At 39.9% G+C, this 288,358-nt stretch overlaps 2 protein-coding genes across 4 annotated transcripts; both read left to right on the forward strand.

The window, feature by feature from the left end:
• The first annotated feature begins 248 nt into the window (after positions 1-248).
• USP27X (ubiquitin specific peptidase 27 X-linked) lies at positions 249-37,548 on the forward strand. Its single transcript, XM_074391555.1, has 7 exons — positions 249-377; positions 24,796-24,908; positions 27,460-27,629; positions 29,469-29,648; positions 29,814-29,874; positions 30,179-30,338; positions 31,789-37,548. Exons 1-7 carry the CDS (start codon positions 249-251, stop codon positions 34,105-34,107), a joined length of 3,132 nt encoding a protein of 1,043 aa, XP_074247656.1. The 3' UTR covers positions 34,108-37,548.
• Positions 37,549-73,190: 35,642 nt separating this feature from the next.
• Positions 73,191-231,436, forward strand: CLCN5 (chloride voltage-gated channel 5). Of its 3 annotated transcripts, none has more exons than XM_003939583.4 (15): positions 73,191-73,400; positions 74,020-74,347; positions 75,765-75,908; positions 181,113-181,259; positions 202,253-202,404; positions 204,791-204,890; positions 208,022-208,209; positions 212,464-212,586; positions 213,525-213,731; positions 217,832-217,912; positions 218,179-218,721; positions 220,549-220,735; positions 222,056-222,454; positions 222,610-222,826; positions 224,347-231,436. In XM_003939583.4, exons 3-15 carry the CDS (start codon positions 75,893-75,895, stop codon positions 224,435-224,437), a joined length of 2,451 nt encoding a protein of 816 aa, XP_003939632.1. In that variant the 5' UTR covers positions 73,191-73,400; positions 74,020-74,347; positions 75,765-75,892; the 3' UTR covers positions 224,438-231,436. The 3 variants fall into 3 exon arrangements, with proteins under 3 accessions (XP_003939632.1, XP_074248014.1, XP_074248015.1); XM_074391913.1 differs by having other exon boundaries at positions 74,020-74,098; XM_074391914.1 differs by lacking the exons at positions 73,191-73,400; positions 74,020-74,347; positions 75,765-75,908; positions 181,113-181,259 and adding an exon at positions 181,274-200,132.
• The last annotated feature ends 56,922 nt before the right edge of the window (positions 231,437-288,358 follow it).

Consider the following 288,358-nt stretch of genomic DNA (forward strand, 5'->3'; position numbering starts at 1 on the left):
CTGTCCTCAGCCTCCTCCCCCTCCACTCTTGACTTTTTCTGATTATACATATTAAGCAGTACCTTTTGTTGCCTATTTTTCTCCTAAACATGCCATGTTCTATTAATCATCTCCACAATTCCTTACACAGCAAACTCCCTTGGTCCTTCTCCTGACCTTGCCAGTTATTATGACGATTGCAGCCTCCTGGCTTCTGGCACTTAACTCCTGCCACCTGGCCTCTATTACTTCAAAGTCCCATGATCCCCATGGACATTAATGAGCCCAGCTCCGTGACCACGGCTCCTATCCTCAGCCCTAGCTTGCAGGTGAGAGCCGCCACTGAACTTCTAAGTGATGCTGGTACCCTTATCACCCATACATTCCTTACGGCTTTGGTGAGTAGTATTTCCTGGGCCCCTATGGAACATAAGCCTCTGGCAGGATTTCTGACCTCACCTATATCCATTTCAACATGTCCAATTCCTTCAGCCTCTTTATTCCTTCCTCTGCTATCCTCTGGGCAACCCAAGCATTTCTACTTTACTCGGCATGAACCTTTGCCTACTGCAGGCTTCTAAGAGTCACCCTAGCCATGAGTCTGCTCCATTCTGATGTACTTGCTTAAGTGTTAATTTCACCTCACAAGAAGGTACCCTCAAACTGATGAATTCTCGGTTATTCAATCTTATATTTGAGCTACCTTGATCAAACACCTCAAAATCAAATCCCAGGCTCATGCTAATATATGCTAGCTAATTTTTCCAGCCCTGTCAGCACATAATCTCTTTCCTTCCCCATCATGCACCCCACATCTCCAGGTGAATTATGCTGGAGCTTAATCCAGGTCATTACCCTGGCAGCTAGGAGATGAGATTGGGGCAGATCCTGAAAGGGGAACCATTTGCTTCATGGAGAAGAGGCCTCACTAGTATGTTTCAGCACAAGGGGCATTCTAGCTCTTACTGGGATGTCTCCGTCCTGTTTTTTCAGGTCTCAGGTTTTTCAAACCAAGGCTCTGACTTTTCCCTGACAGACTTGTCTGGGATGAGTATTAATTAATCATCTTGAGAACTCTGATCGCTAACTATCAAGTCCTGAGTCTGCCTCTCTGATATGTCTGCTCTTCTACTGAAAGAGAGAAGGGCATCTTTATAAGCTACAAATGAGATCCTGTGGCTCTTACATTTAGCCATTAATTGCTTATTAACAGCCCTCAATTTCATTATCCTTTTGTAGGGCATCGATACAAATTTGTACTAACCAGCCAACTTTGCTGACTTGTTTTTCAAATACCAGAATCATTGTACCTACAAGGTGCTCCCTTCCACCAGACATTTTCCTAGGGCACTACTGGTGAAATCTTTAGCATTTAGATCATCATCTTATAGAAAAGACTATGTGTTCCCATCTGCAACTTAGGTGACTATTCGTTCCCATCATCAATTTGCCCACCAGGTGATGAGTGATCCAGTCCCCAAACCCCATCTGACCATCTGTTTTCTTGGACTTCATCAACAGTACAATTCATATCTGTCCAAAACCTTCAAGAAACAGATGCCAAGATGAGATTAGATGTACAAGAAATGTATTGGGGGAAATGCCTATGGGTAATAAAGAGGAAGAAGCAGAAGTAGGCAGGGAGGGCCTACATAATGCAATCCAGATCTGACATCTATGAAATGAGAGAAGGAAGGAAGTAGGAAGGAATTGGATAGGAAGAGTTCCAGACTGCTACACAGTTCAAAGAAAGTTTGAGCCAGGCAGATGAATTACAGGAAGCTTGTGTCTTGCAAGAATGAGCCAGCAGTAGTACTTGTACCATGCTCAGTCAGTGACCATTGGTGGCCTTGGGGAAGCATGGCCTCAGTGCAAACATGCTGGTGGACCAAGTCAGGTGGCAGCTGGGGCTATCAGTTAACTATGCTTCCTACAGCAGGAGATCTCAGTGGTACATTTTTATGGCCATTACATGTGGCATTCTAGGAGAAAGCCTCACTTCTATCTGTGGTTTTGATCCCTGGGGAAAGGATTGAAGGCTCTGCCTCTCTCTCTCTGCCTCTCTCTTTTATTTGAGACATGGTCTTACTCTGTAATCAGACTGGAATGCAGTGGCTCAGTTGTGGCTTATTGCAACCTCGACATTCCAGGCTCAAGTGATCCTTCGGCTTCAGCCTCTGAAGTACCTGGGACTACAGGTCTAAGGCACCATACCCAGCTAAATTTTGAATTTTTTGTAGAGATGGAGTTTCTCCATGTTTCCCAGTCTGGTCTCAAACTCCTGGGCTCAAGCAATCCTCCCGTCTCGACCCCCTAAAGTGCTGGGATTGCAGGTTTGAGCTACCCCATTTCACTTTAACAGCAATGCATGTACAAAGTAGGGCTGATTGATTCCCAGTCCCACCTGTATACTGCCAGAACCAGTTTCCACATTACCAAGAAGAGATTCCATCATCTCCCACTTCCCACTCAAGACTGGGAACAGAAATGGCATCTAGCAATGTGCCATGACCAATTCTCAATCATTTTGGACCCTCTCTTCAGCCTCAGTAGAGTCCTGGCCTGGACTTTGGACTGTATCATATAGCTAATTGATTTAAAATGTAAAACCCTAGACTAATTGTTATACTCTTTGCAAAACTGTGTTTTACCCCTGACTCCCACCCTTAGAGCCCATATGTATTAAGACCTCCAAACACAGTTGTCATTCAGGCCCTAATATGTACGAGTTTTGCTTTCTCAGGCTCATCAACCTGAAAGGAAGAGCTTTTAGCTCAATTGCACCTTAAGACCTCACAACCTTAGGCAGTCCAACCTTTAGGCCTGATTCATTTTTCGATAAGATTGGAGATATGAGATATCTGTGAAGTCTGCTATTCACCAGGTGTTTCTGAGTTGAAAGTGCCTCCACCTTTCCCTAGCAGCAAAATATCTTAATTGCGTGGTTTTTAGTTGTGGGGACATTCTCCTTCATAGTTGGAATGGCCTCGACTTAGCAAGAGTAACTTGGAATTACCTCCAAGAAGAGCCAGTTCTGAGAAGTATTTGACAAAGTTTACCTAAAGTTATGCCCCAGCTAGGGGTAACCTGAAAGCAATTCTTAGGGAGGCTGGTTTGGGACCATCACGGGAATCATTCTACACAAGTAGAAAACCAGACTTCTTTCAATGTTTACTTCTCTCCACCATCTAATGTATGACAGCATTATGATTTCACATACATTACAATGTCTATAGCCTCAGATTCTGTTGTGGATTGAATTGTGTCCCCAGAAAGATATGTTGAACTCCTAATCTCCAGTACCTGTGAATGTGACTTTATTTGGAATAGGGTCTTTACAGTTAAGGTAAGATGAGGTCATGAGGTTGGGCCCTTATTCCAATATGACTGGTCTCCTTATAAGAAGAGACATGGTGACAGACACATAGGGAGAATGCCATGTTACAACAGAAGCGGACTGAAGTGGTGTGTCTACAAGCCCAGGAATGCAAAGGACTGCCAGCAACACCAGAAGCTAAGAGAAAGGCATGGAACACATTCTCCTCTAGAGCCTTCAGAGACAGCATGGTCCTGCCAACACCGACTTTGGACTTCTAACCTTCAGAAGTGAGAGAGAATAAATTTCTGCTGTTTAAGCCACCCAGTTTGTGGTAATTTGTTACAACAGCTCTAGAAGACTAACAGATTCTGTACTGACTGGTTAGTTATGACTAGGGTTTCCAGAACTGTAAAGGGAAAAATCGGGACATACTCATCAGAGAGCAGTGTGTGTGTGATACTTTGGTGTTCCTGGGGCTTCTCCAAGTTCTAACAACCAGGAACAAAAATGCAGAGAAGAGGATTCAGCTTAGGTCTCTGGCTGTGAGATCTTTATAGTTAAGAATCTTGGGACTGCTGGGAAGATGGCTGACTAAGAACAGCTCAGGACTTCAGCTCCCAGTGAAAGTGCAGAGGGTGAGTGGACGCGGCATTTCCAGACGAATTTTTATTGCCCACAGACCAGGAGATACCCAGGCAGAGGGGTCGCCAGCGCCGCTGGCTGGTGCACTGTTTTGGCCCCCGCAGGGCTGATTTGGCCCACACGGCTGCTTTGACCACACCCTGTTGTGGCAGTTCTCTGTACAAAAGCCACTGGTCTGGGAGCCCTCTTAGCTGGCAATCGGAGCCCTGACACGGCAGAGTTGCCCATTCATCTGAAATAGTGAGCCAGGCCAGGAGATTCCTAGGCAAAAAACCCGCCAGGAGCCTCAGTGCCACTGTTTGAGCTGACTTAGTGAGTCGCGGCATGGGAGATCCCGGTGCCTTTTCAACAGGCGACTGGAACGCTGGATCATTCAACTTAAAAAATAAAAAAAAAAGACTCTGAGTCAGGGAGCCAGGTGATCAGGCTCAGCTGGTCCCACCCCACCCCCCCCAACGACAACAACGACAACAAAAACAGTAATTGAAAATGCTCTGGGTTGAGCTTTTCACAGCAAGCACAGCTGAACCCAGGATGGTCCGGCTCTGTTGGGGAGGGGCATCCGCCATTACTGAGACTCTTCACCACTACAGAGGCAGACCTCCCTTGCTGAGGCAATGCACCATTGCCGAGCCAACCTGCCACAACAGAGAGAGTCCGCCATAACAGAGGCAGGGCCACCGTTGCTGAGGCAGTTCTAACCATGCCCATATAAACAGGACTGCAGGGAAGATCACATGGCAGCTGGGTGGAGCCCACAGCAGCTCAGCAAAGCCTCTGCAGGCAGACAGTGACTAGGTGGGCTGTTAGCTGGGTGGGGCAGCCCTGAAAGAAAAAACAAAAAGGGCAGCAGCACAATGGAAACTCATAAAGCCCTAACTCCCCGGGACACAGCACCTGGGAACAAAAAGCAGTTTATGACTTCAGCTGCAGCAGACCTAAATGTACCTGCCCAGCACCTCTGAATGAACAACAGAGCTCACAGCTCAGGACTTGAGCCCTGATAAAAGACAGACAGTCTCCTCAAGTAGCTCCCTGACCCCCATAGATACAAAGAGTCACCTCATAAAGGAGAGAACGGACTGACATTTGGTGAGCATCCTTCTGGGACAAAGATAGCAGAAGATGAAACTGGTAGCAACCCTTACTGTTCTGCAGCTACTGCAGGTGATCCCCAGGCAAGCAGGGCCTGGAGAGGACCTCAGCAGTCCTGCAGCAGAGGGGCCAGACTGTTAGAAGGAAAGCTTAAAAAAAAAAAAAAAAAGAAGTAACCTCAGCACCCACAAACTGGAAGCTCACTCAGAGACCCAATCTGAAAGACAGTAACTACAAAGACAACAGGTGGATAAACCCACAAAAGTGGGAAGAAACCAGCACAAAAAGGATGAAAACTCCCGAAACCAGAACACCTCTCCTCCTAAAAGGGATCACAACTCCTCACCAGCAAGAGAACAAGACCAGATGGAGAAGGAGTGTGATGAAATGACAGAATCAGACTTCAGAAGGTGGGTAGTAAGAAACTACAGTGAGCTAAAAGAACATGTTCTAACCCAATGTAAAGAAACTAGGAACCTTGAAAAAAGATTGGACAAAATGCTAACGAGAATGGACAACATAGAGAGGAATATAAGTGAATTGATGGAGCTGAAAAACACAACACGAGAACTTCGCGAAGCATGCACAAGTTTCAACAGCCAAACTGACCAAGCAGAAGAAAGGATATCAGAGGTCGAAGATCAACTCAATGAAATAAAAAGAGAAGGCAAGAACAGAGAAAAAAGTGCAAAAAGGAATGAACAAAATCTTCAAGAAATGTGGGACTATGTGAAAAGACCTAATCTACGTTTGATAGGTGTACCTGAATGTGATGAAGAGAATGAATCCAAGCTGGAAAATGCTCTTCAGGATATTATCCAGGAAAACTTCCCCAACCTAGCAAGGCAGGCCGATATTCAAATCCAGGAAATACAGAGAACACCACAAAGATATTCCTCAAGAAGAGCAACCCCAAGGCACATAATCATCAGATTCACCAGGGTTGAAATGAAAGAGAAAATGCTAAGGGCAGCCAGAGAGAAAGGTCGGCTTACCCACAAAGGGAAGCCCATTAGACTCACAGCAGATCTCTCAGCAGAAAACCTATGAGCCAGAAAAGATTGGGGGCCAATATTCAACATCCTTAAAGAAAAGAACTTTCAACCCAGAATCTCCTATCCAGCCAAACTAAGCTTCATAAGTGAAGGAAAAATAAAATCCTTTGCAAACAAGCAAGTACTCAGAGATTTCATCACCACCAAACCTGCTCTACAAGAACTCCTGAAAGAGACTTTACACATATAAAGGAACAACCAGTACCAGCCACTCCAAAAACATACCAAATGGTAAAAGAGCATCAACACAATCAGGAATCTGAATCAACTAACCAACAAAACAGCCAGGTAGCATCAAAATGACAGTATCAAATTCACACATAATGATACTATCCCTAAATGTAAATGGACTAAATGCCCCAATCAAAAGACTGGCAAATTGGATAAAAAGCCAAAATCCATCAGTGTGCTGTATCCAGGAAACCCATCTTACATGCAAAGATACACAAAAGCTCAAAATAAAGGGATGGAGGAAGATCTACCAAGCAAATGGAGAGCAAAAAAAAAAAAAAAAAAAAAAAAAAAAAAAAAAAAAGCAGAAGTTGCAATTCTCATCTCTGATAAAATAGACTTTAAAGCAACAAAGATCAAAAGAGACAAAGAAGGACATTACATAATGGTAAAAGGATCACCGCAAGAAGAAGAGCTAATAATCCTAAATATATATGCACCCAATACAGGAGCACCCAGATACATAAGGCAAGTTCTTAATGACTTACAAAGAGACTTAGACTCCCACACAATAATAGTGGGAGACTTTAACACCCCATTGTCAATATTAGACAGATCAACCAGACAGAAAATCAACAAGGATATCCAGGACCTGAACTCAGACCTGGAACAAGCAAACCTAATAGACATTTACAGAACTCTCCACCCCAAATCCACAGAATATACATTCTTCTCAGCACCACATCACACCTACTCTAAAATTGACCACATAATTGGCAATAAATCACTCCTCAGCAAATGCAAAAGAACGGAAATCATAACAGTCTCTCAGACCACAGTGCAATCCAGTTAGAACTCAGAATGCAGAAACTAACTCAGAACCGCACAGCTTTATGAAAACTGAACAACTTGCTCTTGAATGTTGACTGGATAAACAATGTAATGAAGGCAGAAATAAAGATGTTCTTCGAAACCAATGAGAACGAAGACACAACATACCAGAATCTCTGGGACACATTTAAAGCAGTCTCTAGAGGAAAATATATAGCAATGAGTGCCCACATGAGAAGAAAGGAGAGATCTAAAATTGACACCCTATCATCAAAATTGAAAGAATGAGAGGAGCAAGATAAAAAAAACTCAAAACCTAGCAGAAGACAGGAAATAACTAAGATCAGAGCAGAACTGAAGGAAATAGAGACACGACAAACTCTTCAAAAAATCAATAAATCCAGGAGCTGGTTTTTCAAAAAGATCAACAAAAGAGACAGACAACTAGCCAGATTAATAAAAAAGAAGAGAGAGAATAACCAAATTGATGCAATAAAAAACGATAAAGGGGATATCACCACAGATTCCACAGAAATCCAAGCCATCATCACAGATTATTACAAACAACTCTATGCACATAAACTAGTAAACCTGGAAGAAATGGATAAATTCCTGGACACCTGCATCCTCCCAAGCCTAAACCAGGAAGAAGTTGAAATCCTGAATAGACCAATAACAAGGTCTGAAGTTGAGGCAGCAATTAAGAGCCTACGACCCCCAAAAAAGCCCAGGTCCAGATAGGTTCACAGACGAATTCTACCAGACATACAAAGAGGAGCTGACACCATTCCTTCTGAAACTATTCCAGACAATCCAAAAAGAGGGAATCCTTCCCAAATCATTTTATGAGACAAACATCATCCTCATACCAAAACCCAGCAGAGACTCAACAAGAAAAGAAAACTTCAGGCCAATATCCATGATGAACATAGATGCAAAAATCTTCGATAAAATACTGGCAAGCCGATTGCAACAGCATATCAAAAAGCTTATCCACCATGATCAAGTAGGATTCATCCCAGGGATGCAACGCTGGCTCAACATATGCAAGTCCATAAACGTAATTCACCACATAAACAGAACCAAAGACAAAAACCACATGATTATCTCAATTGATGCAGAGAAGGCCTTTGACAAAATTCAACAGCCCTTTGTGCTAAAAACCCTCAATAAACTAGGTATTGACAAAACGTATCTCAAAATAATAAAAGCTATTTACAACAAACCAACAGCCAATATCATACTGAATGGGCAAAAACAGGAAGCATTCCCTTTGAAATCTGGCACTAGACAAGGGTGCCCTCTCTCACCACTCCTATTCAATATAGTACTGGAAGTTCTAGCCAGAGCAATCAGGCAAGAAAAAGAAATAAAGGATATTTGAATAGGAAAGGAGGAAATCAAATTGTCTCTATTTGCAGATGACATGATTGTATATCTAGAAGACCCCATTGTCTCAGCCCAAAATCTCCTGATCTCCTGAAACTGATAAACAACTTCAGCAAAGTCTCAGGATACAAAATCAATGTGCAAAAATCACAAGCATTCCTATACACCAGTAACAGACTTAAAGAGAGCCAAATCAAGAACGAACTGCCATTCACAATTGCTACAAAGAGAATAAAATACCTAGGAATACAACTAACAAGGAATGTAAAGGACCTCTTCAAGGAGAACTACAAGCCACTGCACAATGAAATAAGAGAGGACACAAACAGATGGAGAAACATCCCATGTTCATGGTTAGGAAGAATCAACATTGTGAAAATGGCCATACTGCCCAAAGTAATTTACAAATTCAATGCTATTCCCATCAAGCTACCAATGACCTTCTTCACAGAACTGGAAAAAAACACCTTAAACTTCATATAGAACCAAAAGAGAGCCCGCATAGCCAAGTCAATTCTAAGCAAAAAGAACAAAGCAGGCGGCATCACACTACTGGACTTCAAACTATACTACAAGCCTACAGTAATCAAAACAGCATAGTACTGGTACCAAAACAGAGCTATGGACCAATGGAACAGAACAGAGGCCTCAGAGGAAATACAACATATCTACAACCATCCGATCTTTGACAAACCTGACAAAAACAAGCAATGGGAAAAGGATTCCCTGTTTAATAAATGGTGTTGGGAAAACTGGCTAGCCATGTGCAGAAAGCAGAAACAGGACCCCTTCCTGACACCTTACACCAAAATTAACTCCAGATGGATTAAAGACTTAAACATCAGACCTAACACCTTAAAAACCCTAGAAGAAAATCTAGGCAAAACCATTCAGGACATAGGCGTAGGCAAGGACTTCATGACCAAAACGCCAAAAACATTGGCAACAAAAGCCAAAATAGACAAATAGGACCTAATCAAACTCCACAGCTTCTGCACGGCAAAAGAAACAGTCAATAGAGTGAATTGGCAACCAACAGAATGGGAAAAAATTTTTGCAGTCTACCCATCTGACAAGGGGCTGATGTCCAGAATTTACAAAGAACTAAAACAGGTCTACAAGAAAAAAACAAACAAGCCCATTCAAAAGTGGGCAAAGGATATGAACAGACATTTTTTAAAAGAAGACATACAGGAGGCCAACAAACATATGAAAAAATGCTCATCATCCCTGGTCATTAGAGAAATGCAAATCAAAACCACATTGAGATACCATCTCACACCAGTTAGAATGGTGATCATTAAAAAATCTGGAGACAACAGATGCTGGTGAGGATGTGGAGAAATAGGAAGACTTTTACACTATTGGTGGGAGTGTAAATTAGTTCAACCATTGTGGAAGACAGTGTGGCAATTCCTCAAGGATCTAGAACTAGAAATACCATTTGACCCAGCAGTCCCATTACTTGTATATACCCAAAGGATTAAAAATCACTCTACTATAAAGACACATGCACACATATGTTTGTTGCAACACTGTTCATAACAGCAAAGACTTGGAACCAACCCAAATGCCCATCAAAGATAGACTGAATAAAGAAAATGCAGCACATCTGCACCATAGAGTACTGTGCAGCCATAAAGAAGGAAGAGTTCATGTCCTTTGCAGGACAGAGATGAAGCTGGAAACCATCATTCTCAGCAAACTAACACAAGAACAAAACCAAACACCGTATGTTCTCACTCATAAGTGGGAGCTGAACAATGAGAACACATGGACATAGGGAGGGGAGCACAACACACTGGGGTCCGTTGGGGAGAAATAGGGGAGGGATGAGGGGTGGGGAGGTGGGGATAGCATGGGGAGAAATGACAGATACACGTGAGGGGAAGGAAGGCAGCAAACCACACTGCCATGTGTGTACCTATGCAACAATCTTGCATGTTCTTCACATGTACCCCAAAACCTAAAATGAAATTAGAAAAAAAAAAGAATCTTACTGCACACTTTGACCAAGGCATCCAATGTTCTCAATTCTTATTTCTCCATTCACAATTATGCTTTGGGCCCCTGGAAATGAAAATAGTAATATTAATAGAAAGAGCTCTTGCTTGTTCTAGGTGATTTTACCTTAAGTCACCACTCACAACAATGCTAAAATGAGATCGTTATTATTACTGTGTTTATCTTTACAGATGAAGGAGCTGAAGCAAAGAGGTATTACATAATCAGAGGTCCTCTAGGAAATGACAGAAGTAGATTTGAATGCTGGCAACAATGGTTCCAGAGTCTGTGCACTTGTTAGGTCAGACTGATCTTCCAACAGGAAACGTTGAAGAGATCATGCCAAATAGAGTTCACCAAGTACTGAATGCCCCATTAGTCCTACAATCTACTGACTGTCAGAAATAAACAGGCAGGCATTGTTACCATGGTGTCTGGACATCCTCGAAGTTAGATTGTTGTTCTGGAAGCCCAAAGGCCACAATTTCAACCTCCTAGATCCAATTCCATTTTGCATAGGAGCTTATTTAGATTCTAGTCCCTGAAACCCCAGTCCAGCTTTTCCTGTGCAAAGGAGTCATCTTCAAAGTAAAATTTGTTTTCTTGTGCAGTTAGTAGTTCTCTCTCAAGATCACTTAGATGATAGAATAAATAAGTTAGCCATAGACATCAATAGATATTGATATCGCTATTGCCCATGGAGAAGTTGGAGGCTTCCCCAATAATCTATCCAATCAATTGTCATAGGGTACTACTAGTGCCAAGGGTTTATAGACAAATTGAAACTTCAAATTGATACTGAAATAATAGAGCATATTCCTTCACCAGTTTCCATTTGATTTTCTAATCAATCAGACAGGAATGTTTCTGGATGAGCCTTGGCAATAGCTCTACTTCCAAGCCAACAATTTTTGGACTGCTGTCCTCATTTCTTCTCTGTCATCAACAGCAATGGGGTTTGTTTCTGTTAGAGTTTGAGGTAGTCATAATCCTCATACCAATTTGAGCTCAGGTTGTATGAATACATGACCCCTTTGATGGATTTTATTATCTAGCTGACTCTTCCATCAAAATTAATTATGTTGTGGCAGTTTTTTCTTTCTCCACACCCTATTATGAAGATTGATAACTCTGTTAAGTTAGAAAAAGAAAAGAAGAAACACTTGAGGTTCCTAAGATATATACACTTTAAGCCCACTTCAATCTTGGGTGCTGCTTGTGGAATTTTGGGTACTGTTGCCAATTTTCCTATCTCATAAACAATGCCTACAGGTGAAGAAATGTTAGTAAATTAAATCTATACCCAGAATTCAATGGGAAAGTCCAGGTATTGTTTCCTTCTGTATTCTTCCCATCAACACTGTGTGGCCTTGGGAAACAGTTATGTGCTGGGGACTCTGTAATTCTGCTTTTTTTGAAAATCGTGAGGGTGAAATGGTCAGAAATCTCTGGGTATTCTTGGCTCAGAACCAAAACAACTTCTTGCATGTCCCCTGGTTGCAGAGACCTATATGTAAGATGCAATAACAGGTAAGCAAACTTTATTGCTCATCATGGGGCCTCAGGACATACTCACTCTCCCTGAAAGGTAGGGTCATTGTCTCTTTCTAGAAATGATAGGTCAGTTCACGTGGGAGTTTTGGTTTGGGCCCTGCCCTTGATCTGAAACTAGGTCCACACCTGAACCCACCAGATTGGTGTCCTTTTTCTAATGTATCCCTCTTTAGATAATCACATAAAAATTGTTTTAACTCAACATTTTAAAAAGTCAGGTTTATTAAGACATAATTTACATGCAGTAAACTTCACCCTTTTTAGAAATATGGTTCTATGAGTTTTTACAAACATGTATAGTTGTGTACAACTGATTGTGCCACCACCACAATCAAAATATATATTTCCATACCTCTAAAAGTTCCCTTGCTGGGCGCGGTGGCTCACGCCTGTAATCCCAGCACTTTGGGAGGCTGAGGCGGGTGGATCACAAGGTCGAGAGATCGAGACCATCCTGGTAAACATGGTGAAACCCCGTCTCTACTAAAAATACAAAAAAATTAGCTGGGCATGGTGACACGTGCCTCTAATCCCAGCTACTCAGGAGGCTGAGGCAGGAGAATTGCCTGAACCCAGGAGGCGGAGGTTGCGGTGAGCCGAGATTGCGCCATTGCACTCCAGCCTGGGTAACAAGAGCGAAACTCCGTCTCAAAAAAAAAAAAAAAAAAAAAAAAAAAAAAAAAAAGTTCCCTTGTGCCTGTTTGTAGTTAATTCTTCCCTGCTCCCACCAGCTGCTGGTAAGCACTAATGTTTAGCACATAGTTTTGCCTTCTCCGGGATATAAATGGAATCATACAGTATGTAGCCACCTGATTCTGGCTTCTTTTACTCATCATAATGCATTTGACATTCATCCATATTATAGTGTGTATTAATATCTCATTCCCTTTTATTGCTAAGTAGCATTTCATTGTGTGAAGGTAGTTTATCCTTTCACCTGTGAAGAGTGTTTGGGTTGTTTTTGAGCTTATATAAACATTCATATTCAAGTTTTTGGATGAATGTACATTTCCATTTCTCTTGGGTAAATTTGTAGGACTGGGATCACTGGGTCATATGATAAGCATAAGTTTGATTTTATAAGAAACGTATCCTCTTATTCTTCCCCAGTCTCTGCCATTCCTCTCTGAAAAGGTAACTACTATTGAGGTAACTACCTGGGGTTCATAATCCCCAAGCCTTTAGTTCACCATCAAAATTTGTTTTCTAGACAGTTTTAAAGAAAGTAGTTGCCATTGATCATTTGGTTTAACTTTCTAGTTTTTTGGGTTGTAATAATCAGAAAGTTATATAGTGTTGCCATATTTAACATAATGGGCTAAGTGCCAAATTTTCAAGTGGGTTTTTTTTTGAGTGGCTATTGCCATTCCTGGGATTGGGAAGCCTAGGGATTCCATCCCAATTGGAGGACCCTTGTGAAGACTAGCAAAATTCTTCCCAGCAATTCTCATGGAGATCTCTCTTAGAATTCACCATTGCCTTCTGATTGATCCCATCTTCAGATGCTCCCTACATGTTCTCTGACCTGCTTCTACATATCCCCATATCAACTCTCTGAGCAAAGGCCACTACAATTTCCTCTTATCTCTAGTGGTATGTTGTCCCATATCTTATCTTACTTCCATCAGCCACTTGGAAGACTTTTCAGTTCTTAGGACATGTTCCCTTGCCTGAAAACTTTCTTGGACTCAACTGGACTTCAAAGTTTTCTATGACAAATGTCCATCCCACTTCAGTGTGGGTGGAAGGGTGAGCAGAGCAGCTTTTTGGGGCTGTCTCCAGGCTACTCTGTTCCCCCTCCCTCTTGCATGTTGTTTGCCTTGAAAACAGTCTTCCTCGTTTGATTTGTCTTAACATTTTCATGTGCAGACATACCTTCTTAGTGGAGCTCAGCTGTGGGTGGGTGCACCACAATAACAAAAGTTTGTCCCTTGCCTTGGCACTCCCTAAATACCTCATCACTTTCAGATACATTCTCTCCATTTAATTCTTAGAGTAAGATACTCTGCCCTGCATCTTAGGGAAGATTCCCTAGTGAATCATCAAGACTATCTTTCTAGCTCCCCACAATGTTCCCTCCGTATATTAGAACTGTTGTCCTTTGACCTCTAGAATGGAAACTGACTGGCCTGCCACTTTCATGTGTTCACAAAAAATAGGTCAGTATTGTCCCACACTTTATTCAGTTTGTTCATGCTCCCTCTGTACACCTCAACAAGAGGGAAAGCTTTGTCATGAATTCTGATAATGTGATCCCTTTCTCTGTTTTTAATCTTCCTGTTTTCCTGCCTCTCCACTAGGAATAACTGGGTCCAAACCAAAACCCAAAGAATCTTCTGCTTCAAATTCCTGCAGGATGGTGAATTCCCCTCTATGTCACATTTCTTGGCAGTAGTTTCTCTGACACATTTAGGGCTCCCCAAACTGGTACCCACAGTGTGAAGATGTTGGAGGTCTTTCCAATTCTGGTAGAAGGGGGAGGGAGGTTTACCTGATCTATTTGTGAACTCAGAGCTTGGCTAATTCTAATCTGTGCTGCAGTTGCTCAATATATATATATATATATATATATATATATATATATATATATATAAAATATTATATTATGTGTTAATTATACATATCAATAATAATAGTTATACTTGGAATAATATTAATAAGCAGCAGCCAGGGTGAATTTTTAACTGGGTAAATGCTTCTTGGCCTGAGATACAGTGGTGATATTCTTGAACAGGTTGGGGCTGCTCTTGATTTGAGAGGCAGAGATGAAATTTGGCCAGAAGCTGTCTTAGGCTGTGAGGGGCCCAGGTAAGTGCACTGGTCTAATTGTACTGAGAGAATCTTTGTTTGGTTAGCGCTGCCTCTTCTGAGAATAGTAGATAAGCAGATCCCTGTGCAATGTCAACAAATACTGACCTGAGAACACAACTTTCTCCAGCCCTATAACCTGTTTCTCTGCCTGTATTGCCTATCTCAGCAAATGTCACCATCATGCACTGTTGCCCATGAAATCTTGGATTCAATCTGTAGTGGCAGGGGGAGGGAGGTCTCTCTGATCTAATCCTATTTTCCTGCCTATCCACTAGGAACAACCGGGTCTAAACCAGAACCCAAAGAATCTTTTGCCCCAAATTCCCTCAGGATGGTGAATTCCCCTCTACGTCATAATTCTTGGCAGTCTCCTCTCCCAGTCTCTACACTGCATCAGTCTTAGTTCTAACTAAACATCACTTCTTCCCATAAATGACCACAACCACTGCTTGGGGTCTTGCCATCACTGGCCCTCATCAGGATGAACTGGAAAGCCTCCACCTCTTCCATGCCTGCAAGCAAAATGATCTACCTCCAGGGCACAGTACTTCTAGTTTTCCTATTATCACCCAATGCCTGCTAACTCCTTGTCACGGTATGCAAGACCCTTTATGATCTGGATCCAGTTTATGGCTTTAGATTCCTAGTCTGTTATTTCCTTCCCTTGGCAATATTGACCTACCTGCAATTTCTTAAAATATACCCAAGAAGATCTCTTATGACCAGGGATTTTCACTTACTTTTCCCTCTCCCAAAATCCTTACTTGTCTGCTTCACAAACTCTTATATTTTCTTCTCATTCCATGTCAAATGCTACTTCATCTATGGAGCTTCTGATAACCCAGGCTGACCTATGCCATCTTTCTTCACCTGTTTTGCCATATGTTGTATATGTGACCTCTTATATAAAAATTGTGTTCAGTATTACTGCCTGTTTATTTTTCCCTGGACCACCATTACAGTGAACAAGTAGGTCTTTAAACTGGGCACTTGAAAAATAAAGGAAGCTCAAGTGTATTGTGTATGGAAAATATAAATGATAGAAATTGTCCCAATCCCTCTCTCAAGCATATCTCCTCATTGCTGGCTACTGGTAAGAAATTTTCCCTCCATTTTGGTCATCCACATGAGTGTAAAGTCACCAGGATTGATGACAAAAATACAAGAGAACTGGAAGACAGTGAGCCAGGTGTCAAAGTCTTCAATAATGAGGAAGTCTGTTGTTGCCTGCAATAAGGGGAGCCAGTGAACATTATATCAGTGTGTGTGAGCCTCAAGTAAGCTAAGTCTTTTCACCTCTTGGCAGAATCCAGAAATGAGGACAGAGTTAGTGAGGGCCAGCTGGGCTTGGTAGGGCATGCTTGTAGTCCTAGCTACTTGGGAGGCTGAGGTGAGAGAATCGTTTGAGTGCAAGACCGTAGCTGCAGTAAGCTGTGATCATGCCACTGCACTGCAGACAAGAGCAAGCTACTATTTCTAAAAAAATTTTTTAAAGTTAGTGAGGCCTAGGTCCCATCCCCTGCTTTTGTATTTTAGTATAATTGGCTCAGAAGTACTCTTTTAGTCATATTTATTGTTCACATAGACATTATTGCAATGGGTATATTATTTAATAAGAGTCTCTAATCACTTATAATCCACGTTTTCAATTAATCTAAGTCACTTTAAGTGTGAGACAATTCCTAAAACTACTACTTCTAGTACTAGTACTACCACTACTACTATCAGTAGGACTTTATAAATATCAGTTTTTGTGTTATCAGAGAAATATGAGGGTGTTGCTAAATTCAAATGGGATGAACCACCTTTTGGTGTAATTGATTCTAATATTAGTGATGCATATTTTCAAGAATTCAAGTAACATTAAACACTCAGTGAAATCACTTAGATTTTTACATTGTATTGATATATAGTTTATATTTATTCCAAATAAATATTTGATCATGTCCATTTCAATGAATTCTTGGATGAAATGCCTATGAGCACATCTCCCTTATAAGCAAAGGGGAAAATTATGCTCACTTTTATTTTACATAAGTAGTAGAAGCAGGAAGTTGTGACTTACAGTTCTTTATTGCCCTCTAAAAAGAATAAATCCTGATGCTGGAGGACCTTTTCTTCTGAGTGCAAATAAAATAAAAGCCTCAGAATGGTGGCCTTTCCCACATAATACTTGAAATAGTATTAAGTATGGGGTAAGTGTCCAATCTGAAGATAGAAGATAAAACAGAGCTCAATTTATCTGCATCAAAAAATCGGGAGACATTGAAAGCCCTGCTAGTATTTTGTGTGTGTGTGTGTGTGTGTGTGTGTGTGTGTGTGTGTGCGTGTGTGTGTGTGGTTGTTGTTGTTTTACATAGAATGTAAGAAATTCCCAAATCTAGTTTCAACTTTAGGGTCAGGAAATGGCGGAGGGCTGACCAGGATAGGAAACATGGTGGTTATATTTAATTTATACAAATCACTCTTGTGTGAATAAAGGTGTGTGTTCACATCAAAAGATCGTATTCACCAGTTAGGCTGGGGTGGAGGGGATTTCACTATGACCCAGCTGGAGACCTGTAGTCTGAAGGAGAACAGAAGAGATCCTGTGTCTCCTTAGTTTGGAGATCCATCTAGTGAGAGCCCATAGGGTACTTGGGCCTACTTCCTGCCATGTTTTGAATGTATCCCCTCAAAAATTCATATTGAAACTTAGCCCCCACTGTGGTGGTATTAAGAGATGGGGTCTTTGGGGAAGTGACGAAGGCAGAGAGAGCCCTCATGAATGGATTAATGCTTTATAGAAGGGCTGGAGAGAACTAGCCTAGGTCCTATTTGCCATTCTGCCTTCCACCATGTCAAGATGCAGCAAGAAGACCCTCACCATATATCAAACCTATTGGCACCTTGACCTTGGACTTCCCAGCCTTCAGAACTTCAAGAAATAAGTTTATATTACTTATGAATCACCCAATCTCAGGTATTTTGGCAGCACAAATGAACGAAGACACTCCAACAGCTGTGGTCCTGGATGAAGACTTGGGCTTCCTATAGTCTATTGATATTGCCTAGGGGAACAGCAAAGGACATGGTGTCACATAGACCTGAGGGCTGGGATCAGTCATATTGGAACCTCTGGAGATAGTTGGTAACCTCTGCATTCAGGAGGAGAAAAACACCCTTGACATTCCAGTCGCAAATGATGTGGTAGACAACTACTGCTGAGAATTCAATTCCCTCCTATTTTAATTTGGCATCTTTTTCAAGTGATTATAGTTGTTTTGTTTTGTGTAATCTTCACTCAGTTTCCCCCAATGGTCACATCTCATATAACAGAAAATGGGCATTGGAGCAATGTTGTGTGTATAGCTCTACATCATCTTATCACATGTAGATCCTCATAAGCATCACCACAAGCAAGATACAGAACTGTTCTATCACTGCAAAGGCCTTCTTCCTGTTGCCCCTTTGTAGTCATACTCACTTCCGTCCCACCCACCATCCCTATCCCCTGGTGACCACTAATCTGTTTCCCATCTCTGTAATTTTGTCACTTCAGGAATGTCATGTAAATTGAATTACACAGTTTGTGATCTTTTGCAAATAGCTTTTGTCTCACTCAACATAATGCCCTTCAGATCTATCCAAATGATTCTGTGTATAGTTTGTCCTTCTATTGGTGAATAGTATTCCATAGTATGGATGTATCACATTATGTTTAACCATTCATCTATTAAAGAACATTTTGGTTGTTTCCAGGTGTTTTTTTTTTTTTTTTTTTTTTTTTTTTTTGAGACAGGTTTTGTCACCCAGCCTGGAGTGTAGGTGCAGTGATGTGATCATAGCTTACTGCAGCCTTGAACTCTTGGGCCCAAGCAGTCCTCCCAATTCAGCCACCCTTGTAGCTGTGACTACAGGCCCATGCCACCACACCTGGCTAATTTTGTTTCCAGTTTTTGATATTAATATGTTAGGGTTGAAGTCTGACATTGTATTTATTTATTTGTGTTTGATGTATTCGTTCTTTGTTTCTCTATTCTTTTTCCTCCCTTCATGTGAATTACTCGAACTTTTCTTTTTTAGAATTGAATTTCTATTTATCTATAATGTTTTTAAAGTGTATCTCTTTGTATCACTTTTCTTACTGGTTGCTCTAGGTATTACATTATATGTATAGACCTTATCACATTCTACTGGTGTTCACAATTTACCACTTTGGGTGAAGTGTAGAACCTTACCTCTCTTTACTCTACTTCCTTTATAATTGAATTGTCTTAAATTGTTCCTCTGCATACACTGAGAACCACATCAGATAGTGTTCTAATTTTTGTTTTAAGTATCAAATGTAATTTAGAAGACTCAACAGGAAAAAGACAAATCTATTTACCCATATTTTTTGTTTTTTGGTTTTGTTTTGTTTTGTTTTGAGACAGGGTATTGCTCTGTTGCCCAGACTGGAGTGCAGTGGTGTGATCTCAGCTCACTGTAACGTTTGCTACCCAGGCTCAAGTGGTTCTCCTGCCTCAGCCTCCTATGTAGCTGGGGGTATAGGTGCGCGCCACCACACAGGGCTAATTTTTGTATGTTTAGTAGAGATGGGATTTTACCATGTTGGCCAGGCTGGTCTTGAACTCCTGACCTCAGGTGATCTGCCCTCCTTGGCCTCCCAAAGTAATGGGATAACAGGCATGAGCCATCGTGCCCGGCTCAGCCATTGTTTTAGGGCAGATTTGCTGGTGCCAAATTCTCTCCGTTTTCTACATCTGAGAATGTCTTGATTTCCCCTTCATTCCTGAGGGTATTTTTGCTAGATATGGAATTCTGGATTGACAGTTCTTTACTTCAGCACTTGAAAAATGTTGTGCCGCTTACTTCTTGCCTCCATGGTTTTTGGTGAAAAATTCTCTGTGGTCAAAATTGTTTTTCCCCTATAGACAAAGTGGTGTTTCTCTCTTACTGCCTTCAAGATTTAGGTTTCAGAAGGTTGACTATGATGTGTCCGGGCATGGATTTCTTTGTGTTTATCCTATTTGAGGCTTATTTAACATCCTCAATCTGTAGGTTTATGTCTTGAGAAATTTTCAGCCATTATTTCTTTGAATACTTTTTCAGTCTCATCTTTTTTCTCCTCTCTTTTTTTTTTAACTTCGATGACACAAATGTTTGATCTTTTATTATAGTCTCAAATGTTCTTGAGGTCTGTTTATTATTTTTTTTCTTGACTGTTTTCTCTCTGTAATTCACACTGGGTAATTTCTATTTTTCTATCTTCAAGTTCACAGATTCTTTCCTCTGTCCCTTTTATTCTGCTATTGAATCCATCTATTATGTTTTAAAATTTGTCATCATGTTTTTCAGTTTTAAAAAAAATCCAGCCGGGGGCAGTGGCTCACTCCTATAATCCCAGCACTTTGGGAGGCCAATGTGGTCAGATCACTTGAGGTCAGGAGTTCGAGACCAGCCTGGCCATCTCTACTAAAAATATAAAATAAAATAAAATAGCTGGGCATGGTGGCAGGTGCCTGTAATCCGAGCTACTTGGGAGGCTGAGGCAGGAGAATCACTTGGACTTGGGAGGCAAAGGTTGCAATGAGCTGAGATTGCACCACTGCACTTCAGCCTGGGAGAGAGAGTCAGGTCCCATCTCAAACAAACAAATGAACACCGCCCCCAAAACAATCCATTTAATTCTTTTTATATCTTCTATTTATTTGCTGAGACTTTATACTTTTTCATTTGTCTTGATTATGGTTGTAATTTATTGTTGAAGGATCTTTATGAACATGTGTGTCATTTTGTTGCTGGTGTCTCTTGATTGTCTTTTCTCATTTGAGATTTTCCTGGCTCTTGATATGAATGATTTTCAACTGAAACCTGGGTATTTGTAGTGTTATGCTATGAGACTCTGGATCTTCTGTTTTATCAGGCTCCTTCTGACACTGGTCTGACAGGGAAAGGGGAGTGCCACTTCATTACTGCCAGGTGGAGTGGAAGTCCAGGTTCCCCATTCAGCCTCCTTTGATACTGGGAGGAGGGTCTCCTCATTACTCGTTGGCAAGGTGGGAGTTCATGTTCCCCATCATGCGTCTGCTGATAGCACCCAGGTTGAGAGGAACGGGGACCTGGTCTGCCTTGTTTTGGTTCCTTATGTCCTTGACTGACACCAAGGTGGTAATGGTGGAGGGTGTGCTTGTAACTGCTGGCTGGTGGTGAAAGTGCTGATTTTCCACTAGACCTCCTCTGATACCACCCCAGTGGGTAAAAAAGGAGGGATGCCCTCCTTATTTCCAGGTGGCCATGGAAGTCCAGGCTTTCCATGTAGTCTCCACTGATACTGTGTCAGAGGGGGCTTGTTAACACCCAGAGCAAATTAGTTTTGTGATGGGGGGTTTGAGCACTTTGTTACAGCCTGGCAAGGGTGGAAGTCCAAGTTTCCCATTTGGCCTCTGTTGGCATGAGTGGTACTGCAATTTTTTTCTGTGGTGTTTGGTTGGAGAAGAGTGGTGATTATTACCTAAAACTCTTCTGTCATGAAAAGTTGCCCCTTTACTGTTCCTTTGCTTAGAGAGAGCAGGAGTTTTTTTTAAGACTTAAAGATTTTGTTGTTGTTGTTGGTGGTGGTGGTGGTGGTCTATGCTCATTGATGTTTCCAGGTTATCAGCTTCTCCAGCATCCAGTCCAGGATACATGAAGGAAAAACACCTTCAGGGAACTCACTGCTGTGTCATTCCTGTGTCATTCTGAGGTCTATAGCTCTCTGCCTTATACTATCTACTTTTCAGAGTCTTCTTATATTTGTGTTCTATACAATATCCAGGGTCTATAATTGTACTTAGCATGTAGAATAGGGAAAATACACCTACTATATCTTTCTGGAAACAGAAATTCCATTGCTCTGTTTTGAAAAGTCATTTTATTATAGAAAGATTTAAATATACATTAAAAGTAGAGAGATAAGTAAAATGAACCCTGTTTACTCAGCTTCGACAGTTTTCAACATTTTGCAAATCTTCTTTCATTTATCCTCCCCACCCCAAGATTTGTTGGAGTCTTTTAAGTGTAAATCCTAGATATTATATAATTTCACTCAATGTGAATATGCATCACTAACAGAAAAATATTTTTACATAACTACAATGCCATTATCACAATTTTCTATTTAATAGTATTTCCTAAAGATAGTTAAAAACCAATTCATATTCAAATCTCCCTGATTATGTTAAGAAGTATTTTTAAAGTTGATTTAAAAAATAGGATCTAAACCAAATGTAGCATTGTATTTGGTTGTTAATCAAGTCATTTTTTTGTATAAAATATCCCACATTCTGGATTTGGCTGATTATTTCCCAGTGTTAACATCAAACTTGTTCTATCTCCTATATTCACCATAAACTGGGAATTAGAGAGCTAGATATTTGATTAGATTTAGGTTCAATTTATATTTTTGGCATTATCAACACTTCACAGGTGATGCTGCATGCTTCCTATTATATCATATCAGGAAGCACATAATATGTAGCTCTTCCACTCAGTGATGCTAAAATTGATTGATAGGTTCAGGTGGTAGCAACCTGATCCCTCCATTGTAAAGTTCCCAACAATTATTTTACCTAATCTTTTTTATCCATTCATGATCATTGCCCTAGATTAGTGGTTCTCAAATTTTGTCCCCCAGGGGATATTTGACAATGTCTGGAGACATATTTGATTGTCATGACTGGTTGGCGGGGGTGCAGAGGGGGAGTGCTATTAGAATTTACTGGATAGGTGCCAGAGATGCTGCTAAAAATCCTTAAGTGCATAGGACATCCCCCAGATAATTATCTAGTTGCTAATGTCAATAGTGCCAGGGTTAAGCAAACTTGGCCTGGATCTATTATTTCATTAGGGATTGCAAAGAGGGATATACTAATTCCAGAATTTCTCCTGCATTTGCTATTTGGAATTGTTGCATACAGAAGAATGTCTTTATCTATTTGGTTACCCTGAAATACAGTTCATACTGGAAAGGCGACATAAATTCTTGATTTTTCTCTTTATTAAATTTTTGCAATATTGATTTGTTGCCCTAGTATCACTCAGGGGTAACCACTGTTTTTTAATGTCATTATGAACTCATGTATTTTATACATTTGATGCTTCATGAACTGCAGGTACTTCTAAATGATTTAATTGTCCCAATATAGGCAAGTGAGAACCCCTTCATCATGGTTCCTGTGTTCTTTTGACATAACTCCATTAGTCTTTGATATCTCATTTTCTTTCTAGCAAACCAAGATATTCCAGATTCATTTTGTATTTTTCCTGTTACAGACCTGAAAACAATAATTTCTCTAAGGAGGATTGGCTCCTTTTGACAGGAAATAATATTTAGAGACCATTCTGCTATGTCTTTTCAGTGGACAGAACTAGGAAATTTGTACTTTTTAGAAGAGAAAAATAAATTATAAGTTCATGTGTATATTTGTATTCTAAAAGATTACAGATTTTTAAAAATTTTATAACTGTATGCTTTTACTTACTTTATGTTAAAAAACTTGATTCCTGACATTATTATACTACTTATTTGTTTTATCCTACAACATACATTTAACAGTTTCAAAATAACAATGCCAGTAATACTACTAGCCAAAGACTACTGAACATGGTTCCTTTTTTCTTTAGGGTATATCACATGGGAAACGTATAGTCAAAACATTGTTTCTAGGGTTACTTGAAATAATCATTTTCTCTGTGTGGTTATACTACCAATTTGCTACACAGTTGGGGTCATTCGCTTTTAGGGATTTTTTTTTTTTCTTTTTAATTGACGGGATTCTAAAGTCAGAGCTGTGAAACAAAGGACTTTAGAAACATCTCATTTTCTTGCCTGTTTCCTCCACCCTATTTCCTCCCTCCCCCATAAGTAACAATTTAAATTACTTTACATTCTATTGTACCATTTAAGATGTGAGTAAATGTTTCTGTAAATATTTGTATTTCCCTAACTTTCTTACACTAGGGTAGCATACTATATACAGTGATCTGTACTTGGTTTGTCCACTTAGCAATATATTTCAGTGGTTAATACTAATTTCACTATATAGAAATCTATCTCATTCCATAGTACTTCATTTCATGGCTCCACTACAATTTATTCAACTACTCCCTTAGTGGTGGACGTCTTTTTTCCTCCAGTCTTTTATTATTATACATAGTAATAACAATGTGTGACCTCGTGCAATGAATGACCTTGTGCATATGCCATTTTGTATCTTTGGGTTAGATTCCTAGAAATGGGATTACTGAGTCAAATAGTGAATACACATGTAATTGTGCTAGACATTGCTGAAATTCCTTCTATTGAGGTTATATAATTTTATTTATATTGCTTTTTGTGGTTTGAAAAGGATTAATATTTGGAAAAAGAATTAAAAGTGTGAATGAGATTTTTATCTGCCAATTTGGGTGCAATATACATTTCTCCACTCTTCAAACTTGAAAGAGGTGTTTAGGACAAGCACAAGAAGTCAGATTCCACACTTTGTTGAGTAAAATTGCAAAATGTGCTCTTCATTGTGCTTCTGTCTGAGCTCAGGCTCAGGGCCATGCTATATCCCACAGGGCTAACCTCCAGTACTGGACACAGATTTGGGGATTCCAGGGTTTTCCTAAAAGGCAGGGGCAAGATAGATAGGCAGTTTGTCAGGTGTTGTGCCAGCATGCCGGAGGCTGATACAGAGCCCATGTAAAGCAGATAGGTAGAGAATCAACAGTATAAGTCAAATGGGGCATCATTCTGAAAGGGTACAGTCAGAGGTACTGAAGACTGAGGGATGCTAAGAAACAGACCAGCTGCGGGCACTATGTGGTGAAAACTGGGGAAATAGCTGGTCAGGGTATGATGCAGTATAATCTACATCATTGCTGTAATCCCTTACGACCATGACTTTGCTCTCTCTTTAAGCCTTTTCTTTCTTTCAGCCAGAGAAGGGCCTGGGCCATTGGAATCACATGGGTGCAGGCTACCTAGGGCTCGACATGCGCTTAAAAGAAGCCTTTGGCTCCTCCATTCCCTGCCCCTTCCATACCACTTGGTTTTCTTCTTCCTTCTGTAGGGCTGGAATCTCCTGGAAGCCTGTGGTTGATCCTGATGACCCCATTCCTCAGTTCTCTGATTGCTGATACGGCTATGGGAGTACAGGATGCAAGGCATTTCCTGCTGCAACGGTAGCAGGGGTTGCTGAGCTGATTCCCTTAGTCATCATGAATGGGCCAGCAGCATGGCTATGCCTGAGCAGATAGGCATGGTCCAAATGGATGAGTGGAGCCTACCTGTTTAGCTCTTAGACCTCGGGGCCCTGGTGCTAAGTGGCTTTGCTCTTTCCCTTTTCTTTACCCACGTGAAGACTTACAGGCCACTAGTGAGACATCAGGGGCCTGGAAAAAGCAGGCATCGGACATCTCATTGTTGAAATTAGGTATATTCTGAATGGGAAGAGGCATAGAAGCCAAAAGTAAGTGTAAGCAAATTGAATGTGATTAATGTTTTTGTGCCTCAGTTTCCTCATCTGTATAGTGAGAATAATATTAGTACCTACCCCATCAGGGTGTTATAAAACACTTATAAAACACTGCCTGGCATATGATAAGCAATTAATAAATGTTAATTACTATTATTACTTGATTATAATTATTGTATGTAAACCATAAATCCCATGTCATTTCCTTGCTTAAAACCTCTCAAATGATTCTCATTGCAATTAAGACAATATTCAAATTCTATATAATTGTCTACAAGGCTCCAGGTAATCTGGTCCCTACCTGCACCTCTATCCTCATCCTTGACTTATTCCACTCTCCTCACTCTTGGTCACTAAGCTCAAGTCCTTCTGGCCTTATTTTCATTTCTTGAAATCATCAAGCCCCCCCACCTTTTTTTTTGGTCTCAGGCCCTTTTCCCTTTCTGTATACTTTTATAATCAGAAAAAAAACTTTTACAAAAATAAGACACTAAAATTCGGGGTCCATAAATAAAAGTCTCAGAAACGTGTTTACATATCAATCTTAAACATCATATGGTAAAAATAAAGTAAAATACAACAGCCAGGGACAAATGAGGAAAAACATGTATGTACACTAGACTCTGACACACAATGGGCTAGTAGGCAAGAGCCCAAACTCTTGGGTGTCTCTCAATCTCTCTGTGCCTCAGTTTCTTTACATGTAAAATGGGGCTGATAACAGCACCTACTTCTTAAATTGGGGTGAGGGTTAAGTAATTTAATAGAACAGTTCTTGGCATAATTCAAGTACCATACAAGTGTTACCTATGATGATGATTAAGAAGAAGCCACAAGAAAAATGGGCAAAGGATGTCACTAGGCAGCTTGCAAAAAAGATAATACGAAATGATCAATAAACATGAAAATATGGTTGATTTCATGCATGATGGAAAACATTCATTTGTTCATTTCACAAATATTTAACAATGCATTAATTGACAGTGAGGCATTGGGAATAGAAAACATTTTACTCTCGTGGAGTTTATGTTAATTATGTGTGTGTATAATATTTAATACATCATGTGGTGATGATTTAACATATCATGTGGTGATGTGTCTAAGAAAAGAGCTTTCCAAGAAAAAGAAAGAAAGAAAGAAAGACAAGCAAAAAACAATAAGGGCATAGGCCTGGAAGCAGAAGGCAGCTTAGCTTATTCAAGGAACATCAATAAATTGAGTTTGTTTGAGGCAATGCTAAGTTGTTAAAAAGTGAGGTCTAAGAGTCTAAGTCCAGATTTAGTAGGGTCTTAAAGGCCTGGAAAAGAACTTGAAACTCCACCAGGAGTGAAATAGGAAGCCTGCTATCACCTAGGAATATTGTATTCAGCTACATACAACCAGAATCCAAATAACAAAGACTTAAAAGGGATGACGTTTTGAGCATTACACTGATCTTAAGACACCATTGCCTGTGAGACACTCCAGTATATATGTGCCACCAAGAAAGAAAAAAAAAATGTTGTCAAATATAATCATAAATTGCCATTTAAAGATTTCAGGGATGTTGAAACATGCAGAGATGTACCTTCGAGTTGACAAAATATGATATATATTTTTCTCATGTAAAAATAGGTCCAGAGGTGATCAGCTTTTTGGTCTTTCCATCATGATTGGTTGCAAAATGGCTATCAGCGATAGCCTTTAAGTCCTCATTTCCAGAAAGAAGAAAGAGAAACCAGGAAGGGGGAAAATCCCTTTTAGCCTTCTATGGTAATTTAAGGATCACTTTTTAAAGTCTACCACAAAAAAACTCATTGGAAATTTTTACTGGCATTGCACTGGGTGTGTAGATCAATTAGGAGAGAACTTCTATATATTACAGTATAATTATTTCATAAAAAAGAAATACATTTGGCCCTCCCTATCCACGGCTTCCATGGGAAGGGGATTCAATCAACCACAGATCAAAAATATTCAGGAAGAAAATGGATGGTTGCATCTGTACAAACAGGGACAGATGTTTTTTCTTGACATTATTCCCTAAACCAGGGGTCTCCAACCCTGGGGCCGCCTGTTAGGAACGAGGCTGCACAGCAGGAGGCAAGACTTATGGCCTGAGCTCCGCCTCTTGTCAGATTAACAGCCCAGTAGATTTTCACAGGAATGCGAATCCTACTGTGAACTGCGCATTAGAGGGATCTAAGTTGCGCCTGCCTTATGAGAAGCTAATGCCTGGTGATCTGAGAAGGAACCGTTGCATCCGGAAACCATCACCCCCGTCCCCGGAGCCCCTCTCTCCCCTCCCCATCCCCCGTAAAAATATTGTCTTCCCACAAAGCCGGTCCCTGGTGATGCCAAAAATGTTGGGGATTGCTGCCCTAAACAATAGAGTATGACAACTATTTATATAACATCTACAGTTTATCAGGTATTATACAAAAAGTTACCTAGAGATGATTCATAGTACCCTAGAGATGATTCAGAGTATATGAGGGGCTGTATTTGGTTATACACAAATACTACTCAACATTTTACATCAGGGACCTGAAAATCTATGGATTTTGGTATCCACGGGGGGTCCTGGAACCAATCTCCCAGGGATACTGAGGGACAACTGCATGTATAAAACTTGCTTGCATTTGCATAGACAATTTCTTAAAGGATAAATGTGAAACTGCTAACAAGTAGTTATCTCAGGGGAATAAAAATGGGTGTGATTGGTGGGGAAGAGGAAAGAGCTTTAACTTTATATGTTATGCCTTCTGTACCTTTTTATTAAAAAACACAAATATTGTATATATTACTTTTATAATAATAAATATGAACCAGCAACTTTTAGAGTGGAATGTGCATCACCCTGGAGTATAGGAATTTTAAGGGGATCAATTTCTACATCCTCAAATTTTCTGTGCTGTCTTTTAAAATCGATCTGCCAGAGAAAACACTTGCAGTGTAGGAATCAAGGTGGTACTTTTTTTCTAAATCCCCTTTCACAATGGTCCCTTTTGCACGTTGCAAAAGAAAACGCGTATCTTTTACCTATCCTGAATCTTACCTGGGAGCACTGCCCTGCCATGTAAAATCCTCGGGGCACTGGAGAGGCAATTCCAAACATTGCTGATGATAGTAAACAGCTTGCTCTAACAAATGAATAGGAATCAAATCCTTTTGCAACTCAGTCTCCAATTGCTTGTTTGCTTCCAATAGAATTGAAGAAAAACCCAATGAAGTTATCAGCTGATAAATAATGAGAAATAATTTTGAAGATAAATCACTGTGTAATTTCCCCCATATATATTTCCAAAGGGATTCAAAGACTTGCATGCATTACTAAAACAAAATGTCCATTCCTAGTCACTTATTCATATAAATGAGGTTTCTGTGTGCTAACATTTAACCAAACAAAAAATAGCAAGAGTGTTGATGCTGAAGCCTATCTCATTCTAGCAAAAAGCAACGTTTATCCATGGATACACCCATTAATTTTTTTTTAAAAAAGCCCTATCTATGTCCGATGAACTTTTGTTTTATGTTTAATAATTGCCTATCAAAATTGGTAATATATTCACAATGTTTTGATCCATTTTATTCGAATACCAATTTGTCATGATAACTCAAACAAGAGCAAAATTTTAAACAACACTTAGAGCCTTATAATCAGAGGAACATTTAAAGAGCATTTAAATATAAAAATATATACACATTTTTGCTGCAGAGAAATAGGATATATCAAAAACATTTCAAGCGCAAAAACAGACAATTATTGAGACAAAATTCTGTTGGAAAAATAGAATTAACTGAGAAAAGGAAAAATGTACAACTTCCAACTATCAAAAGAGAGCTCAGTTATAAATATTTAAAATACATGATGGCGGCTCTCAAATCACTAAGGTATTTAGGTTTCACCAGATTCATGTGAACATAGTGACATAACAGTTTTATTTTTGAATATTAACATTTGTCACAAATTACATTATTTATAGCCAATTGACATTTATGATGCAAAATGTCAGATAACCCAAAAATGTGTGAAGCAGCACATGTTTTTCTAAATATTTTTAGCGAGTATTTTATATAAACCAATAGTTTTATATAAACATACAAAAAATATATGAGGAATTGTCATTTACTGTTTTGCCACCTTGTGGTCAGAGTTGGATTTATCACCTAGGCGTACCTACTGCGAAGAGGAGCTGTCTCTCCTAAGGATAGCCTCCAAGGTCTGCATTCTGTCAGATCTTTGTGAGGCAGAAATGGTAACATTTGCCGGGGGTTGGGTCCAGATCCACATAAGCACAAAGCATCTAAAGATTTTGGTGACACCCTCCACACGTAATTCAAAACAAAAGCATCATGTAATCAGGAAATGAATGTAAGGAAGTACAACAACGTTCTGATTTTTCCCATGAGGACTACTTTAAAAAAAATCAAATGTCAAACTGTTTCTGGTATTTCTTTGTTTTTGATTTTTTGTTTCTGGTGCCTCTTCTCTGCTAGTGACATGGACTTTCCTTAGAGTGTCTTCTGCAGAAGCCATCCCTGATTTCAGTAGCCTGGGGTAAGTTGGAGTGCTGTGTCCACAGCTCTTAGTACATCTGGCCCTTGGTCAGTGCAGAATAAACATTTGTTGAGTGAATGGTGACATAGCCCTCCATTTTCAGAACACGCTGGCCTGGGCAGAGTCCAGGTGGACCTATGGGCTTCTGCAGGAAGTTCATCACTAAGTCAACAAGTTACCATGGCTAATCTTCAATGGTAGGCAGTCCCAGGTACATAGAGGTTTTTAGATCTTTTTGTTGTCAATCTGGAGGTGAGATGAGAGTATCCTCCAACCCCTCTTCCATGACCTTGGTTGTTTTTAGCAGCAGCAGCAGCAGGATTTCTTCAGTGAGTGTGCTAGTTGCAGTTCCTCTGGTTGCAGGCCACAAAGGGAAGGCATTTATTGAAAGAATGCTAGAGTGCTTCAAAGAATTGAAACAAGAGCTGACTCAGGAAGGGCAGGGCCCAGGGCGACCCTCAGCTGTATGGGAACCAGGCATGGTCCTTTCAAGGGCTCCTAATTCCTGAGGACCAACTCGCTGCTAATCCTAGGAGGCCTCCCTGTCCCCTTCCTGGAAGAAGGGGCTAGGTGGAGGTTTGCTGTCCAGTGTCGAGCAAGGAGAATATTGCTATAGGGTGTAGGCAGGCAGCACAGCTGCACAAGCCAGACAGCGTGCACTAGGCCATGGCCAGCCACCACCAGGACTCGGGGACTGGGCTCTTCCTAGAATACTCTCTCTCTTCCTATCTATGTCCTGATGCCTGCCATGGGCTGCATTTTCTGGGACCAGCAGCTACAGCCTGACGCTCCCGAGCCATGCCCAAGATCTGAGCCACTTGCTCTGGGCACACTACTCATGGGCTTTGGGGTGCTGCTGCCCAGTGCCAGCAGCCCCGTGGCACAGGGGTTCCCAGAGTCCCCTCAGCCCCATGCCCAACTCCCTCTCCCTGCTGGCAGCTCCACAGGCTTCTTTCCACTTCCACCCGCTGCCCACCCAGTGATGCTGCCAGGGCCTAAGGGTCTTGGGATTGTGTCCTGTAGTTTAGGCCCCCTCTCAGCTGTAGGGGAGGCGTCAGCTGTAGGGATGGCCTTGTCGTGTGTCGTCCCTCCAGCTGGCCTTGGAGAGAAAAGCTGGATTGTGCCACTGGGCTGCTTAGCATCCGCTGGACCAGGAGGCCGGCTGTCAAGCCATCAACCCACCAGTGGCCTTGGGAGCCCAGGAGGAAGCAAGGATCAGGCCTAGACTCTGCATAGCGCTGATAAGATGGGCCAGGGATGTGCCTCTCCGCTCCCAGCGGCCTTGGGAGCCCGGACCCTCCGGAGCTGGGGTCCAGGCCTCCCCAGAACTGCAGCTGGAGCTTCATCCTTTTCGGGAAGGGCAACACCTAGGGTGGGAGAGGAGACTGGGACGGGGCTGGAGGCAGGCTCCGCTGCCGAAATGATGGCCTGTCACGGCTTCTGTCTGCGCTCCTCAGGACCCTCCTCAGAGGGGACATTTCACGGCCTCAGAAACATTTCTGGACTTGGCACTCACTCGGCGCCTGGCCCCGCAGTGGCTGGGGAAGCCTGCATAGACTCGGGAAAGACAAGGAGAGGGGAGGAGACGATGAAGGGGGTCAGAGCAGCGATTGGAGCCGAGAGCTGGAAGCTCCTTAAAGAGACTGCGCGGTCCCCGCCCCCCTTCCCGCCAGTCTCAATGAATTAGAGCTGTGTTTCCCAAACTTGCCTGATCATAAGCAGCCTCTGGGGCCCTAGTTAGAGATGCAGGTTCCGGAGTACCTCCCTTCGAGATTCTGATTCAGTAGGCCTGCGGGTGGAGCCGAGGAATCTGTAATTTTAACACGCTCCCCACGTGATTCTCGTGAACAAGCAAGTTTGGGAAATATTGAATTAAAGGAAACGGGGCCTGGCTGCAGAAGCGGCCTCCACTAGGGGGCTTCGGCGGGAGGATTCCCGGGGGCGTCGCCTGCTTCCGCCGCCGCCTCCTTCAGTGAAAGTCCCTTTTGGGTCCAGCTGCCACAGCCACCGCGCTCCCTCAGGCCGGGCGGGGGACACCCCAGGTCTGCGTGGCCCCCGCGCCGCCACGCCCAGTGGCCGCCCGAGCCCTGCGAGCAGGGGGAGGAGCCGCCGCCAGAGGAGGCGGAGGAGGTAGAGGAGGCGGAGACGGCGGAGACGGCGGAGAAGGCGGAGAGGAAGGTGGAGGCGGAGGCGAAGGTGGAGGGGAAGGCGGAGGCGGCGGGGAAGGTGGAGGCAGCGGGGAAGGTGGACGCCACCGAGAAGGTGGAGACGGCGGGGAAGGTGGAGACGGCGGAGGGTCCGGGCCGCCGGGCTGAGCTCAAGCTGGAGCCCGAACCCGAGCCGATCCGGGAGGCGGAGCAGGAGCCGAAGCAGGAGCTGGAGGATGAGAACCCAGCGCGGAGCGGCGGTGGCGGCAGCAGCGACGAGGTTCCTCCCCCCACCCTTCCCTCCGACCCACCGCGGCCCCCCGATCCCTCTCCGCGTCGCAGTCGTGCCCCGCGCCGCCGACCCCGGCCCCGGCCCCAGACCCGGCTCCGTACCCCGCCGCAGCCTAGGCCCCGGCCCCCGCCCCGGCCCCGGCCCCGGCGCGGCCCTGGGGGCGGATGCCTGGATGTGGATTTTGCCGTGGGACCACCAGGCTGTTCCCACGTGAACAGCTTTAAGGTGGGAGAGAACTGGAGGCAGGAACTGCGGGTTATCTACCAGTGCTTCGTGTGGTGTGGAACCCCAGAGACCAGGAAAAGCAAGGCAAAGTCGTGTATCTGCCATGTGTGTGGCACCCATTTGAACAGACTCCACTCTTGCCTTTCCTGTGTCTTCTTTGGCTGCTTCACGGAGAAACACATTCACGAGCACGCTGAGACAAAACAACACAACTTAGCCGTAGACCTGTATTACGGAGGTATATACTGCTTTATGTGTAAGGACTATGTATATGACAAAGACATTGAGCAAATTGCCAAAGAAGAGCAAGGAGAAGCTTTGAAATTACAAGCCTCCACCTCAAAAGAGGTTTCTCACCAGCAATGTTCAGTGCCGGGCCTCGGTGAGAAATTCCCAACCTGGGAAACAACCAAACCAGAATTAGAACTGCTAGGGCACAACCCGAGGAGAAGAAGAATCACCTCCAGCTTTACGATCGGTTTAAGAGGACTCATCAATCTTGGCAACACGTGCTTTATGAACTGCATTGTCCAGGCCCTTACCCACACACCGATACTGAGAGATTTCTTCCTCTCTGACAGGCACCGATGTGAGATGCCGAGTCCCGAGTTGTGTCTGGTCTGTGAGATGTCGTCGCTGTTTCGCGAGTTGTATTCTGGAAACCCGTCTCCTCATGTGCCCTATAAGTTACTGCACCTGGTATGGATACATGCCCGCCATTTAGCAGGGTACAGGCAGCAGGATGCCCATGAGTTCCTCATTGCGGCGTTAGATGTCCTGCACAGGCACTGCAAAGGCGATGATGTCGGCAAGGCGGCCAACAATCCCAATCACTGTAACTGCATCATAGACCAAATCTTCACAGGTGGCCTGCAGTCTGATGTCACCTGTCAAGCCTGCCATGGCGTCTCCACCACGATAGACCCATGCTGGGACATTAGTTTGGACTTGCCTGGCTCTTGCACCTCCTTCTGGCCCATGAGCCCGGGGAGGGAGAGCAGTGTGAACGGGGAAAGCCACATACCAGGAATCACCACCCTCACGGACTGCTTGCGGAGGTTTACGAGGCCAGAGCACTTAGGAAGCAGTGCCAAAATCAAATGTGGTAGTTGCCAAAGCTACCAGGAATCTACCAAACAGCTCACGATGAATAAATTACCTGTCGTTGCCTGTTTTCATTTCAAACGGTTTGAACATTCAGCCAAACAGAGGCGCAAAATCACTACATACATTTCCTTTCCTCTGGAGCTGGATATGACACCGTTTATGGCCTCAAGTAAAGAAAGCAGAATGAATGGACAATTGCAGCTGCCAACCAATAGTGGAAACAACGAAAATAAGTATTCCTTGTTTGCTGTGGTTAATCACCAAGGAACCTTGGAGAGTGGCCACTATACCAGCTTCATCCGGCACCACAAGGACCAGTGGTTCAAGTGTGATGATGCCGTCATCACTAAGGCCAGTATTAAGGATGTACTGGACAGTGAAGGGTATTTACTGTTCTATCACAAACAGGTGCTGGAACATGAGTCAGAAAAAGTGAAAGAAATGAACACGCAAGCCTACTGAAGTGACACACAGAACTACCTGCAATGAAAGATGACGACACCAACACTACGACTGGCATCGAGATCTAAAGGACCTACTTGACCATGGCCCATGGGCCTGACAGAGTAAGAATTGAACAGTACCCAGTGTCCAAAAGGTCCTGATTTGAAGAGAAATAGAAGGGGAGGGAGAAGAGGCTCTAGTCTAAGCAGTTAATGAAAGGGAAATTAAATGGTAGAAATGCTCTGGGTGAGGAAGGCAGGAGCAGGAAAATGCTGACACTGGTACATATCCTATATTCCTCCAAAAGGTTGTGTGGGAAAGTGTGGGGGGAGGGGGGTGGCGTGGGGGGGTGTGCCCTTGTAACTGTAAAACATCTTTCTCCATGGGTGTTTCAGCTTCAATTGACCAATCACATAACAGTTATATGTTTGGGGAGGGAAAGAAAAGTTTCTAAAAAATGTAGCCCATTACATATATGGGTATGAAAGCAGAAAAGTGGAGGAGGCAGGGATATCATTGACAAACACCTTTGCCAGTTTCTTTGTATTCGTGATTTTTTGTGCTATTAAATGCAGTATTAAAACAAGAAGAGCCCACCTGGGCTAGTGAAAAGGAGAGGAAATAAGGGGGCTTGTATAAGGGGAGCAGTTGCTCCAAAAGTAGAGAAGACAAGAAATGCTGTAAGATAAGCAACCAACGCAGACAGGCCTCAGCTAAGAGTATAGTGTGTGTGTTAAAAAAAAAAAAAAAAAAAAAAAAAAAAAAAAAAAGCTGTATGATATACTTGAGCAAATCAATGAACCTCTTTGCGATTGTTTTATCATCTGTAAAATGCAGATAATTCCTACCTTAAAGAGTTATTGTTAAAGATTAAATGATATAAAAATGTGTCAGAGTATAAAGTAAAAGGCTTGGAACTTTGTAGGGATTCAGTAAACATTTGTTGGATCCAAACCTGAAACTTTTTTGGACCAGGCCCAGAATGCATCAGAGGTGGGGGTCAGTCCCACCTGAGACCCCTGGACAGAAGGGACACACATCATGTCACATGCAGTCACACACTCTTCACAACTCCCTCCCCAATGCTGTCTATTTAGAGCACCAAGCCAATGAACTCCACTTTTGTCCCTTGAGTACAGGGCATCACAGTGGGTGCCACCTGGAATTTGGGGTGGGAAGACACACGACTGTCCCATAAGGTCATTATTCTGTCCTTTTGGAGGACAGTCATATTGCTTTCACGATTCAGATCCCAGTGATGGGACTCTCATGGCCAGTAGGCTGCCAGGCTTGTACACGAGGGAATTTGGTGGTCTTCGTCTTCTAAAAACATTATGGGTTCAGTTGCTGTGTTTACTCACAGGCACAGATCAGTAGAAAGACTGTTTTCCAAAGTTCACTGGCCCATCAGCCCAGGGATATTGATAGAGTGGGTTGTTGGCCCCTTCCCTGATCCTGACAGGGCAGAGCAGCCGGCAGAGAGCTAAGCCGAAACAGATAGGATGAACCTAGGATGGGGTAAGCACTATGAGTCCTTCTCTCATCAGCATCAGGTACAAAAGCAATTATTACATAGAAAATCCTGGTGTGGGGGGGAATTAAATGTGTATCAGATCCATAGGGCTTGGATCCACTGGCTCTGGTAAAAGTCTAGGCTCCCCATGGCTTCCCAAGTCTACTTCATGGTCAACTCATTTGGAAATACATGTTTATGTGGCTATGGGTGCATCACAACTATCTCATAGGCTGTTTTAGGACAGGAGTTGTGTCTCCTCTTGTACCTTGGCTGCATTCTCAGTCCCTTAGCTCCCATCACATGGTAAGTAGGTATTCAAAACATTTACTGAATGAATGAATGAATGGATGGATGGATGGATGGATGGATGGATGAGTTAATGAACCAATACACCTTCCTTTCATAACCAAGATTTCATTAACACCCAGGGCTCATAATTTTCAGGAGAAAATGTAAACAGTTATTATTTTTGGTGTCTTATAGGATGGGGGAGATCAAGAGATGGGTGGCTTTAAACGGCACTTGGCAACTTCATACAGAGTATCTGACTACCTTTTGGGATGGGTCTGGTAACCCTACCTGGTAGGACACAGCCATGTCCTCATTCTTCATCTCTGCCAGGGGAAGAGTTCAGGCAGGCCTGTGCCACCAGATCCTGACTGCTTGCACAGAAACTGACCTTTAACATTTTAAACATTTTTATTTGGAAATCATTTCAAACTTATAGAAAAGTTATAAAAAAAATAGTATAAAGAGCATCTGTATGGTCTTTACCAGATTTACCTGTTGAGAACTTTACATTATTTTTATTATCATTTATGCATGTGCAATCTTTTATGAATGGGGGTGTGTATATTTTTGAACCATATGAAGATAAATTAATGACATATATTATGGCCTTTCATGCCTAAATATGTCAGTGTGCATTTCCTAAGAATAGGCATATCCCCACGTCACTACAGTAGAGCTTTAGAAAATTTAAGATTGATGATACAATACTTTAATCTACCATTTGTATTCCAATTTTGTCTGTTGACCCGGTAATGTCCTTTATAGCATTTTCCCACTCTATTGCAGGTTCTGGTCTAGGGTGAAATACTGCATTTATTTGTTATCTCTCTTTAGCCTCCTTTAATCTGGAACATTTCCACAACCTTTCTTCATCTTGTATGACATTCACATTTTTAACAGCGCATTCCTCATTTTGGGTTTGTCCGATACAGAAAATGCTTTTAAATACCCTGCACTCAATAGTAGTTCTAAGAGGAACTCACTGAGAGCTATGAACGACGCGAGATTGCTGAAGCTGACCTCCCGGTCTCTGCTGATGGAAGACACAGACCGCCAGAGGGAGCAGCTGTGCCCGGCACTTCCTAATTGAACCTCACACCTCCTCTATCTGGAAAACAGCATTGTCCCTTAGCAACAGGGCAGCCATTCAAAGCCAGCCCTATGCCTCTACCAGTCACTAATCCCCAAATTGAGCCATAGGATGTAACAGTAGCCAGGGCCTGCCTTCAGATCATACCACCGTGGGACCCAAGGCATCAGGTATTTAGCAGGTATGTGTTAACCTTGAGCTGAAACTGAGATCCACGGATGTTTGAGAATGTCTGGCACATGGTCAGGCACCTCCACGATTAGGGCCTTTAGGGATATCAGGATGTAGCACCCTTGGCACTTTCACCAACATTTCCACAGTGGGCACAAATACAGCAGTGGCTGAAGTGGGGAGGGAAGGGGTAACTAGTTCTTAAACAGCTTCATGGTCAATGTACACAAAGATAGGGGCCCAGAATAAGTAGATGGTGAAAACAGATTGGTTTGTGACCTACTGGGGACTTGCAAACACAAATGTGTTATTTTTCATATGGGCTGGAGTTCCTAGAGGAGCAGATGGGCAAGAACTGATGAAATTTTTTTTTTTTTTTTTTTTTTTCTGGAGACAGACTCTTGCTCTGTCACCCAGGCGGGAGTGCAGTGCAATGATGTGATCTCGGCTCACTGCAACCTCCGCCTCCTGGGTTCAAGCAATTCTCCTGCCTCAGCCTCCAGAGTAGCTGGGATTACAGGCACCTGCCACCGCGCCCAACTAATTTTTTGTATTTTTAGTAGAGATGGGGTTTCACCATGTTGGCCAGGCTGGTCTCGAACTCCTGACTTCAGGTGATCCTCCTGCCTTGCCCTTCCAAAGCACTGGGATTACAGTGACTTTAGCAGAGACTTCATTTACATCCACAAACTGGTAGGACTGGGAAACTTGGCTTGTATGTAGATTTGTGATCTGGACTCAGAAGGGCACAGGTGAAATATGGGTACTCACAACTAGGAGCTTTAACCACCCATACAGTTCAGAACCATGTACCAAACAATGTGTTACTGCCCTGTTACCCATTACACATTGCTTCCCACAATTTATTGGCATAATTTAATTAGAAATCCAGAACCCTGCCATTTACCATTTCCTGTAGTAACCAGATGCTGAAACTGACTCTGGCCTACAGGTCACATTGGTAACTGTCTCACTTTTTCACTATCCACAGGGAATTCTGATCAGGGACGCCATCAACCAAAAGGCCTTTTTCCAGTTAAGAAACAGAATGGTCCCCATGCAACTCTTATTTTCAAAATTCAGTAGACCTGGTACCAGAAACCTGTGTTTCCTCCAAATGTATGTTTCACACCCAGAAATGAAGGCCCAGATCCTCTGAAAGTATGTAGCCTAGAACTCACCAGAGTGTCATTACCCACTTGCTCTGCAGGTGACCCAGTGCCATTTTCTTTCTTTCTTTCTTTCTTTTTGTCTTAAGTCCATTTTCTGTTGCTGTAACGGATCCAGTGCCATTTTTAAACTGTTGTATTGAAGTAAATCAAATATACAGGAAAAGTGCCCATGTCATATGTAACTTGATTAATTTCTACAAAGTAAACATATCCCTGTAAACAGTATCCAAATCAAGAAACAAAACATTCCTCAGAACTCAATGACACCTATCCTAACTTCTTTCACTGGAGATTAGTGTTTTCTGTCTTTAGACATTCTCTAAATGCAATTGTTCAGCATGTACTTTTATGTCTGGCTTCATTTGCTCGATAATCATTTAATGAGCTTCAGACCTCAAGTCTTTTAAAAATTTATTTATTTATTTATTTTTAAAATGATACCCTCTCAGGAGAGAGGGGGCTGACCTCTGTGAAATGAGATCGGCCTGAAGTCTTTTTGTCAAGAAAAAATAGGAGGAACTTCATTATTTCTGTCTAATGAACTAAGGGTAGGAATCCCTACTTGTCTCCGTGATTTGTTTATTTATTTATTTTATTTCGAGATGGGGTCTCACTCTGTCACCCAGGCTGGAGTGCAATGGTGCAATCCTGGCTCACTGCAGCCCCGACCTCCTGGGCTCAAGCGATCCTCCCACCTCAGCCTCCTGATATTGAATCAATTCAGAGGGACTCAGCCTATTACAAAGTTGTGTCTTTGCCTTGAGGATGTCTATAATCTCACTCAGGTACAAGAAAGTGTCTCAAAAGTGTCTGTAACTCACGTAAAAGAAAATGGTGGATGGAAAATAACCTTACAGAGAAGTGTGGGTTAATTTAAGTACCCAAGAAATGTTAATCTTGGGCAATACTTCAGCCTTGTTCCAGTAGCTCCTGAATACAATATTCTGGTAAATTCTCAAACTTTAATATGCATCAGATGTCCTCATGTACCAGGAGGGCTCATAAACACACAGATTGCTGGGTCCCACACCTAAAGTTTCTCGTTCGGTAGATCTGGGATGAGGGCTTGAGAATTTACATTTCTAACACATCCCCAGTTGATGCCCATACTCCTGGTTCTCGGACCACCCTTGGAGAACCACTGGTCTATTTGTTTTCACACTTTCCTGAAATCCAAGAAGTCTATGAAGATAGCCCAGGGAGCACCTTGGAGAGCACTTCATGGAGCAAGGAGTAGAGTTAAGTTGGTGAGATCAGAACTCTAACCTCACTTCAACCAGAGAAGCTCTCCACTTATTTGTTTGATATTTGAGGGTTCCAGATAATTCTTATAGAAAAGGTTCTGCTACTAAAATATTTTAAAGTTGAAACTCACTGTGGTAAAAAATTTTAGACCCCAGGGGAATGATACACTTAAATGACATGGTGTTGTGTCTAGAAAGTAATCCAGCCAGCTACAGAGGCCTGGCCTCATGAGCACTCACAATCTAGATAGTCCTGAGGGGGCACTTAATTTCTTTGAAACTTAAAAGAAGTGGATATTTATGAGGATGTAAATGATAAGGAAGAATGCTTAATTATAAAAAGGTGCCAAATCAGCCGGGTGCGGTGGCTCAAGCCTGTAATCCTAGCACTTTGGGAGGCTGAGGTGGGTGGATCACGAGGTCAAGAGATCGAGACCATCCTGGTCAATATGGTGAAACCCCGTCTCTACTAAAAAATACAAAAATTTAGCTGGGCATGGTGGCACGTGCCTGTAATCCCAGCTACTCAGGAGGCTGAGGCAGGAGAATTGCCTGAACCCAGGAGGCGGAGGATGCGGTGAGCCGAGATCGTGCCATTGCACTCCAGCCTGGGTAACAAGAGCGAAACTCTGTCTCACAAAAAAAAAAAAAGGTGCCAAATTGTGTTATAAAACATGGTTTCTTCTGGCAACACAGCACACTAAGATGATATGACTAGTGCCTCATTCCCACTACAAACACAGATTAACACTAGTTCAACTAGAACAAAAATGTACATCTCTAGCTGAACTTTAAAAAACAAAAAGCAAAATCTCTAGGGAAACAAAAGGAAAAATAAGAGGCAGTGTAGTAATTGTAAACGGATACTGCAGTGTCCTGTGTGGTATTGGTTCCATGTATCAGGCCTTAAGGACTCGGGACTTGGAGCTGGGGGTTCAATACCCATGCAGATGCTGACAACACAGCTTCAGGTCCACCAGAGGCAGAGGAGCTGCAGCTGAAACCTCTAGGTAAAGCCTTTAGTCGTTTCTCTTGTCCATTAAAAAGGAGTCAGAGAATAAACAATGAAAGAGCTTATGTTGTCTCTGGAACCACAAGGAGAAATAAAAATCCCAGGCCTATGTTTTTCACATGCCGAAAAGTTAAAATAAAAGTTGAGACAAAACCATTGAAACCTATAGAGTCTCAGCAAAAGCAAATGCAATACATTTTTATGATCCAGGGCAATGGAACCCCACAGAAAAAGAAAGGATCTGCTGAAGATGGGACTCAGAAGTAAGCAACAATAAAAATCAAGTCCTTGCATAGAAATGCTACACCATGAAGGAGAGTCACCAGTTCCCATAAGGAGAATTAGTACCCCCAAGGAATACTGTTGAGAAGAGGAAATTTTCAGGAAAAACCAAAAACAAAACAAAACTAAGAAAATTCAGCAATAATAACCTCTCACGAGAATAAAGAACTGCCACAAGATATACTTCAGGAAGGAGGAGCTTGAAAGTAGAGAGAAAGGGTGACTAGGAGGCAAGGAACAGTAAACAAAAATTGTAAATGTGGGGAAATTAAATAAACATCAATTATATAAGGCAATAATAATTCTAAGTAATATGGCAGTATTAAAACAAGCTGGCACTAAAAACATTGGAACACAAAAACATGAAGGACATACCCCATAAATATGTGCAACTATTATGTATTCATAAAAAGAAAAATAAGCAAACATGTAAGAAAGCAGGGCACTATTCATATTTAAAGCATTCTAAGGTTGTTGTATTGTGTGGAAAGACAGTAGAGATATTGCCTGAATTTAGACCTTGATAAGTCAAGATGAAAGTTTAAACATTTAAGAGTATGGACTTCTAGGTTCTGGCAATGGCAGACTTAGTTGTTTGACTTGGCTTTATTATTGAAGTAATGAAAAAGATGTTGACTTAAAACATTTCAAAACTACTTTAAAAGCACTGAAGAGCTGAGAGGACAGAGGAAAACTTCCATGCCAACTTCTGGATGAAAGCTTGTAACCAAACAGGTAAACAGAATATAGAGGCATCAAAGCCAATTTGCTTTGAGGGCATTTGCCTTCACTGCCCACCTGAGCTTTGATGCAATGGCCACACAGGGGTGAGGGAAAGAAGGCAAGGCTCAGAACCAACACAGGGTAGGGGTTTAATAGGAGACCATCTCCACATTAAGCTGAGACCCCAACGGACTATCTTTGCAGCCTGAGGGCCATCCAGAACTAACTAAGCCTATTACAGATTTAGTTATAATAGCAGCCTTTGTTCCCCCAAATCCCAGAGAACTATACAGAAGCCTGCCTTGGTGCCAAGTAGAGATATCTTGCTAAAAAAGAAAGGGTTAAAAAGAAGGCTAAACAAATCTATTCCTGAGAAGATGAGGCCATACTCCAGCCCTGAGACAGATTGACTCCCCTATTATCCATGGCCTGGGTCAGCTACAGAACTTCAAACCATGAACTTAGTTGTGGGTGGGATGCATTGCATAACGGTGAGGTTTGGGCTTCTAGTGTATCCATCACCCAAATAGCGAACATTGTACCCAACAGGTAATTTTTCAGTCCTCACCCCCATTTCACCCTCTCCCCACTTGGAGTCCCCAGTGTTTGCATAGTCTTCAGTGTTTGTTAATTATTTCCATCTTTATGTATCATTGATATTATTTAGAATTGCTGGTGCTTGCTGAAAATAAAAAGCAGACCACATTTTAGTTGTTTTTATTATTTGTTAAAAGTATTTAAGAACAATACATTCCTTTATAGCCTTGCCACCCAGCACAGAAGGCTGTTCCTACCACCCTTGCTCTTGGTAAGGAATGACAAAAATAAAGGAAAGATGTTCTCTCAGAAAAAATAAATTAATATAAATTAGAGACAGAGTATTTGGTACAAGAAACTTTTTTTTTTTTTTTTAAAGACAGGGTCTCATTTTGTTACCCAGGCTGGAGTGCAGTGGCACCATCATGGCTCACTGCAGCTTCGAAAGCCCGGGCTTAAGCAATCCTCCTGCCTCAACCTCCCAAGTAGCTAGGGCTACAGGTGTGCACCACTATACCCAGCTGATTTTTGTGCTTTTTGTAGAGATGGGGTTTAGCCATCTTGTTCAGGCTGGTCTCAAACTCCTGGGCCCAAGTGATCTGCCCACCTCAGCCTCCCAAAATGCTGGCATTATTGGCACGAGCCACAGTGCCTAGCTTTGATATAAGAAACACGTTGAGGATGTGGACTGCTTTACAATATTTTTCAACAGGTAGCCAGCCCATGAGTGGTAATTGGAAAGGAACCAGTTCAGGACCTGTGCATAGAAAGTGGGAGAAAATGAGGAAAAGGAAAAGGAACATAAGCAAAGAGCAAATGAGAAAGTTTACCCAAGGAAACACTGGAAGTATTACAGATAGCATGAAGTTATATAGACATCATAGTATCATAATGGCTCAGATGGCATAATGAAGAAATATAAGAGCTCAAAAAAGGTCATTAAGATAATGTTTTAACCAAGTTTGTAAATCTCAGAACAAAATAGAAAAGAAAAATAAATTCCAAAACCACATGAGAAGCAAACAAGCAAACAAACCTCACAGCTAAAAAAATGGGAACACTGTAAAAAAGCTCAAGGAAATCACACCAAACAAAATAGAAGAGAGCAAATAGCACTATAATTATATAAAGAACTATAGCAATAAGGTAGATAAAGCTGGTGTGAGAAATCCTTCATCTCACCCCAAATAAAGAAATAGTTCATCTCAGCCCAAGTAAATAAATGCTGTATAAAATGTAATGGAAATAAGATAGGTATAGCCACATACAGTCAAAAAAGGAGATCATGACTACCAGGGACAAAGAGGGAAGGCAAATTTAGATCAATGACCCTGAGCTGAAGCTGAACTGCCTAAGGAGGGTATGGTACTTTGGCATATACTAGCATTGATAATGATAAGGGGGTCTGGGGACCCTTGGAGACCCCAAGATCCTTTTGAGGATTCTCAAAGTCAAAACTATTTTCACAATAATACTGAGATTTTTTTTTGAATTTATCTCTTTCTTTATCAAGTACATAGTGCAGTTTTCCTGGGGCTATATTACAATAGATTGAATATAGAAGGAGATATGAGAATCCAGCCAGATTTGTGAAAATGTAAAACCATTGAATTAAATGTTTTGTATATTTGAATATAAACTTATTTTTCGTAAAAGTATGTTATTTATGTAACATGTAATGTGTTTTCAGTATTATTTTAAATGAATTAACAAATTAATATTTAAAAATTTTATCACTTTTAAGTTATATTATGGCAAATATTGATAGATACAACCCACATAAACAAAAGCTCTTTAGGATGTTCAAAATAATTTATTTGTATGTTAAAATTAACATATAGTAATATTGAGTTATTTGGCATGCAGTTTAATGAATATTAGCACTTGCATAGGTTCGTGTAACCCTCACTATAAACAGAATAAAGAACAGTTCTATTACCCTCAAAATCCTTTGTGCTGTTTCTTTGTCACAACTTACCTCCACCCAATCCCTGGCAACCACTGATTTGCTCTCCATCACTATAATTACAACTTTTTGAGAATGTCATATGAATGGAATTTTATAATACGTAACCTTTTGAGACTTGCTTCTTTCCCTTAACATAATGCCTTTGAGATCCAATAAAGTCGTAGGTGAATCAGTAGTTCTTTTTCATTGCCAAGTGTTACTACAGTTTATTTATTCATTCACCCACTAAAGAATATTTAGGTTATCTCCACTTTGGAGTTATTATAAATAAAGCTACTGTGAACACTCATGTACAGGTTTCATTTGAACATTTTCCCAAGGTGAATACACAGGAGTGGGATTGCCAGATCACATAGTTAAGTGTATGTTTAATTTCATAAGAAACTCCACATTTCTTTCCAAAGTGGCTGTGCCATTTTGCATTCTGAAGGGCAAATGTAAGAGTTCAGCTGCTCTGCATCCTTGCTAACAATGGTTTTGTATGTATTTCTTTTTTCTTTTTTTAAAGACAGAGTCTCACTCTGTCACCCAGGCTGGAGTGTAGTGGCACGATCTTGGCTCACTGCAACACTCGCCTCCCAGGTTCAAGTGATCCTCCTGCCTCAGCCTCCAGAATAGCTAGCTAGGACTACAGGCATCTGCCACTACTACCGGCTAATTTTTTTTTTTTTTTTTGCCATGTTTCACCATGTTGGCCAGGCTAGTCTCAAATTCCTCAAACTCCTGGCTTCAAGTGATTCACCCACCTCAGCCTCCCAAAGTGCTGGGATTACAGGCATTAGCCACGATGCCCAGCCTGGTTTTGTCAATATTTCTAATTCAGGCATTAGACACATAGGTGTGCAGTAGTATCTCATCATGGTTTTAAGATGTGTTTTCTTAACGGCTATTGATATTGATAGTCATTTTGTGTGTCTTTCTTTTTTTGTTTTTTTCGAGACAGGGACTTCAGTTTGTCATCCAGGCTGGAGTGCAGTGTTGCCATCTTGGCTCACTGAAATCTCTGCTTCCTGGGCTTAAGTGATTCTCCTGCCTCAGCCTCCGGAGTAACTGGGACTACAGGTGTGCACCACTACGTCCAGCTAATTTTTGTCTATTTTTATTGTAGGGACGGGTTTTCTCCATGTCACCCAGGCTGGTCTTGAACTCCTAAGCTCAGCCCCAAAAAGCTGGAGTTACAGACGTGAGCCATTGTGTGCAGCCTCATGTGCTTATTTTATACACTCTTTGTTGATGCAATTGTTGAAGTCTTTTGGCCATTTTAAAATTGAGCTTAAATTTTCTTACTGCTGAGTTGTGAGAGTTCTTTATACATGCTGGATACAAGTCCTCTGTCAGATACGTAATTTGAAAATATTTTCTCCTGATCTGTAACTTATATAATTCTCTGAACAGTGTCTTTCACGTAACAAAAGGTTTTGGTTTTGATGAAGTCTAACTTACAATCTTTTTTCTTTTATGGATCATGCTTTTGGTGTCATGCCAAAAAGTTTTACTTGATCCCAGATTATAGAGATATTTCTCCTATTTTTTTGGCTAAAAGTTTCGCACTTTTATATTTTACATTTAGATATGTTGTTGATTTTGGATTACTGTTTGCATAAGGTGTGAAGTTAAGGTTGAGGTTCTTTTTTGTATATGAGAGTGCAGTTGTTCCAATACCATTTGTTCATTTGTTGAAAATATAATCCTCTCTTCATTGAATTGCCTTTGCACCTTTATCAAAAATCAAATGGCCATATTGGTGTGGGCCTATTTCTGAACACTTTGTTCTGCATTGATCTACATGTGTGTCCCTTCACTAACACCACTCTGTCTGGATTCTATAACTGCATAGTAAGTCTTATAGTCAGGTAGTATGATTACTTCAGCTTTATTCTTTTAAAAATTATTTTAGTTATTCTCATTGTTTTGTCTTTCCATATAAATTTTGGTATCACCTTGTGATATGGTTTGGCTCTGTGTCCCCACCCAAATCTCATCTCAAATTATAATCCCCACATGTCGAGAGAAGGACCTGTAATACTCATGTGTCGAGGGAGGGAGCTGATTGGAACATTAAGGCAGTTACCCCCATGCTGTTCTCATGATAGTGAGTTCTCACAAGATCCCTGATGGTTTTATGTGTTTAACAGCTCCTCCTTCACACGCTCACACTCTCTCCTACTGCCTTGTGAAGAAGGTGACTGCTTCCCCTTCTGCCATGATTGTAAGCTTCCTGAGGCTTCCCTAGTTATGTGGAACTGTGAGCCCATTACACCTCTTTTTTTTTTTTCCCACCTGCAACTGTCTTTTGGTATTACTGCACCTCATTACTTTATAAATTGCCCAGTCTAAGGGAAGATCTTTATAACAGTGTGAAAACAGATTAATACAGTAAATTGGTACCACAGAGAGTGGGGTACTGCTATAAAGATACTTGAAAATGTGGAAGCAACTTTGAAACTGGGTAATGGGCAGAGATTCTTTGGAGGGCTCAGAAGAGGACAGGAAGATGTAGGAAGATTTGGAGCTTCCTAGAGACTTGTTGAATTGTTTTGACCAACATAGTGATAGTGATGGAGACAATGAGGTCCAGGCTGGGGTTGTCTCAGATGGAAATGTGGAACTTATTGGAATTGGAGTAAAGGTCACTCATGCTGTTTTAGCAGAGAGACTGGTGGCATTTTGCCCCTGCCCTAGAGATCTGTGGAACTTTGAATTTAAGAGAGATGATTTAGGGTATCTGGCAGAATAATTTCTAAGCAGCAGAGCATGTGACCTGGACTATTCTGAAAGCATTCGGTCTTATGTGTTTACAAAGAGATAGTTTGAAATTGGAACTTAACGTTTAAGAGGGAAGCAGAGTATAAAAGTTTGGAAAATTTGCAACCTGATGATGCAGTAGAAAAGTAAAACCCATTTTCTGGGGAGAAATTCAAGCCAGCTGCAGAAATTCGCATAAGTAATGAGGAGCTAAACGTTAATCACCAAGACAATAACAAAAATATTTCCAGTGCATGTCAGAGACCTTTGTGGCAGCTCCTCTCATTATAGACCCAGAGGCTTAGGAGGGAAAAATGGTTTCCTGGGCCAGGCCTGGGACTCCTGCTGCTCTGTGCAGCCTTGGGACCTGGTGCCCTGTGTCCCAGCTGCTCCAGCTCCAGCTATGGCTAAAAGGGGCCAAGGTGCAGCTTGAGCCATTGCTTCAGAGGGTGCAAGACCCAAGACTTGGCAGCTTCTTTGTGGTGTTGGGCCTGTGGGTGCACAGAAGTCAAGAATTGAGGTTTGGGAACCTCTGCCTACATTACAGAGGATGTATGGAAATGCCTGGATGTCCAGGCAGAAGTCTGCTGCAAGGGTGGAGCACTCATAAAGAACCTCTACTAGGGCAGTGTGGAAGGGAAATATGGGGTTCAACCCACACACAGAGTCCCCATTGGGGGACTGCCTAGTGGAGCTGTGAGAAGAGGGCCACCATCCTCCTCACCCTAGAATGGTAGCTCCATCAACAGCTTGCAATGTGTGCCTGGAAAAGCCACAAGCACTCAACACCAGCTGGTGAAGCTGCTGCCCAAGGCCATGGGAGCCCACTCCTTGCATCAGCATGCCCTGGATATGAGACATGGAGTCAAAGGAGATGATTCTGGAGGTTTAATATTTAATGACTGCCCAGCTGGATTTCAGACTTGCATGGGACCCCTTTGTTTTGGCCAATTTCTTCTTTTTAGAATGGAAGCATTTATCCAATGCTTGAAACCCCACTGTATCCTGGAAGTAACTATTTTGCTTTTGATTTTACAGGATCCTATGTGGAAGAGACTTGTCTCAGACAAGACTTTGAACTTGGACTTTCGGGTAAGTGCTGGAATGAGTTAAGACTTTGGGGGACTGTTGGGAGGGCATGATTGGTTTTGAAATGTGAGGACATGAGATGAGGGGGGCAAGGCTGAAATTATATGATTTGGCTCTGTGTTCTTACCAAAATCTCATCTCAAATTGTAACCCCCATGTATGAAGGGAGGGACCTGTAATTCCCATGTATTGAGGAAAGGAAGCAATTGGATCATGAGGGTGGTTTCCACCTGTTGTTCTCGTGATAGTGAGTGAATTCTCACAAGATCTGATGGTTTTATAAGTGTTCGACAGTTACTCCTTCACATGTTCACACTTTCTCCTGCTGCCTTTTAAGAAGGTGCCTACTTCCCCTTCTGCCATGATTGTAAGTTTCCTGAGGCCTCCCCTGCCATGAGGACCTGTATGTCATTTAAATCTCTTTCTTTTATAAATTACCCAGTCTCAGAGAAGTTCTTTATAGCAATGTAAAAACGGACTAATACACCTTGTAAATATTGACAAAAATATTGCTTGGATTTTGACAGGAATTGCATTAAATATATCGATTAACCTGGGGAGAACTGACACGTTTACTATGTTGAATTTTTCAATCCACAAACCTGATATGTCCCTCCAATTATTTAGGCATTCACTGATTTCTTCCATCAGCATTTTACAGTTTTTGTTATACACTTTTGGATTTTGGACTGCCATGAGTTCAAAAGAACTCATGAAAAAATAAAGTGGTAAACTCACTGATAATTTAGAGTATTATGAAATCTACTCTTCTCCAATGCACTACTATTTACTTTAAAAGTACTCAAATAGCTGCTCTATGTGTTCTGTCCATGTTTTATAACTGTATTTAGTGAAAGAGACACTGTGCAGTTTTCTCACTTCATTTTACCCAGAACAAAAGTCAATAATTTTTTTTTTCTTTTTTTTATTGCATTTTAGGTTTTGGGGTACATGTGAAGAACACACAAGATTGTTGCATAGGTACACATGTGGCAGTGTAATTTGCTGCCTTCCTCCTCATCACCTATATCTGGCATTTCTCCCCATGCCATACCCCCCCAAATCCCTACCCCCTGCTGTCCCTCCCCTATTTCCCTCCAACAGACCCCAGTGTGTAGTGCTCCCCTCCCTGTGTCCATGTGTTCTCATTGTTCAACACCCGCCTATGAGTGAGAACATGCAGTGTTTGATTTTCTGCTCTTGTGCCAGTTTGCTGAGAATGATGGCTCCCAGGTTCATCCATGTCCCTACAAAGGACACAAACTCATCGTTTTTGATGGCTGCGTAATATTCCATGGTGTATATGTGTCACATTTTCCCTGTCCAGTCTATCATTATTGGGCATTTGGGTTGGTTCCAGGTCTTTGCTATTGTAAACTGTGCTGCAATGAACATTCATGTGCACGTGTCCTTACAGTAGAATGATTTATAATCCTTTGGATATATACCCAGTAATGGGATTGTTGGGTCAAATGGAATTTCTATTTGTAGGTCCTTGAGGAATCGCCACACTGTCTTCCACAATGGTTGAACTAATTTACACTCCCACCAACAGTGTAAAAGTGTTCCTATTTCTCCACATCCTCTCCAGCATCTGTGGTCTCCAGATTTTTTAATGATCGCCATTCTCACTGGTGTGAGATGGTATCTCAATCTGGGAGCTGCAATCCTGAGCTGTTCCTAAACGGCCATCTTGGATTGATTGGAAAAGTCAATAATTTTTAAGGCTAAGAATCATTACATTTTAGGGGACCAAGTTTTAATATGCTCACAGAGACAAATGATGAGGCCATAAAGCAGGAACTGAGTTCCATCCATTAAGCCATGAGTCACCCTTTTATACAAAGAAAACTGGTAACGTTTCACCTCCAGGGCCAGAAATATCGCAAGAAAGCTCACCATTTGTTTAGGATGATGAATGGAAAAATTGTCATGTCTAAAAGAAAGGGCATATAATTAATACTTTCAAAATTATTAGGGAAATAGGCAGGGATTTTTCTAAATGTGATTAAACTAAGTCAAGAAAGGGTGGTGGGAGAATAAAATATGGTTAAAATAAAACACAAGAACATTCTCTTCTGCTCATGATGAAGCAAAAGTAACTGAGTTTATCTTCTTGTCTTAAACAACTAAAAATGGATGAATTACATAAAACAATGGTTATCAGGCATTGGACATCAGGCAGCAAAGGACGTTGATCCTTTAAAGGATGGAAACAAAGTGAGCCCTATGATCATCTCAGCTCACTTTCAGGTCACAGCACAGGCAGGGGGAATCTAACTAGAATCCGGCAGACTCCCTAAGTCAAGGAGACAAAGATGGCCAAGTTCTGGAGACCTCACGAACAGCATAGTGACAATAGTTAATAGTGTATACTTGAAATTTACTAAAAGAGTAGATCTCAAAAGTTCTAAACACACACACACACACACACACACACACACACACACACACACACGGTAAGGTGATGAGTGTTAACTAGCTTTTATGGTAGTCATTTTATAATGTACACATATATCAAAACATCATGTTGTCCCCGTGGTGTGACCGTTCTCCCACTCCCTCCCTGCTGGCAATAAAGAGATGCATGGGAGCGGGTGGGGAAAAGGAAAAAACAAATTACAAAAAAAGAAGAAGAAGAAGAACCAAAACCAAAACATCATGTTGTATATGCTAAATATATACAATTTTTATTTGTCAGTCATATTTCAGTAAAGCTGGGGGAAAAGCAAGAAAAAAAGCAAATTCAAGAAGGAGGACAAAGTGAGGAGATTCACAGGATAGGGTGTGGGTGGTGAAGAGAAAGAAAGGGGGTAAAGGAGAGCAGTCTGGAAATATAGGGTCCCTTTGAGTCTTTATCTGAATACCAGTTGGCATGTGCATGTGGGAAAATTACCCAAGGCCAGAGAATGAATCACAAAAAATGAGCATGGAGAATATGTTTTGGAGCTCAAATAGGGCCTGGGCTTTGGGTTGAGTACTCAGAAAAGTACTGCTTCGGTGGAGGGCAATATTAGCCTTAAACTGCTGCTCCAATCTGTTAGGGAACAATTAAAAGTAAAACTTGCTGGCAACCCATGAAATACTCTGTATGAACGGTAGAAAAGAAAGAAAACAGTTTTTTTTTCATTGAATAAGCATTAAACCAGATTCTTTTGCATCACAGGCAATCTGCTAAAGAGACTGCAAAAACAGAAATAACCCCATTCTTATGTATGTAATGTATCCATTATAAACATGTTCTTAAGGTAAATGATAAAATGTCCTTATATAAGAGGACTTGACAGCACTGTGGGCTATACATTCTTTTATAGTTCATCCTAAGTTCACCTGGTAATTGGAGTAGTCATCTGTGCTGGTTAATTGCCTTTATCTGAAGGAAATATGAAACTTCTCATATCTCTATGACAAGCAGGTGCTTACAGTTCAGAGCAAAGTACCTAGGCTAAACTCCCAGGATGACAGGGAGATATAGGGCTGCTATCTTCCTTGATGTTTACATTTCAAAGAGATGGCTTCCAGTCCCTTAAGAAAAACATTCCTGAGTTATAAGGCTGGCAAGAGGCTTATTTAGTCTTTAAAGAGATTTACATACATATCAAAGGGACAGAGGAAGGATTCACAAATGTGAAGTTTCTCAAGGAAACATTACCAAAAGCGGAGAGAAAAAAGGTCCTCTCCCTTTTGGCAACAAGAAAAGTTCAATTTTATTTTTATTTACTCTTCCAGATTTCATCTTACAAAGATCAAAAGCAAGCTTCAAAAGGATCAAATTCTTTCCAAGTAGCTTAACTGCTTCTCAGAAAAAGCTAATAATTATTAAAAGAAAAAAAAATTTAGTACCAAACAACATAAAATTCACAATGTCTCCCATCTAACAAAAAATGATCAGGTATACAAAGACACAGGAAAATGAGCCATAATAAGGAAAAAGAAATCAATAACAACAGACCCCAAATTTGCACAGATGATATAATTCATAGACAAGGACATTAAAACAACTTATAAATATATTCCAGATATGTAGAGGAAAGCATAAGCATGTTAAGAAGAAAAATGGAAGACATAAAAAAGATCCACATTGAACTTGTAAAGATGAAAATATAATGTCTATGATATAAAATAAACTGGAAGGGATTAACAGCAGATTAGACATTGTAATAAAAAAAGATTAATGAGCTTGAGGACATGGTAATAAAAATAATCCAAAAAGGAGCATTAACAGGGAAAAGTCTGAAAATAAATGAACAGGACATTAGTGAGTTGTAAGATGACTGCAAGCAGCCTTATATGTGTGTAATTTCCAGGAGAGGAGGAAGAGGAGGGCAAAGAAAAATTACTAGGATAAATAATGGCCCAAATTTTTGATTAATATACATACCCACAAATCTAAGAAACTCAACAGACTCCAAGCAGAATAAATATAAAGATGTCAATATCAAGTTGCTCAAAAAATAGTAATAATGAAAATCCTAAAAGGCACCACAAAAAAATATGCATTATGTACAGAGGAACAAAGACAAAAATGATAGTATGTTTTTCATCAGAAACCATGTAAGCCAGAAAACAACGAAGTGGCATATTTAAAAGAATGAAAGGAAGTATTGTCAGCCTAGAATTCTCTACCTAGCCAAAATACTTTCAAAAAGAAGGAAAAATGGAGACCTTTGCAGACACACAGAGGCTGAAACAGTCATCACTAGTGGACCGGCACAAGAAATGTTAAAGGAAGTCCTTCAAGTAGAAAGAAAATATTAGGTCTACACAAAATATAGATAAATATCTACTTAAAGAAAGAAATGAATCTACATAAAGAAATAAAGGGACTGAAAAAGGTAACTATTCAGATAAATATATGTTTTTTCTTTTTAAAAAAATAGCTTGATCTTTTGGAACTCAAACTACATTATTTAGCATATTTTTTGATAATAAAAATGAGGGAGAAAGTTGTTAGTTGTTTAAACTCATGCAAAATTTGTCAGTAGAGTTGAATATGTAAAGCATAAACTCATTTCTATCCTAAAGCTTTAATTCATTAAACATAAATATTTGCCACATGCCATAATCTATGCTAGATACTGAGAATACAAATATGAAAATACATGAATCCTGATATCTGTGAGCTTATATTAGAGATACTATTTATCTTCAGTGAAAATAAAATTATTTCATATTTTTTCTTTATATTTTCTGTTGTATCTTAATTTTTTAAAAATCCTCTTGATTTTAAAATGAAGTCATAAAGGAGATTAGAAAGCATTTTGAGCTGAATGAAAATGAAGCTATGACATATCAAAATTTGAGGGTGACAACTAAGGCAGTGTTTAGAGGAAACCTTATAGCTTTAAATACTTACATCAGAAAAGAAGAAAGTTCTCAAATAAATGACCTACGCTTCCATCTTGGGAAACCAGAAAAAAAAGAAGCAAGTCAAACATACATTAAACAAAAGGATGGAAATAAACAGTGGGGCAGAAATCACTATAATATGAAATAGAAAACAGAACAAAAAAATCAATGAAACCAAAAGTAGATTCTTCAAAAAATTCAATACAATTCCTAAATATCTATTCAGACTAATTGGAAAAAAAGAGTAAAATGCAATTTACTGGTATTCAGTAATGAAAGGGGAATATCACTATGTATCCTAGAGATACTAAAAGGATAATGAGGGCATATTATGAACAATGTTGTGATGTTAATAAATCCAGCAACATGAATAAAATGGACAAATAATCTGAAAGACCTAAACTACCAAAGCTCACTCTGAGGAAACAGATAATCTGAACAATCCCATTACTAAAAAAGAAATTAAGCTTTTATTTACAAACCTTCTCAAACTCATGGCACAGATGGCTTCACTGATAAATTCTACCAAAAAATTTATGAAAGAACCCAAATTCTACATAAATGCTTCCAGAATATAAAAGAGGATGGAATGAAGTGAACACTTCCAAACTAATGATATGTGGCCAGTATTACTCTAATACCTAAATGAGACAAAAAATTTAAAAACAAAAAACTATGGATCACTATGTTTCATGAACATAGATGCAAAAATTCTTAACAAAACTTGAACAAATCATCAAATACATTATGAAGAAGAGATTTGATCCAAGAATACTAGGAAGGGTTAACATTTAAAAAACCAATCAATATAATTCGCCATATTAAAAGACATTTAAAAAGCCATATGGTCATTTCAGTACATTCAGGAAAAGCATTTCACAATATCCAACATCCTTCATGATAAAAAAAATCTCAGCAAACTAGGAAACAAAAATGGAAACTTATAGAACAGCCACAAAAAATCTACATGTAGTATCATATTTGTAGTGAAAGCATATTTGTGCTTTGCCCCCAAGATCAGGAACAAAAGAATATCTGCTCTCCACTTATATTCATTATTCTACTAGAGGCTCTAGCCAGGGCAATAAAGCAAGTCCAAGGAATAAAAGGTATACAGAGTGGAAAGGAAGAAGTAAAACTCACATGACATGACAGTCATTAGAGAATCCTAAGGAATTCACAAAAGAAGCTGCTAGGTCTGATAAAGGAGTTTAGCAATGTTGCAGTATACAAAATCAATACACAAAGATCAATTGCATTTCTATATATACTAGTTGTGAATTTTCAGATCCCATTAATAAAGTCTATGCTATTTACTATAGCTTAAAACATAGGCTGGGCACGGTGGCTCGCACCTGTAATCCCAGCACTTCGGGATGCCGAGGTGGGCGGATCACGAGGTCAGGAGATCGAGACCCTCCTGGCTAACACGGTGAAACCCTGTGTCTACTAAAAATACAAAAAAAAAAAAAAAAATTAGCTGGGAGTGGTAGCACATGCCTGTAGTCCCAGCTACTCAGGAGGCTGAGGCAGGAGAACTGCTTGAACCCAGGAAGCAGAGATTGCAGGGAGCTGAGAACAGGTGCCACTGCACTACAGCCTGGATGACATATGAGACTCTGTCTTGGGAAAAAAAAATAACTATATATATATATATATATATATATATATATATATATCACTTAGAGATAAAAATCTACAAAATGTGTGTAAGTTCTATACACTGAAAACTACAAAACATTGCTGAAAGAAATTACAGAAGACCTAAATAAATTGAGAGGTGTATCATGATCATGGAGCTGAAGGCTCAATATTATTAGCTTGTCAATTGTCCCCAGATTAATCTACAGATTCAATGAAGTTCTAACCAAAATCCCATCAGATTTGTTTGTAGAAATTGGTAAACTGATTTTAGAATCCATATACCAATTCCAGGAACCTAGAGTAGTCAAATATAATTTTGAAAAAGGAGAATAATATTGGAATACTTACAACTGACTTCAAGACTTATTATAAGGCTACAGTGATCAAGACAGTGTAGTGCTGGCATTAATATAGGTAAATAGATCAATGGACTAGAATAGAGAGTCCAAATAGAGGCCCACAGAATTGATTTTTTACAAGGATGCAGAGGCAATTTATTAGATAAATGATAGTGTTTTCAACAAATGGTGCTCAAATGATTAAATATCCATATGGAAAAAATAAACTTTGAGGCATGTCTTATTCCATACTAAAAAATTAACTCAACTTTGGGAGGCCGAGGCGGGTGGATCACGAGGTCAAGAGATCGAGACCATCCTGGTCAATATGGTGAAACCCCGTCTCTACTAAAAATACAAAAAATTAGCTGGGCATGGTAGCACGTGCCTGTAATCCCAGCTACTCAGGAGGCTGAGGCAGGAGAATTGCCTGCACCCAGGAGGGTGAGGTTTCGGTGAGCCGAGATTGCGCCATTGCACTCCAGCCTGGGTAACAAGAGCGAAACTCCATCTCAAAAAAAAAAAAAAAAAAAAAAAAAAAAAAAAAAAAAAAAAAAAAAATTAACTCAAAATGGTCATATGTCTAAATAAATAAAATAAAAGCCATAAAACTGCTGGAAGAGAACAGTAGAATTTTTTTTCCACTTTGGTTTAGGCACATATTTCTTATATAACACCAAAAGCAGAGTCCATAAAAGAATAAACTAGTTGGTTGGTGCAGTGGCACACGTCTGTAATCCCAGTACTTTGGGAAGCCAAGGTGGGCAGATCACCTGAGATCGGGAGTTCAAGACCAGCCTGACTAACATGGAGAAACCCCATCTCTACTAAAAAAAAAACAAAATTAGCTAGGTGTGGTGGTGCATGCCTGTAATCCCAGCTACTCGGGAGGCTGAGGCAGGAGAATCACTTGAACCCAGGAGGCAGAGGTTGTGGTAGGCTGAGATCCTGCCATTGCTCCAGCCTGGACAAGAGCGAAATTCCATCTCAAAAATAAAATAAAATAAAATAGTAAATTGGATTAAATCTTCTGTTTTTAGAAAGACATAGTTAAGAGAATGAAAATACAAGCTGCTGGCTAGTATAAAATATTTAAAAATCTATACTCAATACAAAGAATTTGTATCCAAAATATATAAAGAATTTTCAAAAGCTGAATAGACTAGTAACCATTCAATAAGTCAGATTTTTAGAAAAGAAATCCACCCAAAGAAGGCCAAAACGACTTCACCATAGCCTTTTTTTTTTTTTCAGTGAATCTTCAATAAACATCTAACCTCAACTTTCTTGGCGAATAGGAAAATGTTACATATTTTTGAAGCTAGAATAATCTTGATGCCCCAACCTGACTGAGACAGTACATGAAAAATTTATGGCCAATGTTGATTGTAAGCATAAGTGAAAAATCCTAGCTAAAATACAAGCAGATTTATTCCCTAATGAATGTTTTTTTAAAACATATAAACAAGTAGGGTTTTTTTTTCAAGAGTGGCTTAATTACAGAATCTGCTAATGTAATTCACTACATTAATAGATAAAAAGGAGAGAAACCATATGATTATGTTAGTAGAAAAGCAACTAAAATTCAACATTCATTCATAATTTAAAAACAAACAACAAAACATAACAGACACAGAAGTGAAAAAGGATAGCTACTCCAAACTCACAGCAAACATAGTGCCATTCTTTTCCAACATGATACTGAAAGTTCTAATGAATGCACTAAATGACAAAAAGGAAAAAAAAAGAAAAAGTAAAAATATAATTCACAGATGATATGGTTATATATAAAATCTATGAGAATCTATAAACAAACTTAGAATGAAAGAATTCAACAAGGTTGCTTGATACAGAATGTCATATAGTATCATTAGAATTCCTATATAGTAGCAATTAGCAGTTAAAATGTAATTGTTAAAGAAGGATCTCATTTGCAGGAGAATAAAACTCTATAAGGTATCTGGGAACAAGTCTAAAACTAATATTTTACTTAATATATTAAAATGATCTCATTTAAAATTTATTTGATCTATTTCATTATTTATACTTTAATCTCCATTCAATCAAAATTTTGAGTACCCACCCATGTGCCAGATACTGTTAGGAGATGCAGTGATGAATGAGACAAAGTTCCTGCCCTCGTGAAACTTACATTCTAGTGAGAGAAGGGAATAAGAAACAAAATGAGTGAAATATACAGCATTGTAGAAAAATAAAGTTAAAAGAATAGAGGACAAAAGGGCTAGTATTTTAGAATAAGTGGTAGAAGGAAAAGGAAAAGACATATAACAGAGACCCAAGTGCAGTGAGGGAGCTTGCAAAGGTGGGGATGAGGGGGAGGGATAGCTTTTTAGGCAGAGAAAGCAGCAAGGGCAAAGGCCCTGAGATGGAGAGAGCATGGCAGGTCTAAAAACAGCAACACGAGGTCACTGTGGCTAGAGGAGGGGTGGAGAATGATGGAAGATGAAGTTACAGAGTTATGCATGGAACAGATTGTAGGGCCTTCTTTGTAAACTATCATAAGAACATAAGGAGTATAGATTTTCATTTGAGTAAGATGGTAATGCCACTGGAGGGTTTTGAATGGAGGAGTAACATAATTTGATTTGTGTTATAAAAGGATCATTTTGACTTTTGTTTTGTGAATAGAATATAGGGTGGTAAGGCTACATAGACTCAGGGAGGCTAGTTAGAACAATATTGCAGTAACCAAGTGAGAGATCATGGTGTCTGGGAACAGTATGGCAGTGGTAGAGAAGGTGAGAAATGGTTCAGTCCTGAATGTGTTCTGAAGAGAAAGCACAGGGATTTGCTATACAGTCATCCCTCCATATCTGCCATGGTGGATTGGTTCCAGCTCTCCCCCTACCAAAATCCGTGGATGCTGCAGTCTTTCTCTAAAATGATGTAGCACTTGTATGTAACCTACACACATCCTCCCGTGTACTTTAAATCATCTCTAGACTATTTATAATATCCAATACTATGTAAATACCATGTAATATTTGTTGTACTGTATTTTTAATTTTATTTTATTCCCACTTTAATTGTTCTTTCCCCTGAAAAATTTCAATCTGAGGTTGGTTATTTCACGGATAAGGGTCGACTGTAGTTTCAAGGTTTTTGGCTTGAGTGATTGCAAGGTTAGTTTTCCATACACTGAAATGAAGCATGCTGGGGAGGGAACAAGTTTTTAAGGAAAACTTAGGGGTTCAGTGTTCAATGTGTTAAGTTTGAGATATCTGTTAGACATCCAAGTTGAGATGTCAAGAAAGCAGTTAGATATATGATCTAGAATTTAGGAGAGAAATTAGGTCTACAGAGGTAAGTTTGGAAGTCATCAGCTTCTTGGTGATAATTAAAATCAGGAGACTGGATAAAGTCATCTGAGGAATGAACATAAACAGAAAAGAAAAGACAAAGACAAATAAGGACTGAGCACCCTGAGTATTTAAACAACATGTCAACCATTTTGTCCTTAATCTGTTAGGTTTTTGTATCTAACTAATGGACCCTGTTCTTTCTACTCTTTAGCTTGATATTTTCTGCATTTGTCAATGTCAGCGTGTTTTCCTATAGTTTCTGTGAAAAGCATCAGTAAGTCTCTTGTTTCTGCCATCCTTGGCTTTTCATTAGGTCAGTTAATTTCCTCATCTGTAGTCAGTCCAGTCCCAGTTTTTAAAACAATTCATACTGGAAGCATAAAGGATTTCAGAAATATCTAGATCTTCTTCAGTGGGCTTAGGATCGAATTGCTGTCCTTATTGGCTAGGAATAGAGCTCTGCTCTCCAGGACTCTGCATTTCCATGAACAGAATTGAAGAGCAAGCCCTAATCACCCACCCACTTCTTCCCCATCAACAATCACAGGCATGCCATGACTATCTGCCTTAAGATCACTCAACTTAGCCCTTTATACCTTTCAACTTCTTTTATGTCAGTCATGACAAGAACCCTGGAACTCCTTGGCTACTACCTGTGTGTCTCATTTTCTAATCCTCATACAACTTTGTATATTTCCCTATTCTAACCTCTTAGCCCTCTCCGGATTCTGAAATCGTTCTATCATGTCCCCTAAAAACCTTCATCCTGTTTTGCCCAGGATAATTTCAGTGTATGGTGTGCCACTCTCCGGCATCTGTTATTCTCTAAATTGTCCCAGATTGTATGATTAATTATACAGTTACCTCATCTAGAACTCAAAGTCATCAGCAAAGTCCCCTATAACCATTCCCTGTTTGCTGAATGCTCCCCTCACCTTCTTGAGTTAACTGAAATCTGGATCCATCCAAGGACTTTACAACCCTTTTAAGCAGTGTTTTTTTTTTTTCCTCCCATATGCTGAGGTCCCTTGTTGCCACTTCCAGATCATTCTCCCTTTCTCCTCCCTAAAAATCCCCAATCTTTGAATTCCTTGTCACAGAATATATTACCTACCATCCTACCTTGCTGTTATTTATAGACCATCAGTGTCCCTCCAGTTTCTCAAACATTTTGGCTCCTGTCTCACTGTTACTCTCTCTAGTCAATCTTGTGTTAATTCTTTATGATCCCCAATATCTCAATACCTGATCCTTCCAACATTCCAACCTCTCAATTCCTTGAAACTCCCCCCTTCCAGTTTTGTCCTCCACCTAATTGCAGCTTTTTGCCTCTCTCTTGTCCTTATCAGTAACTCCTTTTCCTCTCCTCCATCCCCAGAGCTGAATGTGGCTGGGGAAAAACACAAAATGACACTGTCACTTTAAATTCAAGCCCACAAACATCAAGTGGGCACTTAATGTTGCCAGGAAATCACATATTATTATCCTAGTCCATTTACTCTGCTGGTTTCCTAGACAACTATTTTATACCTTCTCCTCTCCCTTCAAACCTCTAATACCTCAGCACACATCCTCATTCTCAGCTCATGACCTTGCTTCCGGTTTCACTGAGAAAACAGAGCAATTAGAAAACAAAGCCTACAGATTTCTACCACCACATCTTTTTACCTACATAAATCTGTGCATATACTCTACCCTTTCTCCTGCTATGATGGATGAACCGTCTCCGCTCCTAGCTAGGTCAACACCACTACTTGTTCACTAGATCCTACCCGCTTCTGGCAGTCCTCTCCTCTCTTGCCTTTGTAGCATAAATCCCACCCGCACCCCCACCCCCGCCACCAACAGGTTATTTCTCATCAACTTTAACCATGCTATTATTGCTCTCATTCAAAAACTTAAAAAATCTTTTTAGCTTATCCCTTGCTCATTATTTACCCCATATCTCCACTCCCCTTTATAGCAAAATTACTTGCTAGAATTTTCTGTATTCAATCTCTGCCATTTCTCTTTGCTCATTTTTTGAACGTTTTATTTTGAAGTAGTTATAGATCCACAAGAAGTCACAAAAACAATACAGAGAGGCCGTTTGTAAACTTTACCCAGATTTCCCCAATAGTCACATCCTACAAACTACAGTATATCAAATCCAGGAAATTGGCATTGGTAAAATGCGTGTGAATAATTCTATGCCATTTTATCACATACGTACATTTGTGTAACCATCATAGCAATTAAGATACAGAACTGTTCCATTACCACAAAGAACTCCTTCTTGCTACCCCTTTATAGCCACACCTACTCCCCTCCCACCCACCATCCCCATTCCCTGGCAACCACTAATCTGTTCTCCATCTCTGTAATTTTCTCAAATAGAAAACATGACATAAATGGAACCATACAATATGTGACCTTTCGAGATTACCTTTTTGCACTCACTGTAATGTTCTTGAGATCCATTTGTTAATGTATGTGTCTATCATGTTTCCTTTCTCCCGCTTTTTGTACAAAAAGGGGTTTGTTTTATACAAAAAGGGGTTGGGAAGCAGTATACAGGGGCAGCAGCGGCATCCATGGGCTAGAAGTGGCTGTGACACTGTATGCCTCCTACAAGTCATTCAGGACAATGTCAGGCGTGGCGTGGATTTTTTTGGTCAGCTCATCACACACAACCCATGGGGCTGAGGCAAAGGTAGAGGTTGAGCAGACCTTGGTTGAGAACACTCTAATTGGTGTTCTCTAGGATGCAGTGGTCCATATGCAGCACCTGGAAGGCATAGGAGGTTGAGGCCGGCGAGGTGGGGCAGTATAGTGGTCAGAGCATTCTGTAGTATCAGCAGCCTCTGGGAGGTTTTCTTTACCAGCAGCAGACTCCCAATACCACGTGGCGTCCAGTGTGTTCTCCCCACCCCTGCACTGACTGTTTGATGGGCCCTGGCGGACTACCTGGCACAGGGTCCTCCAGAATGTATACATGTGGGTGGCTACATGGAAGTCTGCCCAGCTTAGCAGTTTTGATATCCCCAAAACTCTCCTTGGCTTCTGATGGGTACATGTACACCATAAGGTTGCGGTCTTGGCCAGACACCAGGACACCGGCTGCCATGAAGTCCATGCTGTACACCTTGAGGAACTTGGTGTACTGGGACAGGTAGCTCAGTGTCTTGCTCTTCTCCTGGTAGTGATATCTGCAGCCAGATGAAGTTCTTTACACCACTCATCTGGTGGATGTATAGCTGGTGTCCACCGAGGCCATGCCTGTCAGCTCACTGGCCCTCAGGATCCACAGGAAACTCTTCTGGCTGATGACTGACACCAGGTGGCCATTGTGGGACCCACATGGTCCCCTTCCATTTCTTTCCATACAGGATGTGGAACTTGTTCCTGATCATATAGTAAGTGTATGTTTATTAAGAAACTGCCAAACTACTTTCCAGAATAGTTATATCATTTTACGATTCTCACCAGAAACGTATGAAAAAATCCAGTTTCTCTGCATTCTTGTCAGCACTTAATATTATCATCGTGTTTTAGTTTTGCTGTTTTAGCAGGTGTGTAGTGATATTTCCTCATAGTTTTCACTGGCATTTCTCTAATAGCTAGTGATGTTAAACATCTTTTTATGTGTTTATCTGTCAACCATATATCCTCTTCAACGGAGTGCCTCTGTGTCTTTTGCTTACATTCCAATTTGATTTTTGTTTTCTTTTACTGTTCAATTTTGAGTATTCTTCATACATTCTATTCTTTGAGCACCTGAAAAACATTGTGCCTTTTCCTTCTGGCCTCCATGATTTCCACCGAGAAAGACACCTTCATTCAAAGAGCTTTTACCCTCTAGGTAAGGTGTAATTTCTCATTGCTGCTTTCGAGATTTTTTTCCTTTATCTTTCGTTTACAAAAGTTTGCTGTATCTTGGCCTGGGTTTCTTGGGGTTTATTCTGCTTGGGGGTTTGCTCAGCTATTGGATCTGGAAGTTGTCTTTTCTCAAATTTTGCAAAATTTCTGTCATTATTTATTCAAACACAGTTTCAGCACCACATTTTTTTTCTTCTCTCCTTCTGGATCTTCCGTAATATGAATGTTATATCTGTTGTTATAGTTCCGCAGGCTCTGCTCATGTTTTTTTTTTTTCCCAGTGTACTTCTGTCTGCTGCTCAAACTACGTTATTTCTACAGTCTTGTCATCTAGTTCTACCATTGTTTCCTCTATATTCTCCATTCTGCTGTTGAGTCTATCCAATGAGTTTTCAAATTTTAGTTATTGTATTTTTTTGGTTATAAATTTTTCATTTGGTTCTCCTTTATATCATTTTTTGTTGAAATTTTCTAATTTTTAATTTATTTCAAGTCTGGTCATAATTGCTCTTTGAAGTGTTTTTATGTTAGATGCTTTAAAATCCTTGTAACTCAATCTCAACATCTGTGTCACATAGGTTTTTTGTTTGTTTGTTTGTTTGTTTGTTTTAATTTGAGATTCCTCTGATTCTTGTTATGACAAGTGATTTTTGTTTGCATCCTGGACATATTAGATGTTAAGCAATGAGACTCTGGATCTTATTCAAATCTTCGGTTTTAACTGGATTTCTCAGACACCCTGCCACGAAGGGGACCACCATGTTATTTCCAGTCGGAGATGGAAGACCATGTATTCACCATGGGACAGGAGAGGCACCTCGTTTCTATTGGGAAAGGGTGAAAATCCAAACTCTCCATTAGGCCTCCACTGATAGCACTCAAGCAATGTGTCATTCCTCAGGTTCCAAAGGTCCCTGGTCGGTTTGCCTTCTCTTCATCATTCAGAATCTTCTTGTTTTACATATAACGTCCAGCGTTTTTCTTAGCAGGAGGAATAGGGATGAGTGCATTCCTTCCATCTTGTATCCAATCAGAAGTTCCCTCTTCTCCATTTTCTCTTAAACACACTCATATCACGCTTTCATCTTCCGTGACTCTGCCAAAATGGATCTTGTCAAAGTAACCAGTGACTTCCACATTGCCAAATGGAATATTGTTCTCATTTTGCTTAACCCATCAGTAGAATTTAACTCAGCCGATCTCTCTCTTCTTCTTGAAACATTTTTCTTCACTTGTTTTCAGGACACTGTTCTGGATTTTCTCCTATCTCATGGCAACTTTCTTAGTTTTCTTTTCAGTTCCTCCTTGGATTTCTGATCAGGAATAAGTCTTGTCTTCATCATTCCTCTCTCCCTTGGTCATTTCATGTGATCTCATGGCTTTAAACACCATCTGCTGTCAACTCTCAAATTTATAACTATGGCCAAACCTATCCTCTAAATTACAACTTGTACATCTAGTTTCCTATTTAATATCTCTACACTTGTACTCTTAGTATATATATATTTCAGATTTTAATACGTTAAAAATGAAGTTTCTGACCTCTACCCTCCCCAAACTCACTTGTCCTTCATTACTTCCAGTTCCTAAGGCCACAGGAGAGGTCATGCCTGACTTTTCTAACACCTTTTTGCAATCTAACAGCAAATCCTGATGTGCTACTTTGAAAATAAATGCACAGTCTGACTGCTTCTGATCGCCTTTATTGTTATCACCTTGGCCCAAGCTACCATGCTCTCATCTGCCTGCATTGCTGAAATCACCTCCTCACTGCTGCTTCTCTTTCCATCTTTGCCTTCCTACTAAACATAGTAAGCTGGGCAATCCTTTTACAAGAGAAGTCAGATCCTACCACCATTTTTATAAAACCCTCCTATAGCTCCCAAGCCATGGCTCAAGCAGGAGCAAAAGTCAAAGTCCTTACACTGGCCTACACAGCTGTACATAATTGGACCCCTGTTAGTTCTCTGACCTCATCATCAACTGTTCTCTTCCTTGCTCATGCTGTTTCTACCACACCAGCTGTTTCCAGTCACGCCAGCATGCTTCCATCCAAGAGCCCTCCCACTTGCTTTCACTTAACCTGGAATCCTCTTCCTCCAGGTGCCTCCAGGAACTTTCACCTCCTGCAAGTGCTTTCTCAGGGGTCACCTTTTCAAGTGTCACCTTCCCTCAAGGCCTTCTCTGATTACGCTATTTTAATTTGTAACTCTTCAGATCTCTTTATATACCTCCTCACAGATTATTTTTTCATAGCACATACCTCCTACGCATACCATATAATATTCCATTTATCTTATTTCTCATCTGTCTGTACTTCCACCCTTCCCCAGTATAAGCTCAGCGAAGGCCTGAACTTTTGTCTTTTTGTTTACGGACTTTTTTTTTTTTTTTTTTTTTTTTAGATGAAGTCTCACTCTGTTGCCCAGGCTGCAGTGGCGTGATCTCGGCTCACTGCAACCTCTGCCTCCCAGGTTCAGGCGATTCTCCTGCCTCAGCCTCCCAAGCAGCTGAGATTACAAACATGTACCATGCCTAACTAATTTTTGTGTTTTTCTTAGAGACGGGGTTTCCCCATTTGGCCAGGTTGGTACTGATAAATTTCCTGTACCTGGAACAGTGAATGGCACATAGTAAGTGTTCAGCATATAAATAAATGAATATATCACTTAATTCAGGTTGTGGTGAATTTGATAGTGGCCACTTAAATCTACATATGCTTGGAGTCATAAAGATTTACTTTAAATTGTAATTATTTTACCTGCATTATATTTTAGAGTTAACTTATCTACTCTTGTATCTATTGTTAGATTACAGAGGTGGCCAGGATAACAGACTAACAATAACAAAAACTAGAATATACGCTTGTCAAATTTTATCTAGTTTAGTAAATCGCTATTCTACATATTCTAAAAGGTATTCAAAGTGACTACAAAAATTGATTACAAAATGAGATAATCCAGCCAAGAAAAAAATAAAATGAAACAGTATGATTAAGGAAGAGAGTATTTGGTGATGAGGTCAGAAGACTAACAGGGGGCCCGATCATGCACAGCTGTGTACATGTAAGTCCTGTGTAAGGACTTTAACTTTTGCTCCTGCTTGAGCCATGGTTTGGGAGCCATGGGAGGGTTTCAGATAGGTAAAATAAAATGGAACTAGAAGTAAAGTTAACATAAAATGCAATCTGTAAAATCCTGTTCAATTGCCGGGGGTGGGGGCTACCAAATATTTGGCTCCAAACTTTCTAGCAGTCAATGCAGAAAGAGAAATAAAGGTCATGATTCACATCCATTCCTACGGAGAGCAAAGCCTCTTCCTAGAGATATGTTCCCTGCTCTACCAGTAGATGGCGCGCATTCCATGTGATGAGGATTAAAGGAGCAAACTCTTCAAAGCAGGCCTTCTAAACTGAGCCTAATATTAATAACAACCATTCTTTCTGAACTAAGAGCCTGGCTGTTCAATTCACCATATGGTTCTCTTTTTTTTTTTGAGACGGAGTCTCGCTCTGTCGCCCAGGCTGGAGTGCAGTGGCGTGATCTCGGCTCACTGAAACCTCCATCTCCCAGGTTTAGGCAATTCTCCGTCTCAGCCTCCCGAGTAGCTGGGATTACAGGCAGGTGCCACCACGCCCGCTGTTTTTAGTAGAGACAGAGTTTCACCACCTTGGGTAGGCTGGTCTTGAACTCCTGACCTCGTTATAACCTACCTCGGTCTCCCAAAATGCTGGGATTACAAGGGTGCGCTACCGCGCCTGGCCACCATATAGTTCTTAGTGCAGCTTTGGGAGAAGTTGCTATTATCCCCTTTAGAGATAAGGAGACAGAATCACAGGTAAAACTGGCTCAAGCCCGGATTTGAGTCTCTGCTTTTTATATTGTACCAGGCAGGCAACTTGCTATTATTTGGAAAACCTAAGGCAGGTTTTACTCTTATTGGTGGAAATCTGACTGGAAGGCTTTCTTAATGCCACTGCCACAAGATGCAGTAGGAGTCAGAGACGAATTTGGGGTTCTGACACAAAATAGCTATTTCAGATAAGGGAAATCGCTTAACCTGCATGCCTCAACTTCCTCTTCTGTCAAATGGGAATGACATAATCTGCTCCACTTAACTCAGAAACTGGTGTGAGGATAGCAGAGGGAAATATATTTGAAAACACAAAGTAGAAAACATTCTATAGAAATGCAGAATTAAGGCCGGGCGCGGTGGCTCACGCCTGTAATCCCAGCACTTTGGGAGGCCGAGGCGGGTGGATCACGAGGTCAAGAGATTGAGACCATCCTGGTCAACATGGTGAAACCCCGTCTCTACTAAAAATACAAAAAATTAGCTGGGCATGGTGGCGCATGCCTGTAATCCTAGCTACTCAGGAGGCTGAGGCAGGAGAACTGCCTGAACCCAGGAGGGTGAGGTTTCGGTGAGCTGAGATTGCGCCATTGCACTCCAGCCTGGGTAACAAGAGTGAAACTCTGTCTCAAAAAAAAGAAGAAAAAAAAAAAAAAAAGAAATGCAGAATTAAACCCAAGATTTATTGAATTCCTACAATGAGCTGGGCGCTGCAGTAGTCCTGTCAGGTAATAGTATTCAAAGTGTGGTCCTCGGCCCACTGCTGGTCCACAAACTGCTTATTGTTGGGTTGAATCGAATAGGATAAAATTGAGAGTAAATGTTTCAAAACCCTAAGAATTTGACAGAGTAATTTTATGTCTGTTGAATATAATCATGAAAGGGTTGCACTTGTATTTTGAGTTTTTGTTTTTATTTCATTTTTCTAGTAATTTATTAGAATTATATTTTATAAAAGTATTGATACACAATGGATTTTGGGGAAAATGAGTTTTTCCTACAAATAGTTTGAAAAGCATTGCTGTAAGGAATGCCAAAGGAAAATATAGGACATGGGCCTGCCCTCAAGGAGCTTGCAGGCTAGTTGGCGAACAGGTAGCAGAGTGGTTCACAGAAACCACTACCACTATTCCACTGCACTTTAACTCCTCTATGGAACGGAAGTCTATGCAGAGCTGATGAACTTACAAGTGAGAGATCTTCAAATCCTCAAAAACATTCCATAAACAAACCCTCATATCTGCTGCCTTAGAATAGTAGGAACTCTAGCTAGACTTGGACTTCTCTCACATAGAGGGCAGCAGGCTGACATGGGATTTTTTTTTTTTTTTTTTTTTTTTTTTTTTTTCAGATGGAGTCTTGCTTTATCATGGAGACTGGAGTGCAGGGGTGTGATCTCGGCTCACTGCCCTCTCTACCTCCTGGATTCAGCAATTCTTCTGCCTCATCCTCCCGAGTAGCTCGGACTGCAGGTGTACACCACCATGCCTGGCTATTTTTTTGTATTTTTGGTAGAGATGGGGGTTTCACCAGGTGGGCCTGGCTGGTCTCAAACTCCTGACTTCAAATGATCTGCCTGCCTTGGCCATTCAAAATCTGAGATGATAGGCATGAGCTGTCGTACCCAGCCTGACATGGAATTTTTAAAAATTAAAACTTCTCATGAAAGCCAGTTGTCAAAAATTATCCTTCAATCAAACACTATTCTTGTTTTCCTATATTACTTTTAAAGATATATAATTGAACGAGTAATACATATCCATGGCACAAAATTGAGAAGGTACATAGCTCTACAGCCACATACTGTATTGTAGAGAATTTTGAGTAAAATACATAAAAACCTTTCTCATTCTTTTTTTTTTTTTTTTTTTTTTTTTTTTTTTTTTTTTTTTTTTTTGAGATGTGGTCTCATTTTGTTGTCTAGGCCAGAGTGCAGTGGTGCAATCAAGGCTTACTGTAGCTTTGAACTCCCAGACTCAAGTGATCCTCCCATCTCAACCTTCTGAGGAACTAGGATCACAGGTACACTACCACACCTGGCTAATTTTTGTATTATTTCTAGCAACAGGTTCTCATATTGCCCAGGCTGGTCTTGAATCCCTGGGCTCAAACGATCCTTCCACTTTGGCCTCCCAAAGTGCTGTGACTATTGGTGTGAGCCACTGCACTTGGCCTCTCATTCTTTTTTTTCCCCATCAGAGAGATGCACCATTATTTATTTGATCAGTCCCCTATTAAGGGACATCTGGTTGCTTCCCAGTTTTTGTTATTACAAACAATGCTACAATGAATAATCTTGTTCATATAACATTTTATACCCATGCAAACATAACTGAAGGAGAAATTTCTGGAAATGGAATTTGGGGATCCAAGTCTCATATATTTATAATTTTCATAGCTATTGCAAAATTGCCTTCAATGGACTAATTGCACTCCCACCAATTTATGAAAGGACTTATCCTCCCACCCCTGCTTTGTCAATACAGTGTATTATGATGATGATTATTTTTCAGGCAGTCTTACTCTGTTGCCCAGGCTGGAGTGTAGCGGTGTGGTGTCAGCTCACTGCAACCTCCACCTCCCAGGTTCAGACAATTCTCCTGCCTCAGCCTCCCGAGTAGCTGGGATTACAGGTGTGCACCACCACACCTGCCTAATTTTTGTATCATCAGTAGAGATGGGATTTTGTCACACTGGCCAGGCTGGTCTGAAACTCCTGGGCTCAAGGGATCTGCCCATCTTGGCCTCCCAAAGTGCTGGAATTACAGGTGTGAGCCACTGTGCCCGGCCAACACAATGTATTATAAATATTTAAAACTTTGTCAATGGTATCTCATGGTAGCTTTTATTAGTACTTCTCAGATTATGAGATTAGCTATCGGTTTTTGGTATAGAGGCCATTTGTTAATTTTGATACTCTGCTCTCTAAGCACAGGGAAATTACAAATGACTTCAAATCATTTTATTATCAGGATTTCCTAACCTACTGTTTTGATAGATCCCCTGAGCTAGAGAACTTTGTTCATTTTCTTTTATTGTGCCCCATTTTTTCCCCATGCATTTCTTAGGCACTCGGGAAATTTTACTTTAAAATCAGTATCTCTAGGGCTAGCACAATGGCTAGCATAATAGTAAGGGCTCAAAAAATGTGAAACAAATACATTAGAACAATACCAGAAAGATTCACTTACTACTCTACCTGGCTAGGTACTCATCTAACTATTTGTCTCTATTTGCAATGCCAATTTTGAAATGAAAGTTAAAGCCGCATTTGGACATGATACTTTAGGTGTCACTGTGGTCTGTTGTTCTAAAGGCTTTTCTTTTGCAATGTTAAGTCTAAAATGCTATCTTTTATTATACAGAGAAATTCCCTGCTTTTTAAAAAATAAGTTTTAAGATCACAATTTACTCTTTGCTTTATAAGAACTGAAATGGTTCTTGACATGTTAACAGTTTGTTGACCATCATGGGAGGTGGGGTGGTAACATCTTTTCAATTTTTTCAAGGCTAGGAGGAGGACAGCAGAGGACTCATTATGTTGATCTATCTTCACTTTCTTGGCCAAACCCACTCATGACCATGGGCACAGACACATGAGACACCTGGCTGAATTTCTCTAGAGAGTGGTCTGAGCCATGGAAAAGAAAACAAGTTAACAGAATCTGTACCTCTTGATTGAACTGTAAAGTCTGCCTCATTAGCACCACACTCTTACCACTTTGCTTGGGAAGGTACTGTTGTATAGGCATTTATAGTCACCACACAAGTAGCTTCTGAAAAACTTGGGGATCCAAAGGCTAAAGGAGCCTTGTTCATTATCATCATCATCATCATCATCATCATCATCAATAGTAATACAAGCTAACATTTATTAAGTGCTTAATCTGTTCTAACTGTTCTGCATCTATTAATGCATTTAACCCTATCATCCCATTTTATAGATAAGAAACCAAAAATAGTAAAGTTAGATGAGTTGAGCAAGGTGACACAGCTAGTAATTATGGTTTGCCAGCCTAGGCAGCCTGGCTCCGGTGCTCAGTCCCTGTTGTATTTTGCAGTTCGAAAAAAAAAAAAATGTTCTTTTTTTGAAATGCACATTTTTGGGGGGGAAGGGGAAATTTGGTCCCCAACTGGAGCCCTCCAGGCTGTCATCGGTCAGTGGCGACACCAAGTGGTAATCTGGGTGTACTGCAGCCATCTCGTAACTTCCAATCCCCTCCAACTCCTTGCTCCCTCCCACCCGCTCCCACTCCCTCCTCAGCTCTCCTGTGTACTCCAAGCCAATATGTTTGCTCTGCAGGGGCAGCTTCGTGACATGTCTCCTTCGAACCAGACTGCCATCCTTCAACCCGTTTTTTCTTCTATCAGAGGAAGAGGTGTCCGAGGTTAGCTTGTGTTTTGAATCTCATTTCTCTTGCCTCAATTCTTTTACTCCATTAGTTACCCCTCCTTTTCTTGCCTCTTTTTTGTGTGTATGTGAGACAGAGTCTCGCTCTGTTGCCCAGGCTGGAGTGCAATGGCGTGGCCTCCGCTCACTGCAACCTCCGCTTCCTGGGTTCAAGCAATTCTCCTGCCTCAGCCTTCTGAGTAGCTGGGATTAAAGGTGCCTGCCACCATGCCTGGCTAATTTTTGTATTTTTAGTAGAGATGGGGTTTATCATGTTGCCGAGGCTGGTGTCGAACTCCTGACCTCAGAATATCCACCCTCCTTGGCCTCTCAAAGTGCTGGGATTACAGGTGTGGGCCATGGTGCCCGGCCTCTTGCCTCTTTATTGTTGATTTCACCAGTAGTTTTTCTGCTTGACCTACATATAAGCTCCAGTTTCTTCTACTTCAATGACAGAAAAAAAAAAAAAAAACAAGCAAACAAAGCTCGCTTTGAACAATTACTCTAGATTCACTTTTTAAAAGATGAATTCCAAAAAGGGGATTGCCTTGCTCAGAAACCTCAATTCTTCCTCAGTCACTTTCTGAATTAAGTACAAGTCTTAGTCCAATATTCAGCATCCTCCAAAATTGGGGCCCAATTTACCTTCTGGGTATTATCTTTCACAATTCCCCTGCACTTCCCTACCCTAAATTTCAACCACTTAGGGCTGTTCACGGGTCCTCGAATAAAACTTCATGTCTGCCCACCTTTGCCAACCGTGTTACCTCCACTTGGATTTACTTTTATTAAAGCCCTGTACTGATTCTTTCTAGTCATTTGTGGCTATCCCACACACTATGAGCGCCCGAAGGAAGAGATTGTTACCAGCTCAGAAAGCAAAAATTATTTTGGACTGAGAAAACAAAAATCCGGCCATTCATCAGGCTGGAATAACACACAGATAAAGCCAGACGCAAATTTAACAGAGAACAATATTTCTCTGGAAGACATATTGCAGCTGTGAAGTACTAACGATGTTTTTATTTCAGTGACCACCACTTTTTTATTCACTGAGAGACTTTGTTCTCCAAAATCATGGATTATCAGAAACTTTTCTGCTTGAAATCGTATCAGTAAGAACAAAACATCCCACATGCATCTGGAGGACATAAGTTTCTTTGACACAGAGAAGCAGCCTCAATTTCCAACCCAGGTGCGGAGCTTCAGATAAGGGGTATCTGGACACAACATTCCATATCTATCTTTATTTTGTGGTTCCCAAGGAAACAGAACTCTGGGTTCACTTTGCAGTCGAGACCTGATGGTGACCCCAAACGACAGTACTGCTTTGCTTTGAGCTTACCAAAACACTGCTATGTTTAAAATTCTAAAATTCACCTAAGCTCCACTCTTCTCCCCAATACTATAATGACTCTATGTTTTTCTGTTTGATGAGATGCCTACGGTTTTTCTGTTGTACAGTGTCTCATATTGCAACGGGTCAAAGCCTGACTATGCTGGATTACAGATTTTTTTACCTGGTAGCCTCATACTGATTGGGCTAGGATAGGAGTTTTTAAATTCCTGACCACTTAGCTTGTCCAAAGTAGCCATTCCAAATTGTTCACTGCAGTAGAGTATCCGGGTGTTAGATTGCTTGAATTAATCATATGGATTACAGTCTCAAGTCTGCCAAAAACTAATTAGCTGGATCATCTTAAGTGAGTCAATGCACCGCATTTGGCCTAAGTTTTCTCTTCTGCAAAACAGGGGGCTATTTCTTCCAAACCTAGGGTAAGGGCTTTGGAGTCAGACCTAGGTTGGATTCCCAGTTCTACCACTTACTAGTTCTGATATTTGCTTTTCTGAGCGTCTGTTTTGTAATGATTAACATGGAGATAATACAGTGCGGATAAATGCAGTATAGTTTTTGCAGCGTTGTTGGAAGCATCAAGTTGGCTGTTAAAAGCATCACTACGTTTGATCACTATTCCTGTTGCTACTATTATAGGAGCTTGGACAAGTTACTTAAGCTTTCTGTGCCTGTGTATTCTTATGAGTAAAAATGGAGAAATACCCTTGCAGTTATTGTGAACACCAAATGAGATGAAAAAAGTAAAGGGCTTAGAAGAGTGCCTGCGTATTAAGAAGCAGCTCAAATTTTGTGATCTAATGTTATTAGTATTAGATTTCTACTACTAATTACTCTGTGGGTCGCAAGCTCAGGATAGACAGTTTTATTCTAAGGACAACCCATGTCCCTCCGCAAAAAGGCACTGCAGGCTGGAAATAGTGAAACACAATGGGCATTGCGTTTTCAAAGGCAACTGACACGCCCGGCACTGGATTAGATGGGACCAGCCCGCCCAGTCCTCATTAAATATGGCAGCGAGCGGGGCTCACTTACTGCGGCTGCGCAAATTGAAACTCCTCCCGGCAGCTCCTCCCCGGCGGGCGTCCCCTCACCTTCGCTGGGCGGAGGTGCCGGGTCTGAGCCCGCCGTGGCGCGCACGCGCAGACGCCGGTTGGGCTGAGACGATACTTACGAGGCGCCCTGTCACATGAGCCGCGCGCCCGCTTCGCTCCCCCTCCTCCCAGGCTGGGCTGTGTGAATGAAGCTCTGCCGGCTACGTGGGGCGCTCGCTCAACTTGGTGTCCTGGACGCCAGAGCCGACCGAGCGCGCTGCCCACCGGCGGCGGACACGGGCTCCGTCGCTCCGGACCTCGGCGACAGGTAAAGGCAAACGGGCTGTCCCTTCCCCAGTAGGTCCTTGGCGGGCCGCTGGCCCCCGGCCCACCCCCGGAGCACCCACTAAGCTCAGCGACACAGGGGAAGCGCAACCCTGCTGGCTTGGCACCCAGGAGATGGGGCTTCCCCGCTCCCGGCGGCGGCAGCCCTGCACTCGGAGGTGGTAGACAGGCTAGTTCCAGCCAGTGCGGAGCGGCGTCTTCCCGGGAGCCCAACCCTGTTCTCGGAGAAGGGTCCCTGGGCTGCCCGAGCGAAGTTTCCTTGCGGAGAAGCGCCAAGCCCGCCCCGCTTTTGAATCGGAGTGCTTAACAGCCTGCGTTCCCTTTCCCGGACTGGGGTAGATGACTTAGGCTGGCAAAACTCAACCGAGGCCCGGCTCTTCTCCCTCCGGCTCTGGACTTGCCGCTGGTTTTGTGTGGGTCTTAGCGAAGTGGAGAAACTTAGCGAGGTGGAGAAAAGTAGTTGCTGCGCTGTTTTCCTTTTGCCACCTAACGCGCGTAGCTGGTTCTCTCCAGAATTTCGAGCCTTGCTCTTGAGCTCCTTGACCCACACGGGAAAACTTTACCTTTGCATTGACGCACGTTTCCTTTGATTAACATTTCAGAGCAAATCAGTTGCCGGGAGTTCCAAGCGAAGTTGTACCTGTGCCCGTGCGATAATAACGTCAGTGGAAGCTGCCCCGGGTAAGTGAGGGAAATCTAGAAGTTTGGAACATAAAAAACCAGTACGAAGCCGCTTTACATAAACTTCGTAGCAACTGCTCGGATTTAACTTAAGAGCTGTTAAATTTCGCCTAGTTTTACGGAGCGCCGATCATTACTTCTTAACTGCATGCGAAATAGGAAGAAAAAAAGGCAAACCAAAACAGACTGTCCCAGGTCCCATATAAGTCATCGGAGCACTTTTTCCTGGTGAATTCACCCTGGGAGCTTGTGAGTTCCTACTTTTCTTGGACTTCACCAACTTTTCCTTGTCCAAAGCATTGTCTTTTCTCTGTTGATGTTTTGGGACTTGTGTACACGTTAACCCTTTTGTCATTAAAGAACGCCAAAGTGATTCTCACGTTGGCATTAGCCTTCAGTGTTTGTGCTTTAGCGCACTTAGTGGGTTGAGCTGTTGGTTGTATAAAAGATACGGAAATAGCAATCTACTTTGATGTTCGCCAGGTCAAAAAGGTGAAGACTTTTATTAAAAAAAAAAAAAAAAGATTGGCTTGTATGCTAAATAGGGAAGACCTGAGATCTTGTTTAAATGGACGAGCAGAGTGTTAAACCTCTAAAGCAAACTAAGTCGTCAGACTCCTCATTTTGTCTCATTCCTAGCTCTTTTATTTTTATTTTTTCTAGAGACGGATCTTGTTCTGTAGCCCAGGCTGGGCACAGTCTCGGCTCACTGCAACCTCCACCTCCCAGGTTCAAGCGATTCTCCTGCCTTGACCTCCCGAGTAGCTGGGATTATAGGCATCACCTGTAATTATAGTGTGCCATCATGCTCGACTAATTTTTGTATTTTTAGTAGAGATGGGGTTTCACCACATTGGCCAGGCTGGTCTCGAACTCCTGACCTCAAGTGATGCACCCTTTTTAGCCTCTCAAAGTGTTGGGATTACAGACGTGAGTCACCGAGCCTGGTCGCTAACTCCTTTAATGTCTTTGCAAATAGTATTGTCCTAAGACTGGATTTGAAGTTTTAACAGTAGGAATTAGCTGAATTAATTTGATTTTCTTTGAATTGGTATTCCATTTTTACATTTTTCTTCTTTGGTTCATTTACCCCCGTTTATAAAAGCAATATATGCTCACTAAATGAAATTTGCAAACGGTAGGAAAGTATAGACACAAGGAGAAAGAACTACCACTCAAAGGGTATCACTCTTCACTTTTTATTCTGCTTCCTTTTTTTCCCCTATACAAGATCTGTTTCCAAACTTTATTCATAAACTTTCTCTCCTTCTACTTATTTTTAAATGTGAAGCTGGGTATTTGGGGTTTGGTTAGGGCACTGGCTGTTAATGTTGCTCTTCAGTCTCCAAAGCATGAAACTTCAAGATAGGAAAGGTGCTTAACGGTGATTTCATCCAGCAACTCATCAGCTGAGACTCAGAACTCATTTACTGAAGCTCCGGTGATTCATGCAGAATTGTACAGCACTGAGTGGCAACATTAACTCACTCCAGATCTCTCGATTTTCTCCCTCTTCAGAGATACATGGCTGCTTAGAGGGAAACTTGACACTACCCTTGCCTGCATATCTTTGAAAGAGAAGTTCAGAGAGGGGCAGGAGATACTTTTCAATCATTTGAAATGTGTAGTTTCTTTTAGCTATTTATTTTTTTGTTTACATTTTCAGGTTTGGGGCTTTAGCACCTTGCAGAAAACAGAGCCACATAGCTCCCTTTCCATCAAATCTCCCTACAAAACTGAGAGGCTCTGGGAAACTCAGCCTGTGACCCCAGCGTGGGTGAAGATAGGATCAAGATGGCCATGTGGCAGGGTAAGAAATTAGTACTTATTCTTCTGACTGGTTTTTCCTCCTACTCTGTTCTCTACCCTCACCCAATCGTTTCCCACCCAGCCAATGGCAGGCAGCCAGCTGTTCTTTAATTTAACCCTTTGTCTTTGCAAGGACAAAACACATTAGTTTAAAAGAAGCTGCTGCTAGCTATAAGTTCAAATTATTTAAAAGTGGGGTTGGAGGAGAAGTGGGAAAATGGCATGCCAGCAGCATTGAAAAGAACTCCCTGCATTTAAACGAGTGCTCGTCGGGTGTTATAAGCCAGGGGATAGGATTTTTTTTTTTTCTCATTTGTGTTTTTCATTTGTTTCTGGCACATTTCTATCATAAGATTCCCCACCATAAGGTGGGGGAGACAGATGTCAGTTCCTCTCCATCTTCATTTTCCCAACAAAAACTTTCTTGTGACTTACGTAGAGTGTATTTAATGTTACAGTGTTTATATTTGATAGAATGTAAACATTGAGAAGGAAAATGCCTATTTTAATATATGAACCACCTGAGAGCAAAGCTCAGGAGTATCTTAGCTGATGGATTACATCTCTCATGAACTTGTGAATTCCTACCACATACAAATTTGTTTTATTTTTACTGGGGTTGAGGCTTGTGCCCTTTGGAGGGTTTCAGAATCTCTAGGGGTATGTGGGATTTTTATGGTTATGAAAAGTGAGCATGGGTTTAAGAAATGGTAGACAAACATTGCCTGAATTGGCCTGTGACCCACAAAAAGTTAAAGACCACTTAAATGGAGTAGAATGAAATAGCTTGAATATCTAGAAATATTCAGCAGGTTGGTTAGCTGGTTGTCTAATGTATCTTTTAAAAATGTTTCATTGTGTTGGTTATGACTTGACTTAGGCACACAAATGTAACAAGTAGTTTCCATGTATAAAGATTATCAAATTGAAGACATTTATGGAAATGAGATTTGTCCTGTATGCTTGCTTTGACTCACACAATGGGCATTTATCAAAAGCAGTTTGGATATTCTTGCTTAAATCCTGAGACATTCATTCAACAAACAAAATACAGAGATCAGTAAGTTGCAGGATGCTGGAAGATTCCTTGTCATCTAAAGAGACATATAAACAAATAATTTTGCCATGTTGAATAAGTGTTAGAATAGAGAGGTACAAAAAGCAAGGGAAGCCCAGCGAAAAGCTTGATAAAGTCTGAGTTTTGAGCTGGTCTAAAAAAATGAGTAGGAGTTTGCCAGATGGGCAAATGAGAGAATTGCATTCTGGGCAGACAGAGCAGCACTGTTTGGGAAGTTCCAAGTTGCTCTGTTTGCCTCATGTGAGATGTGTAGGGGCATGACCTCAGACGAAGCAGGGAAGGTAGTTGGAGGCCAGATAATAAAGAGCCTTGTATGTTCTAGGAAGGATTTTACACTTTATCCTGAAGACAAAGATTCTAAACAGGGAAGTAACATAATCAGATTTTGTTTTAGAAAGATTACTTTGGCAGCAGTGCTGAGCTGGAGACGATGAAAACTGGGAGTCAGTCAGGAGGTTTCTGGAATACTTGAGGGGAGAGATGGTAAGGGTCTGAGCAGAGAGAAGCAAGGGCAGAAGGGTTAGAGAGAATGAGATTCTAGAATGTTCTGTGATTGGACGTGGCAAGAAGTGGGCCTGGATTAACTACCAGCTTGGGTGCCTGAGGGCCAGTGGTGCCATTCTCTGGGATGGGGAGCATGAGATGTAGCCGAAGGGGATGGTGCACTGGATTTGGATGACCTGTTGGGGTTGAGACAACTGTGGTCTGTCAGGTCAATGTTTCAAAGACAGTTTTGAAACGACATAACTGAGGGTGGCACAGATGGGGGTCTAAAGTTTTGTTCCTAATGGTGCATAAAGAGCTTGTATTTTTTTCTCTGTAGTTAATGGAAATGTCATTACCAGTTAATGATTTATTTTCTAATAAAAACATCTTAATGTTTAACAATTCTTAATCAAAATGTCATATTTTCTTAGTAAATACTGTATTTTGCAAGCTCAGGTCCTGAAATCTGATGTACTTAAAATTATATTGAAGTGAAACTTCATTTTTCTAGCGTTAGTAAAGAGGGGTGTGTTCTGTATAAGTAAGCTCTTTGGATAACTGTAGCTTATCTCTTGTTTTGGGCAACCTCTGAAGTAACAAGCAAAGTACAACGATAGTTTGGAAGCAGTGTGGTATGAGAGTTAAATGTGTGGATTTGAGTTTCATTCCGTTGGTTCTGTCACTTGGTAGATACGAGGCCTTGGGCAAGTCACTTAATCCCTCTGTGTGCAAGTTTTCTCCTGTAAATGGAGATAGTAATATAACTCATCCCACTGCTAGGTATATAGCCGAAAGAAAGGAAATCAGTATTGAAAAGAGAGCTGCACTCCCATGTTTATTGCAGCACTATTCACAATAGCCAAGATAGGAAGTCAACCTAAGTGTCCATCACTGGATGAATGGATAAAGAACATGTATTACAAATACTCAATGAAATATTAGCCACAAAAAGTATGAAATCCTGTCATTTGCAGCAACATGGATGGAACTGGAAGTCATTATGTAAGTGAAATCAACCAGGCACAGAAAGATAAATACCGCATATTCTCACTCATATGGGAACTAAAAAAATGTGGATCTCATGAGGGTAGAAAGTCAAATGGTGGTTTCCAGAGTCTGGGAAGGGTAGGAGGTTGGGGAATGAAGAGAAGTGGGTTAATGGGTATAAGCATACAATTAGAGAAAAGGAAAAGGTTCTAGTATTCAATAGTACAGCAGGGAGACTACAGCTAACAATAATTTATTGTATATTTCAAAATGGCTTGGAAAAAAATTAGAATGTTTTTCACACAAAGATAAATGTTAGAGGTGATGACATCCCAATTACCCTGATTTGATCATTACACATTGTATACATGTATCAACATATCACATATGGCCCCAAAATACGTACAGCTATTATATATCAATTTTTGAAAAGGGGGAGAAGTAGAACACCTGCCAAACCTGCTGTAAAGACAAGTTAAACTAATATATGCAGAGCACTTGGAACATAGTAAATGCCATATAAGTATGTGCCTTTATTATAATAATAAGACATTTAGAATATTGTTTAGCATATGATAAGTGCTCAGTAAAATGTAGCAATAGCTGTTATTACTACTACTGTCACTATTATTTTCCTATAACCTGGGGTGGGACTGGGACCTTGTGCTGTGGAGGTAATTTCAGGTTGTCCTTGGAAGCCCTGCCCTGTGGTTGTCCATTTGGGTCTTTAAGTAGTTGTTTACACTTGAAAAGATCCGTAGAAAACATCTAGCTCAATCTCTAGAGGTTAAGTGATAAGCCCAATGTTCAATAGGTAGCAGTTGATCCTAGAGCTAGTATTAAGATCCAGGTCACCTAATTCCCTATTCCAGTATTCTTTCCATGGGCTCATGGAAGAGGGAATACATGAGTCTGTCCTCAGCTCAAGGAAGCTTCTGAGTCAGTCTCTAGAGCTTGTGGAGGAACCCTAAGAACTAGAGGAACCCAAATCTCCTTAGTTTCTTGGGTCATTGCTCTCTGGTTCCTCCACGGGGAATTTGATCTGAATTCCCATACCTCTTAAATGGGGCTGGTTTTACTGTTTTGACTTCACTTAATGGAGTCCTCTAATTTATTTTCTGGCCACTTTAAACACAGTGTACTGAGCATAATTTAATATTTTTGATAACTCAGGGTTATCATTAATAACCTCCAGCCAGTTTGAGGTTGGAAACTTGTGTTGTCAGGTGTTATTTATTTATTCCATTAACATTTATTGAACTCTAGTTGTGCAGCAGGCACTTTGCTTGGCCCTGGAGACGCAATGGTCAGTGGAAACAAGTATGGTCTCTGCTATCATGGAGCTTATCAACCAGGATAAAAGTAGCACTTCAAATTAATGAACTGATGTATTTAACAAATGTGCCGAAGTAATTTGGAAAAAATGACAAGCATAAATTTAGAAGGATTAATATGTTTCTTATTAAAGGAGAAGGCATCAGAATTACCTGTGGTGCTTTAAAAAAATATTCCTTCTCAGGTCCCCATTCCCTTAGATTGTGATTTAGTCATAAGACCTGAGCATTTAAAGAAGCTCTATGAGCAATTCTCTTGTGCAATCCTGTTTTAGAGCTGCTGCAATAAATAAAGGTAGTTGTCTTTTTTTTTTTAAGAGAGGGCAATGATAAAGGAACTCAAAAAATATGGAAGACTATATATAGGGAAGATATTTGTATGCATATTATCAAAGGTAGAATAATAAGGAAAAAGATTAATGTAATCAATTATATGAAAATTTAAAATTTCTGCACAAACCATAAATAAAGTTAATGAGAAAACTAGAAACAATTGCAGCAAGATTCATTATCTGAGACACAAAGACTTAACAGGTCGATAAGAGGAAAAACAATGATTTTACTAGAAAAATGTACAAAGGACAAGGGAAAATGTGCAAAGGAAAGTACATCAAAGAAGAAATACAAATGACCAGTAAACATGTATCTCAGTAGTAGTCAAATAAAGGGGAATTAGAATGGCATACCATTTTCTCCAGTATAATTTGCAAAGACTAAAAAGGAATGACAGAACTCACTGTTGACAAAGACACAAGGAAGCAGATGTTCTCATACACTTCTGGTGGGAATGTCAATTTGGCAATATTTATTAAAAGCTTTAAAAAATGTGTTTACCTTTTGACCCAGCATTTTATTTTCTTGGAATTTATTCTAAGGAAGTAATTAAGAATGTGCACAAAGATGTATCAATAAGGATATTAATTGCAGCATTTTCTATAATAGGAAAAATTGAAAACACTTGCATTTTGATGCATCTATACAATGGAATACAGTAATTACCGAAAATAATAATGTAGAGGTCTATTTATTAACATAGAAATAGGTTCATGACATAATGTTAAATCCAGGGGTCAGGGAGTGGGGGAGCAGGGGAAAGCAGATTCCAAGCTGTCGATACAGTCATCTCTCCATGTACTCGGGGGATTTGAAGATCCCAAATATACAAAAATCCTAGCATACTCAAGTCCTGCAGTCAGCCCTGCAGAACCTGCGTATAGGAAAACTTGGCCTTCCATATTCATGGGTTTCATATTCTGGGATTACTGTATTTTCCATCTGGGCATTTGGTTGAAAAACATCTGCATGGAAGTGAACCTGTGCAGTTCAAACTCGTATTGTTTAAGGGTCAACTGTTGCTGGAATTATGGACTCTGGGCTTTCACCTGAATTCAAATCCCAGCTACACCTTTATCAGCTGTATGCTGTTGGGTATGTTACTTGTCTTAGTGTTCCTTGATTTCCACATCTGTAAAATAGGGATAAAATAGTAGTTAACCTAATAGTTCCTATCTAGTGTGCCCAAAGATCATCTAGGGATCTTTTCAAACTTCCCAAGCCCAGGCCTCACTGAGCTTAGTTAAATCTGAATCTCTGGGGCTGAGACAGAGAACACGATTGTTGAAGTTCCCCAGGTGATTCCAATGTGCAATCAAGTTTGGGAAAGCTGAGCAGTTGTTGAGGGGATTGTTGAAGGGATTAAATGAGAATATCACAGTGCCTGTTACGTGGTAAGTACTCAATACATGATAACTATTATTATTTTTGTTGCCATTTAAAAATTATTAATAGTATGATCCCATTATAATATATGTGTTTGTGTCCATGTATGGATAGTATGAAGCAAAGTCTGAGAGGATATATACAAAAGTATTTTAAAAAGGAGATTATAGTTGACTTTACTTACTTGTATCTTTCCATTTTTCTGTGAATAACAGAAAAACTGTTAATTTTAAAAAGTATCATTTCTGAAGGAAACATCAAATGCATGTACCCAGCTTTATATACTAAGATATTTATAGTGAAAAACTGAAAACATAGTTTTCATAACTAGGGGAATGTAAGTAAATTATAGTAGTTCCGAACAGTGTATCTGGCTATTAAAAGTCAAGACTACCTGGGTGTGGTGGCTTACACGTGTAATCCCAGGACTTTCGGAGGCCAGGGCAGGAGGATTGCTTGAGTTCAGGAGTTCAAGAGCAGCTTTGGCAACATAGACTCCATCTCTACTAAAAATAAAGAAAATTAGCCAGGCATGGTGGTGCATGCCTGTAGTCCCAGATATAATGGGAAAGTATGGGATTATCCCCCACCCTCTTTTTCTCTCTTTCTGCCTTTGTTTTTGTTTTTGTTTTTTTGAGACAGGGATTCCCTCTGTCACCCAGCCTGGAGTGCAGTAGTGGGATCTTGGCTCACTGCAACCTCAAACTCCCTGACTCAAGCGATCCTCCCACCTCAGCCTCCTAAGTAGCAGGAACTACAGGCATGTACCATTACACTTGGCTAATTTTCATAGTGCTTGTAGAGACAGGATTTTGCCTTGTTGCCCAGGCTGGTCTCAAACTCCTGAGCTCAAGCAATCCACTTGCCTTGGCCTCCCAAAGTGCAGGAATTACAGTTGTGAGCCATCATCCCTGGACCCATCTCTCTCTTTTTAACTCAAGTGTGGGTTCATGTATCTGTATTTACATGTTACCTATACACTTAGGAAATGAAGATAGATACAGAAATAAAGGAAGTGGTCCAAAGTTGTTACACTGGCTGTCTCTAGGAGATAGGATACAGTTACTCTTACCCTCTTTTTTAAAAAATATACTTTTATTTATTTTCAGTTTTATACAATGAATATATATAACTTTTATAACCAGAAAACAAATTATTTGAAAATGAGATATAAGAGTGAATCCAGTTTTGAAAGAAGTTCTGTGGGTAAAATGCTGTCAAGTAGCATCATGTACTGCAGACAAAGCTTTGGTGAAAGGAAGGGTCAATCGATGTGGTAAGCTTTCTTATTAGTTTGTTTAATAAATTGCCACAGTCATCTCATCTTTCAGCAACTACCACCCTTGTTAGTCCCCAGCCATCAACACTGAGGCAAGGCTTTCCACCAGCAAAAAGATTATGAATTGCTAAAGGCTCAGATGATTGTTAACATTTTTTAGCAATAAAGTATTTGAAAGTTAAGGTATGGGCCAGGCGCAGTGTCTCACGCCTGTAATCCCAGCACTTTAGGAGGCCACAGCAGGTGGATCACCTGAGGTCAGAAGTTTGAGACCAGCCTAACAAACATGGTGAAACCCCATCTCTACTAAAAATACAAAAGTAGCCAGGTGTGGTGGTACGCGCCTGTAATCTCAGCTACTCAGGAGGCTGAGGCAGGAGAATTGCTTGAACCCGGGAGGTGGAGGTTGCAGTGAGCTGAGATCATGCCACTGTACTTCAGCCTGGGCAACAAGAGCAAAACTCTGTCTCAAAAAGTTAAGGGGACGTACATTGCTCTTTTAAACATAATGCTTTTGTACACTTAATAGACTACAGTAAAGGGTAAACATAACTTTTATGTGCACTCAGAAACCAAAATATTTGTTTGATTCACTTTATTGTAATATTCGCTTTATTGTGGTGGTCTGGAACAAAGCCTGCAATATTTCCAAGATATGCCTGTAATTTAAAGTGTGAAAAAAACTAGATAAATTTAGAATTTTGTTATCGCCAAAAGAAGAAAAAAAGTCAGTAGACTCTCAAGTACCTGGCAGCAAGGAGCACAGCATGTATGGTCCCCTAGACAACTGCTTCGGCTGCTCTGTGTCCCCACTCTACCTTCCAACAAAAGTGCGAAAGAGAAGAAACCAGGCCCCTGAGGATTTGGTGAGAGCAGGTTTTTTTGCTATTAATACTTGCTCAAGTACCTCAAGTACTCTTGTACTTTTTGGCTGTCTCTCCCATTGACTACAAAAAACTCTTTTGGAAGATTGTGCAAAAGATGAGAAATGGCACTGCATCTAATGTACAGGTTGCAGAATAAGGTGAGGTGGCAAAATATACATCAGGCTAAGTGCGAAAATAAGGCAGAGGAAAATCATAATAAAATAGTTGCAATGAGAAACAGTTCTGCTTCAAATTGGAAGGAAGTGTATGTTTTGACTGTGCAGATTTTTCTTGGCACATCGCAGTGTATTTGTAAACACTCTGCTGATTTAGCCAACACATGGGGGGGCGGGGAGCAAGAGGGAGCCTCACAAAGCAGTCAGTGAGTTGACGAGAAAGCTTCAGTGTGAAATCTGGGTAGCTGTGTGGCTTGCTAATTGGACCACTATCACCTAAGAGAAGCCATCTGGTCCTGCCTGTTGACTGAGACAAAAGTAGGTAACTCTTGAAAGGAAGTTAGGTTGTTAAAGCAGGAATAAAGAAGCAGGCAGCCCCTCCCACCCCACCCCTTTTCCTCTATCTGTCACAGTGCCTTACCTACAGCAGATACTCAAGAAATGAGTTATTTGTCAATTGAAAAAATAAAGAAAGAAATAAATTTTTTTTTTAAAAAAAGAAATGAGTTCTTTGTCTCTGTTTGCCTTTCCGTAACTCTTCTTGGGGGAGAATTGGTGGGGGATGGATTCTGATGGAAGGCATTGCATAGAGTGTAAACGAAAATCTTAAAAAAAAAAATGTTCTCTAAGAGTCAGTTATTCTTTCCCAAGCACACAGTTATGGAGGGAGCACAGGTCTTGGAGTGTGATACACCTGCATCTGAACCCAGGTCTGCCATTTGGTAGCCAAAGTTATCTAAACTCCAAAAGCCTCAATTATCATATCCGGGTCAAGTGTCATGTCTGGAGACAAACTCCCTGGATTTATACCCTGACTTTGTCATTGCTAGCCATGTGACTTTGGGCAGGTTATTTAATCTCTTTGTGCCTTACCTTCTTCATCTGTAGAATGGGGTTAATACTAATACCTACTCAGGATTATTGGGAGGATGTAGCAAGTGAATACAAATGCGGTAAAGCACCTGCAGATGCTGGCCTTTACTATTATAATATGTGAACGGTTATGATAATATTTACTGCACATGCTTCTAGATGAGAGTTAGTCAGTCATCCAAATGCCTGGCTCATTATAGCTGTTCTGATGGAATTATAAATTCTGGCATGAAAAATAAAATTAGGGATATTATTAAAGAGACGTTTTTAAACTGGAAGGGGTCTTTAGAGGTGATCTGTTTCAGATGTATAATCTTGCAAAGGATGAAACTGAGGCCCAATGAGACTTATTTTAGGCTATATAGCTGTCACATGGTACCCACACCCAGGACTAGACCCTGGAGCTCCTGATAATCAGTGCTGCCCAGCTCACTCTTTCTGTCAGTCTGTCTACCTATTTAGTCCTATTGCATTGCACTGCCTTCCCCAGGCTTGGATATCTTACAGTTTTCCGTTGAATCTTAGTGTTTTCCTACTATGCTTTACTGCTACCATGAAAAGTTTAGCTTCTTTTCCCTCCTCTCAAAAATAGTTTATTCATTGAGGCTTCCAGGATGGTTTTTTTCCCCCCTTCTCACTATGTTAGCTTAATGAAATGAACTATATGTTCTTATTATTTAACCAGAATTATGATTCATAGCTTCCTGTTTCATGTAATGCTGTTCTGTGTGTCAAGGGTTGGGGGAGGTGGGACTACAAAGTTTCACTATTGGTGGCAATGAATGCCAGATTCTTCTTCTTCTCTTTCCTGCCTTCTGTTAACTACCCAGTATTTATAGACCTCTGGTCAGGCCAAAGAAGCTGTTGAGGAGTTAACAGTATGAAGCATCTCTCTTAGTAATGTCATACTTTGATGATTTTCAACCCAATACCATTTTGGCATTAGGTAGTATTTTAATGTATTTATTTAGGATTTCTGCCCTGACTGCATCCAGAAGGAATATAGAACAGCACAGAGATTAAAACATAGAGCAGTTACTCCTATTGAGGTTAATAGGCAAAAACGAAAGGAAAAAAGAAAAAACATAGAGCGATGAGAAATAAATTCAGGACAGGGACCACCCAGTGGAAATGAAATAGATATTGCTAGACATGTGAGATACTAGACACGGAAGTTTTCTCTTTCTTTTCTTCTGCGTCCTCCCCTCCCAAAGATAAGCACACTAAGTTACGTCATTGACATCTTTTCAGATGTCAGAAAAAAAACCCTGTGCTAAAGCATCTGGTCCTACCACTGCCCTCCCTTTGGTCTGGCCTTACCTGTGGCCACCTGTGACTCAGCACTGAATATTCCCAGGTTGAAATCATGATCTTTCCTATTTAGCTTTGAGAATGGTGAGAGACCGGTAGGCAAGGGAGTTCCTGCCAGCCAAATTCTCAACACTGTCAAGCTGTTCTTTTCCTTGGGTCTTGCACCCCAGTAATGCATCATAATAACAGACTTGACTTACCTTACATTTCTCCATATACAATACATTTCTCTGTATTGAATAATTGTACCACCATGGACCCAGATGTCAAAGCCCATATTCCAAGAGGCACCATCCATTCCTTCCTCACCTTTACCTGCAGTCCACCCCTGGTGGCTTAGATCATTTTAGTAGGTAGCATTCCTAGCAAGCACCTGCTTACCTTTCAGTCATGAGCTTTTCCTGAAGCCTCCCCCATCCTCTGGTAAAACTAGCCTCTGGATCTGTTGTATGGACCTTGAGGGCATTGACTGCACTTGTTCAATATTTTTGTTCTCACGTCTGCCGTGTGCCAGGCAGGCACTGCGTTGAGTGGATGCTGGGGTTCTAGCAGTGAACACAAAAGTCATGACCCCTGCCCTTTGAAGCCTTGCAGTCTCATGGGGGAGTTGGAGTGCAAACAAATACACAGATATTTCCTTATAAAGTGTTGTGAGTGCTAGGAAAGTCAAGTCCTATGGAAAAGAATAGTAAAGACTGAATTTATAGAGAGAAGAAAGACATGGGAGGAAGTGACAAGTTCATCTGAGACTTGAAAGATGAGGAGGAGTTATCCAGGCAAAGAGTTGGGGGAACAGCATCCCAGGCAGAGGAGACAAACTGGAAATCTCTGAGGTGGGAAGAATCCCTGGGTCCTTTCCCAGCATGGTCCACTGCAGCTGGACCATAGTGAATGAGGCATAAGGAAGAGGCACATGATAAAATTGGAAAGATGGGAAGGGGACAGATCACACAGGTTTTGTAGGCCATGTTACCAAGTAACCTAACTTGGTAACATGAAGGCCTTGGAGATAGATTGGATGTGGCAGAGCAGAGTGACCAGTGAATGAGTGGGGAGTGTGTCATTCATCTTCTCATACCAAATACCTGGCAGAGAGTACCCAGCACATAGTATGTGCTCATTGAATCTTTGTTTAATGAGTAGTAACTGTCCTGCCTTCCTACCAGGATTGCCATGGAGATGAAATTTGAGATAAGGTATGCTAAGGTGCTTTGCAGAATAATTCACTAGATTATATGCAGTGATGCTTACAGGTCATCACTGTCACTAGGAACCACATCCTCCCTACCCCATTCTCTGTTAGACTAGCAAAATCTTTCAATTAGGTCATTCCATGCCATGAATATGCTGATGTACTATGTTCTTACGTATTCAGTGTGTCTCTTTTATCAATGCCTTTAGCTAATTATGGATGAGCAGAAACTACCGTATATCACACCATTATGTGGCACTCCTGGTGTCAGAAATAATTATGGGTAGTGGTGACAGGAGCAGTATAGCTTTCTCTCCTATGGTAAATTCGCTTCTAAATCTCTCAACCTTGTAGTATAGTTTGAAGTCAGGTAGCGTGATGCCTCCAGCTTTGTTCTTTTTGCTTACGATTGTCTTGGTTATACCGGCTCTTTTTTGGTTCCATATGAAATTTAAAGTAGTTTTTTTTTTTTTTTTTTTCCCCTAATTCTGAGAAGAAAGTCAATGGGTAGCTTGAGGGAGATAGCATTGAATCTATAAATTACTTTGGGAAGTATGGCCATTTTCATGATATTGATTCTTCCCCATGAGCATGGAATGTTTTTCCATTTATTTGTGTCCTCTCTTATTTCCTTGAGCAGTGGTTTGTTGTTCTCCTTGAAGAGGTCCTTCACATCCCTTGTGAGTTATATTCCTAGGTGTTTTATTCTCTTTGCAGCAATTGTGAATGGGAGTTCCCTCATGATTTGTTTATTATTGGTGTTAGGAATGCTTGTGATTTTTGCACATTGATTTTGTATCCTGAGACTTTGCCGAAGTTGTTTATTAGCTTAAGAAGATTTTGGGCTGAGACGATGGGGTTTTCTAAATAGACAGTCATGCCATCAGCAAATAGAGACAATTTGACTTCCTCTCTTCCTATTTGAATACCCTTTATTTCTTTCTCTTGCCTGATTGTCCTGGCCAGAACTTCCAATACTATGTTGAATAGGAGTGGTGAGAGAGGGTATCCTTGTCTTGTGCTGGTTTTCAAAGGAAATGCTTCCAGCATTTGCCCTTTCAGTGCTGTGGGTTTGTCATAAATAGCTCTTATTATTTTGAGATACATTCCATCAGTACCTAGTTTATTAAGAGTTTTTAGCATGCAGGGGTGTTGAATTTTATTGAAGGCCTTTCTGTATCTATTGAGATAATCATGTGGTTTTTGTCATTGGTTCTATTTATATGATTGGATTACATTTATTGATTTGTGTATATTGAACCAACCTTGTATCCCAGGGATGAAGCTGACTTGATCATGGTGGATAAGCTTTTTGATATGCGCTGCTGGATGGTGTGCCAATATTTTTATTGAGGATTTTCGCATCGATGTTCATCAGGGATATTGGCCTGAAATTTTCTTTTTTTGTTGTTTCTCTGCCAGGTTTTGGTATCAGGATGATGCTGTCCTCATTAAATGAGTTAGGGAGGAGTCCCATTTTTTTTTCTTCTGTTTGGAATAGTTTCAGAAGGAATGGTAGCAGCTCTTCTTCTACCTCTGTTAGAATTCAGCTTTGAATCCATCTGGTCCTGGGCTTTTTTTTTGCTTGGTAGGTTGTTAATTATTGCCTCAATTTCAGAATTTGTTATTAATCTATTAAGGATTTGACTTCTTCCTGGTTTAGTCTTGGGAGGGTGTATGTGCCATGAATTTGTCCATTTTTCCTAGATTTTTTAGTTTATTTGCATTGAGGTGTTTATAGTATTCTCTGATGGTAGTTTGTATGTCTGTGGGATCAGTAGTGATATCCCCTTTACCATTTTTTATTGTGTCTGTTTGATTCTTCCCTCTTTTCTTCTTTATTAGTCTGGCTAGTGGTTTATCTATTTTGTTAATCTTTTCAAAAAAAGCCAGCTCCTGGATTCACTGATTTTTTTCAAAAGGATTTTTCGTGTCTCTATCTCCTTCAGTTTTACTCTGATGTTAATTATTTATTGTCTTCTGATAGCTTTTGAATTTTTTTGCTCTTGCTCCATTAGTTCTTTTAATTATGATGTTAGGGTCTTGATTTTAGATCCTTATTGCTTTCTCTTGTGGGCATTTAGTGCTATAAATTTTCCTCTAAACTATACCACAAGGCTACAATAACCAAAACAGCATGATACTATTACCAAAACAGATATATAGACCAATGGAACAGAACAGAGGCCTCAGAAATAATGCTACACATCTACAACCATCTGATCTTTGACAAACCTGACAAAAGCAAGCAATGGGGAAAGGATTCCCTATTTAATAAATGATGTTGGGAAAACTGGCTAGCCATATGCAAAAAACTGAAACTGAACCCCTTCTTTACACCTTATACAAAAATTAACCTAAGATGGAGTCAGGACTTAAATGTAAGACCTAAAACCATAAAAACCCTAGAAGGCAACCTAGGCAATACCATTCAGGACATAGGCATGGGCAAAGACTTCATGGCTAAAACACCAACAGCAATGACAACAAAAGCTAAAATAGACAAATGGGATCTAATTAAACTAAAGAGCTTCTGCATAGCAAAGTAAACTATCATCAGAGTGAAGGGGCAACCTACAGAATGGGAGAAAATGTTTATAATCTGTCTATCTGACAGAGGGCTAATATCCAGAATCTACAATGAACTTAAACAAATTTATGAGGGAAAAAAACCCATCAAAAAGTGGGCTAAGGATATGAACAGACACTTCTCGAAAGAAGACATTTATGTGGCCAGTAAACATGAAAAAAGCTCATTGTCACTGGTTAGTAGAGAAATGCAAATCAGGCCAGGCATGGTGGCTCACACCTGTAATACCAGCACTCTGGGAGGCCGAGGCAGGTGGATCACCTGAGGTTGAGAGTTCAAGACCAGCCTGACCAACATTGTGAAACCCTGTCTTTAAAAAAAAAAAAAAAAGAGAGAGAAATGCAAATCAAAACCACTATGAGATACCATTTTATACCAGTTAGAATGGTGATCATTAAAAAGTCAGGAAACAACAGATGCTAGAGAGGATGTGGAGAAATAGGAATGCTTTTACACTGTTGGTGGGAGTGTAAATTAGTTCAATCATTGTGGAAGACAGTGTGGCGATTCCTCAAGGATCTAGAACCAGAAATACCATATATCCCAACAATCCCATTTTTGGGTATATAGCCAAGGGATTATAAATCATTCTACTATAAAGACACATGTTTATTGCAGTACTATTCACAACAGCAAAGACTTGGAACCAACCCAAATGCCCATCAATGATAGACTGGATAAAGAAAATGTGGCACGTATATGCCATGGAATTCTATGCAGCCATGAAAAAGGATGAGTTCATGTCCTTTGCAGGTACATGAATGAAGCTGGAAGCCATCATTCTCAGCAGAGTAATACAGGAACAGAAAACCAAATACTGCATGTTCTCACTCATAAGTGGGTGTTGAACAATAAGAACACATGGACACAGGAAGGGGAACATCACACACGGGGGCCTGTCAGTGGGTTGGGGGAGTAGGAGAGGGATTGCATTAGGAGAAATACTTAATGTAGATGATGGGTTGATGTGTGCAGCAAACTACCATGGCACGTGTATACCTATGTAACAAACCTGCACGTTCTGCACATGTATCCCAGAACTTAAAGTGTAATAATTAAAAAAAAAAAAATCTCTCAACCTATATAATTCATTATTTAGGAGCTGGATTAATACTGAGGAATAGCAAGCACCCTCTGAATTTGCATTTGGATGGTGGCAAGGCTAATCATATCAGGATGTGGTTGCTACCAATTATGGCACTTGGTTTTCCAGACTGTTAAATAAAAGACGTAACAAAATGACCAGTGTCTTGCTGTTTTTATGCTAAATATTTTTTCCCTATTTAAGCTGCAGGAACTTCAGATGATTGACTTAAAAGCCCAGCTCTGTGTACTGTTGGTAGGTTGGTAGAATCCATTAGAGGGCAGTTTGAAAGACCTTTTCAAAATGTTACATTTGTACACCTTTTGTCCCAATGAATCTGTTCTCAGAAGGAACTGCACAAAGGTCACTTGTTGCGAGGATGTTTGTTGCCTTCTTGTTGCCATCTTTTTACTATCAACAGTCTTATTAAAGTCCATCATGAGAGAGCAGTCATGTTAATTATGGTATTTACATACTGTGGAATGCTCTTCATTTCATTGACAAGAGTAAAGTAGCCTGGATGTGGTGGTTCACGCCTGTAATCCTAGCACTTTAGGAGGCTGAGGTGGGAAGATAGCTTGAGGTCAGGAGTTTGAGGTTGTAGTGAGTTATGGTTGTGCCACTGCACTCCAGCCTGGGTGATAGAGTGAGACCCTGTCTCAAATAAGAAAATAAAACAGTAAAGTAGATCCACATATAGTGACAGGGAATGGTGTTCAAGATTAATTTTTAAGTGAAAAAAGGGGTGCAAAATGGTATATATTGTAGGATCCCACTTGTACAACACAAAGAAGAGGAGAGGTATTATAGAATAGATGTAGAGTTCATATATGTGTTCTTGCTTATGCTTAGAAAATTTCTAGGATGACGCACGCACAAGAAATAGTTGTCAGTTACCTTGGAGATTAGATGTGGCAGGGCTAAAGATTTTAGTTTTCACTGGACACCTTTCTGTACAGCTTGACTTGTTTACAATAGCTTGTAAAACCTTCAAATACTAAAATTTAAATAAAAACTGTACCTCACTAGATTCTTTCCTTGACAATTTATACTAAGAAATAAAAGGAACATTCGTGGTTGAGGTGAGAGATCAGGTCTGAAGCACAGGAGGCTGAGTCTGATAAAACAAAGGGTCTTTAAAAGCTACCAAGGAATCATTGTGGCCAGAGGACTTAGGAGAGATGTTGCTTTGTTAAAGCATAATGCTAAGAAAATAAGTAAGATTAAATTGGGTGAAAATTAGTTTCTTTGATGAAACAGTTATAATCATGTCATTAGTTTTGCTCTTTGGGTATTTTAATACCTAAATAGCATAATAATTGTATTCCAGACTACAATTTAAAAGTTAAATGGTTCAATGTCTAGAATAATAGCTGTTATTCTTGTTCAATTTGTTTAAATGTTGTAAGTGAATGCTAAGCTACAATTTCTTGAGCTTTTTACTTAAGGACCTGAGGAAAAATACAAGTATAATCTTATGCCTGAAGTAGAGAAGATATAAATTGCCTAACATTTACATTATAAAGTTTGGATTAAGTTAAATCTTCAAATTCTTCAGGCTCCTTTTAGCTTACTCTCCCCCTAAAAAGAGGGCTTTTATCTGAGATACAAGAAGTCATATGGTTCTCTGTCAGAATGTCCTCTTGGTTTGGCATAATGAAGAGTTCCTTCACCCATCTGTGGATGTTCAGAGACAAGAGGCACTATCCTGCCTTAAGTGACCTTGGTTCTCTAACATTTGGGGTTTTAGCCAGGAGATAGGTGGTAGAACACAAGACAGGTTTTACTCTAGGATATTGATTGAGAAAGGGTGGTAGAGACTGGAGTAATGGGAACGATTTTGAGAAAGGAGAAAGCTATGTAATTTCAGGTTGTCGATAGGGGTAGAAAGACTGGAATCATAAAGAATGCAAATTTTAAGATATTTTTCTGGTTGTGGGAACCAGAATATGAGGAGCTACCTGGAGTTTGGTTTGTAATTGAACCTGGACCTGGAGGTTATGCCTAGAGAATGAGGCAGAAAGGGCTGGGCACGGTGGCTCACATCTGTAATCCCAGCACTTTGGGAGGCCTACGCCGGTGGATCACTTGAGGTCAGGAGTTTGAGACCAGCCTGAACAACATGGTGAAATGTCTCTACTAAAAATACAAAAATTTGCTGAGTGTGGTGGTAGGCACCTGTAATCCCAGCTACTTGGGAGTGTGAGGCAGGAGAAACACTTGCACTTGGGAGGCGGAGGTTGCAGTGAGCCGAGATCATGCCATTGCACTCTAGCCTGGGCAACAGAGCGAGACTCCATCTCAAAAAAAAAAAAAAAAAAAAAAAAAAGGGGAGAGAGAATGAGGCAGAAAGATTCTTATCTTTGCTGGTGATCACAGAAGCGGTTAGAACTGGGCCCAGCTTGGACCAGGCATAAAGGAGGGAGGAACTGGAAGAAGAAACCAGACATCCTAGAAAGACAGAGACAATGCTGAGCTCTGAGTGGGCTGGACTTTGTATGTGTTCAAAGCCTGTACTTAACTGCCCTGCATGGAGGATGTTGCTTACATTTCTCACTCCGCAATAAAGTATTCTGAGTTTACTGAGGTCAAGAAAGAGAAAAGAACCAATGATAATAGCTATCATTTATAAGTACTTACCGTGTGCTCTTTTTTTGAGACAGTCTTACTCTGTCACCTAGGCTGGAGTGCAGTAGCATGATCTGGACTCACTGTAACCTCTGCCTCCTGGGTTCAAGCAATTCTTGTGCCTCAACTTCCTGAGTAGCTGGGACTACAGGCATGCATCACCATGCCTGGCTGATTTTTGTATTTTTAGTAGAGACGAGGTTTCACCATGTTGGCCAGGCTGGTCTCAAACTGGCCTCAAGTAATCGCCTGCCTTGTCCTCCCAAATTGCTGGGATTATAGGCGTGAGCCACCACGCCAACCATACCATGCGCTTTTAAAAGTGACTTACATGGATTATCTCATTTAATCTTTCCAGTAACCGTATAGGAGGCAGGAGGTAGGAACTGAGGTGTAGAGTGGTTTGGTAGTATTCTGAAATTGTAACTGGTAGAGCCTGAGTCTGAGGCAGTCTGGCTCTGGAACCTGTGCTTTTTGTTATTCTCTATTTCTAGGACCATAGCGCTCAGAATCCCTTCTTCACTGCCACCCCCAATCAATCAAGGTGGTGGCCAGTTGTGAAAGAAGGAAATTTCCTATTAGAGTACTCTTGCTGTGGCCCTAATGAGCAAGTGAGATGTTTTCAAGGGAGTAAGAAAGTAGAGGCTTGAATAAAGCCTGTGGGTAAGTGAAATACAATTCTGTAGCCAAAATTCTGTAGTCTTTCTAAATTTAAATAAGCGATTTTGTGTTTTCTATGTGGAAGACACTGTTAGGTATTATGTGTGGGACTGAGAAGATTCAGAAGAAGATACTGTCCTTCCAAAAGCTAGTCTCTGAGGAAATTAAAACATGTGCACTAATAACCATAACCCAAGCTCATGTTAGAGGCCTGGTTAGAGAGTTGTGGACTGCCACAGAAGTTCGACAAAGGTGGGAGGTGGCATCTGAGGAAGACCATGCAGTATGGGTAGGTTCTTCTGTAGTTGGAGTTGTCAGAGATATGATTTTAGCCAGCGAAGTACCAGGTACATTTGAGGGAACTTGAAAGTGTCCTGCCAGGCCTGTTACATTTATATGCGTTGTCTCATTAACTCTTCGTAACAACCCTTTATTGACCAAATGATTTAATTGTCAAAACCAGGACACTTTTGAGAGTGGAGTACTAGTCAGACGGAATAGGAATAAATGGGCCTAGGACAACCAGGACCTATGAGGCAGTTATTATTATTCCCATTTAACACGTTAGAAAATCAGGCCACACATCACACAGCTAGGAATTAGTGGAGCGAGGATTTGAATCCAATTCTGGCTTCAAAACTAAAAGATTCATACTTCATTCCATATACAGTGGGGTGCAATTGAAGGGCTTTGGACAGAGAACTATTATGGTCAGAACTATTCAGGACAGATGGAAAGGAGAGACTGGAATTAGGGCGATGAGTTAAAAGATTGCTGAATAAGATTCATGTAGAAATTCTAAGGACCTGTATATAAGTTAGTGACTTTTGTAATTTAAAGGAAGTGGTAAATGTAAGAGATATCACAAAGTACAAAGGAAGAAGTGACAAAGTTAAATATTAATGTAATTAAATTTTTTATTTATTGTTCCTTTTGTTAGTTTTAGCTTTATTATCACATATATTTCATAAATATCTTTATCCAAGTAATTAATAAAATATTGTTTGCTATGTTCATTTTCCATTGCTGCATAATGAGTTACCACAAACTTAGTTGGTCAGAACAACAAACATTTATTATCTTGTAGTTTCCATGGATCAGGAGTCTGTCATGGCTCAACTTGATCCTCTGCTCAGGGTCTCACAGGCTGCAATCAAGGTATTGGCAGGGCCTGTGGTCTCATCTTAGCTCAGGGTTCTCTTCCAAGCTCATGTGATTGTTGGCAGAATTTAGTTTTTTGTGGTTGTGGGATTGAGGCCCTCAGATAGTAGGGGCTGCCTGCAGTTCCCTGCCACGTTGTCTTTCCATAGGCAGTTCATATAACAGCACCTTGTTTTTTCAAGGCCAGTGAGGGATAAAGTCTCAGTTTGTCTCTCACGATGCCAAGAAGGAATCAGTAATATACACATACATACCTAGTCATGGGAGTGGCTTCCCATTACCCTTACCATATTCTGTTGGTTAGAATCTAGTCACAGGTCCCAACTGTACTCAAGGAAAGGGGATTAAACAAGGACATGAACACCAGGAGGTGGGCATCATTGAGGGTCAGCTTATGGTCTGTCTGCTGTTTTTGGCTTAGCTCTGAATCAGGCTGATTGAAGACTTTCTAACTTACTGTTATCCATCAATGAACACTCACTGGGTAAGGCTGCTCTAACAGCTGTGACTCTAACTTTGCTGTCATCCAGCAAATGTTTTTTCTTTTTCATCTGCTTACAAAGATATAATGAGAGATGATGTTCAGTAATTTGCCTGAAGTCATTCATTGTGTGGGATCTTCCACTGAGACAGAGTGCTGGAGTGGGAGCAAAGTTGAGATGATTTGAATTTGGGTGCCTATCAGATATCTACATAGAGATGTTCACTTCCCCTGGGTCTGGGGTATAGAGAGGGTCTGGGCTTGAGTAGAGATTTGGGGTCCTTCATGTATAGATGGTATATGAAGCCTAGGATATGAGTATACTTTGAGAGGGGAAAGTTGCCAAGGGTAGAGGGAAATCCAGGTACTCTGAGGGATTTCCCTTACCTTCTTATATAACAACCCAAACCTAAAGGAAACAAGTTATCCAGCCTCAGAGGAAAAGTTGTATTATTTTGCCTACTTCTGCTTCAGTTCCATCTCTGTCTGTTTATTGTAGATACTAATTATTCAATTATACATCCTTTCTTCTGGTTTCTTCTCTTCCTTTCCACTGGACCCATTGGCTGTCATCCATAAACATGTTCTGGTCTTTCTTTTCTGTGTCTTCTAGCTACCAATACCTATCTAGTTAGCCACTTAATCTTTCTGGGCCTCAATTTCCTCAAAGATCAGAGGACATGATGTAGGGAGGAGGTTATGATTTTTAAGAAGGCTCTTTTAGATCTAAATTCTTTTCTGCCATCATTTCTCTACCTTTTCCCATTTTGGTTTGTGTTGACTGTTCAGTTCCTTTTTGAAACTTCCCTCTCTTGGCCAGAGTTATGCTCCTCTAGTTCCTTTTCTGCCAGCCTCTGCCACTGCTTCTCCATTGCTTTTGTTTCTTTCTGCCTCCTAATTATGTCCATATTCAGGGGTGTTAAGTTTTTTGCCTGTTCTCTCTTTATATTCACTGCCTCAGATATTTCATCTACACTCCTAACTTTACCTTTTTTTAATCATAGAAGTAACACACAATTACATGTTCCTATTAAATAATATAGAAGCATCTAGAGTAAAAAGTGAAAATGCCCCTTCAACCTCCTCCTCAGAGGTAACCACCATTATCGGGTTGGTGTTCTTTCTTTAGGTATTGAGTCTCAAGTCTATAAAGGTAGCTATAAACTCTACTTTTCATCTATAGCTGCAATCAGGATACCCTTACTTGGATGTTCCACTGTCAGCATATAAAATCAGCTAGCTGAATGACTTTGGGCACGTGGTTGATGTGGTTCTTTTTTTGTTTTTTATTTTGTGGTTCTTTCATGTCTTACATTTATTTATTTTTGTGTCTCCATAACATTAAACAGTAGACATTCCTTACATGTTTGGTTGATTCTGTTATTTTGTGGCTAATAAGCTCTCATTAGTACTCCTTCCTAATTTGCTTATATGCATAGACCCAAGGAAATAGAATAACCCCCTGTCAGTACTTTAGATGAAAAAGTGGGTGGCTGAGTATAGGGACTAATCATTGGGAACCAGAACACATGAGCAGTTCAGTGGGTAACAGGAAGTATGGGGACTTGATAGAGGAAAATGGGGTGGTAGATGGATAGTATATTGAAAACTTTGGTAAGTAAATTAAAGCCAGGGTACTAACATTAAATAAATATTAATGGGTTCTAAAATATGAATATCTTAATCTAAAATTAGCTACTAAAATCACCATTATGTAAAAACATTGTTTTGGCTCTGAAAAAGATACATGGATAATCTCTGTAGTGTAATGGGTCATTTTGCAAAAGTATATTCTACTATATGTGTATTAAATGCAAATTAATCGGAAAGATTGCCAATGAGAGTATATATCATTGCATGTTACATTAATGAGGCTGTGTCACATAAGCAGTTACACACTGAAAAAAGCTTAATTCCAAAGAAATTTAGGGTAATCATGGAGAGGATCCATAGTAGTGGTTCTCAACTGTGGGCAATTTTACTCCCTAGGGACATTTAGCAACTTCTGGAGATATTTTTGTTTGGCACAATTGTGGGGAGGCGTTACTGGCTTCTAGTGGTAACAGGACAGGGAAACTGATAAACGTCCTGCAATGCACAGGCCGATCCCCTACCACAAAGAATTATCTGACCCAAGATGTCAGTAATGCTGAAGTTGAGAAATCTTGATGCAGGGAATTTGGGGTAGGGCAGGGGATCCATGGAGGTGACCATTGATGCCTCTTTGTATTAATGCTGATGTCTTATGATTCTTAACCTTGTTACCTAGTTGAAAGCTAGGGGATATGGCAATTGTTTGGCTTTTAGTAACAGCATACATATTAGATAGATGAACCATTTATTTGCTTTTCTAGGTATTCTAGTTATTTGAATATTAAAGTAAATCATCCCCAGACTTTGTTAATGCTGATTTTTTTCAAGGGAAACTTACTGACAGAACATTTAAAGAGCGACAAACAAGGATGCTGAGACTTGTAAGATTTTATGTTGAGTTAATGCATGTTAATACTTAGTTCTAAATACTGTATGTGAATGTATCTTAAACTGAGATATAGCTCAGAAGTGTAAATGGGCTGCCTAAGGTGATGTAGTGATTTATTCATAGACCCAAGGCCAGAAATCAGATTCCTTGATTCCCAGGCCATTATTCCTTCTATCTGGCTATTGTATCTGTATAACATCTTTTCTGCTTTGAATCTCCTGATTATCATAATCAAGTATGTCAAAGATTGGATGATCTTAGGTGCTGGACATTTTGCACATTTATGCAAGAATATTCAATATTACCGGTTATCTTAAAAAAGCAACAAAATAACCCAAAATAATGCTGAGTAAAACACAAGAAGTTTTGTTATGTTTTCACTTAGTAACATGGATTAAATATTACAGCAAATGGGGACAGAGCTTAAAGGAAGTGGTAGGGTGAAAAGGCCATTAGTATAACACAGCTGGATGGCTTTCTACCATTTTGAAGAATGTTACTGTTTGGACTGACTCCCAAACTCCATCTGGCTAGCACTTGGGAATTTTAAATGAGTAAAAAATATGATTTTCCATTGCTCCCAGCTGCCCTGCATGGTTTAATAGACAACTATGTAAAAGACAGGGAATAGAACCAGCATTTGATTTGCTTTATAAAATTGGGAAATACACTTGGTTTTTTAGCTCAAGGTTTTTCATAAGTGGATGTTATGGTAGAGGATTATGGTAGTTAATATTTATTGAATCCTTACAATTTACCAGGTGCTAAGCCCTTTCCACATATTATATTATTAAACCTCAATATAGTTCTATAAGGTAAATACTATTATTACCACCCTTTCAAAGTTGAGGAACTGAGGCAAAGAGAAATTAAGTAACTAGCTTTCACAGCTAATAAGTAGTTCCTGGTATGAATTGAGATACACTGTAAGTGTAAAATACACACCAGATTTCAAAAACAGTGTGATAAAAAATGTAAAATATCTCCACAGTGTTCTGTATCGATTACATGTTATAATGATAATACTTTGCTTTTGTTTTTTTAATTTATTTTTAATTTTTGTGGGTACAAAGTAGGTGTATATATTTATAGGGTACATGAAATGTTTTGATACAGGCATGTAATGCATAATAATCACATCATGGAGAATGGGGTATCTATCCCTTCAAGCATTTATCCTTTGTGTTACAAACAATCCAAGTATCCTTTTAGTTATTTTAAAATGTACAGTTAAATTATTATTGTTACCGTATTGTGCTATCAAATAGTAGGTCTTATTCATTCTATTTTTGGTACCCATACCCATTAACCAACCCTACCTCCCCCATAGTCCTCAACTATCCTTCCCAGCCTCTGGTAACCATCCTTCTACTCTCCATGTTCATTGAAATAATATTTTGGATATATTCCATCAAATAAAATAGAGTATTAAAGTTAATTTTACCCATTTCTTTGTGCTTTTCTTAAGGTGGCATCCAGAAAATTTTAAATTACATACGTGGCTCACATTTTTATATTTCTGTTAGACAGCACTGTTCTGGAGAGTTTCATCTAGCTCCTGGAGGAGGGTGATATCTCATCCTTTTATCATGCACATGAGATTAAAAGCTGAAGAAGCCAAAAAATTAAATACATTGGACTAAAGTTTGCTGCTGTAGCCGTTAAGTTGCTGAGGTGACATTAGGCCTGTTCTCTAATGTTTGCATTATTGAGGGATAAGGAACAAGGAAGCTTTTAAACTTAGGTACGTTACGTTTTAGAGTTTTGGTCCATACACACCTATTGAATAACTGTGTAAGGTACTGTGTCGATACTGAGGCTCATATAAAAATCAGTGACTTAGAGCTTGCCATCAAGGAGCTTTTAATCTAGTAAAAGAACATTTACACACACAGCTATACATAGTATCATATATAGTGGAGTGGAAGAAACAAAGGGCTTAGAATCTTAAGAGAGCAAGAGGTTATTTGCAGCTAGGATGAGGAGGGAAGGTTTAGGAAGGAGATGACATTTGAGCTCGTTGGAGAAAGATGGGTAGGATTTTAGTAGAGGTCCCCTCTATACTCAGAGGAACATGCAGAACTAGGTGACAGGTCACTGAGCTGACATGCTTTTCTCTTCACCACATGGAAACTCTGTGCAGTACAAAATGGAGAGAGGTCAGATACCTTGACATGTGGGCTTTCTAAGGGCCAGTTTGTGTTTGATATGCCTTCCTCATCAGACCCCTGTCTTGCATATACATAGAAACTTCCAATCATAGAATACACTGCTTATCTAAGTTTTGGTTTCTGACATCCTGGATCAGCCAGGCAGCAAGTGATGAAACATATAGCTCATGCCTGTGCATATGTTTCTAGTTATGCATAGATTAATGGGCAGGCAGATAAATCGTTTTTAAGCTATAGTTAAAATGGCCCCACCTTGAAATTTAGATTAAACTTGAATTTCTCTTGTCAAATCTCTCGGGCAAATAATTGTAGCTTTTACCATGGGGAATAATAAAGAAAGGGACAGAAAGAGTCTGGGAATATTGCTCTAACAGAAGTTTCTCTACCTTGAAGTGGGAAAAGGGGAAAAAAATGCTACTCTCTTCACTCCACCAATACCACTATGTCCAAATCGGCCTTTCCTTCCAGCTACCAATTGTATATCAAATGGATTCGTTTGGTTGTGTATGGAGGTCAATTGGCATTACCACAAAAATTGGGAAATAAAAGAATATCATTTTCAAGATAAAACCTGGAAAGAAAAGAACCTATGCCCTTAAGTAGGAGGGACTCTTCAGTCTATATTTGCTGACTTTGTCTTCCAGGTGGGGTTTTCTTTTTTCTTTTTTCTTTTTTTTTTTTCCAGTTGTTTGTTTCATGCTAATAGAGTTTTGTCCCGTTAACATAGAATATGCTTTAATGACTCCTTCTTGTTCTCCAGAGGACACTTGTATAGTTAATTGGCTTTTCCTTTTATAGAATTCTAAAATGTTAAAGCTACAAATGAATACTCTTGTAGAATGTTACAGTAGCTGAGTCCCTTAGTCAAAAATGGTAATGTATCTCTTCTCTTTAAAAAATTAAAAATAAGTGTAGTATGTTATTGTTATAACCAGTTTTAAAAATTAGAAAATATAAATAAGAAACAAAAAATTTCAACATCCCAGATTTAAAAAGAGAAAGAACCATTAACACCTATGCATATAGACTTCTATATCGTGTATGTGTAACTGTATATATATATATTTTTTTTGACATGGAGTCTCGCTCTGTTACTCAGGCTGGAGTGCAATGGTGTAATCTCGGCTCACCACAACCTCCACCTCCCAGGTTCAAGCAATTCTCCTGCCTCAGCCTCCCGAGTAGCTGGGATTACAGGCATGTGCTACCATGCCCGGCTAATTTTGTATTTTTAGTAGTGATGGGGTTTCTCCATGTACCAACAGGCTGGTCCCAAACTTCTGACCTCAGGTGATCTGCCTGCCTCAGCCCCACAAAGTGTTGGGATTACAGGTGTGAACCACTGTGCCCGACCATGTGTGTGTGTAACTTTAATAAAAGATGGATTACAACATTTTGTAAAGTATCTTTTTCATCTTTACATTGTAGATACGTTTCTATATTGTCACCTCTTTGTCTACAGTAACATGTTTGTGATTTTGTTTTGTTTTGTTTTGTTTGAGACAAGGTCTCACTCTTTCGTCCAGGCTAGAGTGTAGTGGTGTGATCATAGCTCATTGCAGCCTTGACCACCTGGGCTCAGGCCATCCTCCTACCTCAGACTCCCAAGTAGCTGGGACCATAGGTGCAGGCCACCATGGCCAGCTAATGTTTTAATTATTTGTAGATATGATTTATCAGTGTGTTGCCCAGGCTGGTCTCAAACTCCTGAACTTAAGCCACCTTCCCGCCTTGGCCTCCCAAAGCATTGGGGTTATAGGTGTGAGCCACTGTGCCCAGCCTACAATAACACTTGACTACTCCATTTTATTGATGTACCACAAGTTATTTAATTAATCCACTGTTATTGGATATTTAAGTTGTTTACAGTGTTCCCTATCATTACCTGTGCTACAGTGAACGTCCTCATACTTAAATCTTTCTGTATATAGTTAATGCTTCTTTAGTATAAATTCTAAAAAGAAGAATTGAATAGATAGGAAGGTAAAGATTGATCAATGTATAGCAGTCGTTAACTGAACTCTTGCCAATTCTGTGTATTCTCATTTGGAAAATGCTTGTCAATTTGTTAAGTCAAAAAGGGCTTTTTGTTGTAGTGTATTCCTTTAAGTATGACAATGTTGGACTTTCTTCATATGCTTATATTATTGACAGTTCTTTATTGGGTAGTCACTTTTTAATTTATAAGTTATTTTTAAGGATCATAATTCTCATAATTTGCACAGATTTCCTCTCGGTTTTGATATTTGCTTTGTAATTGACTTATTTTTAATGTCTATGAGTTTTCCACTTTTACATAGTCAAATGTATCAGCCTTTTCCTCTATGGTTTGTACTTTACATATATCACACCACAGAGCAAGGAATTCTAAGGGCCAAGGAGATGTGCTCACCCATAACTCATGCTTGTTTCTTCTAGACCAAGCTTGTGCAACCCGTGGGCCTAGGGCCACATGCAGCCCAGTACAGCTTTGAATGTGGCCCAACACAAATTCATAAACTTTCTTAAAACATTATGAGATTTTAAGTTTTGTGTTTTTTTTGCTCATCAGCTATGGCTAGTGTATTTTATGTCTGGCCCAAGACAATTCTTCTTCCAATGTGGCCCAGGGAAGCAAAAGATTGGACACTTCTGTTCTAGACCAAACTAGGTACTTGGAAGCTGAGGAATCTCTATTCAATCTGCTTCCAGGGCTTGTGAGGGCCTCTTCCCTGGGTCTGTCCTCTCAAGAAGAGATTGTGCCACACATGTGAGTTATTCTAGGTCCAAGGGGTGCTTGTTTGGTGCTAGAAATGTATGGATGGAGCTTGGCTATGTGGACTGAGTGGTCTACTGTGGCCAAGGCTCCTAGCTGTTTAAAAAGGAGTGGGGTAGAAGGAAGGAGAATTAAGAGGCTATATTTATATTCTTGCCCCTGACCTTGTAAATATTAGGGATGGACCTATTTCTCATAGTTATAATTTTAGTTACAGTTAAAGATTGAATCTTTGTGGCATTTCCTTTGGGATAAGATGAAATAAAAAAATGAACTTTCCCTCCTAATGCCACCCTTCTTTCGTAGATAGGGAAACTGAGCCTTAGGCTATAATTGATCCTGAGCCACTGGACTGGTTAGTGGCAGAGCTGTTTCTTATGACTGATAGACTAGTGCTCTTTTTTTTTTTTTTTTTTTTTGAGGAAGCTGGGTGAGTTTAACTCTGGGATCTGTTACTAACTCGCCTTTCATGTGTTATACAGGACAGGTCACCTAACCTCTCAGAGTATCTAAATAAATAAGATAATCCTACGCACCACCCATCCCTGTGCCACCACCATTCCACCCAACTAGCTGCATTTTCCAGGTTACACTCATCGTAGGCAGTGTCAACCTCAGCCTCCTGCCTCGTCTTGTGGACTGACTGTTGCTTCTGTTTCTAAAACAGTCAAAATTCTATGGCCGTTAGTTGTAACCTGTACCCCTTAAGCTCCAACTAGAACCCTGAGTATGGGAATATACGTATCTGTAGACACCCAACAAAGTATTTGTATTTTACAGAGTTGGCATATATATCTATATCTATATAGATATAGATATAGATATAGATATAGATACTTTTTTGCAGCTTCTGGTTAGCTGTTTAGTTACCCCCGAGCCCATGACTCCCCCATGAGGTACCATAAGCATGGTACTGTTAAAAGTCTGAGTTAATTTGACTGCTTTTGAATACTCGTTGTTTATTACAGTGACCTTAGTGTGTTTTCCACTGTTCAATTTACTTTTCTGACATTCATATAGATTTGACTCAGTATTTTATATTCTGTCTTTACTTTTAATGATGTGCATACTGTGTACTCCAAAGACAGTTTAACCTAGCAAATATTAAATTGACTTTCAACATGGCAGTTTTCTTTCTTTTTTTAATCTTTAATGAAGGAAAACCCTACTGCTCTATTTCCCCAGAGGTAGAAAGCTCAATTTATGTTGTTTGAGCTGGAAGAACTTGTTAATTAAAACTGTCAAACTGTTGTGAATTTTGCTATTTTAATATATGTTGCATCAGTTGATGGGGGCAGGGGTTGGAATAGTAAATAGTATACAAATATTTTTGTGATTTGGTTATGATGAGACTGATCTTCTAATGGATCTTCAAACTGGCAATTCTGGGAAAGTCAAAAATCAATCCCAATGTGTATAGAACTGTACGAGTGTTCCAAAGGCCTGTCTTAATTCTTTGAGCGTGATGCTCTTGCCTTCACTCTAAACAATCTACTTTGACCTTAGAGCTAATATTAGCCTTAGATTGGAGCCATGCCACTTCCAGAAGGGTTCCACACTGGGTTTTGAATCCAAACAGACCCAATCTTCCAAGATTCCTAAAATCCTATTGTCTTATCTTTGATCTAGTGCAGCCTCTGACTAAGGCTGGCATGCCCCTCACCCTGCAGTGGCCTTAGCGGGTAATTGTTCCAGCTACCCCACAGGCTGGAGTAGATCTGCTTGAATTTGAATTCTAGCTCTGACACTTGACTAGCTGTGGTTATAGCCACATTTTATCCCTCTGTGCTTTAGTTTTCTCATCTGTAAAATGGGGATAATAGTATCGGCCTCACATGGCTGTTGGGATGATTAAATCAGCTAATCAATGAATAATACTGATGTCTACTAGACTATCGTTGTTGCTTTTGCAGTTGTGATCTTGTTGTCATGGAGATTGGAATGCTTGAAAATCCTTCCTTATATTGAGCTGAAACCTGTCTCTGTTATCTCTAATCACTGTGGCTGCACAGAAAAAGTATAATCCTTTCCCCACTTGCTAGCCTTTCAGATATGGGACAGTTTAGGACACAAGTATGGAAGCACATTGTAAGCTGTAAAGTGATATGTTGTCTGCAACAAGGTATTTAATATTATCATTAGATTATAGCCTACATTATAATTATTATCTAACTTGTCCATTCTATCTGCCACATCTTATCTTTTTCAGATTACATACCTTGCATTCCTTCTAGTGTTCTTTGTATAACACTATTTCCAGATATTTAACCATCTTAGTTGCCTTATTTGGGATACACTCAAGTTCATTCATGTCTCCATTAAAATGTGGCACAGGAATTGACTTGGTCCTTTATAGGAAATTGAACTAGTGCAGAGTACAACAATAATATAATGTTTACTTCTTCCCTCTCTTAAAAAATACATACCTTATGGCTGGACGTGGTGGCTTATGCCAGTAATCCAGCACTTTGGGAGGCCAAGGCAGGTGGATCACTTGAGGTAAGGAGTTTGAGACTAGCCTGGATAACATGGTCTCTACTAAAAATGCAAAAAATTAGCTGGGCGTAGTGGTGCACACCTGTAATCTCATGAGAATTGCTTCAACCTGGGAGGTGGAGGCTGCAGTGAGCCAAGATCGTGCCACTGCACTCCAGCCTGGGCAACAGGGTGAGACCCTGTCTGTATAAAAGAAAAAAATTAAAAAAAAAATACATACCTTGTTAATGAAGTGGAATGTTCTGTCGGTTTGAGGGAATATTATCATTCTGTTGACTGAAAAGTTTTTCTAGATGAAGTCCCACCTTTTTAACCATTTTAAAATTTGCATCCACTTATTTTTTCACTGGATAGTTTTTGAGTCTTCTTTGTGCTAGGCACTGTGTTGCATGCTGAGGATACAATGGTGAGTTCTACCTTTATCTCCACTACCTTTCAGTTCCTAGCCTCGCCTGTTGATATTTTTGGATTTTAGTTCTGTTTGAAACAGATTAGCTGTGTCTCCATGTTTTATATCATTCATGAGTTTTATGATTATGCTTCCACTGTCTTTTCTAACCTTGGGTTAAAAGTGGTATTTCAGTATTGCCAGGTACAGAGCCCTGAAGCATGCAACTTGATCTCCTTTTGTGAAGTTGACATTGATCCATTAATTGGTATTCTTTAAAAACTCTTTTTACTTAAAAACAATTATTGATTCAGATAACTATGGTTACTGTAAACAAATGTAAATGGAAGTCCCATATACCCTTCCTCCAGATTCCTCCAGTGATAGCATGCTATATATGACTATAGTACAATATTGAAACTAAGAAATTGACATTGATAAAATCCACAGGGCTTATTGATATAGAGGTGGAGAGGGAGAGAGAAAGGGAATGGAGGGAGGGAGGGAAGGAGAGAGAGAAACAAGAGAGACTCCATGCAGTTTTATCACATGTACCTTTGTGTAATCATCCCCACTATGATCAAGAGACTTAACTTTACTATCACTACAAGACTTCCTTGTGCTATCCCTTTATATAGCCACATCCGTTTTTCTTCCTCATCCCTAATCCCTGGCAACCACTAATCTGTTCTCTATTTCTATAATTATATTATTTCACAAATGTCACATAAATGGAATTGTGCAGTATATATCCTTTTGAGATTAGTTTTTTTTTCACTCAGCATAATTTATTTGAGATTCATCCCAGTTGTTGCATTTAGCAATAGTTTGTTCCAGTAGCATTCTGGTTGAGTAAGGTTATTTGGTTAATAATAAATCAATCTACTTGTTCAAGGCAAACCTGTCTCATATGAACATATTCTATAGGGAAAAAAATGTCTTCAGTGACTTACTGAAGCTCAAAAACACTTCATACCATTACCTCAATCTATGATTCTCATCACCTGATCATTATTCATAGCCATCTGTTTACTACTTCATTATAAACTGATTTTTTCCACATTAAGATTAGTAGTCTTTGTTTTCTGAGCTGTTTCAGATATGTCCTAGCTTTTTAGTTTTACAAGTAACAGCCCAATTTTTCTAGTCTGCTATGATTTTTTTTCAGAGATTACCAGCAGTGGCCTCTCAATCAGGAATGTAGGTTATCTCAATACTGCAGGATATACTTTATCTGGGCCCACAGGTCCAGGTTCATTTGAAACTGCTTACTACTCTCACTATCTCTGCATCAGTTGGACTGTGATGAACTCTTATTCATATTTGTGTTACTGTTTCCAGTTTGAAAAATTTTTCTTATCATTTAAGATGAAATAGAAATAGGAACTGAGTCATTCTACTTGCTTGCTCACTTGCTATGTCACCTGTTCACATATATCTTCTACTTATGGTACATGATCTTACTTTTAAAAATCTGCACCTGCTATAGCTACATTAGTTCCTGTAGCCTAAAAACATGTTTTCTGTGTAGCTTATCTTATGTTCTTTAGTCACTTCTCCTTTTTTTTTTTCCTTCTTCAAGATCATGGAAGATTGATAATATTATGAGACCTATATTTTCCCAAATATTTTATTCCTCTTACACATTAGTCCACTTAATGGTCACTGTGGTCTCTTGTAGAAATTCTTGTTCTCAGTATCTGGGGAATACCTTGATTCCCTGTTGTTTTTATTTGTTTGTTTGTTTGTGGTCATTAGCCAACAATACTTAAAATGACACGGCTATATTTCCTAAAGTTTCTTTCACTTCTACTTTTACCAATCAGTTCTTCTTTCTTGGTCAAGCTTAGTTACAAAGTTTGTAGTTCCTCTCATTGCTTCTTCAGGATCCTAAAGGATGGAATTTTCCTTTTATAAATTTAATACAGACCTTCCCCTTTCATGAGCATGTTATTTCCTGGCTGACATTCCCTTCTCAGATCTCCTGTGCCCCACAGAACTCTTGTTCCTTGGTCAAGCATGTCTGTATATTCACAGCCATTTTTTTTTCCCGGAACTCTTTCCCTTAATGACACTTTTCTCCACAACCATCTTAAATAGAGCCTGCTCATTTGCTGATCGTTCCTCAATGTCAAGCTAGCTTCTGGTGCCAGAATGTTGCTCAACAACTTTCCTTTTCCCTTATTCTTTGAGGTGCATGCTGTCAGTTATTATGCCTATTCTTTTCATTGGCACAGACCAATCTCTAAATTACTTGCTCTCATTCTATGAGGCCTCTGGAACCTAGCTTAGTCTTCTATGCTCCTCTGACTCCTTCCACCATCTCAGACCATGCCAGTGGCCTCCCTGATGCATCATCAGATGTTCCAGCATGATACTTCCTTTTTATCTTCATTCTTTTAATATCATCTATGATAATATGACCTCCATTTCACTCTGCTTCAGCAACCTCTTTATATGGGGATATTTATTAATCATGTCACCATCTGGAACTGTTCTGCTTCTGATACTTCAAACTCTGAAATTGTTTTTTGACTAAAACCTCCAGCTTTTCACATCTCCTATTCCCTGACTCTCAGAACGTCTTTGATGTCATCAGTGCATCTAGTTCCTTCCCCTTTCTCCCAGGAAGACTTTCAGCCTTCTCCTGCTTCTGTGTTATTTCCCATCCAGCAACCATTTCCCACCCCCACTTGACCCTGCCAACCATTTGATATTAATTCCCACAGTATCCTCAATTCCGTCATGTCCCTCTTGTTCCACTGCACCTGCCCTGCCAATCTCCAAACCTAGATGGACTTCAGCATCTGTTTTTTTCTGACCTGTTCCCAGGCTGCTGAGTAAGTAGTAGGGAAAATTGCCTCACCATGCTGATTATATCCATGGCCAAACTGTGATTTCTAACCACAGCTGGATCCTCAACGGCTGTTCACTAATCCTTTTTTACACATTCCTAGTTGGTTTCTTTTCCAATTTCCCACAGCAATGGTTCCATTTTCTTACAACATCCCTCAGGCCTCCTAACTTAGACCTCTCTATCCCCAGCTTCCCCTCAGCAGGTGATCTAGTTATACAGATTACCTGCTGAGGGGAGCGGGAGAAAAGAGAGAGTCCATTAGTCACAAACTGTCTCTTTCCCCCAAACATTTATTTCCATGGCTACTTTTATCTTCATTCTTTTAATATCATCTTTTTCAAAGCTAACCTCATTTTCCTTTTTACCTATCCCTGATGCATCCTTTAAGGTATTCTGTTCCATTAATCATGTATCTTCTCCACCCGCCCCCTCCCCCACATCTCTGTCTCTGTCTCTGTCTCTGTCTCTGTCTCTGTCTCTGTCTCTCGTATCTTCAGGGTTTTTCTCAAAGAGCTTTTTCTTCTGCCTGCAGACATATCCAAGATTCCCCCTTTCATTTCCTCCCCCTAAATCTTCTTTTTAATCCTACAACGCCCACAGGCTAATGGGATATCTTTTTCTTTCCCTTTATTTCAAAGTATGTTAAGAGAGCCATCTATACTTCCTTATCTTTCAGTCTTCAGCTCATGAAATCTGGCTTCTGTACCCTTTCCTCTACTAAAAACTGACCTCTCACAGGTCAGCATGACTTCCAAATTCAGATTAGGTGGATTATGTGTCCCAAGACACAAAAAACAGAGGAGGGAAGATGTGTGTGTGCACGCACACCAGGTTGCCCAGGCCTGTTTAGATGAGAAAAGAAGTATGAAGCAGGAGGAACAGAATTCGATACTACATCTTTTTTCTATTCCAGAGTAGTTCATAGTGTGATCCAGTAACACATTACTTCTTTCCCTTTGCTTTTGTTATTGACAAATGTTTTTACCTTCTGGTTTGCTAAATTCTGCAAGGAAGTGCTACCTTTTCACTACAGATGATGATTATAGCGGTCACCTACTGTGTGACATACACTGTGATAGATATTTTAATACATTCTAAACTTTAATCTTCGTTAACAGCTCAGTGAAGTAAGTATTCCAATACCCAATTGACCTATGGGCCACTTAAGGTTCAGAATGGGCAAATGTCTTGACCAAGATCACATGACAAGTAAGAGGCAACAAAGAGAGTTGAACCTTGGTCAGCCTGGCTTGAAAACACCTTCCTTAACCATTACACGATTGCCTTCTATGATGGAGTGCCAGATGCCATCTCACCAGCTCTTGATGATCATAACTGTGAGATTAGTTTTGCTTTTCGCTGCTTCTAGCACCCTAATAACTTTGTTACCAGTACTCCTAAATCAGTATATAGACTCCTGTAGTCCTAGGTATGATTTCCAGCTTTTTTGTCCTGTTTTCTCTTGAGGAGCAGTGAATATCCGTTCCACTATGGTTTTTCTTTGTCACAGTTGGTGGTATTTTTTCCTTCTCTTAACGTTTCCCTTTCAGTCCATATTTATCACGTTAGTGAATCTACAGCAAAATCATTTCTTCCTGCTCTTTGTGAAATTTCCTCCATCCCTGACCAGAAGTCCATCATTCTGAGATCTTAAGTGGTTCTCCAGAAAACTATATCATATTCTTTGACATCATCTAAGTACCAAGATACTCATTTCCCATATCTTCTCTCCTAGTGAAAAGTCATGACCTTCAACAGGAAGAAGCAGTGAAAAGCTTGCCTGTGCCCTTTAAGTCTTCAGTTTTCTAAGCTTTCAAAGTCAGTAGAGATACAGTACAGGTCCTTCTTGGTTATGTGATTTGTTCCCAGATCTAAACATTTGCAGGAATAAAAATAAACTGGAAGATGTATAGCATCCATGTCTATTTTATTGAAAGAGTCAAAAAGATCCGTGACATAAGGATCCAACTGGGACTGAAAAATAAAAAGGCATCTCCTGATATTAATGGGGCTGAAAAAATTGCAAGGTTAACAGAAAACACTGTTTCTCCCAACATCATGCAGCAACTGGAAAATGCCATGAAGACACCCTCTTTCAGTGACTACTGCTTGCTTATTAGTGATGCCTCCAAACCCACTTGGCTCTTCCCATGCATTACTGGGGATTCCGATTTGCTGAGCTGCCCTTGCCCATAACAGCAGGGAATCCCTAGTTTATTCCTGCTTCTACTGTTCCTGCCTCAGAAATCATAACCAATCTAGAACTAATCCCTGCTTTTCTTAGGCCTTCCTCAGAATCCTTCACCAGGAACCCACAAGAAACTTTTTCCTCCCTCTTGCTGAACATATTCCATGATTCCTCTGGAGTATTATCCTTATGTAAGAGTGAACAGATCGGACTCTGTCAGACTACAGGCTTGTCCTTGGTGGTCTTTAGTTGATTAGGCTTTACATGTCATTCTCACCTTGAGCTTCCCCCAAATGAAAATTTGACCTATTTAATTACAAGCCTGGCCCAGTCCCATATTTTCTGTCATGAAAATGAAAGCCCCCACCCTCTTCTTGGCTCAGTCCAGATATGGTACTAATAAGAGACTAATCCGGTGCCATCTTAGCCTAGGGGCTGTAACATGAGCTAACAATCCAGTATTAGAATGATAATAGGGAATTGACATACCTGGGTCAGTCCTATACATGGTGGTAAACGGGATACAGACTTAATGAGCAGCCAGTGACTCTAGAAGGAGCTGAGAGGTGAAGGAAGTGAGAGACATAAATTGGCTTGAAACATTTTGAAGGAAGTGTTTGAGTTGAAGTAGGGTAGAGAGGTAAGAACAAGTGACTGGGCAGATTATGATGACTTGTGTAAAAGGATGGGTGTGAGAATGAACAAGTCATGTTGGAACAATAGCCCTTCTTCCTTTGAGACTGGAGAGGCGAAGAGCAAGAAATTTTACATTTGTTCATCTCTCTTTTCTGGGAAGTATATGGTTTGAGGGCCAGGAAGAAGCTGATTAGGATTTCAGGAGAGACTATTAAAACAGGTGGGCATCATAGTCATAGAAAACTAGTCTAGAAAAGAAGAGGAACAGACATATCTAGCAGCATCTGGGACAGGGTGGTAACTAACCATTTATAACTTATAGCATGCTCTGTGCTGAAAAGCCCTAATCCATGTATAAGTACATATGTATATATAAACCAGGCAGCTTCTTTTGAAGGTAATTTACTTGTTATCTGGAGAGAAGATGTCTTTAACCTCTGCTCATCTTGACTACACAGAGCGAGAAGATATTTTCTCCTTCTTAATTCTGGCTTTACATTTGGAAAAAGGGAATTTAATTTTCCTCCTTAGAAGGCCATCTCAGGATAAATATTACAAATCAGTATTCCCTGCTAAAGAAGGACGACCAGTGAATTCCATGTCAGAATTATTCTGAAGACCTGTGCTGTTTTCTACTGAGGCCATTTAGGATATAGTAAGTATATGTTCTTCCTGTTTGTGGACCAGGTTTAAGTCTGTCTTTTTTTCTTGTTATCACCAAGGAGTGCTAAGGAATGCCTGCATTGCATCATCATTTTGACGGAAACTAAAACTTTAATTCTGCTGCTTTTGAAGTACATTAGCACCTTTCTTATCTTGGGAAAATTCATTGAAGGTGGTTAACCAGTTAGGTGGTAACTCTGCGTCTTTATTTCCGATTTGGATGTAATGCATGTTGCATTTTTAAACTCGGACTATATAAATAACAATATTAAGTATGGTACATTTGCTTTGGCCTGGAAGGATGTTTGTCCAGCAACCATTTATTGAGCACCAACCATGTGCCAGAAAATATCAAACGATGTTGAGAAAAATTGAACTTTTGTTCAAATAGGAGCAGTAAACTACTTCTAAGATATGTTCTTCAGAAATAGTTGTCACAGGAGGTATAGTAAGAGATTACTTTCGGTAAAAAAAACTTCATTAACTCTATCCAGTTGTAAGTAAAGTCACTGCATGTTAGTGAAAAGTGTAGCTTGACATAGATTTTTGTCAGTTACAGCTGTAATGAACAAGTAGCAATTTAATTATTTATATTTTACTTAAATACGATGAACTGTGTACCAGGCTTTATTCTAAGCACTTTACAAATGTTAACTCATGTAGCTCATGCCTATAGTCCCAGCACTGTGGGAGGCTGAGGTGGGTGGCTTTCTTGAGGTCAGGAGTTCAAGACCAGTCAGACTAACATGGTGAAACCGCATCTCTACTAAAAATACAGAAAAATTAGCCAGGCGTGGTAGCATGCACCTGTAATCGCAGCTACTCAGGAGGCTGAGGCAGGGGAATTGATTGAATCAGGGTGGTGGAGGTTGCAGTGAGCCTAGATCACACCACTGCACTCCAGCCTGGGTGACAGAGCAAGACTCTATCTCAAAAACAAAAACAAAACAAACAAATATTAACTCATAAACCCTCATAACCACCTTATGAGGCAGATACCATTTTCACCCCCATTGTATAGATGAAGAAACTGAGTCGCACAGAGATTTAATATGTTGCCCAGGGTTATATGGCTATTAAGTTGTCATGTTAGGATTTGAATGCAGACAGTCTGTTTCCACGGTCTGTGCAACCTATACTGAGCTGCAAATAGGTTCTTTCCAAGTGGCCCATAAGGTTAATTAAGTGGATTTATCATGCCCCCTGAAGTCTTATTTATACTATTAATGTGTTTATCAAACTCCTTTATCCCTGTATAAAGATCTTTTTCTACCTAGTTCTAATCAAGATTATGGCAAATTCTGAATTGTATTTGTTTTTAATTTATCTCTATTTTTAAATATTATTCAAGCTAATTTTTCAGAGCACTTACTATGTACCAGGTACTTCTCTCTGAAGCTCATTCTTTTCTGCCATCACACTTTTCAGTTCCCCAAGTCCTCCCTTTTCCATTGTTCCTTCAACAGCAGACTCCTACAGACCGCACGTGGGACACCTTGATTCCGCCTCAATCTGTTAGTGAGCAAGTCTCCAAAGTTCAGGGGAAAACCTTTCTTGAACTATATCAATATGTACAATGACCGAAAACTGTGTCATGTACAACAAAATACATGTGCTCCTAGGGCACCCAGCAGGATTAAAATAGGTCAGTCAACAGTTTTGTATAGCTCATTCCATTTGGAAGGTGAACACATGGGGTCACTTCAACTTACTCCTTCTCACCTTAAAATCAGGAGCATCAAAGAAACAAAGGGGCTGAAGGTGAGTCTGATGATTTGTGAGATTCTGTTCCACCTTGAGAATATGTGATTTTTATCAGCTTTATTGAGCTATAATGATATACAGTATACCCAGATATCTTTATGTAGGTTGTATTTCATTTATCTCAGTGGTGTTTTGTAGTTTCCAGTGTACGTACAGGTCTTGAGTGTCTTCTGTGAGACTTATCCCTAAGTATTTCATGGTTTTGATGCTATTTAAAATGATATTTTTTATTTCAATTTTTGATTGCTGCTAGTATACAGAAATAGAATTTATTTTTTACATTATAACCTTATATTTTGCAACATGCTAAGCTCACTTATCAATTTTAGTAACTATGGTTTTTGTAGGTTCAATACATAGATGATTATGTCTCCTGTTAATAGGAGTTTTAGGTGCTCCTTTCCAATCTGGATGCTTTTATTTTTTTTTTTGTCTTGCCTAATTGCACTGGCTAGAATCTCCGATACAATGTTGAAAAGAAGTGATGAGAACCTTGCCTTGTTCCTGATCTTAGAGGGAGAGAATCCAGTCATTTTCAAGAATGATATTTGCTGAAGGTTTTTTTTTTTTTTTTGGAGTTGCCCTTTATCCACTGGAGGAAGTTCCCTTCAATTCCTAGTATACTCAGAGGGTTTTTTTTTTTTTTTTAGAAACAAATGTAAGATTTTCTCAAATGGTTTTTCTGTATCTATTGCGGTGATCATATGGTTTGTTAGTAGTCTTCTAATATGATGAATTACATTGGTTTTCAAATGTTAACCTTACCTTCCTGAGATGAACCCCATTGGGTCTTGATTATAAACTTTATATATTGTTGGATTTGCTAAAATTCTGTTAAGGATGTTTACATTTATGTTTATTAGTGATACTGGTCTTCAGTTTTCTTTTCTCAAGGCATCTTTGCCTGCTTTCGGTATCAGAGTAATATTGGTCTCATAGAACGGATAGAGAACAACTCTCTCACTAGAACTAGTATCATCTCTTCCTTCAGTGTTTGGTAGAATTCCCTAGTGAAGCCATCTGGACTTGGAGTTTTATTTAGGGGAATGTTTTTTTGACTACAGATTCAATTTTTTAATAGATGTAGTATATTCAAGATACCTACTTCTTTACTTCAGTCTACTTTGGTAGTTTGTGTGTTTCACAGAATTTGTCTATTTCATCTATGTTTTAAAATTTGTGATAAAATTCTTCACAGTATTTTCTTACATGTTTAAAATTTGTAGAGTCTGTAGAGATGTCCCCTCTCATTCCTGATAGTGATAACTTGTGTAGTCTCTGTTTTTAGTCGGTTCTGTCTTGTTAGGGGATGATACATTTTACGGATCTTCTCAAAGGACTAGCTAAGCATTTCCTTAATTTTTTTTTTCTTATTTTTATGTTTTCTTTTTAAATGTTTTCTATCATTGATTTTTATATGTTTGATCTTTAATATTTTCTTATTTTTTCTTACTTTGGGTTTCCTTTGCTTTCCATCTCTAAGTTTCTTCAGGTGCAAACTGAGGCATTGATTTGAGACCTAACATCCCTCCCTCCCTCCCTCCCTCCCTTCCTGCTTTCCTTCCTTCCTTCCTCTCTCTCTTTCCCTTCTTTTTTTTCTTTTCTTTCTTTTTTCTTTTCTTACTTTCGACGGAGTCTTGCTGTTGCCAAGGCTTCACTGGCATGATCTTAGCTTACTGCAACTTCCACCTCCCAGGTTCAAGCAATTCTCGTCCTTCAGTCTCCCAAATACCTAGGATTACAGGTGCACACCACCTCGCCCAGCTAATTTTTGTACTTTCAGTAGAGACAGCATTTTGCCATGTTGGCCAGGCTGGTCTTGAACTCTTGAACTCAGGTGATCTGCCTGCCTCAGCCTCCCAAAGTGCTGGGATTACAGGCATGAGCCCTTGCATCTAGCCTCAAACCCTACTTCTTTTCAATAATGGTGTAAATTTCCCCTCAAGTACTGCTTAGGCAGCATCCCTATTTTTGATATGGTATGTTTTCATTTTCTTGCAGTGCAAAATAGTTTCTAATTTTCCTTTTGCTTACTTCTTTGATTCATGGGTCATTAAGAAGCCTGCTAATGTTTTCCAAACATTAGTGGCTTTTGCAGCTATCTTTCTGTTACTGGTTTATTTAATTTCATTGCCACCTGAGGACAGACTATGTATCTTTTGGGTTCTTTTAAATTTGTTCAGACTTGTTTTATGGCCCAGAATATGGTCTATATTAGTAAATTGTTTTGTGTGCACTTGAAAATAATGTGGCTTGTCCAGTTGTTGGGTAGTATGTTCTAGAAATGTCAGTAGGGTCAAATTGTTAGTATTTTTAAAAGTCTTCTATATCCTGATTTTCTATTTGTTCGTTCTATCAGTTATTGAGAGAGTGGTGTTGAAATCTGTCTGTGATTATGGACTTACCTATTTCTGCTTGTTATTCTGTTTTTGCTTCATATATTTGAAGCTTGGTTGTTAGGTGCATGCATGTATAGGATCACTATGTACTTTTATGAATTGCTCCTTCTAATATCATGAAATGACCTTTTTTATTCATGGTAATAATCTTTGGTCTAAAATCTTCTTTCTCCGGTATTATAAAGACATTTCACCTTTCTTTTGATTAGTGTTATTGTGAAATATCCTTTCCTAGATTTTTACTTTTGACCTATTTGTGTCATTATATTTAAATTAGGTGTTTTGTAGGCAACATGTAGTTAGTATGTTCTTGCTTTCTAAATCTACTCTGTAGATTTCTTCCATTAATTGTATAAACGTTTTACCATTTATACTTCAAAATAGCTTTATTTAGATATAATTTGCATACCATACAATTCACCCATTTAAAGTGTACAATTTAATGGTTTTTATCATAAAGTTGTGCAGCCATCACCACAATCTAATTTTAAAACATTTCCATCATCTTGAAACGCTATACCCATTAGGAGTCAATCCCTACTCCCCATACTCACACATGAGCACTCTACCACCAGTAATCTACTTCTTATCTCTGTGGATTTGCCTGTTCTGCAAATTTCTTAAAAATGAAATCATACAGTATGTGGTCTCCACATAATTTTTTCAGAGCTTCATCTGTGTTGTAGCATGTAGCTCTGTTAGAACTGAGTAATATTCCATTGTGTGGATATATGCTACATTTTAAAAATCCATTCATCAGTTGATGGATATCTGGGTTTGTTTCCACTTTTTGGCTATTATGAATAATGCTACTATGAACATTCACACATATGTTTTTGGGTGGACATACATTTTCATTTCTTTTGGCTGTATACCTAAGACTGGAATTTCTGAGTCATATGATAACTCTGTGTTTAATGTTTTGAGGAACTGCCAAACTGCTTTCTAAAGCAGCTGCGGTATTTTACATTTCCACCAGCAATGCATGAGGGTTCCAATTTCTCCGCATCCTTGCCAACACTTGTTATTGTCTGTCATGAGATATCTTTCCATTTATTTAGGTCTTTAATTTCTTTTAACAGTGTTCTGGAGTTTTTAGAGTATAAATTTTGTACTTCTGCTAAGTTTATTCTGAAATATTATATCATTTTGCTGGTATTATAAATGCAGTTGTTTTCTTAATATCATTTTAGATTATTCATTGCTAGTATATAAAAATGCATGGATTTTTGGGGATACTGACCTTGTATCCTCCAGCCTTGCTGAATTCATTTATTAATTCTAGTAGTTTTTTAGTGAATTATTTTGTATTATATATATAGAGAGAGAATCATGTTGTGTGTATTTAGAAATAGTTTTACTTACTTTCCCATCTGGATGCCTTTTCTTTCTTTTTCCTGACTAATTGCCCTGGCTAGAACAATATTGCATAGAAGGTGTGAGATTGCATACTTTGTCTTGTTCCTGATTTTAGGTGGAAAGCATTCAGTTTTTCATCATTAATTGTTACACTAGATCTGGGTTTTCCAGAGATGGTCTTTAATCAGTTTGAAGAAGTTCTCTTCTATTCCTACTTCATTTAATGATTTTATCACGAAAGGATATTGCACCCTCTGCCCTGGGAGTGAACTGGGACCTAGTGTCCTTGGCCTGCTGTGCCTGCAGTGGAGATTGGGGGGAGGAACTTTCATTTTCTTGGCTACCCATGGAGGAGCCTCTGTAACCAAGAGCTGGGGGAAGTGGTAAGGAAGTAGGTAGATGCTCAGATACCACCTGCTCTATGGTTCGTGCTAAGATTTAGTAGATTTTCTTGAATGTATGTTTGCTGTATGCCCTTAGGATAACTTCCAGAAACTTTAAATGATTGCTTTAAAAAATATTTTTTGACAGTTAAATTGTTGCTTTACCAGGGAGAGAATCTGCCAAGTTCCTTACTCTTCCATTCTGCAACTCTCAGTCAACTATTAGGATTAATTTTTTAAAATGTATTTTGAAATAATTTCAAAATTACAAAAATATTTGCTTAAAAAAGTAAAAAGAACACCATTACACCCTGTACTCAGATTTCAGATTCACCCATTGTTACCATTTCACCCTATTTGCTTTATCATATGCATTCTCTGGGGGGGGGGTGTGTGTGTGTGTGTGTGTGTGTGTACATATTTCTGAGACACTTGGGGATAAAGGTACATACCTCATGGCCCTTTCACCCCAAATAGTTGAGTTTGTATTTATTAGGAACAGAGACATTCTCCTATACAACCAATAGTACAGTTATCAGTTTCAGTAAATTTAACATTGATTATTTATCTCCTCTACCATAGAAATTCTAATCTTCAAATTATTTTAACATCCTTCCTCCCTCTGTTTTTGTATAAGTTTTATATTGTGTATAATATTAGTGCAATGGTGCATACATGGGAGTAAATGCTGAAATGTTTTTCTACTGACAGACATGTGCAATAAAATAATTATGAAGCAACCAATCCAGAAGTTGACAAAATGCTTTCATTGTATCAGCTCAGCTGATTCTGCCACCACCTTGTGACACAGGCAAGATTTATTTTCCCTACTCATATCACATATGAAGAAACACTAAGGAATTTACTAAAGATATAAACTTTTATTAGCAAGTGTTAGATCTGGGCCTCAGCCCCAGGATTTTTGACCCCAGAGTCTGTACACTTTCCATACTAAATTACCTTGGTGAGTAAGCTCTCAGCTGTCTACATGTGACTTTTCTACTTTATGAGTTTTAAGGCAACTTAAGATCATATAATAAAAACTGTGCTGGATGCTTCCAACATACAGCACTGAAGACATCTTGGTTCAGTGAGGTTAAGTGGTCATCATTCTTAAACCCTCCCTTAAACACAGTAGGAAAAAGGACACTTTACTGTTCTCTTCCTTCTCTCAAAATTATACCCCCCATTTATCCTCAGAAATGTTTGACTTCTCTGCTTAACAACCTTTATATGGCACTTTACTGATTAGAGTGCATTGTAATTCATTCTTTCATTTTAGAGTCACAATAACCTGATGAAAACAAGACCCCAAGGTAATGCATATGCACTAAAGTTGGAGAAGCACTTCTCTAGAACACCTACTCTTCACTTCTACAAAAATCTGGCTCACTTTGTCCCCTCACCCATCTCTCTGGCAATGCTCATGAATTCTTGTCATGGCTAGTATCAGAGAGACTTTATCTACAGCCAGATGATTTCTCGGTGGTTAAAATCAGCAGTCTTCGGAGTGGAATATACAAGGTAGTAGAATATAGGAAGAAAATAATTAGAATTTTTTTTGGCCATTTCTCTGTTTTTTATTCTCTATCTTTCTTAAGCACTTTATTGAGATATAATTCGCATGTTATATAACTCAGCCATTTAAAGTGTATAATTCAATGATCATAAGTATACAGATGGTCCCTGACCTATGATGGCTCAACTTACTGTTTTTTGACTTTATGATGGTGTGAAAGCAATAGCAATCAGTAGAAACAGTACTCTTCTTGCAGTGCTGGCCGGTGGCAGCCAGCCGCAGCTCCTAGTTAGCCATGCATTTTCGACTTACAATACTGTCAGCTTACTATGGGTTTATTGGGACGTAACCCCATCATAAATTGAGGAGCATCTGATTCACACTAATTTCCTAACATTTGTGTCTTACCAAAAATAAACTCCCTTCCCATCAGTAGTCACCACCTCCCCCAACCACACACAGCTCTGCCAACCATCAGTTTACTTTCTGTTTCTATAGATTTGACTATTTTAGATATTTCATATAAATGCAGTCATACACCATGTGTTCTTCCGTGTCTCACTTCTTTCACTGAGTGCAGTATCTTCAAGGTTCATCTATGTCATAGCATGTATCAGTATTTCATTCTTTTTTATTGCCTAATAATATCCGATTGTATGGATAGACTGCATTTTGTTTATCCATTCATCAGTTGATGGGCATTTGTGTTGTTTCTACTCTTTTGCTATTATTTTGTATGAACATTTGTGTATGAGTCTTTTGGTGTACATATGCTTTCATTTATCTTGGGTAGAACTATGTTCCTAGATTAGCATAAATGCCATGTGTTAAATTTTGAGAGAAAAACAATAGAAAAGTAAGCGTGGCTCTTGGAGGGGATGGAGTTAGCCACCTTCCATGTTATTCCTCTCACTCTGTTCCATTTTATTGACTTTCCTATTTAACTCTTTACTGGTCTTTTTGCCTTTTTTCCTGCCCACTTCTTTCTCCTACCAGGGATGCTCTGGAGAAAGGAAACATTTATTGAGTAATATCGAAGTGCATATTTAACTCTGTAACAACCTTATGAGGTTGGTGTTATTAAACCCATTTAAAGATGAGGAAAATAAGGCTCTGAGAGTGTAACTGACTTATTCAAAGTCACCCAGCAATTAAGAGGCAGAAGTGAGAGAAGCCCATCTCTACCTGATTCCAAAGCTCTTTCCATAGGCTGTCTCATAGATGAAGTGCTTATTGAAGTTCAGAGGACATATCTTGCTTCTCATTTGAGACATCAAAGATGGATGTGTGAAGTAAGAAAACCAAGTGAAAAATAATGCCAAGATTTTGATGACCCTATGGGAATGGGTTATTCAAGAGGTGGAAGGATGGTAGATTACCATAACCGAGATATTGAATACAAAGGTAGAACCTGGTTTGGGGAAGAACAGGGTTGGTGAGTGTTCAGTTTTGGACAAATGGAATTTGAGGACATAATTAATTCAGCTTGGCTTCTCTATGTGAGGCACAGTAGAGGATGTTGGAGATACACTGAAGAACTAGATAGCCATGGTCACCACCCTAATGGAACTTGTGGTCTTAGTAGGGCAGAGAGACAAAAACAATGATAATTAAGCATGATGGGTGCTATGATAGGAGAGGAGGAGGGTTTAACCCATTGTGCCAGTTTGCAATTTTTTGAATTTTTTGCATGAGTGAAAAATCAGATCTTGGCAATGACCTTGAGCAGTAGGATATAAATAACTCTCACATGCTTAGTGTTCCAATAATGGAACACTAGGCATAAGTGGGTTAATTCAAGCATCTGGTGAAAGTGTTTCTTCAAGGCTCTGAGGCTAGTAGAAAGAATTCAAAGTAGCCATAGCTTACCGTACAAATGAGGGCATAGAATTACCAGAGATGGATATAGGAGATAAAAAGATTTAAAAGTGATTCATAGAGAAGTAAAGAGTTGATAATATTTTCCTCCACTTACCCTCTTCCCACAAGGGAAGAAAATAGGATTGCCTGCAGCCATATGGAACAGCTGGCAGTTTTCTGACTCTCAGTTTCTGCTCATCATCTTTGCATACGCCCTGCCCTCTTCCTGGAGTTCTCATCTCCCATTCCTTTTGTCTAGCCAACTCTTTCCTATCTTTATTATCATTTTTCAGAAAACTTACCATGACCCTCTGTTCCATGTCCCCATAGTCTCTTGGGCCTACTTGATCACACTGTCTCATCTATTAATTGTGAATACGCTAAGAGTTGGGACATGTTCATCAATCCAAGTATCCCCACAGTGACTGACACATAGTAAGATGGATGCATGAATGATTAAACAAAAAGGACCAAATCATGAGAAAGATCTACATCCTTTGAACAAGCAGAAGAGGCTTCATCACTTCGTGGAAAGAGAGCTTGGTTGTTAGTCTAACTTGGTGGTTCTTAACCAGGAGTGATTTTGCTTTTCCAGAGAACATTTGGATAATGTCTGGAGATGTTTTTCATTGTCAAAATTGGCTGGGGATATTTACTGGCATCTGGTGGGTGCAGCCCAAGGATGACACTAATCATCCTACAGTGCACAGGACAGCCCCCGACAACAAAGTTAGCAGTATTGAGGTGGAGAAATCCTGGTCTAATCTTGTTCAGCTCTCTCTTACCTAAAGCAGTTATTCTCAAAGTGTGGCCCACAGCTGTGGCAGCCTTACCTGGGAATTGTTAGGAAAATTCTAGGGTCCTGCCCCAAAATCCCTGAAGGGGAAACTCGGGGAATGGGCCCAATACTTTATTTTAACAAACCCTCCAGGGGATTATGACCCAGGCTGAGGTTTGAGAACCACTCCTAAAGTGAAAAATCTGGTTGGTAACAAGGCCAGCATCAGAAAGAATCCTGAGAGAAGCCAGCATAGAAATGGTTGAGGGATAATGTCAGAAAAATCCACAGGGGGTGATGATTTCCAGGGTGAAGTGATCATTGGTATCAGATATTGCTAGATATGCAAACAGGCAAGGGGAGAAGAGACGGCCACTAATAGTTAAGACTTCTGAAGTGGAAGGAGGTAAGGGTGATGTTACAAAGTTAGGCGTCCCCAAACTACAGCCGGCGGGCCGCATACGGCCCCAAGGCCATTTATCCGCCCCCCCCCCCCGCCCCCGCCCCGCCACACTTCAGGAAGGGACACCTCTTTCATTGGTGGTCAGTGAGAGGAGCACAGTATGTGGCGGCCCTCCAATGGTCTGAGGGACAGTGAACTGGCCCCCTGTGTAAAAAGTTTGGGGACGCCTGTACAAAGTGATGGGTTTGTGCAAGGAGAGGGTGCTGAAAACTTTTAATTTGTAGTCGTCTATGCAAAAGAACTATCTTTAAAATTTCTATTTAATGTCAGGCATGTGGGAATAGCATGCCAGGACTAACATCCTTCTAAAACAGCAGCTCTCATTATTTTTGTGTTTTCTTTCAGGCTTTGTCTGTGTACATAACTATTTTTACAGTGGAGTGTTCTGCTGTCACAGTAAATACCAAGGCGTTTTCAAAGGTTACGACAGCAGGAGACAGCATTTTGATATGGCAGCAAAGATAAACTTGAGCTCATTGTCAGTTTGTTCTGTTTCAGGGAGGCTTGTTTGGTGGAATTTGAGGTTCTAGGAAAAGCAAGGCAGATGCCCGTAGGCTAATTTTGCTTACTTGAGAAGAAAACAATAAAAATCCCTCCAGGAAAGAAATGTTTCTTAAGCCTCATTAAGGAAGCCAGGACACAGATAAGACATTGTGGAAGGAAAGGTCTCTTATCAGAATAAGCTTGCATTACAAATAGTAGATATCCAAAGTGGTATCTCAGAACCCTGTGGTTCCCTGGATTTTATTTGGATTGTTCCTTTGGATTAGATTATTTCCTAAAGAAGCTGTTTGTTGAGTGGAGTTGAAGAGCAGGGAGGGATTTTAGAGTATATCTATTTTGAGGGAGGGGGAATTGAAACAGGCACTGAGGTTAGGTGTGTTTCCCTTATAAAATGAATATATTAGGGCAGTGCTCCCTAACATTGAATATACCCTTGAAAAAAGTTACTGTGCATACAGGACTTTTTCACAGTCTTTTAAATATTGCATGAATATATATGTGTCAAGCAGAGTGCAGTGAATTTAGTGCACACTTCACAAGCCAGGGAAATAGATGTTGTAAATGCAATTTATAAATGAGGAAATTGAGGCTCAAAGAAGTGAAACAATGTGGCCAAAGTCTGACATCAAGTAAGTGTCAGGGTGGGAATTCTAAACCCTGGTATGTTTCCCTCCAAATCTAGTGTAACTTCTACAGTGACACAGTTGCCATATGCTGTCATATTTTTAGAGGTATCTGAGACTCCTTAATTTCTCCTCTTATTAGACTAAATCAGTAGTCATTACCCAAGGTTGTATATGAGGACCATAAGGGGACTTTCAAAGTATCTGTGTCCAGATTCCCCCAATAGAGGACCTCTGGAGGGAGAAAAAAATAATAAAAGAACACTCGGCCGGGCGCGGTGGCTCAAGCCTGTAATCCCAGCACTTTGGGAGGCCGAGGCGGGCGGATCACGAGGTCGAGAGATCGAGACCATCCTGGTCAACATGGTGAAACCCCGTCTCTACTAAAAATACAAAAAATTAGCTGGGCATGGTGGCGCGTGCCTGTAATCCCAGCTACTCAGGAGGCTGAGGCAGGAGAATTGCCTGAGCCCAGGAGGCGGAGGTTGCGGTGAGCCGAGATCGCGCCATTGCACTCCAGCCTGGGTAACAAGAGCGAAACTCCGTCTCAAAAAAAAAAAAAAAAAAAAAAAAAGAACACTCCCCCTCTCATCTCCTAGTGTCTTTTCTTTTTCCCTCTAGAAGCCCAGGCTGTACACAGGCTGATTTTAGAGTTGTAGAGCAGGTGGCGGGCAGGGCTGGGCCGGGCCAGCCAGCAGCAGCAAGCCGATTCAGCTGTGATGGTGACAGCTGCTCCTCCCCAGTTGCCCATAACTAGCTGATCTCAATCACCTGGGAGAAGGAGAGGGCGCAAAAGGTCTTTTGTGGCCACAGGCAAACTGGAGTCTAGCTGCCTGCGTTCAGATTTTCTCTCTGTTGGTATGACCTTGGGTAAGCCGATCCCTTAAATTCCCCAGGAGGCAGAATAAAGTAGTGAGTACAGGTAAGGACTCTGAGATCTGAGGGAAATAGGTTTAAGCTCCAGCTCTACCACATTTACTAATGGTATACCCAGGGTGGACTTCATGGGCATGCAATGTGTGCAGTCTCACAGGGCCAGGCACTTGGAAGGGCCTGCATGTGCAGGGTTTAATCCTCTGCTATCACCATCTTGAAATTCTTAATAGTTTTTGAGTAAGGGACCTTCCAGTTTCATTTTGCACTGGGCCCCGCAGATTATATAGCTTGTCCCATACTGCTTTTGGGAAATAAGTGCTCTGAGTCAGTTTCCTGAACTATTGAATGGGGATTGTCCTGAGACTTACACGAGAGGATGCATGTAAAGCACTGGCTTGGCATAGGCATGGGCTCAGCTGAAGGTAGCCAGCATTAACACAGCCCTCGGCATCAGTGTCTTCATCTGTAAAATGAAAGTGTTATATTAGAGCATGTCTAAGATTCCTTCTACAAATACAATGTACCTAAAAGGTTTCCTTGACCCTAACCAATAGGAAAACACTTTGGATATAAACATAATGTAAGGCTTCATTTCCTTTCTTTATAGTCTTGATTTAAAAAAAAAAGTCCACATTAATTGTCTCTGCTTGTAGCTGCTGCCTGCTAATCTTAAAATCTCTTTTTGAAAATCCTTACAGAATGATTTTAACCTCTATTTAACCTGTTTTAAGTGTGCCTTTTATTTAATGAGTGTAATGTTGAGAGAGGGTAGGTAGACTCTCCCAAGAGGGTGGACTTTTTAAAAACCAATGTGGAAGACAAAGGTAGGAGCAAAGTATGTGTGGAAGGGTGGGGGATTGCTGGAGGGAAAAGCATGATTAAAGGGGTATTGTCTTATTTTAAATTCATCACTGGAGGTGTAGAGGTCTGGTGGGGACAGTTGAAGCACAACCTCCTCAAAGGTGAGGAGGAAGATAATCAAAACACAGGACAGGGGGCCAGCTTTAGAGAGGATAAGGGGAATTTCCTCTTCTGAAACAAGCAAAAATAGTTTGAAGATACCTTTCAAGGTATGCTGAAATACCTTGAAAGAAAGAAGGCAGTATCTTCCCTACAAAGAACCTACTATTTATACAACTCTGTAATCTCTTTGTATCCTTGTCATCTTTACTGAAAAATATGTTTCTTTTCTCCCTTTGTTTTAGTAAAGTCTTGCATACAGCCCACTTCTCCCACACTCCCCACGATATGCCACACATTGGTCATTTTTCACTTTTGATGATGAGAGTTTAGTCCTTCACAAATATGCCATTACTGATCAATTAGAAAACATTTGAGAAGCAGATGATTTGTTTGAACAAATGAACTTGTCTATAATTCTCATGTATTGCTCATTTCTGTGTATCACAGGGTAGTTCTGAAGCTTTTTACCTGCTTTGAATCATTTCTGTTCATTCTTCCTACTTAACAAAATATAATTTATTTTCTGACAGCCAACTCAATGTGTTTGTCAGTGTCTTCCTAAAATTTAAAATTTTCCTCCAATATTAGGTAAACTTTCAGGTGATTCATTTTAATTGATAAATAAAAATTGTATATATTTATCATGTACTATGATGCTTTGGAACGTGTACATTGTGGAATAGCTAACTCAAGCTAATTAACATATGTATCACTTCACATATACTTTTTTGTGATGAGAACATTTAAAATGCAGTCTCTTAGCTATTTTCAAGAATACAGACTATATGGTTATTAACTGTACTCACCATTATTGTACAATAGATTCATGAACCTATTTCCCCTATCTAACTGAAATTTTGTATCCTTTGACCAACATGATTCAAAAAAAAAAAAAAATTCTGCTGCCTTGCGGCTTTACCTCTTTAGCTCTGCTTTCTCTACTTTATTTTTTCTATAAATCTTTTATATTGAAGCAACTTTACTTTTATAAATACTAACTAGTCATATTAACGTTCTAGTACTGTCTAATGTATTTAGGGTTAAATATATAAATATTCCTATGATTATTGAAAGCTGAATTAATTATATGTCTGTATATGTCTCCCTTAATTTTACATTACAGTGTTAACATAGTATTTACAATCTAATGCTACTTTTAGGAATACCTAACAAAAACTTCAGCCATTCCCTCAACCCTGGTGAAAGCTGTTCCTCTTTAGAATACAGGCTTTAGTGAAGCAAAATAATTTAAAAGAGCCCAAAATGCTTTTTAAAAAGTATGTTTTAGATACTGTAAAATAACAAAATATATAAAGACTATTTATGGATAAATGGACTTGTAATTGGAAACATTAATGTCAGCCAAATTTCCAAAAGCAGTTTCACTTAATGGCTGAAATAAAATGGAAAAAAATGTATGAAAGATTGCCTAAAAAATAGATTGCTAAAAATGAATGTGAAATTTAAAAAAAATCTGAAAGAATCAGAACTGCTGAAAATACGCATTGAAAGTTACAAAACTGTCATAGTCGTGCATGGAAATGACCAGTATATAAAATACCAAAGACTGAAAATATGGATTTTTCTCCAGTATTTGTTTCTTTATTCTTACAGCTAATAGGGTACTGTATCCTTAATAACTGGTATTGCTTTTCAGGAGAATAAAATATGATATGCCATTTAGTTTTAGGAAGCTAATAGGTATGCAGGGCTTTCATTGCTGATAAGGCTGACCATTTTCTATTGTTACTTTCTTGTTGGTGTAATATTTTTATATATTTAACCACTTATCTAGGGGAAAGTAATATTAACCATAAGGGTGTATCAGAAATTTATTATTTTCTATGTTAAGTTATTTCTCCATCAAAATTACGGCTACTTCTATCTATATTGCTTTTCTTTTAAACTTTTAAATTTTAAAATGAAATTATTTTTTACTGCCTCTGTAATGGCAAAATGTACTTATGTAGTCATATTCATCACGCATAGGTGACCGTTTCATTTTTTTGCTTTCGTGTTAATAAAATTCTCTTGCCTGTTGAGTGTAGTGCACCATTGCATTTTCTTATAGTTTTTCATAATTACAAAAAGCTTGAATCCTTGACTCATCTGGAATGAATTTTAATTGTTTCCCCAATAACATTTGTTAAAAGTTTTTTCCCCAATGAGCCATCATTTCTCTACACTGTAATCCAAAAAGTTTCTGTGAATTCTTTTTCCGGCATCCATTCTCCCACACAGCTGAAGTTGCTTGAATCCTATTCTAATTTCTGATTTCATGGTTAATGCATTCCTCTGTCTCTGAGCCTTATGCGTGTCTTTCTCTACTTTTTAAACTGGAAACTCAACTCTTATACTACAACCCAACCACAGAATGATGATCAAACAAACAAACAAAACTACATGTTAAAATTGCATCAGAAAATACCATGGATATTTTCTTTTATTTTTCCATGCCTCAGCTTTAGCATCTCAGCCTTAGCAGGTTTTTAATTCCTATTTACTTATTTTTTCAATGAAGTTTTAAAGTACAAAAGTCAAGCCTTTTAAGATTCAGGGTTTAAATCCAAATATTGCTAATTTATTCCTTTCTGTTACTAGCAGCCAGACAGCAGCAGCTGTTGAACATTTTTTGAGAGAGAAAAGCAAAAGAACTCAGAGAATAATGTATTTGGACTACAATTAATTGTGTATAAGCTAAATATGAAGCTGAAACCAATGTAATAAGTGTTCTCAAGATTCAATTCACCGAACTCCTAGTGCATCATTAAGGAAATCAGTTTAAGCCTTCGGATCCACTGTACTTTTGCCTCTGAGTCTTAGAACTTTGTAATGTCTCCAACTAGAGCCAGTCAGCCTGTATTGGAGGGGATCTGGGGGTGATTATCCTGGCTTTAGTGGCAGTTTCTCTTTTCTCTTTTCCTGCCACTTCTGTCTCTGTTTTGCCCTGCTAATTTTGTTCTGTTTTGCAAAGCAGCAACAGAGACAAAACATTGCTTTTAATACAGGTGGCATTTAGGGGGGAAAAAAGACAGTTGGAAGTTTTGAGAATAAATATTATAAAATGTCTTTGAATGACTTGAAGGGCCCAGGGTAGCACAAATGTAGAGAAGCCTCCTGCCCCTGATGGGAGACTTGTAATGTCTGCTTTCAGGATTTCTTTTTATATTCCAACAAACAGCATCATATAAAACCAGATTGAAGAACTTTTTTTTTTTTTCTTAAAATTCAATCAAGGGCCGCTGAAAGAATTCAATTAAGGGTGGTGAGAGGGAGAAAAGCAACTGTTACAAAGTAAAGAAATAGAACGTGTTCAATTCATCAGGTTTTAAAATTAGGAAAAGAGAACATAAAACCCCTTTTTCAGTAAGTGCAGCAAGTAATTTACAAGAAGTACTTCAGTTTTGTGTTATTGGCATTTACAAGAGAAACACGGGAGAGAGAAAAAGAGGAATATACTGCGTTACATATACATAAAGGCTGGCCCCCTCTAAGAGGTAGGGCTTTAGAATAGAAGCAGCTAAATAATGCCAAACACTGCTATTGAAAGCATTCTAAAAGATGCAGTGAAAGCTTGTGTGCATGTATTGAAAACTATTCTATACATTTAAAATGACAACTATTTATATTATTGTCTATCTCTTACAAATTCTTGTCTTTCTCCTTTGTTTCTATTGGTGTGTGTGTAGAGAGAAAATCTCTTCACATTGTTTTTATCAGTGGGTATGCAGTTTTTTTGTTATAGGTTTTTCTAACTAATGTTATTTTGTACATTAATTGCCATGTATTAATGTGCTATAAATACTTATTTTAATAGCTAAATTAAATAATATCACATAGATTCCTTGAAATCAGAGACTGTATGTTTTCCCCCCAGCTATATTGTGGTATAAACTGGTATACAAAAAACTGCATGTAATTAACATTACAATTTGGTGCAGAGACTGCATGTTTTGTTCATGTGCAAATCACTTAAAATGAATGATCAGTGAGTGAGGGGAATAAATGCTATACCAGAGTTCTTTCAGTCACATCTCTGGGATTTTAAAAATAAATCATGAATACAGCTATGAGGAACATCTTTTGAACAAAGCACTCTTTTAGATGGAATATGAGAGGTCTATTTTGGGGGACACCTGTTCTCTGAACTAGGAGTACTGGCCCAGAACAGTACAGTTGATACTTGCCATAGTGTAAACAGTTTCTTGAGTGTCTTCATTATCCATGTAGCCCCACAGTTATTTGGTTTAATCTTTTTTTAATAACGTAATGGGTGAATATGGTACTTCATACTCATTTACTTGTGCTTCGTTTCATTCATTTCTTTTATACAAACCATCTGCTTCTAACCTCTTGTTCTGGAGAACTGGCATTAACTTTGTATTTAGATGGCAAGCTTTTTGTGTGTCATATTGTCATATTACAGAGGTAACATTGACAGGATTCGGCAAGTGTCCAGGTGGAAAGGAAGGCCTAAACTATTGTCGTCTTTGCCATGCTTAATCTCCACAATGTATATGTATACAGGTAAAATATAAGATATGTTAAAGTGTATATTAATATTATATTTTATATATAATGGATATAAAAATTTTAAATAATGCATTAATATAATAAAAACATATTAATATATTTATAGACATTATATATATTTAATATAAATTGAAAATGTAAAATGTTGATGGTTATTGCTGTGGTAAAAGGGATTTTTGTCCTTCTAATTGTATTCGGTAGATATCTATTATTGGAGTGGGAATGCAGTAGATTTTTGTGGTTTTCTCTTATAATTTTCACCTTTGTTGAACTCATTATTTTTAATTTTGTTTCTCAAACATCTTGGTCCTTTAGGTTATGTAATTATATTGTGAAAATATTGTTGCTTTTGTTGTTACCTTCTTATAGCACTCATTTGTCTTTCTTACTGGATTACAATGATCAACATTTTCTAACATAGTTAATTAGGAATGATGACTGGATATCTTTGTGAGGTTTTCCTTCTTTATTTTAGGTGACTACTTCTAATGTGTCTCCCTTGAGAATAACGTTGACTTCTCTGAGACATATCATATTTGTGATAATAAAAGAAAATCCTTCTACTTTTAAAATTAGAAACGTTGAATTTTTAGATTTTTTACCTGATTTATTCACTTAATTGTATTTTTACTATTTTTCTTATGAATTGTTGTCTTTATTTAAAATCAGCCTTGCAACCTCAGACTAAAATCCAACTGATCATGACAAACAGTTCTTTTGAAGTGTTGATGTATAGCTTGCTAATATTGTGTTTAGAATTTTGCATCGGTGTCCAGAAATAGGAACAATCTATAATTTTCCTTGTGAGATTTTAGCTACAGGTCAGGTTTAGTAATCAAGCTGCCCTTAGTCTCATGAAAATAAGTTTGATAGAGCACTTTTAGGAACCATTTGTATTAGAAGATTATTATTTATTTAATATTTGAACCACTTGTGTCTTTTTTGTTTCTTTCGAAGTGTGTTGATTATATTGCTTATTCCTTTTCTTTTCTCTCTTTCTCTCTCTCTTTTCTCTTCTCTCCTTTTTCTTTTTCTTTTTCTTTCTACAGGGTCTCACTGTGTTGCCCAGACTGGAGTGCAGTAGGCAGTGATGCAATCATAACTCGCTGTTGTCTCAAATATTGGGGCTCAAGCGATCCTCCCACCTCAGCCTCCTGAGTAGCTAGGACAATAGGTGTGCACCACCATACTCAACTATTGTTAGAATTTTTTTTGTAGAGACAGGATCTCACTATGTTGCCCAGGCTGGTCTCGAACTCCTGGCCTCAAAATACCCTCACACCTTGGCTTCTCAAAGTGCTGGGATTACACGTGTGAGCCACTGTGCCTCGCAATATCACTTATTTCTTAGGTCTATTTAGATTCTTTCTCTCATTTTGGGTACTTGGGCTGTTTTTTTGTTTGTTTGTTTGAGAAACTTATTCCTTTTTGTGATTTGTAGCATATTTACATATGGAATTCCCTAATAATTTTAAAAGTTTTTTTATTAAGTAGAACTAAAATATATCTTTAAAGACAATAATTTGTCTACTTTTCTCCTTTGTTTAACTGTAGTAGCAGTTTATCAATTTTGTTAGTTTTTTTTCAAACTTCCCCTTAAGACAGGGTTGTAGAGCTATGGATACATTTTAATTCCTTGTTTGTATTTTAATTAGTTCTTTATTCAGTTGCCATTTAGGAAAGATACATATATATATATATATATATATATATTTTTTTTTTTTTTTTAAGATGAAGTTTCGCTCTTGTTACCCAGGCTGGAGTGCAATGGCGCGATCTCGGCTCACCGCAACCTCCGCCTCCTGGGTTCAGGCAATTCTCCTGCCTCAGCCTCCTGAGTAGCTGGGATTACAGGCACGCGCCACCATGCCCAGCTAATGTTTTGTATTTTTGGTAGAGATGGGGTTTCACCATGTTGACCAGGATGGTCTCGATCTCTTGACCTCGTGATCCACCCGCCTCGGCCTCCCAAAGTGCTGGGATTACAGGCGTGAGCCACTGCGCCCTGCTCCAAGAAAGATATTTTTATGATTTCTATGTGGTTGGATTGTGTTCTTATGTCCCATTTCCTATCTTACTGCCTTGTGCTGTGTAGAAATTCTGCCATTTCATATTGAGAATGTCTTTGTGTTTGAGTAAATGACAAATTATTGTGAAAAAGAACATTTTCCCAAAAATTTTTACGTGACTTATATAAGCCTGATGATTGTATTGTCTTGTTTAGATATACTGAATTCTTTCATTGTTGTTTTTGTTGCTAATTTGATTCCTCATTCAGATAATGGAATAATTCTCTAACTAGGATTATGTTTGTCATGTTGAATTGATCAGTTATTTTGTTTTAAAAAAATCATTAGATTTTACAAAATTTACTGAGTATTTAAAAAATCATTTCCTGTTTCCTTTGTTTATCATTTTATAGTGTCCTTGTGTTTTGATTTAAGATGTGCTTTTTTTTTCAGAGTCTGTGACTAATGTCTTGCTCTTTTTATTTGCATTAGGAAACTTGAAGGGAGTAACCATTTAATTAATTCATTTATTTATTTACTTTTCAAATACCTAGAGTTCAAGGAGAGAGTAACCATTTTAAACATATATTTTTATAACTAGAGTCAGATTTTATTAATCCAATTTTTAATTATTTTAATATTTAATGCTTAAAATTTAGTATTATATTTATCTTATATTTTTAATTTAGCAGTGAACGTTTCTTTTTAAATTTACACTCGAGTAGATTTGAGGGATGATTTAATGTTATGAAAAGATAGCCTTAATTACTTAATTTGTCTTGTTGCTTTAATTTCTTTTATTGCTGAGTGCAACAGTTCTTTTATTTGCATGGGTTATTTGCCATAGAACTGTAGTCTTTCTTATATACTTGTGAGGCCGTCCATCTTATTCTGTTTGTTTTTCTTGTGATCTTTCTTATGTTATCTTAATTGATGCTCTCTTCAATCTATCATGGTGACTTTGCTTATCTACTTCTAGTGTTGTAAAGCTTTTAAAATTGGACCTGGCTTACTTCTTAAACAATTATAGTAACTGAGTCCTATCTTGATTATTTTTATTAATAAACCTTGTTATTCTTCCAGATTTAAAAAAAATGGTGTATATTTAATTGCAGAGGTGTTGTTGGTTTGCCATATGCTCAGATGTCTGGCTTCTTGTACTACTTTATTTAATCATTTTCTTTATTTGTTAACAATTAACATGTTTTTAGAACACCTACATGGAATTTTCTTTTCGTGACATGAAAATAAATTGTTTCTTCCTTAGCTAAATATACATAAAGATTTGTCTGTTTAAGTTTTAAAAATATTTTAAGTCTTTTAATCTTTATGTTAGCATATATGATGTTTAGCACATTCATATGTGGTAAAACTTTCAGATGATTAAGAGTTTCCCCTTGTATTTATGGTTTAATTTTCCATCCTTTCTCATTTTTAATTTACAAAAAAGTTACTGAAGAAAATGCTTAGGAATCTACCTTCCTCTTTCCACTAGCAGATTATTTCCAAAATGATGAGTTAAATGAAAAATTTAATGTTTCTTTACTGTGGGACTTTTCATAGCTTTTAATCTGTTTGTATGTTTCCCTAGTTTTTTCTTGACCATGGGACAATCATAGTTCATTTTTTTTTAAGGAACACATAGAAACCTCTCATAGAACCAAGTGTTACATAATTCACAGTTTAGAAGATGCTGGTGTAAGGAATATATACTTGCTTTTATTTAGAAGAGGCTGCTAAGCTTGATAATCTTCAAAAACAGAAGATTATATAATAAGGAAAAATGCATGGCATGTTCAGGAACAGTTAACACAGGTGTAGAATAAACCAAAAGCCCAAAGCATCAGAATGCTGATGAGGGAATTAGCTTATATTGCCCAACACATTTTTTTAAATGACATATTCTTATTCTCATAGGTACTCCCAGCCCACCTTATATTGCTAAAATATTTCACTGGCCAAAGTCCATTGATATCACCTGTTTATTGAAATTTCTAGAAGTATGACCACTTTTTAGGAGACTGCAGCCACATAGTTTTTTGCTTATCGCCTACACTTGTCCAAGGTTGTTAGTAGTCCCCCCACCTTTAGGTCAAGATAAACCCTTTGGAGAGTAAACAGTGCATTTCTCATATAAGGTGGATGGTATCTTTTCCAGTAAGACCTTCTCTCAATCAGATTTGGGGAGAAGTTTGTCTGTATGTTCTTTTAGAAAATTACTAACAGCAACATACTTGTATAACAAGTCTATTAAATACCGCTTATTAAATTCCTAAGCATCAACCTCTGACAGGTACAAGTATAGCAAGGGGGAAAACCATTGTCCTTCATGTAAGATGCCCTTGGAAGTGCCACAAACTGAATGTTCACAGATGACTGGTATTATAATTGTCAACTTTATATTGATGGTGTTTTCAAGGAGTAATAAAACATTCTTCCTGGAAGTCCCCTGAACAGAGGGGGCGTCTTAATTAGACTCTATTAAAACTTGGATAACATTTCTGTTGCTGGCACCTGTGAAAGGGAGGCCCAGGGAAGCATTGCTATTTAGATCTTTACAGAAAGGCCCTCCTGCAACCATGGTACTGTGCAAGTGGCCATTTTAATATACTCATTACGGTGCAAAGGAATCCCAGGGTAGAAATGTGATAGATTCATTTGCAGATTATACAGACTTGAGTTTCAGTTTTTAAAGTGATACTGTTAAGCCCTTTCCTGCTTTCTATGGCTATACCCCTAGGCCTCCCACTGCTGCAGAAAAGCTCCTCCATCCTCCAAGTAATTCAGTGTTTTGAGTCCCCTGCATTCCTCATTAGTCTGTCTTTACTTGTCATTCTCTGTCAAGGCTTAACTTTTTCTTTTAGAGAAGCAAGGTCTTTTTATGTCTGGCCTCCAGCAAGAAACCTTGGAGTCCTGTTTTTCCTTTTTTACTCCTGGAAAGTCAGCGTATCTAAGCTTCGCCTCTTGTTCTCCAATGCTATATTGTCTATCACCCAGGCCAGGGGTGATTCAGGTTCAGCCTCCTCACTACTATTTTCAAGTTACTCTAATCCCTTTGGTTCCTGAGAGATTGTTCTCCCTTCCAATCAAACCCAGAAAGCTGCTGCCAGACTCTGCCCTATAAAATAACTGCATTCTTTATGTCCCTTGCTTATTTATGAATGTAGGGTGACTTTCCAGTGCTTATTGGCTCCAGTATAAATTCTTCTGTGTGCTTGAATTTCAAGGCCTTGGTAATCTTGCCTCACCTCATTTATCCATCCTTACCTCCCCCGGCTCTCTATACACAGCCTAGCCCCTCGAATGACACATATCACCACCACTGCTTCTCAAGGCAGCTGTGCTGAAAGACCTGCTGTTTTAAATTTTTTTAACTTGTAAACCATCATAGATTGATACTTCTGCAAAATACAATAAAAGTCATTGGAAGAGGGCCGGATGTGGTGGCTCAAGCCTGTAATCCCAGCACTTTGGGAGGCCCGAGGCGGGTGGATCACGAGGTCAAGAGATCAAGACCATCCTGGTCAACATGGTGAAACCCCGTCTCTACTAAAAATACAAAAAACTAGCTGGGCATGGTGGCGCGTGCCTGTAATCCCAGCTACTCAGGAGGCTGAGGCAGGAGAATTGCCTGAACCCAGGAGGCGGAGGTTGCGGTGAGCCGAGATCGCGCCATTGCGCTCCAGCCTGGGTAACAAGAGTGAAACTCCGCCTCAAAAAAAAAAAAAAAAAAAAAAAAGTCATTGGAAGAATAAAATTATAAAGCCATATAAAATGTAAGCTTCATTTTTATTAGATTCATGAACATAAAATTACTCTGTCAAATTGCTATAATATAAATGCTTATTAATTTCTGTCCTTATCTCTGTAAACACTGATAATAAGGAGTGTGTGGGCTGGCACCTGTCCTTGAGCTGTACCAGGAGTGGCACTGCTCTGCCTCCTGTCCGTTCACACTGCCTTGCCATTTGTTTGGACTCTCCCTGTCCTAGCCTGGAATGTCCTGTCTTTTTCAGCAACCTCACCTGCCCATGCTAGAGAGTCTCAGGCAAGTTCACCCTGCAACTATACAAACTTATACTTAATAGACCCCTTCCTTGAACTCCTGCTGCTCTACTTGCACTTAATATCATACCTCTTAGTGCCTGATTATACACCATATATGCCACTGCATGCATATATATATATGTATATGCAGTGGCATGATCGTGGCTCACTGCAACCTGGTACTCCTGGGCTCTTTGCCTAAGCCATTGTCTAGAAGAGTTTTTCTGACAAGGTGTTTAATAATGCTGCAAGTTTAGCCAAAGGATGTCAGGAAGTTTTTAAACTTTCCTACTAACATATAACATACCTACAAAATAGTATACAAATCCAGAGTTGCAGCTCAATGATTTACCACAAAATGAAGACACCCGTGTAACCAAGGATGGTGAGAATTTCACTGGGAACTTTCTTTTCCTTTCTTTCACAGCCCCAATGATGGCTTCTTAAACATATGGCATTAGTGGGAGTGTATGTTATGAAGTATAAATAGTAATCCATGTGCAGAGGTGCTGCTCAGTTGAATGAATTAAGCCTTTGACTTGTATCATTGTCCTGAGAGCATTGACGCCATCTGTCTGGCAGCACAAATTCTGACAACTGCCCAAATCTATAGGGTCTTTCAGTTCATTTATTTTTTTTTTAAAGTTTTCCAGGTGTTTTGAATTATATTTAGTTGTGGTTAGTAGTAAATTTATGAGCTGGCTGGCTACATCTTCTTGACTTGTGCCATAGAATCTGCAAAAGGGTCCCAGGTCTCTCTCTTGGGGTCGGTCTCTCTCTCTATCTCTCTCTCTCTTTTTCTTGCCTTCCAAATTTCAGCTTGGAAAAATAGCAAAAATGTTTCCAGCTCCCCATTTCCCCACCATTACTGCTTTCTTTGAGCTTTCGAAGGATGAATTCTGACATGCAATTTCATGTCCTACCCTAGGATTTAAACACAACTCTTAGAAAGTACCTGTGGCTAGAAAACCTGCCGGTTTTCTCCTTAAAGCCCCTATGTGGTTTGTAGGGTTGACATTTTAATCATTACCCCTGTTAAAATTCCCAATGACTGTCCAGATGCATCACTTGCAGAATCTCCAAACCAAAGTTTAGGAATAAAAAAGGAAGAAGAGAAGAAATACTTAAATATTGTTCTTACGGTTTATGTCAAGGAGAAAAATGATTACACTGCTAAAGTCTATTGCAGCTTAACTAACACTTCGTTAGGACGATATGCTGAGTGTTCTGCATGCTGTTTTCTTCGTTTTTCCCCCCTAGCAATAATTTCTTAATGCTCCATTAACCTTAAGGCAAGCCAAGAACTTTTTTAGGTTGCTTTTAATGCAAGTAATTTGCTTACCCATATGATTAATTAAGGGATATACTTGCAATGATAAAGGTTTGCATATATGTAGAGCTGTAATTTTTCCTTGGTTTATAAAGTAGTTTATAAAGTTCTGCTGACTCACAAAAATCTAACTGTTGTAGTTACTGTTAGGCAGAGTACAGTAGGGTGTGTGACTGGTGTGCTGTCGTTTCCTTGAGGTAACTAGGGAGGACTTGTTATTTGGTGGCTGGGTGATGGGTTAAGGAATACAAGAGTTGAAACAGATTTAAGAATCCAGCAGGACAAGTTAGGAAATGAGGTTCCTGTGAACTTCTGGCTTTAGACAAGAGATGTGCTGGCCCCAGTGGATTTGGGTCTCTTTTTTTTCCCTTGGCTTGAGCTGTGGATTCTAGGCATTTCAGGTTTCCTCCCCACACCCACCTTCTCCGCCACCAAGGTCAGCCTCAGAGCAGCATCTCCCAAGAGACCTGGAGAGGAAGGGTTTCCGGTTGTCCTGGCTTTTTAATTGAAGGGCTTTGTTGAAATCTGAATGCAAGGGGAAAGAAACCGTTTTTCCACATATAAGGGAAGTATCTATCTGGATTTTGTGGTCCTTTGTTACTAGAGTTCTAAAATTGTGGACTTTTAGTGTTCTGTGATATGTGTTTTTCATGTGCTAAATTCCAAAGCTAGGACAGGAGTGGGGAGTGGGGGTCCAGAGTGTCCTGACTCTAGTGGGCTCCGATTCAGCATGTAATCACCAGGGAGAGAAATAAGAGCAGAGGTTTTAAAATAAAGAATATAGTTTGAATGGTAATGGTCATGTAATCCAAAAGCATTTCTTGAGCAACTATTGTGTATCTAGCACTGTGAAGGAGGATCTGAGTAAATTTGCCTGAATCCTGCTTCCCTCGTGCTTATTATTCAGTAAGCAATGGGGAGAGGTAGAGAATGAGAATACAATAAAGCAGTGAGTGGCATTGTCCTAAGGGAGTTTAGGAAAGGGAAAATATGAAAGAGGTGAGACTTGAGCTAGCCTTTAAAGACAGTTAATATTTGGGCATGTAGAAAGGAAGGATGGCAGTAACACAAGTCTGGTTAGAGGTGGGTGCAGAGGCTGACCGTGAGGAAATTGGCTTGACTTGAGAAGAGATCTGTGGGGCAGCTGGTAGGCAGGTCAGGGGAGTTAGAGATGGAATGTGGCCAACAGCAGGGAATGGCCTTAGAGAACAGTAACCTAAGGAAAAGGCCAGGACATCAGTGAGAAAAGTGGGGATAGAAAGTAAAGGAATAAATACAAAATATTGCAAGCAAAGTTTGGACCTGGTAACAAATTAAATACAGGGGTTAAAAGAGGAGAGAGCAAAAGAGAATCAACATTCTAAGTAGGTGATATCAAAATAGCAATTGTAACTGCAGAAAATTTGCGGGGAAAGAAATCTGCTTTGGGGAGCAGTAAAGAGTTTAGCTTTAGGTATGTTTTTCAAGTGTCGAACTTTTTATTTGGTGGTAATTATTTAAAATATGCTATGGCTTGAATGGGAGAGCAGGAATAGATTTTTAGAATTTGAAAGTTTGTGAATAATGATGTCTGTAACCCATAATAGAAATCAGAGAAAGGTGATTAAACAGATGTATGGTGGGGCAAGGTAGAGTGGTGGTTGGGGGCTAGACACAGTAGGAACCTTGAAGAAGGAAGAGGTGGCAACAAATACTGAAAAGAAGGAAGGATCAGAGAGGTAGTAGGAGAACCACAATATTGTACCATATAATATAAGCTAAAATGCGAGCATTTCAGGAATTAGGGGGTCATCTTATATGTCAGATGCCAAAAGAAGAAATTGAGAATAGGAATTTAAAAATCCTTTTAGCTGTATTAGAGTCTAGTGTATATTAAGCCCCTTTGCCATGCAAAGTTAGAATCTTATTATAACACAACCTACAATAGTACAGAATTTGAAACACTCCTGTTCAGTCTTGTGCTCCATTCCAAGAGGGTAGATAATCCTGGAAGTATCTTATCCATGACTGTTCTGCTGTATAAACCCTAGGGACGGCATAAGATAGAAGTTTATGCATGTTTTCTTAAAAGATACACAGCAGGTCACAGCAGTTAAACATGGTTAGGTGAATTCTTCCACTAAGTTTCAGCATGCTTTTTACCCCTCCACACAAATATTTGTTGATATCAACTTTGGTATGATGCAACTAAGATGCAGAAGTGTTAGCATCTCGCTCTGAAGGCTCAACTCAAGTCAGTGAAATGGTGTTGGAACTAGAATCCGGTTCCCCAGATTGTCTAATTTGTTTTTTTTTTTTCCTTCTCTAGCCTATTGAGAGAATAAAGATTAACCTTCGATTTAATATATCTTGTCTCCTGGACCTAATTTCAGATCAAGACTTATTCCTAAGCTTACAGTTTACAATTACAGAGTAAGGTGTAGGTGGCATTTGCCATTCTAGTAGTCACCACACCTTGGGTGGGTAGTTGGGCAGAACAGTGACTGAAGGATGGAGTGTGTGTCCCTAAACCTGACACACCCTGAAATGTTCCTGAATTAGTAAGTCATTTTATCCATATATTCTTGCACAATAATGGCAGAGGGGAAGTAATTTGAATAGCTGCTGATAAGACATTTTTGGGCCTGTGAAATGGTAATACTTCAAAGAGAAAGGGAGCAGCTGTACTCAACCAAGCAAACAGAATTCTTTCACGAATAGTTACGGAGTTTCTACCTTGTATCTGAGGCCTCAGAGCGAGGGTGAAGTCAGTCTCTTCCCTCGGGGAGAGATAAAGCACAGTGCAAGTAACTGGAATGCAAGGCAGGATGTGTCTAAGTGCTATGTGAGCAAGTCATAGCAGAGACATTCTTCGAGTGGGTTCTGGGAGGAAATGTAGAGTGGAAGGGCTTGACAGCGCCTAAGAAAAGCATCAATGAAGAGATAATGAATCTATTCATTCTGCCAATCCACCAAGTGGTAAGACGTAATAAGTTTATGTACCAGATGAATAGTGTAACTGTGTCTATTTTTACAGAAGACCTGAGCTCATGAGTAAAGTCCTTCCAAGTTGTCATTTTTGTTTAAATTTCCCTTGAGCAATAAAAGAAAATTCACTCAGCTGCCAGTTTTACCATGTGTTATATACTGGCTTTAGAGCTGGAGGGGTTGGGAAATGAGGGAAATATGAGTGCTTCATATTAGGAGCACGGGCACAGGATAGGTAGCTTGCCCAGGATGAAGAGTAGCAAAATAAATGCCTTGTTATCCATGTGGCATATGGCATTCTGTTGTTTAGTGCTTTGCAATACAGTGTGACCATTTCAGTGAAGGGTGCTAAGACTCCAGATACCTAAATCTTGGCCTAAGTCATTATCTGTCTCTGTGTTAATGCTGGAATCCTTGGCATTTTCTGACATAATCATGCCCAAGCTTGATTGCTCAAGTTCTGTAGATTGTTCAAAGTGTCCCTTGTGTTTATCTCATCTGTTGGCTCAGCTGTCATCCTCATTCAACCCTTGTGCTAAGATTGCGTAAGATTCATCTTCATAAAACACCACATAGGATGAGTTGCCAGTTTCTGCTCTTGAAATCTATTGAATCACTCCTCACTCCACACCCCATCACTTCCTTTCTGCTCTCACCTCTACTCAGCCTGGTTCAGGCCCTCCTGAACTCTCTGATCTGTTGGTTGTGAGAGTTGAGCTTTTAAATTGATCTCCCTGGTGCAAATCCATATTTCCACTTGCTGGTAGACTAAACTTCCTGAAGAAGCGTTTTAACTCTCCAACTTATAAAACTCTGGTAACTGCCCATTGCCTGTAGCTCTGTTTCGCAGCAGTGAGCCCCATCATTTGCATTTGCATACTGTCTTCACAGTCTTCATGTCCATCTGGACTTGTTATCTTCTTTTAAATCAGCTCATTTTAAATATTAAAACATGTAGCCTCATTGCAAGCAATATGCAAACATGAGTCAGGTTTAGTTTTAGTTTATTCCTCTTCACAGTCAAATGGACACATTAAAAGGAACAATATTGGTGAGCCACCTAAAGTTGGCTCACTACACTGATAGTCCATCTCATTATTATTATTGCAGCATTTAAGGACCACAGCATCGTCCTGACCTTATTCACTCTCTTCTCTCTGGCAGAACTCTCCACTCCAGCCAAACTGGTTTCTTTGTGTCCTCCTTAGGTAGTAACTTTACATGTTCTCCTCCTTAGCTTCTGAAATACCTTTCTCTACCTCCTCTTCCTCCTGATCTGTGTTTGTGTTTCCCATTCCCTTCAGTCACTCTTCAGTCAAACCCGTCTGATCTTTAGCAGTGCCTCCCCCTCTCTAAATTCTTGCATTTTGCAGCTACTGCCTTGTATCAGTAGTTCAGCATTTCATTTTATCTGGCCTAATTCTGTCCTTATTGTATCATAAAGTGTCAGAGTTAAGATGTATCTCAGAGAACTTTTCATAGGACTCTTACTTGATGTAGACCCTTTAAGCTCCTTGAGGACAGCAATGACATTATTCCTATCAAGCCCCAAATGCGTGTCTCCCTTTTAAGGTTTTTCTGACTCCAGAAGTCATTGAGTATGCCATTATCTCAGGATTTTACAGGAGTTATTTATTTATCTAGCTCATTCTGCTGATCAACAGTGTTTCCACCAGAGATTTCAGTCTTACCTTTATTATCTTGCCTCCCACTTGTCCCTCTTGTAAGTCCCCACCCTCCACACCTTACCTCAATACCTCCTCACCTCCTGAACGCATACATACAGTCTTCCCAGTTTTCAATCCATTTTGTTATCTTCTCCTTTACTTCCCAATAATAATAATAAACTTTTTTTGAGACGGAGTCTCACACTGTTGCCCAGGCTGGAGTGCAGTGGTGCAATCATAGCTCACTGTAGCCTTGAACTCCTGGGCCCAGGTGATCCTCCTACTTCAGCCTCCTGAGTACCGGACACTACAGACATGTGCTACCATGCCCAGCTATTTTTTTTTTTTTTTTTTTTTTTTTTTTTTTTTTTTTTTGGTAGAGACAGGGGTCTCACTATGTTACCCAGGCCGGACTCGAACTCCTAGCTCAAGTGATCATTTTGCCTCAGCCTCCCAAAGTGCTGGGGTTACAGGCATTAGACACCATGCCTGGCCAATAATAAACATTTTTTTTTTGTCGAAGATCCCATCTGTGTCTGTCTCCCTAGTTCTCTCTTTATTTTGCCCTTAGCCCCAAGTTGTTGAACATAAATTCTGGAACTCACTACTCTTTATCAGTTCCTTTCTGGCCCCAGATAAGGGAGAAGCTAAACAGCTGGAGTCAGGGACACTCATGGGGATCTTTGAGTGACATTTCCCAAGAGAGGCCCATTTTGCTGTTGCTGATACTAACAATGATAGTTAACATTTGGCACTCGCAGCGTCCAGACACTGAGCTCAGCACTGGTCATAGCGTCCTGGTTAATCCTTGCAACAACCCTAAGAATCAGGGACTCCCCGCCCTCCCCAGTTTATAGATGATGAAATGCAGTAGGGAGATTAGGCACAGCTGTTAATGGCAGAACCAGGCATTCCAAAACTGAGAATACACTGTATTGCTCAAATGACACAAGTGTAGGAGGTATGTAGGGGCCTGAGCCACATTTGCTGCTTGTGTATTCCTGCTCATACATATGCAGGAATATATACTTATGGGGTATAGTCACTGGACCCTTCTCACTTACTCTCTCACAACCCCCTCTGCTCCTGCCGTTTCGTGGGCACCCACATAGATGTAGTGCTGTAGAGTGAGCCTCCTTTTGAGCAGATTCACACAAAATGTGCAGATAAGCAAGCCTTCTACCTCAGACCTGCAGCACACCTGCTTTCTGACCTGCTTGGTACTTCTCGGACCCAAAGTGTCAGAGGGTGGATTTTTACAATCCTCCTCCCACACTTTAAGTTTACAGGCAAGTGAACCTTAATGTGCCTTCTCCACTTCCCTCCCTTCCTCTCTCCTTCCCTCCCTCTCACACTCAGAGTGTTGGAAAGAACCTGCTGATCCCATTGTCCGTCTATATGCCTTGACTGTAGGAGAGAGAGCTTTCCTGATTCCATTCCTACCTGTTGGATCTGTGGGAAAGCGAGCTGTCTTGCTTTCTTATTATTTCCCTCCTTCATACATGCACATCACTGCACAGGGTTTGCTGGCTTGAGCCTTACACAGACACACACAGACACAGTCTGAGACATCTGATTTGTTCATCATCCCATTTACCTTGAATGGTGGCACGTGAGCTTTTTCAATTCCGCGCTCATATACACAGCTTACAGGAGAGTGAACTTTCTAGCGCCACCCCGCATAGGCTGTGTGCCCCTTTTTTTTTCACCCAGCATCCAGGGCCAAGATTGCTTAGTGCCTTTCTTACAGGCCTTGTGGTCAAAAGTGAGCTTTATTATGGTGACACCCTCCCCATCCCCAACACAGATGATGCACACAGGAGTACAAGATGAGGCTCCTGATCACCCCATGCCTTCTTAGGCCTCTATCTGTGTACATCCTCTGTGAGGGAGAGAGGAGGTCATTCCTTACCTGTTTGTCTCACATGCCTCACACATTGGGGTGTAAGCTGTCTCAGTTCCCTCCCACTCATGAGGTTTACAGATGTACAAGCTTTGTGAGCTGTGCTCTGCCTCTTAAACCCAGCAGGCCTCCTTAGTGCCCTTCCCACAAGCATGTATTATTAGAGAGTGGACTTTGCTTTTTGTTTTGTTGTTTTGTTTTTTTAACTTTCTGAGTTGAAGGATTTGAAGGATAGTGGACTTAAAAAAAACTGGCTCTGACTACAGGCACATGTGCCTTCACATGTGTACACACACATGTACACCATGAGGGAGGAGAATCCTTCAGCCCGTTAGTGTTTGCTTTGTATGGTAGTTATGTTGAGGAATAAAAAAGATAATCTGCCTCTTTTAGCTTAGGGGAAAAATAAGATCAGAAATGGCAGTTGATCCGTTAAGGATGGTAGGCACCTTCTAAGCCAGGCGTCCCCAAACTTTTTACACAGGGAGCCAGTTCACTGTCCCTCAGACCGTTGGAGGGCCACCGCATACTCTGCTCCTCTCACTGACCACCAATGAAAGAGGTGCCCCTTCCTGAAGTGCGGCGGGGGGGCCGGATAAATGGCCTCAGGGGGCCGCATGCGGCCCACGGGCCGCGCCGTAGTTTGGGGATGCCTGTTCTAAGCTATACTCTATTGGCCAGCAAGTTTAAAGATGAAAGAAAAAGTGTCAAGGTGAACACGTATTTGGCTCTTTTCACTGTAGTTAATGTTGTCACGCAGCTGATACCTGAGGAATAGAATATGAGAATTATGCTACAATGACTACATTTGCTTTCTCAGTCTATACACCAAAAGCTCCTTGTTTGTTTTTAGTTGTTTTAAAGGTTGTGGAGCATTGTTTAAATGATAATTATTTACATCACTAAAATGGTATGAAATTTATGATATTTTAAAAGTTTGCAAGGATTCATCGGTAAACATTCTTCCTGTATCTACCCTGTCTCTGTCTCTGCTCTCCACTACCCCAGCTCTCCTGCCCCATGCAGGGGTACAAGCTTCTCAAGCTGTCCCATCCCACCTTGACCATGCAGGACTACAGTGAGCTTTTTATTTTAAATATGCTTCCCCAAACCTGTTGGACTGTGGGTTTCCCCATCCGCTTCCTGCTTGCTTGCAGCCTCTCTCTCTAATCCTGCGTTTATATTTCTCTCATGTGCACACATACGTGGTATGCATGTAAGGGAGACACATGAACTGCCCCATTGCATCCAGCATCACAGGACTGTGAGCCTTCTATTGCTGCCACTCTCTTACCCCACACATGGCTTAACTTAAAACTGACCTCCCAATTGGGAGGTTATTACAACCTCCCAATGCACACACTGGCTGGGTCACAGTGTCAGCTGTCTTATTACTCCTTTTCTGTGCATGCCCCTACACACATTTATGATGGGAGCTTGAGCCTCTTTATTCTCCATCCTCACTCTTTCTTTCTTCCTTTTCCTTCCTCTTCCCACGTGTTTGTGCCCAGGATGTGCCAGAAAGTGGGTCCTTATCATCTTCAGCTCTCATACACATGTGGGTACACACAACTTTAGGGTTCACTGGTTAGGCCCACTGTCTTGACAGTCAGATTACCTGTGGTAGAATTCCTGGCTTGATCTGTGACTAGCTTTGCAATCCTAGACAAGTTACTTATCTTGTGTCTCAATTTTCACAATATGTAAATGGGGTAACTAATTGTGCCAACCATATAGGTTTATAATAAGCACTGAAGGAGGTGATGCATGTATTGAGAGTAACACATAATAAACTTCCTTAATCCACATGCTTTGCCTGGAGCAACTGATCCTCAATAGAAGAAAACTCACACCTAAGCTGCGTGGTCCCACTATTTGAAAATTTTTGGACACTACCGCCTTGGATGACTGTTTCCTAATCTTTTCCTGTCCTCAGATCTGCAGCGTCACCTCGCTTCCTTCCTCCTCACTCTCAGTTGCTGACTTTGCTTTCTCCTTCCCGGAGAAAATGGAAGCCATCCGAAGGGACCCTCCAAAGTTCCCCTGACCTCTCCTCCATTACCTGCACATGTCCCTAAATTGAGCTCCTCCCCATTATGGTAGATAAATTACTGGCACGTGTAGCCAGGACCAGTTCCTCCATTTGTGTACTAGATTCCAACCCCTGTCACCTATTCAGTGACACTGCCCCTGCAATTGATCCGCCTCTCCTTACTGCATCATCAACTGTTTTCTGTATACTGGAGTGTTTGTACCCATATTTAAATGTGCTGCCACATTTCCCATCTAAAAATAATTTTAAAAATTAAAAAGCACTACCTTCTCTATCCAAAAAGTTCCTCTGGTTTCTACTCATTTCTCTGTTCCTCTTTACAGGGAAAAAAACAAACAAACAAACAAACAAACAACCCAACTCTTTGAAGGAGCTGACTCTATTTCATCTCCACTTCTAGTTCTCCCATTCACTCTTAAACACCCTCCATGTAAAACTGTAACCTAAACAAATGACCCTGGTCAAGGTCCCCAGTGTCCTTCACATCTCCCAGTTTACTAGGCAATGTTGTCATCTTACTTGACAGATCAGCACACAGTTAATCACTTCCTCTGCCTTGAAGACTCTACCTGATTTCCAGGATTCCACACTCATGAGGTTGTCTTCTTACCTCACAAGGCTCTGTTTCTCAGTCTCCTGATGGTTTCTCCTCCTTTTCCTGAATTCTAAGTATTAAAGAGATACAGGGCTTAGTCTTTGGGCTTTTTTTTTTTTCTTCTTCTCCTTCTCGTTAGTCCTCAGCTGTTCTCATCTTGTCTTACATTTCTAAGTACCATTTAATGTGGATGATTTCTGTGTTTATATTTCCAGTCTGGACTTCTCTTCTGAATTCTAGATGCCTGTGTCCAACTGGCATCTGCCCTTGGATGTCTAATAAGTATCTCAAAACTTTAGCCCATCCAAAGCTGAGGTCCTGGTTTTCCTCCTCCTCTCTCAAAAAGCCCTACTTCTCCTTCCGTGTTCTCCAGCTCAGCAAACAGCATTACCCAATTGCATAGGCCAGGAATATGGAGAATTTTAATACACTAAAGGTTTTGGATTCATCTTTGACACTTTTTCCCCTCCATTCTCCAAATACAAACCTTAATCAAGTCTTGTTGGCTCTACAAAATACATGCCTAATCTGACCACACAGCCACTTCTTATACTTCTCACTTCCTCTATTATTTCCACCCTAACCCAGCTTTTTTCCCTGGGCTGATAAGTACAACACTCTCTCTCACCTCTCTCTCTGTCTCTCTTTCTATCTCTTTCTCTGTCTCTGTCTCTGTCTCTGTCTCTGTCTCTCTCTCTCTCTCTCTCTCGTGTGTGTGTGTGGGGTGTGTGTGTGTGAACACAAAGTGGTTGGTGGCTAAGGACTTGAGCCTTCTTTGTTGAGTCCTCTTTCTAATGACCTGCATGCCAGATTCTAAGCTTTCTTACCATCTGTTCTTGGATGTGTGGTCTGGTGTTATTCCATCTGTAAAATAGGGATAATGATTACCACCTCATGGATATTTTATGAGAATAAATGAGCTATGTGTGAAAAGCACTTAAAACAGTACTCTGCAAATGTAAATCCTATACTGGTGTTAGGAATAAAAATAAAGGAAAAGAAAGAAGGAAGGAAAACAAATATGTTGTAGATAGTGAACATTTCTGAAGGTACATATGTGAATGTGTGCAAACACACCTTCTCATTACAGCATGTCTGGGGCACAGTCATAGAAGTCCAAGGCATCTGGGACACACGTGCACACAGCGTACCGGAGAGCAAACCTCCCGACTTGCTTTCTCTCCTCCATGCCTTGAGTGTAGGACCGTTGGCATCTTAATTACCCTCCCACACCCAAGGCTTGCAGGAGAGCGAGCCTTCTCTTCCCTCTCCAGTGCATAGGCATGAGCACATGAACAGGTACACTAAAGGGATGTAGCCCTTTCTTATGTGCCCTGTGTGTTGGGTACACTGTTACCAACCATCCCATCTGGATGACTGGCCTGCTTCTGTGGCCAGCCCTCCTGGTTCACTGATCAGCACTCCTCCTGTGGCTATCTTGCTGCCCACTTTCACCCCCAGGATGGTGCCTCTTGTTTCCTAGAGCATACTCATACATCATGCCAAGAGAGTGAGCCCTTCTCTGCTCCCTCTCTCACATCCCTTGCATGGTGGAGGGTGAGTTTCTGAAAACCCCTCCCACATGCAGGGTTTGCAGGATGGTGAGCCTCAGCTTTCCTTGCTCTCTTGCGCATGTGCACATACACATACACATCCCTTCACCCAAAGAGAAACAGGCACCCAGGTGGTGGGAAGGAGAATGACTCTCAGCCATGTCATTTCTCCCATCTCAGTCTTACACAGATCCTGCAGGAGAGGGAGACTTCTCTTAGCTTTCTCCTGTACATGGTCCAGCCCCTCATACTCAGGGATAGCCTGCAAGGAAGGGACAGCCCACAAGGAAGGGGAGTCTTTTTGACCTGGTTCTGTCTTGCCAGCACCTAGAGATGGAGAGAGAACCTTCTCAGGACTCCTATACATGGGGCATGGTGAAAAGGGAGCCTTCTAGCTAATGCTCACAAACTCAGTTTGCAAGGAAAATTGTGTCTATAACATAACCATATGCAAGGGTGCAATATACACACATATTTAAGGTTCAGGAAGTAGAATCCACTCGCTATGCCATGCCTTTCCATATGCACACTTATTTGCACAAGACAGTGTATGTGAAGATCTCCCTTCTTAGACACTTATGTAGCTATGATTCAGAGTGTGAGTTTTCCCTGTTATCTCCCCAGGCCCAGGATTTGCAGCTTATTCATCTGGTTATCTACTCATTAATTCAGCAAATATTTATTGATCACCTACTATGTGTTGGGTACTCCCCTATGCACCAGGGATATAACAGTGATCACAAGAGAAGAATCTCTGCCCTACTTGGGGGAGGCAGGCAGTGAACAAAATAAGTAAGAAAAATATATAGTGTGTCAATTGGTGATAAGTGCTTTGGAGAATAATAAGGCAGGAAAAGGGGACAAGGGGTGGGTGGGGACAGTTACTGCAGAGATGGTGGTGGAAGAGTTTCAGTATCAAATAGGGTAGTCAGGAAAGGGCTGCTGTGTTCTAGGAACAAAAAAGAGCCATTGTGGCAGAAGCATAGGGCTGGGAAGTAGTAAGATACAATGGAAAAAAGAGAAAGCTGATAATTAGTATGTGTCTCTAAAATGTAAGGCCTCTTTAAAAAAAAAAAAAATCATACCGTTTTCACAGCTAAAAATAATTACCGGCCGAGCATGGTGGTTCACACCTGTAATCCCAGCACTTTGGGAGGCTGAGGCAGATGGATCACTTGAGGTAAGGAGTTCGAGACCAGTCTGGCCAACATAATGAAACCCCGTCTCTACTAAAAATACAAAAATTAGTTGAGTGTGGTGGCAGGGTACTAGAGAAGGAGAGAGAACCTTCTCAGGACTCCTATACATGGGACGTGATGTATAGTCTGTAATCCCAGCTACTCAGGAGGCTGAGGTAGGAGAATCGCTTGAACCTGGGAGGCAGAGGTTGCAGTGAGCTGAGATGGTGCCATTGTACTCCAGCCTGGGCAACAAGAGCAAGACTTCGTTTCAAAAAAAAAAAAAAAAATGACCAATAATTTCTTAATATCATCACATATCTGTTGTTCACACTTCTGCTTGTCTCAGAAATATCATAAATTAGGATCTAGATAAGGTCCATGCATTGCATTTGGTTGATATGTATCTTAAGTCCCTCTCTTTGAATTTTATCTTTCCCTTCCATCTACATTTTTTTTTTCTTTTCTTATAATTTATTTGTTGGAAGAAAGTGTGCCATTCATCCTACACAGTTTTCCATAGTCTGGATTTTTGTGATCACATCCCTGTGATATAGTTTACATTTTCCTTTTCCTTGTTTGTATTTCCTGTAAATTGATAGTTGCATCTGGAAGCCTGATCAAATTCAGCCTTAATTTTGAGGAAGGAGGAGCAGAACTACTTCCATTAAGAGGCACGCAATGACTGATGGTCATATCTCTGTGATGTTGGTTGCCACAGATGCCTCAATTCATAGAGCCATTATTTCATTAGGGGTTCCAAAATGATGGTACTCTAATCCCATTATTCTCTCTTGATTTATTAGCTGGAATACTTCTATAAAGAAAAACTTCCCTTCATCTGCTATTTGATCACCCAGTGTTGCAGTCTTTATAGGAAAGATAGGATAAATGTTTGATTCTCTTTATTTAACAGTACTCAGAATAATGAGTTGGTTCACTAACTTACTCTAAAGAGGACTTTAAAAAACTATTATAATAAACTCATAGATTTAAATATATTTGGACTTTTAATTCATTGCAGTTCTTCACTGAAGCTCCAATGCCCCATCTTTAGCCAGTAGGAGCTTCTTTTAATTGATTCCTCAGGCCTTTTGACATGGCTTTAATGGTTATCTGATAGCTTTTCTGCTGTCAGATATGAAAAATTGTACAAAGCTCATTGCAGATACCTTCCCCAGGCCTGGAATCTGCCATGTCTTCAAGAAGCCCTGGATTCTTTTAGTTAGACATGATATTCAAAGACTATATTTGCCTCTGGATTGGTCATTGTATTTAGGCTTCTCCAATGATAAGAACAGAAAGAAGTTTTGTTGTTGTGTTTTCTTGTTTCTAGATAAGTACATCATGATTCAATTATACTCTCAATTCAAAATCAGGATTATAGTTTTCTGGGTCTTTGCTTCACAAGTATTGTTCTGACTATTGTATGGCAAATAAAAGGAGAAAGTGCAGAAACTGGGAGACCAATTAGGAGGCCATTGAAATAATTCAGTTGAGAGATGGATGGAGGCCTGCATCTGGGTGGTCATGGTGAAGGTAGTAAAAAGTGGTCAGATGTGGATATATTTTATAGTTACAGCCAGTTGAGTTTACTGATACATTACATGTGAAGTGTGAGAGAAAGAGGAGTGGAAGACTGAGCCCTTTCTTCCCTCTTTGTTACAAATGAGTTGGGTACATAGGCTGACGCTGCCTCTTTCATCTGTAGCATCTGAATGCAAATGCTGTCCCAATGCAGTACACCTGGGCAAGGACTCACAGATGGTATGTTATGCAGAGAGCAGAGAGTGCTTGTCACCTCTCCTAGTTCCTTTCAGAGAGCTTTTTGAATGCCTCTTGGATTTGGGGATCCAACAGTGGGAAGAGCATCAGGGACCCTGGGTTTACTGTGGAGTGAGCTTGTACCAGAGAACACAGTTCTTCATTCACATTCAGCCTGCCTTCATGTGTTCAAGGGGCTGGAAAAGGGGAGCTTTTTTTTTTTCCTTCCTGACATGCTATCCTTGGGGTGCAAGTGCCTGAGCCTTCTCATTTTCTCCTTCTTTTTAATCCTTGATACTGGTGCTAGTGGCTATCTACATGCAGTGCACCTTGGCAAGGATTCAGATGCGGTGAGCCTTATCTACAGATGGAAGGACAGAGCTCCTGTACATCGTCTTCCTCTCCTGCTGCCTGCTAGTATTGCTTACTTCCTGTAAGGAGCCAGAAGAGAACAGGACAGCCATGGTCCACTGAGTGTACTGCCTAGCTAGCACATATAGGAAGATAAAGCTCATTTGTACCCACTGTGTAGGTGTGCACACATGCTGGGGATAATGGAGAATGAATTTACTTTAGTTTCCACTCCCCAAGCATCCCACCTTGTCCCCCAGGATGGATAGACATCTAGGGATGTAGACCTATATACACACAATCCCACTGATCAGGTAAGTGGTCAGTGGGTCCTTCCTGCCCTAACTCTGCTCTCTTTGTCCTCCCAGAAAGGGCAATGAGCTGTCTCGGCATTCTTCCCTTAAGCAGCATTGAATGAAGATGCACTTGCTTGTTAATGCTTTCTCCCACATTCACAGATACACAAATACTCATATATGCACATGTGCACAAGCAAGGCAAACGAGAATGAGCAGGCAAGGGTGGGTGCCTGGCATATACAGACATGTGAGCATACAGGGAGAGGAGAGACAGGAGCATTTTTGTTTTATACTCACAGGGCCGGATGGTCTTATCTCTCTCTCTCTCTCTTTTTGTTTTATACTCACAGGGCCAGATGCCCCCATCTTTACTCATATTTTCTCTCTCTCTCTCACACACGCGTGCGCGCGTACACACACACACACACACACACACACACACAGTCAAAGAGTGAAACTTCTGATGTTTTCCATCATATCCCTTATGTGAAGGGGCATGAACTTTATTGACCTAGGGCAGGTGTCCCCAAACTACGGCCCACGGGCCGCATGCAGCCCCCTGAGGCCATTTATCCAGCCCCCGCCGCACTTCAGGAAGGGGCACCTCTTTCATTGGTGGTCAGTGACAGGAGCACAGTATGTGGCGGCCCTCCAGCAGTCTGAGGGACAGTGAACTGGCCCCCTGTGTAAAAAGTATGGGGACGCCTGCCCTAGGGGGATTGAAGGAGAACCTCATCAACCCACACATGAGGAATTCAAGAGGATGAATCTGTTTATCCCCCGTGGCGGGTACTCACAGTCACAGATACTCAGACCTCTTAGTCTCTCACATGTCCCTTGCATGCAGGAGTTTCACCACCCCCCTTAAAAATGCACATTCATTCAAACACATATGTACATTAAAACAGAGAGTAAGAAGTAAACGTAGTAAGAGCTGTGTTCCAGGTACTATACTTTATTTCATTTTCTTGACACCATTTAAGAGGTAGACTTTAAATTGCCCTCATTATTCAAAAGTGTTTAACTTTACCTTGGGAAAATCTGGTTGATTCTCTAAGCTAATATGTGGTAGAACGTGCCAAGGTTCGTAGATACCACAGTGCATGGTTTTCCCACTACATTAGTGATTCTCCCAGTGTAGTCCCTGGACCAGTAGCATCAGCATCATCTGAGACAAGAAATGCAATTTCTTGGGTCTCACCCCAAGCCTACCAAGTCAGAAACTTCTGTAACCTGTATATTACCCAGGTCCTCAGGTGATTCTGGTGCATGTTGAACAACTGTGCTAAACTGTACTGCCCTCTTGTTGCATAGCCACACAAAGCATTTGCAGGGTCATGAGCTTTGGTGTTATATTCATTCTCTCTTTCCTCCCTCTCACACTTCTCTCTCCTCCCAGTCTCTTTGTCTGTAAGTTTATACTCTTTTGTTGTTATCTGAGAGAACAGACAAAATATGTGTTCAACTAGACATCTTTAATGCAAAGCTCAAGAAACGTTCTCTTTACTTCTATATCATCACAAGTAAGTACCTTGTGTGAAGAAGAACGAGCCCTCTCGCTGAACCCTCGCGGGGCTTTGTGCTCTGCTCCCCCTCTCTAATCCTTGCTACCTGGGTGAGAGTGCTGTCTGAATGCAATGCACCTGGGCAAGGATTCTGAGAGCGAGAGCTTCATCTTCATGCAGGACGGAGTGCCTTTCTATCCTCCTACCATCCACTCCACAAGTATTTATCGACTGCCTTTTCTGTACAGACTTGGCCCCTGCCTTCCTGAATACTAAGTTGGACAATGAGCATACAGTTGCTAACAAGACATGCCTGGTCCCTACCCTCATGGAGCTACAGTTGAGGAAGAAGAATGGAATTCCTCATAAGGCATTACACCTACATGCCCTGAGGGTGGGTGGGCCACAAAGTGGACTTCTCATTACCACTGTCACCATAAACACCCACAAAATCTCCTCTGATCTCACATGGAACTCTGTAGGAGAAAAGATTCTCTGCCTTTCTGTACAGTCCCTAGTAAATAACACTGTATATACATGAGAGCAAGACTTGGTTGTACCTACACATGCACACATACAAACACACATGAAGGGCAGGTGCCAGAGCCTTCTTGTCTGCTTCCCCTCTCGAATCCTTGGAACCTAGGTGTGAGTGCTATTTCAATGCAACACACCTATTCAAGGATTCAAAGAGGTTGAGCCTTGTCTGCATGTAGAAGGACCAACAACCTGTCCCCTTCTTTCACATGTTTGTGTTTGTGGTGAGGTGCCAGATCCTGCACTGGGTGGTGGAGATACAATGGTAAATAAGACAGCTAAGGTGCCTGGGCTCTGTAGAGGGCACCTGTGGGAGAATGAACTTCATCATTGCCCTGGACAAGCTTGCACCTCTTTCTGTTTACTCCGAGCTTACTAAGTGTCAGATACTGTAATGGGGAAACACACATTGGGTGATAAGACTTGCACAGCCAGTCTTTGCTCTCAACAAGCTTATAGTTTACCAGAGGAACAGAAGGAAATAAAGTATCCCCATTTTCTGTACCATCTTCCAACATGTGCATGTACACATGTGCCCACATACACAGTTTGTCCCAGCCTCCTGTCTAGGCCCCAAATACATCCAGCACATGCAGACCCTCAAGTGTGATCTGAAAAAGATGCCACTCGCATCATTTATTCTAGTCCAAGGTGTTGTCTGAGAGAGCATGTCCATGTGGCCTTGTGCGTGGGGATGAATACATATGCTCTCCCTGGGGAAAGGCATCTGTCTCAGCTAATGCACACAGAGATACTTTGCAGGGATCGGACCATGAAAGTCAAGTATACACAGAGATATTCATGCAGGGTACAAGTGCCTGAGCCTTCTGCCCTGCTCTTCCTCTCTAATCCTTTGTCCCTGGGTAAGAGTGCTTTCTGAATGCAATGCACCCAGGGAAGGATTCTGCAAGGGGGAATGTTATCTTCCCATAGGACAGAGCACTTCTACCTCCTCCTTCCATCCTTTCTATGACTATCTGTTGAGTACCTACCTACCCTGTTGCAGGTGCTGTCTTGGGCAGTTGGCCCACGAACAAGAGAATGAGCCACATCTGGTTCCCTACCTTCATGGAGTGTACAGTCCAGGGAGGAGAATGGACCCCTTCTCATTCATTATGCCTGCATGTCCTGAGGGTGGGTGGGGTGCAGATTGGGACTTGTTGAGCACCCCCGAACACACACACACACACACACACACACACACACACACACAGCCTGGTGTCACCCAGTTACTTGTTGGAGAATCTGCTAAACCTCAGTACAATCACACATAAATGCACTGCGTGCAAGAGAAGGTGGCCGACTTGGTTATGCACACAGAGACATACAGAGACATGTCCTCACAGAGTGGGCCCTCTGACCTGGTGCATCACCCACATTCTTTCAGCCTGTGTGCCAGCCTTGACTCACCGTCCCTGTTCAAGAACTCCAAGGGAAGAAACCTTGTCTACATTTAAAAGGAGAGCTTTTGCACATCAACTCTCCTTCTTCCTTTCCCTTCCTTCCACAGATACTCAAGTGTCTACTAGGCAGCAGGTATTATGTTCATCACTGAAGATATAACAAAGATCAAAATGAACAGGTTGCTACCCTACATTCTGGTAGGGACTCATAAACACACTATACATGAATGTTGTGGACAAATAGGCCACTGTTCAAAAGAATGAAATCGATCTGTATGTTCTTTGTTACCCAGTCTGCATGCACAAGCATGTTCAAGTTCTGCTTGTGTGACATTCTCAAATGTCCCCCTCCTTGTACACCTAGAGACACTCAGACACACGGCCCTGCATGCAGACAACCCCACCTACTGAAACGGCAGGAGATGGAGCCTGTCGTGCTCTCCTCTCTCCCATTCCCAGCATGCAAACCAGTGAGCTTCCTTAGCTCTCCCATAAATAGAGATTAAATGAGGGAAGTCGTCTTATTGCTACTTTCCTTCTTGCTGCTGCCATGTATGGGAGAGATCCTTTTCATTACTTTTTTGTACAGTCACATATGAGCACACTATATGCAGTGAGCCTTCCCTGTAAACTCATGTGAACACGTGTGCGCACACAGGCACGTGCACATGCACAGTCTGTGTGACTACTTGGGCCTTCAGCCCTGCTCCCCCTCTTGAATCCTGGTACCTGGATGCAAGCGCTGTGTCAATGCAGTGCACCCGGGCAAGCATTCCAAGGCTAAGCCTTTTCTGCATAAAGCAAAGAACACCTGTTCATAATCCCCATCCTTCATTCATGCCTTTAACAAGCAGAGGGGGAGCTCCTGTCATGCACCAGACATGGAAAGACAGGGTGTCCAAGAAAGACACAGAACTCATCCTCACATGCCTAGTGAGTATGTTTAAGAGAAGGAACTTCTGTCACCCACGTTGTTCACATATACACATGTGCCAGAGAATGAGTCTTCCCATCATCCCCTCCCCAACCCCCTAATAGTGCTCAGGTAGAGAACCACAAAAGGTGCGTCCCCTCTGTACACAGAACTGCAGCCACAGTGTGCATAGGATAGAGTGTCATTAACAGCATCTTCTCACTCATGTCCGGTATGCAAGGCAGTAGGCTACTTGCTCCTTACGCAGCCAGAGCTTGAAGGAAAGTGGCCCTACTTGTCACTCATGTCACACATGCATATGAAGAAAAGACACTTTACCTTTGTATGGTCATAGGCAAATCACCCATGAGCCAGAGTGTGCTGTTTCTTTTGTACACACACACACACAAACACAATAGATCTGAAGATGCTTGAGTCTTCTGTTCAGGTTGTCCCTCTCTTTCATTCTTGGTAATCGGGTACAAATGTTATTCCAGTCCATTGCCTTGTACAAAAATTCAGAGGGAATTTCATCCATGTTTAAAAGCATAGAGTCTTTATATCACCCCTCTATATCCCATTCTTCATTTTTCTTTCTTTCTTTCTTTCCTTTTTTTTTTTTTTTTTTTTTTGAGACGGAGTTTTGCTCTTGTTACCCAGGCTGGAGTGCAATGGTGCGATCTCGGCTCACCGCAACCTCCGCCTCCTGGGTTCAGGCAATTCTCCTGCCTCAGCCTCCTGAGTAGCTGGGATTACAGGCACACGCCACCATGACCAGCTAATTTTTTGTATTTTTAGCAGAGACGGGGTTTCACTATGTTGACCAGGATGGTCTTGATTTCTGGACCTCATGATCCACCCGCCTCGTCCTCCCAAAGTGCTGGGATTACAGGCTTGAGGCACCGCGCCCGGCTTTTCATTTCTTTAAGGTACATTTAGAGCAGTGGTTGTGGTTCTCAGTGTGGTCCCTGGAGCAGCAACATCTGTATCACCTGGGAACTTGTTCAAAATGCCAATTCTTGGGCCCCGTCCCTGACCTACTACATCATAAACCATGGAAATCTGTACTTTACCAAGACTTCCAGTTGATTATGATGTTCACTTAAGTTTGAGAATGACGGATTTAGTGTAAATGCTACGGACAGTGATAAGCTTGTCAGGTGAAGGGTGGAAGAGAATGAGCTCCTGCATTGCTCATGTATGTTCCCAATGTTGAATCTGTGCAGATTGTGGCAAGGAGGTCCTCATTTCATTACTCTCCACCTCCTCCGTAACCACACATTCATTGAGCACATGAGGCTAAGTGAACACACAACAAATACTTTATTAGGGAATAGCCTCAGCACTGCTGCTCCACTTCTCCAGACGTGCACTTGACACTTTAATCAATCAATCAATCAATCAATCAATCTCTCTCTCTTTCCCCCTTACCGCCCGCCCCCCCCACCACCCGCCCCGCTGTGTGCAGAAGAATGAACTGCTCCTTCTCCCATACCCATTGCATATCGGAGTTGTGAATTCTCAAAACACCTCCTGTGTGCATGGATTACAGGAGGGTGAGCCCTGTCATCGTGAATCTTCTGCCAAACAATTCAAGCAGCCTGTGTTTATTGATCACTTTTGATGTGTCATGAGCTGTGCTGGGGGTACCCTGCTGAATAATGGACAGTGTCTCTCTCCAAGACTTCCTATCTAATGGAGGTGTTAGGTGCCTAGACTTTCCTAGGCCTAGACAACAGACACACTGGTGTGTCAGGAATTGAGCATTCTCATTCTCTTATGAATACACATGCATGCACTGTGAATGCATGTGTACACACGTGTAAGTGTAGAAACATTTCTGTACAAAGCTGAAAGGAAGGAGCCTTCTTATTATCTATACTTGGCTGCAGGAGTGTGAAATTCCTTGCCACACACACTCAGATGCATGCCTGGTGTGCAGCTGCCTGGATTTTGATTTTTGCTTGCCCTCTCCTAGTGTTGCAGCCTAGGCACAAGTGCTGTCTTAGCAGTGCGATGGGCTTGTGCAAGGATACCAGCTTGTGAGCCTTGCCTATGTGTAGGACACAGCCTGTCCATCCCTTCTCTTTCCTTTCCTCATTATTTCAGTCAGTCATTTGCGTGTGCATGTTTTTGGTCCATTCATTTATTCATCCCTTTAAGAAATTTACTGAGTTCCTGCTGTTTGGGAATGCCACAGTAAACTAACCTATTAGAGGTGCCGACCTTACTATCTAGCAGGCTAGGCTCATGGAGAATAAACATCCTCATGTCATCCAACTTCCTGTGGATACATGGGCTCAGGGTGCCAGAAATCAGGCTACTGCTCTTTATCCCCTCACACAGACATGGGTATCCCGTGCAAATGCATGTTGTGTGCACATCCTCAACCTGCTGCTCTGCTTGCCCTTGTATCCTTGCCGCCTAGATGTGCATGCTGTCTCAGTGCAGCACTTATTCCAGGACTCTCAGAGGGGTCCTTTTCTACCTGTAGGCAGACAAAGTGCCTGTGAGTCACCACTTCCTCCTCCCTCTCTTTCCCCTCTATCTCCCTTTCACAAGTATTGAGCACTTAGTACATGCTGACACTGTGCTGCCAGGGTAGTGGGCATATGGTAGCACACAAAATGGACTTGGTTCTTGCCTCAAAGAATATGTGTAGGAGAATTGACTTTTTGTCACCTAGTATTCCTGCATGTGCTGAGTTTGTGTGGGCCACAAAATGGGATTTCTTATTGACACCCTCTCCCAACACATACACAATGCAAGACTCTCATTCCTGTTCCCACACAGACCTGTGTAACAGGGAACCTTCTCTGCTTCGAGCATAGCAGGTGCCCAAGCCTTCTTCCCTGCTCCCCCCCTCTAATCCTTGCTGTCTGGGTGCTAGTGCTGTCTCAATGCAATGCACCTGGGCAAGGATTCAGAGAGGGAGAGCTCGACTGTACCAAGGACAGAGAGCCTAGACATTACCCTTTCCTCCCTCCCCTGTCATAGTTTTTGAGTGATGGGTGTGCGTTGGGGAAGCACAGAACAGAATAGTTAGGGACTTCTGGTGCTCTGGTGGGCTTGTCTGTGTGTTAGAATAAATGTCCTTATTAAATAATGTCCATGTGTGCAGATATCTCTGTGTTCCCCATCTGCTTTCTACACACAGGGTGGTAGGCAAGAACCAGAGTCTTCAGATTTGCTCCCTAACTTCCTTCCAACCTAGATGTGAGTACTGTCTCAAGTATTAAGTCAAAGATTCAATGAGAGGGAGCCTTGCCTACCTATATGTATATATATAGACCGAGTGCATATATATCTCTTTTCTTGCCTTCCTGAGTATGTCTTGAGTTTCTAGAGTATAACAGGTACACTTTTTAGTGTTAAGGATGCAGTGATGAAGAAGAGAGACAAAATCACTGGATGTCGATGGTCAGCTTTAGGAGAATGAACTTCAGACAGGTGGCCCCAAAGATGGGGGGCCAAAGAGAGAGTCTTTCTATTTCCCCAACTCCATCCCCTCTGAGGACAGGGAGATACCCACATTCATGAAGCTGTACACTTACAGATGTATAGGAGTTTGAGCTTATAGGCTGCCCCTCATCTTCCAGGACATGCAGGCAGAACTATAATCTGCCTTTAGATGCCTACTACAGACTCCTCTTGAATTAGAGAGGGGGTGAAGAGCAACAGACCCTTCTTATTGCTGATCTTGTATGCACATCACACAATATGGAAATAAGAAAAGCCTATATCTTTATATTACCTTACTCTTCTCACATAGAAATGGACTATGTATGTCTCTTTCAGTCTATCCCTCTGTCAGTTTTTCTCTCTCTCACCGAGGGAGTACAGGTGTCCATGATCTGATTCACTCCCCTCCTCTCATCCTTAGTGCCTGAGCCTGAGTGCTTTCTACTGTGACCTCAGCAGTATTCTTCAGTTGTTACTCTCTACTTAGTGAAGCTAATCTATTCATTCCTACCCTTCTTAGCACTTTTGCCCATTGCCCATTGCAAATTTGTGATGTTCAGATCAATGTAGCAATATGGTATTATAAATAGTGGTGACAGAGACAGAAAGAGACAGACACTCCATTTCAGTCCTTCTCAAGTTGTTAAACAGTTGGGACTTGTAGATTCTGATCCTTGGTTCTTCTTTTCTCCCAGATTCTCCCAATCTCATCTGCAGTAAAGATTCAGGTTATTTAATATGTGCTCCTTATCTTTCACATACTCTAAAATCTCATTTTGGTTACTGCTCAGCCTTAGACTTATTTTCTCAGACTTTACATCTCTCTTGATGCCTTCCAGGAACTTATTAGAAATAAACTCTCAGGCCTCACCTCAGACCTAGGTAATCAGAAAGTCAGGGGTGGGGCCCAGCAATCTGTTTTAACATAACCCAGGTGATTATGATGCATACCAAATTATGTATCATACTAAATTATGTTTTAACATAATCCAGGTGATTATGATGCATACTAAAGTTTGAGAACCATTGGTTTAAAAGACTTAAAATTTCTGTTTTGTAGTTACTAGGGAGATGCCTGTGTTACACAGGATGATTTTTAGCATCAAAACTTTCTTATGTGTAAATTGTTCTTTCAGTTTCCTTTGATTTTTAAAACTTAATAGACTTTTCTTTAAAGCAGTTTTAGGTTTACATAAAGATTAAATGGAAAGTACAGAGTTGTCATATATTCTCCACTCCAGTTTCCGCTATCAACATCTTGTACACTTGTTAAAATTGATCACCAGTGTTGAAACATTATTATTAACTAAAGTCCATAGTTTACATTTGAGTTTCCTCTTTGTGTTATACATGCTATGGGTTTTGACAAGTGTATAATACCGTGTGTGACCATTATAGTATTATGCAGAATAGTTTCACTGCCCTAAAATTCCTCTGAGTTCTGCCTATTTATCCCTCCTCCTCCACCCTAAACCCCTGGCAACCACTGATGATTTTACTGTCTCCATAATTTTGCCTTTTCCAGAATGTCATGTAGTTAAGAATCATACATTATACAGCCTTTTCAAAATGGCTTATTTTTACTTAGCACTATGCGTTTAAGGCTCCTCATATCTTTTCATGGCTTGATAGCTCATTTCTTGTCTTTCATTTTTTCCCCCATTTATCCCATATAGTAACCAGATTATTTCTTTGTATCACTGCATAACATTCCATTGTCCGGAGGTACCAAAGTTTATCTATCTATTCGCCCACTGAAGGGCAGCTTGGTTGCTTCTATATTTTGGCAATTATGAGTAAAGCTGCTATAAGTGTTTGTGTGCAGGATTTTGTATGGACATAAGTTCTCAACTCACTTGGGTAAATATCAGGAAGTGTTGCTGGATCATATGGTAAGACTGTGTTTAGTTTTGTAAGAAACCACCAAACTGTCCTCCAGAGTGGCTGTACCATTTTGCATTTCCATCAGCAGTGAACGAAAGTTCCTGTTACTCCATATCCTCATCAGCATTTGGTTTTCTTAGTGTTTCAGATTTTAGGCATCTAGTGGGTATGCCTTTTATTCTTGAGCTTAAACAGTTTCTTACGTATTTTGGATACAATCCCTTTCTCAGATACGTATTTTGCAAATATTTTTTTCCATGTGTGATTTGCTTTTTCATTCAATTAACAGTGGCTTTTGCAGATCAGAAGTTTTTAGTTATAATGAAGTGCAGTCTATCAATTTTTTCTTTTCATGGATCATACTTTTGGTGTTGTATCTGAAAAGTCATCATCAAACCTAAGGTCACTTAGATTTTAGCCTATATTATTTTTCTAGGAGTTTTATAGTTCTGTGTTTTACATTTAGGTCTATAATCTGTTTTGAGTTAATTTTTGTGAAAGTTGAAGACCCATCTCTAGATTCATTTTTTTTGCATGTGCATATCCAGTTGTTTCAGTACTATTTATTGAAAAGAATATATTTGTGTCATTGTATTGCCTTTGCTCGTTTGTCAAAGATCCATTGACTATATTTTTGTGGGTGTATTTCTGGACTTGTTCTGTTCCATCCATTTATATTCTTATGCCATTATCATACTGTCTTGATTATTGTTGCTGTATAGCAAGCCTTGAAGTTGGATAGTGTCAGTCCTCTAACTTTGTTCTTCTCTTTCAAAATTGTGTTGGCTATTCTGGGTCATTTGTCTTTCTGGATAAACTTTAGAATCAATTTGTTGATACCCACAAAATAACTTGCTGGAATTGTGATTGGAATTGCACTGAACCTGTAGCTCAAGTTGAGAAAAACTTACTTCTTGACAATACTGAGTTTTCCTATCCATGTTTATGGAGTGTCTATTTGTTTAGATCTTTGATTTGTTTCATCTGAGTTTTGTAGTTTTCCTCATGTAGGTGTTGTACATATTTTGGTTAGTTTTATACTTAATTATTTATTTTTGGAACTAATGTAAATAACATTGTGTTCTAATTTTCACATTCTAGTTTATCATGGCTAGTGTATGAGAAAGCAGTTGATTTTTGTATATTAACCTTATATTCTGCAACCTTGCTATAGTTGCTCATTTGTTTCAGGAGTTTTTTTGTGGACTCTTTAGATTTTCTACATAGACAATCATGTCATCAATGAACAAAAAGTTCTTTCTTTCTTCCCACTCTATATCTTTTACTTCCCTTGCTTGTCTTTTTGCGTTAGCTGGGTCTTTCAATAGGATGTTGAAATGGGTTGGTGAGAAGGTATATCCTTGCTTTGTTCCTAATGTTACTGGAAACACCTTGAGTCTTGTACAATTAAATGTTAGCTGTAGGTTTTTGTAGATGTTCTTTATCAAATTGGAGAAGTTCCCCTCTATTCCTAGTTTAAGTAGAGTTTTTATCACAAATGGGTGTTGGGTATTGTCAGATGTGTTTTCTATGTCAATTTGTATGATCATGTGATTTTTCTTCTTAAGTCTGTTAATATGCTAGATTATGCTAATTTATTTTTGAATGTTGAACTAGCCTTCCATAACTGAAATAAATCTCACTTGGTCATGATGTGTATGTAATTCTTTTTATATATTGTTGTGTTCAATTTGCTAATATGTTCAGGACTTTTGCATTTATGTTCATGGGAAATATTGGTCTGTAGTTTAGTTTTCTTGTAATTTCTTCATTCAGTTTTGGCATTAGGGTAATGCTGGTCTTGTAGACTGAATTAAGAAATGTTCCCTTTGCTTCTGTCTTCTGAAAGAGATTGTAGAGGACTGGTACAATTTCTTCTTTAAATGTTTGGTAGAATACGCTAGTGAATCCATCTGGGTCTAGGGCTTTCTGTCTTGGAAGTTTATTTATTAGTAGTTCAGTTTCTTTAATAGATACATGCCTTTTCACATGATCTGTTTCTCCTTGCATGAGTTTTGGTAGATTGTGTATTTCAAGGAGAATTGATCCATTTCATCTTAATTACCAAATTTGTGGGCATCAAATTGTTAATATTCCTTTATTACCTTTTTTGTGTCCATGTGATCGATAGTGATGGTCTCTATTTTATTTTTTCCATGTTTTTAAAGTGACATATAATTATACATATTCATGGGATACACTGTGACATTTTAATACATACAATGTATAGCAATCAGATCAGGGTATTATTTTATTTTTGATATAAGTAATTTGTACCTTCCCTCTTTAATGCTTAGTTAACCTGGCTAGAGGTTTATCAATTTTGTTGATCTTTTCAAAGAAACAGCTTTTGGTTTTGTTGACTTTATTGATGTCCTCTTTTTAGTTTCATTGATTTCTGCTCTCTGCTTTAATTTTTATTATTTCTTCTCATCTGCTTACTTTGGATTCAATTCTTTTATTTTTTTTTAATTACCTTAGGTGGAGGCTTAGATTATTGATTATAGATCTTTCTTCTTTACTAATATGTGCATTCAATAGTATAAATATCTCTCTAAGCACTGTTTTCACAGCATCCCACAAATTTTGATACGTGTTTTTTTTTCATTTTCACTTAGTTCAAAATGTTTTTCTAAATGTGATATTTAGAAGTGTGTTTAATCTCCAAGTATTTGAGTTTTTCAGCTTCATCTTAATGGTTTCATGTCTAATTCCATTGTTGTCTGAAAGCATATTTTGCATGATTTTTGTTCTTTTAAATTTGTTAAGTTATATTTTATGGCCCAAATATTGTCTGTCTTAGTAAATGTTCTGTGTGATCTTGAGAAGAATATTTATTCTGCTGTTGTTAAGTGAAGTATTTTATAGACATCAACTCGATCTAGTTGGTTGATGGTGCTACTCAGTTTAACTATGTCTTTACTGATCTTCTGTCTGCTGTATCTGTCAATTACTAATACAAGTGTGGTGAAGTCTCCAACTATAATAGTACATTCATCTGTTTCTCCTTGTATCTGTATCAGTTTTTGCTTCATATGTTGACACTGTTGTTAGGTGCATATTTATTAGAGATTATTATGTGTTTTTAGAGTATTGACCCCTTTATCATTATGCGGTGCTCCTCTTAATTTCTGATAATTTTTCTTGCTGTGAAGTCTGCACTGTCTGAAATTAATATACCTACTCCACATTTTTTTTGACTAGTAGTAGCATGTTATATCTTTCTGTCTCCTTGAAGAGAAAATTTCTGAAGATGTCTGTTGTAATTCTGTTCTTGCTCCTGTGTAGGTAAAAGATAAGGTATTTGTTTTACCCCAGCAGCTTTCAAGATTTTTTTTCCTTTGAGTTTCTGCAGTTTGGATATAATATGCCTAGGTGTAGATTTTTTTTTTTTTTTATTCATCCTCCTTAGTTTTCTCTGAGCTTCCTGGGCCTGTGGTTTGGTATCTATTATTAATTTGGAGAAATCTTTAGTCATTATTAGTTTATGTATGTATTCTATTTCTTTTTTTTTTTTTCCTTTTGGTATTCTCGTTAGATGTCTTTTGTAATTGTTCCACAGTCCTTGGACATTCTGATCCTTTTTCATTTTTTTCTCTTAAAATTTCAGTTTTGGAAGTTTTTGTTGCTATTTCTTCAAGCTTGCTCATTCTTTCTCTGCTGTGTCCAATTTATTGATGAGCCTATCAAAGACATTCTTTATTTCTGTTATGGTGTTTTTGATTTTTAGCATTTTCTTTTGGTTCTTTCTTAGGATTTCCATCTCTCTGCTTACATTGCTCATCTACTCTTGCATGTTGTCCACTTTTTCCATTAGGGCCTTTAGCATATTAAACATAGATATTTTAAATTGCTGTTATAATTATTCCAGCATTACTTCCATATCTGACTCTTTATTTTCATGCAGTGTTTTTTTTTTTCTTTTTTTGTCCTCTAGTATACTTTGTATTTTTTTGTTAAAAGCTAGACACGATTTACTGAATAAAAGTGACTGAGGTAAATAGGCCTTTAGTGTAAGGTTTACGTTTATCTGGATAGGAGTTAGGCTGTGTTTACTATTTGCTGTAACTTCATGTGTCAGAGGCTAAGATTCCCACTAGTGTCTGTTTTTGTCTCTTGTGTATTTGGGTTTCCATTTCCCTAGAGACTTCTTAACTAAGGTTTAAAATGTACAATTCTTTCAGTCATATTCCCCTGTTATAATACAGGATCTCTATAGAAGTAGTGATAAAATATTAGTGGAAGTTGTCTATAATCATGTGATTAGGTTTCAGTTTTTTGGTGAGCCTGTGCCCTCAGTTATGACTTTGACAAATGCTTCTCCATTTTGTTTTGTTTGATTTGTTTTTTCCCCGCTTAGGTGAGATAGGAATGCTGGTGAGAGATAGAGTTAGATATTGGCTTTCTCCCAAGTTGGTTAGGCTCTGGTAAAATAGTTGCTCATGAAGATATATGCCTTATGAACCAAATGCTCTGGTTGTAATTGCAAAATGACTGTTTCCCCTCCCCCTGCTAGAAGCAGGAAGAGATTTTTCTCTGATCTTCACTGTAAGAACAAGAATGTTTTAGGGCTCTTGGAGGTAAAACTCTTGAAAGTGTGATGTCCCCCTAAGACTGCCCCCACTGGGGTTTTTAAACTCTTGAACTTATCCACACTCAGCCTCTAGCTATTTGTTCTTCAATTAAAGTTTAAGTTTTTCTATCCCAGAGAACATAACTGTAAGTTTCTGTTCGTAGCTATGGTTTTCTGTATCTTTCTGTCTGTTTCTCTAATTTGGGGGCAGCAGTTTGCCCTGTAATCTCAGTTCTCTGATGGAGCTAAGAAGAGTTGTTGATTTTCAGTTTGTTCAACTTTTTTCTGTCTTCCTTTTTTTTTTTTTTTTATTGTGGGGATGGAAATGATAACTTCCAAGCTCCTTATATGCTGGACTGGAAACTGCAGGTCTTCCTTTGATTTTTACTTGGATATTTGCATCCACCTTTTCTTTAGCCTATATCAGTGTTGATGCAGATATGTCCTTTTTCTGTTCGTTTCACTTCATTTTATTGCATATATTCTCTGATGCAAGAAGTTATTTCTTTATTTTAGTATATATGAATTATTTTTCAGAACTAATTTTGTCTGTTCTTCACCTCTGGGACAAATATACTATGCTGTGTGTGTGTGTGTGTGTGTGTGTGTGTGTGTTTTAAATCAACTTTTAAAAAACCCATCTGGAATGTTTGTACTGTGGTATATGTTGTAATTCTGCATTCTCCATTTTGAAACCAAGTGGTTTCTCAACTATTTACTAAAAAGTGATTCATTCCTTATGTTTGTGTTGCTTCTGGTTTATCAACTATTAAGTTCAAATAGTTTGCATCCATTGCCAAACTTCCTGTTCTTAACCCCATGCCATACGGTTTTGATGATTGCTTCTTTGTAGAAGACCAAAATCTACAGGATAAATTTGCCATATTTATATTTAAGAAAATACATATACTAATATCTATGACTACTTATTCTTCTAGATGAATATCACTACCAATCTGTCAAGTTATATAAAGGATGCCATGGGGACTTTAGATTAATATACAGATGTAACATAATTCATATTAGAGTCTGTTTCATTCTTGGTATATTTAGACTTTCCAACCAAGAGCATACTATATCTCTGTTGATTTATATCTTCCTTTTTATTTGGCTTTTTAGAAATTTTAAAGTAATATTGTGTTTCAGGTTTATGTCTCTATGACATATGAATTCTTTTATCATTATATTTTCTAGTTCTATGGTAATATGTAGGAATGCAGTTTTTTGTAGATTTACCTTATAATTCTGAGTTCATGTATTACTTTTTGCTATTTTTAGTTGGTATTTTTAGAGTTGTATAGGTATGCATTCATACAATCCAAACTGGAATACCATATATCTTCCTTTTCTATGTGCATTCCTCATTTTTGTCCTTTTAAAGCTTTTCTTGTACCATGTTAAATATAATTGGCAACAAGAGGTATCATTGCCTTCCTGTATTAAGGGCAATGGCATTTTGCTTCTTGGTTTTTTAATTTAGATGTTCTATATCATGTCAAAAAAGAAATCCTTTACATGGAACATTTTAAATTTTAAATACAGAATGACTGTAGATTTGAAAATCAATTCTTGACATCTGTTGAGGTAATTATGGATTTTAAAGTTTTATCTGTTAATCTGATAACTTATGTTGGTAGTTTCCCATGTGATACTGGTCTTGCATTCCTGGAATAATTCCTTTTTATGTATAGCAGGCAAATCTTTCAAGTTGATGCTATATTTAGTTTGTTAAAGTTTTTTTTAGGAGTTTTACATGTATGTTCCAAAGTGAAAGTGATCTGTACATTTCTAATGTCTTCGTTAGGCCTGGTAGACCCTTGTCCTTGATCCTCCAGGGTGCTTCTCTACACTTCCCATTTATCACACTCTTGAAAGCCTGTATAGCAGGATATTTGTTATCATATCTGAAGAATCTCTGAGATAACACCAAAGGAAAGCTGATTTGCTAAGGGAAGATAGCATATTATTGTTTTAATTTTAATTTACCTGAATGTTTAAAGCCATTAAAAAACAAATTATCTACCAATGTCTTTTGCCTATTCATCTGTTAGAATCCAATTTTAATGATTTAAACAATCTCTTTCTATAGGCTGTTACTCCTTTGGGAGAATTTACAGGAAATATGACTTTGCCATTTGCTTCATTTTCCCAGCTGTCCACATAGTCTCTTCTGATTGGTTTGTCCTCTTCCTCATCAGCTGTGGGTGTTACCCGAGTACAATTTGTCCATGCTGAGTTCTTTCTCTACTTCAGACATTCTCACGGTATAGTCTGTGAGTTCTTGAGACCCTTTTAGGGGATCTTTAATGTAAAAACTATTTTCATACTAATATATTATTTGCCTTTTTACTCATTTTCTCATGAATATACAGTGGGATTTCTCTGGAGACTGTAGTATAGGTGAAGATGTCGTTGCTCTGAGATCTGATAGAGTATGTTAAGCAGAATCCAGCAATCCTCTATTAACCCACACATTGAGTGTTGTGACATTTAAATAAATCATCATATATTTTAAACGTTTTTCTGTGTTAATTTCATATGCAATAAATATCTATAGTTTAATCCATATAAATAAAACCTCTTTAAGGGTCCTTAGTAATTGTGATGTCTAAAAGGATCCTGAGAACAAAAAGTTTGAGAACCGCTGCTCTGATATTGCCTGTTCAGAGTCCTTATCTTTTTCTCATAACCCCTACTCATCTGTAAGGATGGCTCCCAGATGAAGACTACCTGTAAGAAGCAGCACTATTATTTCTTCCTGGAATTCTAGCCAGAAATATCTGAAATTCTAACAGGTAGAGAAAGTGTTGTGGGTTAAGAATTAATCCAAGCCTCTGAAATAAGCACGTTCTGTGGCACGCAGAGATTAACATGCAAGATTTGTATTTCATTTCCATTTCTCAAAATAAAGTAACTAAAACTGGAAATGTATAAGCTAGATTACTTTCTGAGCCCTCTCTTTGTGTCAGGCACTTGGGAGCACAGATTTAAGTAACTCTGTCCTCGAGTAGCTCAAAGTATAGTGGGTAGACAGAAGGTGATTTTATGTGTGTGCCAGTTCCTATTGCTTTCACTGTTATACTTCAGATTGTCTTAATGTTTTATTTTTTTAAAATTTTAAATTATATGACAATACTTGTATCTTGGTTAATTGTATAATGCATCTCTTATTCCCTTCTTCGTCTTGCATTCTTGCTTTTCTGTGTTTGCAGTATCTGGCATATATTACTTATCCAGAATGCCATGTATAGGTCAACAGATACTTTTGTGGAGCAAAAAAAAAAAAGAGAAAGAAATAGAAAAGTTTATTGATTCTCTGTGCTTGCTACCATTGGAATATGTGACATGCTTTATATTTTCATTTGCGGGGTCATGTGTGTCAGCTCACCTGTTGCTTTATATATTTGTTTTTGCCAAATGGGTTAGTTGAGATGGTACTAATTTATTTGAACCAATACATGTCAATGTCACTAGTAAAACAGGATGCTATACCACAAGCTAGCACCATCCCATCCACTCCCATCAAGGGCTCTTCTCTTGATCTTAGTATGATTATTGGGAATGTGTACTTTTCCTTTCCTTTCCCATCTTTCTCTTCCAACCTAAATCACCTACGTTGAAATTGGAAATAGCAAACTGCCTTATCAGCCCTTTCCTCCTCTTCTCTTCCAGCCTATTGCTGCCACACTTATGTTGCTCCTCAAAAATCTCAGTCACTCCATTGATTTCCCAGGTCCTTCATGACCTGTCTCTATCCATTTGTTCATAGACAGCTTCTTTGTCTTCTAGCCAAGCACAAATGCTGCCTTCATTCTTTTTTCTTCATTTTTCATTTCTTCAAGTCTTTGGCCATTTTGTTTCCTGGGCCTGGAATACCCTCTCTCCTCTATGAAGTCTCTAGCTTGCAATCTCCCATTCCATTTTCTGAATGCCAGTTGTCTTTTTATTCTAACAATTTAACACCTGGTTGCTGTGTAATTGCATGGTGTAAAGGTTTTCTCCCTATCGAGATCATAAATTCCTTGAGACTAATGATGAAGTAATAAACTCTTTTTATATCCCTAATTCCCTTCCCTCATAGGGCAAGGTAAAGATTTACTGAGTGTCAGCCATATAAATATGTTAATTACCTGTTAACCCTTCTTCTCCAAATGGAATACTCCTCAGTAAGCATTTATTGAACACCTACTCTGAGACAAAACTGGTGTTGCTAGAACAACAGAAGTGAGAAGGACATGGTGTAGTCCCAAGACTCAAGTAGAAGAGTTTATGCAGTCAACATAGATATGTGAACAAAAGGAATGTTGAGAGGAAAGCCTATTTGAGCTGGCCCTAGGTATGTTGAATAGGGTTTTACTATACTGAAAAACGAATGGAGGTGGAGGTGGGTGTGATTCCACATAGAGCAGCCTGCCTGAGCACAGGCATGGAGGCCTAAAATTACGTGGCCTAGGTAGGGTATAGCAAATTTGTGGCAGGAGATAAGTGTTGGTGTAGATGGGATCCAGATTTGACAGGGTGCTGAACGCCATGCAAAGAAGTTTAAACTTAACTCTATAGGAAATGGGAAACCAGCTTATAATTTTAAGCAAGAAAGTGACAAAGGGCATGTCAGCTTTGTACCACAAATATAAAACAAACAACAATTTCCCCTGATTGTTCTCCTCCCTAGTACTCAATTACATGACAAGTCCTATCTGTAATCCTCCAGTTGGGAAAATAAATCAAATCCCATTACATTTGTTCTTGGCCTGCCCCAAATTCTGGCTGACCTCAGTCTTGTGGACATCTAGAAGTTTAATTTCTTCCAGATGTGCATTCTCTGGACTGACATGTCATAGCAAAACCCCAGTGTGTTACGGAAAGAGCACTGGGCTTGGAGTTCAACTAGATAGGGGTTCAAATCTCAAGTCTAAGGAACATTGAATTGGTTTCTCATTGTTCTGCAGCTTTAATTTTTTCTCTCGAACATTCTAAAGACTGTATCAAAATGGGCAATATCACTGTCACCGTGAGCAAATACCACTTTCACTTTTACTGATTATATTCATAACATCTGTTTTGTTTGATTTACTTGCTTCTTCTAATTTTCTTTTGTTGACCCTTTCTTTCTATGCATTTATTAAGAGGACACTTTATAACACAAACAGTGAACCAGATAGCTGCTCCAGGAAATGTTTGAAGCGAGGCAGCTTAATTTAGCTGGATTGTTCTGTGTCAGTGGGTTACAAGAAGAAGTTCATAAGGTCTCTATGAGGAAACAAAAGTTTTCCAGCTTGTCCTTTGTTGAGACTTCATCTTATAGCATCATTATTTCATTTTAATGAATTCCCAGAACAATAGATATATCCATCTGAAACTATGACTACAGGACACATTCCAAAGCCAGAGATAAATTATTTTTGGACTCCCTGTACTTTTATTTCCTATGATTTGTTTGGCTAATATAGAGTTGCTGGAACCATGTATTTTAAATCACTTCCTGAGTGAAACACATAACCAGCGGGGGGAGAGAGGGAAGGGAATTCTGCATTACTTTGCAAATTTTCTTGCTTTTTCTTTCTGTGCTAGTCACCATATGGGACTCATGTGCATTTAATAAATTTACACTAAAAGAAAACTTCTTGAGTTGTGCTACTCTCTTAGCTTCAGTTCTCTCATCAGCTAAAATAGTTACTGTTTTTAGCTAAGATTTCTGGAAACCTTGAGTGCCTACTTACGAGGTTGAGTGCTTTTTGTAGGTTTATCAAATGTAAATCTCGGAGTTAGACAAACATTAACCATAAATATTGACTCTGATGCTGCCTACATTTATAAAGGAAAGTTGATTTGGGGGTGAGAGGAAGGAACATGTCTTGTTTGGATTTTATTATTTGTGTTTAGGTTAATATTATTTTCACTATTTTTTCCCTTTTCCTTCTATTAAGGTTAAAGTAACAATAAAAGTGTCAAATGGAGTTCCTGGTAATTCAGGACTGTAGCTTGAGGGAGAAATGAGAGCTAGAAGTAGTAGGTTTCCTTAATAAAATAAATCTGATTAAATCTGGGAAATATCTGTTATCTGAGTCATGTAGGAGCTAAGATCCAGAGCAAAGTGGAGGGACTATTTGTTTTCTTTTTTCTTTTGTCTGTTTAAAGAGAACATCTGTGCATGTAGGTGGCCTTGCTTATGGAGTGAGAGCCCAAGTGATATGTGAAGGGCGCCCACTCAGATGGTTGGCTTGAACACTAGAACTTAAATACATTGAAGATGACCTCTGGACTGCCACATGGATATATGGCCTGCTGTGGTGTCAGAGGCTGAGCAGGGTGAAGAACGAATCTACATGGAGTAGTAGTCAGTTGTGTGAGTCAACCTGACAGGTATGAGGAGAGCAACTATGCAGAGAAGAGCTGAAGAAAAGATGGGAGACTGGTTATATGCAGGGGGATTGTTCAAGAAAGTAAAAACATTAAAAGATTTTTCATTGTTAATGAATGGAAAGGTACATATAGAGGAAAAAAAAAGGCTAAATTGAGCCTTGTCATGTTGGATTGGAATCAGAGATTTAAGTGAAAACTTATGTTTTTTATATGTATAAATATTCATATATGTAACACATATATGTTGTCAGTATACATAGGTAGATATGAAAATATATGTGAAAGCGTGTGTGTGTTCCCTACCTATGTCCACTGGAGAGCAGCAACCTGAGTAACAGTGAGCACCCAGATCATGTCTTTTAAATACCACCCCCAACTAAAAGGACTCAGAGTTCCTGGAAGCAGTGGCTCATTTTGGAGATGGAGCATGAAAATACAAGATGAGTCTGGAATGTCTTTTGTGACAGAAATTAAGGAAATTCTCAAAGCATGATGGGGATATGTCAAAAGAACATAGAAACTAGCTTGAAGAGGCTCCCATTGGACAAGTTTTGGAAATTTGAATATGAAAACAATAGCAATGGATTATAACCCATTGAAAAAATTAGGATTTATTTATACATAGATGAATGATTGAATGAATGAAATGTTTTATAAGAAATGGCTTATTGACTTAGTGTCAAAGTACCTCATCATAAAATAATCACTGTTACAGAGAGACAAATGATATATTAACAATGTAAAGACCTGAAAGATATCACTTTTATCAAGTGATCAAGTAAGTATCATCATTAGTGGGCCAAATAAAAAGCATGTGTCCTCTAACAGGATGCAAATAGAAGAACGCAGCATCACTTTTCTGATATTATTGCCAAAGATGTATAACCTGAGTCTATTTGTGAGGAAACATCAAACAAACCAAAATTGAGATATCGTCTACAAAATAATTGGCCTGTAGTCCTCAAAAGTGTCAAGATCATGAACCTCATAATCCTGGAACAGGATCTGTTTCAAGTAGCAATTTCATGAGGATATTCCTTCTAGCGCTTTTCAGGAAGTTGATGTTTTTACAAATTCTGATTTTCCCCAAAAGTCAGTTGACAAGTTGGGAAAGTGGGAGCAAATTAGCAATCAACATAGAAATGTTACTGGTTTGAAGGAATCTGCTGATGTTACGTTCAAAGCAGAAAGCATCAATGCATAGAGTCGAAGGTTGAGGTCAACATTTCCAGGAAGAGGTCCAGGGGCTTATAAGAGAGAAAGTCGTGATTTAAAGTTAGCCAGGCACCATCACGCCCAGCTAATTTTTGTATTTTTAGTAGAGACAAGGTTTTACCAGGTTGGTCAGGCTGGTCTCGAACTCCTGACCTCATGATCACTTAACCTTTAATCAGTTAACCTTGGTTATAGGTGTTACCTGTTGTATGTGTATGTCCATCGTCCTGTCTGCTGCTAACAGTGAGTCATTCTTGACAATGAGATAAATAGTAGGCAGGGTGAAGTGTCTCATGCCTGTAATCTCAACACTTTGGGAGGTTGAGATGGGAGGATAGCTTGAGCCCAGGAGTTCAAGACCAACCTGGCCAACATAGTGAGATCCTATCTCTACAAAGAAATAAAAAACATTAACTGGGTACAATGATGCATGCCTGTAGTCCCAGCTACGTAAGAGACTGAGGTGGCAGGATTGCTGGAGCCTGGAAGGCCAAGGCTGCAGTGAGCAGTAGTGGCACCACCACACTCCAGCCTGGGTGACAGAGCAAGACCCTGTCTCAAAAACAAACCAAAAAACCCCCGAAAAGATCAATAATAATATGTTTATATGCAGAGTATACTTTATATAGATCTTATGAGTGGTGTTCCAAGAAATAACAAGCTTCAGAAGAGAAATAGGCCCTTATATTGGCAGTTTTTTCACATGATTCTGTGTGGTGCTGTTTAACCTTGCTTAGGAGATCCAAATGTTTAAATATTACCCAACAGTGTTTGCTGATCTTATACCTGTTGTGTGTTGCAATATTCACCATAAGGTACAGTTATTTGTAAAGCAGATAAAATATTTTCATCATTAAAAAAGAAAATGAACTTAAATGAGCCGGCATGTGCCCAAAAGCCCAAACTAAAGATGCTTTTGGATGTACTCTTAATCTGACCAACATGAACACAGAATGAAAGATTTTTTTTCTTTTTCTTTTTTTCTTTTTATTTTTTTTGAGACAGAGTCTCGTTCTGTTGCGCAGGCTGGAGTGCAGTGGTGAGATCTCGGCTCACTGCAACCTCTGCCCCCTGGGTTCAAGCGATTCTCCTGCCTCAGCCTCCTTAGTAGCTGGGATTACCAGTGGGGGCCACCATGCCTGGCTAACTTTTGTATTTTTTAGTAGAGATGGGGTTTCACCATGTTGATCAGGCTGGTCTCAAACTCCTGACCTCATAATCTGTCCGTCTCGGCCTCCCAAAGTGCTGGGATTACAGGCGTAATCCACCGTGCCCAGCCGATTTTTTTCTTAAATAAAAAGTAAAGGCACTTCTTCCTGAATGACAGGAGGGAAGAAAGACAGAGTCAATTTCGTTTGTGTTATTGGTAATAGAAAAAAACCTGCTAACAATCCTGTAATAGGCCCGGTTCCCTAGAAGCAGAAGCAGAGACAGGATTTTGTGTGAGTGCTTTACTGAGAGAGTCCTCTCAGGAGAAAGGGATTAAAAAAACCAGATAATGAAAGGCAGAAAAGTCCAGCAAGGTTGGATTGGTAAGCAGCAGGGGAGCTTGGCTGAGGCTCTAAAACATGGCTTTTTCGTATCCCAACACCCATTTGATCCACATATCAAGGTTAGCTTTTGTAGTTGAGGAAATGGTTTTATGGTCAATAATTTTGTACATTATTAACATCTTGGGGTAACTTTGTATCCTTCTCTACCTGACCATATATCATCATATATGCATGGTAGTGTTCCAGTATAACCTATTATTCAGTTCACATTTACACAGATTTCAAGTTATTTGTGCATACTAAAGGAGAAAATTGAGATTGCCTTTTTAAATTTTATTTTTAATTGACATATTGTACATATTCATGGGGTACAGTGTGATGTTTCAATACATGTATACTTTGTGTAATCAGAGTAATCAAATCAGAGTAATTAGCATATCCATCACCTCAAACATTTATACAGGAAATTTCCCTTGGATTATCTGTTCTCTTAGTTTCAATCATTACCTTGATGTTGTTAATGCCGAAGTCTTTGCCTCTCAGTCGTCATCTCATCTGGCCTATTCAGCATCATTTTTCTATCTGGCCCACTATCCCACAATGATTCATAATAGTAGGTGTTCATAAATGTCACTCACACTTCAATCAAGCTGGTCTCTTTATCACAAATGAGGTATTATGAAATTGAATACATGATTTGGACCTTAACTTTAAAAAAAAAAAAGAAAAGAAAACACTAACTGGGCAAGTTAGCCTCTCTAAGCTTTCTGTTTTTTTTTTTTTTGTTTTTTTTTTTTTAAATTAATTTATTTACTTCAGGTGCATACTATATCTGGCATTTCTCCCCATGTTATCCCTCCCCATCCTCCCCTCCCTTCCCATCCCCTGCTGTCTCTCCCTACCCGCCTCAACTACCCCCAGTGTGTGATGCTCCTCTCCCTGAGTCCACATGTTCTCGTTGTTCAACACCCACCTATGAGTGAGAACATACGGTGTTTGGCTTTCTGTTCTTATATTAGTTCGCTGAGAATGATGGTTTCCAGATTCATCCAAGTCCCTACAAAGGACACAAACTTGTTTTTTATGGCTGCGTAGTATTCCATGGTGTACATGTACCACATTTTCTTTGTCCAATCTATCATTTATGGGCGTTTGGGTTGATTCTATGGAAGTCTAGTATTTCTTTTTTTTTAGAGACAGTTTCCAGTTGACACTCAGAAACAGGTTATTCAGTTTCCAAGTGGTTATGCGGGTTTGTGTGTGTTTCTTGATCCTGAGTCCTATTCTGACTGCGCTGTGGTCTGATAGACTGTTTGTTATGATTTCTGTTCTTTTGCGTTTGCTGAGGGGTGATTTGCTTCCAATGATATGGTCAATTTTAGAGTATGTGCAATTTGGTGCGGAGAAAAATGTATATTCTGTGGATTTGGGGTGGAGTGTTCTATATACGTGTATTAGGTCCACTTGGTCCAGCTCTGCATTCAAGTCCTGGATATCCTTGTTAATTTTCTGCTCATTTATCTAATATTGACAGTGGAGTGTTGAAGTCTCCCACTATTATTGTGTGGGAGTCTAAATCTTGTTTTAGGTCATTAAGAACTTGCTTCATGTATCTGGGTGCTCCTGTGTTGGGGACGTATGTATTTAGGGTACTTAACTCTTCCTGTTGGATTGATTCTTTGACCATAATGTAGTGTCCTTCTTTGTCTCTTTTGATCTTTGTTGAAGTCCATTTTATCAGAGACTAGGATTACAACCCCTGCTTTTTTTTTGTTCTCCATTTGCTTCATAAATCTTCTTCTATCCCTTTATTGTGAGTCTATGTGTGTCTTTGTATGTGAGATGGGTTTCCTGAATACAGCACACCGATGGGTTCTGACTTTTTATCCAGTTTGTCAGTCTGTGTCTTTTGATTGGAGCATTTAGGCCATTTACTTTCAATGTTAATATTGCTATATGTGATTTGATGCTGCCATTTTGTTACTGACTGGTTTTCTTTCCCATTAGTTGCCTCATTTTCTTCATTGCATTTTTGGTCTTTGCCAACTGGTTTGCTTTTGCAGTGACTGGTACTTGTTCCTTTCCATGCTTAGTGTTTCTCTCAGGAGCTCTTGTAGGGCAGGTCTGGTGGTGACGAAATCTCTCAATAATTCCTTGTCTGTAAAGGATTTTATTTCTCCTTCACTTACAAAGCTAAGTTTGGCTGGATATGAGATTCTCGGTTGAAAGTTCTTTTCTTTAAGGATGTTGAATATTGGCCTCCACTCTCTTCTGGCTTGTAGGGTTTCTGCAGAGAGATCTGCTGTGAATCTGATGGGCTTCCCTCTGTGGGTGACCTGGCCTTTCTCTCTGGCTGCCGTTAGCATTTTTTCCTTCATTTCAACCCTGGTGAATCTGACGATTATGTGCCTTGGGGTTGCTCTTCTTGAGGAATATCTTTGGGGAGTTCTCTGTAGTTCTTGAATTTGAAATTTGGACTGCCTTGCTAGACTTGGGAAGTTCTCCTGGATAATATCCTGGAACATGTTTTCCAGCTTGGATTCATTCTCACCGTCATATTCAGGTATACCGATCAAGCGTAGATTAGGTCTTTTCACATAATCCCATATTACTTGGAGGCTTTGTTCATTTCTTTTCACTCTTTTTTCTCTTGTCTTGCCTTCTCTTTTTATTTCATTGAGTTGATCTTCAATCTCTGATATCCTTTCTTCTCCTTGATCGATCTGGCTATTAGAACTTGTGTTTACTTCACGTAGTTCTTGTGCTGTGTTTTTCCACTCCATCAAGTCGTCTATGTTCTTCTCTATGCTGGTTATTCTAATTAGCATTTTGTCTAACTTTTTTTCAAGGTTTTTTTTTGCTTTGCTTTCAGTTAGAACATGTTCCTTTAGCTCAGAAATGTTTCTCACTAGCCACCTTCTGAAGCCTTTTTCTGTCAATTCGTCGCACTCCTCGGTCAAGTTGTGATTCTGTGCTGTTGAGGAGTTGTGATGCCTTGAAGGAGAAGAGGTGTTCTGGTCTTTGATGATGGTTTCATCTTTTTTGTGCTGGTTTTTTCCCATCTTTGTGGATTTACCTGGCTGTGGTGTCAGGGAGCTGCTTGATGAGGTTGCTTGTCTGCCCAGGAGGGCCAGGTTTCTGTAGTTCTCTAACATCACATTCCTATATAAATTCCGCTGTGCAGGGTCCAGGCATTGCCACTCCTCCAGAGAGAATTCTATGGCCATATCCCTAAATGTCAATGGTTCCATTTCTAGGCTTCTAGGGGGTCCCGCGTCGTAACTGTAGATCTCCAATACCTGCAGGTCACAGGGCCACACAAGCCAGGCGTCTAGGCGAACAGGACACAGAGCAGTGGAAACGAGACCCGGAGCTGCCGCTACAGGGCAGCTTTCTGTTTTTTTACCTGTACTAGGAGTGATAATGCCATAACATAGGAATGTAGGAAAAATTAAAGGAAATAATTCATTTTAAGCACATAGCCCAGTGCCTAGAAATTGACAGGTACCTGGTAAATGTTGGCTCTTTCTCCTTTGTGCTAAATATTTAAGGCCTCCTACTTAATTTATCCTATTTGTTTTTTACCACATTCATCACACTTAGTTCTGACAACCTAGGACAAGAAGTTTTTTTAAAAGAGTTGGAAACTTTAAAACAAATAATATTTGTATAATTCAATAGAACTTTGCTGGCCATGATTTTTGACTAAGATTTCATTTAAAAAATAGGGAGGATGGGCCTGCATAAAGTTGGCTATAATGCTTTCAAAAAATAAATAAATCAGTACACTAATACTTTTAAGTACTTTTTTTTTTTTTTTTTTTTTTTTTTTTGAGATGGAGTTTTGCTCTTGTTGCCCAGGCTAGAGTGCAATGGCACAATCTCAGCTCACTGCAACCTCCACCTCTTGGGTTCAAGTGATTCTCCTGCCTCCCAAGTAACTGGGACTACAGGCATGTGCCACCACACCTGGCTAATTCATATTTATTTATAGTAGAGATGGGGTTTTACCATGTTGGTCAGGCTGGTCTTGAACTCCTGACCTCAAATGATCCACCCGCCTCAGCCTCCCAAAGTGCTGGGATTACAGGTATGAGCTGCTGCACCGGGCCATTAAAATTTATAATCTGAAGGATTACGCTTGGGATAAAGAAAATTTTTTACCTTTAATATTAAATTCTTAAGAACAGTATTGAATGGCACACTATGTTTCTTTTCCCCATGTTGGTCAGCTAGTATTTCTGTGTACGTACACTGCATTAAGAGATCTGGGAGAGTCAGAGGAATAGGACCTAGAAATAGAAATTCCATTTGACCCAGCAGTCCCAGTACTGGGTATATATCCAAAGGATTATAAATCGTTCTATTATAAGGACACATGCACATGAATGTTCATTGCAGCACTGTTTACAATAGCAAAGACTTGAAACCAACCCAAATGCCCATTGATGATAGACTGGACAGGGACAATGTGGCACATACACACCATGGAATACTATGTAGCCATAAAAAACGATGAGTTTGTATCCTTTGTAGGGACATGGATGAACCTGGAAACCATCATTCTCAGCAAACTGACACAAGAGCAGAAAGTCAAACACCACATGTTCTCACTCATAGGTGGATATTGAACAATGAGAACACATGGACAAAGGGAGGGGAGCATCACACACTGGGGTCTGTGGGGGGGAAATAGGGGAGGGACAGCAGGGGTTGGGGAGTTGGGGAGAGATAACATGGGGAGAAATGACAGATATAGGCGATGGGGAGGAAGGCAGCAAACCACACTGCCATGTGTGTCCCTATGCAACTATCTTACATGTTCTTCACATGTACCCCCAAACCTAAAATGCGATAAGAAAAGATAATGTTTTTTCCATTCCCAAATGGCCAGCACATTTCTCAATAGTGATGTCCAGTTTTTATTTCAGTTGATTACTTGTGAACTACTGTTATATTTGTACACATGTCTTCATTTGGTTTTATGCTCATTTGAATGGTTCTCAAAAAATTGCCATCAAGTACGTGGTAATGCTAGAGGTACATTATATCTAGAGGGTAACTGAATATATTTAGTTTACATGAATATATTCATGTAAGAGCATGAAAGAAGACATAAGACTGAATGCCAACCCAAAAGGTGAAAATTACCCAGATATCTATCAACTGATGAATAGATAAACAAAATGTGGTCCATCCATACAATGAAATAATATTTAGCTATAAGTGCTGATACATGCTGTAACATGGACGGATGTTGAAAATACTATGCTAAGTGAAAGAAACCAGACAGAAAGTGTCACATATTGTGTGATTTCATTTATATGAAATATCCAGAATCAGCAAATCTCTAGAGACAAAAAGTATAATAAAGGTTACCAGGGCCTGGGGAGTGGGGAGTTACTGTTTGCTGGGTACAGAGTTTCTGTTTGGGATGTTGAAAGAGTTCTGGAAATGGATAGTGGTGATAGTTGCACATTGTAAGTATACTCAGTACTACGAATTGTATACTTCAAAATGGTTCAAAGGGACTTGAAGATCATTGTTATAAGCCTCCTATTTTTCTTTCTGCACAGGAGCCATGGATAACAGAGGCTTTCAGCAGGGGAGTTTTAGTAGCTTCCAGAACAGCTCCAGTGATGAAGACTTGATGGACATTCCAGGGACTGCTATGGATTTCTCCATGAGAGATGATGTTCCTCCCTTAGACCGAGAAGTAGAAGGTATAATTACTGGTGATGATAATTTACCTTAATTTTTAAAAAATTTATGTACAGTAAAATTTATTCATTTTCTGGCACACAGCCCTGTGAGCTTTTAACACATGGCTAGATTCTTGTAATTTCCACTGACAGGATACAGAACAGTTCAACTCCCTAAAGAATTCCCTCTTGCTACTCCTTTGCAGTCACCCCACCTTCCTCTTTAACCCCTGGTACCAGTGATCTTTTTCTCTGTTTCTATAGTTTTTTTCTTTTCGATGATGTCATATACATAGAGTCACATAGTATGTCACTTCTTGAGACTGACTGCTTTCACTCAGATGAATGCCTTGGAGATTTATCTAAGTTTTTCATTTCCTTTTCTTGCTGAGTAGTATACCCAGGAGTAGGATCACTGAATCGTATGGTAAATATGTTTAACTTATAAGAAACTCACAAACCATTTTCCAGAGTGCCGCTATCATTTTGCATCTGAACTAGCTATGTATGAGAGTTCCACTTGCTCTGCATCCTTAACAGCCCTTGGTATTTTGGCCATCCTATTATAATAGGTATGTAGCATTATTTCAACATGGTCTCAATTTAATTTCCTTAATGGCCAATGATGTGAAATAGTATTTCATGTGCATATTTGCCCACCTTATATATGTTTGATGAAGTGTATGTTGAAATCCTTTCCTCCTTCTATAATTTGATTTTTTATTAACCGGAATACATTTGTAAAATTAAAATCCCCCTCCTTGGTTATCTGTTACCTAGCTACATATTCTTTTCAATGGCTGCATACAATTTCATGGTATGTTTGTGCCATGGTTTATTTAACCAAGCTTCTATTGATGCACGTTTCAGTTGTTTCTGATCTTTTGCTATTACAAACGATGCAGCAACAAGCAACCTTGTATCTATCTCTTGTAAGCATTTGAGAGCATTTTTGTCACATGAGTGTATGAGAGTGCTTATTTCCTCACAACCTTACCAGTGCTGACATTATCATTCTTTTTTCATCTTTACAATATGATAGGATAAATAATTCTCATTATTTCAATTTTCATTTTTTAATTAATGAGGTTGGGCATACTTTTATATGTTTACACACCATTTCAGTTTCTTTCTCTGGAAGTTTCCTGTTCATGTAATGTTCCTATTTTTCTAACGGGCTGATTATTTCTTCTTATTTCTTTATTAGAGTCTTTCATATACTATTATTACTCTTTTGTCTGATGTAGGTTTAATGTATTTTATCCACTTCTAGTTTGTCTTTTTTAACTTTGTTTTTTTAAATTTACAGATATTTAAAATGTTTATTTAGCCAGGTATATTGCCCCTTTCCTTTATGACTTCCGAATTCCTTATTTACTTAAAAAGGACAGTATCACTTTAAGATTAATTTGTATAATTACTTTAAAACTACTGTCTGGTTCTTTAACTGGGATTGCCATTCTCAAATTAGACAGAGAACAAGAAACTGCTGTCAAATTCATTATTTAGCAAATTCATATTAAGTACATATGACATTGTAGATACCTTGCTGAGCTCTGGAAATTAGCAAGGCTTGAAGATGCCATCCCTGCCTTCATGAAGTTGATTATAGTTAGCTAAATAGCCACATAAATACATATGATAGTACCTATTCCTTAGAGTTGTTTTCAGGATTAAATGAGATAATGCATATATAGCGCACATAACTACACCTGGCATAGAGTTAAGTGCTCAATAACATGTTCAGTATCATTTATTATTATTATTGCTACAACCCTGTATCATAAGTGCTACAGCTTTTATAGGAATTTAGCAGAATAGCCGGCAGGTGCAGTGGCTCATGCCTGTAATCTCAGCACTTTGGGAGGCCAAGGCGGGCAGATCAAGAGATTGAAACCATCCTGGCCAACATAGTGAAACCCTGTTGCTACTAAAAATACAGAAATTAGCTGGGCGTGGTAGTGCACACCTGTAGTCCCAGCTACTCGGGAGGCTGAGGCAGAAGAATCACTTGAACCTGGGAGGTGGAGGTTGCAGTGGGCCAAGATCATGCCACTGCTCTCCAGACTGGCAAAACAGTGAGACTCCATCTCAAAAAAAAAAAAAAAAAAAAGGAATTTAGCAGAATAAGCATTTGTGTATGTGTGTGTGTGTGTGTGTGTGTGTGTGTTTGTATGTGTCTGTGAAGGACTGGAGATTTCATAGAAAAGGTGTTTTGGAGCAAGATCTTGAAAGATTAGTTAATTGGTAGCAAAAACACTTTAGGCAGAAAGCATGCTTCTACAGAGATATCAACAGGTATAATATATGGAGGTATAAAAAGCCACATAGCTTCGTTGGGGCCTTGAATGTGCTAATAAGTTTGAATTAACTTTATTGTCACTGTGAGAATGAAACTCCTTCATCAATTCATTCATCAAATAGTTTTAGAGCAGCTGCCGTGAACCAGGCACTATTGTAAGCATGGGGGATACAGTGGTGGGATTAAGACAAATATTGACCCGGAATGTAGATCTAGTTGGGGAGGACAGTAAATGAGTAAATAGTTACTTAGTTAATTACTCATCGTGATAAGTACCAGGATGAAAATATACAGAATGACAATGGATGATAATTGAGGAATAACACTTTAGTTAGGAAGGTCAGGGAAGGTTTCTCTGAGGAGGTGACTAATTTGGAATGAACATACCAATATAAAAGCCACAGGTTAACAAGAAAAACAAGGAATTTGCCTTGGGAAGAAAGATATGTCAGGAAAGCGACAGTAGGAGAAGGCCCCTGAATTTAAAGTTCATAAAGGAAAGGTACTCATGGTGTTGTATTTAGTGGTCATCTACCTACTTCTACAAAAGAGAACTGTTAGTATATTGCTTCCACTTATGAGTAGTTATAACCATATTGAGTCAGTTACACCAATCGCTGACTTGAGTGAAGTGGTCAGTTAAGGAGATCCATAAGCTTACATTAGCTACCTCTGCTTAAAGCCTCTGGTTGAACCAGAGTAGTTAGTTATCATTGTTGCTTCTAATAGAAAATGGTATCATCCATCATCTATAACTGCAAAATATTTTTTGTGTGTTCATGTTGCTCTCAGTAGATGATTGGAACAGGTTACTATGTATTATTCCCATTTCATAGACTAGAAAACTGAAGCAGAATGAGATTTTGACATGACCTATGATTTTCTAATGTATTTTCACATGAATAGTCCTTCATCACTTTTCATTAGCCTTTACAGGAGACTTACTGCTTCTAGTTTACAAGATCTAACCATAAAATAATGAGGCTGCTTTTCATGAGCCACACATGAAAGTCAGCCCACTTACAGCCCACTCTGCAGTCATATAACTTTCTTGCTTTGCTTTCTAATTGCTCTTACTTTATTTAATGTTTTCACTTGGAATTTCTTAATAAAGACAACAACAAAAAGGTCACAATGTCCTTGATACTCAGTGGTGAAACTGCATAAAATACTACATTTTGTACCAGGCACAATAGCACGTACTAAAAAGATTAGTGAGAAGGGGCTTGAAAGGCAGTAAAAGTGGTTCTTGTTTTCCAGATGGCTAGAGGGCTTGATTTATGAGGAATTAATGAATAAATTATGCATGGCATGGTTAAATGCATCTGAGGTAGTGTTATAGTAGTCTGTAAATTAGAAGAAACATAAACATGGAGACCTGAAAGAAGGTGGAGGGAGTAGAAAAAGAGTTTGAGTAACAGAAAAACATGGAGAGCTGTTCTCATAGTCCATCTGTTCTCATTTGCCTGCCTCTGCAGCCTTTACCTTATGGTCAGCAGTGCATTCATTCATTCATTTATTCATTTGATATTTATGGAACACCCAGATATGAGCCTAGCACTGTGCTGTTTTAGTAATGCTCTTTCATTCCCTTTTTTCCCTCACCTCCTTGTCTTTCTACCTAGTGTGCCTTGCTACTCCCTAACTGTTGAATGAGGAGACATTCCTGGCAGAGAGAGCAACACAGGGGAAGGTACAGCAGTGTCAGAGAGCCTTTTATATTCAAGAAGCAGAGTATGTGTATCTGAGGTCTAAGGCTCCTGGGCTGGGAAGGGTGGTGGCAGTTGGAGCAAGAAGGAAGACTGCAGGGGCTAGGGTAGGAGGAGATCTAGTTAGAAATCTAGGTGAGGTCCAGATTGTATACACTTTTCGACCTCATTTGTAACCAAAGCACTATCAAATGACTTAAAAGCAGAGGAATGATATGATCATTCAGGAATGATTGGAGTTTTAGAGAATTTTTGGCAGTGTGGAAGGTGGCTTGAGGGAAAGTGTAGGTTGGAGACGGAAAGACTAGTGAGTGAAACTTGTTTTTTTAGAGTCTAGGTAAAAGATCACAAGGCCTGAATGAAGACAGCAAGAATGTAGAGGAAGAAATAAGTTATGGACAAATTTCAGAGGGGAAATCGGTAAGATCAATTATATATGGGAAATAAAATAGAAAAGAGTCAGGGATGACTTCAAAGCCAAAGCATCAAATTGGGTAGGCTGTGTTCCCCCATACCATCTGATGAGTTTCAACATAACCTACCAAAATCCCAGAGAAAAAAAATCTTAATATTCAAATGTGATAGAATAAGAAACCTGAGGGTATTTGAAATTTACGAAGTAAATTGCAAAACATTTCTATTTGTTTTGCCACACTGTAAAAAAATGTCATACTTTTCCTCCAGAGAGAAGCTGAAAACAATGTAAAATGTCTTGGGTTTCAGCTCATGGAGAAATTTACTATCATCAGCTTAGTTAGGCTTCCCCAAAGCTATCTGACTAGAGCAACTGTGTGGATTTTGTGGGGAGGAAAAGAAAAGGTATTTTGAAATTAATCATTCTAATAACACTTGAACTTCCCTGAAGAATGGCAGTCATTATTGCTGCTTTTTGAACTTAAAAAAAAAAAAAAAAAGTGGCCCATATGGAAAGCTCTGTGGGGCTATAAACCACATCAGTTTAATATGCTGAATCTTTAAAATGAGATCTATGATGATGTCGACAGCCTTTAAAGGGTTCATTTAGGTTACTTAATTAGGAAAACGGCCAAATTTTAGAATTGATATCCTCTAATCTTTCCTCCACTTACTTTTGTGTTTTTTATTAGCTAAAGTACATAATTTCTTCAGATTTACTTAGTTTTTACCTAAATGTCATATCCAAGGTACTATATTACATATTCGTCATGTCTCTAAGGAGCCTGAGGTCTCCTCTTGACTGTGACAGTTTCTCAGACTTTCCTTGTTTTTGATGACCTTAACAGTTTTGAAGGGTACTGGTCAGGTATTTCATAGAATGTCTCTCAATTGGGATTTATCTAATGTTTTTCTCATGATTACACTGGAATTTTGGAGAGGAAGACCACAGAGTTGAAATGTCTTTCTCATTATGTCTTAAAGAGTATGTACCATCAGTATGACTTAATCACTGTTGATGTTGACCTCGATTACCTGGCTGAGGTGTAACGTTTTCCAGGTTTATCCACTGTAAAGCTATTTTTTTCCCTTTCCATACTGGACTCTTCAGAAAGAAGTCACTTTGTAGACCAGCAGTCCCCAACATTTTTGGCACCAGGGACAGGGACCAGTTTCATGGAAGACAATTTCATCTTCAATGAAATCAGCGGTTGGGAGGTGAGGATGGTTTTGAGATAAAACTGTTCCACCTCAGATCATCAGGCATTAGTTCTCAAAAGGAGTGTGCAACCTAAATCCCTCGCATGCGCATTTCACAAATAGGGTTCATGCTCCTCTGAGAATCTAATGCTGCCACTGATTTGACAGGAGGTGGAGCTCAGGCAGTAATGCTTGCTTGCCCTCCGCTCACCTCCTGCTGTGTGGACTGGTTCCTAACAGGCCACAGACTGGTATCAGTCCAGGGCCCAGGGGTTGGGGACCCCCTTGTTTAGATCGCATGTAGGACTAGGAAATTATGTTTCACCTCCATTTGAGTGAAATATCTACAGAAATTATTTGGAATTCTGCATGGGAGATTTGTCTTTTCTCTCCTATTTATTAAATCATTTATATCAGTATGGCTTATTTATTTTGTACTTTGAGTTATAATCCATCACTACTTCATTTTGTTGCTCAAATTTTTCCAGCTTTGGCTGTTGGGAGCTCCATTTCCCTTTGACAAACTCCTATCATTGTGGAGTCTTTTTTGAGCATGTCCTTACTTTTTTAGCACTACAATATGCTCGAGGCTCATATTATATATTTCCTGCCTCAGTGCTAGAATCAGCTATTTCTCCAAGGAACCCTGGTTCCTTTTATTGGAGAATGGTATTAGAAACCGTGATATTGGCACTAGGTATGCTCCTTTCTACTGAGGCATTTGTTGCTCCTAGTTAGGCCCTGTTAGCCAATGCAGTAAGGAAATACGTGTATACTGACACATATATATATATATATATATATATATATATATATATATATATATACACACACACACATCCACACATATCTATGAATATATCTGTATGTAACCACCTACATCTACAGTAAGCTAAATATGAGATCATATGGATGTCTCTGATTCTAATCTATGACCACGTGGATCACTCTAACCTCCTCCCTTTGCTTGTCTGTAACCTCCTACTCTACAGTGAGAAACCTGGTTCCTACCACTCACCATCTGTTACTTAACTGTTCACTTCTGGTATACAGTCACATGCTGCGTAATGACATTTTGGTCAACTACAGACTACATATATGATACCAAATTTTAATAATTTGTAGAATAAATCGTACCAAATTTTAACTGTACTTTTTCTATGTTTAGACACATACTTATCATTATGTTACAGTTGACTACAGTATTCAGTATAGTAACATGCTATATGGGTTTCTAGCCTAGGAGCAATAGGCTACACCATACAGTCTAGATGTGTAGTAGGCTAGACCATCTAGGTTTATGTAAGTATGCTCTATGATGTTTGCACGATGATAAAATTACCTAACAACACATTTCTCAGAATATATCCCCATCATTAAGCATTACTGTACATGTATAGTGGTTTCAGAATTGTTAACCCTTACCCTCCATAAGAGACAATGTTATTAAGACTAGTGTTTATGCATCATTTCTTTTGCTTTAGTGTTACAAATTTTATTCATTTCCACAGTTTTGTGGGTCAGTGCTTTCCCCCCTTATCCCTTTCAGTGAGGCTGTTTCATAAGATATAGTTAGATTCTTTTTTCACATGCTGCATTCTATCCTGGGATCTTCAGTCTCCTAAATGATTTTTTAAAATTTGCATACATTAAGGTTCATTCTTTGTGCTGTGAAGTTCTATAAGTTTTGATCAATGTATAATGTATCCACTATTACAGTATCATGTGGAATAGTTTCATTGCCTTAACAAATCCCCTGTGCATTACCTGTTCAATCCCTTTTTCTCTGAGCCCTGGAAACCACTGACCTGTTTATTGTCTCCATAAATTTGCTTTTCCCATAATAACACATAAAAGAAATCATACAGAATATAACCTTTTCAGATTAGCTTCTTTCACTTACCAATATGCATTTAAGATGCATCCATGTCTTTGTGTGGATTTATTGTTATTCCTTCTTATTGCTAAATGGTATTCCATTGTCTGTATATACTACTATTTGTTTATCCATTCACCTACTGAAGGACATCTTGGTTACTTCCTGTTGGGGGCAATTATGAATGAAGTTGTTACAAATATCTGTGTACAGGTTTTTATATGGATATAAATTTTCAAATCAAGTAAGTATTTAGGGGTGTGATTGTTGGGTCATATGGTAAGACTATGTTTTGTTTTGTTTTTTTTTTAAAGTACCAAACTCTGCCAAAGTGGCTATACCATTTTGCATTCCTACCAGCTATGAATGAGAGTTCTTGTTAGTCTGCATCCTTGGTATTGTCAGTGTTTTGGATTTTAGCCATTCTAATAGGTATGTAGTGGTATCTCATTGTTTTAATTTACATTTCTCTAATGACAAATGAAGTTGAGCATCTTTTTACATGGTATTTGCCATATGTACATCTTTCTTTGGTGAGGTTCAGGTTTTTTGCCTATTTTTAAATTGGGATTTTGTTGTTGTTGTTGTTGAGTTTGAGTTCTTTGCATTTTGGATACCAGTCCTTTATCAGATATATATTTTGTAAATGTCTTATCCTAGTCTGTGGCTTGTCTTTTTATTCTCTTTACGGTAGCTTTTGCAAAGCAGGAATTTTTAATTTTAATGAAGAGTAATATTTTTTTTTCTTTCCTGGATTATGCTATTTGTGTTATATCTAAAAAGTTATCGCTGAATTCAAAATCATGTAGATTTTCTCCTATGTTATCTTCCAGAAGTTTTATAGTTTTGCATTTTACATTTAGGTCAATGGTGCATTTTATGTTTATTTTTATAAAAGGAGAAAAGTCTTTGTTTAGATTCTCTTTGTTACATACTTATGCCTAGTCATTGCAGCACTGGTTGTTAAAAACACTGTCCTTTCTCCACTGAATTGCCTTTGTGCCTTCTTTAAAGATTAGTTGACTATATTTGTGTGGGTCTATTTTGGGGCTCTATTCTGATCTCTTGGTCTATGCATCTTTTCTTTTGACAGTATCATACTGTCCTCATTACTATGACTTTATGGTAAATCTTGAAATGAGGTAGTATTCAGCTACCAATTGTTCAGCTTCAGTACTGTATTGGATATTCTAGATGTTTTCCTTTTCCGTAGAAGCTTTAGAATCAGTTTATTGTAGTTGAAAAATGACTTACCTGGGTTTTGATTGGGATTGTGTTGAATCTACATATCAAGTTGGGAAGAATTGACATCTCAATAGTACTGAGTTTTACATCCCATGAAAATAGGGTATTTATTCAGATCTTTAATTTCTTTTAATCAGTGTTTTGTAGTTTTCTGCATATAGATCTTGTATGTATTTTCATAGATTTAGACCTTTAAGTATTTAATTTGGAGTTGGGGTGGTGGCTTTTGTAAATAGTAATTGCTTTTTAAAATTTGCAGTTCTAGTTCATTACTGGTATAAGGAAAGCAATTGACTTTTGTATATTGACTTTATATCCTACAGTCTTACTATATTGTTTAGTTCCAGGAGGTTGGGTTTTTTTTCCCCTTCAGGATTTCTTTAGGATTCTTTGGGATTTTCTACATAGACAGTTATGTCACCTGTGAATGAAGACAGTTTTCTTTCTTTCTTTCTGACCTATATACTTTTTAATTCCTTTTGTTGTCTCATTTCACTAGCTAAGATATTTAATAGATGAGTGGTAAGAGAAGACATCCTATTAATCTGTTGGTCTATTATGCATAGACCAAGAGAAAAGAATAGAGAGACTTGTTCTTGCTCTTAGGGGAAAAGAGTCTAGTTTCTCACTATTAAGTGTGGTATTAGCTGTAGGGCTTTTTTCGTAGATGTTCTTTATTAAGTTGAAGAAATTATTCCTACTTTACTGAGAGGTTGTTTTGTTTTGTTTTTGAGATGGAGTCTTGTCTTGCTCTGTAGCCCAGGCTGGAGTGCAGTGGCGTGATCTTGGCTCACTGCAATCTCCGCCTCCCGGGTCCCAGTTCAAGCACTTCTCCTACCTCAGCCTCCCAAGCAGCTGGGATTACAGGCACAAGCCACCATGCCCAGCTAATTTTTGTATTTTTCAGTAGAGACAGGGTTTCACCATGTTGGCCAGTCTGGTCTTGTGCTCTTGACCTCATGATCCGCCCGCCTTGGCCTCCCAAAGTGCTGGGATTACAAGCGTGAGCCACTGTGCCTGGCCTTGCTGAGAGTTTTAATCATGAATGGATATTGAATTATGTCAAATGCCTTTTTGTTGTCAATTGATATGATCATATGACTTTTCTTTTTAGCCTATTGTTAAGGTGGATTACACTGATTTTTGAAATACTGCTCCAGCTTTGCATACCTGGACTAAATTCCACTTGGTTGGTATTCCACTTGGTTGGAAATAATTAGTATTATACAACACTGAACTCAATTTTCTAATATATTTAAAGGATTTTTACATCTGTGTTCACGAAAGATATTAAGCTATACTTCCTTTCTTGTAATGCCTCTATTTGGTTTTTATATAGTTTAATGTTTGTCTCATAGAGTACCTTAGGAAGTGTTCTCTCTGCTACTATTTTCTGGAAGAGATTGGGAAAAATTGGTATCGTTTGATCCTTAAATGTTTGGTAGAACTTACCGGTGAAACCATGTGGGCCTGGTGCTTTCTTTGTTATTTATTTCTAGTTTAATTCCAGTTTGGTAAGAGACCATGATTTGTATGATTTCTAATCTTTTAATTTTTTAAAAAATGTGTTTTGTGGCCCAGGATGTGATCTATCTTAGAAAATATGTATAAACTTGAGAAGACTGTATATTCTACTGTTGGATGAAGAAGTTGATAAATTATGTTCAGTTAATCAGTGAAAAAAAAATACACTCTCTATTTGTACTGTTATAAAAAATATACAAACTGTATAAAAAATAATAATAATAGATATGGGGTAGTTCAGATTTTCTGTTTCTCCTGTGTAAGTTTTGGTTGTTTGTGTCTTTCAAGTAGTTGGTCCATTTCACCTAAGTTAGAAAATTTGTGTTCATAGTATTTCTTTATTATCCTTCTAATGTCTGAGGGATCAGGAGTCATGACTTCTCCTTCATTTCTGATATTGGTAATTTATGTCTCCTCTCTTTTTTTTCTTGGTTAGCTTGGATAGCAGTCTGTCAGTTTTGTTGATCCTTTCAAGTAACTTGCTTTTGTTGATTTTTCTCTATTTTTTCAATTTCATTGATTTCTGTTCTAAATTTCTTTTTGTAAAGAAAAGTTCAGTTTGCTTTAGGCTTACATTGTTCTCTTTTCCTCTTAGTGTTCCCTAAGATGGATGCTTAGGTTATTGATTTTTAGATCTTCTTTTCTAATATATACATTTAATACTATAAATTTCCCTCTAAGCATTGCTTTTGCTGCATCCCTCAATGTTACATCCCACATATATTATATTTTCATTTATTTCAAAATATTTTAAAATTTATCTTGAGACTTTTTTGACCCATGGGTTATTTGGAAATGTGTTGTTTAATTTTCAGGTATTTGAGGATTTTCCAGCTATTTTTCTGTTATTGGCTTCTATTAACAGTTCAATTCCATTGTGTTAGGATTTACGGCAAACTGGCTAGGACTTGGGCTGTATTTCATGTTTGGTGTAACTAGGTGCCAGAGGGTTCAAATTCCTCTAGTGTCCTTGTTGTTGTCTTTCCTCTTGATTGTGAGTTTCCGAGGACAACTCCTCTAGAGAGCTGTGTCTTACTGCTTTTCAGCTGTGATCCCCTATTATTATACTGTAGCCCTGTTAGGGTGGTGGTAAAGTATGGGGGAGGTGGTAATTTTATAGTCCTCTGATTAAATATCACTGTTTCATGGAACTGTGTTTTGTGGCTATGACATTCACATTTTTCTCCAGTAGTATAGCTTTTTGTCCTCCCTGCCCTCCACTCTCTTCTTTGACTGCAGCATTCCCAATGTGTTTACTTGAAGCCCTGCACCCTATTGAGTTTGTTCCCCTGCTTTAGGTGAGATAAGAAGGCTAGAGGGGGTTGGAGTGGGAGGAATGCCCTTCTCCCAACTGGGATAAGGCTCAGGCAAAGTATTTTCCCCTGAGGCCTTTGTTGTTATGGAGAAATCTCTGGGCAAATTTCGCAATGATTTCTCTTTCCCTCCCCTTATCCGAGCTAGGAGGGCTTCTTTCTTAGATCTTCGCTGTGAGAATTTGGTGGGGTTCCTGGAGGTAGAGCTTTGGTGTGGGAGCTCACCTAACACCGTGGTCCCGAGGAGTTTCTTGTACTCGTGCTAGTCCACATTCAGCCTTCAGCAACTTGTTCAAGTTACCATTTGTGTTTCTACCAGCTCCAGCCATTTCTACACCAGGTAAGCAGATCTTAGCTGTGTTTCTTTGAATAAACTTGTCTCTTCAGATTTTGTGGTAGCAGTTTCCTCTGCAACCTCAGTTCTCCAGGGGGTCCAAGAAAGATCATTAATTTTTTTTTTTTTTTTTCAGTTTATCCAACCTTTTCTTGTTGTAAGGATGAGACTAATAACTTCTAAGCTCTTTGCTTGCAGGAGCTGAATCCAGAAGTTCCCCATTTTCATTTAATAAAACCACTTTTATTCTTGAAGGAATATATTTTCAGCTCCATTTTGTTCCAATTTATGACACGTGGTAGAGGAACGGGTTACTGTAATGCTTCAGGGGATATGTGCTGCATGTTTCTAAAATCTGGATTACCAAGTAATCCAGAGATACTGTAGCTGTATGGGTAAGCTCTGTGTAGTTAACCATATGTCAGAAATGTTGGGTCTCAGTGAGATACTAGATTGTCCTATACTTCACTGATGAGCTGAGTCTTACCTTTCTTTTCTCTAAGGATTGGAAGCACGATTTTATGATCTTGCCAGTAGAGCATTCTCAGTCAACTGTGCAATCAAATTATCCTTTGGAATTCCTCAAAGATAAAGGCCTCTCAGAAGTCATTCATTCAATTCAATATATGAATGACCATGCAAAAAAATCATCACTAAAATGATAGAGTCTGAATTTGGAAGGGACCTTAACATTATACTTGCTAATAACTCCTCATGTTACAGATGGCAAACTTGTAAACCCACAGAGATTAAGGCAGTTGCCCAAGGTGACACAACTAGTGAGTTATGGAGCTAGGATTGGAATCCACGTCTTCTCACTGCAGGACAATGAGTACACTTTGCTGCTGTTAACTTTTATTTTTATTTAAAAACTGAATAAGCCATCTTCCTCTCCAGGTTTTCCCTCCTGGTGTTCACCAGAAGCTATCACCTACTTTGTCGACAAATATTCCAGTAATCTGCCTCCCAGAACATAGGCCTGCTCTTTGCAATGTCCTGTCCCTACTCTTCCAGTTGCATTGCTATTATTTTTTCTTTTCAAAATCACTTATATAACACATAAATATGCCTCACTATAAAACATTCAGACAATACACATGTTTTTAAAATGTGAAAGTCTACTCTGTTCGTCCCACTCCAGAGACAACCACCAAAAAGAATTCAGTATGATCCTTGCAGTTCTTTCTCTATCCAGTCACATATGAAAAAAAAAGACATATTCTGCTTATTTTGTGACTTGATTTTTCACGTAATATGTCTGGAATAGCTTTCTATTTCAGTACGCATCAGTCTACTTCTTTTCTTGCACTATTTCCCTATTACCAGACACTTTTATTGTTTCTGGGTTTTTGCTACTACAAACAGTGCTGCAATGAATAACATAGATACACTGGTGTACACAGGTGCAACTGTGTCTTTAAGGGTAATTCTCACTATATATATATATATATATATATATATATATATATATATATATATGCTTTTTTAAAACTTATTTTTCTGTTCATGACATCACACAATTCCTATTAATCCAAGGAGAATCTCACAATTGGTATATTCTCTCTTGAAATTTTTCCCCTGCTAAAGGGTAATTGCTAGTCTCGTGTGCCCAGTTTCCTTTTGAAAATTAATAGAGAGAAACCAATGTAGACTTAGGACAGAAGAACTGGATAATTGCTGCTTCTACAACAATAATTAGATGTTATTAGGCAGGATCAATCTACCCAAAGGATTTCCCAACACTGTGGTATGTAATGTGCATTTTAGGGCAGTGTCTCCCTACCCATCACATTCCCCATTCTTTTGTCAGTCCCATTAATGTGTACAATTGAGAAGGAAGGAACGAAGAGCAAGTAAGGGAGTGGAGTGCTGTTTGCTTTTTATGGAGAGCCCTCTCAGCAATTTTGTCAAATCTAGCCCCTTTACTTCATTGCTACATTACTTTCTGTGACATTTTAGTCCAGAAGGAGCCTGCAGATACCAAGCCAAAGTCCTCATTCTGTTTTGGTTACTTTGATAACTCTGGCAATTAGCACCCTGGTTCCATTGGTCATGAAAGTGGGTTGAGTCAGGAACTTCTAGAGTTGAGCAGGTGCTGAGAATGAGAGGACTACAAGAGATACTCCTCAAGCAAATATCTCCAACCCAGTGAAGATGGAGCTGTATCCAATGGGAATAAAGAGTCAGAAGGAGTTGTTAGAATCTCAATTCATGCTTTTCTCTACAGCTTTCCCTATCCCTTTTTGCCATGCCTAACCTTTCTGTATTTGTCTCATAACTGTCAAACTTCATTTCAATATCATAGATTTGTTGGGGTCCTTGCAGTTCCATTTCCCACATCCTTCATCATCTGTTTTATTGTCTAGCTGTCAGCAGAGTCAAGATAGAGTTTCTTCTTTGTTGTCCTTCCTGCATGTTAGACACTTTGAAGTTTTAACCTGCTGTGAACAGGAACCAAAGCAGTGGATCACTAAATGAAATGAGTGCAGGGATGAGATTCAAAACAACAACAGGCACTGCCCAATCAGATTGGCTGTCAGACATAGCACTGGGGCAGTGTCCTGGAGCCTCCTGGTATTCCAGCTGTTGGATCATGGGTAAGTTCAGGAGTTTCTAGGGTAGGGTGAGGTGGGGGAGGAGAGTCCTCAGGAAAAAGTGGTTGTTTCTCTGTAGCTACTGAAGTATTTCAGTATTTAGCAAACCGGTATGGCATACAGATGCATACCAACAGAATAGCTGCCCTGAATAAGTGTCCCCGGGCTCAAACTAAGAGTATACTAAAGCATAATGTTTATTCAGGACTTAGATGGGAGGCCTACTCCAACAACATTTGCTTTTTGGTCACTGGATTTAGTTAAGTGGGAAAACAAAAAAGAAGCAAAATGAAGGCGCAAGTTGCTAGATAGAAAACTTCCTACAAATGTCGATTAATTATCAGGGCTTCTGCTGTAATGTACTATCAGACAAATAGATGAAATGGGATGTGAAAGAGTTTATGTGACTTACTGGGAGATCTGGAATGGATGAACCAGTACAAGAAGGGAAGCGGAGTGCAAGTGTGGAAGTAAGAAGTGGCATATAATAGGCTCTTAGTATTTGCTGTTTAATGCAAGTAAAGTTTAAATGACCACGGGATGAATATCTGCTGATGTGTGTTAGGCATAGTGTTGAATTTTTTGTACATGTGGTTCCAGCCTTGCAAAAATATAATATATCCCTGTAAAACTGAAATAACATTTTTAAAAGGAACTATTTTCAAGTCCTGTGATATATACCAATAGCCCTGCCCCATTTCTTTGAATGCTTATTTATTTCTTTAGGCTGTTGCCAATTAGTGAGCCCTCATGCAGCTGTGATATTACTAAAGCAGTTCTTCAAGGTCTGTGTATGAGATTTCTTCCTATCCTTTTTCCCCTTGTGTTTTTGTTAGTGTTTAACTAGTTCACTTAATCAGTTACTGTTCAGGCCCCTAGGTAAATTTCTAATGGCATATTGGTTAGGGATTTAAATAAACATTATTCTCAAATCATGTTTTTTTTTTTTCCCTTGTATTTTAAGGGGTTTTCTAGTTTTAAGCATCATGTGATTTTTTAGAAAAAAAATTAGAAAGTAGTTTCCATGATGGGAACTGAGTTAAATACATTCATTTATATGCCTCCTCATTCAAGCACTGTGTTTCTAAAGACCTGTTGTTAAGTCTTTGGACCCGAGTGTAACCCTACGGGAAAGCTGTTTCAATGTTGACTTTTTTCTCTGACTGATTTACTGTATGTTTTTCCTGGACTCAGGCAATGCACATTAGCCTTTTGGGGGCTTTTTGTTCTGCCATTTAAGTTGAGGTCTAATTGTACTTTAACTTGAATAGTTTTTCTGTTAGGGCATTAAGTTTTTTAATATACAACATTCACTACGCCTTCAAAATTTGAGAGAAGTATTACCTTTTTTTCTTTTAGAGGCAGAAGAATCTAGACTCACCTAAATACTTCAACCTGACAGGAAGGCTCATCGTTTAATTTTACTCTGCCTTTCTTGGCAGCATATTTACACACACCAGAAGCTTAACTCTGAATACATTGTTTTTTGAAAAGCCTTTTGCATTTTGTTACTTTGTGCTTCATTAGTTAATGGGTAGATCATTTCTCCTGCCATTCTTGACAACTAAATTTTAAAAATTTTATTTTCTTTCTTCTAAATTTACTAAATTTCTACTAAAAAATGCTAAGAAAAGGCCGAGCTTGGTGGCTCATGCCTGTAATCCCAACACTTCGGGAAGGCCGAGGCGGGTGGATCACCTGAGGTCAGGAGTTTGAGACCAGCCTGCCCAACATGGCGAAACCCTATCTCTGCTAAAAATACAAAAAAATTAGCCAGGCATGGCAGGTGCCCGTAACCCCAGCTACTTGGGAGGCTGAGGCAGGAGAATTGCTTGAACCCAGGAGGTGGAGGTTGCAGTGAGCTGTTGTCACGCCACTGTACTCCAGCCTGGGTGACAAGAGCAAAACTCCGTCTCAAAAAGGTAAGAAAAGAAACCAGTTAGATGTGGAATATGACCGGTGACTTAAGCTGTTTGTCATCAAGTCAGCTATAGATACCTTGATGAAAGAGTGTGAACAAGTTAAACCTTTTCATTGATGAAACCTAAAATAGCAGTAATGGCTGTCATCATTATTATACATTTAAAAATATATGGTTTTTCCTATTCTAAAAAGTATGATGAATATTTTTAAATTCACAGTCCACTCTTCTGTCAAATAACCATTTAGATGTCTTCATGGGCTAAAAGTTTTCAAAATATTGCTGTAGGAGCCACTGGCATAGTAAAAATAGGGAAGTTATCTGGTCAGATCAGTGTTGCAGAAAGAATTCTGTTTATCTCAAAATATTCTATTATTGTGTTTTTATCATAGGATGCATTAAAAATTGGTACGAATTTCTTTGTCTTATTTTTACAATAATATTAGTTGACCTACACTGGGCAGTCTGTATAATGAACACATTCGAAAGATGACAAGTTTGCCAGAGAAGAGAATGGAGAGTAGAAAAGAATAAAAGAAATAAAGCATGTCAAACCCTGATACTGGTGCCTCATTTCTTAATCTAAATTCTAATTAAATCTTGTTTTAGTGTGAGGACTGCATCATAGCTACCAGCCCTCTAGTTCTCAAAGGAAGTAACTGTACGTGGAATAAAAAGAAGCCCCTCCCTTAGAAGTGTTGATAAAGCATTTGAAAAACACATGAACTTTCATTAAAAGTTATGGCACCAGCTATGCAATCCTTTGAACTATACGTTTTTATGTACAGAAAAAGATAGTATCTTTGCTAAATTGACTGCTAAATAATATAGCTGCTAATGTGTGAAATAATCTAATAGATAATATAAATCATACTAGATAATATAAGTGAATTCTGTAGTGGTCTTCAGATGCAATTACAGGTAAAATTGTGTTTACTAAAGAACAACTTGGAAGGAGGCTTAAGAGGTTGGGCATGTTACCCTTTTTGAATGAGGTACACATACTTTTCTAAAAGTTTAATCGAGTAAGACACTCACAGTTGGACCACAAATGGTAATATAACAATGATGAACTGAAAGCATACAGATCCCATGCAGTGCCTCACATTTCATAAGGTTTTGTTGTATTACCATTTCAGGGTGTATTGAACCTTAAGAATTGATGAGAGTAATACCCTTTCAAATCCCTACGCACAGGGTCCAATTATTAGAGCACACTATGACTGGGTTTATGTTTAACAGTGGCTGTCCTTCAGATTCCCTTAGGGAATCCTCCCAATGTAGAGAGTTGGGAGATAGCAATTTTATTCTTTACTGGACTGGCCAAATTTCACAATTAATTATGACCTGCTTTAAAATAGCCTTCACAACCCTTTAAAACCATGGAAACATCATAGTGAATTTATTGTCGGGCTGAAATAGCTACTTTCATCCAGGTTGGATTAATGAGTATCAGAGTTGTTGCTTTCTGCGTAGAGCACTGCTACTCAGAAACAACTCATTTTCTTGACTGTACTCTGGGTTTTTTAAGTGAAGAGGTGCTTTTAAAGAACTGACCTTGTATAGTAAGTTTATATGCAGCTCAGTTGTTTACATTTTTCTTTAATTATGATTTGTACATAAAGAAGCATAAAACATGTATACCATTCAAAGAATAATTGTAAAATGATCACACAGGTAAACTACGTCCCAGATCAAGAAAAATGACCAGCATTCCAGAAGCCCTTGCCATGTGCCCCTCCCACATGACAGCTCTCTTCTCTGGGTAGCTTCTATCTTTACTTTTGTTATTTCCTTGCTTCTCTTTGAAATGTAATCACTTACATTTCTGTTATGAAATGATATAAGTTAGGCTTGCCTGTTTTTGAACTTAGAGGCATAGAATCGTAATGAATGTTATGTGCATTTTTGTGTCTGGTATCTTTCACGCAGCATTAGGTTTGTGAGACTTTACCTACGTTGTTGCTATCCAGTGCATTTTTAAAAAAGCCTTTTTTATATTTGCCTTTCTCCCTTTTATACTTAGGACCTCTGTAACTCTAAATTCTTTTGGATATTTCTACTTTGCCTTCTTGGACTTTCTGCTAAATGAAGATTAAGACTTGTCTGGACCCAGGTTTCCTGAGCCGACCCGACTGCCACCGGTTTGATGGCATTTGTTTAGATGAGACTACATCTTTAAGGCTTCCGTGCCCAGTTAAAAATCTTCCTTTCTCCCAGGCTGGTCCAAAGGTCTGGTCACATGACTCCAACAGTGACATCACATTCTGACCGCCAGGGAACACTGGTGGTTCTTTAGGTGGCGTTTGTTGCCGTGAAAGGCAGAGAATGCAGCAAGTGCCCTTCTAAAGCACTTCAGACTGGGGCTTCTTTTGTAAAAGCTCCCCAACCTAAATGACCAAATGCGGGCTGCCAAGGTTATTTCTTCCTTGAGGCAGAAAAAAAGAAAACTGTGATTGAAGGTAAGCAGACTTGAGCCCAATCAAGGACTGAAGCATGCCCCCCGGGAGCAGGGGATCTGGAGAATCGCAAGCAGTCTGTTGTAGGATTCTAATCACTGCCTGCTCTTTGAGAGGGGCCTGACAATTGTGTTTCTAAGGAAACCCGACTACAAAGGAGGATGATGCAGTGCTCATGTTACCTAGTGATGTAATAGGATTCTTTCTTTCCTGCTAGAAGCTGTTGCAGATCTTCATTTTGCCTTAATATCCTTAAAGCTGGGGGCCTCATTTGATACATAGTTTAACATTAGATAGGTATCAGATGATTTTTAAAATTAGTTTCACAAAATCCTGGTTTTCCCTTTTGAAAGGAGAACTCTTAAACCAGAGTAAATTCAATTGGGGCATTAACCTGCCTTAAAAAGTAAATATTCTGGTTGTTTGGTGTCCCGTGTTCGTATCAGCATTGGACTTGAGAATTGAAACAGCTTGCCCTCCCCCGCCTCCACACACACATACTTTATCTACTCTTTCTGCCCTCATTTCCTAGCTGGCTTTTTCCCTCTAAGCTCTCAAGAAACACACCAGCTTTCATCTTTATCAATATGACGCTGACATGATAGGAAATGCTGGGCTGGTGATTCAGCAGCCATCCATTTTACAGCAAGATACGAATGAAGATATGGAAAGGACTTTGGTTTGGGGTTTTAAGATTAACTTGTTGACCCTCTCCACTCCACCCCCACCCACCCCCACCCTACAGATGATTTGGACTCTGCAGAGCTTTTTCTTTCAAATGTGCACCTTGCCTATGAAAGGCGTGCTGACTTAGGTATTCAGAAGACTTACAGTTGGTAAACCAATTGTAAGTACAGCTTGGAGTGTTCCTTCAAACTTACCCCATATGAGTGCTAAAGTTGTCTGGAGTTTACAGTGAAGATGTGGATGCAGATGGAAAGAGAGGGAGTCAGCTCAGGCCCACTTGGGCCTCCTCTGCAGAGGGATTTATTACCAGACAGTCTGGAGGAAGCCTTGTCCCTGCCAAGGTTGGTGCTGCAAATGTGAGCTCTGACTGGGTGAATTAAATGATGGCATTACTCTGCACTTTTCCCCAGTGTGCATTTGCATAGATTCCTCAGTACTTCTTGATATTTTGTGTTGAATAGCAAAATCTTATTCCATCAAACAATGTTGCAGAAATATTTCCAGCAAGTTTAAGCCTTGTGTGAGATAGCTTGTGAGTTTAAAACTTTCTCCCCCATTCCCACCATTCATCAAACAAATTTTGGTTCAGGTGATATTTACTGATTCTTGGATATGTGCTAGACACTGTGGAGTAGGCAATGATGAATGAAATATTGGGCTACCAGCAAAAAGCTTCTAGTCTAGAAAGGAAGAGAAAGCATGCACATAAGTAATTGTAATGGAAGTACCCAAAGCAAAGTAGATAAGGGACTATGATGGGTGGGCAGGTGGATATGTTTCTTCCAGTTGAATGATCAGGGAGGGCCATTTCATCACTGAATCATGCACTGTTCTTTAAATCTCTGCTTGTAAATCTTAGACTGTGCTGACATACTTAGAGTTCCTACAAGCCCATTATGTCAGGTATCAATTCTTACAGCTATTGAAGGGAAATTTGTACATTCCAGCCAACTTAAGTTGTAAAGAGGCCCATATGCTTTATTTGGAGTCCCCAGTCAGGCAAAAACCACCTTATAGGATTGCATTACTGCCTTATAAATGCAAAATGGTTCTTGATGTGATATGACTGCAAGTGCCTTTGACTCTTTTGTCTCCCTTCCATAAACTGAAATACCTAAGCTACTCCACCCTCCTTCTTGTCTTTTGTTTCATAAATCCTTTCCATTGCACATCAACTCCTATCATTTTTCTCTTTGTACTGTCGCTCTCATCTGTCGCTTTCCATTGACACTGCTTTTAGCCACTCATCATTTTGTGCTTACACCACAGAAACCTCTGAATGGGATGGATGTTCATACCAGGTGACTGTATTTCTTTATCAGCCCCAACTGTAGTCATCTAATAGTTTAAGGGCTCACCTTTTGGAATCCAAAAAGAAGGTATTAAAAATGTTAACAGTGTCTGAAGTACTAATGTCTGTTTCTTGTTCAATGCAGAGGACAAGTCGTACAATGGTGGAGGAATAGGTTCTTCAAATAGGATCATGGACTTCTTGGAGGAGCCAATCCCTGGTGTAGGCACCTATGATGATTTCAATACAATTGATTGGGTGAGAGAGAAGTCTCGAGACCGGGATAGGCACCGAGAGGTAAGACAAAAGATGGCACATAATTGTTAGGAAATACAGGGGAAGAAATTGAAGGTATCTGTTCTTTCTGTTTTTTCCTTTCTTCAGCCCTGGATGTGAATGAATCTGGTTTCTGTTGGCAATATAGGGTTTCGTTTTTTAAATTTATTTTTAAAGACATCTTGGACATAATTTTTATCCTAAAAAATTTAAATTGCATTTAATGATTTGTCTTCCTATAGTAAATAGTTGAAAAGGATCCTTACAGCAAAATGGATATAAATGCCTCTGAAGAGAGGTGAAAACAAACTTGGAGGAAGGTGGCAAAATAAATGTCAAAGATCTTCCTTTCCCATCTCATCCCTCTTTTATGGTTTTTCCCTTAATGCAGGCTGTTCATAACTAAGTAAAGTAAATGGTCTTCTGTTAAAGGAATAAAAGAAAGAAATCTCAGCGCCTTGGTGTTTACTGAAGCATACAAAATAAACTCCTTGTGATTATTGCTCTTGTGCAACCATAAAACCAAAGTAAACTTACGCTTTCCACTCCAATAAAACCACAAGACCAATCAAATTCAAATTAGGGAGATTAACTTAATGTGATAGGTAATAGATGGCACTTATGGCTATGATACAGGTTCTTTTGAATTTAGCAAGATAATTTCCCCACTTGTCTATTTTTGCAGTACTGTGAAAACTTCTCAGAGAGACCTGCCAAGGTCATTTGCCTTTAACTTGTTGCTATGTATCATTTAAATGAGGGAATTGCAATTTCTGGTTTGTATGAGGGCCACTTAGAAAGCTTATTTAAAAAATAGGTGTCCAATCCCAGAGATTCCCAGTAGATTGTCATCTGGTGAGTCACTTCTTCAACTCACAATAGGTAATTTTTTTCTTTCTTACTATTTCTGCTTGGACTCTAGATTTGAAATGTGATTTTTTTTTTTTTTTTAAGCTGCCCCATTCTCTCCCAAGTTAATTTCCTCCTCTTAGATTCAAGCAAATCTCCTGAGTAGTCAGGTGGAGATTGCTTTTCATTCTTAATCCTTTCCAGCTCCTGACTGGTTTTCTCACGACCACCTGAAACCAGGAGTCAGGTTGTCCCAAGTACAGGTTTTGAGAAATTCCTTCTTAATCCTGGGATATTTGGTGATTCCACTGAGTTTTCTTGTCACAACTCGAAAAGTTGATCACTATAAAACATTTCATGTTTTTCATAAGATTTCTGCCATTTGGGAACATATACACATATTCTTTCTATCATATGTATATATCAATTTATCAGGCAGGCTTTAGAATTTCTGCTGTCTGTAATTTGGCAGTTTGTCATCAGTTGCATATTCAACATGTTATCCAGATTATGAGAGTCACCTGTGGTATGACAAGCCCTCACTTCCTTTTATATTAATGGTTGCATCTGAGGCAAATGATGCCAATTAGTAATCCAGAACCACCTAAAGTGTGTTTATCAAGTAGCCCAAGGGGGCTTTTTTTTTTTTTTTTTTTTTTTTTTTTTTTTTTTGGTATTAACTGTTCATTATCAGAAGGGAAACAATGTCATAGGGAAAAATGTAACTTCATTCCTTTTCAGCACTGAAATTGGAAACTTAAAGTCATAGGTCAAAACTATTTTTTAAAATGCTTTTGAAATTTTCAGAATAATTTATTGTTTGTGACATTACTGTAGATACAGTGGGGTAGCTAAGTTGCCATTTCAAAGATAAGAAATAGAGATACAGAGAAAGGGGAGGTACCCACACAAAACTGTCAGAATGTTGATTTTTAAAATGTGGACCCTGAAGGGTTAAATTGTCAAGGCTAGGACTTAAAAAATAAAACTTTCTGTACCTCCTGATAGCCTTGATGTTACCAGCAGGTTTTTGAAAATGAAAGAGATACATTGTTGCTATCACTTAGTATCTGTGACCACTGTACAATTAGGGGTTTGTGGGATTAAGTCTGGGAATTTGCCTGACCTGAACTACAGCCCCCAGGTAGTAAAGCCTCAGTTTGTACTTTTATCACTCAAATAAGCCTGTGTTTGTTTCCTCTGTGAAAAACATTGAAACTATTTGCTGTGAGTCAAAGAGATTGCCCTTGGAATATCTGATGTCCAGGACAGAAAGAGACCACTATAATTAGCAAGACACGTTGATGCTATAAGAAATGAGCAGCTTGGGAGGAAGCCCTGAATAAGGCACTTGTGGGTATTACAATACTGTAGATGAAGGTGGGGTTTCAGTAAACCTCAAAATTGTTACACTGGTTCAGCTAAAGATGATGTGAGAGGTAGCTCTAAATTGGTCTCTATTCTCCAATGATTTGTCTTTGTATTTCTTTGTTGAACAGTTTTGAGGTGAAAAAAGGGTGTGGGTAGAGTGTACCAATGTTTTCTAATTTTCCCCTAGATTACCAATAAAAGCAAAGAGTCAACATGGGCCTTAATTCACAGCGTGAGTGATGCTTTCTCCGGCTGGTTGTTGATGCTCCTTATTGGGCTTTTATCAGGTATGGTAAAATGTTAGTTTTCAAAACAAATCTCCTAAAATTGTGGTATGTTCCTCCCCCAAGTCATGAGCTGAGTCAGGTACTATGCTTTCCTATTTCCTACTTTTAATGAACTGCTGGTGAACCGTTTAGAAGCTTGATGTCCCCATCTGTACAGGGTACTAATACCTGCAATTCTTACCTTAAATAAATGAGGAAATGCATTAAATGCATTTGGTACACTATAAAATACTGTATCCATTTTAAGATGATGTTAGCCGTTTGGTGCTTGTTTTGAGGAAGACCCCTTCTGTTGGAGACAGTAAAGAAATATGTGCTGCATGGGTTTTAGGAGAGAAGATGTGGAAGAAGACTTCCTGAGACATTTTGTGGGTGTTTCTTAAACATCTACTCTCTCGTTTGGTGATGCAGAAAAGCATGTAAGATATGGTTCATACTCTCAAGAAGCTTATGATCTCATTCTTTCATAGTGGCTAGGGGTGGAATGGTGCCACCTTGCCTTATAAACTCCATCAACCTCCCCGCCACTCCAAATGATATATAGTCTTCCTAAAAATGGTATACTTGCTAAACAAATACAGCTTTCAACCAAGTTTCCAAGAAGGCTTCTCACCCAGTGGGGGAAAGCAGAGTACCAAGGACACTAGGTAGAGATGGTAAGAGGTGTGTCCTCATGGTATTAAATGATACGGCCTAGGAAAATCTGGAATCTTGAGCTGAAAAGAAGTTAGGTAGAAACCTGGAGATGGAGGGTATGCAGTGGTAGTTAACAGCAAGCAGAGGCTCTAGTTTTAGGCTGCCTGGATTTGAATCCAAGCCCCTGCTAGTTTTGTGGCTTTGAAAAAGTTTCTTGATCCATGGAAGCTTTAGTTTACTGATCTGTAAAATGGTTATAATCAAAGTCTGAATGTTAGAAGTTTGTTGTGAGTATTAAATGAGATACAGCACACAATAGCACTCATTAGCGCAGCCGCCAGTTGTTAATGCTGCTGCAGCGGCTGCTGTTACCAAGAGAGAATAATTCATGAGCCTTGGAGTAGAACATGACTGTAGCAAATGAGGAATGGCTTATCTATAGCTGGGTTTTTGAAAATTGTCTAGGGCAGGGATTGGCAAACTTCTGCTGTAAAGGAGCCAGATAGTAAATGTTTAGGATTTGTGGGCCAAGTGGTCTCTATAGCACCCACTCCATTCTGCTGATGTTGCATGAAAGCAGCCATAGACCATAGGTAAACAAACGAACCTAGTTGTGACCAGAAAAACTTTATTTGCAAAAATAGGAGGCAGGCAAGATTTGGCCCTTGGGCTATAGTTTGCCAACCCATGGCCTAGGGTGTTAACTCTGCCCCTTCTGGCTCTTACAGGAGAGAGAACATGGTCTGGCTGTTTAGAGCTGCCTAATAATAGACTGGGCGGTCTATAATGCTAAGTATTACAGAGAGGCTGAGAAGGAAGATGGCTGAAAAAAGGTTATATGACGTAGCAGTTAGGAGCACAGCAATGACCTTGAAAAACCATCTCAGAAAAATATTAGGAGCTAAATGTATTTGGTTGGTGCAAAAGTAACGGCATTACTTTTAATGGTGAAAAGCCGCAATTGTTTTTGCACCAACCTAATAGATTTCAAGAGAAGGCAACCACTGTAGAAGTTTTCATAGTCATAGGAGAGAGAGGAAGGGCAAAGGCTTGAAATGATAACAAGGACAAGGGACAACATTTTATTCTTCAGGGTAGAGGAAACCTAATAAAATTTGTAACCAGAGAAGAAAGAACTGACTCTGGGGAGGATGAGAGGTACAAGGAGAAGACATGAAGGAGGGGACCAGTATTAGGTGAAATAAGACATGCGCATGTGAAACAACCAGAGAATAAGCCAAACTCTAAAAGGCAGAGAAGATTGTGGGCCGGAGTGGGCAAGAGTAGGTGTCAAACAATGTGTTAGATTTGACTAGGTTCTTTGAGTATGTAAATAACCTGTGTTAACACTTTTAGCACCTACCAAAACACACACATGACATGGCTTCCCGTCTGTTGGAATGTAGGCATAATATCCTCAACTTTTTAATGTATTTCTTGTCACTAGGTGGTCAGTGAATATTTTTCTTTCCTTGTACACACAGGGTATTTTGTTTTTAAGCATTGGAGAGCAACAATAGAAGCAGTGTGTCTAAATGCTGGAACAGTCTGGGAATTCAGGGGCTGTGAATTTTATGATGGCTTTACTATTTCCCTAAAGCATGATTCTGGGCCATTTAATTTCTTTATGCCAGAGTTTCTTCATCTGGATGACAGAAATGATGAGAAGGCCAGAATCTAAAGTACTATAACTGTCTTAACCCTATCAGTCTATTAGCCACAGTGTATAAGTCCCCAGTTCATGATTCCATTTCCTCATCATTTTCTGTGGTGAATGTTCTGTGTATGATCCTGTTTGCTCTTTCTCAGCAAGAAAACTTTAGGATGTTCATGTCCTAGGTTCAGGAGGCTTCAACATGTCTAAAGCTTCATCTCACCTTCCATGCACATCACAGCTTGTGCTTTGATAAATTCAGCTCCTTTAGCCCAGAATGCCTTCCTGCCATTGTTCAAATTCTCTTGTCCATGGAGCACAATCCTGCTATCAAGGCTTAGCCCTTGTCAGCTCTCCTCTCTAACCAATCTAAAATAAACGTCATAGAATATTCCTCAATGTTGGGCAATTCACATTTTTTGAATCTTGCATATATGTGTGTGTGTGTGTGTGTGTGTGTGTGTGTGAATAAAATAATCTTTAATAAACTTGACTCTTTATTGATCAAATTCATAAAGTTGAAGTCAAAACAGTGTTTTTGCCTTGTTAGTTCAGCTTAAAGATAGGTCTACTAGCCCCTTGCTCCCACTCAACCGTTTTGTTTTCCCTAACTCCCTTCTATATAGAAATTCTACCAATGCCAATGTTTAGTACAGAGATAATAAGTGAAAATGAAGCAGATACACAATCAGAGGTTGCAGGTGGAATGGGGAAGTATGTGCTCATCCCTTACTTTGATTCCTTTCCCCTCATTTTCTCTGACAAAGCTTATTCTGATGACCAAAGAACAATTGCAAGATTCAATTTAACTTTGGCCTTTCCCTCCCTTCCCACAAATCAGGTTCGTTAGCTGGTTTGATAGACATCTCTGCTCATTGGATGACAGACTTGAAAGAAGGTATATGCACAGGGGGATTCTGGTTTAACCATGAACATTGTTGCTGGAACTCTGATCATGTCACCTTTGAAGAGAGAGACAAATGCCCAGAGTGGAATAGCTGGTCCCAGCTTATCATCAGCACAGATGAGGTAACATGTAGTGATGTTTTATGAGCCATTGACTTTTATTCTTACTTATTTTATTTCTTATACTGTACTCACAGCAGTTGTGGAATCTTCCTTTATTTTCCTTTTCACAGAAAGGGGAACCAGTACCAGCTGCCTTTCTCTGTGGTTTAAGTGCAGCTCTATTTCCATCTCTGCTGATGTGTGGAGTCATTTGACGCTTATGTTTAAAATGGTTTTTTGTTTGCTTTAATAAGCCTGGTGTTTCTTCTTAGATACTAATACATAGTGTGACTGAATTTCTCGTTTTCTAATAATTTCAAAATAAATGTCAGAGGCAGCCAACAGGTGGGCTGTAATTTCTAATGAAGGATAGAGTGGGTTAAAAATGTGTTTATGCATATAGATTGGAAAAGTGATTTTCCCTGAGCATTGCATTAGAACATTGAAAAAAATTACAGTGCATTCCATGTCAAAATAATAGAAACCCAAGAATAAAATTGCCTATCATCCCATTTTGCAATCAAATCAATATTTTCATTTGCCCTTCTCTTCTGGCACATTTTTTTTTTTCTTGAGACAGGGTCTTTCCCTGTCACCCAGGCTGGAGTAGAGTGACACGACCATAGCTCACTGCTGCAGCCTCAACCTCCTAGACTCAGGCAATCCTCTCACCAGTCCTCCTACGGAGCAGCTGGGACTATGGTGTGGTGTATGTCACTACACCTAGATAATTTTTTTTTTTTTTAAATGGAGTCTTACTGTGTTGCCTAAGCTGGTGTCAAACTCCGGGGCTCAAGTTATCCTCCTGCCTTGGTCTTCCAAAGTGCTGAGATTATAGGCATGAGCCACTGTGCTTGGCCTAGCATATGTTTTTTGATGCCAGGGTAACTTTGCTTATTTTTCAGTTACTTACCTTTCTTTTACCACTCAGATATATGTTCGATCTCTCCCACTGAAAACAAAATCAACACAAAACAAAAACCTCTCAACTCCCAATTCCACCCTGACTTCTGCCAACATTTATATTACCCACCTTGGTCTAAAACAGTTTGAGGTGGCATGTGCAGGCACATACACAAATACAAACAGTCCAGGGAAAAGGAGGCTAGGAAAAGAATAAAGATAGAAATAGGACTGTTTATATGCATATATGACCATGCATATTGGCTTAGGCAAAGTGTTCAATAAAAGGAGTACATACATGCTGTATGTTTGAGAGGGTTTAGGTCTGTGCATCTCAAACTAGGGTAAGGTCAGCATGCCAGAGGGTAGGTGAAACTACAGGACAAACATTATATGCCTTCCCAGAGCATTACTTTTTCCTGAATATTAGGAAAATGTTTTTCAAAAATTATGTGTAAATAATCATTTAAAAATGGAATGCAAAATTTCATACTTGTTAAGAAAAAAAAAAAAAAAAAAACTCTGTTTCAGCTCTGCTCCTGGTACCCTGTCCCATACTCTGATGCCTTTGTTTACTCTCTCCTAGATTAGGAGAACTTGGGTAGAAAAGTTCGGGAAGTACTGTAACTTAGGGGGAGAGAGAGAGAGAGTGAGAGAGAGAGAGAGAGAGAGAGAGAGAGTGTGTGTGTGTGTGTGTGTGTGTGTGTGTGTGTGTGTGTGTATGTGTATTTCCCTTGCTTTTGGGGGGGATTCTTTTATTTTAAAAGTAATTAACCAGGTGGGTTGGCTCATGCCTGTAATCCCAGCACTTTGGAAGGCTGAGGTGGGTGAATCACCTGAGGTCAGGAGTTCAAGGCCAGCCTGGCCAACATGATGAAACCCCATCTCTTCTAAAAACTGTACAAAAATTAGCTGGGCGTGGTGTCAGGTGCCTGTAATCCCAGCTACTCAGGAGGCTGAGGCAGGAGAATTGCTTGAACCCGGGAGGTGGAGGTTGCAGTGAGCCGAGATCATGCCACTGCACTCCAGCCTGGGCAAGAGAGCAAGACTCCATCTCAAAAAAAAAAAAAAAAAAAAAAAAAACCCAAATCCTCTCCTTCAAGGGCTGAGTAAGATGTGCCTCATGCCTGTAGTCCCAGCACTTTGGGAGGCTGAGGAGGGAGAATCCCTTGGGGCCAGGAGTTTGAGACCAGCCTGGACAATATAGTGAGACCCCTGTATCTAAACAGAAATAGGTGATAGCAACCACCTATAGTTCCCAGCTACTTGGAAGGTAAGATGGGAGGATTCCCTGAACGCAGGAAATCTAGGCTGTAGTGAGCAATGATAGTGCCACTGTACTCCAGCCTGGGCAATGAGTGAGATCCTGTCACATACACACAAAAGTAATTACAGATTCATAAGAAGTTGCAAAACAATGTATAAGGAGATCCTCAGTACCCTGCCCCCAGCCTTCCCTCCCTCAATGGCAACAGCTTGCATAACTGTAATGCCATAGCAAAACCAGGTAATTGACATAGGTACAATCCACAGGCTTTATTTCTCCAGTTTTATACACACTGATTTATGTATGTATCATGTGTGTGTGTGTGTGTGTGTGTGTGTGTATTTGTGTGTATATGGGTGCACGCATGTAGTTCATTGCAGTTTTATCCCATGTGAGCATTTGTTTAACCACCACCACAGTCAAGATTTAGAACTGTTCTATCACTGCAGGGCTTTCTCATACTGCCCCCTCATAGCTGTGTGTGTTTAAGTGTTCCAACAATTACTTTCAAACTAGAGCTTGAGATTTGCTCTAGGGACAAATTTCTCTGGCTCTTCTTTTTCTGAGTGAAATCCTTCCCTGGGAAAAGAGTCCTCTAGGTTTTAAGAAGCCTTCTCCAAATGCCAGAAATTTGGCCTCCTGATCTCTGCCTTTGGCCAGTTTGAGTTACTTTTCCTTTCACTGCCTTACCCTCTTTGTTTCCTACCTCTGCAGTCTTCTTCCTCCTTAGCTACATTGGAAAGGCAAAGAAATAGCAATCATGTGTTCCTCTGAGGGCCTAAGATAATGGAAAACCTGTGTCAAATTTACAACTCAGAAAAAACCTGAGCATATTCTGGTTCTCTTTGTCTAGGTCAGTGAATTACTTTAATAGTGTTTCATGTTTTGAAAACTCAAAAGTCTATTGAGTTTCGTATTTTATGTAAGTTGACTGGGTTGCAACTCCTAATATTTCTACCAGCAAGCATAACTTCCTAATCAAAATTGCTTTTTTGTAAGACATGACTATTTGCAGGTCCTTTAATATGGATGAGTCTTTACTGCTGGTCAAAACTAGATTTCTTTTGTGGCATGCTTCATTTATCACAGGGGAATAGTCTCAAAATGTATATTCTTTCCATTTTAAAAATAATTGTTGCCATTTTTTTTTTATATCCAGTATGACCAGGGCCTGAAACTTTCTATTTATATTATATGGTTGTTGCTGAGTCTGTGGTACCAAAATTTTCTTTTGTGGACTCTGAAAAAGAAAGTTGAGTAAACAGAACCAGAGAGCAGAATGATGGTTACTTGGGGCATGGAGGAGGAGTAAATGGGGAGAAGTGGGCCAAAGGGTACAGATTTGCAGTGAGGTAGGGTGAATAAGTCTAGAGAGCTAATTTACAGCATGAGGTCTAGAGTCAATAATGCCGTATACTAAAAATTTGCTAAGAGTAGATTTTAGATGCTCTTACCACACATACAAAGAAAGGTAACTATGTAAGGTAATATGCTTGTAAGTTTATTTGAATGTAGTAACCATTTCACTATGTATATGTATATAAAACATCATGTTGTATACCTTAAATATATACAGTAAAGAATAAAAGAAAAAAAAACAAACACCCAGAAATTTTGTTACTATAACCTATGAGAATTTGACACCAAGGTAAGTAGCTAAAGGTAAATTTAGTTGGAACTTGAGATCCGCTCTTCACTTCACATGTAAAGCCAAGGTTTAGCCATTCCAAAATAAAAGGGGGGGGGGTGCTGTTAAGACTCTTGGTAAAATGACATGGAATCATATATATTTGACTACAAAACCCATGAAGGCACTCATATATAAAAAGAATTTGGTTTCAAGGTTTTTAGTTTGCTCTTCTCCTTGTCCATCCTTAGAATTCATGGTAAATTTCCTTTGGGTGTAGCAAAGCATCTCATTTTCAGTACTAAGTGGCCTGACAGTGTTTCAGTAGTTGACAATTTAGGAAGAAACATCTTGAACAATTTATTCTTGGTCTTTTTTTTTCAGACCTTCTTTCCTGAAAAACCATTACTTAGAAGAGCTGCATGCCTCACTGAAGCTGTCTAGGCTAAAACATGCTTCTTTTTTTCTCCTGTTCCAGGGAGCCTTCGCCTATATAGTCAATTATTTCATGTACGTCCTCTGGGCTCTCCTATTTGCCTTCCTTGCCGTATCTCTTGTCAAGGTGTTTGCGCCTTATGCCTGTGGCTCCGGAATCCCTGAGGTGAGTCTCTTAAAATGGTTTATATATGGTTACAATATGAATCTTTTTTGGTTAAAATCTCTTAATATGTATTCCAGCACATACCACGGTTTGATGAATGTTAGGCAGGATTTGATCCCGAGGCCATCAAAGGCCTAGGTCTTTCCACAAGTCCTTCTCAGCCTGGTCTACCTGGAAATTAAAGGGAGTTGATTCTTAGCCTTCTGAGGGATCCTGTTGAGCCAGGCTCTGGAAAACCTCCCCTGATCCCTCTCCAAAAAGTTCCCAGAGTAAATCCCAAGATTCTGACCTGAAAAAGCAGTGTTATTGTCAGCTTTTTCAGAGCAAAAGAAAGAAAACTACTTGGTCCATTTCCCACAATATGATTCAGGCTACATGGGGTGGTTAAAACCCTGTTACTAACTACTTTTGGCTTAGATTGCTTGACAGTGACTGAAGACACTGAGACTTAGGTTACCAGGATGACTTTGCCCCTTCCTGTTTTCTGACCAGGTAATAAGTCGCAATTTTTTTTTTTTTTTTTTTTTTTTTTTTTGCCAAGGAATCAAGACTATACCTAACCTTTAAGGTTGTTTCAGGGACATTAGCCTTGTCCTCTCAGAATGTGCCTCTTGGGCTACCATGTTTTAACTTGAGGAAAACACCTATCCCTCCCTCTCCAGCTCCTCCTTCATGTATGCACACTCTCATACTTATAATACATCCTTGCCCAGCTGTCACTCCCCTCCCCCTAAAAGAGGAGGAACATGAAAGCTTAAAGAACAGTTCCTGCTTTCTGGGGCTCCTGGGCTCCCTTCCAAACAGGGATCACTCTAGGTCAAGCATTTATATGTCACTTATTCAAAAGATGCAGTTTCTCTAATGAGGTCCAGATTTTTGCTTCTTAGCCTTGTTGACTTCCTTAGTCTATATTCAGTCTTTCTGTGTTTGACCTGCAGATAAAAACTATCTTGAGTGGTTTCATTATTAGGGGCTATTTGGGTAAGTGGACTCTGGTTATCAAAACCATCACCTTGGTGCTGGCAGTGTCGTCTGGCTTGAGCCTGGGCAAAGAGGGCCCTCTAGTGCACGTGGCTTGCTGCTGTGGGAACATCCTGTGCCACTGCTTCAACAAATACAGGAAGAATGAAGCCAAGCGCAGAGAGGTAATAACAAATGGCCTTAATAATCTCTTTTTGGTTGTGAGCATAAATGACACAATCTTAGGGGGTGAGAATTTGGGGGTTCTACCAATGTTAATGCAAACACCCTTTGACCCAGCAACTCCACTTCTAGGAATTTATCCTACAGACATCCTAACATGTATGTGCACAAAGGCGTATAAGGATAGTGCCTCGTATGTCAACATAGTGAAAACCTGAAGCAACAAAAATGTCCATGAATAGGGAAGTAATTGAATAAATACTATTCTGTTCATACTGTAGAATACTTTGTAACCATTAAATGAGATAACCTTATATATATTGACTCGGAATTCTGACTATGAAACACCATTAGATTTTAAAAGTCAGTTTTTCAATAATGTATATAATTCATATTTTTTGAAAGTGTATATGTACTTATTAATAGAAGATGTCTGGAAAGTAGTTTTACCCCAAACTGGTTTTACTTTTTTTTTTTTTTTTTTGAGACAGTTTCACTCTGTCACCCAGACTGCAGTGCAGTGGCATGATCACGGCTCACTGTAGCCTCAACCTCCCCTGGGCTCAGGTGATCCTCCCACCTTAGCCTTCTGAGTAGCTGAAACTACAGGTGCGCACCACCACACCCAGCTAATTTTCGTATTTTTTGTAGAGTCGGGGTTTCACTATGTTGCCCAGGCTGTTCTCGAATTCCTGCGCTCAGGCAATCCTGCCTCAGTCTCCCAAACTGCTGGGATTACAGGTGTGAGACACCATGCCTGGCCTATGCCAAACTGTTAAAAATGTTCATCTATGGTTATTCAGAGAGTGAGGTGGTAGTGAAGAAGATGTAAGGATTTTAACTATTTTATATAATTGTATTCAATCATATGTTGCTTCTCTTACAAAGTAAGTTACAGAAAGATTTTAAAAGATGTTTATTCCTATGGAATAGCACATCTAAGTGCAGTGTATGTTTCAGATGTCAGTTTTTTCACCTTCTATTCCGTCTAGCACTATATTTGAATTAGTTTCTCTCTGTATTGGACCTCTCTCTGCCTTTTGTTTCAGCCCAAATCAATTAGTCCTGCCACGGCAACTCTGTGGTGGTTGTCATGTTTATGCAGTTGTTAATGTATGCTGTTTTGAGGAGGAAGGACATTTTTTTTTTAAGTTCCAAGTCATTGGTTTACTGTTTTTCTTGCTATAATTAAGGGCTTAAGAAAATAATGGCTCTTACTTTATTTTCTTTAAATTACAAAGACATTACATACGGAATGGGTCAAGACCAAGGTCATTTCATTAAAAAGGATTTTTCACAAAACAGGAACCTAATGATTTCTTAGGAAAACAAACGAAAAAAATTAACCACAAGACCCAGAAGGAAACTCAAAGACACTGAGATCTCAAATGTAGAATAAATTTTGATGGTTCAAAGGAGAAAGTTCCTGGCACAGTTAGAAAGGAGAGGAGAACTAGCAGGAGAGAAGACAGGGAAATATGAGTAGATTGTTTAGCTACCTGTCATGCAGTAGAGGGACTTAAAGGGAGTGTTAAATTGCTGAGGTTGTTAAGTGGGTTCAACAAAAGGGAAGAGTTGAAAGAACATTTTTTTTCTAGAAATACTTTTTTTAGAATGAAATTTGAATGAGATTTATAGATCAAATAATAGTTGTTGGTGTAAATTTCCTATTTTGATCATTGAACTGTGATTATGGGAGAGACTGTCTTTGCTTTTCGGACATAAAAGTATTTAAACCCTAAATGCACTGAAGCATTTCAGGGTACATGAGCCTTATATGTGCAACTGACTTTTCTGAGTGAAATTTCAGTTCTTCAGAAAAAAAAAAAAAGAGAGAGAATTGTAAAACAAATGCCGTAATGGTAGCAACTGCAGAATCTACATAAAGGATATATGGGAATTCTTTGTGCTATTCTTTTACGTTTTCTGTGTTTATATTTTTTTTGAAAAAATATTTTAATGAGTAAGAGTGAAGTAGTGATCGTTGCTGGTTTTGCATGGATGAAGGTTAATTTCAAACTACAGATTGCTGGGGACTTTCATATTATACAATTAACATTTTTGTTCAAATAGTTTTTAATAAGAGAGGAATTTGATTTGGCTGTTTCTCTGTACAGATGCCATGTATTTCTCCAACTAGACTCATATGAATATATTCATGTCTCACTTATTGACAGGGATACGTTATGAGAAATGCATTGTTAGGAGATTTTATCACTGTGTAAACATTATAGATTGGACTTACACAGACTGAGATGGTCTAACCTGCTATGCACCTAGGCTTTGTGATATAGCTTATTGCTCCTAGGCTACAGACCTGTACAGCATGTTACTATACTGAATACTATGAGCAATTGGAACACAATGGTAAATATCTATGCATCTAAACATAGAAAAAGTTCAGCAAAAATATATTATAATTTTATGGGACCATCATGTTGTATGTGGTCCATCATTGACTGAAACATTGTTATGTGGTGCATAACACTATTTAAATCTTTTTTTAAATTTTTTTTTTTTTTTTTTGAGACAGGGCCTCAGTCTGTTGGCCTGGCTGGAATGCAGTAATGTGATCTCGGTTCACTGCAACCTCTGTCTCTCAGGCTTGAGCAATCCTCCTACCTCACCCTCTCAAGTAGCTAAGAATACAGGCACATGCCATTATACCCAGCTAATTTTTAGAATTTGTGGACACTGGCTTTTGCCATGTGGCCCAGGCTAGTGTTGAATTCCTGGGCTCAAGTGATCCTCCTGCCTCAGCCTCCCAAAGTGCTGAGATTAAAGGCATGAGCTAACACAACCGCCCAGTATTTGAATCTTAAAGTTACTTTGTAGTACTTATTTAGACTTTCCAGTTATTTTTTTTTTCCTGTTGTTTTCATCATCAGTGGCAACCTTTTTTTGTCTGATGGCCTTGTCAAAGTGGTCAGATGGTTGAGAGTAAAACAGACTTGAGAAAGAAGGGTGTAGACAGACTCCACTCTAATAAAATTAAACTGGCCACCCTGATTCTTTCTCTCTCTTAATTCTTCCTAAACGCCGTCACTGAAATCCCCTTTCTCAAATTGCATGTTGGCTGTCCTCATCTTTCTTAAATGAAAGCCAGTGTAGCTAGGAATTTCAAACTCCTTACAGCTAGCACCAGAGACTCCACTCTTTCCTTCCCATCACTTTCCTGAGCCATCCTACTCTCCCAGAGAATCCTATATGCTTATTTTGCCAAGGACCTTTTTATTCTTTAAAACTCATAATTTTGTTCAACTTTCTCTAAAATACTTCTTTACTTCTCCAAATCAGCTCTCTCTCCATAGCAACCAGAATCCAATGAAAGGACTTGGTCCATCTGTTAATTTTGGTTTGTTTGCCATTACTAGTGTTTGTCGTGTACATTTTACATGTACACACACGCCTACACAGAGCTGGCGCTCTCTCAGTATCACTAGTCTCTTTCTCTCTTTATCGCTTTTTTCCTTTGGCTCATTCTTCCTCTCCCACTCTCCTCTAATCCCTTTCCTTGCCGTCCCTTAAGTCTTCTCTTAAAAATCTAGTTGCCCCCTTATTTCTATGTCCATAGGTATATTGAGCATAGAGTAGGACACAGGGTACAGGAAACTCTGAATACCTATTGCATGAATACTTTCAGCTGCTGAATAGCTGTGACCCAATTGTGACTTTGGTTTTATGTCATTAGCGCCTTCTTGAACATGTCATTTAAAAAGCATTCCTTTACAAACTGCTATATAAATAAATACATCACTCACTATAAGTACACCATTTAGATGGTGAACAAATAGGTCTAGAAACGCAAATGCGGCTACTAAATTGAGAGTATGGGAGATGGGGGCATAATTTAGAATAAAGCACATGGCTAAATAAATTACAAAGGAAGGGCCGTCTTACCTGGTCAAGTATGTGAACTATACATGTGTATTCAAAATTCAGCATACAGTGTTTGAACTTTGTTTTTGATGATATGGAGCATGTGAAGTGTTTTTTTTTTTTTTTTTTAATGTTCGGTAACCACTAGCATTCCTTCTAAAAATGTGATTGAGTGGAGGAGAGCAGCATTATTCTATCACTAATTCTGAGTTTTGGATTGTAGGTCTTGTCGGCTGCAGCAGCAGCTGGTGTATCTGTAGCTTTTGGAGCACCTATAGGTGGAGTATTATTCAGCCTTGAAGAGGTAACAACTTTTCATTGCATAACATGTGCATGCTTTTGTGTCAGGAATTTTGTACATTGCAGCACAATAATTTTGTACATAATGTACAATATCTGTGAATATCACAGTTCCTGAGTGCTCTCCCCAACTTGGTGCTTTACCATGCAACTAAAATTCCATGGGCAGTTTTCATCCTTGAGTTGACTCTGATGCCTGCAGCGCAGCTTTTCACCTGAAAGAGTTTCTGCATATTGACTGAGTTTACTTTCTCACCTTCTTTCTTCTAGGTCAGCTACTATTTTCCCCTTAAAACATTGTGGCGTTCATTTTTCGCTGCCTTGGTGGCAGCATTTACTCTACGCTCCATCAATCCATTTGGGAACAGCCGCTTGGTTCTATTTTATGTGGAGTTTCACACCCCATGGCATCTCTTTGAGCTCGTGCCATTCATTCTGCTGGGCATATTTGGTGGTCTTTGGGGAGCACTGTTTATCCGCACAAACATTGCCTGGTGTCGGAAGCGAAAGACCACCCAGTTGGGCAAGTATCCTGTTATAGAGGTACTCGTCGTGACAGCCATCACTGCCGTCCTGGCTTTCCCCAATGAATACACTCGGATGAGCACAAGTGAGCTCATTTCTGAGCTGTTTAATGACTGTGGCCTTCTGGACTCCTCCAAGCTCTGTGATTATGAGAACCGTTTCAACACAAGCAAGGGGGGTGAACTGCCTGACAGACCGGCTGGTGTGGGAGTCTACAGTGCAATGTGGCAGCTGGCTTTAACACTCATACTGAAAATTGTCATTACTATATTCACCTTTGGCATGAAGGTGAGGAATTCTTTTAGGACTCAGTGGCTGCATGCGTGGCTGTGGGTTTTGGAGGGCAAAGCCCAGGTATCATACAATCCTGATAGTTCATATGGTGCTTTCAAATCCCCGTCACATTATTCCCTTACCCCCAAAGCCTCTTTTATGCCACATGTTCTCATAACTTGCTAGAAAATTGTACTTCTATCTCAAATTATCCAAGCCTTGAGTTGTCCAAATGCCAGCCTCAGTGATGAAATTTTAGGAAGAACGTTTTCCCCTTTTCTGTGGAGAACATATTTTGCACCTCAAAAAGGATGGTGAGGTATTTATTCCAGTATATTTTATATTAAAATGATATCTGACTAGCACAGTGTTAGTCCTTATGGGATGGCTTTAGAGTTTACCAATAAAGCACAATATTGACTGAAGCAAAGAAGTTGTTGGGATTCAACCATTTTGACTGCTAAAATGGCAGTTTCCTGTGGTTCAACCCAATATATAGCTAAATATATTTTTTACAGTTGGTATCAATGTTCAATTGTCAATAAGTGGGATCCACTTCACAGGTGATCCTTAGTTAATATTTAAGCTATCAAAAGCGGATACCAGGTTGGCATGTTTTACTTTCGGTACATGTTACCATTTCCATGTTTCAGAAGAAGCCAGAAAAGAAAATTTGTTAAGGTATTTTCCTCCTCCTTTCTAGGTTTTTGGTTGGTGGTTTCTTTTCTTTAGCGCCCTAACTACCAAGTAGTTTTCCTCTATTCTCTGGAGAAGTGGAGATTCGAGCCAGAAAGGAAGAGATAGCAACTCAGTTTAGGCAATACTATAATCTCTAAGATGACACCATTCATCCCTTCGATACTGGGACGGGATGGAGACCCTGGGAAGTTTTGCAGTGCTTCTTGAGGTAATTTTCACCTCATGCCTGCATTCCTTCACTTAAAGGGAATGTGTAAACCATCAGAACACCAGCTTCAAATGCATTCCAAAATCAAACACAGGCTATTTAAAAAGAATCTGCTGTTTTGGTTATCTTTACCATTATTTCCCTCTCTTAGTACAGAATATTAATGATTTACTATAATATCCTAGGAATCAAGAGAAAGTGGGGAAATAGATGACCTTTCCTTTTTTGGTTAAGCATATAACCATAGTCATGATCTCATTTAAAAATTTTAATTGTTTAATCTTTCTTGATACTGTTATAAAATAGACTGAAACGTTATGTGTCATCCTTTTTGTGTGAGCAGTGGGCTAAGAGTCAATATATGAGCATGGTTATGAGTGTTCCATTTAAATCCCATCACCAGTCTTGACTAAATCTTGACCTTTGGTGGGTTACTTAACCTCTCTGAACCTTAGGTTCTTGGCATTTGGGAATAGTAATGCCTACCTCCTGGGGTTATAAAGAACCCATGAATCTTGCATGTAGAGCATCCAGCATAGGACATGGTAGGTACTCAATAAAGGGTAGTCGTTGTTGAAAAGAATTCAAAATTGGTGGAACTGTCTGTATATATGAGAAACTCCATCTATTTTCCTTTTTCTTTGGGAAAGGCCTAATTTCTGCCTCCAGTTCTGTGTTGGTCTGGAGAGTTCAGGCTCTTGCCTGTTGGACCCCGAATCAGGGTAAGCTTCTTTGCAGTCGTCCTTGCCTGCACATCCCAGAGAACCTCTAGTCCCTGTAGTGTTACACAGATCTTTACAGCCACTTGCTAGCATAGTGCATAGTTAAATTGTAATTGGCCTGTTTGCTTTGCAGAGGGTCAGCCCTCCAGCCCTTACCATGTACCAAGCAGTTGCATAATTTCTCACTAACCATCTATTGCTTTCTCTTTGCAGATCCCTTCTGGCCTCTTCATCCCTAGCATGGCCGTTGGTGCTATAGCAGGTCGACTTCTAGGAGTAGGAATGGAACAACTGGCTTATTACCACCAGGAATGGACTGTCTTCAATAGCTGGTGTAGTCAGGGAGCTGATTGTATCACCCCTGGCCTTTATGCAATGGTTGGGGCTGCAGCCTGCTTAGGTGAGTAGTATTTGCTTTAATTTCAAAGAAGTTGCTACCCAGGTGACAAGCAACAGAAGAGTTGGTTATGGGCATGGTTATGATCTTATACCCATGGAGATCATAGTGGATATTTTCTGAAAGCTGGGACTGCAGCAGTGCCTGGTTAAACACAATTGACTGCAGGAAAATTTAAATGCCTGTCCCTTTCCAGTTAGGTTTGCCATTCTCCAAGCACATTAAGAAAGCATCTAGTATACAGATGAGGAAACCAAAAAAAAAAAAAAAGTAAAATCATAAAAAAGAATGGGAATTCTGCTCTCTCATACTGGGGAAATAATCAGAAATTTGGACAAAGATATCTGCACAAGAATGTGTATCATAGTATAAGCAAAAAATTAGAATCAACTGGAATTTGCACATGAGGGACGGTTAAATATTGTGGTACATCCATATGATGTTATACAATGCAGCCTTTAAATATGATGTTAATATGTTTAACATCTTAAAATATGATGTTATATAAATTTGTAATAATATGCAAAATGTTCCCAACATAAAGTAGAAGGGGAAACGTGGCAGAAAATTAAACATATAATGTGAGCTTACTTATTTAAAAACATACTTTTTGCATAGAAACTTGAAAAAGTTATTCAAAATTTTTACTGTGCTTATTTATCAGCAGTGAGCTAATAGATAATAACGTTTATATTTTTTGGATTCTCCACACTGGGCATGTATTCTCAAATTGGGGAAAAGTAGCAACAGAAAAATGAAAGAACAAAGAATCAAGAAGGCATCTTGGGCTGGACACGGTAGCTCATACCTGTAATTCTAGCTACTTCGGAGGCAGAGGAGGGAGGATCGCTTGAGGTTAGGAGTTTGAGGCCAGCCTGGGTAAAGTAGCGAAACCCCAACTCTACAAAAAATAAAAATTTAGCCAGGTGTGGTGACATGTGCCTGTAGTTTCAGCTACTCAAGAGATTGAGGTGGGAGGATCACTTGAGGCTGGGAGATGGAGGTTGCAGTTAGCAGTGGCAATGCCAGTGCACTCTAGCCTGGGTGACAGAGCACAAAACCCGTCTCAAAAAAAAAAAAAAAAAAAAAAAAAAAAAGAAAGAAAGAAAAAAGAAAAAGAAAAGCAGAAGGCATCTTGTGAATGTATTTTGAGAACTCTGAATCATGTCCATTGTAACCTTGCTTTCCTGAAATCTCTGGTGTCTGCACAGTTGTAGGTGAGACCTCATTGTTTCTGGTAGGTCAGCTTTTCCTGGAAAGGCCCATAATTGTAAGAATCCTATATTTTGCCTGCCTCAGTAGACTGTGTCTATTTCTTTGCAGGTGGGGTGACTCGGATGACTGTTTCTCTTGTTGTCATAATGTTTGAACTGACTGGTGGCTTAGAATACATCGTACCTCTGATGGCTGCAGCCATGACAAGCAAGTGGGTGGCAGATGCTCTTGGGCGGGAGGGCATCTATGATGCCCACATCCGTCTCAATGGGTACCCCTTTCTTGAAGCCAAAGAAGAGTTTGCTCATAAGACCCTGGCAATGGATGTGATGAAACCCCGGAGAAATGATCCTTTGTTGACTGTCCTTACTCAGGACAGTATGACTGTGGAAGATGTGGAGACCATAATCAGTGAAACCACTTACAGTGGCTTCCCAGTGGTGGTATCCCGGGAGTCCCAAAGACTTGTGGGCTTTGTCCTCCGAAGAGATCTCATCATTTCAATTGGTAAGGATTTCAGAAAGGGGATAGTGGAATCCACTGTGTAACTCAATACATATGCATGAAATAAGGGAAGACAGGGAAGAGGGGACTGGTTAGGAGCCAGAAGGATAGAATTAGCACTTCCATCTTCAATTTTCTTTTTCTTTCTATTCTAATAGAAAATGCTCGAAAGAAACAGGATGGGGTTGTTAGCACTTCCATCATTTATTTCACGGAGCATTCTCCTCCATTGCCACCATACACTCCACCCACTCTAAAGCTTCGGAACATTCTGGATCTCAGCCCCTTCACTGTGACTGACCTTACACCCATGGAGATTGTAGTGGATATTTTCCGAAAGCTGGGACTGCGGCAGTGCCTGGTTACACACAACGGGTAAGAAGTCTTGAGTGAAAGCAAATTGGACTGTGGGAGAAAAGAATGCAGAGAGAGAAAAGAGAGCCTAGTTTAAATGAACATTAGTAGCACTTTTAGGACTTTTTGAAGCTCTGAGATGAAAGTGGATAGGTTTTTAAATCATAATTAATATAAAAGGAGTTTTGGAAAGAACATGTGTTTGAGAGATGTGAACTGCTAGATTGCACATTATAAATAACTCAGTTCCTCCCTCACAAAGGAAACAGCTGTGTTTTGTACACAGGCAGCACTGAAATTATAATAACCTCAGGTAGTAGTATATTTGTGGTGTTTGGCCCCTACAATCTCCTTGTTGTTATTACTTGACGATGAGAAAACCAAGTTTCAGTGAGGCGAGATTTATACAAGGTTCCCTAGCTAATAAATAGTAGAGAAAGGCTTTAAACACAAGTCTTCTGACTCGCAAGCCCAAGGCTCTTTCCTTCCTGGGATAGTTTTTATCAAGTAAAGGAACCCTTCTATTTTTTTTTGGAAAAGAAGGGAGGTTAAGGAAAGGGGTGGATTTTTTCCCCAACATGCTACATTAATCCAGCAATTATGTAAGAATTTCGGGCTGGGCGCAGTGGCTCACGCCTGTAATCCCAGCACTTTGGTAGGCCAAGGCGGGTGGATCACGAGGTCAAGAGATCGAGATCATCCTGGTCAACATGGTGAAACCCCGTCTCTACTAAAAATACAAAAAATTAGCTGGGCATGGTGGCGCGTGCCTGTAATCCCAGCTACTCAGGAGGCTGAGGCAGGAGAATTGCCTGAACCCAGGAAGCAGAGGTTGCGGTGAGCCGAGATCGCGCCATTGCACTCCAGCCTGGGTAGCAAGAGCGAAACTCCGTCTCGGGGGAAAAAAAAAAAAAGAATTTCACCTCTGAAATTTCTAAATGGTGTAACAGATGCCTTGCATGATTTAAATCAGTAAGGGGACTTTCCCTAACTGGTTCATTCAGCATCTACTGAATCCCTGCTCCATGTAAGAGGGTATTTCACTAGGTTCCAGGGAGACACAAAAATGAATAAGACCCTTCTGTGCCCTCAAGGAATGTGTAGTGTTTTAGGGAAGGCAAGAAACTAGCAGTGGTTATAGTACAATAGCAAAGAAGACAAGAGCCACTGAGGAGGCCTGCCCAGAATGTGTATGCTGTTGCTTTGAGGAGGGCAGAGTTCCTGCTGACTCATAGAATCAGGGAAGGTGCTCTGGAATAGGGGTGTTTGAACTGGGCTGCAGTAGATAAGATTCAGATATGTAGCGAAGAATATTTAAACCAGAGGAAATTGCTAGCAGTAGGAACACTTGCATATTAGGAACCCACACATCATCCTGTTTGCCTGGGGCACATGTCCTGCTCCTGTGATCTCATACCGAAGTGGCAGCTAGTGATCAAAGACAAAGTTGAAAAGGACTTAGGAGGACAAGTATCACCTTTGGCAATGCTATTTTAACTACAGATATACTTTTGTTTTGTTGTATTGTGTTTGTCTTTTAGGCGATTGCTTGGAATCATTACCAAAAAGGATGTTTTAAAGCATATAGCACAGATGGCGAACCAAGATCCTGATTCCATTCTCTTCAACTAGAATCACAGACATAGGGTTCTGGATGTAAAGCAGGAAGACGGACCATGGATATGTTTTATTAATGGGGTACCCAAGACACATTTTCCATATTTGGATGGTGAAGTCATGTTAGTGTGTTGTCTCTTTCCTACAAGTTAACCAATTGCACTACATAATCTCTGGATATTAATTTTCTCTTTAGCAGAAATTACAGTTAGGCTTCTGTGGTGTTACATTAGGAAGACTTCATGAAAGAATAATTAAGATTGCTATGGTTTAATTATATTTGTTTTTTTAAAGATTTTTTTTTAACTTAAAAAGTAGTTAGCCAATATGCAATCACTGAAAACTATGCAAGAAAAATTGGAACCGTCCTGACCTATAGCTTGTAGGAAACTGATGAAAAAGTCACTCTTTTGGGATCTGTTATTACTGGAAGATGAAGTGTAAACTAAGGGGCTTTGCTTTTCAAACCAGAGAAAGGAAAGCCAGAAGGAAAAGAGTAATGGTATTTTCTAGACTGTGAAGATTCAGTTCAAATGTTATCCTTGTTCCTGTTACAATATTTAGCATTATTAGTTTGTTATGTGTGTATGTTTATGTTAATTTTAATTTCTGGTCATAAGACAATGCTGCTTTGGTTAATCTCTTCTAAAGAATTTAGAGAGATTGACTTTTATAGCTTGCTTGTTCCTGGTACTCTTTTGAAGTGCACAAAGATAAGTTACAGAGCTCTCTCCTTGTCTGCAGAAAGGGTAATTTTCCAGGTGGTATTTGTTAGCCGGTAGACAAGGACTTTGCCAAGAATTTGTTAGTAGCAAGGAGTGATTTCCTCCAGCTTTCTTGAAATGAATAATTAGTAAACTTCTAAGCAAAGTTCAATGACTAGGAGTTTCACATTTTTTTGTGAGGTCCTAACTAATTCTCTTACCCAGATGCCGCCTCCATGAATGATGGTGCTTTAGGCTTCTGGAATATGTAAGAACAGTAAAGGGAACCAAGTCTAGACTGCATGCCGGTAAACCAGGGAAGATTTAGAACTGCATCTGCATCCTCATGCATTCCTTTGTAGAGACCACCAGTACTGAAATAACTGGACACTCATTGCACCTCACAGCGATAAGTACATATAACAGGCCAGTGTGTTGTTCCCATGAACATGAATTAGGCTTGGGATACTTCCAGATATATTCAAGGTGTTAGAACATGATAGGCAGCCATGACTCCCTCAAGAGTCCTTAAAATTCTAAATAAAATGCAGAGCCATCCTAAGAGCCAGTGGTATGGACAAGGCCTGGTGACACCAAAGGTGCTTGTATCCAATTGAAAAGGTGCCTGTCTCCATTTCATACCACCTTTATTGCAGTTAAAAAGAAAATCACACTCTAGGGGCACTTAGTGGAATTACAGAGCCACCATCATCATTCCAACCACTATTTCATTTTCTGTAGTTTCACCTATGAGCAATTACTCCCCCTCCATTCTGTTCCCCTTCTTACTCCTTAGTACTAAATCCTCTGTTTGGGATCAAGTGCTGCTCCTAGTTAATCATTACTACCGCAATAAAATAAAATAAAATAAAATAACTCCCAGAGCTAGTTAAATTGTAAACCAAGGCTCATCAGTCTCACAACACATGAACCAGAGGTGACACACAGCTATTTTCTTTGCCATGTGGCCCAGTTGCTGCTGCCATGCCTCCATTTCCACACTGGATGCCTATAGCAGTGAGATTTCACTGCCGGGGTAAGAGTTCAACCTGGATCATTTTTTATCTCTGTTCCTAGCACTTCCCACCATCCTTGCAGCCCAGAATCAGCAGTCATTCTGCATAGTCCCACCAACTGTCTACCCCAAACACTTCAGTGTACCTCGTTTTAAGAGTTGCTGATCTCTGAATCTAGGATGTTTTTACCCCTAGTTCTTAACTTTCCAAAATCTGAAATTATTTTTATGCCTCAGAACTGGGTAGCCATTTTTTATTTTATTTTTATCTTTAAAATAATCAAGTGAGTCACTAGAGTTTCTCCTTGTGAGTATATCACTTTAGCATTTTAATGAAAAAGAAAAAAAACTCTTTGGGGTACATTGTATCATAGTCATGGCTCAGTAACCACATATTTTGTCCTTTCCATGCCACTGATTCCTTCATATGAAACTATTTGCCTGACGACTCTGTATATTGTGTAGAAATCAAAGCGCTTATCTGTACACTTCTGGTCCAATACCTGTCTTATTAGTTGTCCTTCCCCACTAAAGTTTGCAAAACAGAAAATGTTGCTATTTCTGGTATTTAATGACAATGAAAGGTTTGGTTGTATTTCATAGTGCAGTAGCGATAAGGAGGGTGACTTAAGTTTGTCTTTGTTTTTCTTCTAGGCTCTGTTCTTGATTTTAGACAGATGAGCCAGTGTTAAGGTGCTACTTCAGAGAATAAATTCGAGAAATCAGATAACACTGTGCCAAGGTATACTTTGTAGATGCTAAGCACCGATTGGCCCTCCAGAGAATGACAATATCCCTTTGTTACCTCACTCCTGATCCATCTCATTCATTAACCTCAGCTTCTCAGGAATCCTTGTAGCTTGTACGCTAGAAGTAGCTATAGTATATGGTATCTACTATGTGTCCAATCCTATGGTTTGGCTCAAAGGTTGGCTAATTGCGGCTAGAGCTCTCTACTAGACTGCTAGCTCAGCACCTTGGCACTCTAAGTTTCTTGTCTTGAGGAAAAGGAAAATGTTTTTTCTCTCATTGCCACTTTAACAGTTGGACATGCTTCCGCAACAAACACAGCCAGTATAGGGAGGACTGTCAGCAGCATCAAATGGCCAGATACCTCAATGGCAAAACATTAGATGGTGTGGGATTTACAAATTAATGAGATGAGACTGTTTTGATATTAAATGAGAAAATTGTCTGACACAAGGGAAGGGTTTACAAAAGAATGCCTGTTAGTGCTTCAACAGAGTTAGGATTTTCCAAGGAAGATTAGCTAGTAGACGTCCAGCCATAAAAGGAGTGAGAGTCTATAGATTTGTAAAAGTCAAACTGCTATATTTTGTGTCTTCAGATCTTCAATTTCAAGAATTTAAAGAACCTGAAATAGTTAAAATGCATGATTCATTATATTGGAGGGAAAAAGCAGGGGACTGATAATACAAAATAATGGCAAGTTTAAAAAATCATTTCTACTTGGATGTTTGGTTAGAAACATATTCCGATGCTCTCCTCTGTCTCTGGCCACGGCATCCTGGCTCAGCCCAGCTGTTGAGTAGAGGTGGTAAGATCCACAGAACAGATATCCTCTGGTAGATAAGCTGACATTGATGATACTTTGAATTTGCCAGCTGGTGGAGCAAACAATTAATTTGTGATTGAACTGAAAAACAATTGAATTGTTTTTGCACCAAAGGCTGAATCTAAACCCTTTACAGGAAGAGCAGAGCATAGTATACATCTAGCAGATCTTCAATTCTGTTTGAACATAAGAGTGATAAAGTAACCGGGGCTTAGTGAGCTCTAAGGCCATGAAGTAATTCACAACCAAGATCTTGTGAACCCATTGAGGTGTGGGCGGGGCAAATATGTTTTCAAAAACATAGTATGCAATTGGAGTCCATTATAGAAATTAACCACTGCTGTATGTTTTAAGTAGTTCAATCACGTGTTGCGGTTCGATCTTGATTTTCATTTATTTTGTTAGGTGATGGATAGGAAGATGTACTTGTTATCCCACAGTATCTCTGTTTTTGTTTTTAAAAAAATGAACAGTGCAATCTTTGAAATTACATTTTAAATAATGATAGCGAAGACAATGGTGAGAACTTGAAACAGCCAGCATATTTTTTATTGCCAAAGTACTTACTAATGACTGACCACACTGTCTTGTGAAGAACTGGGTCCCCTACACTGGATCAGACCCAACTGCAGGCCACCCATCAGTTCAGAGAAAGCACGAGAACATCTTTTGGGTGGTCCATAGAACATTGAGCTCTTAAAAACCCTGAGAAACACTAGGAATTTAGAAAGTAAGTGGGAGGCAGAATATTGAGTCCTTTTTTAAAAAGAAATTAGATGTCTAAATATGTGGTGTGAAATTAAATGTCCTAAAGCCTTGATTTTTTTTCTTTCTTTCTTTCTTTTTTTTTGGAGACAGACTCACTGTGTCACCAGACTGGAGTGCAGTGCTGCAGTCTCAGCTCACTGCAACCTCTGCCTCCCGGATTCAAGCAATCCCCTGCCTCAGCCTCCCAAGTAGCTGGGACTACAGGCGCCCGCCACCACACCCGGCTAATTTTTGTATTTTTAGTAGAGACGGGATTTTACCATGTTGGCCAGGATAGTCTTGATCTCCTGACCTCGTGATCCACCCGCCTCAGCCTCCCAAAGTGCTGGGATCACAGGCGTGAGCCACTGCACCTGGCCAAATCTTGATTTTTTTAGCCACCTCTGGGATTTCCTGGGTTCCCGTTGAAGAATAAACTAAGAGTTTATTCTCCAGGCCATGGAAAAAGCCCTGCTAAGAAAATACTTGAATGGTGTAAGATGATGGAAGGAAAACCATCCCACAGCTGTATAACATATATTCTGGCATTTATAAACTGCTTGATCATGTGCCTCAAGGGCAGAAAAAGTTAAGTAATCCTCCAAAGACCAGATTTTCTAAGCAAATGAGTGGTACAAAGCAATGTTTGTCTCGAGGGTAGTCTAGTTTCATAGATAGGGCCGACCCAAGACATCTGCTCATGAAGAAATGTGGCATCTGTTGTCATTTCCTAAACTGTATGGTTTAGATAGTCTTGAATTTTGATAGCAAATTTTTAAAAATGTATATTTTTGCCTCCTAGTATGTCCTTATTATATATTGAAAGAAAAAGTGAGAGTTCCTCCAATCAGAGCTCAGGAGCTGTGTCAATTTGAAGTTCAACCGGTGTAGTGGTCCTGGGGTGATCACTGACTTTGGTTTGTTTCAAATTTCAGTTGCTTGCTCCAAGAAGAGGAGTTCTGAGAACAATGGGTGTTAGCAATTTGAAGTTACTCCCCAAATGCTTACTGGCCGCATTCTCATTTCTAAACATCTGGAGCTGGGTAAAGGTTTGAATAGATGTCGGGAACAAAATTGCTTTTTCTATGATGTAGTCTAATTTTGCCAAATCACCCAAGAAAGAAAGTATATGACGGTTTGCATTTCTTGGATGGGACCTATCAGGTCACCCAGCCCAATCTTGCAGTCATAAATTCCTACCTCTTAGTTCCTGGCAAAAGGCCTTCAGCCTCTGTGTGTACACTCAGCGAATGAATGCTTTGCCTAAAGTTTGGGCTTTTGAAGAAAAACAGCATGTGATAATATAAAAATATGAGAGTTTAAAAAAAAAAAGATCTCTGCCTCTCCTCCCTCTCCCTTGTCCCAACTTGCTCTCTGTCTCATTCTCTTTCCCTCTCCCCACCATGCCCTGAATTCACATTTCTCTTTGTTTTTTTACAGGCATGTTGTTTTGAATGTGGACTTTGGGGGAGGGAGAGGATTGTTCTGAGACCAGAAAATGGAAGATACTTCTGAGTTGCTGGGACCAACAGGGCTTTGCTTCTCTGGGAGGGCCAAAGCCATTGATACTTGTTGGGGGTGTTGAGGGCTTTAGCATCTCAAGACAGACATATGAAGCATTTACTGCTAAACTGTATTATCTGCTAGTCCCAATCTGTTGGAATTCAGGAGCAGTCTAAGATTTGCTGAGTGAAATGCCATCTGGCAAAATCAAGAAGAGGGTGTGGCCTGAGAGGGGAATGTTCAGCCTCACTATCACATTAAGGGTACCTCAAAATACATGGTCCTTCCAGTGTGTTCCTTTTCCTTCCTCCATTTCACTTTGTCCCCTCTTCTTCCTTTCTCTCCCATTGTCCTGCCTTTTGAGCACTCAGCTTTTTATATACGTATGTATTTACTTTTTTATTATATATTTGGTCCTTTAGGACTATGTGATGATTAAGAATTTATTCCATTCAAGATTTTAAAATGATGTGTTTCATATTTTGTTCTCTTAAACTATCTTGAAGCTATGCTGCTAACCAGGTACAGGCCAGAAAGGAGGTGGCCCTGTCAATACCTTGGTCATCTGAGCCAAGGGGGACAGTGATGTCATGTGGGTGAGACTCTTCTTCATTTGACCAAGGCCAGCCTCCTGCTGTTACCTCTGCCCATTCATTTCTGGCTGTGGGAAAACTACCACCCGTTGGGTGAGCCAATGAGACCAGGAAGATCAGAGCGGCCGTGTTGCAGCCCATGGGCCACTAATTGAATCTCTCTGTAGTAAGCTCATTTGTAGGGCTGGCTCCAACTGCAGTAGCCAAAGAAAACCTGTCTGACTCGACATTTTAATGCCTGAGAGTTGGTGAAAGTTCAGCAGTAACTAGGCATCCAGAAAGTAGCTTCAACCAAAGCTAACAGAGCCCAAGTTTCCACAGGAAGTTTGGTGCTGAGCTGTCTAGAGCAGTTATGTATCTGAGTGTTGCCAGCCCTTAGCCATGCTTTCTTAGCTTTATTCTCGCCTGTTGCTAGGCATAGCCTGAACCAGAGCTATGGCTCACTGCTCACTTTATTCTACTCCCTAGTCATGCGGAACAACATAGTCTAAAAAGGAAGCTGTGGACTGGGGAGATGGGAGACCTGGTTTCTATTCCCTATGCTTCTACTAACTAGCCTCGAGATCTTAACCGCTCTGTGCCTCAGTGTTCCCATCTGCAAATGGGGATAGTGTTAATTGCCCTACCTACCTCACAGGGTTGTTGTGAGGATAAACTGAGACAATGAATTGAAAGAACTTTGACAAGTAAGTGCTATGCAAGTTGTAAGAAATGGAAACAATCATGTTAAAGGCAATGGAATGGACATTGGCAGAAGGGTTAATGGATCGTCCAGCCCTTTCTCTGTGTGGCTTAAACCCAGGTCACCATTGCTTTATACATTTTCACTTAGCACAGATTTGTAATTATGCATGTAATAAAGCACAGCCTTATCCACCCTGGTGTCTGGTGTGTTTCTAAGGACCCTAAACTTGGTGGCTATTGATTTCTCATCAGAAAACCACAGAGGCAGAGCGGAAGGCTCAGTGGACAGTAGCATAAAACATAACCGCAAACCCCTACTGGCACGCCCACTGCTTAAAAAGATTTATTAAATACATATTTTCACATTTACAGACTCGGTAATACTCTTTACCATAAGGAGGCAAAGGAGAGGCAGCTTGCATTTTTGGAGATGTTCCAGATCCCCAGATACCTCATTCATTATGGCTACTTAAACGTTCCTGTCTCATACATTGGTGATACTTTCCTGATGATGTGAAAATTAGCTGGGAGCTGTATTTTTCTCTCTCTCTGAGCTCTTAATGATGTAAGGTCATGGGCTTTGACAGGCCTCTTGCCTACAGCTGCTTTGTACAAGGAGGAGGATATCCAAACAGTCCTCCCATGAATATTAGGATTCTTAGTATCCTCTTTATGGTGTATTGGGATTAAAGTGTCTTCTGTGGGAAACCCTCTGAAGTTACCCTGTAGATTAAAGTGGGGTGATGTATGGGGAGGTGGTTCTATCTGCAGACATTTTCATGCCTTGATGGAACATGGAAAGCTACACTTTGAAGTATAGCTTCCCTACTTTCTCACTCTGTTTTTCCTGTGCTGACTCCCCCACTCCCTCCCACTCTCTGTTAGCCAGAGAGTACTAAGAAAACAGTGTATTGTGTGTCCAAGTTTTACTTTAAGAATTTCCCTAGTTGGCCGGGCGTGGTGGCTCATGCCTGTAATCCCAACACTTTGAGAGGCCAAGGCGGGCAGAGATCACGCCACTGCACACCAGCCTGGCAACACAGCGAGACTATCTCAAAAAAAAAAAAAAAAAAAGGAAGAAGAAGAAGAAAGAAAATGTCCCTAGTTGACATTTGATCACATCTGCACTGGTGTTGACTTTATTTCTTGTTATTACTGAGAACTTTAATGCCTTTGGCCTAGTTGGTATCATTTACAGGAAGGACACCCGTATGTGAAAACAACTCCCTCACAAGCCTAAAATCCCATGAAATTTTAGTTCTTGATGTTATTTATCATTTTACTGTGCCCCTTCCATACTACTGTCATTCCTGCCTCTAATCTCTAGACCTTTTAAGAAATACCAATGCACCTGTTACCAGCTGTCAACAACTTGCTATGAATCAGAGTGTCATGTCTAGTCATTATAGAGCTCAAATAAAAGTTGCTTTGATGGAGTATAAGGTACAGGCCCATCCATCATCTCTTAAAGGAGCAGCCCAGAGAAAAACCTGGAAATGACCACCAGATGTCAGTGCAATCATTAAAATACTGATGTGGCTGAGGTCTGGCCAGAGGGGAACTGTGTCTGAGGGGTAGCCAGGGCAGAAAGCATTAATTCATACATGTGCTGGGAATGCAAAATTTCATCACCTGGGTATTTCTTCCTTTATCAGACATTCTCAATGTACATAGTCCACTTTATGCTTTTCTTACTGTTTTTAAAGAAATCACAAGGCAACCCCTGCTCATAAGGAGCTTACTGTCCTGGTATCTGAAAGTTGTGGTTTCTTTTTCAAAGCAATGTCCCAGGTGAAAACAATGAGGAAAGAAGAGCTCTAATTCCTCCCTCAGTAGGGGTGGCCATATCATTGGCTGGCTGACTAGGGCACTTCTGACAGTGGGAGGGACAACAGGTGTAAACTAGGACTCTCCCAGGACAACAAAGAAGCACGGTGGCTCTGTTCCTCAGGAATCTTCAGCTCCTGTCCTTTGGCCTCTAGCTCCAGGCCTCCCAAGCTCCTTCCCTAGCACCTCAGGCGCTGCCCTCCCCTTGAACTCCCAAGTTCCCTCCCCTGGACTTTCTTTGCTCCCTCATAATTAAGCACTCTCAACTGATACTGGGATGTGGGATAAGAAATGGTCAAACAACTTCAAGTAAAAAAATTCGTGTTCTCCAAAACAAAATAGAGCTCTGAGAAGAGAGCAACATTCAGGTTAAGAGAAAACCACTTTGGGGTTCGCTGGGGCCTCCTCAAGCCGCCATGTTGAGGATGTTCCATACCTATATGTTGCCCACTGCTAGTGTCTCTAAATCGACCATTTGAGGATCTCCGCTCCAGAGGCTGCAGGTAGAAGACAGGGTAGAGAAGATGGAAAAAGCATAGGATTTGGAGCCAGAGGACCTGTACTCAAGGTTTACTACCTTGAGGAATTGGCTACCTTTCTTTTACTTTTTTTTTTTTTTTTTTTTTTTTTAGTAAGAGTCCCACTATAGTGCCCAGGCTGGTCTACAAACTCCTGGATTCAAGCAGTCCTCCCATCTCGGCCTCCCGAAGTGCTGGGATTACAGGCATGAACCACGTCCCCAGCTACCTTCCTTGATCAAACAAAACTCAGGATTTCTATGTTTGGCCTTGGATGAACAGTCTCCTTGAAAATGGGCTTCTGCATCTCACAGTATGGCCTTGTGTTTCACAAGGTTCTCCTTGTCTTGCAGGCAGTTTTTCTAGTTACCTCACTAGCCTAGGGGTGGTGATCATCCCCATTTTAATATTCTGACTCCAGTGTGACTCCAGAGCCCAGCTGAGCTGAAGGTAGAACTTTGCATCTAAAAGCTTGGGGAAAATGAGACAGCCATCGTGATATGCCGTGAAATCAGCCCAGCTCACCTACAGTGGTGGCTGCCAAACCTAGCTGTGTATCAGAACCAGCTGAATGGGAGTTAGAAAGAGATTCCTGAACAGTTTGTCCCTAGACCTTGAGCTAGTATTTGGAAAACCCTGGAGGAGCATTCCAGGCTTCATCTCACCCTGGAGTCTTAGTCTGAGATGGTGTGTGATCACCATTTCAGCACCTGCCACCACCTGCGAGCACTCTGTCCTTCTGCTTCTTCACTGTTGTATCCCAAGCACCAAGTTTAGTGCCTAGCACAGTATAGGACCTCAGAGAATACAGTGCTTGCTGAACGCTGGCTGGTGGTGCAAAGCTGGACTGCTTAGTTCCTGTTTCCTGCCTGGAGATACATCTCTTAGCTGGACATATACCACCTTCTGGGCACACCATACTTACCCAGCCACAGGGGGTTCTGGTTCTTATATTTTATATTACAAGTCATAACCTGATTATCACCGTGGAAGTACAACCCTGTGTAGGTGATGGAGGGCATGTTTATCTCAGGCTCTTTTACTTCTTCACCAAGTGATTTTAGGCACATGACTTGACCTTTCTGGACCTCAGTAACCACATCTGCAAATTAAGAATGATGATAAAAACCTGCCTCATTGGACCATTAAGATGATAAATTGAAAGTAGGTACTCACCGGGCTTTACAAATTGGCTATATGAACATCATTGTTATTCATTTGATCCTGAGGGCTAAAAGTGCTAATGTATGAGGAATAGTCACTTCATTCAACCAATATTTAATGAGCTCCTACTTGGTGCCATGTACTATACTAAGTGCTGGGGATACAATAAAAGGAAAAAACAGACCAATTCCCTGGATGACAGTCCGAAATAGTCCAGCAGTCTTTTTTGTTCTTGAGACAGGGTCTTGCTCTCTTGCCCAGGCTGGAGGGCAGTGGCCGATCATAGCTCGCTGCAACCTCAGCCTCCTGGGTTCAAGCAGTCCACCCACCTCAACCTCCCAAGTAGCTGGCAGTACAGGCATGCCCCACCACACCCCGCTAATTTTTGTATTTTTTGTAGAGATGGGGTTTCACCATGTTGCCCAGGCTGGTCTCAGACTTCTGTGCTTAAGAGCTCCACTTGCCTCGGTCTCCCAAAGTGATGGCCAGCATTCTTTTCTAGTGATAAGATACTCTTACCCCTTCAAGTCCAATGTTTGTGGGCTTGGCAGCCTCTCCTTTATAGTAACAGAATCTTAGAACCTCTCCCACCAAAATGTTTCTTCATTATTTTTCCTTTTCAGATACTGAATATGTCACTAAATCAGGGCATCCCAAGTACACTCAGACCAGTCTTGTCATCTATGGTTTTCAAGAGGGACGCACTCACTTTATTCCCTCCTACTCCAACTCCCACTGGAGTGGGAGGAATAAACTTGGTGTGTGTGTGTAACTAAAAAAAAAAAAAAAAAAAGATACTGTGCTGGGAGGAAGTGAGAGATACGGGTGAGTGGTAAGAGAAGAGGTGGGTTAATAAAGTACCATAAACTATGAACTTCAACAAGAGAATGTACTGTCTCACAGTCCTGGAGGCTACAAATCCAAGATCACAAGTCCTTGGCCACATCTGAGCCTGCAAAACCACTCAGAAAACCCTTGCCCCAGAGATCACCCACCCTAACAAAGTCACTTGTACCCCGTCCTCCCTCACCTGTCCTCAAGCATGATGCCTCTTGCTAGTTCTAGTTACAAAATAAAAACTCCTTCGTCTGTAAGTGGATGCCAACAGGTATAGCTGTTTGTATGTGGAAAGGAGGGTTGTCTTCATTAGCAGTAATATACCAGAAGTGCTTTATTACACAAACATCCTTGAACTTCACTACAACCCTGTGATGTAGGCAAAATAGGAAGAAACCAAGACCTTGGCTGTGATTTGCTCAGTAACTCAGAGGCAGGAAGTGATGTAACAGAAACTACAACTCAATGTTTTTGACCCCAAGTCCAGTGATTAGTCTACTACTAATTTTGTGGCTTAGTGCTCCTGTTCATCCTGAACATTTTCAGGCCAGTTTATGGGAAAAAGGTAACAGAAGCTTGCCTGGTGAAGTTAGGCAGTTGGCCTAGTGTGAAATTTTTTTTTTTTTTTTTTTTTTTTTTTTTTTTTTGAGACGGAGTTTCGCTCTTGTTACCCAGGCTGGAGTGCAATGGCACGATCTCGGCTCACCGCAACCTCCGCCTCCTGGGTTCAGGCAATTCTCCTGCCTCAGCCTCCTGAGTAGCTGGGATTACAGGCACGTGCCACTATGCCCAGCTAATTTTTTGTATTTTTAGTAGAGATGGGGTTTCACCATGTTGACCAGGATGGTCTCGATCTCTTGACCTCGTGATCCACCCGCCTCGGCCTCCCAAAGTGCTGGGTTTACAGGCTTGAGCCACCGCGCCCGGCCTAGTGTGAAAAATTTATCGTGGGTAAGAATCTGTATGGAGACATGTAGATGATTAGAAACAATTCTGGAAAGGGATCTCCAAAGAGATTTCTTTTAAAATGTGAATGTGAAGAAACTGAGAAGCAGGAATGGGTAGGGATTGAGGAGCAGTGTCTGGAGTCCTGTATTTACCAACTTGCCTCCCTTAGTATTATTTGGAGTTTTACCAAGAGCTTGCATTACTTTTATTATTTTTTAGAAGTCACCATCCAGGAAAGAATATAATAATTTTTTATATAGTTATAAAGATGTGTTCATCTCATCAGTCGGAAGCTAAATTTGTCTTTCCTATGAACTAATGATGAACAATGAAAACGAAAGCCTCAGGTCCAGTAAGTGGATGTTATGATGAGAATTTCCATCCCTAGCAGGGGAACCATATGACTCATGCAGGCTTCAGGGGCTGTTTTCTCTCATAATCTAACACAGCAGCCAGAATTATCCTTTTACAACGTAAATCAGATTATGTCACTTGCTGGATTTGAAACCTTTTGGTGACTTCCCATTATATCCAAGGTAAATCCAACCCCTTCCCCTGGTTTCTGAGGCCTTCCATGTCCTTCATCTGGACATCTCATGTGTTGAAGTGTGTCCTCCAAAAATTCATGTTGAAGTCCTCAGTATCTCCAAATGTGATTTTATTTGGAAACAGGGTTGTTGCAGATGTAATTAAGTTAGAATGAGGTCATACTGGCGTAGGGTGGGCCCCTAATTCAATATGACTCTTGTGCTGATTTGAAGGGGAAATTTGGATGCATGGAGAATGTCATGTGAAGATGAAAGCAGAGATGGGGTGATGCTTCTATAAGCCAGGGAACAGCAAAAGTCACCAAAACACCACCAGATGCTGGGGGAGAGGCACAAGACAGATTCTCCTTCACAGCCCCCAGAAGGAACTGATTCTGCTGACACCTTGATCTTGGACTTGTAGCCTCCAGGACTGTGAGACAGTACGTTCTCTTGTTGAAGTTCATAGTTTATGGTACTTTATTAACACACCTCCTCTCTTACCACTCACCCTTATCTCTCACTTCCTCCCAGCACAGTATCTTTTTTTTTTTTTTTTAGTTACACACACACACCAAGTTGATTCCTACCCCAGGATCTTTGCCCTATATGTTTTATTTTTCTCAAATGCACTTTCCCCAGACTGTCACATGACTGACTCCTTCTTGTCAATCAATTTAAATGTCTTTTCTTACAGAGGGCTTCCCTGACCACCCCCAGCCATTTTTAATTGCATCATTTTTCTTTGGAGAAGTCATCATTATCTGATATTTTCTTGTTTGTTTATAGTATCTCTTCCCCAATTACAACGTAAGTTCCATAGGCTTTTTTTTTTTTGTTTTAGAAATGTCTCACTCTGTCACCAAGCTGGAGGGCAGTGGTGTGATCATAGCTCATTGCAGCCTCCAACTCCTGGGCTCAAACAATCCTCCCACCTCAACCTCCAAGTAGCTGGGACTGGACTGCAGGAGTGAGCCACCGCACCCTGCTAGTTCCATAGGTGTTCTTCACCTTTGTATCCCCAGATTCTACTTAGACTTACCTGACACACCATAAACATAATAAATACGTACTGAATGAATGAATGGAAAGAATTCTTCACTGACAGACTCATTCATTAAACATTTATTGAGTCTCTGCTATTTGAGAGCTACTGTGATAGAAATTGATGCACAAAGTCTAATAAGACAGGGTTCCTGCCTTTTGACTTCCTAAAAGACTGTGGCTCCTGCCAGGTCCCAGTACTGGTGTAGTAGAGCATGGGCTTTGGAGTCTGACAGGCCTAAGTTCATATCCTAGCTCTGCCACTTAGTAGCTGAGTGGTCTGGTCAAGGCACCTAACCTCTCTGTCTCTCAGTTACCTCTTCTGCCAAATGGAAATACTAATACCTAACCCAGAGAACTGTGGTAAGAAATAAATGAGATAGGTAATGTGTCTGAAAAGCTTTGCAGTGCCTCGTTGGTACCCAGTAGGTTCTCAAAAAAGGGCATTTCCCTTTCTACTTCACTCTAGTGAGATAAAGCCCCTCTTCTCACAGCTGTCTGCCTTTCTTTGGGGGAGATTAGCAGTTCTCTAGGACAGCAGTAGAAATAATTTGGCCTGAGGGGAGCCCCCGGCTTACTCCAGTGCTCTTATCAGGGATCTCTGAGGAGCCATTCAGGTGGAGGCACCCAATGTTGGAAATAAATACCCAGGGTACTTCTCTTCATGCTCCATATAAGAGGTAGCCATTCATTCATTCATGTGTTCATTTATTCAGCAACTATTTATTGAACATATATTCTGTTCTAGGCACTGTGCTGAGTGCTGGGAATATAGCAGCAAATAACACAGACACGGCCTTGTCTTCACAGGACTTGCGGTCCAGTGGAAATTTTTGTTGATTTGTTTTCCCTGTATGCCTCCAGCAAATACGTATTGGGCCTGGCAGTTCTAGGCTTTCTCTAGCTTGAGAAAATAGTGACTATGGCAACTAGATTTTTATCATACCACTACCAGCCATTGTCCCAGATGACCAAGTGGCCCTGGATCTGGTGCAGGCAAAGAGAACAATGTTTGTCCTTTAGTTTTGCAGGCTTAGGAACCCTCTGCGAATTATTGTTAAAATTTCCACGTCTTGGGTGCCCTGTTTCAAGCACTGGACTTCATGCTTCACATCCATGGTTTTGCTTAATCCCCCACAACAATCTTGAGAAGTAGATACTGTTATTAAACTAATTTAGGTTGATTCTAATTTTTGGCTTCTTCTATGATACACATTCTTGTGCAGATATCTTTGTCCAAATTTATTTCCCCAGTTTGAGATAAAGAAAGGGAAGTGCATGCCAATGGATAGGTGAAGTGACTTGCTCTGGGTCACACAGATAATAAGTAGTGAGATGGCATTCAAGTCCAGGGCTGTGTGAGTCCTGGATCTTTTTCCACAATACCACAATGTTTCAAATATCTCCATAGGATATTTCTGTAAAGGAAGCATTACACAGGGCTAACTGCTGGAACCTTGGAGAGCCCTTGAAAGAAAAAGTAAAGGTCAATCACACTCAGTTGATAAACAGGAATCCTCAAGTATTCATATCTTCTTGTATTAGTTATCTGTTACTGTGTGACACTATTACCACAAACTTAGCAGCTTAAAACAACACACAATTATTACTTTACAGTTTCTATGGGTGAGGAGTCTTGGCATGGCTTAGCTGAGTCCTTCATAAGGCTGCACTCAAGGTGTTGGCTAGGGCTGGTCTCTCATCTGAGGCTCAATTGGGCTAGAATCCACTTCAAGCTCATATAACCGTCAGTAGCATTAAATTCCTTGTGGGCTACCAGACCAAAGGTCAGTTCCTAGCTTGCTGTTAACCGGTTGCTACTCTCAGTTTCTTGCTGTATCGGTCGGGGTTTTCCAGAGAAAAAGAAGTCCTAGGATGTGTATATGTGGATGTGTACATATGCATGTATGTATTGAAAGATTTCTTTTAAGGAATTGGCTCGTGATTATGGAAGTTAGCACGTTCAAAATCTTCATGGTGGTCCAGCAGGCTGAAGATCCAGAGAAGAGCTGGTGTTGCGGTTCAGGTTCAAAGGCCATGCACTGGCAGAATTCACTCTTGCTCTCAGGAGGTCAGGCTTTTGTTCTATTCAGGCCTTCAACTGATTGGATGAGGCCCACCCTCTTTAAGAAGTCTGCTTTACTCAAAGCACATTAATTTAAATGTTAATCTCATCCAAAACCACCCTCACGGAAGCATCCAGAATAAACTTTGACCAACTATTTTGGTACCATAGCATAGCCAAATTGCAACATAAAATTAACCATCGTTAGATCAGTGTAATGTGGGAAACTAAAAATATATATATTAACCATAATGCTTGTCATAATGGACCTTTCCATCATGACCACTTGCTTCATCAAAGTTAGCAAGGAAGTGAGTCTCCTGACAGGGGACACCTTCCAAGATTATGTAACATAATCACAGAAGTGACATCTTGCCCACACTCAAGGGGAGGAGGATTCATTCCACGAGCATGAATTTGAGGAGGCAGAGATCACACAGGCCATGTTAGAGTCTTTCTGCCACCATCTACTCCTTAACTTCCAATGATTCATGTCTCTCTCAAATGCAAAATGCATTGATTTCTTTCTCAATATTCCTCAAAATCTCATCCCACTGTAGGATCTGTATGTACAGATGTAGTCTAGAATCTCATAATCTAAATCAGGTCCAGGTGTAGATGTAGTCTTTTAGGCAAAATTCTTCTCAATTCATTGATCTGTAAAATGAAAGAGATGTAATCTACCTCCCATAAAACCAACATAAAGTGATGGGAAGGCTTAAGATAACTGCTATAGACATTTCCATTTGAAAAGGAAGGGGGAATGGGAGGCATGTGAGAGTCACTGGTCCATGACAATTCTGAAATCCAGCTGGGCAAATGTTCAATGTTCCTTGATCAGTTCTTTAGGCCTGTTTGGTCTCTTAGTTCTGCCTTCTGAATTGTCCTTCCTTTTCCATGAAAGGTAGCACATGTTTGCAGCTAAGTAGTTTATCAGCCCGCTCCCTGCCGGTAAAATTTTGGGAGTCCAGCAGCTATCTTTGATTTTATACTCTGTCTCCATCCAAGCTTACAGTGTTTCTGCTTAAATAACTTACTTAAAAACTTTTGAATCTTCAGTGGATTTAACTGGAGTTTGCGCCATTAGAAAGAAGACATACCTACAGATCTGTTCAAGATAAGCCCTTCTTTATCTTGGATTCCTTCTGCTATGACTTAGGTACACGACTCTTATGCTTCCTACGAGGCCCTATTGTTTGAGAAGTTCTTTGTGTCACACCTTTAATCTCTTGAAAGGGCACTTTGTGTGACTGAATACCACTCTGATCCTTTGATCTTTCTGAAATTTTAACAAATGGTTGCCTAGTTGCTGTTGGCTTTTTCTCTATGCCATACTTTCCTAACAGTGCTTGGAAGCCATTTCTTAATTTTAGCATGTTTTGCCATCTGGAGAGGCTGAGAATGAAGTACTGATTTCTTTTTAGTTTAAAAGTGCTTCCCTTGATTTATGTATCTCCTGTCACATTTTACTATAAGCATCAAGAAAAAAACAGCCCACAGCTTCAACACTTTGCTTGGAAATCTTGTTAACTAAATAACCACATTCATCATTTACACTCTACTTTCCACATAATTGCAGGCAACTGTTTCAGTAAGCGGTTTTTCCACTACTTAACAAGGATCTGCCATAGCTCTCTGCCTGTCACATGGTACATGCTTCATAAATTTTACTATTGCTATTACAACATACACAATGAGAAACAGTAACACCTATCTAATGAGATGGTTGTGAGAATTTCATCAGATTATATGTGAAGCTGCCTGACATATAGTAGGTGCTGTAAACCAAAAATAAAATTCTAAGCCCTCCAACCATTTGAATGGACTCCTCCTCTCAGCCAAGGGCATTTCAAAGTTAACCTGAAAAACTAGTTCAGGCCATAATGGGAAAGGGAGTTGGACATGCTGTATGATTCCCTTCTCCCTTTTGGAATTCAGGCACAGCTGATCAGCACTAATATCAACACAGGGACCTTAAGCCTCATAGATCAGACTCTTTAAGTCTGATAAGAAACATTTAGAATCTATTCTCTCTGAAGCCTGCTTCCTGAAAGCTTCATCCACGTGACAAAACCTTGGTCTCTTCAACCCCCTGTCATAACATAGACATTCCTTTCTATTGATTCCAGGTCTTTAGATAAGAACCAATTGCCAATCAGAGAATCTCTGAATTTACATATTACCTGGAAGCCCCTGCTTCCAGCTGTCCTACCTTTCTGGACTGAACCAATGTACATCTTACATGTATTGATTGATGTCTTATGTCTTCATAAATATATAGAACCAAGTTGTAGCCCTATCATGTTGGGCACATGTTGTCAGGATCTCCTGAGGCTGTGTCATGGATATGTCCTGAATATGTCCTTATAAAAAATAAACTAAGTTGATTGAGACTTGTCTCAGTTGTAAACTTTTTGGTTTACAGTATGCAAATCCCTTCCCTTTCCTTCTGTCATGAGCTGAATGTTTGTGCCTTGCCAAAATTTACATGGTAAGGCCCTAACCTCCAGTGTGGCTGTATTTGGAGCAAAGAAAGAATTAAGATGAAATGGAATCATAGGATGGGGCCTTTGATATAATAGGATTAGTGTTCCTATAAGAAGAGACATCAGAGTACATGCTCACTCCTCATTCTGATTCTTTGTTCAAGATGCCAAGAACCTGGACACCTTCCACCTATAACAAAAGTGCTGGGATGAGTGCACTCTGTGCTCTCTCTCTCTCTCTCTCTCTCTCTCCTCTCTCTCCTCTCTCTCTCTCTCTCTCTCTCTCTCTCTCTCTCTCTCTCTCTCCTCTCTCTCTCTCTCTCTCCTCTCTCTCTCTCTCTCTCTCTCTCTTTCTCCTCTCTCTCTCCCCTTGGAGGCACTGAGAAAGGCCATATGAGGATATAGTGCAACTGCCCAGTGGGTTCTTCTTGCCTGCTATTCAGATAGAGTCAATTTATCAAGACGGGGGAATTACAGTAGAGAAAGCATTTAAATACAGGTAGAGCCAACTAAATGGGAGACCAGAGTTTTATTATTACTCAAATAAGCCTCCTCAAAAATTTGGAGGCTAGGGTTTTTCAAAGATAGTTTGGAGGGCAAGGGTGTAATAAATGGTCCTTGTGGGTAGAGTCTGCTTCTGGGTGAGGGCCACAGACTGGTTAAGGGTCAGGGTGGGGCCTTCCAGTTATCAGAAATGCAAAAGCCTGAAGAGATATTTCAAAAGGCCAATTTTAGGTTCTACACTCGTAATGTTAATTACAGGAGTAATTGAGGAAGTTGCAAATCTTGTGGCCTCCACGAATCTGGTGGCCTTTCATTTGTTTTACAAAAGTGGTTTAGTTTTTGGGAAGAGTTGTTATCATTTAAACTATAAACGAAATTTCTCCCAAAGTTAGATTGGCCCATGCCTATGAATAACCAAGGGCAGTTTGGAGGTTAAAGGCAAGATGGAGCTGGTTAGATTGAATCTCTTTCACTGTCATAATTTTCTTATTGTTATAATTTTTGCAAAGGCGGTTTCGGTAGGGAGAAGATAGCCACCTGTAAGCCAGGAAGAGAACCCTCATCAGCAATGAATTTTGCTGGCACCTTGATCTCAGACTTTAAGCCTCTAGGACCGTAAGAAAGTAAATTCCAGTTATTTAGGTCACCTAGCCTGTGATACTTGGTTTTGCCAGCATGAACAGACTAAGACATCTTCGTTGGGTGAAGCCGTTAGAATCTAGAGTTCAAAACCCACTCTTCTCAGTTCGCAACTACTCAACAGATGACATTGGGACACGTGGAAAAAAAACAATCTGCATTTTAAAACAATTATGCTCATTTTTCTCTGATTATAAAATAAACATATTGGCTCAGGCATGGTGGCTCATGCTTATCATCCCAGCACATTTGTTACAGGTGGAGGGTGTCCAGGTTCTTGGCGTCTTAAACAAAGAATTGGAAAAAAGGAACAAATGAAGCAAGGAAAGAATGAAGCAACGCACAAGCAGAGATTTATTGAAAATGAAAGTATACTCCATAGGGTGGGAGCAAGTCTGAGCATAGAGGCTTAAGAGCCCCGTTACAGAATTTTCTGGGGCTTAGATACCCTTTACAGGTTTCCATTGATTACTTGGTGTATGCCCTGTATAAATGAAGAGGATATTTCCTGTCATAGCTGAAGTGTTTCCATTTGATTTAGTTCTAGGAAGTCCATAGGTTCCCTGCCTCCAGGCCCTATTCTCCTGCTTCATTTTGGGAGACCAAGACAAAAAGACTGCTTGAACTCAGGAGTTTGAGACCAGCCTGGGTAACACAATAGAGACCTCTATAAAAAACAAAAAAATTATAGCCGGGTGTGGTGGTGCACACTGGTAGTCCCAGCTACTCAAGAGATGGAGGCAGGAGGATCACTTCAGCCTGGGAGGTCAAGGCTGAAGGGAGCCATGATCATGCCACTGCACTCCAGCCTGGACAACAAAGCAAGACCTCATGTCAAAAAAATTAAAAATAAAGAAGTAGGTTTATTGTAAGAAAAAATTAGAAATTTTTAAAGAAAAGTTTTAAAAGGTTTGAAAATCATAATGAAGAAAGTAAAATTACCTGCAGTTTCTTCACTCAGAGATACCGTGGTTAAGATTTGGGTAAATTTATTTTTATTATTTTTCTACATATGACAGTGTATATACACACCCAGATAGAATTGGAATAATGCTGAACCATAGTGCCTTATATTCTTTTTTTCTCTCATTTAACATTTCTTGGAGTGGGTTGCTTTCCACAGATGTCTTTTCCTTCAGAATGATTTCTCCCCTGGGCTTTTGACTTCCTGATTTCCAGCCTATTCTGAGGCAGCTCCAGCCTGTTTCAGGGCCTGGCTCTAAGCCCAAAGGAGCTTTGCCCTTGACTTTCCCCAGGCCACGTAACTTTCTCAGCAACTCTATATTCACCTGAAAGCTCCCCGGGGAAAATAAGAGGAAATGATGGCCCTGGGGAGCAGGTAGAAGAAGTGAACTAGAACCCGTGCCTCTCACCAATCACAAGTTCAAGTTCTTTACTAAAGCACAGCAATAGAATCCAAACCATAGGCTATATGATTTGTGTGGAGGGAGCAAGGGAACGCAAATGGACTTTGGGATAATGACGAAAGTCTGAGATTAATAATGATCCAATGAGAAATGCCAGAAGTGAGGCACCAAATTATACCCTAGCTGTGATTTCCACTTCAGCAGAAATATGCATGGGTTACACAAAAGTGGGACTGTAGTGCTCTAAACTTCTTGAGGAATGGTTACATTAACATTCCATTGTGTTTTCCATCTCATTAAATATTTGTCGAAAGAATGAGTTTTAAAAGAGACAGCCTGCTTTTCATATTAAAGATGACAGAAAATAAATAATATAGAACATCTCTCTCTCTCTCTTTTTTTTTTTTTTTTTTTTGAAGTGGGGCAGGCGGACAGCGGGGTTGGGGGAGGTTAAGGTGGAGTAGGGGTGGGATGGAGGGCAAGCCGAGGAGTCAATATAGAACATCTCAAAGAAATAATGGGACTGGAGCTTCCAGTGGTAGAGGGGTATTTTAAGTTTGACCTACATGGAGGGACCTGAGGGTGAGGACTCTTTAAAACACCAATGGCAGGGGAAGGGGCAGGAATTGTAAGGGCATGTAAAGAGGGTGTTTGATCTGATTTTACCAAACTCTCTGAAGATCAGTGAGATCTCAGCTGGCAATACAACATAGTGATCATAGCCTGAAGCCTCTGAAGTCAGATATACTGCATTGAAAACATGACTCCAATACTTAATAGCTGTGTGCACTTGGGCAAGTCAATTAAGCATCCATGCCTCAGTTTCTTCATCTGTTAAATGGGGATGATAATAGTACCCGATTCATAGGCTTGTTGTGAGGCTATAGATATTTCTGAAGATTGAATGAAATAATATATGGAAAGCAATTACTATAGTACCTGAGACAAAGTTAAGTGCTCAATCAGCATTGACTATCATCATCATCACTACCGGTGTTACCCCAAAGTAATAGATTTTTTTTTTGAGACAGCGTATCATGTGTTACCCAGGTTGGCATGCAGTGGCATGATCATGGCTCACTGCAGCCTTAACCTCCCAGGCTCAAGTGATCTTTCCATCTCAGTCTACCAACTTGCTGGGACTACAGGCACGTGCTAATTTTTTATTTCATTTTTTATAGAGATGGGGTGGTCTCCAACTTATGGACACAAGTGATCCTCCTGCCATGGCCTCCCAAAGTGCTGGGATGATAGATGTGACCCACCATGTCCAGTCTAAAGCAATAGATTTACTGAATTTATTTATTGACTATATAACTGCCATGTTTCCTCAATTCTATGACTTACTATTTTTCTAATTTCTGAAACTGGGACTCATCATGCCATCATTTTACATTTAAAGTTGTTTTACTTCCTCACCAAAAACAAAACAAAACAAAAAACAAAATTAAAAACGAATTCAAAACCATACTCTAGGTTAGTATTTCTAGACTTTAATGTGGGGATTTGTTCAAATGCAAATTCTGATTCGGTGGGTCTACGGTGGAGCCTAAGATTCTGTAGTTCTCATGAACTCCCAGGTAATGCCAGTGCTGCTGGTCCTTAGACCACACTCTGGGCAGCAAGGGTCTAACTCTCTGAACTGTAACTAGTCTGAGGCCAGAGGCCATAGGTTGGAATAGTAGCCACATTGGAGCCAGGCCTTTGAAGCAGCCCTCTTGATGTATGTAGCAAGCTCCTGTTCCAATAGGTATAGGACTGAGGGTTTAGAATAGTGCTGAATCTTTAGGTAAGAAAACCAATGTCTGAGGGACGTTGACTAAAACAGTCAAACTCTGTAAAATATTTGAAGAGATTTATTCTGAGACAAATATGAGTGACCATGGCCCGTGACACAGCCCTCAGGAGATCCAGAGAACATGTGCCCAAGGTGTTTGGGGTGCAGCTTGGTTTTACACATTTTAGGGAGACATGAGACTTCAAATACATTTAAGAAATACATTGGTTTGGTCCAGAAAGGCTGGACAACTCAAAGGGCAGGGGGGCAGGGTAAGGGCTGGGGAGGTGGGCTTCTAGGTAGATTTAAAAATTTTCTAGTTGTCAATTGGCTACGTTTATCTAAAGACCTGGGATCAATAGAAAGAAAGGAATCTCGGAGTTAAGAGGTTGTGAAAACTAAAGTTTAATCATGTAAATGAAGTCTCCAGGTAGCCAGCTTCAGAGAGAATAGATTGTAAGTCTGACCGCAAACCACCCGCCCCCTCCACCCACCTACAGCCTTCCTGTCACAGTCTCTCAGGTTAAATTTTAAAAGAGTGCCCTGGCTGAGGAGAAAGTTCGTTCGGATGGTTGGGAAGCCTTAGACTTTTATCTGTGGTTTACTGCAAGGTAGTGAGTGTTCCCAAGTTAGCATCTGTGATTACTTCATAACAAAAGAGAGTTTAATGGGATTTCTCATGTAACAGCCATGTCAGCCATTCTGAATTGGAGCTGTTTTGATTCCCGGAGTTCTGGAAGGAGATCCAGAGACCTTGGCCTTGTTGGTTTACCTCTAGTCAAACCCTACTAGTTAGAGTCTTCTGCAGTCACCTCACACGTACTCAATATGTAGGGGACAGACTTCCAGTTGAGGCAGGAGAATAGGGTCTGGAAGCAGGGAATCTAAGGCCAATTAACACTGACTTCCTGGAACTAAAGCAAAATGAAAACTCCAACTTTATACACCTACGTAAAAAAAGGATGGGAGGCCACTAATTTTGCCAACTCCCCTGCTTTCCACGCATCCTCTGCCCCATCTCCACGTTTTCTGTGTGGCAAAGGGAAAATTGAAAGTATCTTTGACTGGTTGCTTTCTGCAACCAATCAGACATTTGCATAGGAGTGTAACTTTGTAACTTCACTTCAACCTCTGATAGTTGCTTTCCATAACCAATTAGACTGATCGTGGGCCGCTACTTCATTTACATAGGTTGTATATCAAGTAACCAATGAGAAACTTCTAGAGGGTATTTAAAGCCCAGAAAATTCTGTAATGCTGCTCTTGAGCCCCTATGCTCGGGCTGTTCCCATCATGTGGCGTAAACTTTCGTTTTCAGTAAATCTCTGCTTTTGGTTGCTTCATTCTCTCCTTGCTTTGTTTGTGCACTTTGTCCAATTCTTTGTTCAAAATGCCGAGAACCTGGACACCCTCCATGGGTAACACAGTCTTAGATCTCCACCTAGAGTAAAACCAGCCCCTCCAACTAACTCTATCCATTCAACAAACAAATACAGGTTTTTCTACTTCCTTCTGTTCTCCTACTTCAAAAAGACAGGCATCAAGGCCTGGAAACTGTGAATTCATAATGTTTTTGTGATCTGGTTCCTACTTTGTTAGTATAGCCCCTAGCTCTCTCCTGTACTGCAACAGCCTCCCACTGCCACCCGCCCCCCAACTAGTTTCCAAACCCTAAACTCTTCTGCCCACTGTTCAGATTAATTTTTGCCTAAAATATCTCCATTTCCCTCACTGCTTTAGTATCTTCCCACAATCATTCCATTCCTCATTCACTGCATGAATGAATTGTCCACTTCTAGTCAGTTCTCACTCTTGTCCTTCTAAGTACGCCATCCTCATTTTGAAGCTACCCTTGCAAAAATTATAACAGTGAGAAAATGATGACAGTGACAATGATCTGATCTAACCAATTCCATCTTGCCTGGGCTGGAGTGCAGCAGTGTAATCTTGGCTCACTGCAACCTCTGCCTCCCAGGTTCAAGCAATTTTCAAGCCTCAGCCTCCCGAATAGCTGGGATTACAGGTGTGTGCCACCAAGCCTATATAATTTTTGTATTTTTAGTAGAGATTTATCTATTATTAGTAGAGGTTTATTTATTGTTTGTTTCACCAGCTTGGCCAGGCTGGTCTCGAACTCCTGACCTCAAGTAATCCACCTGCCAGCCTCCCAAAGTGCTGGGATTATAGGCATGAGCCACTATGCCTTGCCTAATTTATAGTTTAATATTGAAACAAAGATTATAACAACCTCTCCCTGAAACAAACCCCTTTCTTGCCTGGGAACCAAACTGCCTTTGTAGGACTAACAGATTAGTCACAATATTTGCAACTTCCCCAATTACTCCTGCAGACTACATCACTATTGTAGAATCTGAGATTGACCTTTTGAGATGTCTTTTCAGGTTTTTGCATTTCTGACAGCTGATGGCTCTACCTGGACTTGCCAACTGGTCCTGTGGCCTCACCCAGGAAACAACTCAGTGCAAGAGGACAGCTTCAACTCCCTATGATTTCATCTTCGATCTGACCAAGCAGCACTCCCCACTCCCTAGCCCCCTGCCTTTATCCTTGAAAAATGCTAGTCTCCGAATTTTTGGAGACTGATTTGAGTAATAATAAAATTCTAGTCTCCTATTCAATCAGATCTGTGTGAATTAAACTGTTTCTCTATTGCAATTCTCCTGTCTTGATAAGTCAGCTGTATCTGGGGAGCAGGCAAAATGGCAAAATGAACTCACTGGACCACTACAATCCAGAATCAACACTTTGATTCATTCTGAGCTTCCCACCCACAGTACCTTCTCTCATCCAGGAAAGGGTTTTCACAATAGCTAAGAGTAGATACTATCTATTGAGTACTTATTCTATGCCTACCTCTGTGTTAAGCACTTTGCATAGATAATTATTTATTACAATAGCCCTATGAACTAGATATCTTATAAGTATTCCCATTGATGTGAGGAAACTAAGGCTCAAATAATTCCTTCTCCCTCTCCCTGTCTATTTATATACCATCTTACTACTTTCAAAGCATATATGAAATACATTAACTTTTTATTTCTTTTTTTTTGAGATGGAGTTTTTGTGCTTGTTGCCCAGGCTGGAGTGCAGTGACGCAATCTGTGCTCACTGCAACCTCCGCCTCCTGGTTTCAACTAAGCTTTGATTCTTGGAAGTGTTTCTGGGTTCTGATTTTATAAACACATTATTTATAGTTTGCATGTTGACTGTAGGGAAATGATACCTTTAAAGCTTTTGAAGGGCTTTTAAGCCATTTTGTTCATATAAATTGTTTAGTCATTTCCTTTGCAGTCTTCAGTTTTTATTTTACATTCAGAGGTTACATGTACAGGTTTGTTACCTGGGTATATTGCATGATGCTGAGGTTTCAGACACAAATAATCCTATCACTCAGATAGCGAACATAGTACCAAATAGATAGTTTCAATTGTTGCCTCCTCCCTCTCTCCTGCCTCTAATAGTCCTCAGTGTCTATAGTTGCCATCTTTATGTCCATGTGTACCCAATATTTAGCTCCCACTTATAAGTGAGAACATGCGATATTTGGTTTCCTCTTCCTGCATTAATTTGCTTAGGATTGTGGCCTCCAGCTGCATTCATGTTTCTGCAAAAGACGTGATTTCATTCTTTTTATATGGCTCCATAGTATTCCACGGCATGTAAGTACCAGATTTCCTCTTTCCATTGTACCATTAATGGGCACCTAGGTTGATTCCATGTCTTTGCTATTGTAAATAGTTCTTTGTAGTCTTCATTACTGCTGATTTGCTAGGCAAACCCTTCCTTCCTGGATATTGGAAAAGCTGAACCTCAGCCATGCCCCTGTCATAGGCATCCTAATCATGAGTCAGAGGAAGCAGAATGAGTGCCTGGCGCTTGTGTTTCTAGTAGAGTGACACTTGGGCACACAGCAGTGTCTCTGCAGCTCTAAGGAGGGAAGAGAGACTGATAGGGTTGGGGAGAGAAAGGGTTTTCCATTTTTGACTCTTTATACTTCTGTATCACTTTTCTTTTTGCAATGAATGTTATTTATTACTTCTGTAAGAAAAAGCAATACAATTATTTATTTTAAAATAAAAGACAAAAAACAGGAAAGATTCGACAGGGGCTACAGAAGAATCATAATCATGCAAAGCTAGTTATCTTCAGCAATAAGCAAGGAGATGCCATTTGTTACCTACCAGAATGATAAAAAAAAACAAAAACAGAAACAAAAAAATTAGATAATGCTCATGATTGACAAAGCATGAGGAAGAATAGATGCTATCCTCTACTGTTGGAAGAAGCTCACATTGGTATAGGTTCTTTGGGGACAATTTTGCAATGTGCCTCAGCACTTACCATGTGTTTATCTTTGACTCAGCAATATTACTACTGGGAATTAACTGTATGGATATATGCTCAAAAGCATGTCATGATGTAAGCATGTGAGAATGTTTACTGCAGATTTTTTTCAAAATGGCAAAAACTAAATGTCCATCATTAAAGTTTGGTTAGGCCAGGCATGGTGGTTCCATGCCTATAATCCCAGCACTTTGGGAGGCTGAGGTGGGAGGATCACTTGAGCCCAGGAGTCTGAGACCAGCCTGGGCAACATGGTGAGACCCTGTCTTGACCAAAATTAAAAAAAAAAAAATTAGTCCAGCATCATGGTGCATGCCTTTAGTCCTAGCTACTTGAGAGACTAAGGTAGGAGGGTCACTTGAGCCTGAGAGGTCGAGGCTGCAGTGAGCCATGATTGTCCCACTGCACTCCAGCCTGGGTAACAGAGCAACACCCCATTAAAAAAAAAGTTTGGTTAAATAAAATGCAGTTCTTCCATTAATTTAAGAACATTAAGGACTATTTAAAAGCAAGAGATAGAGTGTAGTGCTGAAGTGGAATGATCTCAATGATGTGTTGTTAAGCATTAGAAACTCTGAATATAAAATACTACCATTTGCATCTTTTTTTTCCTGGAAGAATACACAAAAACTGTCAAAAGTAAAATTGTATTTGGGTAGAAGGACTAGATTTCTGGGACCAGGGAGCTTTAATTTAAAATTTTAACTTTCAGTACTTTGCAAATATTTTATCATGTGCCTGAAAAACTTTTAAATAAACACCAAAATACCATTCTAAAATATCAAACGTGTCATTGACAGACTTGAAAAGCCTGGTTTATGAACTAAATGTTAAGAACCCTTATCTTAGGGAAAGAACTTGCCCAAATATTCAGTGTTCCGTTTCTTCAGTCTGGTAGTCCGTCAAGATCAAAGGCTGTCTAGAAACATTGAGACACTGTCTCAGTGGTGGAATGTTAATGCCCTTGAACGCCACCCTCAGGCTAATACTCCTTGGGAAACAAGGGCCAAGTGAGTATTAGAACACTAGAAGACAGCTTTAACCAGCCAACTGTAGATTTCTTCTCCTTTTTTTTTTTTTTTTTTTTTTTTTTTTTTGAGACGGAGTTTCGCTCTTGTTACCCAGGCTGGAGTGCAATGGCGCGATCTCGGCTCACCGCAACCTCCGCCTCCTGGGTTCAGGCAATTCTCCTGCCTCAGCCTCCTGAGTAGCTGGGATTACAGGCACGCGCCACCATGCCCAGCTAATTTTTTGTATTTTTAATAAAGACGGGGTTTCACCATGTTGACCAGGATGGTCTCGATCTCTTGACCTCGTGATCCACCCGCCTCGGCCTCCCAAAGTGCTGGGATTACAGGCTTGAGCCACCGCGCCCGGCCCCTCCTTTTTTAACTTTAGCATTTTTTTTTCTGCTTTACTGAGGCATGAATGACAAATAAAAATTGTATATATTTAGAGTGTAAAACATGATGTTTTGATATATGTCTACATTGTGAAATGATTACTACGATCAAGCTAATTGATATATCCATCACCTCACAGAGTTATCTTTTCTTTTTGTGTGGTGAGAACACTTGAGATCTACTCTCTTTGTAACTTTCAAGTATACAGTACATTTTTATTAACTGTAGTCACCATGCTGTACATTAATTACATATCTAGTACATATTAATCTTGCACCTTTTGACCAGTCTCTCCACTTTCACCCACTTTGAAATCCCTGGTTACTATGAGTTTCACTTTTTTTTTTAGATTCCACATATGAATGAGATCATAAGATTATTTGTCTTTCTGTGTCTGGCTTATTTCACTTAGCATAATGTCCCCAGTTCATCTATGTTGTCTCAAATGGCAGGATTGCCTTCTTTTTTAAGGCTGAATAATACTCTCGTGTATATATACACACCACGTTATCTTTATCCACTCATCTGTCAATGTACACTTAGGTTGTTTCCATATTTTGACTGTTGTGAATAATGCTGTATGGGAGTGCAGCTACTTCTTTGACATACTGATTTCACTTCTTTTGGATATATACCCAGAAGTGTGGTTGCTGGATCACACAGTAATTATATTTTTAATTTTTTGAGGAAACTCCATACCATTTTCCATAATGATTGCTCTGATTTACATTCCCATTATCAGTGTACAAAGGTTCTCTCTACTTCATCCTTGCTAACACTTATCTTTTGGTTTTTTGATAATGGCCATCTGAACAGGTGTCAGGTGATATCTCATTGCAATCCCTATCAAAATTTTAATGATTTTTTTTTACAGAAATGGAAAAAACAATTCTAAAATTTATATGAAACCACAAAGATCCTTGAATAGTTAAAGCAATCTTGAGCAAGAATAAAGCTGAAAGTATCACACTTCCTGATTTCAAACCATATTACAATACTATAGTAATCAAAACAGCATAGTATCGGCATAAAAACAGACACATAGACCAAGAGACTAGAACAAAGAGCCCAGAAACAAACCCACATATATATAGTCGGCTAATTTTAGACAAAGACACCAAGAACACACAATGGGGAAAGAATAGTCTCTTCAATAAATGATGTTGGGAAAACTGGATAGCCACATGCTAAAAAAAAAAAAAAAAAAAAAAAAAAAAAAAAAAAAAAAAGATATTGGATCTTACTCTCACACCACACACAAAGATCAACTCAAAATGGAGACTTAAATATAAGACCTAAAACTATAAAACCTTTAGAAGAAAACATGGAAAAAGCTCCTTGACGTTGGTTTTGGCAGTGACTTTTTGGATGTGACACCAAAAACACAGGCAACAAAAGCAAAAATAAGTGGGACTACCTCAAACTAAAAAGCTTCTGCATGGCAAAGAAAATATCAACAAAATAAAGAGATAACCTTCAGTACAGGAGAAAATATTTGTAAACCATATATACAATAATGGGTTAATATACAAAATATATAGGGAACTCGTACAACTCAATAGCAAATACAATGCAAGCAAACAAACAAAAACTGGGCAAAGGATCTGAATGGACATTTTCCCAAAGATGACATATAAATGGCCGATATGAAAAGACACTCAGCATCATTAATCATCAGAAAAATGCAAATTAAAACCACAATGAGATAACTTTTTATTTCTTAATTATTATAGACTCATAAGAAATTGCAGAATTAACATAGAGCTGTGCCCTTTTACCCAGTTTCCCCAGTGGGGATATATATACTTTTTGAGACAGGGTCTTGCTCTGTCACACAGGCTGAAGTGCAGTGGCACAATCACAGTTTACTGCAATCTCAACCTCCCAGGCTCAAGCGATCCTCTCACTTCAGCGTCCCTAGTAGCTGGGACTATGGGCATGTGCCACCATACCTAGATAATTAAAAAAAATATTCTTTTTTATAGGGATAGGGTTTTGCCACATTGCCCAGGTTGATCTTGAATTCCTGAGCTCAAGAGATCCCCTCCACGTCGGCCTCCCAAAGTGCTGGGACTATAGGCATGAGCCACCACACCTGGTCCCAATGGTGATATCTTATGCAATTAAAGTGCATTTCAAAACCAGGAAATGGATTGGCTCAATGCAATTATGTACCATAGCTCTTATTCAGATTTTACATTTTTTGCATGCATCCAATTTTATATGTCTTTGTGTATAACTGTATTATATTTTATTATATGTACAGATGGCTATAGTTTCCCTCACAATCAAGACACGGAAGTGTTTTGTCACCAAAAAGGAACTCCCCATGCTGTTTATACACATACTCCCGTTCCTTCTCTATTTTTGGATGTTCTCCATCTCTTTAATTTTGTCATTCTGAGAATGTTATATGAATGAATCACAGAGTATGTAACCTTTTCAGATTTTCTTTCTTTCACTCAGCATAATTCTCTGGAGATTCACCCTAGTTGTTGCCTGTATCAATAGTTTGGTCCTTTATATTACTATGTTGGAATTCATTGCATGGATGTACAGTTTGTTTAACCATCCACCCACTGAAGGACATTGCATTGTTTCTAGTTTTTTGGCTATTACACATAAAGCTGCTATGAATATTTGTGTACAGGTTTTTTGTGTGAATATAAATTTACATTTTGCTAGGATAAATTTTTCTAGGAGCATAATTGCTGGGTCATGTGGTAAGAAATCACCAGATTATAAATGATATAAAAAAATGGTCATCAATTTAAGGAAATAATTTGCCTATACAGATTTTTGTCATTTCAAAATGGTAATATATTTCACTCTCATATGGTCCTTAGAATTAAAGCATGGCAAACAGAAAAGGAGAGGAAAAGAGTGTAATTGAGTGCTAAGGCAGAATATCTTGCCAGATGTAATGAAGATAGATTATACACTAAATATGTGCATAGATTTTCATAGAGTTAACCGATAACTGCTTGTATTTTTCACTTACACAGGCAAAATAGATTTTGCAGTTACAAGTTATATTAAATACATCAAATAAATTTCCTAAAATTGATGCTATAAAGTACCACCTTAAGTTATCTGGGCTGCAACTGTGCATAATTTTAAAATGGCTTTCACAAATGTATGTTTTTATTTGAGACAAGGTCTTGCTCTGTCATCCAGGCTGGAGTGCAGTGCCACAGTCGTGGCTCACTGCCGCCTTGAACTCCTAGGCTAAAGCCATCCCCACCATTCAGCCTCCCAAAGGGCTAGGACTACAGGCTGAGTTATAGATTTATTTATTTAAACGTAACATGAGGAAGATATTAAAACCTTTCAGATTTCGGGAGGTATGAAGAAGGTGAAGCTTAGAATCCTTCACAAGGATTTCACTGGAAGTGGATTAAGTGCTGTGCTTTGTGGATGTGACGATTAGTCAATGCCACCAGCTTCATGGATCTTTCTTTCTATACCAAATTCCAGAAAAGCCCATGCTTTCAGTGATCATTAAAAGCTGAGCTCCGGGCCGGGCGCGATGGTTCACCCCTGTAATCCCAGCACTTTGGGAGGCCGAGGCGGGTGGATCACAAGGTCAAGAGATCGAGACCATCCTGGTCAACACGGTGAAACCCCGTCTCTACTAAAAATACAAAAAATTAGCTGGGCATGGTGGCATGCGCCTGTAATCCTAGCTACTCAGGAGGCTGAGGCAGGAGAATTGCCTGAACCCGGGAGGTGGAGGTTGCGGCAAGCCGAAATCACGCCATTGCACTCCGGCCTGGGTAACAAGAGCGAAACTCCGTCTCAAAAAAAAAAAAAAAAAAAAAAAAAAAAGCTGAGCTTCATCGTCAGCTAGGTAGGTTAGGAATTCAATGCTCTCATTCAATCCCAGAGTGGTCCGGTGACTGCTACAACACCTGGCCCATAGGAGATGCTTATTAAATATTCGTTGAATGAATGAATGAGAAAAGCTATCTGGGAGCCTGACTTGAAATGGGTAAAATCTCAACAGACTGCCAAACAGAGCGAGGTGAAATACTGGGGAACACACCTGCCAAGTCAATGGAACACACGGATTGACCGTTCAGTGTATTCTCTCCTCAAAAAGAAAGATTACTTCAGAAACCTCAAATACTGCTTCTGTTCCACAATAGTAAACAAAGGGAGCTGTGTAACAACAAGATCTGAGATTATTATCAAGTTCTAATAACCTGATGCAGCCATCTCTACTCTAAGGGTGCTTCTTCCCACAATTTATACATGTCAGCTTTCACCCTTCTCATTGACTGGAATGAAGGTACTTGGTAAGCCAATCTGACCATGAAGACAAGAGAACACCAGAGAGTGGATGGAGCAAGTAGACAGAAGCAGGTTGGGTTCCTGAGAATTTTAAAGAGTAGAGCCACTGTAATGGCTCAGACCTTCATGTGTGAGAAAAATAAACTCCCGTCTTATTGGAGCCAGCATTATTTTGGATTTTTCCATTGTAGAAGCTACTAACTAACATTGTACCACTTTCTGAAAAAATGTTTATTTCTGTAGATTACTGATCTCATGTATTTTGTTTGATTCTTCCAACTCTTACTCATGCAGGGTAACTTTATGTTTGAATGGAAGATTAGGTAAACAAATATTTGTTGAGCACTCACCTGTGCCAGGCATTGTGCTAGAAGAACCATGTTGTACTCCCTATGTACTATGAACATCTACTGCACAGACTTGTTGCAAAGATTAAAGGAGTGTGATTAAAGCTAATGTATGTGAAAGTGCCTAGAGCAAATGATGGCACAGAACAAGTGCTTATGTGTTTTATTTGGAAACCCACATTGACTTTTGCTGCTTTGGTTCTCAAAGATAAGCAGGTACCTCTGAAGAGATTGTTAGTTTATCTGTGAATTCAGCATCAGTGTCAGTGGGGGAGAATGCCTTGTAGGTCTGAGAAACAAACTCTCTGGTGAGAGAGGCACTTATGGTAGAATAAATAAGAATCAGAGTTAATTCTAGGCATGATAGGTCTCCTACTTCTCCTTCATGCTGTCTACCCCTTGGTCTTTCTCCTTCCTTCCTTCCTTCCTTCTTCCTTCCTTCCCTTCTCTCTTTCTCTCTTGCCTGCCCTCGCTCCCTCCCTTCCTTCCTTCCTTCATTTTTTTCTTCCTTCCTTCCTTCCATTTCTTTCTTCCTTTCTTGTCTTTCTTCTTTCCTTTCGACAGAGTTTCCCTCTGTCACCCAGGCTGGAGTGCAATGGTGAGATCTTAGGTCACTGCAACCTCCACCACCCAGGCTCAAGGGATTCTTGTGCCTCAGCCTCCCAAGTGGCTGGTACTACAGGCACGTGTCACCACGCCCGACTAATTTTTGTATATATATATTTTTTATAGATGGGGTTTCACTATGTTGCCCAGGTTGATCTCGAACTCCTGGCCTCAAGTGATCTGCCCACCTAGGCCTCCCAAAGTACTAGGATTACAGGTGTGAGCCACAGCACCTGGCCAGAAAAGGAGACTTTTTTATAAGGGGTTACAGCCAGCAAAGTGGTCATCACACAGGCTGGGAAACAGCCTGTGGTAAAGACCATAAGTGGGCACTTCAAAGGAGAAGGGTTTGTACGGGAATTTAAGGTGAACGAATTGGCCAAGTATACATATTTAACAGCTTACATGAAGAGCTATGAATATTCATGAAGGTGGTCTTGATGCGTGTGTATTGAACAAACCATGTGTATAACATACAACCCATGTTCACTTTGGAGTGGAGACTTAACATTTAAATGTATTATAATTAGGCCCCATACGTGAAAAGGTGAAACAGGGACATGGAGGCGTGCAACTGTGCAGCCTCTGTAAGCCACCGAGAACAAGTCTACGGTCAATGGTCTCTTATTAGGAGAAAGTTACTGAAATTAGTCTCTTGTCCAATAAGCTACAGTCATGGTTTGTGGAGGAAGGGGTCGGTCAGTGTCTGGTGGTGGGTGAACTGTGATTGTTTTAATATTGCTTATTTCGAGGCCAGTGCTTGTTTAGCTGCTAGAGAAAAAGAAAAACCTTGTGACAATGAGAACAGAGTTTGTTCTATAGATGTGAGGAGAGCATGACTTTGCCTTTGCCTGCCATGACTTTAGGTCTTGTTTATAACTTGGTATCTTATTGTCACAAAAAGCCTGTCCTGTCAGTCTTATGATCTCTATTTTAACATTAATGCTGGTCAGTTGTTGTGTCTAGACCATAAAAGGGAGGGAGTATAATGAGGTATGTCTGACCTCCCATCCTGTAATGGCCAGGAACTCAGTTTTTGTTTTTTTCTGGGGTTCCCCTGGCCAAGAGGGGGCTGTTCAGCCAGTTGAGGGACCTAGGATCTTACTTTTAGTTTACAATAGCACATAACACAGGGTTCCAAAGTGTAGTGAGTAAATATTAGAATTTGTTTAATATTCAGTTTTAACTTAAAACTATAAAGTATGAGAAATAAAGTATAAGAAACTATACATTATTTATATTTAATATAAGGATTGATAGTGGCACTTTCACTCAGTCCTTATGCAGGATGGCCACCTGTTATGTATTCCAGGTAAGTGTCTTCAGAAAAGAGTGGGATTTCAAAAGGGGGTAGGGATTAAGAGTGTCACACTCATTCTGATGTTATGGCAACTTTTTTCTATTCACATGACCTCAGGTAAGTGGAATTATGGATTTATTTATTTACTTTGGTTTTTTTAAAACTAATGCTTGCAAAATGGACAAATTGCTTCAAAAGAGACCTGCAAAGAAACTACGGATTAAAGATAAAATAACGTGCAAGACAAAAGAAAACACACAAAGAAAACCCGAAACAACCAATCGTGGCAAAGAGCTGGCACTTACACTCCTAGTAAGAGAACTTCATCAGTCACACTACAAGTTAAGGGCATTGATAATCTAATGAGATGTGACAAGACATTGACCCCAACATTCAGCATTTTTTTGTCATGAAATCTTGGCATACATTCTGCACTTTAAAGATATTTTGAAATCTGGATAGACATTCGTGATTATTAGAAAGAAATCTTGCCCTAAGTGCTTGCATTTTATAACTGGAGATTATCAGTTACTAATAGTATGAAGCTATCATGATAGTTAAGAACTTTAAAAATAATATTTATTTCATTTTTATCTTATTTTAAAATTTCAAATTGAGATATTCTCAATTTGTTTTAGCATTTTTTAAGTTATTGTTTTTGGAGACCACTGGTATCGAGAGAAGAGCATGGGTATTGAAGTCAGAGGGATCTGAATTCAAGTTCTGTACACTACTCTCTCCATATCTACAGCCAACCAAGGCAAGATCATCTCCTTCCTGGACTAACACAATGACTTCTTAATTATCATTCTTGATTTCCATCTAATTCTCTTACACCAAGGCTATGGTCTTACTAGTGGGTACCATTCACTTAAAATACAATGTGTGCTGTCCCGGGAGCCCTGTGGCCAGAACCACTTTCCTAAAACAAATCCACTCTGCCACTCCCTTTTAGAAGCTTTTATTGAGTTCCTATTACTCTGATCAAAGGGTACCCAAAACAGGACCCAAGGGTCCTTGAAAGTCCCTGAGATTCATCAAGCAGGTCCACGAGTTCCTCCTTTTTCTAACCACCTACCTATGTGAAGCCAGATTCTTTTCTGTATACTTCCACCAAAACAACATAATGCAAAGATTGAATTTTTATTTATTTATTTATTTATTTTTAAGATGGAATCTTGCTCTATCGCCCAGACTCGAGTGCAGTGGCACGATCTCAGTTCACTGCAACCTCCATCTCCCAGGTTCAAGCGATTTTCCTGCCTCAGACTCGTGAGTACCTGGGATTATAGTCATATGCCACCACACCCAGCTGATTTTTGTATTTTTAGTAAAGACAGGGTTTCACCATGTTGGCCAGGCTGGTGTTGAACTCCTGGCCTCGAGTGATCCACCCATCTCAGTCTCAGCCTCCCAAGATGCTGAGATGACAGGGGTGAGCCACCACACCCGGCCTGAACTTAGAAGCAGATATAGGAATCCAACTGTCTTCTATTAAAGAGATATGCAAATATGTAAAATGTTATATTGGGGTTCAGGGGTTAAGGGGTGCCCTCAGTTCCCCTGAGAGGACGTTTCTCCAGGTTCTTGGTCTGTCGCCCTCTCAAGAATGAGAGAGGAGACCACGGCACAGTGTGCTTATAAAAGTAAATGCCAGACTCAAAATTGTTTGTAGAAAGTGATTTATTTATAGAGAGAAAAAGGAGAAGGAGAGAGAAAGAAACAGCTAACTCTCACACTGAGTGAGAGAATGAAAAGCCGCTCTCACACTGAGTAAGAAGGGTTCCCAGAAGGGGAAAACCAGAGAAGGAAAGTTCCTCTCACACTGAGTGAGAGAATCCAGAAAGATGGAATCCAGGGGAAGAAAGCAGCTTCTACACTGAGTAGAAGGGAATAGAGAGAGAGATGGAGTTTAGGAGGGGAAGAGAGGCTTTCACAAGAGAATGTGGAAGGGGACTCCAGAGGGAAAATCCAGGATACAGAAAAACAGCTTCTATGAGAGTGTTCATGGAAGGGGACCCAAATATGGAGTCCGAACTGGTGTGGAAGAAGGGGACTTTTAACCTGGGAGGGACCCCCACCTTCTCTAAGACCCCGGGCCAATGAAAGGAGTTCCTTAGAACTTCTGCTGGAGTGATTGACTCTTAGTTTCTTCCCGCGCCCGTGAAATTTAAACATAAACCGTTACATTTCCCGGATGAAGACAGATGGGACGTTGGCATGGGCTGGGAAGTTCTTGCCCTTAAAACTACGCCCCCTTGTGGACCCAGAAAGAGAACACTTTCCCTCAAAACAATACTGCTTCTCACTTTTCGGTTTTGGAAAACAGAAAATATTGTTATTTTTCACAAAATGCTAGTCATGCTAAAATATAGCTAATATATTGTTTATTGTTGTTATTTTATTTTTGAGATGGTGTCTCACTCTGTCGCCCAGGCTGGAGTGCAGTGGCACAATCTCGGTTCACTGCAACCTCCGCCTCCTGGATTCAAGTGATTCTCCTGCCTCAGCCTTCCAAGTTGCTGGGATTACAGGGGCATGCCACCACACCCAGCTAATTTTTGTATTTTTGATAGAGAAGGGGTTTTGCTATGTTGGCCAGGCTGGTCTTGAACTCCTAACCTCAAGTGATTTGCCCTCCTTGGTCTTCCAAAGTGCTGGGATTACAAGCATGAGCCACCATGCCTGGCCCATTGTTATTTTAACATGAATAAATAAATACTTAAAAATTTTTCAATTTAATTTCTAGTGTAAGAATCAGTAGATACAGCCCATATAAACAAAAACTTTTGGGGGTCCTCAATAATTTTTAGACATTTACTATAAAGGGGTCCTAAAGCCAAAACATTTGAAAACTGCTGTTTGGAAAAATAAAGTCCAAAGTCCTTAAGCACCAAGGCTTACCAAGGTTTTTCTGATCTGACGCCTGCCTATTCGTTGGCCTTACCACTGCACTGCAGAAGTTTCCAGTCTACTTATACAGAACTGCTCACAGTTTCCCTAAGCAGTACAACTGTCTGTAACTCTTAAGACAAATGCTGGGGACTTGTAAGGATTTATTTATTATTTATTTATTTTGTAGAGATGGTGTCTTGCTATGTTGTCCAGGCTGGTCTCAAACTCCTGGGCCCAAGCAATCCTCTCGCCTCATCTTCCCAAAGCGCTGGGATTACAGATGTAAGCCACCATGCCTTGCCTTGTAGGGTCATTTCTGAAGACAGAGGGCCTAGGAAAAAAATCTTAGCGCTAGTAGGAGTCTCAAAGACTCTATTGGTCAGGGTTCTTTGTGACAAACAAACAATAGAACTCACTCTAGCTAGTTTTAGTAGAAAAAATAAGAATTTAAGTATATTAAGTAACTCAGAAAATTTGGATTTTCACACAGAACCAGAGAAATTTTGTCTCCAAAAACAATAGCCCTATTGAGCTTCTCTTGGAGAGGCACTATTGCTCCCTGAAGGTAGGCTTGGTGTAGCTTCTACACCAATGCAGGCCTGGTAATCACTGTAAGGCAATTTAGCACCACTGCCTGTGAAAGCTGGCTGTCTCTCCTCCACACTCTCCACAGTGGCCTCTGAGCAGTGCCTCTTTCATGGCTTGCTCTTCCAAATTGATTTCTTTTCCACATCTTGATTGGGTTCAGTAGGCTCTAAGTCATACGCTTGTAACCTATTGGCAAGGGAAGTGGAAATGGAGATGTCTGGTCCCTGCTTTGGGAAAATGTGGGCTCATAAAGTAGTGGAGGGCTCAGACAAAGGAATAGGGCTCAAAGATGTCACAAAATGATAATTTTCCACTCCAGAGACCATATAATCCAACCCCCTTATTTTTCAGATGGGGAATGACCTTCCTAATGTCATACAGCTCTCTCCCTAGTGACAGAGCTGATCCTGGAAGTCATGTGTGCCTTCAATGCTCTTTCTGCCCAAAAGCATTGTTTCCCAAGGGTCCAACTGTGTCATGTGCAATATTCAGACAGGATGTAGTCAGGAAGGAAACCAAACAAAAGCTGATATTTGTTCTTGTATTTATATAACATAAATTTCTTGAGCACCCAATGTGTACTAGGGACTGCTACACAATGATCTCCAGAGATCACAGTCTGGGGGGTGAAATGGACAAGTAAACAGGCAATGTCAATGCAATGTTAGAAATGCTATAATAGAGAAGCATAGGTGGCCCTGAGAACACAGAGAAGGATCTAATGGCATCAAACTCTTGCTATGGGAGGTTTTCCATCAGAAAAAAAACAAAACGCATATTCCTGGGATTTTACATGGGTCTTTAATTCCAGGCACTTAAACAATATAAAGATTAGTCACAGACATTTTCAGTCATAGGTCCAATGAGGTTCGGGAAGTTGCCTAATGTTGCACAGCCACCATGAGGCATACCTCATTGTAAACCACTTTCTGTTGGAATTCTGGGGATCCTTAGTTTCTTCATCTGTAAAATGAGGATGATGACTACTTGGATTTCATTTGATCTGAGGATCAACCAATATAGCATCTTCAATCAAGGCTCTTCTGGTTGCTAGCAACAGAAACCTACTTGAGAGAACTTAGTTAACAGGAGGGCTTATTATAGGATAAAAGGAGTTTCATGGAACATGAGATCAGTAAATGTAGCCATGTTTCAGGAGAGACTAAAGTCATGAACTGGAAACTCACCAGGAATCAAGGCAGTTCTGTTTCTTTTAATCACCCTCTCAGTCTGTGTGTTCTTTTGACTATCCATATCCACTCAGGTCTCTTCATGATCCTGATTTCTCTGCTTTTCCATAAATATAGCTTTTCCACAGCTATTGGGTTTATAAGTCTTAGGTTTAAGTGACCAAAAGTGGCTGACTGGCATCTCTGAATTCAGTTCTACATTTTCAGGATGGAACCTGCTTGTCCCAGTTTAGATCAGGGATATCGTGTGGTTCAGTTAGTTCCACCCAGGAGTCAGGGTTGTGACACAGCTGCCAGCAACTCACCCCTGCGGCTGGTGGCTGGGAGAGATCTAGTTCTTAGAGAAGGGGGATTAGGGGATGGGCAGACCCCTCAAAGCAGATAATGTATGAGAAGGCATGACAACAGAAATAGTGGAGGATCCCAATAATGGTCATCTATTTTTTCTGCCTGCCTGCTACCTGTTCTATTTTTTCTGGCAATAGTTTTCATTCTTTGGGCTGTGAGAGGTGGACACATGATCCAGGTTGAATTGATCATAGTACTTCATACCCTGGCCAAGCTCACTACGCTTGCTCATAGGGGGAAGGATTCCAAAATGATGCTACATTTATTGCAATAAATTTATTTTGGAATCCTTTTCCCTCTCCATAAGCTGGCCATTTAACTCCTCCCACCCTTTTAGGCTTCACCTCAGGTTCGGTAGTGTTTATAGTCTGTCCCACACAGTTGCAAGGATTTTATGTTCTGCGCTAACTTTTCTCATGTCCCTAATGAGACATATAGGAAAGTCTACTAGAAGTCACCTGGGTCACCATGGGGGAACATAAACCTTTCCCAGAAGTCCCATAGCTGACCTCCCTCACTTTTTTTTTTTTTTTTTTTTTTTTTTTTTTGAGACAGAGTCTCTCTCTGTCACCCAGGCTGGAGTGCAGTGGTGCGATCTTGGCTCACTGAAACCTCCCCCTCCTGGGTTCAAGCAATTCTTCTGCCTCAACTTCCTGAATAGCTAGGACTACAGGCACATGCCACCACACCTGGCTAATTTTTATATTTTTTTAGTAGAGATGGGGTTTCACCATATAGGCCAGGTTGATCTCGAACTCCTGACACCATGATCCACCCGCCTCGGCCTCTCAAAGTGCTAGGATTACAAGCATGAGCCACCGCGCCCAGCGTCCTTTTATACTTCACTGACTAGAACTAATACCAATCACTGGTGAAGGGGAAGAGCATTGCTGTAACTGTAGTAAACTGATTATGGTTCATCTAGTGCTCACTCACCACCTGAGATCAAGAGATCTCTGTCAAACACCTGATCAACGTTGATCTTCTATTAGCAAAAAGATAGAAGAATAAAATTGGCCAGGCACGGTGGCTCACGTCTGTAATCCCAGCACTTTGGGAGGCTCAGGTGGGCAGATCACTTGAGGTCAGGAGTTTGAAACCAGCCTGGCCAACATAGTGAAACCCTGTCTCTACTAAAAATACAAAAATTAGCCAGATGTGCTTGCTTGAACCCAGGAGGCGAAGATAGCAGTGAGCCAAGATTGACTCTACACTCCAGCGTGGGTGACAGAGTGAGATTCCGTCTCACAAAAAAAAAAAAAAAAAAAAAAAAGGAAGATAGCAGAATGCCTGCCAAAAGCATCTGCTGCAGACTATGACCTCTGGGAAGATATGGGCTTCTTGTGGTTTACGCTGTCTGCTATCGGTTTCCTTCAACTTGCAGGCCTTCTCATGCAGCCCCTAATTTCCTTCCTCTGTCCTCCTCCTGTCGCATGCTTCAGGCAATTCATGGCTTCTAGCCTATACCCTAGAAGGGGAACCTGTACGTGTCTGAGACCCTGCAGCTCTGGTGAAAAGGAATGGGTGTAGCAAAGAAGGGTGAATGAATAGTTTCAAGTCTCTTTTTTGCATGACCTACCTGCCTTATTACAAGAAGAACTAGGTAGTATCTGTGTGACACACACAGCCGCATAGCCCAGGGTAGGAGCAGGGCTCCAGGGGCAGATCTCCTGCATTCCAACTCTAGTGTCAATAGTTGTGGTAACTTAGGTCAAGTAATTTAAACTCTCTGTGCCTCAATTCATCATTTTTTTTTGGTGTGAGACAGGGTCTCATTTTGTCACCCAGGCTGGAATGCAGTGTCAAGACCCTGGCTCACTGCAGCCTCAACCTCATGGGCTCAAGCAATCTTCCCACCTCGGTCCCACAAGTAGCTGGGACTACAACTGTGCGCCACCAAGGCATGCTATTTTTTTTTTTTTTTTTTTTTCTGTAGAGACAGGGTTTCACCATTTACCCAGGCTGATCTGGAACTCCTGAGCTCAAGCGATCCTCCCACCTTGGCCTCCCAAAGTGTTAGGATTACAGGCGTGAGCCACTGCACCCGGCCTAATTCATCAGTTTTAACAAGGATAATATCTATATATTATATTATATTATTATATTATATTATGGCTTGTTGGCTATTTTGAGGCACAGTGTGCTAATGTGCAGAGCAAAGCTGAGGCTTGGATAGATAGTGAAACTAGGGAGCCTGACCTGAAGGCATAGGGAAGGTGGGAGGAAAGAAATTAGCATTTGTGAGGCACCTGGGACTGTCAGTTACTTTACAAAAAATCTCAAAGAACTTAATCCTCACCTCCATGACAAATGTCAGAGGGACTTTCTATCACTAGAGTATGGCCTTAAGACTTTGTGCCCAAGTCATCAGCCATCTTTTCACTTTTCTTCTCCCAGGTGCTTCTTACCGTGGTTTTCCTACATGGAAATCCCATTAACAACTAACCTGATATTCGTTCCATCTCCTTTCTAAGGTCAGTGAGTGGTAGACTTGGGGCTCCAAAAGGTTGGTCCACTTATAGGAGAGCCCTGGGAAAATGGAAGCAGGATTCTTCCCACTTGGGAAGAATTTGGTGAGAGTCAGGCAGAGAATCAACTCAGAGGCCAGAGTAAAGTTGCAAGAGGGTCCCAGTTCCAGTATGTTGCTGGAGTATTGAGTGGGAAAACCAAGGCAAAAGACTGGACCTTTGTAGCAAGTTGATACATGGGGTCTGAAGAGAATTGCAAAAGAATTACAGTTTGTTGGCCTGGATGCTGATATCTGAGCATCTGGACATCTTTTAGTTCTCATGCTAGGGGCTCACAGGGCAGGAAGGGTATGTGATCCAGTCTGGCTACTTCCTGCCTCCAGGTCATGAGCTTGGTCACATGGCCAGATGGAAAGCTGCCAAATAATTGGGTGTCCTCTACAGGAACTCTAAAGAGGGAGATGAGACAGACTCAAAGAACTACCCTTAGTCCTGAGCTCAAAGATGTCTGACTATACTGCAGTATGTAGGCCAATCTTGAGTGGCCATCACTTTGTGGCCACACCTTTGAGAAGCAGAATGGGATGGAGGTAATCAGTGCAGTGACTGGTGCATTGTATCAGCTGCTGATCCATCAATAAGGGCTCTTTGTCTTCATCCCTGCTACTGAAGTAAAGTGGACCTAGGAATACACATAGTACTTGCCACCCTGGCTGGGCAGAAGCGCCTCTCCCTGGTAGGTGAGGTTGTGCAGGTGAGACAGCAGGTCTCAGGGTTCACAGCTGTGCAGGAGTAATGCTAGGACTGGGATAACTCCTCAGGATAGACCAGAGTATCGGGAGGGGAAGGAATAGAAGCAGGTGGTTGTTAAGGATGAGGGAGATCATCAACCTAGAGTCCCACTGAATCTTCAGATACAATTAAAGTCTTTGCCTCAGCTTTCCAAAGTCTCAGAGATTTTTAATCAGGAAAGTGACTTGTTTAAATTGTGACAAGAACCAGAGAGCCTAGGTTCAAGTCTGGGCTGTAACACTCACTAGCTAGGTAACCTTCAACAAGGAATTTTAGCTTCTCCGGGCCTTGGTTTCCTCAAAATGTAAAACTGGGAAAATAGTCTCTACCTTAATATGCAGATCACATGAGAAAATGCAGGAAAAGTGCCCAGGACAGAGTTTGGCACACTGGAGACATTCAACAAGCAGGTTACTATTATTACTACTGAAAGGCAGTCCAAACATTAGCTAAGCTTTCGGATCCCTCCATTATATGGCTCTCTCCTCTGTTTCAGCCTTATCGCCCACTTCTCTGTTGGGGCAATCCTGTGGGATTGTTTCTTCTCCTGGCCCATTCATGGTTCCACTTTTGTGTCTTTGATCATGCTCTTCCCCAGCTTAAATTGCTATTTCTCCTCCTCTTTACCTAAGCAAATGTATCCCATCCTTCACATTCCCTTTGACCCAGAGAGGCAGAGCTGCAGGGCACCAGAGGGAGGTGAGCAGAGAGGAGTGAGGAATGGCAGTCAGCTGCCCCTCGCATGCACTTCAAGGTCATCCTGGCACTTGCAAAGGAAGTTGAAAAAGAAGCCCTGATGGTGATGGGCATGGAGCAGAGGTGGGATAGTGGTGCAGAAAAACACCACTTGGAATTTTTTTCTGAGAACTCTGTGACCTTAGATTAACAAAAAGTGGGAACGGATTGCAGGCTTGTTCAGTTAATGGGCCCATACCCTCCCAACAAGAACGTAAGTTCTCAGGGAGAAACTTGTGAGAACATCAAGGTCCACAGAAATGGACAGCTTCTGAACATTACAGCTGAGGCCAAATGGAGTTAAATTTTGCAGATGCTTCCTTTTAAAGACCTCAAGAAAGAGAATTAAATGGGACGCACACGCACCCATGTTCTGTCTTTTATATATATAATATACATTTATATTACAATATATTATTTAATATATTAAGATAATATAAAATATATAAATAACAATATGATATTATAATACGTGTGATATATAATTATAATATAATATATAATATAGTATAGTAATAATATATTTATTATAATGTAATAGCTTATTATGTTATATATACTATGTGAATATTATATTAATCATATAATATAGATAATAGGATATAATAGTATGCATAACATTAAATAATATATGTTAATATATATTATTTATAACACTAACCAGTTATATTTATATCCTTATTATACCTAAGCCTTGTTAACCAAGGCTTCTAAGATGTTAACACTAACCAGATATCTGGTTAACATCCAGAGTATCTTAATTAGGAATACACATTCCATGTGTTATTCCTTAGAAGAAGCCCATACTTCAGTGGGTTGCCACAAATACTTAATATATTTCCAAATGACACCAGAGGCTGGAAATAGCAAAGGAAAATCGGAAGTGATTTTTTCTTGGTGAAATGAATGATGTTCAACTGATGATGTTCAAGACATGTGGATTGGCTAGAAATATTATACAGACACTACACATGTATGTGCATAGACTACAAGAATTTAACCAGCCTACTGGACGGATTCCTCTTGGCTTAAGTTTCCCAAGCAGTCCAATGTTCAGAGACTTACTGCATTATGGTTGCCTTAATCCTCCCACTAAAATATGCCACATGCATAGTGCTACCAGGGCACCTAAAGGGACAGAGACCTGGGATTTCATGAATTTATAGAAGAGGCCATATATTTGTAAGTACTTGCTCTCTCCTTACACTCTGTATCTGGTCTGTCAGCAAATCCTAATGTTCTACCTTCTAAATATTTATCCAAAATTCAACCCATTTTGACCATGCCCATGGCCATTGCTCTGCTGCAAGCCACCATGAATCACCTTTAACTGGATGATTGCAAGAGCCTGCTAACTGGACTTCCTGTTCCACCCTTGACTCCTTTTAGTGTTTCTCTCCATAGAGCAGCCAGAATGTTTCTTTTTAAAGCATATGTCACATAAGTTGACAAGTCACATCACTCCTCCACTCATAACCCTCTGATGGCTTCCTGTTTCATTTATTAGAAAAGCCAAAGTGCTAACACTGGTTTCTAAGACCGTCACTGATCTGGTGACACTCACTGATCTGGTGCTCCCCCACCTGCTGATCCCCATTATTAGTCTTGTTTTATCCATTACTGTTCTTTCCCTCATTCACTTCTCTCCAGCCACATTGGCCTCCTCAAGCATTCATCTTTTCAGATTACATGGATAGGTAGGTTTCTTATCTACAAATTTCACTTCAAGATAAAAAATGGGTTTTACAAACTATTTACTATAAAAACACATTATTGAGTTTGGTGAATCACTATCCATCAAGTGTTGGATGGTAGTTAGGGATCACTATCTTAGAGTTTCCTTCCTTTGCAATCCTCCCTTCTTCTTCATGAGGCTCTGTCGTGGCTTCTACCTCTGCATTTCACTGCTGACACTCTATTTTATGGCATATATTTCCCTAAAAATTTATGGATAGTCTGTGGTAGCCAGCTGTATTAGTTCATTCTCACATTGCTATAAAGAACCACCTCAGACCAGGTAACTTATAAAGAAAAGAAGTTTAGTTGACTCACAGTTCTGCAGGCTGTTCAGGAAGCATGGCTAGGGAGGCCTCAGGAAACTTACAATCATAGAAAGTGAAGGGGAAACAGGCACATCTTACATGACACAGGAAGAGAGAGTGAATGGGGAGGTGCTACATACTTTTCAACAGCGAGATCTCATGAAATCTCACTATCACAAGAACAGCAAGGAGGAAACCCACCCTCATGATCCAGTCACCTCCCATCAGGCCCCTCCTCCAACACTGGGGATTACAATTTGACATGAGATTTGAATGGAGACACAAATCCAAATCATATCACTAGCCTCCAAGATGGCCCCCAATAATTCCAGACTCCCAGTATTCATATTATTGTGTAGCCCCATTCCACACTGTGTAGATTTGACCTGTGTAACTAACAGTATATTATGGAAATGATGGAGTATGACTTATAAAACTAGGTCATAAAAAAACATTATGGCTTCTGTCTGTCTTTCTCTTTTGGACTACTCTTTCTGGGGAAAACCTGCTGCTATGTGATGAGGGCACTTAAGCAGCCCTGTGGAGAGGTCCATGTTATGAACCAAGGCCTCCTGGCAACATCTAGCATCAATTTGCCAGTCATATGATGGAGCTACTTTGGTAATGTATCCTTCAGCTCCAGTCACGCCTTCAGAGGATGGCAAATGCCACTGACATCTTGACTACAGTCTTGTAAGAAACTGAGCCAGAATCACCTAGTTAAGCTGTCCCCAGATTCCTGACCAGCATAAACTGTGTATGATAATAAATATGTGTACTTTTTTGTGACAGGGTCTCACTCTGTTGTCTGGGCTAGAGTGCAGTGGCATGATCACGGCTCCTTGCAGTCTCAAACTCCCGGGTCTAAGCGATCCTCTCACCTCAGCGGGTGTGTGCCACCATGCACAGGTAAGTTTTATGTTTTTTTGTTTGTTTGTTTTTTGGTAGAGATGAGGTCTCACTTTGTTGCCCAGGCTGGTCTTGAACTCCTGGGCTTAAGCAATCCTCCTATATTTGTTGTTATTTTAAGCCACTAAGTTTTGCAATATTTTGCCAATGGTGATTGGCTTTTTTTTTTTTTTTTTGAGGCGGAGTTTCACTCTTGTTTCCCAGGCTGGAGTGCAATGGCACATGCAATCTCAGGTCACTGCAACATCCACCTCCTGGGTACAAGTGATTCTCCTGCCTCAGCCTCCTGAGTAGCTGGGATTACAGGCATGCACCACTACACCTGGCTAATTTTGTATTTTTAGTAGAGATGGGGTTTCTCCATGTTGGTCAGGCTGGTCTCGAATTCCCGATCTCAGGTGATCCACCCACCTTGGCCTCCCAAAGTGCTGGGATTACAGGCATGAGCCACCACATACAGCCGACCTTCCTAGATTGTCAGTCTCTTCTGAACAGAATGTAAGCTCTAGAGGGTAAAAAGCTTGTCTGTTTTGTATCCCCAAAATGTAGAACAATGCCTGCCACATAGTAGCTACCCAATAAATATGAAATAAATGAGTAAATTACCTTTGGCCAAAGAGATATCAATATGGAAAAGAAAAATATGAGATCATCATTATTTGTTAAAAATATAATTGTTTACCTTAAAAATTCAAGTCAATTAACCTAGAAGCCATTAGAACCAATAAAAATAATTCAGCAAGGTGACAAAATACAAGAGCAACATACAAAGCAGTGTTTTTATACATCAGCAATAATATGCTAGAAATGTAATAGATGAAGATCTCAGTCACAATAATTTCCAGAACTCTAAAGTGCTTAGGGAAAGAAACCTGACAATAAATGTAGAAAATCTAGATGAAGAAAAATATAAAACTTTATTGAAGGTCATAAAAAGAATATCTGAATGAAGTGATAGCTGTATTAAAATCCAGCATGGTAACACTCAATATTGTAAAAATGTCAGCTACCTTAAAAATCTGTAAATTTAATCCCAGTAAAAATCCTAATAATTGTTTATAGAACCCAACAGAGTAATTCTAAAAACCAGCTGGAAGAGAAAACATTCAAAAATAGCTGAGATGATTTTGAAAAAAAAACAAAAAACAAAAAACAAAAAACAAAAATCAGTGGGAGAAAACTCACCCTACCAGATTTCAAAACATAGAAGTGTAGTAATTAAAATGATGTGATAGTGGAACAAACTTTACAAAGAAATCAATGGATCAGAATAGAGTCCAAAATAGATCCAAATATGTACAGAAATTCAGTTTTTGACAAAGGAAAAAGTTTCAATAAATGGTATTAGGAAAACTGGTTATCCATTTAGGAAAAATAAACTTAGATCTTCACCTCACAATTTTCATAAAAGCAAATTTTAGATAGATTAACCTGATATATAATATGAAATTGTACAAGTAAAAAAGGAAATATAGAAGAGAGTTTTAAACCTTGAGGTAGGGTAGGCATAAAATGTATAAATACAGATAAATAATATTGAAAGCATCAAAAAGAAAAAAAAAAGGCATCTATTAGGTAAAAACATGAAAACAAAAGTATCTTGTAGTGGCCAAGAACCATCAGATTACCTAATATTTGTTTTCTTTTTCTTTTTTTTAAAACTCTGTTGCCAATGGTGGAGTGCTAAATAATTTTGACTGCAACAAAAAATCAAGACGGATGGTCATGGTGGCTCCCGCCTGTAATCCTAGCACTTTGGGAGGCCAAGGCAGGTGGATCACCTGACATCAAGAGTTCGAGACCAGCCTGGCTAACATGGTGCACCGTCATCTCTAGTAAAAATACAGAAAAATAGCCAGATGTGGTGGTGGATGCATGTAATCCCAGCTAATTGGGAGCCTGAGGCAGGGGAATTGCTTCAACCCAAGAGGCAGAGGTTGCAGTGAGCTGAGATTGTGCCATTGCACTCCAGCCTGGGCAACACAGTGAAAACTCTGTCTCAAAAAAACAAAAACAAACAAACAAACAAACCAATAACAAAAAGGCATCTATAAGACAAAAACATGAAAACAAAAGTGGCCAAGAATCATCAGATTACCTAATTTGTTTTTGTTTTTGTTTTTTGAGACAGGGTTTTATTTAACTGTTGACCTAGCTGCAGTGCAGTGGCACCATTTTGGCTCTCTGCAACCTCTGCCTCCTGTGCTCAAGATCCTCCCACCTCAGCCTCACAAGTAGCTGGGACTATAGGCACGTGCCACCACACCCAGTAATTTTTTCATTTTTTTTTTTTTTTGGTAGAGATGGGGTTTTGAGATGTTGCCCAGGCTGGTCTTAAACTCCTGTGCACAAGTGACTGCCCACCTTTGCCTCCCAAAGTGCTGCGAATATAGGCTTGAGCCACCATGCCTGGCCTCCTACTATTTGTCTCTTATGAGTTGAATATTAAAGAATGATTTTGACAGATTTTATTTTTGTTTTGTGCTTTTAAGAAATGAAGAAACAACCTTTACGTCATTTTTTTTTTTTAGCAGACTTTAATTTTTAGAGCAGTTTTAGGTTCACAGCAAAATTGAGTGGAAGGTACAGAGATTTCTCATATTGCCTGATGATTTTAGATAGCAATGCCTCTGTTTTTGGGAGGTACTTGAAAATTACAACATCTATGTTCATGAAGACAGAATCTTATACAACAATTAATAAACAATTGTGGGGATTTTCAGAATGGCTGAGTGAGGAGCTTGGAAAATATTTTCTGTCCAAAAAACAACAGTAAAACCAGGGAACATGATCAAAAGGAACATTAGAAATGTTATCAAATGCATATAATGAATTGAGAAGCAGTTATTCAAGAAAAACCATGAAGTCTTGGTTAGAACAGTGGGAGTCTGCAAATACCACAGCTAATTTGAGGTTTCTTTATCAGTTTGAGAAAGCAACAGACTAGCATTCAGAAATTTAACAAGGAGATCTGAGGAACAAGAGAAGCATCGTAGGCTTTCACATATCTCTGGTGGTCTGTAAATCTGTGTGCTTGCACAAAGTAGCACACTTGCTCAGGGGGAGAGCAGAGAAGTATCTAGCATCTACTGATTCCGTGCTGAACATGAGGTCTTGTACACAAAGAAAACAAAAGCTTGGGCATTCTTGTAAACTGCCTGAACTTTGAACACATTTACCAAACCACACACAAAGTAATTGGCAAATGGTGGAAGTCTTACTGGCTAAAAATGCTTAAGCACAACTTCCGATTAATCATAGGCTGACGATTAAGATATGCTGACTCAGTGGTAACCTCTAGAAAGCCAGGCTTAAGAATAAATTTTTTAAAAAACATGAGCAGACATCAGCAGCTACATGCTATAGACAAGATAGACTCTGCAAAATGAGTCTAAGCAAGCCACTAAATGAACAAACAGAAATGATAACCACTGGGGATGGAGATCAGCCAGAGTTTGTACAATATATTATCTATAGTATCCAATGTTCAACCAAATGTGAGATTTACAAAGAAATAGGAAAGTGCTAATTAGGTAATAGAAGCTGTCTTCGGAGGCCCCAGACATTGACTTAGAAGAAAGGTTTCAAAGCAGCTTTTTAAAATATGTTTTAAAAACTAGAAGAAACTACATTTAAAGAATTAAAGAAAAGTGATATGACAATGTCTCATCAAATAAAGAATATTAATAAAGAAGTAAAAATTATAAAGAAGTAGAAAATTTATATGTATAAATATATAAATATACAATTTATTTAGATAAAAAATTTCTTCTTTATAATTTCTTAAAGAATTATAAAAATTATATATGTAATTATAACAATGTGAAGATTAAAGAGAGATATATATGATTTTACATGTAAAATTTCCACTTTATAATATATATATATAATTATATGTATATAATTTCTACTTCTTTATAATGTAAAATTATAAATTATAAATTCTTTATTTCTACTTCTTAATAAACATTGTGGGGATTTTCAGAATGGCTGAGTAAGCAGCATGGAAAATATTCTTCCACCGAAAAGCAACATTAAAGAATTAAAGAAAAGCATGATGACATAGTGTATAGTTAGCACTTTCCTATTTCTTTGTAAATCTCATATTTTGGTTGAAAATTGGATATTTTAGATAATATATTGTACAAACTCTAGTAGTATTTCATAATGCTTCTACTATTTCTGTCCCCAGTGGTTGTTCATTTAGTGGCTGTGATGGTTAATACTGAGTGTCAACTTGATTAGATTGAAGGATGCAAAGTATTGATCCTGGGTGTGTCTGTGAGGGTGTTGCCAAAGGAGATAAACATTTCAGTCAGTGTGCTGGAGAAGGCAGACTGACCTTTAATCTGGAGGCCACAATCTGAGCAACTGCCAGCAAATATAAAGCCGGTAGAGAAGCGTGAAAGGCAAAACTGGCCTAGCCTCCCAGCCTAGATCTTTCTTCCTTGCTGGATGCTTCCTGCCCTTGAACATCAGACACCAAGTTCTTCAATTTTGAGACTCAGACTGGCTCTCCTCACTCCTCAAACTTGCAGATAGGCTATTGTGGGACCTTGTGATCATGTAAATTAATACTTAATGAACTCCTCTTTATATGTGTATATATATATGTATATATATATATCCTACTAGTTCTGAATATATATATATATATATCCTATTAGTCCTGTCCCTCTAGAGAACCCTGACTAATACAGTGGCTGACTTGGACTCATTTTTTAGAGCCTATAGGTATGTCACAATACTTTTATTTAATTTTATTTTATTTAATTATTTAAACATGGTTTCTACTAGTATTTTAAATAAATTTAAACTCTAGAAATATAAACTTTCTAAAATTAAAGCCAAGCTTTCTAGGGGTTACCACTAAGTCAGCATAGCTTAATGGTCAGCCTATGATTAATTGGAAGTTGCGCTTAATTATATATATAACCAGCTGGAGTTGAAAAGTATAATACTTGGAATGAAATTTCACCAGAGGGGCTCAACAATAGATTGAGCTGACAGGAGAAATAATCAATGAACTTAAAAATAGATCGTTAAAGCGTATGCAACTTGGCCAGGCATGGTGGCTCATGCCTATAATGCTAGCACTTTGGGAAGCTGAGGTGGGTGGATCACCTGAGGTCAGGAGTTCAAGACCAGCCTGGCCAACATGGTGAAATCCCATCTTTACTAAAAATACAAAAATTAGCTGGGCATAGTGGCAGGCACCTGTAATCCCAGCTACTCGGGAGGCTGAGGCAGGACAATCACTTGAACCTGGGAAGTGGAGGTTGCAGTGAGCTGAGATCACACCATTGTACTCCAGCCTGGGCAACAGAGTGAGACTCCATCTCAAAAAACAAACAAACAAACAAGAAAAAAACCCACAAAAATTAGCCAAGTGTGATGGCATGCACCTGTAATCCCACCTACTCTCAGGAGGCTGAGGCAGAATCGCTTGAATCTGGGAGGCAGAGGTTGTGGTGATCCAAGACGGTGCCACTGCACTGCAGCCTGGACAATAGAGCAAGACTCCATATCAAAAACAAAACAAAACAAAAAGATATGCAACCTGAAAAGCAAAGAAGAAAAAGAATGAAGAAATAGGAACAGAGCCTAAGAGAAATGTGAGCCAACATAGTGCAACAACATATTCATAATGGGAGTTTCAAAAGGAGAGGAGAGAAAATGGCAAGAGAAAATATTTGAAAAGCCCCAAATTTATCAAATTTGATCCAAAAACATCAATCTATGCATCTAAGAAGTTCAATGAACTCCACGTAAGATAGATACACAGAGATCCACATATGAACATGTCATAACTGAACTGACAAAAGATAAAGACAGAGAATCTTGAAAGCAGCAAGAGAGAAGCAACTCATAATGCACAAGAGATCCTCAACAGGATTAACTTGATTTCTGACACATTAGAAATATTGAAAGAAAAACAAACTCTGTCAATTTGGAATTCTATACTCAGCAAAAATCCTTCAAAAATGAAAGAGAAAGACATCATCAGATAAACAAAGACCAAGAAAAACTGTAGTTAGCTTCATGCTAAAAGGAAATGATAGCAGATTGTAACTCAAATTTACATGAAAAAATAATGAGCACTGGTAAAGGTAAATACATAGATGAATGCAAAATGCAACATAAATATATAGCGTTTTTTCTCAACTGACTTAAAAGATAACTGCATAAAATACATATAAATTATATAATCAGGCATGAATATATAAAGATGTAATATATATGACAACAATAGTACAAAGGAGGGGGACTGGAGCTATAATGAAGCAAAATATCTCTATTTTATTAGAAATAATTGGCATTAATCCAAAGTAGGGGGTTTTAAGTTAAGGCCTATTACAATGGCCAGAGCAAAAACTAAGGAAAACAACTTCAAAAATATAGTAAGAAAAAGAATAACAAAGGAATTAAAATGTTAAACTATAAAGTATGTGTTTGGCACACAAGAAGACAGCAATGAAGGAATACAGGAACAAAGCAGACATGAGGCATATGAAAAACAAATAGCAAAACTGCAGATGTAAATACATCCATAGCAATAATCACATTAAATGAATGAAATAAAATAACAGAGCTAGGTCTCTGTGGTTCTCAGAAGCCTAAGATGGTCCCCAATATTCCTGTACCTGGTATACCCTTCTTGTATAGTTTCCTCCTCTTGGCTATAGGCAGACCCTGTGAACATGATGGGAAATTACTCCCGTAATTAGGTTACTCTATATGGCAAAAGTGAAGGAATTTTGCCATTGTAATTAAGATTTCTAATCAGTTGACTTTGAGCTAATAAAAAGGAAGATTAGCCGGGGCAGGCCTGGCCCAGTCAGGTGAGTCCTTAAAAAAGAGCATCTCGTGTGGAGGAAATAAACTACCATTTTGTGAGAGGGACTATGGAGGGAGCTACATGGCCGGAGTCCCTGTTGGGGATGGCCTCTAAGAGCTGAGGGCAGTCCCTGGTAGACAGCTAGTGAGAAAACAGGACTATCAGTCCTACAACTGCCAGGAAATAAATTCTGCCAACAAGTAGTGAGCACAGAAGAAGACATCAAGCCTCAGCTGAGATCACAGCCCTAGCCAGTGCTTTGACTCCAGCCTGGTGAGACCCTGAGCACAGACTCCAGTTGATAGACTGGATGTTGTGTTTGTGTCCCCCTGCAAATTCACATGTTGAAACCCTAATCCCAATGCGACGGTATAAGAAGATGGGACCGTTGGAAGGTAATTGATCCTGAGGGTAGAGCCTTCATGACTAGGATGTGTGCCCTTACAAAAGAAACGCCAGAAAACTCTCTTACCCTCTTTCTGCCATGTGAGAATATACTGAGAAGTCAGCAAGTCTACCTGGAAGATGGTCCTCCCCAGAAGCTGACCATGCTAGCATTCTGATGCCAGACTTCCCAGCCTCCAGAACTGTGAGCAGTAAATTTCTGTTGTTTAAGCCCTCAAATCTGTGGTAATTTATTATAGCAAACTGATCTGACTGAGATACTCAGCTAACCTGTACCCACAGAAACTATGAGATAATAAATGGGCGTTGTTTTGACCTGCTACGTTTGAGGTAATTTGTCATGAAATAATAGAAAACAATTCAGCCTCGAACTCAGGTCTTTCTTGCAGTTAGTCCATACACTGAACTACTCTGCTCTATACTACCATTCAGAAATTGGCTGTTCAGGTACCACAAAGGCCTAGTAGACATTTTTTTGTTTAGCTTGCAAAGTATTTTAAAACTTTGTTTAAAAAATTAGCTGTCTTGGGAGGCCAAGCAGGAGGATTGCATGAGCCAGGAGTTCAAGACCAGGTTGGGAAATATAGTGAGAACCAGTCCATACAAAAAAAACCCCCAAAATTAAACAAAAATATAGCTGCCTATATCTAAATATCAGAGGATGTCACATACAAATTCAAATTTCTGACTTTCCAAAAACCACTGGAAGACATGGCATCATTGGTCCATATTACCACCTAGCAAGAACTGGCTGGAGGTGAAAAGTCCCTCGAGAGGGCCTGAGCCCTGTATTTCAGCACAAGCCAGCTCCACCCTATAAGCTTCATTTATTTAGGTGACCCACATAGCTGCAGTTAGGCATTTGAGTATGTAATTCCTGATATCTAGCTTCAAAGTTGATCACTGATTGCCTCAGTTTTGTTTCTAGCACAGTCATTGTTTCTATTTGCTCTTTTCCTGAAACAATGCTACAAGAGTTTAGATCATAAATCCATTGGGAATGAGTGCCCAGATAAGAGTTGGATATTGATTTGAGAAGAGAAAATGAACTTTGGTATTATGGATTCAATTAAGTTTAGTAGAGACTGGGAAACTCATCTTTTCACTAAATTTCTTATTGGTGTAAGATTTCAGTTTGGCAAAAATCCTGCATTCTTTTGGCCTTTGAGGAGTAGAAGGTGAAACGAGCAGCATGTTTTGTTTTGTCTTTCTTTTCTACCATGGAACACGAGGGGGAAAATTCTGTGAAAGCTCAAAAGGAAGGCTCCACTGAGGTTGTGTAGTACAAAGAATGAATGGTTCAGTTTTTTAAATTGATGCAAATTAACATAAAATATAAAGAGATTTTTGGAAAATGATAAAAATAATGCCAATTGCGTTCACTCACGTAAAAGAAAATCTTTTACTCATAACATTTCTGGTACTGAATGTGGGAATTTTCCCCACATCAACCAATTCTCCAACTTTCCAGACACCAACTGGGTATCCTACAATTCATTTCTGACACTAATTACCCTGTGTTAGCTCAGACTCCATAGGTTAAGGACTCAATCCCACAAGACTGCCCTCACGTCAGATGCCAGTCAAAAGTTCCAGGTTGTCACCTGTACTTTTGACCTATAAATTAGGAGTTCCCACAAGCCACTTCTCATAATTGATAATTTTCTAGAAAGGCTTACAAAATTCAAGAAAGCATTTACTTACATTTATCAGTTTATTGTAGGATATTACAAAGGATACAGATGAATAACCAGATGAAAAGGTACAGAGGACAAGGTCCAGAAGGGTGCTTAGTGCAGAAGCTTCTGTTTCCATGGAAGTACAGTGATCCACCCTCCTGGCACATGGATGTGTTCATCAACTCAGAACCTGGCTGAACCTCATTGTTAAAAGTTTTTATGGAGGCTTTACTACCACGTAGTCATGATTAATTAAATCATTGTCCACTGACAATTAAGTCAATCCCCAATCCCTCTTCCCTCCTGGGAGGTTGGGGATGGGGCTGAAAGTTCTCACCCTCTAATTATATGATTGGTTCCTGTGGCAACTGGCCCTCATCCTCCAAGAGTCACCTCACTAGCATAAACTCAGGTATGGCTGAAATGAGCTTACTATGAATAAAAAAAGATATTCTTCTCACTCCAATCACTCAGAAAATTCAAAGCATTTTGGGAACTCTGTGCCAAGAACCAAGAATGAAGACCAAATATATATTTACAATTTTATCACAATGTCACAGGCCACTCCCTTGGTCTTTTAATGTTGATCCCTTACAGGAAAACAATTATATAGCTCAGAGAATTTGTAATGTCCTTGGCCACTGCCCAGATAGAGCCAATTTATCAAGACAAGAGAGTTGCAGTAGAGAAAGTTTACACAGAGCTTGTTAAACAGGAGAACAGTTATATTACTCAATCAGTCTCTGAAAATTTGGAGACTAGGGTTTTTTAAGGGTAGTTTGTGGGAAGGAGGAGTGGCTTGAGAATAAGTGCTGCTGATTGGTTGGGGATGTATTCATAAAGATCTGGAAAATGGTCCTCAAGTGCACATAAGTCCATTGCTGGGTGGGGCCACAAGACCAGTTGACTGTTCAGGGTAGAGCCATCTGCAGTCAGAAATGCAAAAACTTGAAACAGCATCTCAAAAGGCCAATCTTAGGTTCTATAATAGTGGTGTTATCTACAGGAGTAATTGGGGAAGTTGAAAATCTTGTAGCTAATTTATTAGTCCTATAAAGGCAATCTGGTCCCTGGGCAAGAAGGGTTTTTCTTTCAGCAAAGTACTGTTATCATTTTTGTTTCAAAATTAAACTGAAAACAAAGTTTCTCCCACAGTTAGTTCAGCCTATGCCCAGGACTGAACAAGGGCAGCTTGGAGTTTAGAAGCAAGATGGAGTTGGTTAAGTACAATCTCTGTCACAGTCATACTTTTCTCACTGTAATAATTTTTGCAAAGATAGTTTCACATTTACATTGGGGGTAGCATTTATAGAACAGAGATAGCACTAGTACCAACACCCATATGACTAGTCCTTGAAGAGGCCAGTTAGTGTGGGGTAGGGATACATGGAAGGAAATAACTAATTTGCCCTGTTTTTTGTTGTTTTGGTTTTTCTTTTTTACTATGGGACATGAGGGAGGAAAACCTTGTGGGCCAGTAGAAAGGAAGGCTCCAATGAGGTTGTGCAGTATGAAGAGTGAATGGCTGTTAAGTTTTTTAAATTGGGGCAAATTAACATGAAATGTATAGCATATTTTGGAAGATGGTATAAGAAACGCCAATTGTGGCAACTCATGTTTTGTTTTTATTTTTCAAAGATTTCTATGCAATAATAGAAATCACTTGTATGAATTTAGTTTACCCATGATCTCTGTACCTAGCTGTAAGGAAGTCTTTCAGAGAAAAAAAAATGTGAGCATATATGAACTATCTGTGTGTGCATGCACAAGCCATACCTGACTTAGAATAGAATTCTATATGTATTCAGTTTCAGAACTTGTCTTGAGTTTTCGAATTTGTAAAATGTTGAAAATGTTTCACTGTCTGTATTAAATGTTTTACTATGCTAAAAAGGACATCTAAAAATCAATAAGGAAAAGACCAACATACTGTTTTGTGAAAGGGCTGTATATGCAAAGAAATCCCTCAATGCAGAAGGAGCTGAGAAACCAAAGGAGGCAGACAAATACATCTCGTTGTCACAGGGTGATTTTATTGGGAAATATAATGACAGAAGCATAGTCCTGGGTGGCCAGAAGACAGATAGATCATTGTGCCATTATTCCCCAGACCCAAGGATTATATACCATAGGGAAGGGTACATGTGCTTCAGAGGGAATGGGTTGGAGTTTGATCTAAGAATAGGGTTTACAGTAAGCATGAATTTATCAAGGTTGATTTGGTCTAAAGGCAGGATTTTTGGTAAAGATGTGCTCTTTCATACACAAGAAGCAACAGATAAACTGGAAATCTCAGCAGCATTCCTGAAACTGGGGCTAACTACAAGTTAGCATGGCAGATTGGCATCTAACATGGAGTTACTTTCGTCTCCACATATCCTAATGGAAAAATGAAAGAAAGATATGAATAGAAAATTCATAAAATAGAAAATAAAAAATGACCACAAGGAATATGAAAAGATGTTAAATCTCAAGTATTGGTGAGGGTAAAGGATACTCTCATACCCTGATGGGAGTATGTACATTTGAGCCACTCCGAAGGGCAACTTCACAGAAACTATTAAATGTTATAAGAATGTATTTATGCAGAGGAGGCCACAGCTTGACCTGCGGCAGTCCAGCCTTCCACCTCCTGCTCATCTGCTTCACTAGCTATTCCTATGCTATCAGTGCACAGGCCATGGCCTGCTGTGGCTACAGTACTTCTGGTCCTTGTTGTCTGCCTGGGGGCGATGGTTGAAGCCTACCCCATCAAACCCGAGGCTCCTGGTGAAGACTACTCCCTGAAGGAACTGAGCCATTACTATGCTTCCCTGTGCCATTACCTCAATGTGGTCACCAGGCAGCAATGTGAGGGTGCAGATATGTGGTGAGGAACCCTGAGGCCTCCTGGGAGATCTGCTAACCATGCCCACCTGATTTGCACATCCACTCCCAACCCGGGAAACCTGGACAGGGTCTCGACAGGGTTCGTGTGGGGCCCTCCACCAACGTCTCGGTGTCCCCTTCCCCTGGGCTGGAGGGCTGTGTGTGGTCCTTCCCTGGTCCCCAAATAAAGAGCAAATTCCACAGGAAAAAAAAAAAGTATTTATGCATTACGTGTAGGAACAATAATTTTTAAAATAACGAACCCATTCTTCTCTCTTTCTCTAAACATCCTTTCTGGCCACAGTGATAAGTTCAGGAATGTGATCTCAGACCTGGCCTAAGTCATTTAGCAGCTAACAGTCACTTGACCGCAGTGATTGATTCAGGAATGGATGCATGACATAAACTGGTCCAATTTTAGAAATTGGGAATGCTGGGCGGGACACAGACACTCTCCTGTAGCCACGAAGAAGGAAACATGTACTTGGGATCTGCTAACAAGTTTAGGACCACAAGGGTATAACCTGCCTGAGAATGCGGCCATCACTAAGGAAGCACTGACTTACCAAGTCTTGTCTGTAGCCAGTGCTGCCGCTGGTCTTGTTAGTCACATGAGCCATTCAAGTTCCTATTTCTTTCAACCAGTTTGAGTTTTTCTGTTACTTGCAATTGGAAGTATGTTGACTGATACAATAATCCTTCACCAACCTTATGTATCAGGGCCTGTGACAGATCCTATAAACTGACTCACTCAATACCCTTTCCAATCCCCTTATTGCATTGCATGCCTCCCTGTATTTCAGTCTGGAAAGCTCAAATCCGTGTTTCTCACAATTCCTTGCAGCTGGGGTTCTGGATGTGACTTAAGTTCTACTAATCAAGACTAGCTCAAGGCTTGAATTTGGATGTGAGTTAAGTGGACAGAAACAATACTCAAGGCCAGACATTTACTGGTGCAGATCATAGCAAAGATGGTGCAGTCTGAGAATCAGCTGCTATCGATGGTGACTTTTCCAGCTTCCTGATCATAGCAGGAGTAGCAGTGACCTAAGCTGGCTCAGTTCCATGGTGTGGATTTGGAAGCACTCCTGGAAGCTCTACCTAGATCCTTTTTCTCCATTCATACCCATAATTCTGTAAGCCACTTAAATACCATAACTTACTTTCTGCTGAAATTAGCTAGAAAAGATTCCGTTCTTTGAAAATAAACACAGATCATACAAGATTCTTTGAGCCTTTGACACTACACTCAAGGCTGTGGGAGCCAGTCTAATTTTTTTCCCTTTTTAAAGAAAGGATCTCATGCTGTTGCCCAGGTTGGAGTACAGTGGCATGATCATGGCTCACTGCAGCCTCAACCTGCCAGGCTCAATTGATGCTCCTGCCTCACCCAGCCTCTCAAGTAGCTGGGACTATAGGCATTCACCATGACACCTGGCTATTTTTGTATTTTTTATAGAGACAGGGTTTCACCGTGTTGTGTTGCCCAGGCTTGTTTTGAACTTCTGGGCTTGAACAATCCTCCTGCCTTGGCCTCCCAAAGTGCTGTGATTACAGGCGTGAGCCAGTGTGATGAGCCAAGAGCCGGTTTATGTAGCGGAAATAAACCAGAGCTAAATAAAAGCATACCCATTTCTAGACATTTGCAGTTATCTCTATCCTCACCACTTAGAACTAGGATTTTTAAAAAGGTCCAGTCTATGCAAGTCCTAAACTGGTCTGGTGACCCAAAAATAGCTTCTGTACAGTTCTAGTGTCACCCTTCCTTTGCTTGCACTTTTCTCTCAACCTCTACCCTCAATGATATAACAGGCTTCTCTGTGGAAAGTCATCCATTATTATTACCAGCAAAGAGAATTATGATGGTAAGAGGACCCAGTAAGACGCCTCTGGAATGTGAATGTTCCCAGGCATCGACCAGACTCTCAAATTTCAGCTCCGTTTAACTAGAAAAGATGATGCCAAACAACAATTTTCAGGAACAATCAAATGCACACAGTTTAGTATGTAACTCGCCTAGATCAATTTTCCCTGCCAGAAATTCAGCATTTGATTATGCTTTCAATTTAGATTTTGCCTCTTTGTACTCCAGAGATAGGTTAGGGCATACAGTGGACAGTCAATAAATACATCCTAAAGAAATGAATTTTGTACCAGTTGTATGTTCTAGGATAATAGGTCTTCTCAGCAAACAAATGGTGTCAGCTGGACCCCAAATGGTGTCAGTTGGACTCATTCTGTTGTGCTACTATAACAGAATACCATAGAGTACGTGGCTTAAACAACAGAAATTTATTTTCTCAGTCGATTTAGCCAACATAACCAAGCTTAAAATGCAGTTGTAAGGAGTGATGACTTTGATAGATAGCCCCAATAAGAGTCCATCATTCATTCAACAAATGTTTACCAAGTGTCAACCACAAAGTGCTGAAGGTGCAGAAAGGAACAAGGTACAATTCTTCTCACAAAAGTTGTCTGATGTTGGGAGACGCACAATAAACATCGAATTCCAATTCACTGTGTTCAGCACTAGGAACACAGTGCAGTGGCAAGAAACTACTAACTCTACCTGGAAGAATCATAAAAAGCAAGAGGATACATGGGGCTGGCACCAGAAGGCCTTCCAATGTTGCATCTGGTAACTCGATGTGTCATTTCCCTAGGGCAATATTGGGTTGCCTAAATAATTAGATGCCTAGGGCATTAGCAAAGCAGGGGTAAAACAAAAATGTAAATCAATTTTACATTACATATAAAACAAGGGAATATAAGAAGTTGGTTAGATTTTGTTCCATCTATTTTATGATTTAATATTTTATTTTGAATTACATATGGGGTAGGAAGTGGTGGGCATAACTTTTTCTAAAGTGTATTTATTCTGGCTGGGTGTGGTGGCTCATGCCCATAATTCCAGCCCTTTGGGAGACTGAGGCAGGAGGATCTCTTGATCCCAGGAGTCTAAGACCAGCCTGGGCAACATGGTGAGACTCCATTTCTACAAAAGATTTAAAAAAAAATCTAAAAGGTATCTGTATTCTGAAAAACAATACACATACACAAAATTGCATAAAGCATACATGTACAATTAAAAGTTGTTATAAAGTAAACACCAAATAACCATCACCTAGGCAAAAAATAGAATATTGTCTGCAGCATCCCAGGAGCACCATCTCAGATGGCCAGCTGTCTTGGTTTGTCTTGGACGGTTCCGCTTTTAGCACGCAAAGGCTCAAATTCTAAGGAAACTCCTCCCTAGGATGTGAAAAGTCTCAGTTTTCTGTGATGGGTACAGAAGATTGGGGGAAAAGCACAAAACCCATATGGTGACACCACCCCCCACCCAGAGTGAGTAAAAACAGCACAGTTTTTAGTGTGAAATGGATATGGCTTAGATTCTCTGCCTTGTGGTTGCTGTGGCTATTTTTTTGCCCGACTGCTGATGTTGACAACCATGACTTCTAGCTCACAATAATGAATCATCCATTGTTGCATCACTGTGACTGATGCCGCTTTAGCACGCAACTTAAGTGCATTGAAATTGTGAGCATTAACAAGTTCGTCTTCGTCTTTGCCTATGGATCAACTGTTGTGATTTGTATTGAGATAGTTTAACCTTTCACATCATGAATATTGTGACCATGTGCATTAGTTTGCCAGGGCTACCATAACAGAATACGACAGACTAGGTGGCTTAAACAACAGAAATGTATTTTCTCACAGTTCTGGAAGCTGAAAGTCCAAGATCAAGGTGTCAGCAGGTTTGTTTTTTTCTGAGGCCTCTCTCCTTGGCTTGTGGATGGCAGCCTTCCCTCTGCGTCCTCACAGGTCTTTCCTCTATGCCTGTGAATCCCTGGTGTCTCTTTATGTATAGAAATTTCCTCTTTGTATAAGGACACTGGACAAATTGAATTAGAGCCCACCCTAATGGCTGCATTTTAATGTAATCACCCCTTATAAGGCCCTATTTCCAAATATAGTCACATTCTGAGATGCCGAGGGTTAAGGTTTCAATGCATGACTTTTGGGGGGACACAATTCAAAACACCATGTTGTAAGAATGCAGATAATAGGTAGGAGAATTGCTTGAGCCCAGGAGTTTGAGAACAGACTGAGCAACATAGTGAGACTCCCCTGTCTCTATAAAAAATTTTTTTAAAAATTAGTAAGGCTTGCTGGTATGTATCTGTAGTCCCAGCCACTTAAGAGGCTGAGACGGGAGGATGAACCCTGGAGATTAAGGCTGCAGTGAGCCATGATCACACCACTGTACTCCAGTCTGGGAAACAGAGAGAAACCCTATCTCCACAAAAAAAAAAAAAAAAAAAAAATGCAGACAATGAAAGCGAGAACTGTTACATACCAATGCCGTAATCACTGAAAAAGAATGCTGAACTGCTGTGTTATTTTAATGACAGATGAATAACACATATAACTGGGCTAGAGAGATAAATAACCCAAGCAGAACACAGTACACAGTGTAGAAAAAAGAACTGGAGTTTGAGCACAGTGGAGAAGAGTGTGTGAAAGTATATGTGGCGACTAAATCTTACATGTCTGGGATAAGACCCGTAAGTATTCCTATAGCAATCAAAAATTTCCCCCAAAATGCCAATGCTTAGCTGAGAATAGTGACCACTGAATTAGTTTGGGCATACCACACAAACACACATCTCCGTGTTGTTCTGAACATGAAAATAACTGACTAAATATAACTGATTAAAGTTTTATTTCCTGATTCAGAGGTTGACGCTAAACTGTCCTGTGAGGGGGATCTTGATAACAAATATGTTGGTACCTAAGCATAGAGCCCAATCTCTCAGATCTTACCAACAATTGTGCTTTGTACAGTATATCAAGGGATACAACACATCAAAGCAAAAAAAACAAAAACAAAAACCAAAAAACAAAAAAAACAAAAAAACTTTCCCAGTCTCTATAGATACTTTGATTTTTAAAAATGTGCAGTACTGGCTAGGTGTAGTGGCTCACGCCTGTAATCCCAGCATTTTGGGAGACTGAGGAGGGCAGATCACTTGAGCCCGGGAGTTCAGGACCAGCCTATGCAACATAGTGAGATCCTGTCTCAACAAAAAAAATAGAAAAATTAGCCAGGCGTGGTGGTGCATGCGTGTAGTCCTAGCTCCTCAAGAGGCGAAGGGGGAAGGATCAACTGAGCCTGGGAGGTAGAAGCTGCAGTGAGCCAAGAACACTCTACCCCTGCTTGGGTGACAGTGAGACCCTATCACACGCAAAAAAAGAAGTTTCATATTATCCACTTGATTTCAATGAAGATATTAATAAAACCACAGACAATATGAAAAGATACAAATGAGACTTTTC

The sequence above is a fragment of the Saimiri boliviensis genome, chromosome X, assembly GCF_048565385.1.
Source record: "Saimiri boliviensis isolate mSaiBol1 chromosome X, mSaiBol1.pri, whole genome shotgun sequence".
Classification (NCBI taxonomy): domain Eukaryota; kingdom Metazoa; phylum Chordata; class Mammalia; order Primates; family Cebidae; genus Saimiri; species Saimiri boliviensis.

Excerpts from the sequence above, each read along its gene's own strand:
- USP27X (XM_074391555.1), top strand. The coding sequence starts at position 249 with ATGGACATTAATGAGCCCAGCTCCGTGACCACGGCTCCTATCCTCAGC. Across the intron at positions 29,649-29,813 it reads TTTGGTGACACCCTCCACAC|TGACATGGACTTTCCTTAGA; the intron begins GTAATTCAAAAC and ends CTTCTCTGCTAG. Across the intron at positions 29,875-30,178 it reads CCTGATTTCAGTAGCCTGGG|CAGCAGCAGCAGCAGGATTT; the intron begins GTAAGTTGGAGT and ends GGTTGTTTTTAG.
- CLCN5 (XM_003939583.4), top strand. Across the intron at positions 212,587-213,524 it reads GTGGCTCCGGAATCCCTGAG|ATAAAAACTATCTTGAGTGG; the intron begins GTGAGTCTCTTA and ends TTTGACCTGCAG. Across the intron at positions 213,732-217,831 it reads ATGAAGCCAAGCGCAGAGAG|GTCTTGTCGGCTGCAGCAGC; the intron begins GTAATAACAAAT and ends TTTGGATTGTAG.